The 255,713-nt window shown below is 44.4% G+C and overlaps 11 protein-coding genes and 12 non-coding genes across 30 annotated transcripts; 19 read left to right on the top strand and 4 right to left on the bottom strand.

Moving 5' to 3' along the window:
• The first annotated feature begins 31,949 nt into the window (after nucleotides 1–31,949).
• Nucleotides 31,950–48,018, top strand: abcb6a (ATP binding cassette subfamily B member 6 (LAN blood group) a). Its single transcript, XM_072657208.1, has 20 exons — nucleotides 31,950–32,034; nucleotides 32,984–33,529; nucleotides 36,987–37,127; nucleotides 37,257–37,446; nucleotides 38,072–38,164; nucleotides 38,357–38,549; nucleotides 38,654–38,775; nucleotides 39,349–39,458; nucleotides 40,314–40,379; nucleotides 41,508–41,633; nucleotides 42,297–42,373; nucleotides 42,463–42,526; nucleotides 42,617–42,702; nucleotides 42,936–42,993; nucleotides 43,352–43,456; nucleotides 43,787–43,961; nucleotides 44,050–44,162; nucleotides 44,931–45,025; nucleotides 45,106–45,174; nucleotides 45,986–48,018. The coding sequence occupies exons 2-20, from the start codon at nucleotides 33,017–33,019 to the stop codon at nucleotides 46,143–46,145; spliced, it is 2,556 nt and encodes an 851-aa protein (XP_072513309.1). The 5' UTR covers nucleotides 31,950–32,034; nucleotides 32,984–33,016; the 3' UTR covers nucleotides 46,146–48,018.
• A 205-nt stretch (nucleotides 48,019–48,223) lies between these two features.
• Nucleotides 48,224–48,306, top strand: trnal-uaa (transfer RNA leucine (anticodon UAA)). Its single transcript has one exon. It is a non-coding gene; the product is annotated as a tRNA-Leu (tRNA).
• Nucleotides 48,307–48,700: 394 nt separating this feature from the next.
• trnal-uaa (transfer RNA leucine (anticodon UAA)) lies at nucleotides 48,701–48,783 on the top strand. The gene has a single exon. It is a non-coding gene; the product is annotated as a tRNA-Leu (tRNA).
• A 113-nt stretch (nucleotides 48,784–48,896) lies between these two features.
• trnal-uaa (transfer RNA leucine (anticodon UAA)) lies at nucleotides 48,897–48,979 on the top strand. The gene has a single exon. It is a non-coding gene; the product is annotated as a tRNA-Leu (tRNA).
• A 240-nt stretch (nucleotides 48,980–49,219) lies between these two features.
• Nucleotides 49,220–49,302, top strand: trnal-uaa (transfer RNA leucine (anticodon UAA)). Its single transcript has one exon. It is a non-coding gene; the product is annotated as a tRNA-Leu (tRNA).
• Nucleotides 49,303–49,830: 528 nt separating this feature from the next.
• trnal-uaa (transfer RNA leucine (anticodon UAA)) lies at nucleotides 49,831–49,913 on the top strand. Its single transcript has one exon. It is a non-coding gene; the product is annotated as a tRNA-Leu (tRNA).
• Nucleotides 49,914–50,193: 280 nt separating this feature from the next.
• Nucleotides 50,194–50,276, top strand: trnal-uaa (transfer RNA leucine (anticodon UAA)). Its single transcript has one exon. It is a non-coding gene; the product is annotated as a tRNA-Leu (tRNA).
• A 947-nt stretch (nucleotides 50,277–51,223) lies between these two features.
• On the top strand, nucleotides 51,224–59,850 carry cnppd1 (cyclin Pas1/PHO80 domain containing 1). Its single transcript, XM_072657715.1, has 8 exons — nucleotides 51,224–51,370; nucleotides 51,931–52,033; nucleotides 53,768–53,849; nucleotides 54,826–54,946; nucleotides 55,063–55,191; nucleotides 55,645–55,706; nucleotides 56,000–56,117; nucleotides 56,867–59,850. The coding sequence occupies exons 1-8, from the start codon at nucleotides 51,308–51,310 to the stop codon at nucleotides 57,494–57,496; spliced, it is 1,308 nt and encodes a 435-aa protein (XP_072513816.1). The 5' UTR covers nucleotides 51,224–51,307; the 3' UTR covers nucleotides 57,497–59,850.
• A 1,919-nt stretch (nucleotides 59,851–61,769) lies between these two features.
• Nucleotides 61,770–71,397, top strand: prkag3a (protein kinase, AMP-activated, gamma 3a non-catalytic subunit). Of its 2 annotated transcripts, none has more exons than XM_072657282.1 (13): nucleotides 61,770–61,973; nucleotides 62,096–62,132; nucleotides 63,910–64,016; nucleotides 64,473–64,554; nucleotides 64,640–64,698; nucleotides 64,796–64,856; nucleotides 66,352–66,406; nucleotides 66,490–66,616; nucleotides 66,969–67,134; nucleotides 67,890–67,927; nucleotides 69,070–69,216; nucleotides 69,477–69,654; nucleotides 70,985–71,397. In XM_072657282.1, the coding sequence occupies exons 1-12, from the start codon at nucleotides 61,956–61,958 to the stop codon at nucleotides 69,591–69,593; spliced, it is 1,014 nt and encodes a 337-aa protein (XP_072513383.1). In that variant the 5' UTR covers nucleotides 61,770–61,955; the 3' UTR covers nucleotides 69,594–69,654; nucleotides 70,985–71,397. The 2 variants fall into 2 exon arrangements, with proteins under 2 accessions (XP_072513383.1, XP_072513384.1); XM_072657283.1 differs by having other exon boundaries at nucleotides 64,796–64,841; nucleotides 70,985–71,395.
• Nucleotides 71,398–74,294: 2,897 nt separating this feature from the next.
• retreg2 (reticulophagy regulator family member 2) lies at nucleotides 74,295–84,187 on the top strand. The gene is made up of 9 exons (XM_072657409.1): nucleotides 74,295–74,660; nucleotides 75,820–75,923; nucleotides 76,687–76,723; nucleotides 77,814–77,943; nucleotides 78,322–78,406; nucleotides 78,977–79,114; nucleotides 79,773–79,861; nucleotides 80,089–80,224; nucleotides 80,759–84,187. The coding sequence occupies exons 1-9, from the start codon at nucleotides 74,410–74,412 to the stop codon at nucleotides 81,523–81,525; spliced, it is 1,737 nt and encodes a 578-aa protein (XP_072513510.1). The 5' UTR covers nucleotides 74,295–74,409; the 3' UTR covers nucleotides 81,526–84,187.
• Nucleotides 84,188–84,562: 375 nt separating this feature from the next.
• On the top strand, nucleotides 84,563–84,645 carry trnal-uaa (transfer RNA leucine (anticodon UAA)). The gene has a single exon. It is a non-coding gene; the product is annotated as a tRNA-Leu (tRNA).
• A 198-nt stretch (nucleotides 84,646–84,843) lies between these two features.
• trnal-uaa (transfer RNA leucine (anticodon UAA)) lies at nucleotides 84,844–84,926 on the top strand. Its single transcript has one exon. It is a non-coding gene; the product is annotated as a tRNA-Leu (tRNA).
• Nucleotides 84,927–85,337: 411 nt separating this feature from the next.
• On the bottom strand, nucleotides 85,338–89,808 carry mdh1b (malate dehydrogenase 1B, NAD (soluble)). Its single transcript, XM_072657567.1, has 9 exons — nucleotides 89,781–89,808; nucleotides 89,541–89,653; nucleotides 89,312–89,446; nucleotides 88,586–88,728; nucleotides 87,735–88,249; nucleotides 87,497–87,638; nucleotides 87,013–87,188; nucleotides 85,766–85,905; nucleotides 85,338–85,434 (listed from the first exon to the last, which is right to left on the bottom strand). The coding sequence occupies exons 1-9, from the start codon at nucleotides 89,800–89,802 to the stop codon at nucleotides 85,387–85,389; spliced, it is 1,434 nt and encodes a 477-aa protein (XP_072513668.1). The 5' UTR covers nucleotides 89,803–89,808; the 3' UTR covers nucleotides 85,338–85,386.
• trnal-uaa (transfer RNA leucine (anticodon UAA)) lies at nucleotides 86,030–86,112 on the top strand. The gene has a single exon. It is a non-coding gene; the product is annotated as a tRNA-Leu (tRNA).
• trnal-uaa (transfer RNA leucine (anticodon UAA)) lies at nucleotides 86,430–86,512 on the top strand. Its single transcript has one exon. It is a non-coding gene; the product is annotated as a tRNA-Leu (tRNA).
• trnal-uaa (transfer RNA leucine (anticodon UAA)) lies at nucleotides 86,729–86,811 on the top strand. The gene has a single exon. It is a non-coding gene; the product is annotated as a tRNA-Leu (tRNA).
• trnal-uaa (transfer RNA leucine (anticodon UAA)) lies at nucleotides 87,359–87,441 on the top strand. The gene has a single exon. It is a non-coding gene; the product is annotated as a tRNA-Leu (tRNA).
• Nucleotides 89,809–90,298: 490 nt separating the features above from the next.
• On the top strand, nucleotides 90,299–97,656 carry fastkd2 (FAST kinase domains 2). 2 transcript variants are annotated; one of them, XM_072656890.1, is made up of 12 exons: nucleotides 90,299–90,319; nucleotides 90,867–91,507; nucleotides 92,141–92,244; nucleotides 92,361–92,469; nucleotides 92,568–92,691; nucleotides 92,915–93,054; nucleotides 93,598–93,770; nucleotides 95,263–95,426; nucleotides 96,218–96,445; nucleotides 96,553–96,622; nucleotides 97,144–97,258; nucleotides 97,418–97,656. In XM_072656890.1, the coding sequence occupies exons 2-12, from the start codon at nucleotides 90,911–90,913 to the stop codon at nucleotides 97,487–97,489; spliced, it is 1,896 nt and encodes a 631-aa protein (XP_072512991.1). In that variant the 5' UTR covers nucleotides 90,299–90,319; nucleotides 90,867–90,910; the 3' UTR covers nucleotides 97,490–97,656. The 2 variants fall into 2 exon arrangements, with proteins under 2 accessions (XP_072512991.1, XP_072512990.1); XM_072656889.1 differs by having other exon boundaries at nucleotides 90,305–90,734.
• Nucleotides 97,657–99,470: 1,814 nt separating this feature from the next.
• Nucleotides 99,471–146,980, bottom strand: hecw2b (HECT, C2 and WW domain containing E3 ubiquitin protein ligase 2b). 4 transcript variants are annotated; one of them, XM_072656672.1, is made up of 30 exons: nucleotides 146,487–146,980; nucleotides 127,905–128,873; nucleotides 122,089–122,196; nucleotides 121,825–121,919; nucleotides 118,124–118,199; nucleotides 117,138–117,307; nucleotides 115,874–116,016; nucleotides 115,060–115,160; nucleotides 113,863–114,509; nucleotides 113,413–113,755; nucleotides 113,212–113,313; nucleotides 112,243–112,393; nucleotides 111,353–111,453; nucleotides 110,918–111,042; nucleotides 110,203–110,388; nucleotides 109,369–109,521; nucleotides 108,420–108,522; nucleotides 108,218–108,314; nucleotides 107,751–107,834; nucleotides 107,506–107,615; nucleotides 106,014–106,134; nucleotides 105,814–105,927; nucleotides 104,986–105,138; nucleotides 104,591–104,689; nucleotides 104,333–104,462; nucleotides 104,089–104,235; nucleotides 103,231–103,345; nucleotides 102,899–102,984; nucleotides 102,272–102,384; nucleotides 99,471–101,477 (listed from the first exon to the last, which is right to left on the bottom strand). In XM_072656672.1, the coding sequence occupies exons 2-30, from the start codon at nucleotides 128,236–128,238 to the stop codon at nucleotides 101,366–101,368; spliced, it is 4,419 nt and encodes a 1,472-aa protein (XP_072512773.1). In that variant the 5' UTR covers nucleotides 128,239–128,873; nucleotides 146,487–146,980; the 3' UTR covers nucleotides 99,471–101,365. The 4 variants fall into 4 exon arrangements, with proteins under 4 accessions (XP_072512773.1, XP_072512775.1, XP_072512774.1 ...); XM_072656674.1 differs by having other exon boundaries at nucleotides 109,387–109,521; XM_072656673.1 differs by having other exon boundaries at nucleotides 113,413–113,743.
• A 1,000-nt stretch (nucleotides 146,981–147,980) lies between these two features.
• Nucleotides 147,981–157,121, bottom strand: gtf3c3 (general transcription factor IIIC, polypeptide 3). Its single transcript, XM_072656882.1, has 18 exons — nucleotides 156,934–157,121; nucleotides 155,918–156,014; nucleotides 154,819–155,051; nucleotides 154,597–154,720; nucleotides 154,278–154,469; nucleotides 153,224–153,389; nucleotides 152,864–153,011; nucleotides 152,024–152,159; nucleotides 151,832–151,932; nucleotides 151,529–151,700; nucleotides 151,234–151,436; nucleotides 151,044–151,145; nucleotides 150,801–150,936; nucleotides 150,246–150,471; nucleotides 149,971–150,161; nucleotides 149,241–149,365; nucleotides 148,830–148,982; nucleotides 147,981–148,661 (listed from the first exon to the last, which is right to left on the bottom strand). The coding sequence occupies exons 1-18, from the start codon at nucleotides 157,030–157,032 to the stop codon at nucleotides 148,539–148,541; spliced, it is 2,727 nt and encodes a 908-aa protein (XP_072512983.1). The 5' UTR covers nucleotides 157,033–157,121; the 3' UTR covers nucleotides 147,981–148,538.
• A 16,952-nt stretch (nucleotides 157,122–174,073) lies between these two features.
• LOC140535846 (GDP-L-fucose synthase-like) lies at nucleotides 174,074–177,287 on the top strand. Its single transcript, XM_072657376.1, has 9 exons — nucleotides 174,074–174,222; nucleotides 174,845–174,959; nucleotides 175,039–175,167; nucleotides 175,268–175,341; nucleotides 176,139–176,272; nucleotides 176,369–176,500; nucleotides 176,629–176,708; nucleotides 177,041–177,140; nucleotides 177,232–177,287. Exons 1-9 carry the CDS (start codon nucleotides 174,074–174,076, stop codon nucleotides 177,285–177,287), a joined length of 969 nt encoding a protein of 322 aa, XP_072513477.1.
• A 15,124-nt stretch (nucleotides 177,288–192,411) lies between these two features.
• LOC140536160 (epidermal differentiation-specific protein-like) lies at nucleotides 192,412–193,507 on the top strand. Its single transcript, XM_072657835.1, has one exon. It carries the CDS (start codon nucleotides 192,412–192,414, stop codon nucleotides 193,399–193,401), a length of 990 nt encoding a protein of 329 aa, XP_072513936.1. The 3' UTR covers nucleotides 193,402–193,507.
• A 1,893-nt stretch (nucleotides 193,508–195,400) lies between these two features.
• Nucleotides 195,401–239,909, bottom strand: LOC140536158 (uncharacterized). 3 transcript variants are annotated; one of them, XM_072657831.1, is made up of 19 exons: nucleotides 239,840–239,909; nucleotides 237,931–238,063; nucleotides 237,391–237,504; nucleotides 236,693–236,806; nucleotides 235,091–235,204; nucleotides 233,486–233,599; nucleotides 233,124–233,243; nucleotides 232,425–232,538; nucleotides 230,818–230,931; nucleotides 230,456–230,575; nucleotides 229,754–229,867; nucleotides 226,843–228,909; nucleotides 225,656–225,829; nucleotides 221,617–221,790; nucleotides 220,040–220,213; nucleotides 218,441–218,614; nucleotides 216,616–216,789; nucleotides 215,452–215,498; nucleotides 195,401–197,393 (listed from the first exon to the last, which is right to left on the bottom strand). In XM_072657831.1, the coding sequence occupies exons 2-19, from the start codon at nucleotides 237,978–237,980 to the stop codon at nucleotides 196,846–196,848; spliced, it is 4,620 nt and encodes a 1,539-aa protein (XP_072513932.1). In that variant the 5' UTR covers nucleotides 237,981–238,063; nucleotides 239,840–239,909; the 3' UTR covers nucleotides 195,401–196,845. The 3 variants fall into 3 exon arrangements, with proteins under 3 accessions (XP_072513932.1, XP_072513933.1, XP_072513934.1); XM_072657832.1 differs by lacking the exon at nucleotides 239,840–239,909 and adding an exon at nucleotides 238,161–238,322; XM_072657833.1 differs by lacking the exons at nucleotides 233,124–233,243; nucleotides 233,486–233,599.
• Between the last annotated feature and the right edge of the window lie 15,804 nt (nucleotides 239,910–255,713).

The raw sequence follows: 255,713 nt of genomic DNA, 5'->3' as shown, positions 1-255,713 counted from the left end.
CGCCTGGCATTGGACAGGTTCATGTTGTCCTATTCTATTGGCAGTACTTCTCTACAGCGACTAGACAAACGTTTGTGAAGTTCAATGGGTGCAGCTTAAAGTGAACGTTGAATGCGTTCATTAGCAGGGGTGTCCACAAACTTTTGGACATATAGTGTCAGAGTCTGCTGAAGGTTTCAACCAGAAGATCTACCATCACCGCTGATATCCTAGAACTACACGAGCAGCCGACCTTCAGCCTGCACGCCCGCGGATGGGTCAAAGGGCCTAACGCAGGACTTCGCGAAGTATGGAGAGGAAGCAGAGAGCCGGTGTGAAGGCAGTCAGTCGGCGGCAGACAGACTCAATAACAGGCAGAAGTCTGAACCTGACCTGCAGCGAATGTTTGAAAGTGATATCTGAACCTGTCTGGATTAGACAGGAACAGGCTGGGCTCATCAGCTCCAGACTAATACGAGGTTCGAGGCTGCGCTCGTATTTCCACCTCTCTGTGCGGAGTGGCTTTACTCTGGATGCTTTCCTCGAATTTCAAATATTTGTGCTTGAATAAGTGCATCAATGTTCCCACAGTTATCCATTATTCACCACTGTTATCAGACATAGATCAGATATCTGATTCGTCCACCCCTGTTCTACTCTATTCTACTCTATTCTATTCTATACTGTCTCTGTTGTAATCAGTTATATCATATTATATTCTGATTCTCCATTTAACTCTATTCAATTCTATTCTATTCTATATTCTGATCACTTCTTCTTTATTCCACTCTATTAGACTTTATTTACCTCTGCTCGACCACTCTACTCTATTCAACTCTATTCTATTCTATTGTAATCAATTATATTATATTCTGATTAGTGCTTCTTTATTCCACTCTATTGGACTCTATTCACCTCTGCTCGACCATTCTACTCTATTCAACTCTATTCAACTCTATTGTAATCAATTATCTCATATTATATTCTGATTAGTGCTTCTTTATTCCACTCTATTGTACTCTATTTACCTCTGCTCGACCACTCTACTCTATTCAACTCTATTCAACTCTATTGTAATCAATTATCTCATATTATATTCTGATTAGTGCTTCTTCATTCCACTCTATTAGACTCTATTTACATCTGCCCTACCATTCTACTCTATTCAACTCTATTTAATTCTGTTCTATTTTAATCAGTTATATTATATTCTGATTAGCGCTTCTTTATTCCACTCTATTGGACTCTATTCACCTCTGCTTGACCATTCTACTCTATGCAACTCTATTTAATTCTGTTCTATTGTAATCAGTTATATCATATTATATTCTGATTAGTGCTTCTTTATTCCACTCTATTGGACTCTATTTACCACTGCTCTACCATTCTACCCTATTCAACTCTACTAAACTCTTCTTTCTTTATTCCTCTCCATTCTATTATTTTATTCATCACTTCTATCCTAGTGTACTCTATTTAGCTCTGTACTGTTCTATTCTCATCTATTCAACTCTATTCAGCTCTTTTCCATTCTATAAAATCTTTGTTCTACTCAATTCTGTTGTATCATATTCTGATCCGGTCTTGAACTATATTCTATTTATCCACCTGTTCTACCATTTTCTATTCTATTCACCTGTTCTCCTATAAACTATTCAACTCTATTCTAAACAATTCTACGCTATTCAGCTGTTTTATTTTAAACAATTCTACTCTATTCAACTCCATTCAACTATATCCAACTATTCTTTTGTACATGATTGTACTTTAATCAGCCCCATTCTACTCGATTCTATTCTGTTTTACTCTATTCACCTCTGTTCTATTCTAAACTATTTGATGCTATTCAACCCAGTTTTATTCTAAACTATTCTTCTCAACTCAGTTCTATTCTAGTCGTTTTACTCTATTCCACTCTTTTCTAATCTATTCTATTCTACTCAATTCCGTTGTAGAATTCAATTCTGATCCGTTCTTCCTGATTTACCTATATTCTATTTTTATCAACCTGCTCTATCACATTCTACATTATTCACCTCTGTTCTACCAAAAACCGCTCTACTGAATTCAACTCTGTTCTATTCTACTCAACTCTTTTCACATCAGTTCTACTATATTCTACTCAATTCATCTCTGTTATGCTTCATCCTACTTCTGCTCTATTGTTTTCTACTCTCTTCACCTCAGTTCTCCTCTATCTTGCTCTGTTCATTTCTGTTCTATTCTCTCCTGCTATGCTCACCACTGATTTCTATTCTATTCTACTCAACTCTGCTCAATTCTGTTCTGTTCTTTTTACGCTCCTCTATTGGATTATCTCCTGCTCTGTTTACTTCCATTCCTTCTACTCTATTCTATTCTTTGTATTCTGTCTTTCAGAACGATGCACTGGCATAATTTGTCTCTACACCCCATGTACCCACTCCCTCGTCCCACCCAGTCTGTCCTGGCCCAGAAGCAGTGTGCTCCAAGCCAGCTGGAGACGTTGAATCAATTTAATGACAAATAATTATTGAAAGCATTTAAATATGTGGCTGAATCACACCACCAGTGTAAACTGGCCAGTAAGTGGCCCCTGCCCCCCCCCCCCGGTGTTGGGTCAACCCATCTCTGCAGTGATGGCATACCCACCGCAACAGCCGATTCCAGCCTCTACCATCTGCGGGGGTGACCGTGCCAACCACAGACTAACAATGCTTTCCCCTGATGGTCTATTTGTTCCCATATGTAGTTCCACAGCACTTCCAAAGGTAGCATTAGCATAAGCATTCAGACGAAATAATGGCCTCCCGTGTTCCTTTACCATGAAAGTAAAAAAAAAATAATAAATCCGCGCTCGTGATGGCTCGCGACGGAGTAAACAGTTTCGCGGCGGGCGTCGCGCATTGCACGTCGCGCTCCAGTTCATGGAACACTTGTAAAACAACTGTGACAGATGTGCGAATCGTTTAGAATTGCTTAGCCCAGCACAGAGTTAATGGAGCTGATATAACTGCCCAATGACTATAACCATTAAACAACATCCCTGATGACAGCCCTCAGGAGATGAGGGAAAACGCCGCAATTGCTTTCCTCATCTGCATTCGCAAGAGCCAACTTTAAAGCACCACGTAGCCAAGCTTCAGTAGAGCCAAGGCCTCCTGATTGAGTGCACAGATGAAAATACGGATAAGCTGTCACCTGACAGACGGGGACACGCTGTAAAAGCCACTAGAAAAGTGCTAGCATTAGCGTACACCCAGTTAAAATTCACCAGTATGCTAACATACTAGAATTACATTAGAATTACATTAGAAGTTGACTGACGTAGCATGAAGGCACTAGAAATGGTCCTTTGAGGGGTTCCTTCAGAAGAACCTTCTCAAGACGTCTACTCTGGGCAGCAGGGGAAGTTCAGGCAGTCAGTTCTCCTGGTTGAGACCATACTGCTATGTTCTAGACAACGCCTGGGTCAGAGCATCTTCGAAACATCAGGCATCAGGGGTCCTTTGGGGTGTTCCCGGTATGCCGTGGTCAGTACCTACCCAAAGTGAACCGGCGACAAGGTTCACAGATTCATTGATTGAGGCCCCACCCAGGACTTAACGGATCTGCTGCTAACGTTCTCTTGGTCTAGGTGCCAGATACCACAGCAGGACACCTTCAGAGGTCTTGCAGAGTCCATGCCTTTGGCTACTCCGTATTAGGCCGATTAATAGCGACATATGCATTTTAGTCACATGGCCTATGTGGGTATATGCTAGTTAGCTTTCGCCCAGTATGGTGAGTCAGTGCCTGTCCCATCACTACAGTGGTGGTGCATAACTGTGTCCATTACAGACTGACCGTACTGCTTCGCCGTCAGCAGTAAGATGGGATCACTAGATGGGTGGATGGTGCTCTCTCTCTCTCTCTCTCTTAGCTTAGCTCTCTCGCTCAGCTCTCTCTGGGAGGAGTTACAGCAGGACAAAGGCTCAGCAGTTCCTGTAGTATCCGTTGTCAACGTCAGTGCCTGCAGGGAGCCATATCTCACCGGAGCTTCCTCTTTCTGGGTGGAAGTGCGTACTTTTCGGAGGTCGCCCACTAGGCATTCCTCTGCCATATGCAGAAACAGAGAAGGCCGTGAGTACACTGAGTGTCTGATTAAACAGAGGTCAACTTCTCCTTTAATTCAGAGCCGTGGAGGTATGCGGCGGTCAGCACTTCCCCCGTGATAACACGCTTCTGCATGCCAACAAACCTGTTTGGCGGCTGGTAAACACTCCCACTGTTTGGGCTGTTTCGATGTTGCTGGATTTGAACTACACCTTTACTCTACAGGTTCCTCAATGTGAAACTGGAGGAGCCTCTCGAGGTGCTTCCAGAAAAGGTTTTTAGAAGGATAAGGTTCCTCAAAGGTTCCTCAAAGCACCCTAAGAGGCTCCTCCACAGTTTCACACTGAAGAACCTCTACAATCAAATTCTTAAGCTCATACTTTTAACAGTGTAGGTCATAAACAGTGTGAATACTGTAAGAATTTCATCTGGGCCAAGAGTAATTTTGCATATTTCAGTGGTTGAGATGTAAATTATACAAATTGTATGGTTTATTATACAGAAACTTACCAACTCAGACCTATTTGCAGTGGTGGTCAACGGATCCATGTGTCAACTGCCACTTTATTTACCATCCAAACTCACCCGGGCTTCTGAGATTTTGTGTATGGAATGCTAACGATGGTCAACTAGCCATAAATCTGACCACATGACCTCTAAAAAATAAGTGGAGGGCAAAATATTTTCATAAATGTGGTGTCTCAGACATCAGGCAGCCATTTTTTCACCATATGGTGTAACACCTGTTTCTGTGAGGGAGCTTTTACAGGCCTCAAACCAAAGCCACCTGATTGACACTGATTGTTTACATCCTCACTGTTCAATCATGGAGAACTGATGGTGGAATTCCACCTCAGAAGGTCTTCGTATCGTTTAGTAAAGATCTCGTCTTAGTCTCATTTCAATCTCATAGATACGCTGAAGTCCTGCTTGAGACCGACGTGAGAACATTTGGGCAAAATTCGCCCACTTCCACCACCGCTGAGCTTCCCGGGCACGGCTAACTAAAAACAGGAGGCTTGACTGAGGATGGCTTAAGCACTGAGGTGGGAGCTGAGGTTGGAACTAGCTGAATGCTGAGCTAAATCCTTGACCCCGAGACGATGATGTAAGCCATATGCCAGCGTCGGCTCAGCCAAGAGCCTCCAGGGGTGCAAATTCCTCCTAAATTCACTCCGCCTTCATATATGCGGAGGGGAAAATGTCCCAGGAACTGATCCGACTGCATAAAGACGTGTTTGGACAAGGATAACGGGATGCTGTATGCTGTATGTGCTCTGAGTAGAGCAGAACGGCCCGGCAGAGTGCACCAAGTCCAATCAAGCCAACACTGTTATGCAAGCAGAGCAGCAGCAGCAGCAGCAGCAGCCCTGACGAATGCTTTTGTGCTGGGATCATCGCATTCCAGGACCCAGAAGGGAAGTCTGAATGTCCTTGAACTTCAAAGGCACCTTCTTATGCCATCATTCAGACGTGGATTAACTTCAAGGAATGGCGTAATGTTGACCTAACCCATACAGGCAGACGTTTAGAGTGATTAGCGCTAGGCTAATCCCCACAAAGCAAAGCAGATACCATGCATCAGTCAATAGGCTAATAACAGCCCATACATATATATATATATATATATGTGTGTGTATATATGTAAGTTGTGAGGTGAGGCCTTCATGGATCGCATCAATGAGCCTTAGGTGCCCATGACCCTGTTGCTGGTTTACCGCTGGTTCACTTCTTTTGGTAGGTACTGACCACTGCATACCGGAAAACCCCCCCAAAGACCCAACTAGGGTGGACTGTAATGATGGGACCCATTTTGGAAGCCCAATTGAGTCCCAGGAACAACACATAAACAAACCCACCTGAAACCCACCTAGCCCACATTCCACCCACGTGGGCCCCACATGAGCATGTTGGCTGGGTGGTCGGGTCAGCATAACTAAGCTGGTCATCAAGCTGGTCACAGTGGTTGACAACCACCACGCCAACGCCACCAGGACCAGCTTAAAGGTGCGTGAGGCTAAGACTTGCTAGCAGTTTGAAGAAGCCCGTTAATGGATCGCATTAGCACTGAATTAGCCACCATTGTGTTGTCGCTCGGCTCGTACCTCTGCGAGCTCCATTCAGTTTGTTCATTACGGCTAAGCGCTAACAGTTAGCCGAGGAGGTCCAGTCCCATGTGTTGGAACCATGGCAACGGCAGACTGAGCCCTGCGTTGCTAAATATCTGACTGATTACTGAAAATGCCTAGCACTGATTCGGGTAATTAGCAGGTACATTTGTAACTAAAGCAAACAAGGTGGTGGTAATTGCTGTGATAGGGGAGACTGCGGCGGGATTGGGGTGAATTTAAACAGGCCAGGATGGGGCCGTTTCAGCTGGAGGATCAGCTGGGTGCCACGACACATCTGGCTGGTTTTTAAGCGCCCCCTTCGCTTAGCGGTGCGGCGCTAATTCATCACAATGAAAAGACTTCATCGGGAGTCTGCCACGCGCTTCGGCAACCCTTTCACAAGTGTTTTGCAATCACCCTGTTGCTCAGCTGCGCTGCCGAAAGCAATATATTCGTCCGCAGAATTGCCCAAGACAAGCTTTTCCATACATAGTAATGGGGCTAATCACCACCGGCTAATTCCCACAGAAGAACTGCAGCTAGCCTATCAGCCGTCGGGATGCAATTTCCAGCTCGCTCTGAATTTACATACAGAAAGCTAAGGAGGCTGTAGCAGCAAGTCTGTGGCCTTTGCCAGCTGTTGATCTTCCAGATGTTCCAGAGCAGTCTGGAGATACACTATATGGGCAAAAGTATTGGGACGCCTGCTCATTCATCGTGTCTGTAAAGGTGTTTATCCTGCTTTTGTTGAGGTCTGTCTCTACTGTCCAGAGAGAAAGGCTTTCTACTAGATTTTGGAGGAGAAGCATTGCTGTGAGGATTTGATTGCACTCAAAGAAAAGAACGCTAGTAAGACCCCAACTCATCCATCATTCCACCAGCTGTCCTTCCAGAGAACACAGTCCTGCTGCTCCACAGCTCAATGCTGGGGGCTTCATGACCCTTCAGGCTTCATGACCAACAACAGGTTCATCTGCTCTAGAGAGTTCTGTTACTGAACTAAATAAGCTGTGTGTGTGTGTGTGTGTGTGTGTGTGTGTGTGTGCATTTGCACATCTGTGTCAGCAATGGGTGCAACATTTTCCCCAACATCTCTGAAGGTTGAGGTTAAAGTTAGGGTTAAGTTTTAGGTTGAGGTTAAAGTTAGGGTTAGGCTGAGGTTTAGGGGTTAGGTTTTAGGTTGAGGTTAAAGTTAGGGTTAGGCTGAGGTTTAGGGGTTAGGTTTTAGGTTGAGGTTAAAGTTAGGGTTAGGTTGAGGTTTAGGTTTAGGCTTTGGGTTGAGGTTAAAGTTAGGGTTAGGTTGAGGTTTAGGTTTAGGCTTTGGGTTGAGGTTAAAGTTAGGGTGAGGTTGAAGTTTAGGTTTAGGCTTTGGGTTGAGGTTAAAGTTAGGGTGAGGTTTAGGGTTAAGTTTTAGGTTGAGGTTAAAGTTAAGGTTAGGTTGAAGTTTAGGTTTAGGCTTTGGGTTGAGGTTAAAGTTAGGGTGAGGTTTAGGGTTAAGTTTTAGGTTGAGGTTAAAGTTAAGGTTAGGTTGAAGTTTAGGTTTAGGCTTTGGGTTGAGGTTAAAGTTAGGGTGAGGTTTAGGGTTAGGTTTTAGGTTGAGGTTAAAGTTAGGGTTAGGTTGAGGTTTAGGGTTAGGTTTGAGATTAAAGTTAGAATCACAACGAGGCTTAATGTGATAATGGGTTGCACTGTCCTGTATCTTCTAGACATATTACGTCTGGACATCTGTGACTCATTTGAAGTCTCAACTTCAGATGCTTCAAAGCAGATGTTAAAAACAGAGCTTTTCATGCCTATAGAAAATAAAACGAGTAGCGAGGCCCTGCAGCACATCCAGCACTACCCTCTGTTGTTCTCCAAGCATGGAAAGCAGCAGATGACCCCTGTGAAGAGTTCCTTCCAGGCTGAAGTTAGAGACTCTAGTTAGGCTTGAACTATAGATAAATGGAGCGAGGTTGACCACAGTCCTACTGTTCTGCTCCCTTGTTGTTTGGCTGTAGCTGAGGGCCATCTGGCTGGGCTTCACGTTTCCTGCGCCGGGCCAATCGGGGTCTGTGAGGTAACTTCAGGGCCCCTGGCAGCCTCCTTTCATCCCCAACCGAAGATGAAAAGAGAGCAAAGGGATAGCGAGTGAAAGCGAGAGGTCTCTTACGTAACGCAAGCTGGAATGGTATCAACAGAAAACGACATTCTCCGTTGGTCAGAAGCACAGTAATGAAAAGCAGCAGCTGATCTGGAACTGGCTGATCTTACAGCTCATATTATTACAGTCAGGGACATATCTAGAACGTCCACAGGGCCCAGGGTGACGTTTTAACTCGTAACATCTGGTCCCACCCATTGGAAACCTGATTGGAAACCTGATTGGAAATCATGTTGGTTGTTAATCTGATTTGTAAGACCTTCAGTCCAGCTCCTGAAGTCCTGACCAATGGGAAGGCACGTTTGGCTGTGTCTGTCTAGGTAGGTCTAGGTACGTTGGGCATATTAGGATTCGCTCTAGCTTAATTCGGACCGTTTGGGAGGCGGCAGCTTATAGATTACACACAGCTGTTCATCATCGATGAACGTGAGGAAATGTGAGGATTCTTGCCAGCTTTGGGGTTAGAATTAGGACCAGATTAGGCAGGTTTAGACCAGAGTAAAGGTGAGGGTTAGGTTTGGAGTTGAAGTTAAGATTAGGGTTAGGTTTAGGGATAGGTTTTGGATTGAGGCTAATGTTAGGGTGAGGTTTTGGGTTAGGGGGAGGTTTAGATTTTGGGTTGAGATTAAAGTTTGGGTTTTTAAGATTTAGGATTAGATTTTGAGGTAAAGGGAATGGTTAGGTTGAGGTTTAGGGTTAGATTTTGGGTTAAGATTAAAGTTAGGGTATGGGTGAGGTTTAGGGTTAGGTTTTAGGTTGAGGTTAAGGTTATGGTAAATTTTAGGGTTAGGTTTTGTTTAAGGGTTTAAGTTACAGTTAGATTGAGGTTTAGGGTTAGGTTGAGGTTAAAGTTAGGGTTAGGTTTAGGGTTAGGTTTTGGGTTGAGGTTAAAGTTAGGGTTAGGTTTTGGGTTGAGGTTAAAGTTAGGGTTAGGTTGAGGTTTAGGGTTAAGTTTTGGGTTGAGGTTAAAGTTAGGGTTAAGTTTTGGGTTGAGGTTAAAGTTAGGGTTAGGTTGAGGTTTAGGGTTAAGTTTTGGGTTGAGGTTAAAGTTAGGGTTAAGTTTTGGGTTGAGGTTAAAGTTAGGGTTAAGTTTTGGGTTGAGGTTAAAGTTAGGGTTAGGTTGAGGTTTAGGGTTAAGTTTTGGGTTGAGGTTAAAGTTAGGGTTAAGTTTTGGGTTAAGGTTAAAGTTAAGGTTAGGTTCAGGTTTAGGGTTAAGTTTTGGGTTGATGTTTAAGTTAGGGTTAAGGTGAGGTTTAGGGTTGAGTTTTGGGTTGAGGTTAAAGTTAGGGTTAGGTTGAGGTTTAGGGTTAGGTTTTGGGTTTAGGTTGAGGTTTAGGGTTTTTGGTCTGCAGAAATTGTTAAACCTTCTCTGAGCCTCTTCCTCTCCTTCCATAAGAATCTGATCACATTCACACGTTAATTTAATCAACCCAGGATGAGGCAGTGAGTGAGTTCATGACCCAGAGGAACTCAAGGAAAGGGCTGTAAGTGTTGCAACTCAGTGTGGACTAATGAGAACATCCGGAACATACAATGACAGCTAATTAGGATATCAAAGCCACACAATGTAGGTTAATTGGAGCATAGCTACAAAACACACCTACACTATTTGCCACAGTCTGACATCCATTAATCTCGCCCTGATGTCTTGAGAAACTCTAAAGAGAACTCTGAGATGTCTAATGTTTTCCATGCTAAGCCCGCTGAACCTCCAGCCGCCCAGGCAGGACACATCAAAAGGGTTGTATCGGCAGAGATTAGAGGAGTGGCATGTTCCTCCTCTTCCTTTCTTTTCCTCTCGCGGTCCGAACGGGCCGCTGATCCGCGATCTCCTTTGAAGTGCCGGCTCGAGCTGACCTCTGGCTCAAAGGAGACGGAGCAAAAGGTCCTTACTGACTTCTTCTTGGGAGCACAGGGGAGGAGGAGAGGGCCGAGGCTCTCCAGAGAGAGAAGTAGGATGGAGGAGGGATGGAAAAGACTGGAATCGGGAAGTTTGTCGGGGGGCGGGGGGGTGGTGTTGTGGGGGGGGGGGGGGGGGGGGGGATCACAGACAAAGCTTTGTCAGCTCAGCGTCTATGAGCTAGCTAAGCCCAAAGAGTCCAGGCCGGCTTACAGCTGCAGTTCAGTGCAGTTCAAAGTAGCAAATGTAGAAGAGGGAAATCGGAGGGAAGCCATATGTCAGTGTCGGGAGTTTGCTTCTTTAGTCTTATACCTGAGCCATGAGGCTAATGTAGCTAACAGGTAGCGAATGCTAACGTTAATTAGCATTGTGTAAAGTGCAGAAGAAATCACACAGAGGTTCACGAGCCCCTTCATGCCTCGTCAAGTCCAAGATGAAGCCATGAACCTTTGGACTGTGAGTCTGAATCAAGTCTTGAGTCTGAAGTATAAGTCTGAGTCGAGTCCTGAGACCCGGGTCTGAGTCTGAGGCGAATCTTGAGACTAGGTGTGAGTCAGGGTTGAGTCTTGAGACTCGGGTGTGAGTCTGAGTCGAATCTTGAGACTGGGATTTGACTCTGAGTTGAGCCTTGAGACTTGGGTGAGAGTCTGAGTCGAGCTTTGAGATTAGGGTGTGAGTCAGAGTTGAGTCCTGAGACATGAATGTGTGAGTATGAATGAAGTCTTAAGTCTTTGAAGTCGAGTCTTGTGAATAGAGTGTGAGTCTGAGTCAAATCTTGAGACTTGGGTGAGTCTGAGTCGAGTCTTGAGACTCGGGTGTGAGTATGAATGAAGTCTTAAGTCTCTGAAGTGTGAGTCTGAGTTGAGTCTTGGGACTGGAGTGTGAGTTTGAGTTGAGCTTTAAGACTTAGGTGTGTGTTCAAGTTGAGTCTTGAGACTCAGGTGTGAGTATGAGACAGTCTTAAGATTCGAATCAGTGAGTCTGAGCCGAGTCTTGAGTTATTGAAGTGTGCATCTGAGTCGAGTCTTGAGACTCGGGTGTGAGTCTGAGTCAAGCCTTGATCCTGAAGTGTGAGTCTGAGTCACCCTGGAGACTTGAATGGTCTGAGGCAAGACTTACGTTTCTGAGTCAAGTCTTGAGACTCAAATATGTGAGTCTGAGTTGAGTCTTGAGTCTCTGGATTGTGAGCCTGAGTTTGGTGTGTTGGGATGTAGCAGCTAGCAAATCTGCAGACATGAATTCTGCATCAGCGAAATGCTTCTATACAACTTCTACACCAGACTAAAACAGGCCTCGTTGTCAGTAGCGACCCGTAAAACAGCTAGCTGACTAAAATGCTTAGCTAGCTTAGCTCGGAGATTTTACAAATGCCGAGTTTGTCTGCATTGCGTCGCATAGCTTGACGATTCTCTGTGGCCAATCAGCACTCTGCAAGGGCTACACATCGTGTTTTAGTCCCTAAGTGAGCAGGTACTAAAAAAAGGACCCGGTTCCAGGTACGAGGTCCCAAATTTGCCCACTGGAAGTAGAGTCCAGTCCAGTCTTTTAGTGGAAAAGCGTCATTAGATATTTTCGTGACTTTCATGCTGAAGACTAGCGCTGCTGCTCAGTGGACGTAACCCCAGTGACTCACACCGACGGCGACGTCACATATACCCCCTTTTTTCGCGCTGTCAGTAACAGCTGAGGTGCTACTGAGGCCAGATCCTGAGGGCACAGTGTCGGCTGAAGTCGCTCACCAAGGGAGGCGGTGCCGCAGATGGTGGAGAAAATGGAAGCACCGCAAGAAGGCTGGGGTCCATGCTAGGCTACAGGCTAAACCCCAGTCGTAGTCCCATGACGACAAACCCAAAGGAGGGTTGTCCAGCTGACTACACGGAGGGAGGTGGTGGCAGGACTGCTGTGTTTTCATTTTCACTTGGAATGAGGCTGAAAAGACGACGTCCCTGACTCAGTCAGTCGGCTTAACGGGCTAGCAAACGTTAGCCAGTACTACACCCAGTACTAATATGCTCCATAGCTCAGAAGCCAGTAGAAACAGCTGTCCTGAGCCCTGAAATGTGCCTGTATTTCTGCTCCAGCTAAACCAATCTTCACCTCGTAGCAGTCTTTAACTGATCTCGTGAGCTACCCACATCGGACGGCCACGGCGAGATAAGATACGAGTGATGAGTGATGACGAGTCAGCGTTCATTCCTTTGAAATCTGTCTCCTTCATACCATGCTTAAATTCCAGACCGCTCATGGAACTGCCACACATTCCTTTACGCAAGCTAACTGGCCTGCGGGAAGGATTTCCAGCCCCCGCTCTGAGGACTCGACCCCAAATGGTCCTCCACTGTGTGAAATGTGACACCTTCATGATTACGGCTTTCTATTCTGCCGGCCCTAATCTGGCATTAGCGAGAGGAGAGGGATGGAAAGGCAGGTTAAGGCGTATTCCTTCAGCCGGGAACCCAAACAGATTGCCTTGTATTAAAAAAAGGACAGAGGAAATATATAAAGAAGACATGAAATAAAAAGTAGATCCCTCCAGCAAATTGGCTGTCATTGGATTATCCACCATAAAGTGTGATTTGTTGTGGATGACCCACTCCTTGGCCCACCATTCTCTCTCTCTCGCTCTCTCTTTCTCTCTCGCTCTCTCTTTCTCTCATGCACACACACCCATAAAACAAGCAGAATCCCCAGACAGAGTTACTGTGTAGTCATTTATTGTGTAGCTGCAGTTACACATCCGACATTTAGTGCATGTTGTATCCGTTTATAGGCCTGGTCCAAACAGTGTGATCAGCTATTTCTTATTACTATACTGTTGTTATCATCACACATTCTTACTAATTGTATCACTCTCACCACCCATTTCTTACTATTACACCACTATCACCACCCATTTCTTACTATTACACCACTATCACCACCCATTTCTTACTATTACATCACTATCACCACCCATTTCTTACTATTACACCACTATCACCACCCATTTCTTACTATTACATCACTATCACCACCCATTTCTTACTATTACATCACTATCACCACCCATTTCTTACTATTACATCACTATCACCACCCATTTCTTACTATTACATCACTCTCACCACCCATTTCTTACTATTACACCACTATAACCACCCATTTCTTACTATTACATCACTATCACCACCCATTTCTTACTATTACATCACTATCACCACCCATTTCTTACTATTACATCACTATCACCACCCATTTCTTACTATTACACCACTATCACCACCCATTTCTTACTATTACATCACTATCACCACCCATTTCTTACTATTACATCACTCTCACCACCCATTTCTTACTATTACACCACTATCACCACCCATTTCTTACTATTACACCACTCTCACCACCCATTTCTTACTATTACATCACTCTCACCACCCATTTCTTACTATTACATCACTATCACCACCCATTTCTTACTATTACACCACTATCACCACCCATTTCTTACTATTACACCACCATCACCACCCATTTCTTACTATTACATCACTATCACCACCCATTTCTTACTATTACATCACTCTCACCACCCATTTCTTACTATTATATCACTATCACCACCCATTTCTTACTATTACATCACTATCACCACCCATTTCTTACTATTACATCACTCTCACCACCCATTTCTTACTGGTACACCACTATCACCACCCATTTCTTACTATTACACCACCATCACCACCCATTTCTTACTATTACATCACTATCACCACCCATTTCTTACTATTATATCACTATCACCACCCATTTCTTACTATTACACCACTATCACCACCCATTTCTTACTATTACATCACTCTCACCACCCATTTCTTACTATTACACCACTATCACCACCCATTTCTTACTATTACATCACTCTCACCACCCATTTCTTACTATTACACCACTATCACCACCCATTTCTTACTATTACATCACTCTCACCACCCATTTCTTACTATTACACCACTATCACCACCCATTTCTTACTATTACACCACTATCACCACCCATTTCTTACTATTACATCACTCTCACCACCCATTTCTTACTATTACACCACTATCACCACCCATTTCTTACTATTACACCACTCTCACCACCCATTTCTTACTATTACATCACTCTCACCACCCATTTCTTACTATTACATCACTATCACCACCCATTTCTTACTATTACACCACTATCACCACCCATTTCTTACTATTACACCACCATCACCACCCATTTCTTACTATTACATCACTATCACCACCCATTTCTTACTATTACATCACTCTCACCACCCATTTCTTACTATTACATCACTCTCACCACCCATTTCTTACTGGTACACCACTATCACCACCATTTCTATCAGATCTTCTCACTGTTGTGAACCATCATCATCTTTGGCATGCACTGCATTGATTTCTCACCATTTGTTGAAAGGATGTAAGGAGTGAGAACAACTGTCCTGCTCCTGAATCTCATCACGTAAAACAATACATCGTTAAATAATCAGCAACGACAGCGAAGCGCTCATTAAATCAAGCAGGAGGCAAAACCCCTTTCTCTTATAGGCTATCACTCACGGCCAGGCTGAGACAGTGGAGGATAAAAGTAGCTCAGCTAATTTGGAAGCGTTGGAAAAGAATTCCTTTCCTTTCCTGCTCTTTGAAAGTCGGCCCGGTTTTCCATGGAAAAAAAACATGCTTCAGACAAAACAGCTCATTCACATTAACAGAGGTCTAAAGAGGCCGAATGGGTTGGCAAGGCCATAGTCATCTTTTGGGCTGATGAAGGATTTATTAGTTGTTATTTTTTGAGGAATGGACGCCTGGCCTGCCCATTTATATCACCAAAAAATCTGCATATTTATTTATTTATTTATTTTTGTGATATAAATTTATATAAATATAAATAAATAATTTTTTTAATTCTATATATATATGTATATATCGTCTGGTAAAAAAACATGTACATGTATATCTTTATAGAAGAAGGAAAAAAAAACATTCATAACTTTTAATGGAAGTCAATGGAAAATCAGGTGTTATTCCATGTTTGAAGCATTTCTATTGGTCCATTTATCCAGAATTATTTACACAGTGTACAGAGCAGCTACAGGGTTAAAAAAAAAAGGCAAAAAGAAAATATTATAAAAAATGTATTGTACCTTACATACATTTTTGATTTATATATATATATATATGTGTGTGTGTGTGTGTGTGTAAAATTGGAATGAAAGCTTTTTTTTCTTCTCCTGTAAAGTTAATATTTTGTAGATGCAAGTTTTGTTCTAGCATATGCTGAAAATATATAAGAAATATATATATATTTCTTAAATATATAAGAAAAAGTTTATTTTTGTCTGCAATGTGATTCAGAAAGGCGAACTGTCAAATAGAAGATGGATTTCAAGCCTTTTTATGTTTTACTTATGACCTGTGTGGCTTATAACTCATAGAAAATCAGAAATACAGCATCTCACATTATTAGAATATTTATTTCTTGGATATTTCTGTGTTGTACAGCTTTGTCTGTTTGATTTTATTAAACTGAATTTCTGATTGTTTTATGAACTATAAGTAAAACAATCAAGTAAAGCAGCTTAAAATGTGTCAATTTACCTTTTTAAAAAATAAATTATGAACAAAAATGAAAGTTTTCAGGACTTTTTGAGATGCGCTAGTATGTTAGTATATGTTCAAATATATATCTGAAGTGTATGTCCTATATCTTAAATAAAGTAACGATGTATTAATTGTATATGTCATATATTTCATATATACATATATATATATATATATATATATATATATATATATATATATATATATATACATACATTGTTATATATCAGATTTATGGCTGTGCCAAATTGGAAGCTTGAATAACCCAGCAACCCCAGAGCTTTCCAGTTGGCTGCACACCTCCAAAATATAAGTTTCATATAAAAAATAATCAACTCCATAGCTCCACTAACTTAATAAATAATTTCTTCATGGTAGCGTAGGTGTGAAAGTTTAGGGTGAATAATTCTGCCTCTGAATTGTCTGGGCGCTACATCTCCTGCTGAAAAGATCAATAACACGCTTTCAAAGGCCTCCAGGCTGGGAGACGTTTAACGCAGACTTTATTCATATCGCAGGTTATTATTAGAAAGCCCATCCAAATGTCAAGATCTTTAGGAGGCAAATGTCTCTGAAATGTCACACGGGGCTTCTGTAACTTTCTTCCTTCCCGGCATCTGGTCTGCAGTTTTTCGGTTTCTTTTCACAGTGATTTCTTCTGCTGTGAGCTTAGAAACGGTTCTGTCCTAAAACTTAACCTAAAAATGGCTTGAGAATGAGGGCTAATGCTAGGCTGCATACGTCAATAAGTGGTCAGATGCTCGGAGTTCTGCATGTACGCTTTATCAGAAAGCCCTACAGTTAAAGACGGGGTACATAACATCAGGCTAGTCTCCAAATCAGGGGAAACTGGTATCCTATCAGGCTAGTTTCTAATCATAGCAAACTAGCATCACATCAGGCTAGTCTCCAAATCAGTAGAAACTAGCATAACATCAGGCTAGTTTCTAATCATAGCAAACTAGCATAACATCAGGCTAGTTTCTAATCATAGCAAACCAGCATCACATCAGGCTAGTCTCCAAATCAGTAGAAACTAGCATAACATCAGGCTAGTCTCCAAATCAGTAGAAACTAGCATAACATCAAGCTAGTTTCCAAATCAGGGGAAACTGGTATCCTATCAGGCTAGTCTCCAAATCAGGGGAAGCTAGCATCACATCTGGCTAGTTTCTAAACATAGCAACCTAGCATCACATCAGGCTAGTTTCTAATCATAGCAAACTAGCATCACATCAGGCTAGTCTCCAAATCAGTAGAAACTAGCATAACATCAGGCTAGTTTCTAATCATAGCAAACTAGCATAACATCAGGCTAGTTTCTAATCATAGCAAACCAGCATCACATCAGGCTAGTCTCCAAATCAGTAGAAACTAGCTTAACATCAGGCTAGTCTCCAAATCAGTAGAAACTAGCATAACATCAGGCTAGTTTCTAATCATAGCATACTAGCATCACATCAGGCTAGTTTCTAATCATAGCAAACTAGCATCACATCAGGCTAGTTTCTAATCATAGCATACTAGCATCACATCAGGCTAGTTTCTAACCATAGCACACTAGCATCACATCAGGCTAGTCTTCAAATCAGTAGAAACTAGCATCACATCAGGCTAGTTTCTAATCATAGCATACTAGCATCACATCAGGCTAGTTTCCAACCATAGCACACTAGCATCACATCAGGCTAGTCTTCAAATCAGTAGAAACTAGCATAACATCAGGCTAGTTTCTAATCATAGCATACTAGCATCACATCAGGCTAGTTTCCTGCCACATCTGTCTCGGCACGGCTGTAGTGACCCCGCTGCTGTCCTTTCGTGCAGATGTTGCCCTCTAGAGGCCACCAAGCGCGCAACACGTTCTTATCGAGCTGGAATGACTGGAACAGAAAGCGACCGCGCTGGAAACAGTGCACTTCAACCAGCTCCTCCACCGAACGCGCCCATGAAGCACTCTCGCCTTGTCAGGACAGAGGGCCTCCCGTCCTATCGAACCTCCTTAATGCACTGGAGCCCGCTGGCCCCGTGACACATAGGCTTTCATTAGACTCTCTTATTGACTTCAGGTTATTAGGCTTCTTCATTAAGGGCCGCTGGTTTCATTACCATTCGTCATCAGGCATAATGCTGCGGAGACGACTAAACAAACCAATACCCATTAAGGGCCGGGAAGAGGGATGATGATGGTGATTTAGGGGCCCGGGAACATGGCTGAACACAATAACACACACACACACTAACACACACACACACACGCACACGCACAATGCTAATTATACATTCCATCATTTCATTGAGCTTATTGTGTTCGGCGACATGCTCCAGACGTGCTCGGCCGCAGCCAGTTGTCCATCACGGCTGATTATGTTGTTTCGGAGGGATTGCCAAGCCCTAGGAAACACACACTCACACACACACACACACTGGCGTTCAGCAGATTGGCCGCTAAATTCTGTCGTTTTTCGTGTTCCGCCGGCATCATTATAACCCTCACGTTTCTGATAAATCAATGACAAACTGCTTATTAAACAAACAGCAGGGGGTTGATCTTTAATGCAGGAGGCTCGTAAAGGTTCTGCTGTGGTCTGGACGGGTATGGCCCTAGGCATCATGGTTAATACATGACCAAAGGGTGTGCTGGACTGGGGTTGAAGTGTGCGTCTTGCTCGTTTGTGGACCAAATGATCAGCCCAGCAGGGCTGGGTGTCCAAATTTTCCAGCTTTACTTTAAAATTGGAGCTGTGATGCTAATGTTGCTAAAGCTAGATGGCAGTAGTTGCCCTAATCGCTTTGAAGACCCTAAACATGTCCTCAAAGCTTCTCTCAACCTGCTCGAACCAAATCCAGGCCCTCGTTAAGGTGGAGCAAGACTGTCAGGGTGGTGTAGGGCGCAGTACAGCAGAAATAGAGGTGGGATGCTAATATTGCTAATGCTAGATGTCAAAAGTCACCTCAAGAAATATAAGAAACAGCATAGACTAGCATCGCTAGTCACCAGCTAGTCAACATAAACCAGTAGATGTTGGGTTGTGAACACTGGTATACTGGTCAACCAGCAACTCGCCACCACTAGACCAGCAGAAACCAGTAGATGTTGGGTTGTGAGCACTGGTATACTGGTCAACCAGCAACTCGCCACCACTAGACCAGCATAAACCAGTAGATGTTGGGTTGTGAGCACTGGTATACTGGTCAACCAGCAACTCGCCACCACTAGACCAGCATAAACCAGTAGATGTTGGGTTGTGAGCACTGGTATACTGGTCAACCAGCACCAGACCAGCATAAACTAGTAGATGTTGGGTTGTGAGCACTGGTATACTGGTCAACCAGCACCAGACCAGCATAAACCAGTAGATGTTGGGTTGTGAGCACTGGTATACTGGTCAACCAGCAACTCGCCACCACTAGACCAGCATAAACCAGTAGATGTTGGGTTGTGAGCACTGGTATACTGGTCAACCAGCAACTCGCCACCACTAGACCAGCATAAACCAGTAGATGTTGAGTTGTGAACACTGGTATACTGGTCAACCAGCAACTCGCCACCACTAGACCAGCATAAACCAGTAGATGTTGGGTTGTGAGCACTGGTATACTGGTCAACCAGCACCAGACCAGCATAAACTAGTAGATGTTGGGTTGTGAGCACTGGTATACTGGTCAACCAGCACCAGACCAGCATAAACCAGTAGATGTTGGGTTGTGAGCACTGGTATACTGGTCAACCAGCAACTCGCCACCACTAGACCAGCATAAACCAGTAGATGTTGGGTTGTGAACACTGGTATACTGGTCAACCAGCACCAGACCAGCATAAACCAGTAGATGTTGGGTTGTGAGCACTGGTATACTGGTCAACCAGCACCAGACCAGCATAAACCAGTAGATGTTGGGTTGTGAGCACTGGTATACTGGTCAACCAGCAACTCGCCACCACTAGACCAGCATAAACCAGTAGATGTTGGGTTGTGAACACTGGTATACTGGTCAACCAGCACCAGACCAGCATAAACCAGTAGATGTTGGGTTGTGAGCACTGGTATACTGGTCAACCAGCAACTCGCCACCATTAGACCAGCATAAACCAGTAGATGTTGGGTTGTGAGCACTGGTATACTGGTCAACCAGCAACTTGCCACCACTAGACCAGCATAAACCAGTAGATGTTGTGTTGTGAACACTGGTATACTGGTCAACCAGCACCAGACCAGCATAAACCAGTAGATGTTGGGTTGTGAGCACTGGTATACTGGTCAACCAGCAACTCGCCACCACTAGACCAGCATAAACCAGTAGATGTTGGGTTGTGAGCACTGGTATACTGGTCAACCAGCACCAGACCAGCATAAACCAGTAGATGTTGGGTTGTGAACACTGGTATACTGGTCAACCAGCAACTTGCCACCACTAGACCAGCATAAACCAGTAGATGTTGGGTTGTGAGCACTGGTATACTGGTCAACCAGCAACTTGCCACCACTAGACCAGCATAAACCAGTAGATGTTGTGTTGTGAACACTGGTATACTGGTCAACCAGCACCAGACCAGCATAAACCAGTAGATGTTGGGTTGTGAGCACTGGTATACTGGTCAACCAGCAACTCGCCACCACTAGACCAGCATAAACCAGTAGATGTTGGGTTGTGAACACTGGTATACTGGTCAACCAGCACCAGACCAGCATAAACCAGTAGATGTTGGGTTGTGAACACTGGTATACTGGTCAACCAGCAACTCGCCACCACTAGACCAGCATAAACCAGTAGATGTTGGGTTGTGAACACTGGTATACTGGTCAACCAGCACCAGATCAAGACAGGGAGTTTGAGGCAAGTATTTAATGACCAGCTGACCTTGGCTGGCCGTTTGAGGTAGGGGAAAAGTCATGTAAACAAAGGCTTCAGGGTTAATAACTAAATAATTAGCCTGTAATTTTAAAAGCGCTACAGATGAATATCATAGCGTTAGCCTTTCTCCTAGACTGGTCGGGCTTCTTGTTCTTGCCTTCAGGAACCAGACAGCAAATGATGCCCTGTGCAAGACTCTGTGTGTGTGTGTGTGTGTGTGTGTGTGTGTGTGTGTGTGTGTGGTCCGCTCCATTGGGACGCAGTGTGATGCATGTCTTTAATAACAGTCCATTAACGCTGTGCTGGTGTAACAGGCAGGCCCTTCTTTTCTGGTAATCTGCTGGAAATGAGTGCCGATGGCTCGTGAGACGGAGGCCCAGCCGCTGCCGTCTGCTTCTCCCAGGAGACGTCTGGCACAGGGAGGCCGGGCCTGGTCTGTTTGGTCAGGTTCCTCGGTCCATTTGTCGTTTCCTACCCTGTCCCATCGTTGTTGGGCTCCTTTTGACCCTTTTTGCCCCCCACCTCTCCGTAATGATTTAGCGGGGAGGGATACGCTAACTGCTAAATGCTAGCTGTCATCAGGCGGTGCTCCAACCAGGTGACCATCATGACTTCAACATCCTGACCTCACTAACGCTCTTGTCGCTGCAATGCAATCAAATCCTCACTGCAATGCTCCTCTCCAGAATCTGGTAGAAAGCCTTCTCCTTAAATTAAGTTACACCAAAAAAAATGTTTTTAACTCAACAATGAAAGGATGAGCAGGTGTCCGAATACTTTTGTCCAAATAGAGTTAAGTTTGGCCACAGCATCCATCAGTTCTCCTATAGGTTCCTCCATGTTTCAGGGTCCGCTGGCCCACTGCAATATTCCTTGAGATTCCCTTGACGTTCCTGATGTTCTCATCTCATTTATTGCTCGCTCTTTCCAGCTTGGTCCCCCGACCGTTCCCGAGTCCAGCAACCAGACACGTGCCTGACCGGCCACAACAACATTAACCGCGAGCGAGGCGGCCCACCGGGGCGACTGGGCCGCTTTCAGATGAGCTTATGTTAAAGCCAAATCCCACAAGTCTTTAAGCGCCCCCCACTCGGCCCAAGAGAACACCCCGGCGCTCCTACAAGGCTGGTGTTTCTAATAAAGTGGCCAGTGTAGAAGTACAAGGCAGGTGTTTCTAATAAAGTGGCCAGTATGGAAGTACAAGGTGGGTGTTTCTAATAAAGTGGCCAGTGTGTGGAAAGTACAAGGCAGGTGTTTCTAATAAAGTGGCCAGTATGGAAGTACAAGGCTGGTGTTTCTAATAAAGTGGCCAGTGTGTGGAAAGTACAAGGCTGGTGTTTCTAATAAAGTGGCCAGTGTGTGGAAAGTACAAGACAGGTGTTTCTAATAAAGTGGCCAGTGTGTGAAAAGTACAAGGCTGGTGTTTCTAATAAAGTGGCCAGTGTGTGGAAAGTACAAGACAGGTGTTTCTAATAAAGTGGCCAGTGTGTGAAAAGTACAAGGCTGGTGTTTCTAATAAAGTGGCCAGTGTGTGGAAAGTACAAGGCAGGTGTTTCTAATAAAGTGGCCAGTGTGTGGAAAGTACAAGGCAGGTGTTTCTAATAAAGTGGCAAGTGTGCGGAAAGTACAAGGCAGGTGTTTCTAATAAAGTGGCCAGTGTGTGGAAAGTACAAGGCAGGTGTTTCTAATAAAGTGGCCAGTGTGGAAGTACAAGGCTGGTGTTTCTAATAAAGTGGCCAGTGTGGAAGTACAAGGCTGGTGTTTCTAATAAAGTGGCCAGTGTGTGGAAAGTACAAGGCTGGTGTTTCTAATAAAGTGGCCAGTGTGTGGAAAGTACAAGGCTGGTGTTTCTAATAAAGTGGCCAGAGAGTGGAAGTATAGGGTTTTCTGAATATCACTGCTGCCCCCCGGTGGTGTGTATGTGTATGTACTCATGTCTATAAAGAGCTCCAGCCCTGGGCTCTCGTTTAGCATGCCACACAATGAGCAGCTGGCGTTTGTCGGCGGGATGGAGGCGGGGGTCAGTCGTACCTGCTTCCTGCGGTCCCCAGCAGATGGCCTCTGCTTTCTGGCAGCAACGGGCCTCCCGTTTAAACCCCCCCTGCTCCAACCCCTGGGCCAAAAGCAGCTCTCCCCCTGGGCCACATTAGAGCCCATTAACTTAGTTACTCACAGAATAAGCAAGAGAAGGGGCCTGATGGGCGTCTCCAGCTGATCCGGGAGCGGTCTCCTCGCAGCAGCCTCTTTTGTCTGAGTGCTTTGCGCAGCATGTCGCCTTATTCAGTCAAAGACTAGAAGACAATAGACCACCTGACTAACACAGATTACAATAGCTAGAGACCCCCCATGATTTTCTTATGGCTCTGAACCCCACTAAAGGGATAATGGTGTGATAGCTGTGAATGCGGCACTGACTGATCCGGCTGTGCACCCTCTGTAGCAAGCAGTGTGTGTCTGTGTGTGTTTTAATACATTTTGTGGACCACCATAACTAGTTGCCATCATAACTGGTTGCCACCATAACTGGTTACCGCCGCTGCAGCCAAACACCTCCTAACCGTATTCCTCAAGCTGGCATTCAGCCATACTGCAGGGCTTTCGAAGAAGAACTGCACAAGACAGGTGTTTCTAATAAAGTGGCCAGTGTGTAAGTACAAGGTGAGTGTTTCTAATAAAGTGGCCAGTGTGTGAAAGTACAAGGTGGGTGTTTCTAATAAAGTGGCCAAAAAGTGGAAGTACAAGGTGGGTGTTTCTAATAAAGTGGCCAGTGTGGAAGTACACGGCTGGTGTTTCTAATAAAGTGGCCAGTGTGGAAGTACACGGCTGGTGTTTCTAATAAAGTGACCAGTGTGGAAGTACAAGGTGGGTGTTTCTAATAAAGTGGCCAGTGTGGAAGTACACGGCTGGTGTTTCTAATAAAGTGGCCAGTGTGGAAGTACACGGCTGGTGTTTCTAATAAAGTGACCAGTGTGGAAGTACAAGGCTGGTGTTTCTAATAAAGTGACCAGTGTGGAAGTACAAGGTGGGTGTTTCTAATAAAGTGACCAGTGTGGAAGTACAAGGCTGGTGTTTCTAATAAAGTGACCAGTGTGGAAGTACAAGGTGGGTGTTTCTAATAAAGTGACCAGTGTGGAAGTACAAGGTGGGTGTTTCTAATAAAGTGACCAGTGTGGAAGTACAAGGTGGGTGTTTCTAATAAAGTGGCCAGTGTGGAAGTACAAGGTGGGTGTTTCTAATAAAGTGGCCAAAAAGTGGATGTACAAGGCTGGTGTTTCTAATAAAGTGGCCAGTGTGGAAGTACACGGCTGGTGTTTCTAATAAAGTGGCCAGTGTAGAAGTACAAGGTGGGTGTTTCTAATAAAGTGGCCAAGGTGGGTGTTTCTAATAAAGTGACCAGTGTGGAAGTACAAGGTGGGTGTTTCTAATAAAGTGGCCAGTGAGTGGAAGTACAAGGTGGGTGTTTCTAATAAAGTGGCCAGTGTAGAAGTACAAGGTGGGTGTTTCTAATAAAGTGGCCAGTGAGTGGAAGTACAAGGTGGGTGTTTCTAATAAAGTGGCCAGTGTAGAAGTACAAGGTGGGTGTTTCTAATAAAGTGGCCAGTGTAGAAGTACAAGGTGGGTGTTTCTAATAAAGTGGCCAGTGAGTGGAAGTACAAGGTGGGTGTTTCTAATAAAGTGGCCAGTGTGGAAGTACAAGGTGGGTGTTTCTAATAAAGTGGCCAGTGAGTGGAAGTACAAGGTGGGTGTTTCTAATAAAGTGGCCAGTGTAGAAGTACAAGGTGGGTGTTTCTAATAAAGTGAGCTGTGTTACTGTGTTTGACCCCATGTCCCAGCACTGTATAAAAACAAACCCCTCTGTGTGTGTGTGTGTGTGTGTGTGTGTATGATGCTGAAAGTAAGCGTCAGGTCCATGAATAGGGAACTAACATTCAGGATTTATTGGCTGCTTAATTGACATGACTGCTGACAGAACATCAGTCCTGCGAGGGGTCCTGCTCGCTGTCCCTGCCGCTCTGTACTAATAGCAGGCCCTGGGAGCGTCAATAAATCACCTATTTTAATCCCTTTGTGGCCCTTAGCCCGAGATAAAATAAAAAATATCACATCATATTTCTTCTGTTGTCAAAACATGCCGGCTGAGGAAGGGCTGATATCTGAGAAGCGTATCCCGAGAACAGTCCATGTGGGGAACTGGATGAATGATGCTATCCCACCACTCCCAGCACAACAACATCCCAAAGACAGTAAACGTATGAGTGGAAGGATTAGCGCAAGCAACTGTAAACTGTAAACAGTGAACACAGATTTGGGTGTAAAGTGACCCCCAGCAGCATTTCAAGAATGTGGAGAATTTAAAGTGCAGGTGTGCAGTGATGTTTAGGGGCTGTGTGGTCAGTCTGTGTAAATTGTGAAGGAGTGACCAGTTGCTGAAATGTTACATTTGCCACACATTCTCAAAAACTATGATACTGCTGGGCTAATTATACTCATTTACTCACTCATAATTATGTTGGTGTTTAGTAAAGATAGTAGTTCTATATAGAAACATGATAATACAGTATATCTGTATAATAAAACCAACCTTCCAACCAACCAGCCAACCATTCAACCACTGAACCAACCAACCAACCTTCCAACCAACCATCCAACCCACCGATTTACCAATCAACCAACTCACCAACCATTCAAACAATGAACCCACCAACCAACCTTCTAACCTAACCAACCAACCCACAAACCAATCAACAAACCTTCCCCCCACCAACTATCCTTTCAATCAACCTACCAAACCTTCTAACCAAACATCCAACTCACCCACCAACCCACCAACCAACCAAAATGTCTAACCAACCATCCAACCCACCCACCAACCATCCAACCCACCCACCAACCATCCAACCTACCAAAATGTCTAACCAACCATCCAACCCACCCACCAACCATCCAACCTACCAAAATGTCTAACCAACCATCCAACCCACCCACCAACCATCCAACCTACCAAAATGTCTAACCAACCATCCAACCCACCCACCAACCATCCAACCTACCAAAATGTCTAACCAACCATCCAACTGATCCACAAACCAATTAACAAACCCACCCACCAACCATTCAAATATTAACCCACCAAGCTATCTTCCAACCATCCAACCCACCCACCATCCAACCTACCCACCAACCAACCTACCAAACCATCCCACCAACCAACCAACCATCCAACTAATCAACCAGCCAACCAACTGACCAGCACACCCACCCACCAAATCAATCAATCAATCACATTTCCTTAATATATCCTTAATATTATCATTTGTGCCTCAACATATAAATTGATGCTTCTCTTTTTTGGTTTCTTCAGTTTCACAACTTCATTTAGAAAAACAATAAAAACCCACTTACCTGGATCAGGTGGTGCTAAGAGAAGAAGGTGTAGGACCACCCATTTACCCATTTATTAAGTAATGATGGGTTTTAGCTGTATGTTTTGGTTAAGGCCACTTAGAACCGTAATAACCTTCTAAAAATACATATTAGATCCCCCATCAGTTCCGTTAGAAAGTTCAGATTTGGGTGAAAATGTGAGAAGTAGAAGTAAAAATTCGCCGAAAAATAAATAATGACTCCAGTAAAGTTTAGATAACCAACATTTCTACTGAAGTAAAGTAGTGAAGTATCTGTATTTAATTACTTGACCTCTCTGGACCTAAACATCAGTGGGCAGGTACTGAAGCAAGTGGCCATTGTCCTGTGTTATAAGTCTTTCCTGCTCTACAGCTCGGTCATCTCATTGACTAGTGATGGAGCGCTTCTTTAACTTCTTCTGTTAGTATTGATTCTAATGTTGCTTCTAATTCTAATGCTGTTTCCCCAGCAAATGAACTCTTCCTGGCTGGATAAGTAGCCCTCCATATCGTTTAATTCCCATGTGGCCTTCAAGCCTTCAGCTCTGGACTACGTTGTGTCTGGACCAACAGGAATATCAGATGACCGCGGTCGGCCAGCGCTGGGAAAAAAAAAAAAACCCGACCCCGTGGCCCTTCGATCCGGCCGAGGAAGGTACGAGGAACGAGGAAGAAGACAAAAGGCCTTGTGTCGTGCGGGGAGACGACCCCTGTCACATGTCATAATGAACTGCCTTAATTAAGACTCGAGTCAACAAAAAGGAAGGTTGATAATGGAGGAAGCAATTTAATTAGCCTCCTCTTACGGCTCCTATTTCCAGACACTCAGGAAACAATTAAGTCCCTCTTAGCGTGCCTAATGGTCTCTGAGTCTGGCTTACTGGGCCTTATTCTATTAATAACCCATAAACGATGAGGAATCTTCAGGCTCTGAAGACATGACATCGAGAGCCATTTAGGAAATGGCACGGACATCGAGAAGAGGCACCATTGAGACTGACATTGCGGCCGAGCCTGCTTACCTGGGATGAGGGATACAGGTTTGTTGGGCCTGATGGGTGACCTGGGCAAAAGAAGCCCATCTGTGATGTTCTAGCCGAGTCAGACTGGGCCAGAATGCAGGGGTCAGTACCAGGGTCATGGGTGCCCGAGGCTCATTGAAGCGATCTATGGAAGCTTAAAGCATCTGCTGCTTACGTCCTGGTTCCAGGTACCAACGGACCAGCTTCAGGGGTCTTGTGGAGGCCATGTCTCTGTGGGTCCAGTAGTGTATTTTTGGCGGCACGAGGGGGACCTACCAATATTATGGAGCTTTTGCCATATAATGGTATGGCTGACCTCTAATGGACTGTGGAGTGAATGGTAGATGTGAAGTGAGGTGGACAATCTGATAACCTTCGATGTGTGTGTTGGTCAAATGGCTAGTAGAGACCATCAGGGGCCATTAGGGGAAGTTCGCAGGGCTGAAGACTCACTCTTGCATTAAATAAATAAATATTATTTATTTTAAAATAATAATAATAATAATAATAAAATGATAAAAGATGACACCCCCTAGGCTACTTCCGTACTGTTCCCTTGCCATTTCCCTTCGTAACAAATCCTGGCAAGCGTCGCAATCCACAACGTTTAAATGCCTTAATATATCTGATATTTAAAAACTGTAATATATTTAATTTGCTTTATATTAGACAGGACTACTAATAGAACCTCATTATTGCTCTATTTTGCTAGCCGCTAGTTAGCAAGCCGCCAGCTACACAGCTAGCTAGCTGTAACCAAGCACAAAGGCAATACCCCACAGTCCTAAAGCCAAACGATTAGCCAGACACAGCAAATTTCCACATAGTATAGCTAGTAAATGTAGGACTACCACCCCAAAAGTCACCCCACCCCAGACAAGGTCAAAAATCGATGGACGAGGGCCCAGAGTGGTCCAGCGGTCATGCTATCAGCAGTAGAGGCCCCGGGTGAGCACAGTTGGCCTTGCTCTCCTCAGGGTGGGTAGATGGCGTCCTTTCCCCACATCACTGCTGGCCATCGCTTCCCTCCAGGCGCTGTTGCTCTGGCGGCAGTCCATAGTCTTCACCTTCACTAGCGTTGGGTGACTGGCGATCCAAATTGGGGAGAAATAGGTTAAAAAATTAAAAATAAATAAATAAATAGATGTATATATTCTTTTAAAGAGCTAGCTAGGTTAGCTGCATTGCTAACTGGTCACATGAATTCAAATAAATTAACGCATGTGCTAAAGAACGCAGAACCTCACAGTGACGATGTGTTGTTAGCAAGCTATAGAGATTACAGCTGGTTAGCTTTTAGCCTTACCTCTCTCTCACTTCCCTGGGTTTCTTGAGTCTTACCTGTAAATAAAAAGCTCCAGTTCTGTTCAGCCGAGGTAGTACAGTTAGTTTCTGAGGAAGCGGACGTCGGACAGACGAGTGGATGATAGCTAGTTGGCTAGCGTTAGCTTTTAGTCTAGCTTTTAGTCTAACTCGGTTTCGGTTCTGGAGGTACCGAACCCTCATTATTCAGCTGTTTTTCTGAGGAAGACACAGTTTTCCATTCCTGAGGCAGTGTTACTACCCTTAAAGGAGCTTTCTGTCCTTAAAATGCTAAGCTAACAGGCTTTTTCGTCATTCGGCTTGTGCAACAATGCCAAAATACCACCATGTTTTTACACCAAAGCTCAGGAATTTGCTCTCTCTGCTTTCCCGCTGCAATAACATCTTTTTTTCAGTTTTAGGGTTTATTTAATCGCCTCCTGTCCGGCATATTGACGTTACACCTGTGGAACGTTTTTTTTAACGAATAAGGCCTGAAACAATAAGGCTAATTCCTGAGTGCTCTGACCGTTCCCACCGGACTTCTGAAAGCCAGCGTCAGCACTTCCATGTGTAGGCTATAGTTTCCATCTTTACTGTTGGCACGCCCATGCAATCCCAAACGAGGACTTAGCTGGTATCCTGCTTTGCTAGTCTAGTCTAGCCGTGGCATTCCGGGGTCTTGCTGGTCAGGGGTTTCGTCTGTTGGTGGAAACGCTTTCCTGTTTGCATTAAAGCTGTAATAAACCAGGTTCCTGGTGCCGACGAATGTGAAAACAGGATTTTCTGTGGGAGCACCTTTGCAACCTTCTACACTTATCAGGTTCGCCCATAGCGGGCCTTGTTATTATTGCGACTACCACTCACACAGGTGGTTGTTTTTATGCAGAGTCGGGACGTCGGGACGTTGGTCCAGACGTCCGGCTAAGTACGGCTGCTATTGATAACCCAAATTCAATAATAATTACAATCAGCCATAACATTAAAACCATGTTACTTGACATGAAGTAAAGAGCTTGGCGGCTGTCAAGAGGTGGGAGGTGAGATCACCAGACTGTGATGTTCTAGATGACCACTGGGTCAGAACATCTCCGAAACATCAGGCCGGTCGTGTTGCGAGTCCCCAGTGTAGGTGGCCAGTATGGATCCTGGTGTACGGTGGTCAGCAGGCTCATTGATGCCACCCACCGAGGCCCGACCTCACAACTTACAGGACTTAAAGAAGGACCTGCTGCCAACGTTGGTCTTGGTGCCAGATCCCACAGCAGGGGTCTAGATAATACCTTCAGAGGCCTGTGGAGTCCATGCCTCGGTGAGTCAGAGCTGTCAGTTTTACTCGCTCGCTAATCTGAACCTCTCGCTGCCGACCGAAATGTAATAAAGCAGTAAGCGATATTTAATAAAGTGATCTTTTTAGCAATTCAATTAAATATTAATTAAATATCAAAGTTTTCCAATAATAAAAAAAAAGCTCAACAGTAATTTAGGGCAAATCTCAAAAGCATGTGTTGCCCCCTAAGTAGCACACTACGAGGGTCGTTCACTAAACGCTTCTTCGCCCAAATAGTTCGTTACTATTTCATTTGATCTGAGCCACTGGAGTCCTAATTTAGCACCCAGCCCACTATTAGGGTGCAGAAGACGTAGCCGTAGCCGTGGATGAAGCAATAAGTCAGTGTAGTGCACTTTGTAGGGACTAGGGAGCTTCCAAAAGGCCTAGAGTGCCGTTTCCCAGACGAAACTACTCTCGTACCCTGAAAATAAGAGCACGATTGGTTGATTCCGCTCTCAGGTTTTATTTATACAGAGTTAATCGATATTATCAGGCCTTCACCTCGGCTCGCTCGCTAATCTGAACCTCTCGCTGCCGACCGAAATGTAATAAAGCAGTAAGCGATACGTGCCTGTGTTGACAATTCACTGCCGGGATAGCAACGAACGTCTGACTGTTGACGTCTGCCTAGGTTGTTTTCGGTCAGAACTCGACCCGTTCACACCTCATTTCAGGACCACCGGTGCCCACCCATCGTAAGCACCTTTGCTGTTTAAACATGCATTAAGATGCAGTGAATTAAACTGAAGGCTGGAAGGCCCTGAGCTTCGCCCGCTGGTCAGACCTACGGCCTCCAGTGCGGTTTTAGGCCTCTCTGCTCATGTTCTGTGGGTAACAGCACGAGCAGCGGGCTCCACCAGCCCCCCAGACTTCCATTAAAACACGCAATGAGTCCGAAACGGACTCAGCTCAGATTACCCGACACATTAACCGAGATACAAGACATTAGCTACATGATCATTTAATGATCGGGAGGTCCAAAAACTTCCAGACATCCAGACAGCGCCGCCTGCAGACTGGCGGATGGAGTAACACTGCCCTCTGCTGGCCGGCTGTTCAATCACTCCATTGCCCACCAACTTCTCTCTGTGGAGACTTCCTTACATTACTTTTTGTTTTTTAATTACTTCATATTAATTTATATTTTTATTACATTTAATTTATATTTTATTGTATAAATATATTTAGATTTGAATATATTTATGAAAATAATTAATATTAATATCAGAAACCGAGACGCTGCATTGAGGTTTTGTTTCCCACCCGTATTCCGGCAAGACCCGCCTCCTGATTTGACGGCTGATACGTCGTTGCAATTGGTGTAGCAAAACAAGATAATAATAATAACAATAATAATAATCATAATAATAATAATAATAATAATAATCATAATAATAATAATAATAATCATAATAATAATAATAATAATAGTGCAATTAAATATTACAATTTTCCAGCGATCTAATAATAATAATAATTTTATTAATAATAATTAAAAAAAAGGTTAACAGTAATTTAGGGCAAATCTCAAAAGCATGCGTTGCCCCCTAAGTAGCACACTACGAGGGTCAAATAGTTTGTTACCATTTCATTTGATCTGACCCATGGGAGTCCTAATTTAGCACCCAGCCCACGATTAGGATGTAGAAGACGTAGCCGTAGCAATAGTCAGTGTAGTGCACTTTGTAGGGACTAGGGAGCTTCCGGTTCGGCGTTTAGCTCCGCCCAGATTTGACGGCTGATACGTCGTTGAAATTGGTGTAGCAAAACAAGATAATAATAATCATAATAACAATAATAATCATAATAGTGCAATTAAATATTACAATTTTCCAGCGATCTAAAAAAGTAATAATAATAAAAAAAAAGCTCAGTAATTTAGGGCAAATCTCAAAAGCATGCGTTGCCCCCTAAGTAGCACACTACGAGGGTCGTTCACTAAGCGCTTCTTCGCCCAAATAGTTCGTTACTATTTCATTTGATCTGAGCCATTGGAGTCCTAATTTAGCACCCAGCCCACGATTAGGGTGCAGAAGACGTAGCTGTAGCCGTGGATGTAGCCGTAGCCAGTGTAGTGCACTTTGTAGGGACTAGGGAGCTTCCGGTTCTGCGTTTAGCTCCGCCCAGACTTCAGTCCGCTCGCCTGAACGCGGGTGGGAAACGAAGTCCGCGGCATGGACGGAGCCGCTGTGTTTACAAGGGCAGAGCCGGGACGCGTTTAAGGACTGTGAGAGCCGCCCGAGCCGCTGATTTAGCTTCACAGAAGGTGAGTGTGTGTGTGTGTGTGTGTGTGAGTGTGTGTGAGTGTGTGAGTGTGAGTGTGTGTGTGTGTCGGACGGAGGGTGCAGCGGCGCTGCGGTGGTTGTGGCGCAGCTGCGTTTGGCTGGGGGTGAACGCCAGGGCGCCGGTGGAGCCAGCATGGCCTCAGACAGCCCGGAGGCAGTGCTGCAGTCTGCAGCCTTTTATAATTAGGATTTAAATATGTAAATTATTACATTACTGTAAGTTAGAGTTGGTGTAAGTGCTGTCTGACTGAGGGTGGGGGTCTTCTGTAGCGGGCTGGCCACTGTTTACATGGTGTTACTAAACACTCGTTGATCACCATTGATTATTAAAGCAGATAAATGGTGGATTTGGTTGTTAGTTATTATGTTTAGGGGATTTTAACCTTCATCACTTCAGCTGTAAACACTCCTTTACTGAGTGTGTGTGTGTGTGTGTGTGTGTGTGTGTGTGGCTGTGGATTTGCCGCTCTCGCAGTGCATCATGGGTCTTGTAGTTGTACGGGGCGCCTCCTTTTCTTTGAAGGAATTATTAAATAATTATTAAATTAAATCGTGTTTTTTTTCTAATAAATATCTTTAATATAAAATAGATAATTATAAAAATAATCTTATAATAATACCATTAAAAAATCTCGTATTTCCAAAAAAAAATTATTTTTTTTATATTATTTTGGGATCGTGTCGTAAAGTTAATGTACATGTTACGTCATACTTATGACCTGAAACGCCTCGTAATTACGAGGAAATGTCTCATTATTATTATTATGAGACTCAGAATGGTGCCTACACAGTGCCCCTGTATGGTCAGTGGGGCTGATGATTGTCCGAGTATATTTTCCAAACCAGGTGGTCATAATGTTCTGATAGGTCAGTTCCAATGGTGAAAATGTGCAAATTAAAATTCTCTGCTTTGAATATTTTAACATACAGGCCCTCTCCCGACGAGCGCATCACCCAGCCGCCATGGCGGTACTGCAGAGCTACTGCGAGGCGGGGGTCTCAATGCACCAAGTATGGGTGGAAGGCGGCATGACCCCCTGCTTCTTCTTCACCCTGGTCCCGTCCGTCCTCCTCAGCCTCGCCCTCGTCCTCGGTGCCCTCCACGGCCTGTGCTACGGCCGCTATGGCGCAACGATGGAGCCGAAGTACGTGCCGCGCTCTCGCCTCTACAACCTGCAGATGCTCCTCTCGGCGCTGCTGGTTCTCCAGGCCGTGGTCTGGACGGTGGTCAGGGCGGTGCTGGAGGGGCTCTACGGATACGTGTTGCTTTACGGCTGCCTGACGGCCCTTGGGTGGATCTGGGCCTGCGTCTCGCTCAGGCTGGAGCGCAGGAGGGTCCTGGTGAGGGAGCGGACGAGAGGGCACAGCGCCGTGCTGCTGCTGTACTGGGCGCTGGCGTTCGCGGCCGAGAACGTGGCCTTCGTGTCCTGGACGAGCCCTCAGTGGTGGTGGGGGCTGGAGAACACTGAGCAGCAGGTGGGTGATGGAGAAACGTCAGACACGGCAGTGCTGCTGGAGTGCTTAAACACTGTGTCTGTCTATTAGACACAGTTTGATCCATAAGTAGTGATAATAGAGGCTTCAGAGGGGAAAAACATACAGTGTAGACCAAAACTGAGGCCGATATGTTTGTTTCATTATCTATCATCAGTAAACCATGATCGGTAAGGGGTGAACAAATTGATTACGCTAAATATTGACTGTATCCATTATTAATTATATATCAATTGAGTTAGAATTGTAATATTTATGGAGGACAATATTATTTTTAACTAACTCAGCTGTTTTCCAGCTGAAAGATACGAGCAGCACATGGTTACAATAGTAGCGCTAGCTGAGGAAACTTAGCCTTAGCATTTGTTTGTTTTCCAAAAGGCTCAAAATAATTTACGGAATTTAACGAAATGATGGAAATTTTGCGTGGCTTATGGGCTACGTTACGAACGCTACTTGGGGAAAACTATGAAAAAAGTGTCTTAAGAGAATATTTTTATGATTTTTTGGCAATTATATTGAAAAACATTTTCTTTTATTAGACTTATAATTATATTATATGGAAAGTTTCCAACATTCAGCGAGCTGTGAAGTTGGTTACCCACCAAAACCCCCAGCTAATATTCAGATTTCGTCTGAAACTGATGTAGAGCACAGTTAATGTTGATCTCTATGGAGTTTTATAAGCGATATGAAAGTTATTGCCAGTGGCAATCAGCGGGGTCCAAGCACCTGTGGCTTAATATGGAGCCAGTAGAGCAGTTTCTAATCATGGCTGGCCGTGTGCCTATCATTTATAATAAAGCAGATTTCTGGACATAAATTGTCTTAAAAATCCCTGTTAAAAACGATTAGCCCTGTATTTTAGTCTGAGATTGAAATTGAGACTCAACCCCCGTTAGACAGTACAGCCAATATCCCCCATGGCACACTATCGCATGGAGATGCTATGAGTGGCAAAAGAACCTGTTCAACCAGGCCTTAGGAACTTCCTGACCTTGATGACCGCTCAGCCTAGTGTCGGAGGAAGTGTGCCATCAACAAACACAGAAAAGTCATGATCCAGCATGATGCAGCATTACAGTGCCGTGGTGTTCGCCTGCAAAACCTGATCTCAGCCCTTAGGGTTAGCAAAGCTGGAGCACACATGACTCAGCATGTTGAACTCTAGCCCAGTTAGAAGGGGAACTGAAGCGAATGCCGTTCTCCAGCCCCCTAAACAAAAAAGAGATCCATAAGGTACTGAAGAAAGACACCTGATGATGATGATTATAATAACAAAAAAGTTTGTGGACACCCCTTCCAATAAACGCACCCATTTTGACACGCATTCCTGTGGAGAAGCACTGCCAATAGAATAGGACTTCCTGGAGCAGATCAACATGAACCCATTGACACCATGCTGTCTTATGCCAGGCGTGGGCTAGTAGAGGGGTACCCCCACACCCCCAGCCTAGTGTTTGATGGTGGGATCTTCAGTGGCGTCTGAACCTGGCCATCGGGTCTTGGGCTATTATATACAGGTGGAGGTGGAGGGAACGAGGGGTTGCCATGACTACAACTGAATATATATATATATATATATATATAATGTTATTTACCATCCAAACCCACCAGTGAACCCACACCCGTCTTCTGGGGTGGATACTGTATGATGGTAAAATGCCTTTCCTGTACCCCTCCACCCTCTTCAGACACCTCCTGCTTCCATTCACCACCATCACCACCAGCCATGACCAAATCCCTCCTTATCAAAGCTTATCGGTGCCGGTGTTTCTGAAGGTGACCGTGTACGCCGCTCACGTGAAAGTTGCTGATTCATGGCCGAGCCTGCCTGCATTCCTTCTCAGACTCTTTCTGACCACTCCCAGACGTGTTCCGCTTTGACCAATTAGGCAGCAGGCCTTCTCCACAAGCTCCTCCTCTGGATGACACAGCACTTCCTCAGCTGCTTTTCGTTACACAGGCTTGCCAGTGATCTGGATTGAGTTGGGTTTCAAAACATGTGGGTTTGTGGTGAACCACTGAGAATTGCCTTGAGTTGTTGGAATTTAGCCTACTTATATTACACACACTGTATGTACAAAAGTAAAGGGACACCTACAGGAGCTTTTCTGAAGCCTTAGGCATTAATACAGCAGCAGGTCTGGAGCTCTGCTGCAGTTACTGAGTCAGTTGGAGGCTTTTCTGCACTCTGCTCTGAGCTCAGCACTCGGCCCTGACCCTGCTCTGTAACTTTACGTGGTCTGACAGACACTCGGTGGCTGAGCTGCTCTCTGTGAGCTGTTCCTCCTAAACTCTTCAACTGTTTAATAATAACACCACTCACAGCTGATGGAGGAAGATCTAGGAGGGAGGAAATGGGGCTGGGGGCTGGATTTTACACACCTGTGTCAATGGAACTAATTCAAACACATAAATTCAGTGATTAAAGGCTGTGTCCCAATACTTTTGGCCATGATATATATATTTATACTTTATGCTTATTTGGGTTTATTCTAATGTTATATAGAGTTAATTACAGGTAGACACTCTCACTGACCACTGACTTTATGTTTATTTGGGTTTATTCTAATGTTATATAGAGTTAATTACAGGTATACACTCACTGACCACTGACTTTATGTTTATTTGGGTTTATTCTAATGTTATATAGAGTTAATTACAGGTAGACACTCTCACTGACCACTGACTTTATGTTTATTTGGGTTTATTCTAATGTTATATAGAGTTAATTACAGGTATACACTCACTGACCACTGACTTTATGTTTATTTGGGTTTATTCTAATGTTATATAGAGTTAATTACAGATAGACACTCTCACTGACCACTGACTTTATGTTTATTTGGGTTTATTCTAATGTTATATAGCGTTAATTACAGGTATACACTCACTGACCACTGACTTTATGTTTATTTGGGTTTATTCTAATGTTATATAGAGTTAATTACAGGTAGACACTCTCACTGACCACTGACTTTATGTTTATTTGGGTTTATTCTAATGTTATATAGAGTTAATTACAGGTATACACTCACTGACCACTGACTTTATGTTTATTTGGGTTTATTCTAATGTTATATAGAGTTAATTACAGGTAGACACTCTCACTAACCACTGACTTTACATTTATTTGGGTTTATTCTAATGTTATATAGAGTTAATTACAGGTAGACACTCTCACTAACCACTGACTTTACATTTATTTGGGTTTATTCTAATGTTATATAGAGTTAATTACAGATAGACACTCTCACTGACCACTGACTTTATGTTTATTTGGGTTTATTCTAATGTTATATAAAGTTAATTACAAGTAGACACTCTCACTGACCCCTGACTTTATGTTTATTTGGGTTTATTCTAATGTTATATAGAGTTAATTACAGGTAGACGCTCTCACTGACCCCTGACTTTATGTTTATTGATGGTTTAGGTGGAGTTCGTGCTCTGGATGTTCCGCTACTTTAGCTCTGGGATGCTGTTCTTCATAGGCCTTAAGGCTCCAGGGTTGCCACGACGACCATACATGCTCCTTATCAACGAGGATGAGCGTGATGTGGAAAATGGCGGACAGGTGTGCTCACTTGCCACTTTTTGCTTCCACTCTCTGGCCACTTTATTAGAAACCCCTACCCTGTAATTTCACTACCTGGCCACTTTATTGGAAACCTTTACTTTGTGCTTTCTTGGTTTGTTGCTCCAGCCTCTGCTAGGTGGTGCTCCTCAGACCCAGTCTGCATGGCGGGACTTTGGGAAGAAGGTGCGTCTGCTGGTGCCGTACATGTGGCCCAGTGGCAGCGCGCTCCTGCAGATGCTGGTCCTGCTCTGCCTGAGTCTGCTGGGGGTGGAGCGCGCCATCAACGTCTTCGTGCCCATCTACTATAAGAACATAGGTGAGGTGTCTGTGGACGTAATCGTTCGGACACAGTCTGGAGCTGCATTAGGAGTAGTGCTTTTGGGTCTGGCTCAGATTACAATTTGAACAGTACCAGTCGGGCCTGATCGGGTCGGGGCTCCAAGAGAGAGTTTAGTACTGGTGAAGCTGAATGCCAAGTCCCTCACGGGTTTCGGGTCAGACCCGGGATTCAGCTTCACCAGTACCAAAGATACTGATTCGGGTCGAGATTGGTTGTCCGATTGACCAGTATCAATGCCAGATGGAGTCGGGTCTCAAAGGTCTCAGAGGTTTCGGGTCAGTTTCGGATTTCAGACTGACCAGCACCGGCAGCATCCTGATCTGTTTGGGTCTAGTTCGGGTTTCAGATTGACCGGTACCAGTTACACCCATTCAGTTCAGGTCTCAAACTCATGGGTTCGGGACGTATTCGGGCCGGGCTTGGGCTTCACTTTCTTACCCAATAGAAATATTCTAAGCTAAGTTTTGGTGGAGTTGCACTGATATGGGGATTGTTGACAGAGACCAGTACCTGGTCATGTAACACACCTGCTGATGGGGTTGTTGCCGATGGCGATATGCAGAAGTTCCTGAAGTTCTGACGCTGTTGTTCTCATGTGCAGTGAACCAGCTTACCGGCGGGACTGCCTGGAAAACCGTGGCCACCACGGTGTGTGTCTATGTCCTGCTCAAGTTCCTGCAGGGTGGTGGGGCTGGTAAGTGCCTTTAATGGGTGTTTAATGATTGAACAGCATTAATTATAATGAATTAATTAAGTTGTCCTCCAATCACAGTCAATCGTCCGAATGTCTCGGGTGGTGTCCAGTCCACCGCTGTACCTGATTTTCCACTCCACCTTAAAAGGTGCAGCCTTTTAGGTCTCTGACCCTGTCTCTCCTCCTCACCAGGCTCCTCTGGCTTCCTCAGTAACATGCGCTCCTTCCTGTGGATCCGGGTGCAGCAGTACACCAGCCGTGTAGTGCAGGTGCGCCTGTTTGCCCACCTACACGCGCTGTCCCTGCGCTGGCACCTGGGCCGCCGCACCGGCGAAGTCATTCGCAGCATCGACCGCGGGACCTCCTCCGTGGACAGCCTGCTCAGGTCTGCCAGATTCGCTCCAGCTGCAGTTGTCTGAGAACCTGAGAACCAATTAAAAATGTCTGAATGATTATCATGTTTAATTGTATTGTTCTCTTTGGTCGCAGCTACATCGTGTTCAGCATCTTCCCCACCATAGCCGACATCGTCATAGCCATCATCTACTTCATCTCCTACTTCAACGCCTGGTTCGGCCTCATCGTCTTCGTCTGCATGGCCCTTTACCTCAGTGAGTATCTGCCCACAGCTCAGACACTTCTGTTCCTGCTTTTTTTTACTCTCACTTTACTAATGGCTTTTGTAATCAGACATGCACTATATGGACAAAAGTATTGGGACACCTGCTCATTCACAGTTTTTTCCCAAATCAACTGTAATTAAAAAGAAAAGGTTATCCTGTTGGAGTAATCGCCTCGACCGTCCAGATTTTGCACCTTCATCCATCATTCAAGAGCATGGGCAGTAAGGTGCCAATAGGCTCATGTGTATCTGCTCCTACATCTGCCTCAGCAATGGGTGCAACTTGAAGTAGCTGAATGCATACATTATATGGGGTGTCCACAAACATTTGGACATGTAGTGTACCAAACATAGCAAACCACGTAACCGGTGTAATACAAACCAAGCCCTGTTACAGAGATTGGACCAGTTGTCCCGTCCTGTCACAAATAGTAATGATGATTGTTGTTGTTGTTGTTGTTTATTGGTACATTTTAGTGTAATAAAGTAAAACAAACAACAACAAACACACTGATTTTGTTAATCGGTTGATTTATTTATTCATATTTTTCGGATCCGTCAGCTCTCACCATCATAATCACTGAGTGGAGGACCAAGTACAGGCGAGAAATGAACACTCAGGACAACAACGCCAAGGCCAAAGCAGTGGACTCCCTGCTGAACTTTGAGACGGTACCGTGTAACCCTCTTTCCTCCTGAAGCAGAATGCCCAGCTGCGTCTAATCAAACACGCCTGACTCTTAACTCTCTCTCTCTACGGCTGGATCCCAATCCGCCATCCATAGTATCTGTAGTCACACGAATAGCCTTCATTCTTCATGCATTCGTATGCGAATTTCAGAACCGTAGTCAACTATGACTTCCCACACCTGGTCTCTGCGAGATGAGCTAGCCAGCACCCTCAAGGCCACTTGAACAATGCCTCACTGTAGCTTCTATCAGTTAGCTGGGCTTTGGAGATAAGCGGTGGACACAGTGTGTGAGGAGTAGCTGATCTACGGCCTACGAAAGCTACTAAGAACCTACATCAATAAACAATGAAATTCTTACTGTGCAGTTCCTCCATTTACAGACCAGATTCTTATAAATATCAATAAAAAAGAGAGAAACTATAATCAAAAATGTAATAAAATTAAAAATCAATTCAATTCAGCTTCATTAAGAGTTGCAGAAGTTCATGTCTTCTGTTTCCCGCTCGAGGTCTGAGGCTAATGCAGCTAAGAAGTCGTAGGATCAAGATGTAGGAAGTAAAGGCTGTGTTTTGAAAAACCACATGTCTTGATCAGCTTTTAGCCTACGTCCTGTCACAGCTTCAGAGCAACTTCAGCCAAGGCAAACAGCAGCAGCTCCCCTGGCTTCAACGTCCGAGGGTCCTATTTCGGCGATCTGTTGCTTGGCCTTGGCTCGCCCCTAGTCCCGCTAGCTATTGACGCTGTGTATGTACTGTATGTGGAATTATTAAAAACACTGTATTAATATTGTAATGTTTACGATATGTTGTAAGTGACTGAACGCTGTTATCAACAGGTGAAATACTACAACGCGGAGAGCTACGAAGTAAGGCGCTTTGAGGAAGCAATCGAGAAGTACCAGGTAATGCCCCTGTGTTTAGCATTTGGCTTAGAAGCAGATATGAAAATGATGGTCTGAGACTAAATACAGGGATAATTACTGTGCAAATTTACTATGCAAATTTATATAATTAATATAAAAAACTATATATCAGAGCTATAATGGTGTATAGTGCTTGGTCCCCGAGGATTACCGCTGGTAATGAAATCTGAAGATAGCTACTGAGAAATTGAAGTAGTGTACATAAGGGATGAACCGATCCATCGTTTTCTGTTTCGATACCGATACATGAATTTTGCGCAGCGGTTGATACCTGATACCGATCCGATATCGTTGTTGAATTAATAAGCCATATACCTGATCATCGGGGAGAGGCTTAAGGCATCAGGTTTGAGATTTTTTACTAATTATTAACTGTGCTGGACCTCGGCACAGTGTTGTCAGGCTTTTATTCGGAAACTTTATTTTATTCTGAGGGGCAAATTCGAAGGTACTCAAAGTGTGTGTTTGGGGGAGGTTCCCATAGGAATTAATAGCGTGCAAAAGTTTGTGCACCCATCTTACATCACCAAGATACAGCAACAGTAGTAGCACCCAACCAATCCAACAATGTGGGAACACCCTGGAAACCACCTGAGACACCATAGTATGGCCTCCATCTAGTACCACCATCACTTTTCTATTTAGCATCAAACACCTGGGATACCATACCAGCCACTTAGCCAATAATACTACACATGCTAATACCGTAAGAGCCGTGCCGATTCGAAGTCTGCGAGACTAAAGATCGGATAAAACAAAATAAATTTAAAAATCTATATTTAAACAAAAAATAATAATAATTTGCATAAAAATAGTAATGCATTTCGGATGGTAGCTTTTAAAATCACGTCTGTCCTGATGAATATCGTGTATCGTGAAAATATCTTTAAATATCGTGATACGATATTTTGACCATATCGCCCAGCCCTAACCGATACTGATACTAACTGACCTAAATACTGGACTGATCCTGTTACTCTAGGGTATAAATGCTACACAGTGTTGCTTTAAGTACAGGGGGTGACGAATGACTTTGCCGAATTCTGGTGCAGTGTGTTCTTTTTCTGCTTACATCCCTGACATTGTTTCCCTCTGGACTCTGGACAGCTGCTGGAGTGGAAGACCAACGCCTCGCTGGCGCTCTTAAACCAGACGCAGAATCTGATCATTGGCTCGGGTCTGCTGGCCGGCTCGCTGCTCTGTGCTTACTTCGTCACCGAGGGCAAATTCCAGGTACTTGAAGTGTTGGGGAAGGGGGGATACAGCTATGCGGGATCCAGATATATGGGAACACCCTAACAACCACCTGAGACACCATAGCACTTACTTGGGATACCATAGAAATGGCCTAGAAATCACTTGGTAACACCCTAGCAACATGATAGTATTCATCTAGTACCACCATCACCATTTAGCATCAACCACCTGGGATACCATACCAGTAGGCAGTACGAAATTTGACCCCCCAAAAAATTAAATTAAATTAAATTTAATTAAATTAAACCTTATTTGATATTTATTTAGACATAAAATGATCAATTTAAAATAAAGAAATTTATAAAATCCATAACATGACCAGAAGAGTCCTATTTGAGTTGGACTGTGATCAGAGGATCGCTGGTTCGAACCCTGGTCACGCTGCTAGCCATCAGCAGCCGAGGCCCAGAGAGAGAACCCAGTTGGCCTTGCTCTCTCCAGTGTGGGTAGATGGCGCTATTTCCCCCCTCCCCACACTGCTTTACTGCGGTGCCGGCCGTCACCGGCGTCTGCAGGCTACTGGGTACTAGCCGGGTGAGAGGCTTGAGTTGAGGGGGCGTATGTTGGGGGGGGAGGGGGTGTTTGGGTAACTGACGAGTCAACAAATCATCGCTAACATGAGCTGTTCCTCACCTGCAGGTGGGAGATTACGTCCTGTTCGGAACCTACATCCTCCAGCTCTACACGCCGCTCAACTGGTTTGGGACGTACTACAGGTAAACCCTCCACCCGTTCCTCCGGCCTGCTCTGGCTCCCTCTCTGTCAGTCAGAACAAGCGGACCACCTGTCCCTGTTTCTCCTGCAGGGTGATCCAGAGGTCCTTCATCGACATGGAGAACATGTTCCAGCTCTTCACGGAAGAACAGGAGGTACGGTAAACGACTCGCTGCCTCACACCCGTGCCGTCTGACGGGCTTCCGGCGGCGTCTGACGGGCTTCTGTTTGTGATCTGGGTTCAGGTGAAAGACGACGTGAACGCTGGAGGTCTTCTCTACAAACACGGGAGGATTGAGTTCCAGAACGTCTTCTTCAGCTACACTGAAGGGTGGATATGCGCTGTTTGTGTTTGCCCACATAAATACGAATATCGTCGCCGTCCAATCAAAAACATGCATCTCCAAGTGGGAATGTTTGGCGTGATCTGGAGCATTTCTATTGGTCCGATCATCCAGAACCGATCGCGAGCCGCTACAGGGTCCAAAGGGACGAAAATGGAGATGCATGTCTTTTCCGTTGGACAGCAGCGATATGCAGACCTGACTTTTTCTGTCCTCTTAGGAAGGAGATCCTGAAGGACGTCTCGTTCACCGTCCTGCCAGGCCAGACTGTCGCACTTGTGAGTGAAACACACATGCAGTCAGCTGTCGCTACTGACCACGAACCGTACCTGCAGACCAGCTGGTTGGCTAGCTGTTTTAGGGGTTGCTAGTGACGACGAAGCGTTTGGTGATGTAGGTTCCATACCTGCAGATTAGCTAGCTAGATGCTACATTAGCCAGAGCTAATCTGGCTAAGCTTTTTAGTCGGCTAGCTGTGCCCTCTTTTAGACAGTTTATTAGGCACACCACACACACATTTGTTGTCCTGCCCAATAATTTAGGGGGGGGGGGGTTAGCTAGCATTTTAACTGATTACTCAGAGCAAATGACTGTCCATGAAGTCCTCGTGTCTCTCCTCTGTTTAAATGTCCACAGGTTGGCCAGTCTGGCTCCGGGAAGAGCACCATCATTCGCCTGCTGTTCCGTTTCTATGACGTTCAAGGGGGCTGCATCCGCATCGATGGCCAAGACATCTCCAAGGTGAGACCTGCTCGATTTGGCGGTACACCTCTCTGAGGACTGGGGTCTGGGCGTGGCCTTAATATTGTAATGAACGAGCATGACTGACGGCCCAGAGTTTGTATGTTACCATGGTAACGCACACAGCACCGAGATGGAGACGCTGTATATGGATACATAACATAATGGCGCTAAAGACCTAGCTCCGCCCCCTCACCGAGGAGCAGCCAGGCTAATCACCGGCACTGTCTCCAAGATGCTTTCTAAGTTAGCTTTAGCTTTAGCTCACTGGCTTTAGCTTTAGCATTAGCTCGCCTGGTTTAGCTGACGAAGTTCTTGGGTGTTCTACAGGTCAAGCAGGACTCCCTGCGGGCACACATCGGGGTCGTACCTCAGGACACCGTCCTGTTCAACGACAACATCCGCGAGAACATCCGCTACGGCCGAGTCGCGGCCACCGACCAAGAGGTGGAGGAGGCGGCCATGGCTGCTGACATTCATGAGAGAATTCTGTCCTTCCCTGAGGGTAAGTGGCTGGACCGAAGCCGAAGAGCTGGGTGAAAGGGGCCGATATGTCAGCGTGTTTTTTGGGTGTGTTTTTTCTCTTTTGTTAGGGTATACCACCCAGGTGGGCGAGAGAGGTCTGAAACTGAGTGGAGGAGAGAAGCAGAGGGTGGCTATTGCTCGCACAATCCTCAAAGCCCCCCAGATCATCCTGCTGGACGAGGTAAGAGAGATTTGGTTCACAGTGGTTCAATCCAGTGTCTCCCCGAAGATTGGTGATTGCTGGGCGAGGCTGGCAGTCGGCACGCTTACACTGCTGTAGGGATGCTAACGCCATGGTAACGATGCTGGGTGAGGCTGGCAGCCCGCACACTACCACTGCTGTAGGGATGCTAACGCCACTGTAACGATGCTGGGCAACACTGGCAGTCGGCGTGGTAACACCGCGGTAGCGATGCTGGGCGAGGCTGGCAGTCGGCACACTAACACTGCTGTAGGGATGGTAACGCCATGGTAACGATGCTGGGCGAGGCTGACAGCTGGCCCACTACCACTGCGGTAGGGATTCTAAGGCCACGGTAACGGTGCTAGGCGAAGCTGGCAGCACGCACGCTATCACTGCGGTAGGGATGCTAACGCCATGGTAACGATGCTGGATAACACTGGCAGTACCGCGGTAACACCGCTGCTTATGCTCTGGTCGCGTTGTTGAGCCAGCATGCTATCCCTGCGGGATGCTAACACAGGTCCACAGTACAGCTAGGCTAACCTTGCTAAAAAAAAACGCTGGATTTAGACTGTCAACAATCTCCTCTTGTTCCTCTGCCATTATCAATATCTGAGCCAAGACTCAATCAATCAATCAATCAATCAATAATCAGTCGTGCTAATTTCATTGTTGAGAAAGCTAGCATTCAGAGATGCCTCGTTAAGCTCTCTCACGTGGAAAACAGGCCATTCAGCACTGACACTTTTTAATGACCTCCGACAGGCCACCTCTGCCCTGGACACACAGACGGAGCGCAACATCCAGGCCTCGCTGGCTAAAGTGTGTGCCAACAGGACCACCATCGTGGTGGCCCACAGGTGAGGGACGCTTATTGACCGCCACACACTGGTACGTGTGTGTTTCCTGGGCTTGTCAGTAATCGCAGTGTCTGCTGCAGGTTATCAACCATCATCGCTGCAGATCAGATCCTCGTTCTCCGCGAGGGACAGATTGCAGAGAGAGGAAGGTGAGGAGCGGACTCTGCTTTCCTCCAAATCTACTGTTTCTAATAAAGCGGCCAGTGAGTCGATATGCAAGGTAGGCGTTTCTAATAAAGTGGCCAGTGAGTCAAAGCACAAGGTAGGTGTTTCTAATAAAGTGGCCAGTGAGTCGAAGCACAAGGTAGGTGTTTCTAATAAAGTGGCCAGTGAGTCGAAGCACAAGGTAGGTGTTTCTAATAAAGTGGCCAGTGAGTCGATATGCAAGGTAGGTGTTTCTAATAAAGTGGCCAGTGAGTCAAAGCACAAGGTAGGTGTTTCTAATAAAGTGGCCAGTGAGTCAAAGCACAAGGTAGGTGTTTCTAATAAAGTGGCCAGCAAGTAGATATACAAGGTAGGTGTTTCTAATAAAGTGGCCAGCGAGTCGATATGCAAGGTAGGCGTTTCTAATAAAGTGGCCAGTGAGTCGAAGCACAAGGTATGTGTTTCTAATAAAGTGGCCAGCAAGTAGATATACAAGGTAGGTGTTTCTAATAAAGTGGGCAGTGACTGGAAGCACAAGGTAGGCGTTTCTAATAAAGTGGCCAGCAAGTAGATATACAAGGTAGGTGTTTCTAATAAAGTGGGCAGCAAGTAGATATACAAGGTAGGTGTTTCTAATAAAGTGGGCAGCAAGTAGATATACAAGGTAGGTGTTTCTAATAAAGTGGGCAGTGACTGGAAGCACAAGGTAGGCGTTTCTAATAAAGTGGCCAGTGAGTGAAACTGCAAGGTAGGTGTTTCTAATAAAGTGGCCAGGTGTTGCGAGTCATCGCATGTCGTTTGCTGGTTCTGTTTTAGACATGAGGAGCTGCTGGCTAAGGGAGGCCTTTACTCGGACATGTGGCTTCGGCAGCAGCAGGCGCAGGACTCGGACTCTGCCTCTGACACAGAAGCCAAAGACGTCCAGCCTGAGAAGCTACAGCCGTCTGCGTCCTCTGCGGCCCACAGGGGTCACTGACCGCCTGCGTACACTAAGGACTGGTGTTGAGCCTCAATGGGTTTTGGGGGGTGGGGGGTGCACTGGTATCCTCTGACTGACTGTCCTGCTAGCTCGTAATGTTTAGTTTAATCTGCAGGTTCGATATGTGGCCAGTTTTTGAAACGGGTTGTAATTTTATTTGTTTTTCCGAGAGGGGGCGGAGCTCTTCTCTGGCTCTTCTCTGGCTCTTCTCAAGCTCTTCTCGGGCTCTTCAAAGTTTTCCAGTGGTGTTGAGAATCTACTGAGGAAGGTAAACACTTGTAGTTTGAGTTTTGAATATTTCATTTTCAACATTGAACCATCAAATCCAGCGTCTGCTCCGTGACTTCTGTTGTATTATTATGGGATGTTTTCAGTTACCGTCCATGGTCAGCTGATCAGCTGGCTGGTAGAGATAAGGTAGCCCTTAGCTCAACTAATCCTTTACTTTGGCTCCTCTGCTAGAGGGTGATGATGGCTGATGTGGTTCTATGAGCAATAAGAGGAACACTGAGACGGGTTGAATGTACAGTTTGTTAGTTCGTTCTTTTTTTTTGGTCAGTTTTCAGTATTTTATTATTATTGTTATTATTATTATTTTAATACTTTGATATTGACCACTCCATTGGCCAGGGGTCGGCGTTAAAAATGTAAGAATCACGTTATAGGTTCTGCATAAAATCGTACGTTCTATTCTGTCAGATTTGTGGCTTGACTGACTACTTCACTGCTTACTTCAGAATTATTAAGTAATTCATGTTAATTAAGCAATATTAAGGTAAGAATTATTATATTATTAATAGTATAATACAGAAAAAACAGACAGACGTTTGGGTGGACGTTGTAAACTTAGCACCTTGAGCCACAGATTCTTTGCTGGACATGATACCCCGCAAAACTCTACATTTTTGGTGTGTGGTGTTGGAAAGCTAGTTAGTGAGTTAGCTTTGCTCTAAATAGCGCTAATTAGCCTGTTGGAATGTTGGGTTAGTAGCGTCCCCAGCAGCAGCCTTCATTCACTCCGAATACGATACGACCACAAACTGACCACATCTGAGACCATCTGACCGGAAATTCCAGCACAATACGGCGCTAGAATCAAACTCTTGAAGGTGGGCGTGGCCAAATAAGGTGGCCTTGTTATTCGTTAACCACCATTCATCTCACCATGCAAGTCCTCCCAAATGTGTTCCATGATCTTGAGGTCCTTGGGTCCTCAAGGGTCCAGACCTGGACTCTGAGGTGGTCAGTCCATTGACCTAAGGACAGCAGAAGCTTCAGCAGTGTGATTTGGTGGAAGGATGGACCCCAACACCTGCGGACGTTGGGGAGCAGTTCTTGGGGTCTGCCGGATCTTGCAGGGTTCTTAGGAGTTTCGATTGGACGTTAGGTAAATGAAGGCCTCTGACTCTGACCGGGACAGCACTGCCTCACTTTCCGACAGTACTGACATTGCAGATTTATATATAGATTATATATAGATTTATATGTGTGTGTGAATGAGTCTCGTTGCTTGGTCGTTTATTATTATTATTTTTTTGGGGGGGGTGTTTCATATCAGTGGTGGTCATTTCCTTATGTTGGACACTACTGAAGTCCACAAACGGATGCTTTCTAAGCCGACGGATTATTGGACAGTTACTTTATATCTATAGTTTATATCTGTGTGGATTTGTGTGTGTGATCTGCCGACCATCAGCCTTTTAAATCACGTTCGAGAGTATGAGAGGACACTGAGTACTGCTGACCGATCAGCTGAATAACTGACTGGCACTGATCCAGGTTTTGCCTGGACTGGCCTGGTTTTGTATGTAAGCGTAGTGTTGGGTTTTGTTTGTATTTATAAAGGAGACGAATAAATTAAATGAATAAATGCTTCGTTTCTGTGTGTTTTTTTTTAGGCCTGTGTACCAGTGGTCAGCGTAAGGCTAGTGCACAGCACAGTCTGCCCGTTATAAGGGTTTTGTGGCCAATACTGATTAAGATTGGGTCTGTAATGTAAATAATAGAAGATAAGTGATATACTGAGGTCATGAGATCATTAAGGTAGCTCAATTTAGTGAAGTTTGAAAAAAAAGACCAGGATGGCTGAGTGGTTAAGGCGTTGGACTTAAGATCCAATGGGCGCATGCCCTCGTGGGTTCGAACCCCACTCCTGGTAGGTGTTCTCTTTAAATGAACTCTACATGACTTATAATAATTATGACCAGCTTGACCCCACAGCTAGTCCAACTAAACTATAGGCCTTAGTTTCTCAGTATTAACATACTTACGTGTTTGGCTAGTGAAGAAAGCTCTCCAGGCAAGACCAGGAGGTTAAGGCGTTGGCGCCTGCCCTCGTGGGTTTGAACCCCACTCCTGTTCAAACCCATGAGTTGGGCTCCCTGGTTTAACTGGAGAGTGTTCTAGTTTCCTGGATGAGCAGCATTTTGATCATCAGCATGACCACACTGGTCCCACAAGTATGACCTGCTTGCTGATAGTCCAGCCAATTCATCCAACTACAGCACTTAGTTGCTCAGTATTAACATACTGAAGAAAGCCCCACAGGCAAGACCAGGATGGCCGAGTGGTTAAGGCGTTGGACTTAAGATCCAATGGGCGCATGCCCTCGTGGGTTCTAACCCCACTCCTGGTAGGTGTGGTCTTTAAATGAAGGCTACATGACCTGCAATAATTATGACTGGCTTAACTGCACAGATCAAGTATGGACTGCTCTCACATATTTGGCTACAGAGCTCTATAGGCAAGATCAGGATGGCCGAGTGGTTAAGGCGTTGGACTTAAGATCCAATGGGCGCATGCCCTCGTGGGTTCGAACCCCACTCCTGGTATATGACCTATTTGAGACGGAGTGATGTGGTCAAGCTAAACCCTCTTCTCCTGGAAGAGCAGCTTTTTCAATCACTTTGGCCATCAAACTGTTGGCGCAGCTTAGCTCTTGATCATGGCATGACTACGCTGGTCCACAAAGATGACCGACTTGGTCAAGTCAGCCATGCTGAGAGACTATAGGATTTAGGTTGTCTGCTAGGTGACATGGCTGGCCAGTAAGGAGACCCCCTACAGGCAAGACCAGGATGGCCGAGTGGTTAAGGCGTTGGACTTAAGATCCAATGGGCGCATGCCCTCGTGGGTTCGAACCCCACTCCTGGTAGGTGTTCTCTTTAAATGAACTCTACATGACTCATAATAATTATGACCAGCTTGACCCCACATCCAACTAAACTATAGGCCTTAGTTTCTCAGTATTAACGTCCTTACATGTTTGGCTAGTGAAGAAAGCTCTCCAGAAAGACCAGGAGATTAAGGTGTTGGCGCCTGCCCTTGTGGGATCAAACCCCACTCCTGGTATATATCCTTGGACCCTGCCTTACCTTAAGAAAAACACTTTAAGCTTAGACCAGAGCCTGTACTGTAATGTAAGATGGTCCACTGGTAGGCAAGTGACCCGTTTGATCACTCTGATAAACCAGTTGGGCTCCCTGGTTTAACTGGAGAGTGTTTTTGTTTCCTGGATAAGCAGCTTTTTTTGATCATCAGCATGACCACACTGGTCCCACAAGTATGACCAGCTTAATGACCTGCTTGGTCAAGCTGGTCATGCTGATAGTCCAGCCAATTCATCCAACTACAGCACTTAGTTGCTCAGTATTAACATACTGAAGAAAGCCCCACAGGCAAGACCAGGATGGCCGAGTGGTTAAGGCATTGGACTTAAGATCCAATGGGTGCATGCCCTCGTGGGTTTGAACCCCACTCCTGGTATGTGTCTTATTTGAGAGGATGCTGCTATAAATTACAGTAGAGTGAGGCGGCCTGTGGTCAAGCTAGACCCCCTTCTTCTGTGTGAGCAGCTTTTTCAATCACCTTGACCGTCAAACTGGTGGACCATCTTGACTACGCTGGTCCACAAAGATGGACCAGAAGACTTGGTCAAGTCGGCCATTCTGACAGACCAACTACACTCTAGGATTTAGGTCTTCTGCTAGGTACTCTCAGTATCTTACTTACATGGCTGGCCAGTAAGGACATCCCTACAGGCAAGACCAGGATGGCCGAGTGGTTAAGGCGTTGGACTTAAGATCCAATGGGCGCATGCCCTCGTGGGTTCGAACCCCACTCCTGGTAGGTGTTCTCTTTAAATGAACTCTACATGACTTACAATAATTATGACCAGCTTGACCCCACAGCTAGTCTAAACTATAGGCCAATGGGCGCATGCCATAGTGGGTTTGAACCCCACTCCTTGTATTTGTCCCTGGACCCTGCTATACCTTCAGAAAAGCACCCCAAGGTTAGACCAGTGAGCCTACACCGTAGTGTAAGATGGTCCGCTGGTCCACTCCTGGTATGTGTCCTCTTTGACAGGATGCTGCTATAAATTAGAGTGAGGTGGTCAAGTTAGACCCCCCAGTTTAACCTTAGGATATATCTTCTCATAGATGAGCAGCTTATTCAAAATCACCTTGACCAGTGAACTGGTGGACCGGCTTAGCTGGACCAGCATGGGGTATGAACACATGTCCCATAGCCCACGTTGGTTACAGTAGGCCTAAAAACCAGACTGGCCAACCAGCTCAGTCAGTCAAACTGGGACTTATCGTTTAACCTTAGGGTTTTATATATATTTCCTCCTGAATGACCAGGTCAGTTCTGACCACCTGCTATTAATTAGGGCCCACCAGGGCCCACCAGGGCCCCCCAGTAGGCCTATGACCAGCTGGGTCATGCTGATCATGCTGATAAACCAGTTAGGCTGCAGAATTTAACCTTGGGGCACATTTCCTCCTGAATGACCAGGTCAGTTCTGACCACCTGCTATTAATTAGGGCCCACCAGGGCCCACCAGGGCCCCCCAGTAGGCCTATGACCAGCTGGGTCATGCTGATCATGCTGATAAACCAGTTAGGCTGCAGAATTTAACCTTGGGGCACATTTCCTCCTGAATGACCAGGTCAGTTCTGACCACCTTGACCATCTCAGACCACCTGAAACCAGCCACAGCAGCGCAGAGCCACCAGGCAGTGAGGGGTTAACTGCTGAGCGGGGCTAGCTGTTAGCTTTAGCTCCTTCCGTTCAGTGGCTGTAGAGGAGGGGAGGCGCCCGGAGACGTTCACCAGGCTTCTGCGGCTTTAATGTCCACCTTTTACACGTAAAACATGGATTTGGGGGATTTATTCGACGAGCGGACGTTTTGTTTCTCGGACTTTCAGGAGTTTACGGTGTGTAAATACAGCTTAGCTCGCTTAGCTACATAAACATACAGCGAGCTACAGCTAGCGAAATTAGCCGCTAGCTAACTTCCTATATAGCGCTAGCTAGCTAGTTTGAGCGGGCGGGTTTTGCTTATTATGGCTACCTTATAATATTTAATTACTATTAACGTATTATTAGTTCATAATATGCATTAATATCGTACGTTATTCACCCACCTAGTTAGCGATATATTAGCTAAAGCTAGCTATGCTAGCTAACTGGCTAAACGCGCCTCGCCGTAGCGAGGCCTTAATACTAGCTACAGCAGTTTCGACATTATCTCTGGCATTTCGCTGCACAAATATCAAAGGAAAATATTAATAATCTTTATGTGAGGTAGTGTTAATAATTACATATTTGCCTGTATTAACTTTGGCAGTGTTGTTTCCTAGGTGGGTTAACGGGACATGCTGGCCTTGAGGCTGGCTGGCTGGCTGGCAGCGTGTTTTATTATGTTATTTATTTTAGTTTTCCTATTAATGCTTTATTATAAATAATTGAAATATGTATTTCGATGTCATTTCAGTTTCTCCCGGGACATCAACAGCTGGCAGATCGAGTTAGGAAGCGTCTGTATTATGGCCTTGATCCGGACACCTCCCTGGACGCCCTGTCCTGTCCTGTGACCGGTGGGTTAAACGGCTGGGTTTCTAATGTTACACTGCAGACCTGTACTCAGTACTGGGTACTTACACATTATATATAGTCCTGTACTCAGTACTGGGTACTTACTCATATATATAGACCTGTACTCAGTACTGGGTACTTACTCATATATATAGTCCTGTACTCAGTACTGGGTACTTACTCATATATATAGTCCTGTACTCAGTACTGGGTACTTACTCATATATATAGACCTGTACTCAGTACTGGGTACTTACACATTATATATAGTCCTGTACTCAGTACTGGGTACTTACTCATATATATAGTCCTGTACTCAGTACTGGGTACTTACTCATATATAGATATATAGTCCTGTACTCAGTACTGGGTACTTACTCATTATATAGATATATAGTCCTGTACTCAGTACTGGGTACTTACACATTATATATAGTCCTGTACTCAGTACTGGGTACTTACTCATATATAGATATATAGTCCTGTACTCAGTACTGGGTACTTACTCATTATATAGATATATAGTCCTGTACTCAGTACTGGGTACTTACACATTATATATAGTCCTGTACTCAGTACTGGGTACTTACACATTATATATAGTCCTGTACTCAGTACTGGGTACTTACTCATATATATAGTCCTGTACTCAGTACTGGGTACTTACACATTATATATAGTCCTGTACTCAGACTGGGTACTTACACATTATATATAGTCCTGTACTCAGTACTGGGTACTTACACATTATATATAGTCCTGTACTCAGTACTGGGTACTTACACATTATATATAGTCCTGTACTCAGTACTGGGTACTTACACATTATATATAGTCCTGTACTCAGTACTGGGTACTTACACATTATATATAGTCCTGTACTCAGTACTGGGTACTTACTCATATATATAGTCCTGTACTCAGTACTGGGTACTTACACATTATATATAGTCCTGTACTCAGTACTGGGTACTTACACATTATATATAGTCCTGTACTCAGTACTGGGTACTTACTCATATATATAGTCCTGTACTCAGTACTGGGTACTTACTCATATTTATAGTCCTGTACTCAGTACTGGGTACTTACTCATTATATATAGTCCTGTACTCAGTACTGGGTACTTACTCATATATAGATAGATAGTCCTGTACTCAGTACTGGGTACTTACTCATATATATATATAGTCCTGTACTCAGTACTGGGTACTTACTCATTTTATATATATATATATATATATATATATATATATATAGGACTGTGTGTATGTATGTATGTATATATATATATATAGATAGATATAGATATATATTGCAGGAAGAAATCCTGACCAGCAGTGTTTTGCTTGTTTCTGAAGTTTGACAGCAGTCCTGTACTCGGTACTGGGTACTTAATAATTACATTCATTCAGATCCATGTACTCAAAGGAAGTGTATTGGTCTAGGTTCCAGCATTACCTTCAAAATTGGGATTTAGTTTCAGTCTGTTGTGTCTGGTCAGCTTCTGGTCAGCTTCTGGACTGCTTTGGTGATGGCCATGCCTCCCACATGGGAGCTGGAGCATCTGTTATAGACCAGAGAGACCGCTGATGGATGCCTGACATTGCATTTCTGTACTTAATTGTATTAATTTGTATTATTTATTTATTAATTACTGCTTGACTTTTGGACTTTTGGCTATCAGCTTTATAAAAATGGGTATTGATGTCTTTGACTTTTTGCTTTTTCACTAGATATTGCTGTTGAATTGCTCCAGAAATCTGCCCCAAGCCCAATACGAAAGCTCCACAAGAAATATGCCGCACATGTAGCCAGGTGAGTTTACCTTTGACCCCCCGTTTACACCCGGTCACTTCACCTGACTAGTGTCTGGGTAAGATTTTAGCCACTTGTGTTTACACAGGCTAGTCAGATTCGTCTCTGTTCAGTCGGACTGAGCTCTGCTCGCTGTGCAGGACTGGATTAGCAGAGTCGTTTGTTATGTAGCAGTTATTACTGGTGTTTCTGTGGGGCTACTTCTCAGACCACCTCCTGAAGTGGTTTGAGTGATTGGATTTGGATCTGAGATGTTTCATGTATGTAAATTAGGGTTGGGCAGTATGACACTAGTGTGTCGTTGGTGCTTGAAGAACTCTGACTAACTGTGTGTTACGTTACCGAAAGTTTCATCAGAGCTGTTTAATTAGGCTGTGTTCAGACTGCAGCCAAATCAGATCTGGTGAGATCCGGACTGTCCGCACTGTTATTCGTAGTCCGATTTGAGCGATCAGACTGAGAAGTATCTGTACAAATCCGATTTGTTTTTAGCACGTTTTATAAAATCTTTAAACTATCTCTCGTGGTTTGGATCTGATTTGCAAAAAATTGGATATTGTGTGGGCTGCGGCTGTCCAGACTATCAAAAATTAATCTGGATACAATGCCAAAAGTCGGATTTTGGCTGGAAGTCTGAATTTGGATTTAGATGAAGTGCAGCAGACGGAGTATTACGTGAAATTGCCTTTAAATATTATGATTTAAAAAAATTTTTTATTTAGTTATTTTAATTTAAGTTAACTAATAACTTTATAATAAATACATTTTTTTTCCCCTTTTTTTTAAATCCTCTGACCAAACGTGTCCAGTAGATCACTGATGAACCTAGAGTAAAGTCAAGTCTGATATGAGTCAGTTTAAGTCGTGCCTTTTTCTCTTATTTGTTTTTATGTTTTCCTCTGTTGAGATCTGGGTTAAAACGCAGTTAAAATGAAATAAATCTTATTTCTTGTTGTTGTTTTTTTTTACACCGCAGAGAAGCATGCATCTCCCCTTGCGCAATGATGTTGGCCCTGGTTTACATTGAAAGACTCCGGCACAGAAACCCTGAGTACCTGCAACAGATCTCTTCCTCCGACCTCTTTTTGATATCTATGGTAAGCTTTCGGGTTTATACAGACATTTCATATGTAGTTTTGCGTTGCCTTTGTGTCTGGGGGAGGGGGGAGAGGGATCCATTTTCTCACATGGCTTAATCTGTGTTCCCCTGCAGATGGTAGCCAGCAAATATTTGTACGACGAAGGTGAAGAGGAGGAGGTCTTCAATGACGAATGGGGTGCAGCCGGCAAGCTAGACGTTCAGACTGTCAACACCCTGGAGTTGAATTTCCTCAGTGCTATTGTAAGTCAGATATGCAGAACGCTGCATGGTTGAGACCGGGCAGTTGGCTTGGAGCACGTTCCCGAAATGGCGATGGTGAACGTGTTGTAGATACAGTGGATTCTGAAAGTGTTCAGGACCCTTTACATGTTGAACACTGGGTTTTATTCTAAATGGTTATAAATAATGAATACAGATGCGTTTTAGCCCTTACATTTTCTTGGATCTTAAAAGGGGCCTAAATACTTTCTTAATCCACAGTATTGTGTATTGGGTGTTGCATTTCAGTTTTTACTGCAGCGATTGTCACCCTCCCTGCTCCCTGGGTACCACAACAGTGCCTGCCCACCACTCCGGGCATGTGTGCTCACTGTATGTGTGTGTGTTTACTGCACGGGTGGGTTAAAGGCGGAGGATTGTCTAGTGGTTCCTGTTTCACGACCTTCTCTAAAGCTTCTACCTCTAATATTTCAGGACTGGAGTCTGTTCACTGAGCCCAGTGAACTGTTTAATGTACTCAACCAACTGGAGACCAGGTAAGTGTTTCTTCCCCTCCACAAATCTGGAAAGTTTTTCATGAAATTGGAATGAAAATTTGCAATTGTCTAAACTTTGAGAAATGCTACTGCGAATCTAAATGTTTAATTAGCCACAGAATAATCTCAGTCTTCTCGAGGTCACCATGCAGTCAGATCTGGGCGGTGACCGACTGCATGAATACTCGTGTGCTAATAAAGAGGAAATTGCCCGAGAATAAGCAATATTGGTTTCTGTAATGTTCTGTGCTGCTCATGACGATAACACTCTGCGTCCCCCTCTATTCTGACAGCATTGCGGAACGACAGGGAATGAAGCGGGGCTGGTTCACTTACACAGATCTGTGTGTGCTGCTGGAGCAGGCCAACTGGAGGCAGGCACTCGCAGCCATCTACCAGCACTTTGCCATGGTATGTGCATAAGAACCCAATAGGATCTGTTAATATTGCATGTGTTCGATTTAGATACGTTATATTTTAATATTAAATATTAATATTTAATCTCTGTCCAGACGTCTCAGCCTCTCGGCCATACTTAACATAACTTAAATGCTCGTTTAATAGTGGTTGAGTAGTTCGTAGTAGTGTCTAAACGAAAGCCTCTCAAGATTAATAATGGAATAACACTCCTAGGCTGTTTCCTGGACAGGGATTAAGCCTAGCCCTGAACTGTATTTGGCTTTAAATGGAAAATCTCTGAGACTAAGCTTAAACCATGCCAGTAAAGTCAGCCTCTTGAGTTTAGGGGCCTAAATTTCCACTACACTATATGTCCAAATGTTTGTGGACACCCCTTCAAATGAATGCATTCAGCTACTTTGAGTAGCACCCATTGCTTGACAGATTTGGCAGCTTGTCTAGTCCCTGTAGAGAAGTACTGCCAGTAGAATAGGACTCCCTGGAGCAGATAAACATCATGAACCTATTGGGGACCATGCTGCCGCCTAATAACAGTAGTGGAAGAACTGTGTTGCTCCATCCGATACTTTTGGGATGAGTTGGGGATGAATAAAGTGGGGTTATGATCAATCATCCAATCATCCATCAATCCTGACCTCACTAATGCTCCCTTAAGTTCAGAAGAAGCAATGAATGAGCAGGTGTCCCAAGACTTTTGTCCATTCACTGTAAGAGTTTTGAACCTTGTTTTCTTCCTGCAGGTCTCCTGCATGCTGGGTCTAATTTACTTGACCAGCGTGGCTGGACTCATCGCAGCCTCAGCCGTCGTGCACCAGCTCAGCCTGACAAACGCCACTCGCTCTCCTCTTGGCCCAGTCGACGTTATGGACCCTGCTCTCATCCAGCACTCTGAACGCATCTCCAGCCTCCAGACGCACACCACAGCTGCTGCAGCCGCTCATCCTCGATGCTGCGTCTTGGGCAATGAAAGCCAAAAACCCCCTGCACCCGATTTTCAGCACCAGCGTCACGGACCCCCCTCGCACTCTTCTCACTATCAGCACTCTGCTTTCTCCGTCTTTGGCACCCTCTTCTCGGCTCTCGCTTCTTCCAGCCTCTCACCAGATGGCCAACCGCAGGGCTGTGTCGACCCCCCGTTCCTCTGCCGCGGCCGCCTGGACCTGTTTTCTCCATTGCAGTGCGGATCTCGTAACGTCTCCACTGACCCACATCCCTCTTCCCGGCACACCTGGCTTCCGACACCGTGGCTCTCTCCTGCTCTGGCCAGCGATGGTCCTTTAATCCCGGTGGCCGCCCTTCAGAGACGCCCTTGTTGCCCCGAGACTGCACTGCCTTTTGGGAAAGCCCCAGCGCTCCTCGTGCCCGGTTAGAGGCGGGCTGCCAAACCCCAGTTTATGGTCACATTCTAATGGACAGTTCTTGCAAAATTCAACCAGCTAAAAAATACTTCCCTTGGTTTTCTGCGGGTTTTTCTACACCTTAAACCTTCGAATTGCTCTAAAAGCACTTAGACCCCCTAGTGGCAGTAGGTCTGTTTTTTGGGGGGGGGCGGGGGGTTCTACTAAACTGCACACTTTGCTGCTTTAACTCGCACGTTCTTGTTGGCTAATTAGCTGGAGTGTTTCGCAAAGCAGGATTTCTCGATTAATCAGATCACTTAAGGCCAAAGATGAGGACTGCCCCCCCCCCCCCCCCCCAAGCTCTTTTCTTACTGCACATGTTTAAGTCATCTGGCTAAACTGGCTGAGAAATCCTGCTTTGCTGGAGAAACGCCAGCATATCCGGAACAGACGTCTGCCAGAAGCAGTGGAATATATGGCTAAGGATGCCAATATTGGGGTGCAAATGTAGATAAGAAATGAGGTATTAGTGGAGTTGAAGAAGAAGCCACAGGTAAGATGGAGACGTTTGAGGTCTGGTGGAGTGGTCTTCACCTCATTGGAAAGCCTTTAAATTCACTTCAACACCACGAATCTTCGGTTTGGTTCAGTTCATTTGCAGGCAGCGAATTAAGCTTGATCGTCCAGGTTCAGATGAATCCCTTGACCGCGCTCCTACTGCGCAGTAGTCCCCTTGTTTTGTTCAGGTTGGCGTTTTCCACGGCACTCTTAAGTTTGGCATGTTGCCTTTTTATATAAACACGTTTATATACACGAATATTTCGGTAGCTGCATTACTGAAGATATTTAGTAAAGTTAAATGCTTGACAGAAGCGTGCACAAGCCAACCTTCTTGCTTATTCATTTCGTTTTTTGATTGTTTGCCAATGCGTATCGCTGCTGTCCGACGAAAAACATGCATCTCGAAAAAAAAATGCCGACTTTACCGGAGAAGCCAAAAACGTCCTTAACTCTGAATGGAAATTTAAGTCTTTATTCCAGGTCATTTGAAGCATTTTTAGCATAAAACTAAAACCAGACAAAAATGGAGATGCGTGGTTTTCATTGGACAGCAGCGATGCGTTCTTACTACCCCACGTTTGCTCTTGAGGGGATCGCAACGTCCAGAGCCAGTGAAGGAGCAGCATCTGCTGAAAGATTCATTTTATTTCTTCTTATTATTTTATTTTTTTTAGGTTTGGTTTGGTTTTAATTGCAAGGAGCAAAACTGAAATAGGAAAAAAATATGTTCTGTTGGGTTTGAGAGATGTTCTAGGCCCAGTTTCTCCAAAGTATCTTGATTTTAAGGTTTTCTTAACTGGTAGAGAAGGAAAGAGCGAGAGAGTTCAGTGTCAAGCTCATTCTAAACCAGTTAAGAATTGGATTTGAGCTAATGAGCCCAGTTTTCTTCTACTTTCACTCATAAAATATAACAGGGAGACGTCTAAACTCTGTATATATATATATAATAAAAAATATAAAATAACTGGTCAGTAATATTGGCATTACAGCGCTACAGCGTCCAGATACTAACCTCCGAGTGTAAGGCCAGTTATCAGGCGGCTGTTAGCTAGGCCATGCTACCGCTAAGTAGACGATGAGGCTGAGGAAGGGAGTGATACGTGGATTTTACTGAAGGTGGATTTGCAGAAAGCTGGAAAACCTGTCATTTTGGGTGGTTTGTGATCAAAAGAAATAATAATAAAGCTTGCGCCTTTTACTTTTTACCTCAGACACCGACGTTAGCATTTAGCTTTCTTAGTGTTGCTCTGTTTCTTGCTAACTGTGTAGCTAACAAGCTTGGGAGGGGGAAAAAATCTATTAGAAAAGAAATAAGTTTTTTATAATAACTCTATTTTTTGTAATCATTTTATAGACCCATGTGTTGTGGACTGATCCAGGCGTGGTGCTAATTATTAGCTTACTGTTAGCTAGCTACGTTAGCCTCAAAGCTCCACAAACTGAGGAAATCTGAGGTAAACGGTGATTGTGCAAGCTTTATCCTCAACAGAAGAGTGACCACCCGATAACTCCTGACCCTTTTCTCAGACTGGTTTGACCTTTGGTTAAACGTATCTGGCTAGCTGGCAGAGGGGCCCATCAGTTCAAGCGAAGATAACCTCTGAGGGTTAAAGATGGAGGCAGATGGTGTGGAGGGAGTGGTGTGGTGTTCATGTTGGCTGCGTTGCAGGTTCTGGTTTACGAAAAAGTTACAGAAGTAATTGTTTAACCAAGCTTTTATTGTTTTCTTTGCTTTTTGGTTCTGAGGTTGAACAATCTGTTGCATTTGTTGTTTTGGCAGAATGTGTAAAGAGGCGATAAATAAAAGATTTGGTTGGAAAGAAGTGTGTGTATTTTTATTATTTTAATTATTCAGGTCATTAAACATCATAGAAATGTGTTTCTCCGTAATGCTAATCCAGGTGGCTCTATCGAGTCATTAGTGTTACACCGATACTGATAACGTATTGGTATCGAAGCTGATGCCACCACTTATACACAGTATCGGCAGAGCCGGCCCAAGGCATACTTTAATGAGGCGGCCGTCTAGGGCCCCAACGCCACCAGGGGGACGCCAAGAGCACCAAGATATCTACATTTTGAAAATAACATTGAATAATAAAATGATATGAAAATGATATTTCACAAGTAAAAGCAATATATTTTTAGCTGAACTTGGTTTCATGGCTCACTGATACCAGGTTAATCAATTTCTGCGGTTGGCTGCTGCCATGGTGGTCAATAAAGGCCCGGGTGGTCCAGCGTGTATTGCTCGATATCTCTCTCCCTATGGAATGCAGAAGTATCTGGGGCTGAGGTGGTGGTGGTATAGGGAGCTCCATGAAGGCTTGGGCAGTCCCTAAGTATTGGTATTGGCAATAGAGAGCACAGATTCCAGCGCTGTTCTTTCAAAACTTATTATATCTTATTTGAGAGAAGATATTAATATCTGAATATCAGGATGTATAGCCATCTATCCAGCATTTGAGTCACAGTGAGCATTGGTATCGGCCTTTTGGGAAAGGAATAAGGTGGTATCAATGCATTCCTACGTATCATAAATATAGTATTATCAAAATTTGTATCATCTTCAACATATATCTGCATCCAGTCATAATTTCATTATTGGTGCTTTCAGATTTCCCAGCATTGCTTAAGGATGCCTAGTAGGATGTAGACAAAGTTCCCACAATACTAGTTTAGCCAGCTGTCTAACCTCCCGGGTCATCTACAAACAGACATACCATTGCTAAAATCCCAGTCCTGGTCCAGTTTATCCAGGTTCACATGGTCTAAACTGGATTTCTAACAATGGTATGTCTGTTTTTAGATGGTCTGGACTGGTCTTTGATGGTCTATTGACTGGTCTTTGATGGTCCAGGTGGTTGACCATCTAAAAACAGACATACCATTGCTAAAATCCCAGTCCCGGTCCAGCTTATCCAGTTTCACATGGTCTAAACTGGATTTCTAACAATGGTATGTCTGTTTTTAGATGGTCTGGACTGGTCTTTGATGGTCCAGGTGGTTGACCATCTAAAAACAGACATACCATTGCTAAAATCCCAGTCCCGGTCCAGCTTATCTAGTTTCACATGGTCTAAACTGGATTTCTAACAATGGTATGTCTGTTTTTAGATGGTCTGGACTGGTCTTTGATGGTCTATTGACTGGTCTTTGATGGTCCAGGTGGTTGACCATCTAAAAACAGACATACCATTGCTAAAATCCCAGTCCCGGTCCAGCTTATCCAGTTTCACATGGTCTAAACTGGATTTCTAACAATGGTATGTCTGTTTTTAGATGGTCTGGACTGGTCTTTGATGGTCCAGGTGGTTGACCATCTAAAAACAGACATAGCATTGCTAAAATTCCTGTCCCAGTCTAGACTGGTCTTTGATGGTCTAAGCTTGTCTTTGATGGTCCAGGTGGTTGACTAGCTAGTAATCCCTGCAAAACATACCCTAGGCTGGTAAAGCAGCTGGCTAAACCAGTTAACCAGCTAAGCTCCTGCTCCTGGACCAGCTGGTCATCAAGCTGGTCGTACGGGTTGACTAGTTGGGTCAAGATGGTCATGATCATGCCAAAAGCTAACACTGACAATGGTCAGCCTGTTAATCTAGGGTGTACTGGGTGTACTGCTGCCATAAACGCAGGCCCAACTTCTAAGAACTTCCAAGAACTCGTTAGGCAGCCTAGTTAGGAGGCAGGCGCTCCGAATGGAACGCGGCCCGAGCCGGGTCGCATATCCCGGAGGGCGAGAGCTAAATATGGACGTAACCTGCCAAACCGTCCGGCATGCCAGCGCTCGGTGTCAAATCGGTCATCTTTACGGCTAGCGGGTTGTAGCCTCGACGGTCCAGCTCTAGAAGACGCCCCACACGGCTGCTCCCTTACAGACCTGAAGCCTCAACAGCCTCGCCTGTGCCCCCTCCTCCCTCCCCCCAGAATGGAGGCCGCAGAGCAGGTAAGACCCTCCAGAGGAGTGAGGGGCTCTTCCGGACTAGTGAACGGCGTCACCCCGCCTAGAAAGCCTCCTAGATCGGCTCCCAGCTCTGCTCTGACGCCGCAATGTTGTTTGTTGGACAGGGGGTGTCTCTGGAGGGCCATGCTGTGAATAGCTCAGGTAGGTTAACACCCCACACCTGATATAACTGTGTCCATATTAATACACCTAAATAATACATAAACCAACTTCTGTAAGTCCTGGGGTTGTGTGCAATCAAATTAATGGAATAAATTGGCAAAAAAGACCATGTTCATGGAAGCTTGGAAGTTTAAGTGGGGGACATTCAGTGGGGCCCTCCAATGCTGGATTTGAGGGACCTGGCCCTTATCCATTGAGCGCTGGCCTCAGGCCAGGGTTGGCGGGGCGTCATTAGCTAGGTGGGAAATCAATGGAAACGATTGATTACCAAATGATTGATTGGCCCGGATGCTGTCAATCAGCCGATACATGTTCAATATCTAAGAGGTGCTACTTTAGTTTCGATCGGGACATGCTAGGCTAACGTTGCTAACAAACACTGGGGGTAGACTGTCACCAAAAGATCAAAGGATCGTTATTAGCTTAAAAAACTTTTTAAAAGCTATCAAAGGTTTTTCAAATAAAAAACTTAAAATGTATTAAATGTATTAATGATTTGTTAATGATTTATTAATTTTTTGGTTGTGTCCTAATTGTGTACTACACACTATTACTATAAGGTAACATACTAACTCACCTTCTACTAGCAGGAAGTGATGAAGCGTTGCTATGCCAACCTACGTCACTGCAAGTTGTCCAGTCACCGCCGGCGTCGTCGTCGCTACACTTGCATCGTTATCCGCCATTTTTATTTATTTTATTTTTATTTAATGTTTTTTTCATGTTTAATAACGAACAGGTGCTATTTTAGTTTAGATCGGGACATGCTAGGCTAACGTTGCTAACAAACACTGAGTGTAGACTGTCACCATTCTCATGTTGGTAGCTAAGTATGCGGCCAAAAGATCGTTTATTAGCTTAAAAAACTTTTAAAAAGCTATCAAAAAAATGTAATACAAATTTATTAAGGATTTGTTAATGATTTATAACATTTTTTGGCTGTGTCCCAATTGCATACTACACACTAGTACTATAAGGTTTATCTATATGCTAATCTTTATAGTGCAAGTTAGCACACTAATTATTAACATACTAACTCATGTTTAATAACTAACAGGTGCTATTTTCGTTTCGATCAGGACATGCTAGGCTAACGTCGCTAACAAACACTGGATGTAGACTGTCACCATTCTCAGCTAAGTTTGTGGCTAAAAGATCCAAAAAAATCGATTACAAATATTTATTATAACAATACGAGTATACACTGATTTATTAAATTTCTGGCTGTGTCCCAATTGCGTACAACACACTAGTACTATAAGGTTTATCTATATGCTAATCGTATTAGTGCAGGTTTGGCAAGTTAGTTCACAAATTATTAACATACTAACTCACTTTTTTTTAAAAATGAAGTGTTGCTATGCCAACCTACGTCACTGCAAGTCCTCAAGTATCGTTATCCTCCATTTTTATTTATTACGTTTTTTCCCAGATGTCAGTAGCTCCTCCCTTTCCATGTCTCATTGCACTGTGGGTAATATTGTCCACATTGTAACCACACTCCCGGTTCTAGGTATGCATTGTGGGTATTTGAGTATACTCAACATTGACACTTTTATCTATACTACATACTTAGTAACGAACGCACAATTGGGACGCAGCCTTTATTTATTTTATGGTGAAAATGTACGTGTTTAGCATTAGCATAGCATTAGCATTAGCTGGCCATAGTTCCCACTAAAGAAAGCTCACTAATCTGAATATTTCTTGGTACTCGTTTGTTTGTTTTTGTTTGGGTTTTTTGTCTCCTGACAAGCACCGGACCCGGCGTCTGAGGCCTACCTGTCCTTCATGAAGAAGCACCGTTGCTACGATGCCATTCCAACCAGCTGCAAACTGGTGGTGTTTGACACCGCGCTGCCGGTAAGGTTTCGCTTTCCGGGTGTTTTGTAAGTTCTTCGTCCTAAGCATTGAGTATCTTGCTCCAGCTGTTAAGCATGGTGGTGGTAGCATCTACTGCAGGGCTGTTTTGCTGCCAGTGGACAACAATGTGGACTACCTCAAAGGTAGGAGCAGGAACTCAGCTAGACGGTTGTAACTTGGACATAATTAGATGTTTAAACAGGACAATGGTCATCAGAGGTGGTGGATTTTGGAATGGTCAAGTTTGGTCCATGCTAGGAAACCATTACCGAATATAATTGGACGTGCTGCAACTTGCTGTCATACCGTAAGCTGTCATGCTAACTGTAGGCTAAAATGCTAGGCACTACCAACTGTGGCAGGGCAGCATAATTGCACACATGTGGGTCGGGTAGGGTGGCCCACCGTATCTCTGTCTGTCTGTCTGTCTGTCTGTCTGTCTGTGCCCTATCTCAGGTAAAGAAAGCCTTCTTCGCTCTGGTGGCAAATGGTCTGAGGGCAGCACCGCTGTGGGACAGCAAACTCCAGAAATTCGTGGGTGAGGCGATAACAACGTCCACTTCTGCTCCCCCACTCTCTCCTTCCCAGAATCCCAAATTCACCGTCTTGCTTTTTCTGTGCAGGCATGCTGACCATCACCGACTTCATCAACATTCTTCACTGCTACTACAAGTCGCCAATGGTCAGTAGCAACAGTAGGTGCCTTCCAGCGTCCTGGCACGACGCCCCTCGACGTTCCTCCACTGTAACACCTGTTGTTTCTTTCCCCCCTTTTGAAGGTTCAGATCTACGAGTTGGAGGAGCACAAGATTGAGACATGGAGAGGTGATTCATTTCAAAGTAAATGAGCTGCATGATGAGGATCTTCTAAGGTGCCTGGAGTGAGTGGGTGGGTGGGTGGGTGGGTGTATGTTGGGTGTATGTTGGGTGGGATTCCCACTTCTGTTCATATGCATCACTATTATAGTGGCTGTAATTATTGGATGGCAACACCTGAGCATCCACTTGAGATACCGTAGCAACCACCTGGGATACAATAGCACTTGCACAATAAGCAACAATAGCAACTGCCTTGCAACACTGTAGCACTTGCAACTACCTAGTGGACCTCCAAGCAAACCTGTAGCAACTTCCGGGAGCACTGTTACACCCACCTATCAACACTATAGCAACCACCTAACCAACCTCTAGCAACTTCCTGGGGCACTATTACATCCACCTAACAAAACCATAGCAACTGCCTAGTAACACTGTAGCACCCATTTTCCAGGCACTAAGCAACACAATAGCAACCACCTGGGATACTAATGCAAACACCTAGCAACACCATAGCAAGTGCCTAGTAACACTGTATCACCCATTTCCCAACCACCTACCAACACAATAGCAACCACCTAACAAACCTGTAGCAACTACCTAGGATACTAATGCAAGCACCTAGCAACACCATAGTAACTGCTTTGCAAAACTTTCCCAACCACTTAGCAACACAATTGCAACCACCTGGGGCACTATTACACCCACCTAGCAACACTATAGCAACTGCCTAGTAACACTGTAGCACCCATTTCCCAACCACCTACCAACACAATAGCAACCACCTAACCAACCTGTAGCAACTACCTGGGATACTAATGCAAACACCTAGCAACACCATAGCAACTGCCTACTAACACTGTATCACCCATTTCCCAACCACCTACCAACACAATAGCAACCACCTAACAAACCTGTAGCAACTACCTAGGATACTAATGCAAGCACCTAGCAACACCATAGTAACTGCATTGCAAAACTTTCCCAACCACTTAGCAACACAATTGCAACCACCTGGGGCACTATTACACCCACCTAGCAACACTATAGCAACTGCCTAGTAACACTGTAGCACCCATTTCCCAACCACCTACCAACACAATAGCAACCACCTAACCAACCTGTAGCAACTACCTGGGATACTAATGCAAACACCTAGCAACACCATAGCAACTGCCTACTAACACTGTATCACCCATTTTCCAACCACCTACCAACACAATAGCAACCACCTAGCAAACCTGTAGCAACTACCTGGGATACTAATGCAACCACCTAGCAACACCATAGTAACTGCATTGCAAAACTTTCCCAACCACTTAGCAACACAATAGCAACCACCTGGGATACTAATGCAACCACCTACTAACATTATATAGTGATATATAGTGTGTGTGTGTGTGTGTGTGTGTGTGTGTGTGTGTGTGTGGCCCATTATTTAAAAGATGGCACTGCATGCTGTCCATGGCTACCCAAGGAGCTTCTTCGCTTATCTGTCCGTCTCTGATTCTCTGTCCAGATGTTTTCCTACAGTACCATGACCGAAGCCTCATCAGCATCACACCTGACGCTAGGTACCAGCAGATCATGCTCCACACTGTCTGGAAGGGTTATGGGAGGTGTCTGATGTCTGAGCATGCCTCTCTTCTGTCCACAGCCTTTTCGATGCCGTCTACTCCTTACTGAAGCACAAGATCCACCGGCTGCCCGTCATTGACCTGGAGTCTGGAAACGTCCTTCACATCTTGACACACAAGAGGATCCTCAAGTTCCTCCACATATTTGTGAGTACTGTGGTTTGACAGGATTTTGAGGTGGGGTGGTGATGAAGACACGCTAAGCTAATAGCATTTACCCAGAGAATCTTCAGCTTTGTAGAGATAGCTTGTTAGCTAGTTTATTTGGAGGAAGCTAGTCGGCTAGTTAGCTAATTAGCTTGTCGTTTGTTAGTTATTTGAGCTAGTTAGTATAGCTAGGTACCGTTTATTAGTTAGTTTGTTAGTCACATCTAAACCCCCCACCCCCCAAAATTATTTGGACTGCCTCAACAGTCCACACCTCACACTCTTCATTGGGGATACTGTAACTGTGTTATTGACGACCTCCTTCTGTTCCTTATATTTTGTCCACTGGCAGGGAGCCTCGGCCCCGAAGCCCCGCTTCTTACAGAGGAAAATACGAGACGCCGGAGTGGGGACATTCCGGGACATCGCCACAGTCCAGCAGACGGCCACCGTCTACGATGCTCTGTCCATATTCGTGGAGAGACGGGTGTCTGCTCTGCCAGTGGTTGATGAGGATGGTAGGTGATCCATTGAGCTGGTTGTTGTGTTACCATCAAGGTTCCCATATTTGGCCAACTTCCTATTTGTCTTGTGTGCTCCGAAGGCTACTGGAAAATCTGACGCTATGGGAAAATCCAACGATGGAAGCAACAAACGCTAGTGGGAAGATGCCTAAAAAGCCACTGATGCAGTGTTTAAATGAAGCTGTTAGCTAGCCAGCTAACGTTAGTGTAGTAGTCGATCTTGTCCTACTAGAAAATCGGACGTTAATGAAATCAATTTGATTACATGCAATTAAAATGATGGTTTTCCCATGACTGTCTCCTACTGCTGCAACAAAGACAACTCTTTTCTTAGTCTGAGTATTTTCATATATATATATATATATATATATATATATATATATATATATAAAAGTATTTTCTTAGTCTCAGTATTTTCATATATATATAAATAAAAGTATTTTCTTAGTCTGAGAATTTTCATATATATATATATAAAAAAGTATTTTCTTAGTCTGAGAATTTTCATATATATATAAATAAAAGTATTTTCTTAGTCTGAGAATTTTCATATATATATATAAAAAAGTATTTTCTTAGTCTGAGTATTTTCATATATATATATATATATTCTTGAAGGTGTTTTTCAGTTTTCGGTCTTACCACCATTTTCACAACAGTAAATGCAGTGATGGCAAAGAATAGCTCTTAGTTTGGTAAAGAAATTGAAAAAGCCACTGATGCAGTGTTTTATTATTTTTTCTTTTCAGGAAAGGTTGTTGCTCTTTACTCCAGATTTGACGTGATTGTAAGTAAAACTGCAGAACTCGAATAAATGCTGCACACCAATCAGCATGGCATGAGCACAGAGCATTATGGTTACAGTGCTGCAATCAACAGTTAATTACCATAATGCACCAGGCTTGTTTAGATGCTCCTATGAAAACCTCTGAAGCCTCAGAATTGTGCAGGGAGGCGCAGGAAAGGTTTTCTTCAGTTGACTCGTTCGTGAATATGGACAAAAGTATTGGGACACCTGCTCATTCATTGTATCTTCTGAAATCAAGGGTAGTAAAAAAGACTTGATTCTGCTTTTGTTGGAGTAACTGTAACTCCCTTACTGTCCAGGGAAGAAGACTTTCTACTATTCTAGATTTTGGAGGAGCATCACTAATTACCACCCAACCTCATCCCCAAAAAGTATTGGCTGGAGTACCATCCATCGTTCCAGTGAACACAGGTCCACTGCTCCACAGCTCAATGCTGTGGGGGGGCTTTATACCCCTCTAGCCTGGTATAATAGGTTCATGTTTGTTGCTCTGCTCCAGAGAGTCCTATTCTATGGGCAGAACTTCCCAACAAGCTGTGTTGAAGTAGCTGAATGCATTTATTAGAAGGGGTGTCCACAAACTTTTTAACATTTAACATAGTGTATTTATGCAGGTGTTGCTGCACAGTAGAACAGTGCACCACTACCCCAGAGCCCTGCTGGACCTCCTGAGGGCCTTTTACAGTTTTCAGTCCTCTGAAAGTGTTCTTCCAGACCTCAGCTTAACCTCCACTGTTTCTTGCTGACTGGCATTTCTTTGAGGACATGGCTGCCTGCTTTGTGGGCATCGGTTCATATTTGGCAGCTGCATAGAGGAGCATGATTGGCTGCTTGCTTGCATCAGCTGGGCTTTCCTAGTGATTACCATGAACAAGCCATAGCTTGCACTAATATCTTGCAGTGTCCAGACGTTTGCATGGTGCTTTCTTTGGAGATCCTTTCATCTCCATGTTGACGTTTGCTTGCTTGACTCTGTATGTTTCAGATAGCATGAAGGCCTGTGAGTCCACTGTGACGACTGTGTTTTAGATTATAGGAGCAATATGAGCACCTTAGGTCCCTGTCATCACCTTGTTCTGCACAGCACCATTCACACCCATTTGCTCTGCTGGTTTATCCAGAACCTGGCAGCACAGAAAATCTACAACAACCTGAGCATGACGATGCGGGAGGCCGTGAGGAGGCGTCGGTGTTTCGTCGAAGGAGTCATCAAGTGTTACCCTGACGAGACTTTAGAGACCATTATTGACAGAATCGTGGAGGCAGAGGTGAGCAGGCCTTCTTACAGGTCATACATCATCTGACTAGCATAGTTTGTACTGTAGGAACTTTAGAAACTCCAGATCTCATTAGAACAGAGGCAGGTGAACATAAGTAGTCTAGTCTTGGTCAGAGCTAGTCTGAAGAACAGAGCTCCTTGAGCTCCTCAGACGTTGTCCTTTGTCTGGTTGGACAGTTAAGATCAGGCTATTTCTTATTGTTTTATGGATTTTGAGCCCTAGGGTTGTGCTCTTTTCCTCTCACTCAGGTCCACAGACTGGTCCTGGTGGATCGGGACAATGTAGTGCGTGGGATCATCTCCTTGTCAGACCTTTTGCAGGCCATAGTTCTTTCTCCAGCGGGCATTGATGGTCTGGTTTCCTAGCCCGATGAAGTCAGACCCAACCCATATCTTTCGGACGGTCATCCCCTTCTCACGTACGCAGGTATGCAGCAGCCTACTGGTTTTGTTCTTCTAAGCATGTTTCTAGTGATTCTCCAGGGTTTGGTCCTCAACAAAGATCACCAACTATACCAGTGGTCTCCAACCTTCCTCCTTAACCAAGGCTAAGACTATGTTCAGACTGCAGGCGAATTGGATTTGGTGCTCAGATCAGACCTGGCGAGGTCCTATCTGGTGGTAATGACGTAGGCGTCAGTAACCAATCCTCTGGTCCTTTTGTTGGATCCCAGCACTTCCGTCACTCTGGGATTTGGACACTTTGAAATCTGATTGAAGGGTCCAGAGCGTCCTGACTGAGACAAATCTGTAAACTCATTCCAAACCACCTCCAAATGTAGTTTGAATCCGATTAGCAAAAATTCCAGTTGTCCAGACTATCAAAAATCAATCTGGATACAGTCTAGAAATGCCAGAATTCGGATTTGGGCTGGCGGGCTGGAAGTCTAAACATACCTAACACACCCCGTTCAGACAGATCAAGATTTTATGAATTACATAAAAACAAGTCTGCTAGTTAATAATCAAAACACGAACAGTGCAACATATAACTTAGCTAGCATATATGTAGCACTGTTCGTATTTTGACTGCTAACTGGATAGCTAACGTACTGAGTTACTGAACTGGCTAAACATGGACGGTGTAGCAGTTATTTTTTATGTAAGTATGTGGACAGTATGGACCTGATCTGCATCTGACTAGCATAGTCTAGTCGGATTCAAGTCTAAACATACCTAACACACCGCGTTCAGACAGATCAAGGCCTTCTGAAGGCACTGATTAGCTGGAAAATAGGGGGTTGATTAGGGTTGGATCCAAAGTCTGGAAAATGGCTCTCCTGAAGACGACCGTGGTAAACGCTGCATATGGGCTTAATTTCAGGCCTGAAACCTGACTTTTCAGCCTCACAGTGAGATACAATACAACAGCAGGCCACCCAAACCTTCCCGTAATGCCTTGTCACAGAGTCCGAAACGCCATGAGCAGATGCTGGCTTCCCCTGAAGGGCCTGGAACAGGCCTAGCCTTTTCTTTTTGTCACTGCTATTCAACCCCACTGCGATACAGAGCGCTGGAACAGAGTCCCACGTGACTAGACAATAGGCTACTGTACTGCACCAGCATTAGCCTCTCTTGTTTACGTCTCGTCCTCCTGACCGGTTAGACCGGGCGCTATCTGTCAAACCTTGACCTTTTTTTTTTTTCGGTCGGTAAAGATTCACGTTGAAAAAGCAGCGCTAAACCTTTGACCAGTAGTGATTATTGAAGGAGCACTCCAGCCAAAACACCTTTTTTCATGTGTCTTTTCTCCACAGATATTGCAGACGTCAACAGATTTCAGGGTGCTTTCAGCCTTTCGTGAGGAACGAAGAGGAACCTTGCATCAAATGGAACTGGATCTGTGCCGTCATTCATGCCGATACAAGGGAATTCTGGTCTAAGTCAAAATATGAACCCATGCTACATGCAGGCTAGCACTGCTATCTGAGGAACTGACATTCGTGGGCCTCAACAAACTGCCCCGGACATTAAGGCTGTGTTTCTAATAGCAGACTTGAATTCATGTAATTTAGCATTGAGCAGTGTTAGCTAGCCTGCTATATTCACCATACAAACAGTGCAACACATGGGCATGGGCTAGCTAGCGAACTCTATGTAGCACTGTTTGTATTTGGATGACTAACCGGCTAGCTAACACACTTAATTACATAAAAACAAGTCTGCTAGTTAGTAATCAGAATACGAACAGTGCTACATGTAGCTTAGCTAGCATATATGTAGCACTGTTTGTATTTTGACTGCTAACTAGCTAGCTAACACACTGAAATACAAAAAAAACAAGTCTGCTAGTTAGTAATCAGAATACGAACAGTGCTGCATGTAGCTTAGCTAGCATATATGTAGCACTGTTTGTATTTTGACTGCTAACTGGCTAGCTAACACACTGAAGTACAAAAAAACAAGTCTGCTAGTCAATAATCAGTAATACGAACAGTGCTACATGTAGCTTAGCTAGCATATATGTAGCACTGTTTGTATTTTGACTGCTAACTGGCTAGCTAACACACTGAAGTACAAAAAAACAAGTCTGCTAGTCAATAATCAGTAATACGAACAGTGCTGCATGTAGCTTAGCTAGCATATATGTAGCACTGTTTGTATTTTGACTGCTAACTGGCTAGCTAACACACTGAAATACAAAAAAAACAAGTCTGCTAGTTAGTAATCAGAATACGAACAGTGCTAAATGTAGCTTAGCTAGCATATATGTAGCACTGTTCGTATTTTGACTGCTAACTGGCTAGCTAAAGTACTGAGTTACTGAATTGGCTAAATATGGACGGTGTAGCAGTTATTTTTTTATGTAAGTATGTGGACAGTATGGACCTGACATGCGGTGGGCTAATCATTCCCATCGTCCCCAACTCTGCTAAAGCTAGCTAGCGTAAAAATCTCTAGCTGACCTGCGATCCCTGACCACACATTGGTCATTACACATCCTTACACACACTTTTCCAGAAAAGAACACAGACACAGAAGTGTGTTTATTACTGTAAATAATGTTTTGTATGTTTTTACACAGCGTTATCGTTAGCATGCTGGCTAGGTTGTTAGTTATGTTGTGAAAAGTGAATTAATAAAGAGTTAATAAAGAGGGCAGCGCTGTCTATTACACAAGTGTCCAGGTTCTCGGTCAGTTTTTAAAGACCTGCTCAAACTTCAAGATGCTCAACCATGGTCAACCATCTTAGCCAGTGGATTGGATTTTTGGATTTTTCAGCAGGGGTATTTACCAGATTATCATAAATTATGCAAAATAACATTTTTAATTTTCCAGTTTTCATTTTAATCCACATAAATTAAACATTAATTCAGTAAAATGCAGATCTAAGACACTTTAGAGAATCCGGCCCCTGGGGTTTCTTTATTGATTATCTCCATCCAGACAGCAGGGGGCAGCACCGCCGCTTTATACAAGAGTCACGTGACGCAGCACAGCCTGTAATATCGCCTCCTGTGGGGGCGTTTCTGTTCTCTCTCGCTCAGGCTTTCTCACTCTTCACCTTATATACCATAATAATAATAATAATAATAATAATAACCAAAAATATTGTATTTATATATCACTTCATGATATAGTGTTTTGGGGATACAAGATAATATATTGTGGCCTTCAGATATTATGTTGAGATCTAAGGATAAGATTTTGTGGCCTTCAGATATTATGTTGAGATCTAAGGATAAGATTTTGTGGCCATCAGATACTATGTTGAGATCAAGGGATACTATACTGTGGCCATAATAAACTGTTGAGATTAAGGGATACTATATTGTGGCCATAAGAAACTATGTTGAGATCAAAGGATAAATGTTGAGATCAAGGGATACTATATTGTGGCCATAAGATACTATGTTAAGATCAAAGGACACTATATTGAGGCCATCAGATAGAAATGTTGAGATCAAGGGATATTATATTGTGGCCATAAGATACTATGTTGAAATCAAAGGATACTTTATTGTGGCCATAAGACACTATGTTGTGATCAAGGGATGCCATATTGTGGCCATAAGATACTATGTTGAGATCAAAGGATAAATGTTGAGATCAAGGGATACTGTATTTACGGCACCAGATAGCTATGTTGAGATCAAAGGATACTATATTGAGGCCGTCAGACACTATGTTTAGGCCATCAGACACTATTTTGAGATCAAAGGATACTATATTGTGGCCATAAGAAACTATGTTGAGATCAAAGGATACTATGTTAAGATCAAAGGATACTATGTTGAGATCAAGGGATACTGTATTGTGGCCATAAGACACTATGTTGAGATCAAAGGATAAATGTTGAGATCAAGGGATACTGTATTGACGCCATCAGATACTTTGTTAAGATCAAAGGACACTATATTGAGGGATACTATGTTAAGATCAAAGGATACTATATTGTGGTCATAAGATACTATGTTGAGATCAAAGGATATTATATTGTGGCCATAAGACACTATATTGAGGCCGTCAGACACTATTTTGAGATCAAAGGATACTATATTGTGGCCATAAGACACTATGTTGAGATCAAATGATATTATATTGTGGCCATAAGATACTATGTTGAGGCCACCAGATACTATGTTAAGATCAAAAGATACTATATTGAGGCCGTCAGACACTATTTTGAGATCAAAGGATACTATGTTGAGATCAAGGGATACTGTATTGTGTCCATAAGACACTATTTTGAGATCAAAGGATAAATGTTGAGATCAAGGGATACTGTATTGACGCCATCAGATACTATGTTAAGATCAAAGGACACTATATTGAGACCATCAGATACTATGTTAAGATCAAAGGACACTATATTGAGACCATCAGATACTATGTTAAGATCAAAGGATACTATATTGTGGCCATAAGAAACTATGTTGAGATCATTTAAGGGGTCAAAATCATAATGCTAATGGCTAATGACAGCACGTGATTCTGCTACAGAGCCCTCCATCACTGCACTGCCTTCTGGGACGGTGTGGACAGGCAGGCTACTTCCCTCGCTCGCGCCCTTTAATCCGTGACGTCAGCGACGCGCGCGCCCTATCCCCCTCCCTCCCTGTCAGCTGCGCACCACAACAAAAGTGGCGAGGAGGGAAAAAAAGAAAACACACCGCCGCCACCATCATCATCATCACCACCACCACCACCACCACCACCACCACCGAGCCCAACACAGACATGGCGAGCGAGGAGGAGGCCAGACGCCCCTCGCTTTCCTCCTCTTCGGTCGGCCTGGAGGCCCTGTTCCCGGGCTCCGGAGGCGCGGGCGGAGCGGACCCGGGCGACCCGGAGCTGGCGCGGCTGCGGCGGAGGCTGCAGGCCTGGCTGAGCCCGCACGAAGCCGCCGTGCTCGGCCTGCAGCGCCTGCTCGTGTGGGAGAGGCCCGTGCGCAGCGGAGCCGTGGCGCTCGCGCTCAACACCGCGTTCTGGTAACGTCAACAACGCCTCGCGTTCTGTTTGTTTTTAAAACGTTTAAACGGCCGTTGCGGAACGCTTTTGATGTTCTGGGGACGTTTTGGGAACGTTTGAGAACGTTTTGGGAACGTTTTTAAACGAACAGCGACCGTTGTGCAACGTTGTTGTCGTTTTTCTCAACGTCTTAATAAAAAACGTTGTTAGTAGAAACGTTGTTTAAACGGTTTGTAACGGCTGTTATTGTTTTTATTGTGGCGCTGGTTGCTTTTAACGGCCGTCGTTAAACGTTGACGTTACCGCTGTCACTTTTTCTCCAAATGGAGCAACAGCCGGTGCCTAATCCTCCGAAATGGGTGTTAGCAAGCTAGCTAGCCTAGCTAGCTGCTATGCTAACGAGCTAATGTCAGCAGAATGTCGCTTAGTTTAGCTGCATTTCTAGACCTGCACTGGCAGCTAAACTGTTAGCCAGCTATGCTAACTCTCAGAAGTTCTGCTAGCTAAGTCAGGCACTCTCCCAGGTTCCAGGTCCCTGTGTTTATATAGTTAGCTAGCTAGCTAGCTAGCTAATGTGGCTACTGCTAACCCCAGCCTGCATTAGTGCTGTTGAGGGGACCAGTGCAAGTTCCTCCCACTTTAGGGACCATTCCCATTCCTCTAGGTGAGCCAGGTGGACATTGTGGAAGTCTGCTAGATAGCTAGCTAGCATGCTACAGCCTTTCCCTGAGACATGTCCTGTCAGTGGGAGCTAGCTTTAGCTTTTAGCTCTGTCAGAAAGATCAGATTGTTGGCTTGTCAAATCTCCAAAGGAAACAACTGCCAGTGGAGCCAGTGCTCTGGAGTCCTGTCCAGCCGGCTTTCCGGTCCTGCGCTCAATCATCCTGGGGTGGCTCTGGAACCACGGCGACTCTTGACCAGGAAGAACCGGGAAGAAGAGGGTGGGTGGATGGATGGATGGGTTCTCTGGAGCACTCGTACATGAGCTGTGATGGGGGCTCGAACCCTCCTCACAGACGTGTTGCACCGTCTTTCTAGAAGATCTAGAAGACAGGGTCTAGGGAAAAGTACTGTTGATGCCCTTTATTCCAGGCCAGACGTTGGATGAGAAGGTGCCTACGTGATAATGTGTGTGTGTGTTATCTCACAGGTGTGTGTGTGTGTGTGTGTGTGCCATAGGTTGCTGTCCTCCACGTCCTTGCGGCCCTTGTTCCTTCTGAGCGCGTCTCTGCTTGTCTTGACTTTGCTGGAGAGATGGAAAGACAAGCTTCCTCAGATCGCTGGTAAACAGTCTACTCGCTATCTGTCCAACAATCCAGCTGCTGCTGCTGCTGCTGCTGTTGTTGTTGTTGTTGTTGTTGTTGTTGTTGCCGCCCCCCCCCCTGATTTGGGCTGATTTTCCATGTCCACACATCTCCTAAGCCCGTGCATTAATATTGTCAGCATTGGACTGATGCTCTTATCCAGGGTGACCTATTGGGGTTTGCTCACTTGGGGGGGGGGGATCAGACTCCAGTCTGCCACAAGGAGGGTGGTGGTGGTGCTCTCTCCTACACTACACCACCTAAACGTTAAGGAACCCCATAAATGCATTTTGGTGAAATTGTATTTGGACCTGATGCTTCATATTGCACATGCTAATTATTGTATTTTGCATCACTGTCAGGCTTCCCTGCCTAAAAGTACGATCAAGAAAAAGTGCTGTTCCTCAGTGAAGGAAGTGCTTGAGTAGATATTAAGAAATAACTTCAAGGACTGGTCATGTTTTTGAGTTTCCTGTAGAGAACCAACGCAATTAAGCCTAAAAGTAGGATTTGGTGAGGAGGGGTGTAGGTATTTTATAATGTAAACAAACTCAGAAAGCTTTAGAAATCTCTATAGAAAGTCTCTACCCACCTCTGTTCCCTTCCCCTCCAGGCTTTCCTATAGCTATTGCTGTCTGAGATGATGTGTATTGTGAGGATTTCCATGGAGAAGGGTAATAAACCCTTTATACTGGTGCTTTATTGCAGCGTGTGGTTTCACCTGTCTTTTCTTTTCCTGTAGTGCGGCATCCAGAGGTGCCTGTCCTGGTTATAGAAAGGTAGGCCTGTTTCTGCATGTCAGCAGTGCTTTATCTTAGTTATATAATTATACATATTCCTGTCTGAACATGAAGCATTAGTGTTGATTTTTTGTTAACTATAAATGAGTATTTTCTGAAACTGTGAGATTTAGTCCTTATAGGAATTCCCAAAGTCCTAACAGAGCCTTTTAGTCCTCTATAGGTATTACCAAAGTCCTTATAGGTCCGTATAGTTCTTATTGGCATTCCCAAAGTTCTCATAAGTCCTTATAGGTATTTAATAGGGCCGTATAGACTGTATAAGTATTTCCAAAGTCCTTATAGGTCCCTATAGTCATTATAGGCATTCCTAAAGTCCTCATAAGTCCTTATAGGTATTCACAGTGGCCTTATATGGCCTTATAGTCCTTACAGGTATTCCCAAAGTCCTTTATAGGTCCCTGTAGTCATTATAGGCATTCCCAAAGTCCTCATAGGTCTGTATAGTCCTTACAGGTATTCCCAATTGCCATTGTTAAATTAGCGGCTGTTTTTGCAACCCTGCCAGGCTGTTCCAGTCTCACAAGACCAGATTTTTATCTCTCTGAATGAGGAGAGACCAAATTCCATAAATTGCTGTATCACAACCATATTTTAAATCTAAGAATGAGTCAGATTTGATCAGAAAAAGTGATCTTTTCTTCTCGCTGCTGCACCTGCTTAGGTCTCCACATAAAAGGGGGCCTTCCCCACTAGTGCTCCATTGGCAAGGGACTTTTATCCTTAGACTGATGCCATGTTGAGCCTTATGAGAACTCCCAATCATATTTCAACCAGACTGGTCTCCTCACTCATAACATCTCTGGTTTTTCTCATGTAGCTTATGAGGCCATGTGTAAATATTTCATCTTGATGTTGCTTTAATAGAAAGATCTTAGCTATCAGCTCGAGCCAAGGTTGTTTCCTTTTGTTTAATCTTAAATGGTTCAGCCAGCCTATGTAAACACACACAGCCGACTTTAAATCAGGACATTAGATTTATTCTTTATAGGTTTTATATTTGGGTGAAGGTGTTTTGGTCAATAATAACACATTCTGCTTCCTGTTCTGTGACTGTTTGGTGCTGCAGAGAGAGCATGAGCGTCCACCCCAGGCTCTTGAGCGTGGCCGAACTGAGCCACCATCTTGCGGAGAGCTATCTAACCTGTAGCCTCTACATCCAAGAGATGCTTCAGTACAAACGGCAGAATCACGGCAAGGTGAGGGGGAAAGTAAGCGCTGCTGAAATGATGACCGGGTCTCTAAATCACTCAGTCTCTCAAAGGCTTAATGATGGTGTGAATTTCTGAGTCAGACGTTATCAGGGAGAGTCTCGGAGTAGCTGGAGCAGGAAGTATTATTTATATGTTATTTATTATTATAAATGCTTTAAGAGCTGGTGGCCTAAGCTTTTCTGTGGGACAGTTTTTGTGAATCGAGGTCTGGATGACTTGTTGGTGGACAAGTCGTGATATTTTGCGAGAGAGAGACAGATTTATTTGATTTGTATAATGAAAAACTAACAGGAGTGGTTTCTTGAGGAACGCCTTGATATGCTTGTTCTGTTTCTTATAATCTGTCTGTTTTTCTCCTTTCAGTTTTGCATAATGACATGCTCAGGGTGCCTCCTGCTGGCTGTGGTTGGCCACTACGTACCAGGAATCATGATCTCCTATATCATATGTGAGTATCTCTGTGGTTTGCACTTTTAGGATGTTTCCACACCTGCACTTCTTAGTCCAGTTCAATCGAACTCCGGTCCGACCCTTGAAATGAGGTGGTCTCGTCTCCAGTCCAGTCCCAGATGAACTCTGGAGCCGACCATCAGCTGTAGTCCACAAGTTTGAGCTAAACGGCTCCCACAGCCAAGCGTTAACCTGCTACACTGCCCAGATAAGTAGCTACCACAGCTAGTCCAGATCCTTGCCTTGTTTTCCTTTTGACTTTTCAGTTCATTAAATGATGCCATAGAAGAACCAGTCTTGGTTTTAGGAAGATTGCAAGATCTATTGCAAACATGGTTCTTTATGGAACCAAGACTGGTTCTTCTACACCCGTTGAAGCACCTTAATATTTAAGAGTGTAAATATCGCAGGTGTGCGGTAGCTACGGTAGGTTTGCTTGGGCTGTTGTTGCCCTCTATGCTTTCTTAATTCAGTTGTCTGTGTTTAATGGGCGCGTTACAGATGTCCTGAGTGAGGAGGGGGAAGCTTAACTGTCCTTGTTTTGCTCTGTTTGTATGTTTGTGTACAGTGCTGAGCGTCTTACTGTGGCCTCTGGTTGTGTACCACGAGCTGATCCAGAAGATGTACACGGGGTTGGAGCCCATCCTGATGAAGCTGGACTACAGCATGAAGGGAGAGACTCAGCACCGCAAGCATGACAAGAGAAGTGAGCCTGTCCCCTGTGTGCCTCCCGGTTGTCTCCACGTATTAGATCAGCGTTCTCTGCAGTTAGTTGCTTCTCTGCTGTTTATGCACCGACTACCGATTTGAGGTTCTGATATCTGGAACCGAGGTACCAGCCCATATATAGAAACAAGCTCAAGGATGGCTGCCCTGCATAGCCAGTCATCCCTTCCGTCTAGTGCACCTTGCTTGCCTGCCACCCATCACCTCTCTGCTTCTGCGCTGTGCCAGTAGGGCGGGGTACGTGCATGCTGAGGGCAGATGATGTCCTCAGCTACGCCACTACATCGAGGCCTCCCATCCGTCCCGGCACAGAGCTGCTAAATTCTACAGTGAAGTGGGGAGGCGCATGCGGGCATGCGGGGCAGCCCTTCCACAGGGTTGTGGCTCAAGCTTTAGCTCTCCAGGGTGGATCTATGTTGGCCTTGTGACTTTTAGGACCGCCCATTCCACATTGAGTGGCTGACGTTTATAAGAAAGGTTTTTAGATTTAGGTTCTTGCAGTAACGTCTCACCAGTTTGACTAATTGCTGTAAGATTCATGTGAATGTTAGTCATCTGGGTATTTTTAGGATTATGCCTTTATCCCAAAGTCATCAAGCTCTTATTTCAGTATCTAATGCAGTATGTGTTCATTACAGAGGTGAAGAAAGAGCAGGATGAAGGAGATGAGCCGAGGGCAGAAACGGAGAGCGAGAGTGAGGAGGAGCTGTCCTGCTTCGCCCCCACTGTACGTAAACCCATTTCACAACACCGTTGTGTGTAACAAGCTTCAGGGTGGCTTGATCTGGTCTGATGAGTTTAAATTCTTATGTATCGAACTTAAGTACGAACTTCCACCCCATGAGCAGCTCGTCCCGTTACAACTGTACACACTGTGACCATCTGTGGAACGTCCTGTACGGCACAAGCTGTAAATGTGACTGCGGGCTGACTGGTTGCTCTGTCCTTGCTCAGGTGGACGTGAAGACCACAGCCCTGGCCATGGCCATCACAGATTCTGAGCTGTCTGATGAGGAGGCATCTATTCTGGAGAGCGGGGGGTTCTCTGTGTCGAGAGCTACTACCCCACAGCTCACAGATGTTTCTGAAGGTACTGTACACAGATGAGCCAAAACATTATGACCTGTAATGTTAATTATCTCTTACTGACAGCACATGTCAAGGTGTGTTGGATGGGAATTGAACAGTTGATGTGTTGCATAGGGGGGAAAATGAGCAGAAAGCACACTAGTCTTGGTAATTAACAGACAGGTCAATCCAGGTGTGTTTGAGTGAGGATTTGCCCAACTTTTCTGGACACTGACCCTCCAGGATTGGATTTGAAGAACCCTGCGCTATCTCCAGCAAGGTCAAACCAGGCCAGAGTTCACATGCTAACACCTGCCCATCAGAACTGGACTTTGGTGCAATGGAAGAAGGTTGCTTGGTCCAGTTATTATTTGGCATGTGTTGGTGAAAATGAAGGCACTGCCTGGTCATGCTTTCAGTAATGGTATAAAGTCTCTTACTACTGTTTCGGTGGAACGCATATTGTGGAATAGGGTTTTTTTTTTTTTTTAGAAGCCTGTATTTTTTTTAAAGTAAGGCCGTACTTAAATCTTGAATCCAATTGTTGTTCTCACAGACTTGGACCAGCAGAGTGTGCACAGCGAACCTGAGGAGAGCTTCTCCAGGGACCTTCCAGAGTTCCCTTCGGTGGACGAGTTCCCATCGATCGAACCCGGCCTGTTCCACTTTCCCCTGGGTGTGCTCAGCTCTGGCCGGCCTGAGGGCTCCAGCACAGAGCCGCAGGAGGACTCGCAAAGCCCCACCAGCCTCCTCATTCAGCACCTAGCATCCCCGCTCCACTTCGTCAACACGCACTTCAACGGACACGGACGATCATCCGGGGCTGACCGGGGTTCAGCAGCGCCCGGGGACCAGGGAGAAGGAGCGACTCGGGGTGCACAAGCGCCTCCCCGGTCCCTGGAAGCTCTCAGCGAGGAGATTGTCAGCACCGCCATCTCCACCGTAGTACAGAACACTCTTTCGGCCCTTCTGCGCTCCACGGAGGCCAGCGAGGGGCCTTCCATGGCAGAGTTCCTCCCCACCGAGACGCTGCCTTGTCCGATGGAGTCGCCCGTCGAGTCGCCTCTCGAGTCACCTGTGGCCCAAGAGGCGAGTGACGAGGATGTGGATGTAACCGCCGAAGTCAGCACCGAGGAGCAGCCGGACATAACGCTCGTTCCTGCCGAGGAGGAGGACTTTGAGCTTCTGGACCAAAGCGAACTGGAACAGATGGATGAGGGGCTGGGCCTCGGTTTCGACGGACAGGGAACGGGCGGCGGCTCGACAGCAGTGGACACGCCCCCGAGCGGCCAGCAACAGCAGGCTGACCAGCAGGAGTCCTAGCTTGCCCCCCATCCTTACTAAACTGTCCCTTTTTATTTATAGTCCATGTAGATGTATATACCATACACTGACATACATGCTTTATGGAAGGGTCTGTCCTTCCTGCTGTTTGTGTTTTATTGGGTTGAAATCACTGTGACTGATTGATTGATTTGTTTGTTTGTTTGTTTGTTTGTTTGTTTGTTTTTGTTTTTGAAAACTGGTGAACCAAAACAAACCACAAAAATGAAGTCTAAATTCAGTGGTGCATAATTTTTAGAGGCTGAGCAGGGGTCACTTTTATTGCCATGCCCAATAACTACAATTATATGGACTGGTGCAGATGATCTCTTGCTAAGATCAATATATATATATATATATGTATGTATGTGTTTCTAGACTCTAGGATTAAATATAAAGGCCATACTATTATTTCTCTAACATCTCAACCTAATCCAGTCTGAGGTTCTGCACACAGGCCAGTTTGGGTTTTCCTGTGTCCTGCTTTAAAGTCCCATGATTTTACGACACGCTTCTGCCCGGACAAGGGCAGTCCTGTTTACCGCTCCCAGCTAACCGCGGGTGTAACCTACACCGCAGAAGTTCACAAGCAACCTGGGGAGGCTTTCGCAAGGTTTCACAGTCCGCAAAGTCAACAGAGGAAGGTTGCCCAATAGGAGTGCTCATTCAGCTCATCTCCCATTGGCCAGTCTAGATCAGAGGCTTAAGTTACCTAGCTTACAGAGAAATGCAGCTTTGTGAAATACTCCCCCCAGATCTAATTTGGGCCGGATTCGTAGACTGACTCGAGAAGAGGAAGACGGCTGGTTCGCTGTCTGTCTCTGGCTGTCTGAGTAGAAGCTTGGTGCATGCAGCCAAGTGACTGACTGACCGACAGTTGTGCACGTGTAGTGTCAGACGTTAGCACTCAGAGATTATATTTATAGTGGTAAAGAGACGTTTTGTTTTATAGCCATGTTAATATATGCTGCTTTTCTTTTTTTATGAATGAATATTGGTCTGTTATGAAGTAGTAATCTACAGTATCGTACGTATGCCTTGTTGATTATAAGAAATTGGTTGATTTTTTGCGTTCTAGACCAATTTGGAGTAATTATTTAACAATAATTGCACAATTGAAATGTTGGACGTTTATAAAAAAAAAAAGAAAAAAGACCTTTCTGTTAATGACTGAGGTGGATGACCACAAATCGAGGTCCTATACTATTGTCCTTTAATGGTTACGTGTCTTGGTAATCCGTCAAGCACTTGTAAAATTCCACACACAATCGAGAATCTCGTGGAAACGTAACGATCTTAAAAGACCCCCAGTTTGCCCATTTGCCTTCTTTTCCATGCTGTTAGCATTTAATGCCCAGTGTGGAGAGTAAATGGGTGGATGCACTTTGGACTAGGCCTCCTAGATTTGGTTTGCACTCTGGATCTTCATAGGCATTATAATTAACCAGTTAAGAGAAGCCCCTCACACTGGAACAGCAGAGCTAACCCATCTCCGCCCCCCCCCCCCCCACCCTTTTTTTTTGTTCTTTCTTATTATTTTTTTTGAGCGACCTGTCAAACGAATGTTTGTTTGTAAAGTTACCTGGATGTACCTGGTTGTCTTCAAAGTCTGTGTGTATAGCCATCTGATCTACGTTTCTCTGCAAATGCAAAGCAAAGCATCTGTTTAGCGTCTATCATTGCCCACGGTTTTCTGCAGATTTTCAGTTTGACGAGTTTTTGAAGTGCCCAAAACTCAGATTATCTTGGAAGGGAAGTGTTTACCCAGAGCTCTTAAGGTGGATTTACTTTATTTTACTTTACTTTACTTACTCTAGGAAGCTACCATAACGTTGCAACAAGCTGCACACAGGTCTCGTCGGCTGCAGTCTCCTGCTCTAGCTAGCTCACGCTTTGGAGGCTTTTCATTCTTGTAACCAGGCTTAAACGAGAAGCTCGTTGGCCAATCAAATGAACATGATTCGTCACTGACCTCAGCTACGGTCAGTCGGCCAAGGCGTGTCTGATATCCGAGGTTTGCTGCTGTAGGGTGGAACAGGAGACGCTAGGCGAAGGTTTCTAGCAAACACTCAGAAGGCCTCAGGCCTGTGTGGTTTCAGGTGTGATGCGAGCCAGCCTCCAGAACCAAGGTTAAGAAACAAGGGTGGGCAGAAGAGTTTGCTAGCCTAGCATCTCTAAATCGGAACTAAAGATGCCTACGTCAGATATCAGACATGTCTTGGCTCATCGATGGCCTCTGGGGTCAGCAGCGATCCACGTTCATTGCATTCTTCATCAGACGAGTCCTTCAGAGGTCCAGTTTAGATGTGTTAGAGGATGAGCGACCAGTACCGTCGCAGCTTCGTCAGCAGATGTAAAGTTAGTTGGCTGTAGCATGAGAAGCACTTCACCCCTGCTAACAGAAATGTTTATTAATAATAAAAAAAGGCAAATTTGACTGACATCAAAGGGATCAATCTGACGCAATGACTAGAACTTCTCTTTGTCTTTTGGTTTGAATCCCTGTCCCTGTAGATAACACACACACGGTTCTGTGAAAGCAATGGAAACACCTAGTTTGTTTTTGGATCTATTTACAGAGAATGTTTGTGTAATAGTAATCGTGTTCTGCTCATGCTTTCCACTGCTTCTTGATCGATAAAAGGCACATCATTTAACAAAATGTGGCGTCGACTCGTCTCATCCTTTAAAGTCAGGGACGCTGCACTGCCCTTATTACCTAAACAAGGGCTGCGGTGCGATTCTAAACTATTATAAAGGGGGCGGGGTCACTGTGGATACGCCCACCGACTGGCGAAAAACCCCGCCAACACAAGGCCGGAACAGAGCTGTTGCTGAAGGCTCCGTTTTCGGTGTTGTTGTGTGGACAGGCAAATGGGAGATTTCAAAAACGTCCACCTTGGAGAGCAAAAATTGCATTTTTGTGTGGACATGAGGCCAAAACATGGATGTGGGTGAGTGGTCTCCCCAGCCTCCCAAAGATCTACTGTCCTATAGGTTTGTCTACTTGTCTACAAGTGCCAAACTTAAAGCCAGGACCAGGATGGCCGAGTGGTTAAGGCGTTGGACTTAAGATCCAATGGGCGCATGCCCTCGTGGGTTCGAACCCCACTCCTGGTAGGTGTTCTCTTTACATTTAAGTACTGCAGCAAAGGAAGTTGAGGGGTCTCTGAACCATAGTAGAAGGAGTTTTGGCTGGGATTGGCTGAGGGTCAGTTAATCCGTGGGAGGGGCTATGGTGTTAACTGTCCAATTAAAGAGCATTTAAGGAAGATTGAAAAATTTTTCAACTTTATTGAAATAGATGGATCCTGTCTAACCAGGATGGCCGAGTGGTTAAGGCGTTGGACTTAAGATCCAATGGGTGCATGCCCTCGTGGGTTCGAACCCCACTCCTGGTAGGTGTTGTCTTTAAGTTTGAGTAACTGCAAAAAATGACACTCATTTTCTGAGCTCAGTGGTTCCTCCTAAACGCTTCTACTGTTCAGAAATAATACCACTCACAGCTGATGGAGGAAATTTCACCACTTGACTTGTCCAGTGGGTTCAAACCCCACTCATGCCACATTATTTAGATCAACAGAGCAAAGTCAGCCACTCGTGAGTAGCTCCCACTAGCACTAGGAGGGTAAGGCCTCAACACCGATAAGTGTAAAGCCAGCGATTTGAGCGATAAGGGAAGAGAGCGCCATCTACCCACCCGGAGAAAGCACGGCCAGTTGTGCTCTCTCTGACCCCGGCTGCTGATGGCAAAGCGGCATTGCTCGGGATTCGAACTCATGACCCCTGCTGAGCCACACATTGTACACACTTATTTTATTACGTTTGATTGATACATGTTAATGGTTGTCCAACCAGTTTTCAGCCTTCTGGACCATTCTCCGTTATTCCCCCTGCGACGTCCTTCTCCTGTCGGACAACACAAAGAAACGTCATGAGCTGTGTGCTAAAGCAGACACTGTGACACTGATTTAGCTTAGCGCTGCCGTTCCGATGCTGTTGGGTAGCTGCATTAGCCTTGTAGCTGTAGTGCAAGGACTACAGTAAGCATCGAAACTGTTGCATAATTCCTACGAGACATCGAGTGTGAGCACTTCCTAGTCCTCATTTAGCAACACAGCCAATGGAAATAGGAGCCCTCCACCGGTCTACCGGGTCTGTTCCGTGACCTTAGTGACCGTTCGGCCCTGCAGCCTTTTTTTTTGCTTGTGTTTAGGCTTGTCCACTGTCTTGTACTCACCACTGTGAGCTCATTAATGGCCGTCTCCAGTTTACTCCTCAGCTCATCGTTCATGGTGATGTCTGAGCACAATGACCAGTCGCCGCTGTGAAACCTCACAGGAACGGAGAAGACCAGCCCGGCTGGAACACCGAACTTTCCTGCGGGAATCATGTGGACGATCCTGTTAGGACACCTCTGATTGGTCAGTACTAGATATGTAGAACATGTAAGCAAGGATGTATGAAAGGATCATTGTAAATTGTACAGGGCGTCCACTCTCAGACCAGGATGGCCGAGTGGTTAAGGTGTTGGACTTAAGATCCAGTGGGCGCATGCCCTCATGGGTTCGAACCCCACTCCTGGTAGTGGTCTTCTTTAAATAAACACTGCAATGACTGACGGTAGTTAGGGTAGAGCTGTCACAGTTGGGCCAGTGTCTTGGATGGTCAAGCTGGCTGGCTGGTCTATCTCTAGGCCAGCAATGTCTGAGTTTGATGGTTCTACTGTAGTCAGACTTGACCAGAATGACCATTAAATAATTCATACGCTGTGATGGTCAAGATCTGATTATCCAGCTTACTGCTGTTTTCTTTCAGGATGACCAGCTTTTCTGGTGAGAGTAAGTCTAACCATTTTTGTTGCGAATCAGGGCTTAAAAGGGGAAGGGCTAACCTGCCATTGGACCGGGATGGCCGAGTGGTTAAGGCGTTGGACTTAAGATCCAATGGGCGCATGCCCTCGTGGGTTCGAACCCCACTCCTGGTATGCCACCACTTTAAGTTAACATTAGGAAGAACTGGGAAAGAAGGGTTGGTAGTTTTTTCACACACTGGTTAAGAGTGATTGGCAGAGAATCGGTTATGTCCGCATATAAACGGCCAACTTGCTTAAAGTAGGGCGGGGCTACTGTGTTAACTGTCTGATTAAAGAGTGCCTATATCTACTGCATTTAAGTTTACTGACATAGCCTGAGTCTGTCTGACCAGGATGGCCGAGTGGTTAAGGCGTTGGACTTAAGATCCAATGGGCGCATGCTCTCGTGGGTTCGAACCCCACTCCTGGTATACGTTCTTTACATTTGATCAACTGCAAAAAAATGACACTCGGTGGCTGAGCTGCTCTCTGTGGTTCCTCTTAAACGCTTCCACTGAGGAAGATCAGCTGACTTGTGAATCAGACACCTGGATTCAATTAATAGGTGGGGTGTCTCATTACTTTTGTCCATATAGTGAATGCTTGCATATGTAAATAAGACGTGGTCTTACCTGGACTGACTACACCCAACGAGAAGAGTTCTGTAGAAGTGTAGCGGCTGCTCCAGGCATTAAGAACCGCAAGGATTCCATTGGTCGCTGAAATCGCCGCAGTCCTGTTCGTCTTCCGGGAAACGGTACGCCTTCTCGAGCCAACCAAGCTCGGGAAGTCAGTCTCCAGCCATTTTCTTCAGAGAGAAAGAGCATTAAGATGAGCGTGGTTAATACAAAAGACCCGGAACTGGACTGAGATTAAAATAGCCAAGACCCGATCCATTAAAATATGCTCGGATTGGCCTTGATCCCGATCCACTGGATCCACTGGATTGGAGGAAAAGTGGAAACAGCAGGTCAGCACACCAGGATGGCCGAGTGGTTAAGGCGTTGGACTTAAGATCCAATGAGCGCATGCTCTCGTGGGTTCGAACCCCACTCCTGGTAGGGGTCTTCTTTAACTGAACACTTCTATAAGGAGGGATATATAAAGGTGTCTTACCTATCATAAATCATCTCAGAGACTGGCTGAGAGAAGCCTGTCGGCCCCCAGATGGACCCCCTATATCTGAAAACCTTCGCCCTCTGCAGGTCAACATGGGAACTGCCACTGATGTTGCCCCAAACGATGATGTCAGTGATATCTAGCAATGGGACAGAAGAGAATCCGTTAACTGGCAGGTAGTCGGGTACAGTCTTGCTTATGTGGACTTTGATGCCGTGTGGTCAGCAACTCTCACCCGTGGTCTTCACTGCCAGCTTCTCTGCCAGCTGAGCCCTCGCCTCATTCTCCATTTGTGTTGCCATGGCCACAAAGCGACGTGGGTCGACTGAGGGCGCGTTCTCAATCAGCAGAGAGCACTTCAGGTTGACGTAGGAGTCCCCTGCCACCACCACCCTGACATCCCTCTGCGCATGGGCCTCGATGAGGCGGCCATAGCAGCGAAAGCGCTCTGCCACCCGTCTCACGGGGCGTTCTTTGTCATCCTGCTCTACACGCGTCTCAGGATTCGCTGACCGGTCGTCCAGAAAGACGATGAGGTCGGCTGACTGGAAGGCCGAGGTCGGGTCGGAGTGAACTGTGACCTCGTGGAGCTGAGGAAGGGCCAGGTCCTCGGTCTCCATCTTCAGACCCAGCAGAGGCTCTTCGCCGCTGTCCAGGTCCAAAAGATGGAGGCTGACGGCGGGGACGTCCCTGAACAGGCCGGTGGCGAGGAGCGTTGGGATGAGACTGTAGCAGGTGGGGTTTAGAGCACTGTACGGGCAGATACGAGAGGCAGGTAAGAAAACAGAGGACAACGGCAAGACATACAGAGGCATGCAAAAGTTTGGGCACCCCTGGTCAGAACGTCTGTTGCTGTGAATTCATATTTTACGCGAGATTAGCGAGTGACAAATGGAAAAGGAGCACCGTGCGAAAGTTTGGACACCCCAGGAGATGGGGGAGAGATCTCAGACAACTTTCCAGGTCTTAATTAGCTTGGTCATGGTCATCGTTAGGGGTCCCAAACCAGTGGACAGTGAGTGTAGAAACAAGGAGGGGGTGTTAATGTTATGGCTGACTGGTGTATCAGCCGAGACTTCACCTCACCTGGCGATCCAGACGTGAAACACTTTAAGCAAGTCTTTCCGGAGAGCCTCCTCCTCCATGCGTAGCTCGGTCACCTCCAGGTTCTCAGCTGCTATCTTCATCATTAGCTCTGACCCCATATCAGAAGTGATGCTATAGTAGCCCTGAGAGATACAGGTGACAAATTTACTAAAATAATTAACCCCTTTGACACAGAAGCCTGACCATGCTGGTTGACCAGCATCACCAGCATAAGCCATGCTGGTCAAGAGCCGGTTAACTGGCTAGCTTACCACCATAGGTTTCACCCACCTTGACCATCAAAGACCAGCTCAGACCATAGCTTACACTATATATATAAAATATAGTATGTGTCCAAATGTTTGTGGACACCCTTTGCTGACAGATGTGCAAATGCACACACACAGCTTGTCTAGGCCCTGTAGACAAGCACTGCCAATAGAACAGGACTCAACAGGAACCTATTGGCATCATGCTGCCTAATAATGCCAGGCTGGGGCTAGTAGAGGGGTATAATAAAGCCCCCCAGCATTGAGGAGCTGTGGAGCAGTGGAAGAACTGTGTTCTCTGGAGTGATGGATGGTGGAGCTCCATCCAGTACTTTTGATTAGGATGAGTTGGGGAGTCGGTGATCGTCCAAGATCCTGACCCCACTAATGGTGTAGGTTCGTGGAACCTAAGCTGCATGGTTGAAGTTCCTGTGGTTGGTTGAGCTCAAGCGCTTACCTGCACATGCTCAAGAAAATCACTGAACCCCCCGAGAAGCATCCCTTTGCCCCCACGATCAATCAGCTCTCTCCACACTATGGGGCAGCTCTCATGCTTCCAGCCATTTGATGAACATGTCCCTTCAAGCCAATCCTGAGATGATGAGATTGAGAAGCATCATAAACACAACAGTCAGTGCTAAGTGAACAGCATGGGCTTTTGGAGGTGGCCAGGAACCCTGGTGTACCTTCCAGTCACTGGGATGCACACAGATCTTGTGAATGTGGAAATCTGGCAGGCTCCTCTGCAGCAGGTCTGCAAGCAGCTCAGCCTTAGCATAGCGCGGACAGTCTGCCTTCCCTGAGCGAGAAAGAGAGGATAGACCAATTATTCAACTTTTAACTGTAAAACTATTTATTATTATTATTTTATAATAATTATAATAATTGTAATATTTAATAAAATATTTTATCATATATTCTACAACCTGCTAGCACAAACTTAGCCATGCGTCTTCCGTGTACATCAGTTGCTAGGCAACCACTCGGCCTTCTTGCTCTTTAGCTATTTTTTAGCCAATTTTATTTCTTTTTTTTCGCGTTTCGATATTTTTTTTATACATTTTAAAAATATTTTCGCTGTTTTTAAATATAATTCTGCACGTTATTAGTATAGTTTTATTATACAAAAAAAAGTCCCACGTAAAAAAAAACAACAACAAAAAAAAAAAAAGTTGCCTAAAAATAATGTTATTATTAAATTATGTTTCTTTAAATGAATTAATTTTATGAATATTATCCAAATTCGGTACGCAAGAAAGATATTTAATTTGAAGACTGGCTTAGAAAGATCCGCTTCGTCATTCGTGCCACAATTTCTCATCCCAAATAGCGCCACCCCGCCCTACAGAGGGCACTACCTAGGGAGCGAAACGAACGGCGTGTGTACGCACGCAGGATGCGCACTACATGGTGGGGGAGAAATGTAGCTAGCAATTTGGGACACGGTCCGAATAACGCCTAACATGTGCGTTTTACTCCTGAAAGGGCAGGGTTATGACTTTATATTATTATTTATAGCTGCGTGTGTTTATTAGAGCTGCTTTCATTTAAGGAGGATAGCTAAGTTAATCGCTAGATAGAGGGTTTAAACGGTTTAGGGGTCGTAGCTAGTTGCTAGCTATCTAGCTAATTATGAGCAACTGCAGGGTAGGTAAGATGTGGTTGACAGAGTCGCTAGTCAAGGTTAAGGCTTCATTTATTCGACTGGTTTAAACGTTAATACTTCGTTATTATTATTATTATTATTATAGCTCCGGGAGCTAGATAGCTAAAGAGGTAGCTAGCTAAGTGTTAACCTAGCTAGCTAGCTAGCATCTACCACATCCAGCCATCCATCCAGAGTCTTCTTCTCAAAATGCAAAATTAACGTCAAATTAAAGGTGAAAGGGCTAAAAAAGACACCTTCAAGGCTCCTCCAGGTTGTTTTAATGGACACTAGTGTTTTAAAGGGGTGTAACTAATGTGATCTGTGTGTTTGTTGTTGTTGTTGTTGTTGTTGTTGTTTTTCTCAGGTCAGTCTTGAAGTGGAGCTCCTCTGCTTTGGCCTAGTCTCAGCATGAACGTCTTCAAGTCAGGAGAACAGATGTTGAGACTCTCGGGCAGGTTTACGTCAGTGTGTGTTCAGCAGCGTGGTCCGCTTTCGCACCCAAGAACTGCCCTTGCCCACCGCAGAAGCTGTACGGTGCCCTCGGCGAGGCCCGGGAGGACGCTGCTGGAGCAGCAATGGACTCACAGGGTCAGGTTTTTGTGTCAGCAGGTCGAAGAACGCGGCCAGGCGCCTGCTGTCGTCTCCGACGGGGGCGGTAACGCCTCCGAGACCTTTGAGGGCAAGGTGTCTTTCTACAAAAGGCTGCAGGGTTGCGCCTCGCCATCTGACGTCCTGGACCTGGTGGGCCATAACGCGGCCTTTGCGAACATCAGCAACAGCTTGTGGCGCTTGTGGGAGACCACCAAGATGATGAGGATTGATCAGAGGCGCTGCGAGCTCAGGCTGATGTTGGAGCATCCGGGCTTCAGGGAGCTGTGCCGCAGAGCCAGGATTGAGGCGCCTCACATGCTTCCCATTGACCTGGCCCACACTCTGCTGGCCATGGTCAGGCTGGGCATCCTCCAAAGGAGCTTGGTGGAGCAGACTTTGCTGCGGGTCATACAGGTCAGGCTTCGGGCTAGTAAAAGCAGAAGTAGGGTTCTGCTGTGGTTCTTTGGGAAAGGCAAAGGTTTTTACTTGGAACCATTCGCTGTAGAACCATAACTGAAGAACCTTTGAGGAACCGTCTTAATGCAGATATAGCATCTGGGTTAACGGTGACCCCCTTGACCCCTTGAAACCCAGCCAAACACATTTCAGACTTTAGGGGTATTTACATACACCACTCACTTCAGGGCACCATAATGTTCGGGACGCAGCTTGACGTCTGGGAGTCATAAACGCCTCCAAGAGCTGAGGATCATCTGGTTTTGGTCATTTTGGACAGAGTCCAGCTGCCTTTAGCTCAAGAAGACGGTCGCTTGGTTCATTCCAGGTTTGACCGCTTTCCCTATCAAACGTTTTAAGGGGGCTAAAGGGGTCAGTGCTGACCCTCTATATGGGCTCCTCTGTAGGCTCTGCAGCCTAGGCTTAGGTGCCCTGAAATTTAGGGGTCTGTAACTTCAACATGGTGAAACCGGACTGTGTGTAAATGCCCCTAAACTCTGGAGTCTGTGCAGCAGAGGGAGGACCGCAGTGGGGCGAGGGGAGCGCAGCGTGATTGGCCGATCTTAATGCTTTCAATGTTTCTCTTTGTAGGAACGACTGAATGACTTTGATGAGAGGTCCCTCTCCATGTTGTGCACCTGCCTGCAAGAGATGGAGAGCTGCAGCAACACTTCTGCGCTTAAGGAGGGTTTGAAGTACGATGATCTCTACTAGCTGAAGAAGCGAGTGCTGGAGTCTGGACTGCAGCACTGCAGTACTGTCCTGTGTACGGTCCTGTATGCGCCGGTCAGCATGTCCTCTGTGTTTGCAGGCTCATACTGGAGGACCGGATTCCTAAAATCGACAGCGTGGTGTGTCTGCAGAAAATCATGTGCATGTTTGGGGAAGATACTTCAGAAGCCATCACGAAGAAGCTGGAGGTTGGTTGGATGTTTGATGATGTTGTTGAGGGCTCCGATCTCTCGGATTCTCTCTGAATGCGCTGTCGTTTGCTAACTGTTCTGCGTGTTCCCTCTAGATGAAGGCGCTGTCTATGACGGATCAGTTTACTCTCCCCAACGCTCAGTTCATGATAATTACCTTGGCCACCATGAATCTGAACTCCAGACCACTGCTGGACATCTGCAGCAAGAAGTTAGCTCGTAAGTGAAGCTTTGTTGACACTTGTAAAAATTGTTTTTAGGGGATTTTAGGATTTTAGGATTTTGACTGACTGCATATCTAGGCTGACCACATCTCCAGTAAAGGGTTCCAGAAGGTTCTGAGAAGGTTTGAGTTGAATTGTAGGGCTGTGTAGATGATTCTTTGCCCCTGTTCGGTTGACCCATAGCTCAGCTCCACCTTGACTTTTCTGCCCTCCCACAGAAAATATACTCTACATCCCTTATGACAAGCTGTTGAGGGTGCTGGAATCCTGCCGTGTGCTCTCCTACAAGAACTTTGTCCTCTTCTCGAGCGTCTCCCAGCACTTGGTCAACACGTTCAACATGTGGCCTCAGAAACGGGTTCGGAGTTAATTTACAATCACATGTGGTCATTGACCGTTTAGAAGATGCTCTCAGGCTCCGAGTGGTTCAGCTGTCTAATTTGCTACCCCTATGGCCCAGTTGGCCGTGCTCTCGCCCTTCGTCATGCTTAGGCGATGTTGGCCGGCACAGGCATCTGTTGCCTGGTGCGGTGGAGCCGGAGACCCGGCACACTCTGACCAGCTTTGCAGCGCTGGCAGCAGTTGTGAAAGAGGCACCGGCTGGCTTTGCATGTATCGGAGGAGACATGTAGTCCTTCCCCTCCTAGTGCCGGGAGCATTGCTAGTGCTATGAGAAGATATGAACTGGTGGGTTAATTGGCAGAACCAAATTTGTAGAAAAGGGGGGGGTTGGATCATCTGACCTGCTGGGTTTTGTGGTTTTTGCAGTTTCAGCCAAACCAGTTTCAACCATACCTTTGTGACCATCTTCTAGTAGCAATGGCAACACCTGAAGATCAGCAAAACCTGCTTTTCAAAGGTTACCTGGTCATGAGCATCCGGTATGTTCTTTGCTTTTCAGATGATCAGCTTGCTGTTGCAGTTGCAAAGGCTTCGCTTCCGTCCTGAGGCTTTGTTGGACATGTTTGCAGATAGTGTGATCCAGTCACCAGACAGCCTCACGCTCAGAAACCTCATGGACATTCTACAGATCTACTCTTTCCTCAACCACGACCTGAAAGAGAAGCGGGCGGAGTGAGTTTGATTAATTTTATTTTTACGTCTGATTTAGAGCAGACTGTTAGGGGATCTGATCTGGGGCAAACTGTTAGGAGATCTGATCTGGGGCAGACTGTTAGGGGATCTGATCTGGGGCAGACTGTTAGGAGATCTGATCTGGAGCAGACTGTTAAGGGGGGCTGATCTGGAGCAGACTGTTAGGGGATCTGATCTGGGGCAGACTGTTAGGGGGTCTGATCTGAAGCAGACTGTTAGGAGGTCTGATCTGGGGCAGACTGTTAGGGGATCTGATCTGGGGCAGACTGTTAGGGGGTCTGATCTGGAGCAGACTGTTAGGGGGTCTGATCTGGGGCAGACTGTTAGGGGATCTGATCTGGGGCAGACTGTTAGGAGGTCTGATCTGGGGCAGACTGTTAGGGGATCTGATCTGGGGCAGACTGTTAGGGGATCTGATCTGGAGCAGACTGTTAGGAGATCTGATCTGGAGCAGACTGTTAGGGGATCTGATCTGGAGAAGACTGTTAGGAGATCTGATCTGGAGCAGACTGTTAGGGGATCTGATCTGGGGCAGACTGTTAGGGGATCTGATCTGGAGCAGACTGTTAGGGGATGGGATTTGGAGCAGACTGTTAGGGGATCTGATCTGGAGCAGACTGTTAGGGGATCTGATCTGGGGCAGACTGTTAGGAGGTCTGATCTGGGGCAGACTGTTAGGAGATCTGATCTGGAGCAGACTGTTAGGAGATCTGATCTGGAGCAGACTGTTAGGAGATCTGATCTGGGGCAGACTGTTAGGGGATCTGATCTGGGGCAGACTGTTAGGAGGTCTGATCTGGGGCAGACTGTTAGGGGATCTGATCTGGAGCAGACTGTTAGGGGATCTGATCTGGAGCAGACTGTTAGGGGATCTGATCTGGGGCAGACTGTTAGGGGATCTGATCTGGGGCAGACTGTTAGGAGATCTGATCTGGAGCAGACTGTTAGGAGGTCTGATCTGGGGCAGACTGTTAGGGGATCTGATCTGGAGCAGACTGTTAGGAGATCTGATCTGGGGCAGACTGTTAGGGGATCTGATCTGGAGCAGACTGTTAGGGGATCTGATCTGGAGCAGACAGTTAGGATATCTGATCTAGGGCAGACTGTTAGGGGATGGGATTTGGAGCAGACAGTTAGGATATCTGATCTAGGGCAGACTGTTGGGAGATCTGATCTGGGGCAGACTGTTGGGAGATCTGATCTGGGGCAGACTGTTAGGGAATCTGATCTCAGATCTGATCTAGTTTAAACGCTGGTGGCTACAAACCCATAGGTTTCAGCCTTTCCTCCACGGTGGAGGGAACTGCACCCACTGCTCAGCGATTGAATTTTGTACGCCCCCAGGCGTCCGCTGCTGAAATTCCGCCTCCGTTTGAAACCGTGTTCGGTGTGAAAACAGCTTGATGCTGCCTTTGGCTTCACCTTTTCAATGCCTGTATTCAATTGAGCTCTCCTCCTTTCTCTTTGAAAGGTTCTTGGCTGCTGTAACACATGTGCTGGAGTCCTATCTTCCCAAAATGTCCCCTGTGGACCTGCTGAAAGCCGTCAGCTTCCTCAGTCACATGGAGCACTTTCCTCACGCTCCCCTGGAGAAGCTGCTGCAGAAGGAATGTCTGGATGAGCTGCTACGTGATGGTCTGTGCTCATCATATATCATACAATCATATCATATTTATGATAATATATGGAATGAACTCGGGCCCATTCCATCAGCTCCACTTCCCATATAGTGACTCACTTCCCACTCTCTATTAGAGAGAGTGGGAAGTGCCTACTCCTGCCTAGCTGGTCCACCTTGAAGATTAATTTTGTGGGTCTTGGTCATCCTCTAGTCCCTCATCAGTGCCCGCAGGACACTGCCCAGTGTCTGATCCATTCCTCCCTACCGGCATGTCGGTCAGTGTCGCTGCACTGCTGAGAATGACCTGCCAGCCCGCCCGCCACCCAAATACTACCTACCTGCTCTGTGGTGGTCAGTCCTGTGGGTCAGTCCTGAGCTTTGAACTACACAGTGCTCCCAGAAGGGAAGTGGACCTGATCTAATAGGCTGAGTTCATCCTAAACCAGGGTGGTCATAATATTCTGACATGACGAGGTGCAAAAAAACAGAACTCATTAAATATTCATGTCCATTGGCCATTTAATCAGAAACCTCTATCATAAGTGAGCACCATCTGACCACCGCTGACCGGATATTGCGGTGTATCAGGCTCAACCTGAAACCATCTCTGCGTCCAGGAGCGGTCCACTGACAAGGACGTTAGTCAGGGACTGATAAACCGTGCAGCGGTAAACAGGACCACAGTCAGTAATTGTAAACCTATACAGTACATCTACGCAGTAGGTGTTTCCGATAAAATGGCCAACAAGTATTTGTTGTTTTTCGTAGTACTGAAGGTATGAATATACTCTGTTTTAACCCACAGAGAGTTCCTTATCTAATGGCGTGCAGATGAAGCTGTTTATCCTGGGCCTGTGTTTACGTCTGGACAGCCCTCCTCTTCCTCCCACGCTGTCGCCCATCCCACACCTCCACGGCTTCCTCATGCCAAAGCAACGGCCCATAAACCCAGAGCTGCTCAGTGCTCTGACCAGTTTGTTTGGGATGGCTGCGGTGAGGGAGTCTGTTGTTGAAGAGCAAGTCTATTTCATCGGTAAGGTCCACCGTCCCTGGGCACAGTTCAGTTTGCGTGCCTTCTATCGTAAATAATTGCGTTAAATTAAAGTGGTGATTGGATTCATCCCCCTGTTTGTGTTGTAGACTTTGTGGTCACTTTGCCAGATTACGTCTCCCCTAAAGAACATTCTGTACCAGCTCAAAAATCTCGACGGTAAGTGTTACAAGTGATTACACATTAGCTATATATGTGTGTAGCATTGTCGGCTATACAGGAGTTCACCGGTTTGCAATAAACCAATCAAACGAGAGCGTTTTTACATCTAAGCGCGACTAATAGAACGAGTGCTGTCTCAATAGAGAACCTTCTGTTCTTCTGACCCGCCGCATAGCCAGACACCTGGTCCTGAGGACCCTTAGCCCCTTAGCCCCTTTTTCCTCATGGGCAGCGGCCTCCAGTTCACTAATGCTATTGGGTTTTCCTGCTGCTGCAACCACCTTCCTCACATCCCACCACAGATATTTCTATGGGGTTCAGGTCTCCGCCAACTGTGACGGCCACTCCAGAATCTTCCAGGACTTCTTCTGAAACCGAGCCGAAGCAGAAGAATTTTGTAATTTTTTTTATTAACAGCAATTTGGTCAAAAATAAAGGTTGACTGGGCGGATACAATGCATGTTAAACGGTTAAGTAACTTAATCAATCTAATGTCAGTCCTATATTATTTATCACAGGGTTGCAGTGCTCTGTGTTTCTCTGGGCTCTTTTTGCTTTGGGACGACTCATCCTTGCAGCGACCTGGCCAGGAAAATCCGTCACCTCAAACTACTGGGTTATGAACCTCGAGTGGTGAGTGATTTCCCACCAAATGAAGCGATTGGCAGTGGTCTTCCCTAAAAGTAACCCCGTAACCCTGTCCTTTATTTATTTTTACTGTACTATAAATATAAATCTCATAATAATAATAACAGCAACAATAATTTCAGCTTTTCTTTTTTTTTTTGGTAGATCCCAGTGCAGAAGCTAAACGGCATGCCTTACCACATGATGATGCAGATACTGAAGAACTTCCTTTTATAAAATAATAAAATATAATTAAAAAAAATGCTCCAGTCAGGCTTTCATAATCTGGCTTCACTGTTCTTCTGAAGTGTTGGACTGCTAATGTACACAAAGTGTACCTCGTGTGTCAGTGTTTGTCGAAGTGGCTTCCAGTGGAGAAATAAAGTGAGTAATTGTAATTGTAATTTACTTGAGTAATTTGTGCTGTGGTGGAAGTTTTGTACTTCTACCCAAATGTACGGAGCCCCGTAAGGCGAAGAATTGAGATCATCAAGTGGTGGCCACATAATAAGGCATGCGAATGAGATGAAGTGGGGGCCTCAACTTAGTAAGGCAAGGGATTGAGGTAATTAAGTAGTGGCCACAATTTAGTAAATCATAGGATTAATATCAAGTTGTTGCCACCCGCCACTCATCCTATTATTTCCACAGAACAGAAGAAAAGTCCAGTGGTGGATACGAATCTGGGTCCTAAGTCCAAAGGCTCTTGTGCTCCACTTACAGCTGCGGTCAGAGGTTTACACACACTCATCAGGCACATGAAGGTCATTGCCATACCCAACTTACACGTCCAGATAGGAGTTTTGTATGGGTTTTGTCCTCGGCTTCCACATCGGTCCCAAATATGGATGCCCACCAAGTTAGATAATCAGGTGCTATTCCTTTTATTCTGCACCAGATCTAATTTCTTAAAGAGAACATTTGATTTCAGATTTGTTTCTTTAATTTAATTATTTTGAGGAATGTTTATATGAGGCATGAGTCTACACCAGGCTACAGGAACCATTTAGCTCTCACCCCAAAAGAAGCACTCCAGAGTCCATTCAGGAACGGACCAAAACCGCCTCTTCTCGAGGGTCTCGTTGTGGTTGTCTCGGCCTGTATCGGAGCTCAACCATCGTATTCCCACCTGCCCCGGCGAAGCGCAGCAAGGGTGAAACTGAACCAGAGTCCGACTTAACTTAATTAATTGATTTTTTTCCCAAGTGAAAGGAGCCCTGCGAAAGGGTGAAGGGCCTTGCTCAAGAGCCCAACAGTGGCAGCTTGCCGAGCCTGGGTATCGAACCCGCAACAGCCCCATGCTGTAACCGCTGAGCCATCACTGATGCTAAGTAACTGATTGAACTCTTCATTCATTTTTTATTAATTTTACTTCATATAATTGCCGATTTCACTGCACACACACTGCTGGAACAGTTAAAACAAGAGCGGAACCACCAAATAAAACCCCACCTGTCTAATTAAGCTTTGTACTGCTGTCACCTGGACCTCAGTTACAATAACCTGCAGGATACGGGGCTGGAGCTGGGGTCACTCCCTCTGTAAACTGGAGATTTTAAGGTCAGAAGTTGATTAACATCATTGCTTCAAACGTGGGACGGTAAAGAAACATGATGATATCCACAACCCAGTTGAAGCTTTCTGGAAGAGACAGCCGATTTCCATTTGAAATCTCCTGGTACCTCATGGAGTCCCTGACATTCACTGAACCCCTCTTCATAGAGTTTGGGTTTGCTTATAGTTCTTCAGTGCTTGTGTGCCAGATTGAAGAGCCTCATGAGTTCTGGAGGAAAACCTGAGACTTCTGGGAAACACAGCCCGAGACAGATGTGGCGGGCTGGTGGTCCTACTCAGCCGAGGTATGTTTTTTATATAACTGATGCTTACACAGCGAAGAGAAGCACTGCTTAAAAGAGGGGTGGGGGCGGTTGCACAGACATGAACAAGGTTATAGGATGTTGGATTATGGAGGAGGGGCTTAAGGCATTTAGTTATTCCCTAACTTACATAGTAGTTTATTAACTATGTATAACCTCATAGTCATATTTCATCACTACCAGTTAAAGTATTACATGTAAGCAGTTAAACATTCATATTTTAATGCGATTGATTGATGTTTATTATTTGCCCTCAATAGGATTTCAATAGGAATTCAGCAAACTATATGCACTTTCGTCATTTTTAAAATGGGGCTGTCTGACAATACTTTGTGGACACATTTCTCAAATGGCCGAAGCCTTGATTCATTTATTTATTTTTTATTTTTTTACAATTTTGTTTATTTAAGCAATCAAACGTATCCTTCTGGAGGACAACAAAACAAAACCAGAAAAAGTAAGCCACTATTTAACCCAACATAGTTCTGGAAAACAGTGAGTACAATAACAAACTCTAGTACAATGGCAAATTCGAGAAACAAAGGGGTGTCCGAGTGATCGAAGGAATGTGAAAATCGAAGGTTCTCGTCAAACAGCCACAAAAAAAGGAGGGAGGAAGATGAGGACGGCCCAAGCTGTCCCTAAACCTTTGGTACACTTAGTGCAAGTATAAATATGGACTCGTGATGGAAGAGGAAACTCAAAACGTGAAGCGTGGGAATGGACCTGTCTGATCTGAGCTGATCTAGGCACGCTATGATGAGCCAGTCAACCTGAACAAGTTCAAGTGTCTTGTTTGTTTGGTTGCTTCGTTTCGTCGTTCCAGCATGTTTTCACGATTTTCTTCAGATTTGGAAGTTACGAAACATTCGGAATGCGTACAATCCAGAAGGTCCAAGGTCACGGCAGTGAAGTTAAAAATCCAGGGAGCTCGAGCGCAAGCATCTGCGGTGGAAAGAATATATCCCGATATTCCTCGCTCGGGTGTGGGCTACCAAAACAAACAAAAACAAACAAACAAACAAACAAACAAAAAAAACGGTGGCTCTGTGAAAGAAGCCTCTGAGAAAACTAACACATTCGAAAAAGCGTGGTGTTCGTTATGAACGGTGCTCACATTCAGATGCTTAAGAATGCCTGTACTGTACATCACACCTAAAGCTTTGTTCAATCAAATTAAAGAAATCGTTATATTCCGCAGGTCTACGTTTCCTCGTTAAAAATGAACTAGGAAAAAACTGCGAAATTGACAATTGCATACAACGAAACCTTTGCAGCATTCGTTTGTTCGCTCATTTGTTCGTTCGTTTGTTCGCTTTTTATTCGCTAATCCGTGACACACGTGGCTTAATTCAAGTGCTATGTAGGTGCCCTTTCGAAAAGCTGATGTCGTGAAAGTGTGTTTGCTTGACCTACCGCGTGCCGGCCAGTGCAGTCCGTGTCGGAGACAGTCCCGAATAACGCACTGTGTCAAACCGGAAGTAGAAACGTAGAACTAGCCGTGTATAAATACGCTGGAACCCAAGTGTGCTGTATACATCTGAAACGTACAGTATTCAAAATGTAGCGGTAACACGTAACTCGTGACCGAGGGGATCTAAGGAAGCGGTGGGCGTTTGTTACAAAGCTGCGTCTGCAACAGATATTGTGTGTAGGTACATTCGCGCCGCATCGCTGTGGTCGTTAGAAAACAAGGCGTTTTGCAGAGGAAGGGTCGACAACGCCAGCTCGCCACGCTCAGATCTCCTCCAGTCCAAGACCCCAACCTCAATTACGTTAACGTTATCTGGTCCAGCGTTGAGTTCGCTTCTCCTCAAAACGAACTCCATACATTCAGTCCGATCTCAACGTTATCTTGGCACCTTGTCGCCTGGGCAGTTCCCCGGGCTGGACTCCTCCTCCTCCTCTTCTTCTTGATTGTGGAAAGGCGAAGTTCTGGCCCTTAATCCTTGCGCCATTCCTTCCTTCCTACTCCCACGAGTTCTCGCTCAGCTGGGAGTTTTGATCCGAGTGCACATGTCCGCGGTTCCCGACCTGCGAAGCGTTTACACCCGTGAACAGAACAAAGTAAGACAGTGCACGAAACAATGGATCCTAAGTGCTTTTGTGGCAGTTTGTTTGTTTGCTGTTGCTTTTTTTTGTTTTTTTTGTCGAGACCCGCGGCGCTGAGGCTTCAGTCAAGTCTCTCCCGGAGAAGCTTGTGGAGTGGAGTGCAGTCCAGAGTGTCGATCAGTGCTCACTCCAGGCCAAAGGTGCTGGTCTCCTCTACTGCGGTCAGCATCTTCTCATACAGCATGGAGAAGGAGGGGTACGGAGGGAGGTCGAGGCGATTGAAACATGTGTGGGCCCTGTTGACGGCAACAAGAAAAGATTACAATTATTTATTTATTTATTTAATTTAATTTATTTATTTGTGTTTTTGTTTTGTCAATGTTCCCTTCTGTTCCCAGTCTGGTTACGCACGTCTCCTCCGGTACATGCAAAGCCAGCCACCGACAGACTTGGAGGAAAGCGCCGGGTCCCCGGCTCCACCCTTCACCTAACACCAAACGCCTGAGCCGACCAACATCACTTCAAGAGTGATGAGGGGTTGTGCTCTCTCAGACTCTGACTGCTGATGGCAAAGCAGCATGGCTCGGGATACGAACCCGCAACCCCCCGGGCCATAGTGGTCTTCTGCAGTCCGACAGGGGTTCTGATTTTGTCTTCCTACCAATCCTACCTACAATCCTACCCTTTTCTTTTTTCCACTGTACATTTGCACAAAACTTTAACTAGAAATTAATTAAAAAAACACATAAAATATACAATAAATAATGAGCAATAAACAGAAATTATATAAAAAATAAATAATAAAAATGATTAAAAACTAATTAAAAAAAAATAAAAATACACAATGAAAAATGATAATTCAATAATAATTTATTTATAACTGCTTATAAACAATACATTTATCACATTTATTATTTATTTAATAACCATTACATTAATAAAATTGATCAACATAATTATCTTTAGGCCTTTTGCAGATCAGATCATCTTCTACTCACAGTAACTTTAATTTAATTTAGGGGATATGTATATATATAAAAAGAAATTAATATTCATCCATTTACGTGTTTGGAGGTTTTCGTGAGGTTACCTGGGTAACGAGGTGATCTTGCCCCACTTTTCCACACAGAAGCGGCGAGGCCCGTTGCTGCCTCGGAGGGAAGCGAAGCCTTCGTAGGGTATGCTGGACGTCCCGGTCACAAACTATCACAGAAGGAGCAGAGTAGACTTCTGAGGCTCTAACGTTTCTGAGGCTGAGTTTTTAAGCCTGTTTACACTCTACAAGTTTTTAAATAATTAAATGAAATTAATTAATTATTAATGTAATTATTTATTCAAATGACTTTAAGCCATAATGAGGTTTACATTGGGTTTTTGGTTGCATTCAGCAACAAGACTGAGTTGGTGAGCTCCACCATCCATCATTCCAGAGAACACAGTTCCTCCACTGCTCCACAGCTCAATGCTGGGGGGCTTTATACCCCTCTATAGCCCACGCCTGGCATTATTAGGCAGCATGGCGCCAATAGGTTCATCATGTTGATCTGCTCCAGAGAGTCCTATTCTATTGCCACTGTTTCTCTACAGGGACTAGACGAGCTGTGTGAGCATCTGCCTCAGCAACGGCTGCAACTTCAATGCAAGTACCTAAATGCACTGATTAGAAGGGGTGTCCACAAACATCTGGACATGTAGCGTATACGGGGAAAGCACTCACCTGAAGCAGCCGAAGTCTCTGCTCGTTGTTAAATCTCTCCACCGCCGCCCAGAACCAGCGAATAACGATGTGGTTGTCATGGTAACCTAGAGAGAGAGCGACCAATCGGCACGCGTGACTGAGGTTGTATACTTATTACACGGCAAATATTCAACAGCTTGATGTCAGACTTCATAGCGCTCTCTGCTGGTGGCTCTGCATTTAGCGGTAGGATTTAAGGGGAAACGGTTTTTGGCCGTTCGCTCTACTGGTAACAGGGACACTGCTAACTGTTGCCAGTAGAGGGCAGTAATGAGAGTCACTACAACGTCTACAGATCAGTCCTGGGTTACCTCCTCGATATTCAGTGTTGTTTCTCCAGTCTCCCAGATCGATCTCTGCTGTTCCAGCGATCACCAGCTCCAGCTCCCGGGCATCAAACACGGACACCAGCCGGGCGTCCACGACCTGCACACACACACACACACACACATTGGCTTTAGTTGTTGGCTCTACAGACTCACGTGAAAGGGAACAGCAACACACAGTGAGGTACACTTTCCTCAGTCTCCCATAATTTTAAAGCAATTAATAGTATGTAAGTATATATTAATATAATTTTTATAATTTATAATTATTAATATAATTTATATAATTTTTTATTATTTTAATTAGAGCTGTCAAATGATTCAAAAATATTCACAATCTCAGAATTTCATAAAGTTCATCGTGACTCTATATCAGATCTATATCAGATAGGTGTCTCGTCGCTGTTATCATATTCCTTGCACTAAGGGTTTAGGGTTTAGGGCTTAGGGTGCACACTTTACTTGCGATGTTCCACTGCTTTGCCACATCCATAAAATGTTTGGCACGGGTCGCAGCGCGATGCCTCTCCTCTGTTAAAGCATGCGAATTAAGTCGCCAGTCTATATAATGAGCTGTAGCTTTGAGATAGCTGCCCTTACCCAATAAGGTCCAATAATCACCCATAAGAGCACTAATAATGGCTGTGTTCCAAATCCTGAGCTAGTTTTGACCACTCCGTTTCATATAGCTCATGAATCTTGTTGACGATGGATATTTCAGGCGGGATGTAGCTAAACCTGGACACAGTTGGGCTTTTCAACAGGACAATGACCCCAAATGACTTCGAGCATTGGAGGCGGTCGTGGAATAGATGAAACTAGAACAGAAGGGGAAGTCCGTACCTCATAGAAGCCTCGCACCAAGCTCTCGGTCTGCTGGACAACCCCTCTCTCAATCCGCCACTTCACCATGCGCTCTATGTACTCCTTCTTGTTCTTCTCGGAGACCGGGATGTTAGCGCCACCAGGCTTCAGCTCGCGCTCCGTGATCTGAAAAAAAAACAACACGGGCGTCTCTCTCTCTCATTAATCGGGGTTCTCAGTGCCTAACCTGTCGTTAAAACATCGACGCATTCAAGTAACTCACCTGTCCGAACACCTCCTCATTCACAGTGAAGGTGAGGTCCAGCATGTCCTCGATGTCATTGTCCTTCATCCACTGCAGGCTCTGGTGGAACTCCTCGTCCAGATACTCCAAGTCACTCAGGTCGCACGGACTGTGGAGAGAGAGAGAGAGAGAGAGAGAGAGAAAATATGAGAAAAGGCTGAAAAGGAAAGAAAATAATAATAAAAAACCCGACACAGAGCTGAGAGTTCGGCGCCGTGTCCATGCAGTGACCCTCACATGCGCAGCAGTCCCTTGTAGAAGGGCCGTGTGAAGAAGGCGTCAAGCAGGTACTGGTGGATCAGAGCCAGGCCCAGGATTCGTCCACTGAAGCGAAACCTGAAAATAACAGATGAAAACTATACTAAACAAATGGACAAAAGTATTGGGACACCTTTTTCTTGCTTGTTGGAGTAACTGTCTCTACTGTCCAGGGAAGAAGGCTGTCTACTAGATTTTGGGGGAAGCATAGGTTTGAGCAAGAGTGTCACTACAGTGCTGAGAATGACCCACCAACCAGTCTTGTGGGGTCCTGAGCACTGAGTCTGCAGAGAAACAGACGGACACACACAGTGCTCCTATATGGGGAGGTGGAGCTGATAGAATGGACAGGGTTCACTTCATCTTTCACTGACCATTCATGATGATTGTCCACGAATGCAGACATGGGGCTGATCTGGACGGTGTAGGTATCGTTGGCTGAGTACTCAAACAGGCCGTAGTAGGGGTTAAAGAGTTCCCGTGACACCAGAAAGAAAAACTCTCTCGACGGGCCGCTGTAGTCCAGCCTAGAAAACAAACAAACAAACAAACAAACAAACAAAGTCATTTTTATTGTGCTCCAATCTCATCAGCCTCCATTAATGATCTCAAACACTGGAAAACATTTGGCTCCCCCACTGGTGGCCTAGCCAAAAGCAGAGCCCGAAATTGCGCCCTACTCACTAGATAGCGCACTACTACTATAGGCTTCCCACAATGATGGGCTCCGATCTCTATTGACCCATATGTCTCAAGTCTGAGTTCTGTGCCATGCCGCTTTGCCATCGCCAGCCGGAGCCTGAGAGAGCACAACTGGCCGTGCTCTCTCTCTGGGTGGCTCGTCACCCTTTAAGCGATATTGGCCAATTATGCTCTCTTGGGGCCCCGGCTGCCGACGCACAGCTCACCTGTTTCTAGCATCCCTTTCATCACTGGTCAGCTTTACTGGTCTGCACAGTAGAGACCCTGACCACCGGGGTGTATGTGTCCAGGGTTTCTGGAGATGTCAGTATCCTTGCTAGGCTGAGAGTGGACCACCACCCGGCTCTGTGTTCAAAAACTGACCAATGATGAGGGGCCGTGCATCAGCAGATAACCGGACACCAGCGAGCTGGAGCTAAAAGGCTAATCTTAAGCGTGCAGACTAGAGAAAAGCAGAGCGCCTCGTATGAACTGTGTGTGTTTCCGGTTTAAACACTCACCCCTCCTCACCGACAAAGCTAACATAAAGTTTACTTCGTTGCAAGTCCTTCCTGGAGTAGCACATGATCTGGTTGAAGGCGTCCTCCAGCAAGTGGTCTCTGCGTATGATGAGTCTGAGGTGAGGAGAGAGGAGAGGAAGCTGGTAAGAATGTACTTGTGTAAGTGGAGTTTATGGTGTCGCAGCATGCCCCACACTCACTTGACCTTCCCTGGTCCCTGTCCGTAGCCCTTCGTCTCCAGCTTGCGGTAGAAATTACGGAGTTTGGCCTCAAAGTCTCGCTTGTACGGGGCAGGAGCGCGGGCGTTGGCTCGTTGTGTACCTGAGAGGACCAAAAAATAAACCAAATCCAGTCAAAACTCCTACCTCTGGGCTACTTCGGAGTAAGGCGCTGGTGCCATCAGCAGCCGGAGCCAGAGAGAGCACAATTGGCTCCAATTGCCCATAATAGCTTATGCATCAGAGCTGGGTACCCAGCCAGCGCTGGTTGCTCATGTGTCGGAGGACCCTCCCAGTGATGGTAGCATTACATGTGATTGGAGGGAGTGCTAACGAGTGGGTTGGGTAATTGGTACTAACTGTATTAGTATTATAAGCTGCAGTTATTGATGGTAATTACAAAGGTATGCAGTAGTGTTGGATGCGCAGTATTTCTCACTCTTGGCTTATTTGGGGATATGTTGATGGTAATAAAATTAATTAATTAATTAATTAAGGTTTCAAAAGAAATAGGAACGTTTGGAACTGAAGAATGAAATAAAAGTCATGTAATTAATAGTACATTAGGTCTCACTGACCCATGATATCTTCCTATAATTTTTCTTACATTTGTTGGGCCCCATTTGTGAAAACTGTACAATTCCTTCTTAAGAACAGTAGGTACATGAAGCCCAAGATAATTACACATAATTACACATAATTATATATATATATATATATATATATACACACACACAATTATACAGACAAAGTGCAATAATACCTACTGCAATCAATTATACAAGAACGTCCAATATTAATTACATAATAAATCACATCATTTATGGCTTAATTTACATCACACTGAAGGTGGAAGCCCGTCGGCAAACGTCATGAACATGGTGGAAAATCCCCACCAATAATCTAGGGTTTACTTTCCCAGGGTAATCCCCAAGCGTCCCTGAGATTTAGGTCAAACCCCTGCAGTGGTTAACAGCCAGCATGCGTCCCTTCCTTTCCATCTGGTAGGACAATCCCCTATAGGCAGACTTGTGAAAAACAGTGTGTCAATCTCACATCGTGAGCATGAGGATTATCCAGAGTCCTACAGCTCTCAACAGGGGATTTGTTTTTGCAGCAACCCAAAAGCAGACATGGAGAGACCTACATACAGGAGTCATTTAGTTCACCGAAGGCATGTCCAACTGATGTAGGGTCTTATTTTGAGACCTTCCATCAATTACCAACTGCCTTTATACTCCACTGGTTCCAAAAAGGTACACAGTGCTTGGGCCCCAATGATTGCCACTGGCAATGTAATTTGTAGACAGCCTCTTCATGTCGTATGATGCTGCCTTGCATGTCCTACCTCCGTTTGGTGCAGTTACGCTCACGAGGAAGCAGGAAGTCTGCATGACCACACGGCCAAGCAAGTCTAGTATCTCTAGCCTACTTTTAAACAGTGCTGTTTTTCAGCCGGGGGGGGGGGTCTCACCAGGGGAGTTCTGCGGGGAGGAGACGGGAGAGCCTCGCGGAGACTGGCAGTAGCTGGGATGCAGCAAGGCGTGGGGGGGCACATACGACATCACCTCCTCTTCGAACAGGCTGTGGAGGGGTAGGGGGTGGAGAAGAAAAGAAGCAGGAGTGAGCGGTTTACTCGGTACTGTTCAGAGGCATAGGAAGGAGCGATCGGCAGGAGCAATCGGTAGGAGCGATCGGCAGGAGCCATCCCGAGCTTACCTGAGCAGAATCACCAAATCTGCGTCGCTGGATAGACGGACGAGGCCGGCTGCTCCCTCGTTACGGATGAACTGCACCTTCTCCCTGTAAGGCATGAACATAGAGCATATCAAATATCAGAGCAGCTTCCAGCCATTATCTTCCAGAGTCCCATCACACAATTCCACCAGAGCTAGATGAGTGAAGGCTAGGCTAGGCTAACACTAAGTGCTAGGTCCACTGTGGTCCACCTAACAGACGCCTAGCACGAGAGAGCAGGAGCTATTATGCTCTCCTGGCCTCCCAGTCACGGACGGCTCAAACTCATGACCTACTGATGATGATGATGATGATGATGATAAATCAAAACGTCAAGCCATGTTTATACAGCAACAGTGAGTCACGCCATGCAATAAAACCACATAAGCGGATCTATTAGAGTTTGCTGAACATCTCCACATGGTTTGAGGCAGGTATCGTCCCTCTACCTGAGTGAATGATTCCTAATGAACTCCGGCTGCCTCTCCTGCAGGATCTCAAATATGTTCGGCTGCCTTAAAAACGCCACGATTTTGTCGTTGTAGGCTGCAAAGAGAGCAGAGTGAACTTCAACGGGTTACGTTATTCGAACAACAGCGGAATAAACGTTCGGTGGAATTAGATAAACGTGTTTCATGCCATCTAACGTACAGACAGGAACCAGATCCTGGCACTGACTGCGACTGGCTGCGCCGAAGGTGTTGGAGGGGCGGGGCAGCACAGGTGGACCAGTGTGGCGAGGATCGTCACCCACCTGGAGATAAAAAACAACAACAAAAAAAGCAGAAATTGCAAATGAATATGAATATTTAGTCAACGTACGGGATCATTATTGAGACCGAATGGAAGGATGTTGTACTCAAAATGCCCCAAACTCAGCAAATGATATACTGCAGTTCACGATATATCCAGTAGGTGGATACAACAGTGTATTAGTAATTAGTAATATCAGCGATGGCGAAAATGAACTGAAATCAGATGTTTTCAGTCTGATGCTCACAGGCCCATCACAACGAGTAAGGCATGTAGCTAAAGTAAAGTAAGTGGGTAACAACCCTGCCTTTCCAGTGCCAGACTAGGGTTCGATTCCCTGGTCAGATAGGTCCTTCCACACTGCTTAATTGTTTAAAGGTCTAATAAACTATTACACAATGTTAATGTTCCTCACCTACTACAAAGTTCTCCTTTACGAAGCCAAAAGTGGTTCTTCTACAGCCCTTTGAAGCACCTTTATATATATATATATATATATATATATATATATATATATACATACATTTCTTTATAAGTGCACTCAGTGAGTCATAAAACTTCAGTCCAGTAGGTATTTATGCTCACACTGAATCCCAAATGGCTCTTTGTTAGACATCTTATACACTGTACAGAAACCCCACATGAATTCATGAGTCTGAATCCGATATGTATTTGATCATCTCGGATCAGATTTGTGCATCCGCACACCTGAAAACATCAGATCTGGTTCATAATTCGGACCGGCATGATACCTGGGTTCGCCAAGCTGCCTCTGTTGTGGTTGTGGTGAAGGGAGAGTTAATGAGGGGATGGTGGGGAGGGGGCGGGGCGGTGGGGGATGGCTCACCAGACGTCGTGTGCTCACCTCCCCGGCACTGTGGCTGCGCTGGCGGCTGAGGTGCTGGCGGTGGGCCAAGAGGCTGCTAGGCCGAGCGCTCTGCAGGGGCAGGCGGGGGTCTATGAATGTGGTGGCGCGGCAGTTGTGGTCCACGAAGAACGGCTGAGGAAGGGGAATGTAGAGGAGAGGAAGATGAAATGAGCAGGTTCAGTCAAAATGAACTAATACATGATGGTTATAGATATTTCCCAGCTAATTAATTATGGTTATAGATATTTCCCAGCTAATTAATTATGGTTATAGATATTTCTCAGCTAATTAATTATGGTTATAGATATTTCCCAGCTAATACATGAAGGTTATAGATATGTCCTAGCTAATACATGAAGGTTATAGATATTTCACAGCTAATACATGATGGTTGTAGATATTTCACAGCTAATTAATTATGGTTATAGATATTTCCCAGCTAATTCATTATGGTTATAGATATTTCCTAGCTAATACATGATGGTTATAGATATGTCCTAGCTAATACATGATGGTTATAGCTATTTCACAGCTAATACATGAAGGTTATAGATATTTCACAGCTAATACATGATGGTTGTAGATATTTCCTAGCTAATTCATGATGGTTATAGATATTTCACAGCTAATACATGATGGTTATAGATATTTCACAGCTAATACATGATGGTTATAGATATGTCTCAGCTAATACATGATGGTTATAGATATGTACTAGATATCTTATAGTAGGTAGTACGAGGTGTCTGAGGATATATTTCACCACTAGTGCAAAAAATTAGACATATATATTTTTAATGTAATAAGGCTGACCTTGCCGGTGTGGTCGTGCTTCATCTCCCAGCCGCGCGGCAGCTCCAGCTGCTTGTTGGCGAACAGGTTGAGGAAACTGACCAGGTCACGGTTGTGCTGGTAGCGCTCGAAGTGGTGCGCGTCCCGCCGGACCTTGCTGATCATGTGTTTGAGACACGTGTTGCTTGTAAACATGCGGTAGGCACTCTGAGAAAGGGAAGGAGGAGCATGCTGAGGTGCCAGCAACACTGCAGTTTCCATACTTGTAAAGATCAGCTTGAGAAAAGATTGGGTATAAATCGGTGTCACTAGTGTAAGAGGTGAGTTTAAGGGCCAAGACTAAATTGACAAAGGTTTTTGGACACCAAGTCATCCAGTGAACAGGGAATTTGTCTAGCTTTTTTGGAGAAACAGCCTCTCTACTCTTTTAGGAAGGCTTTCCACTAGATGTTAGGACATAGCTGTGAGGATTTGATTGCATTCACAAAGGCATTGGTGATTAGTGGTAGTAGTGGCAGTATTACCCCTCAAGTTGACCTGTGCCAGTGGGCATTGTGCCTTTAGGCATCAGCTTCACATATCAGAAATGAGAGCAGTAATTCAGAGGTACTCCCTCAGTAGAAGTGGGGTCCACAAATATTTGGACATAGTATTGGACATTGTATTTTGTTTATATTAAAAAAAATGTGTCCCTGGACAAAGACGGAACAAAGGGACGGAGAGAAAGGAGACTCACAGGGTTGGAATGGAGTACGCTGAAGAAGTCCGGGCTGGTGAGGAACTTGGCGCTGGGAGACTGCAGCAGCAAAGAGAGGCGAGAGCGGGAGCTAGCGGGCCCCACCGCCCCGTCCCTGCGGTACTCTGGAAGCGGAAACAGGGGTTAGAGTTAGAGACCTTCTGTCACAGCTATGGAGCATCGTGTTATCTACCTATGGGTAAAAACACAGAGGAAATACAGACCTCCGAATGACTGCTACTGCTGGGTTTAGCTACATGATGGACAAATGATGGACAAATTGGAGATGTTGCAGACATGCTAATAGGTGTGAGTGTTTCCTTCCATCACCTGTTAGCTACAGCAGCCGTATGCAGAAAAGCCTGTCTAGCTGAAATGCAAAATGACCCGGAGATTCATTTTTGTGTGTGTGTGTGTGTGTGTGTGTGTGTGTACCAGGAATAGAGTGATGCATCAGGTCAGTGTCATCAGAAGGCATCTCCGCCGCTTGCTCGTCCGTCCGTTCGTTGGTTATTGTCCTTCGGATGCTCTGGTACCTAAACAAAAGGGACGAAAGGCAGACAGAGAAGTAAGAGACAGCGATGGACATAAAGGCAGGGAAGGTTGCTGTGGTGACTACCGCTCTTTACAGGAGCAGATAAGGGACTGTGAGATCTTATCTGGTCGCAATCTCTGAGCAGGCACTTCACTGCCAGCTGATACAGGCAGGGGAAAAGGAAGGTGGGCGGTGAGAGTGCTGAAGAACCCACCTAGTGGTAAAGAGTGAAGCACGGCACATGGTATTTAGGGATGGGAGAGAAGAACTGTGAGGATCAGGACATTTCTGAAGGTGTTTTCACCAGTGAAATGAACTGGGCCTGTAGAAGACAGCTGCGCACTCCGCCAGCTACACTCCCAGGAGGTTGGACTGTAGATGCAGACGTTCAGAGATATTTTGGACCCACTGGTTAATAGACAATGATAACACTGAGAAGGTCCGCCTTGTGCCATCACAACCGCTCAATATGGACTCCACAAGACCTCTGAAGATGTCCTGTGATATCTGGCACCAAGACTTGAGAAGCAGCATTTTTCCTCTATGGAGGCCTCCATGAACATCTATGAGCCTTAGGGGCCCATGACCCTGTCGCACTTTAGGCAGGTACTGGCCGTTGCATATTGGGGACACCCCACAAGACCTGCCTGCCTGATGTTCTGGACATGTTCTGAGCCAGTTGTCTAGAACATCACAGTTCGGTTCTTGTCAAAGTGTCATGTTTTAATGTTATGGCTGATTGGTGTGTGTGTATATGGGAAAGGTGTGTGTGTTCTTGTGTGTGTCTAACCGGCGGTTGAGCTGCTCCATCTGTTGGATGGAGTTGGATCTCTGCAGGACCTGCGGTGCAGGTGGGGCGGTGGGCCGCTGCCAGGTGGTGGTCCTGTTGACATGATCCACGTAAAAGATGCGTCCATGGCTGTCGATACGAGCCTCCCAGTCTACAACATTTACACACACACACACACACACACACACATTTTACTCATAGGGTGTGATAAAGGCCTTATGTAGGTAGGAAGTGCTATATAGTTTGAAGTCTTGGCTTTGCTGCACTGATCATGACTGTCTGTATTCAACACTAGATGGCGCACTAGAACGGCATTAGACCCCAAGCCTTGGCCGTCAACCTATATCTCATCCTGATCCTTCAAAATCATCCCACACATAATCATGCACCACTCAGGCTCCACACCAAGGTCTGCTCTCGCTCTGTGGCTGCTATCCAAGTCTGCTTGTCTATACTTGACCTCATAGCTAATATATGGAGGCTGTAGATTTTTCATAAAGTAATACATGATGGTTTTAGATATTTCACAGCTAAGACATGATGGTTAAAGATATTTCCCAGTTAATTCATGATGGTTATAGACGTTTCACAGCTAATTCATGATGGTTATAGACATATCCTAGCTAATACATGATGGTTTTAGATATTTCACAGCTAATACATGATGGTTATAGACATATCCTAGCTAATACATGATGGTTATAGATATTTCACAGCTAATTCATGATGGTTATAGACATATCCTAGCTAATACATGATGGTTTTAGATATTTCACAGCTAATACATGATGGTTATAGATATTACCTAGTTAATTCATGATGGTTATAGATATTTCATAGCTAATACATGATGGTTATAGATATTTCATAGCTAATACATGATGGTTATAGATATTTCCCTGCTAATTCATGATGGTTATAGATATTTCATAGCTAATACATGATGGTTATAGATATAGACACACTCACTTGGTGGTAGGGGCTCATCCACTCTCTGGTAGCGGCTTATGTCGTGGCGCACGGCAGGCAGAGAGCGAACAGGCTGATGACCGTTCACCTGAGCGCTAGCCCCTACAGAAACACAGCAGGGTTCACTGTAAACTACCCTTCAACACAGCTCACTGGTCGAACCCACAGAGCAACAAATGCTCACTAAAAAAAATAAAGCACCTGACTCCCCGTCTGTTTCCGCGGTGGCTTGCGCTTGATCAGTTGCAGCTCTCGGTGTCTCCGGTGAGCTCGTCCCTTCAGCCTGGGAGCCGTCCCTTGTCGCCCGTAAGCTCGGCCTCCTTCTCCACACGTCGCCACCCTCCTCCTCTCCGTTGGCTTGGCTGGAGCTGGTAGACTCAGGTTCCTGAGAGCCGCTGGGTTCTGACTGCTTGGCTCCTCCTTCACTTGCTACGCTGCTGCTGCTGGCTGCCGTGGCTTCGGAGACCGCGGCTTCTACTGCTACAAACACCTCCTCGCTGGTTCCCTCTGTGGAAGAAGGCTCGTCCTGGTCCTGGAAGAAGATCTGAATGAATGGACAGACTGACCACCCGACTGACAGACCACCCGACTGATTACAAGACCAATTGACCAACCGTGACCAAATGTAGTTACACGAATACACTTTCTCACCTGAGCGGCGGACGCCGGCTGCTGGACAGCGCAGGCAGACTGAGCTGTCGGTTCAGAGCTGACCCCTGCCTCCTGGTTTCCTTCAGCTCTGCCATTTTGGCTTGGGCCACCACCACTATCCGATGATGCTGCTTCCTCGTCCCCAGCACGACTTCCCTCCCCCTCCTTCTGTTCTTGCTCAGACGGGACCTGTCCCCCTGCTGCCTGGACCCCATTGGCCATAGACGTTTCCTGAGACGTGTGTCCTTCCTCATCCTCGTCAGAGTCTATGTGCAGCATGGCGTTGAGCCGGGTGTCCGTAGGGAAGCTGGAGCGCAGTTTCGGCGAGGCGGCACCCAGTGGACGATCCCCAGGGCCCTTTGGAGCTTCGATGGCGTCCAGATAGTCGTTGAGGGAGACCTGCCTTTGAGTGTGGCCTGTGGCGCCCTCGGCCGAATCGGCTGGTCCGTCCCTAAGGATCCTCTCTTCGTCCATGTCCAACGGACCCTCGTCAGTCCTGAAGGCTTCGCTGTGAAGAGAGCCCTCAGAGCCTGTGGGGGATGGACCCCTGGGCATGCGAGAGGTTGGGGGCAGGATGTCCTCGTCGTCAGAAGGACTGCCCGGGTCTCCGTTCACGGAGGAGGCGCCCAGCAGTGAGCCCATAGCATCTAAGGGAGTGTGTGAGAGGATTTCGGAGAAAATAAACAAATTGCGTTAAAAAGTGTCTTGAATTTCGTCAACGTGGCATAGCCAGGCGGCCGTCACACTCAGAGGAAAGTGACAGGTCCCCAGCTCTGCCACAGCAGCTAACAGTGACCTGTGCCGGCCAGCATCGCTTAAGAGTGATGCTGAGGGGCAAGAGCACCATCTACCTACCCAGAGAGAGCCAATTGTGCTCTTTCAGACTTCGGCAGCTGATCCTCTGTTTGGACTGGAAACACTACTTAAGTTCAGTGTAAATAAGCCCCGCCTCCTTTTCATAATCATGGTCGGATCATTTGACGCTACCCAAACAGAGCCATCCATTTTAGAGTGTTTCTTCCTGATTATACATAAAATGCCCACATTAACAGCAGGAGTTAGCCTTTAGCCTAGCACATACTTCGGCTCATTTGCCACGGCTCAGACTCTTCTCGCACTCCCCTATTTGGCCAGCAGGTTGCCTAGCGTAGAGCGCTGTGTTCAAACCCCAAATCCCACTGACCCACATCTACTCACCTTCATGACCAGTGGAGGTGATCTCCACCCTGAACTGAAGCTGTCCGCTCACATGTTCCGTGGGCAAGCGGCGACACAGCGTATAGCTTATGGGCTGATCTCTGGATCCAAGACAGAAACACACAAACATGAGCTGATGTCAAGAGAACGTGTCTAATTTTAGAAATGACCCATATGGCTTATTTCTGGGTCCACATTTAACTACATAACTTCAGCCCTCACCATTCTACCATTAGTATTCTTACACCACAGTTAGTCCTAAGGTTGACACCTGATTGACTGAAAGAAACGTTCACACAGTTGGTCTTGACTATTGAATTGAGTGGCCAGATTCAAGTAAACAACTTTGAGAAGGAGCTTGAGAAAAATGGCAGACCGTCCATCCAAAAACTTAAGCTGAAACCGAAGTGGACCATGCAACATGACAATGACCCAAAGCATTCCAGGTGGTCCACCAAGGAATGGCTCAAAAGAAAGAAATCCAGAGTTTTGGAAACTCCTCAAACATCACTCAACTGAAAGAATTCTGCATGGAGGAGTGGGAAAAAACCTTCTCTCAGTTGATGATTTTGTTAAATAAATAATAATAAACTTTCTTTGAGTGAAAAACGAGTTTATCTATTGACATAGTTTGAAAGAACATCAAATGTTTCCATGTAATATTTCCATATTTAATAACAAAGAACCAAATATTTAAGGGGGTAAAAAGGGCTGTTCCATTTTCCAAAGGCAAGTTTTCTGTTATTTATCAAATAACTAAATTAATCAAATCTACATACAGACTTTGTGATGATACCATATGCTGATCACTGACCCTGATGCGTGCCTTTCCAGAAGCCTCTGCACCGGTATGGTCAGCTGCCCTAAAAAGCGCTTGATGATTGGTCGACTTTTGGCAAATTTGTCCTTGACCTCAATTTCCAGAACGTCAGTCATCAGAGCAACAAAGGTATACTTCTGCAAGAGAACAGGAGACAGGAGGACAAAAAGGAAAGCATGGGGTGTGAATATGAGGACGAGAAGAGTCCAAAGACTAAGAGACTACACCAGACAATTCAGTCCCTCAGCTAACGGCATGATAGGCTTTGCTCGTCCTCTGGGTTGGTAGGATGATATTCCCCCCATCTCCCACAGCTCAGTGCTATGCTAGCCAGTAAAGGGGGGAGGGATTCAAATATTTTCTTTTTTTATATTTAAGTCTTTAGTTTAAAACAGTGTGGTGGAGCGGGTTGGTGAGTTGGAACATGACCAAACTGGGGTGAAAAAATCGGCAGAAAAAAACCCCCAAAAACAACCCCTAGGTCTGACTTACCACCCCGTTACGTTTGTAAATTGAGTCCAGCCTTTTCTGGTAACTGGTTTTGGATGGTCTAAGCTGGTCATTGATGGAAAACATAGCCAACTGGTTGGTGAGCCAGCATGCTTGGTGGTCATGCTGGTCATACTGGCCAGCCAACCAACCAGCTTGATCCAGCCTGGTGATGCGGGTCCAGATTAACCATCAAACTCAAAGAAAATCATACCCCATGCTACCGTAAGAGCTAAGCTGGTCAACCATCAGCTTGAGCTGTCCATGCTGATTTTCTATTAACAGGATTGACGCCTATTGAAAGTTTAAAAGATTTTTGATGTTTTGATGAGCCTTTTTTTTTTGACGATATGTAAATGTGCTGGCTGTTGTGACATCACAAAAACAGTAAACTCACAACAGGCTGATTTTTTATTGTTTTTTTGCAATAAGTTTCCATATGTGGACGGTGAGGACTGGTGAATAAAGGGTTTCAGAAATGCTATAAAACTCTTATTAATTCAATAAATTAATTAATAATTTGTTTTTGGATGACATGGGCCCTTTAAAGCTGTCCGGCCACAGATATTATACAAGCATGGCTTTTTAATTTTGTGATGGGAGAGAATGAAAATTCACTTCTGTAGAGGAGATTATTACCTACTGGAATCGGACAGAACATTAAAACTGAGATTAGAGATTGCTGGTGGGGAATTTATCAAATGGAACAAAGAGAGAGAGAGAAAGAGCAAGCTTATGTGTGTCGGGTGTAAACAACTCAGAAAGTCACCTCTCCGTGCCACACGGGGTTGGTGGTGTTGGATATGATGGAGGCTCGTCTCTCTTGGCCGTGGTGCGTGAAGGCAGGGAAGCCGCTCCTCTTGCCTGGCTGGATGCTCATCTTCAGGTATGGGTCAGGATTGAAGAACATGCCCTTCTTTAGCCCCTGAGCACGGATATCTGTAACAGCGCATTTGAAAAATCAAGTTAAGGATCTTGCAAACCTGGCTAGTGCGCCCCCTAGAGGTAAAAAAAATATATATACATATATATGCATCTATAACTCCGCCTCAATTGATGATGAAATAGGGAGGATTTTTCCCTTATTTAAGTAGTGGCTGGTGTTGACCTCACCAACATGGACGCTAGTGTTGGTTGCCATGGTGACGTACAAAGCAGAAAAGTCTCTGACTGGTTTAACCCTTCTCTCTCCTCACTAAGCCACGCCTCCACATGCTTGTTATCGACCCTCTAATGGGCATTATTTAAATAACGAGGGTGGAGCTACACTTTGAGGACTGTGTGGAGGCTGGGCTAAGGCTGGGCAGTGTCAGAGTGGTCACCAGTGAGAGTGTCCACATTTAGAAGGTCGCTGCCCATCTTTGATGGGATTGACAAATGAGAAGGACGCCTCGGTGACAGCAGTGTAGAGAGGCACCTACCTGATAGAGAACGGGGGAAGGGGATGGGCTGGGTCCTAGGTGCAGGACTTTCACTTGTTGTGAAAGACCAGGAAATGAGAATGCTGCTTTGTTAATGAGGAAATTAAACTCATTACTAATATAGAGCTGATTATGAAAAAGCCTGTGGTCAGACCTAATTAGACACCCCCAGCATTTAAAAAAAAGGTGGTACAGAAGTGCACTGCCGCTTCTTCTCCACATGGGGGCGGTGAAGATGCAGAGAGGCCTACTTTTTATTCGCTTACAGTCATAACAGAGATTAAACCTCTCTCTAAAAAAAGAAGGGGGCACTCCAGAAGCCCGAAGTACACACCTGATAGGGTGAAGCTCACAAGCTTTCGACAGTGCTCCGTCACCGACTGCCCGTCAACTTGTCCTTCTGCTCCGGCCTACAGCAGGACGAGGGAAAGAGAGTCACATGGTTAGTCCGCACAGATACTCTGACTTTCATGGGTCTTATGTCACTGGCTGCAGCACAACCCACCCTGTGTTTCACAGTTGGCAAGTTGTTCTTCTCATGAAATGCAATACCTTTACTGACTGTGGCCAAGGAGTTGTATTTAGGCTTGATCAGGCCACAGCACTCTTCTCACAGGCTGAGTTTTGTGGTCACAGAAGGGGATCCCATATAGTACAAACTGTAGCTGAAGACACGTAGCTATTTTCCTACAGCCTTCCCAGATCTTTAGCCGGGCGCTTAGAGGCGGTCATATTTGGTGAGGGTCATTACCAGGTTTTTCCAGGTATTTTATAAACCTTGAATTTGATTCAGCTGACCGCTCCTAATTACAGCCCTAATTGCCAGTCTGAGGCCTTGTCAAAACAAGAAAAACTAGTTCTGCCAGACCCCACATTAGCTGCATATAACGGTGGGTTTATGGCATTTTTAACAATGGGGAGTTTGGGACCAGAATATCTTCTCTTTATTGTGAAAAAGGTTCTGTAGTATAAAATGACCTCTACAACGCTTCCTGTAGCATTTCCGGTGACCCTGCCTGGTGAAGGACTCAAGCCTTGTCCACAGAGCCTTCAGATGTACCACATATTTACTAGTGTTCAAATGTGAAGGACCTAGGACCTCATGAACATGGCTTGTGAATAACCCCATGTTAGCGATGCTGGTGAGGCCGGGATTGGTAGCAATGCTAAGGCCGTGGTAGTGATGCTCGGCTACATCAGACTACATCACCTCTCTGTGGCACCCATACATGTTAGCTATGTATGCTAAATGTAGTCCTCAGACCGTCGGTACGAGACTCTAAGAGTCCGACAGTCAGTCAGTCAGCATGCGAAATTGCCTCCTCTAGGCTGGCCCACCGGGCCGTCCGCTAACAAGACTGTATTTATTAATTTAATATTTCATAGACAACGATATATAAAACAGTCCAGTTAATTGACAGTAAGACCAACAGAACCGAATAAGGAACCTTGCCCTAAAGCAACTCCCCTTCATCCTCTAAAGTGCGAGACACTACATGACAATGAGTAAAGCTCTGCTCCAGTCCCGGCGGATCAGGTGGGCTGTATTAGGCTGGGACAATCTGACCACGCCCTGTGCTGATAGCTGCAGGGCTGCGTGCCAGCAGACTCGGTCTGCCAGATTAAAATGTTCAAAATTTTGATATCAAATTAATTTGCGCCAGCTGGCGGATCTGCAGCCGATCGGCGCTACGGAGACGGAGCAAAAATAAATAAATAAAGAGTAAGTTGTACAGTGAGGAGTGGAGCCTGCCAGGCCAGTGTTGGCTAATGGCTGTCCATTATTAAGCTCCATTGAGATGTACTTCCACATTAATGCAAAGGCTTGGCTCTCAGGCTGTGGAAGACATTCATGCAGACACCGATTAGAAGAGGAGCCGAAGCAGCGAGAGCAATACAAATCAGTCACTTTCCTCCGCGAGCGCTTGAAGGCTATTTTTAATTCCCCGGCGTTTAGAAGTACGGCTCTATTTTAGGAACCTAAAGACTTTGTGTAAAGGGATATTTCAGCAGAACATCAAATTTACAGTACGTATTTCTGTGGGGCAGTGGTCCCTTAACCCTGGTCCTGGGTTGAGGGACACTGGGTAACACGTGAGGCACCTGTCTCTAGGTGGCCATCTCGGATGATGACCACTACATTTGCATATTTCTATAGCGGTCCAGTTGGCAGGAGGTTGAGTGGCTTCATGTGTCTCGGAGGAAGCACATGCTAGCCATCACCCTCCCAGTATGATGAGAGTCCTGGAAATGACTAGACTGGGAACACCATGTATGATTTTACGTAAATAAAAATATTATAAACTATGAAACTAATATTTTTACATGTTGAACAGAGTAGTTGAAGTATTTTTGGGCTTCCCGTGGTTCAGCGATCGAATGCACTAGCACAATGGCCTAGGGGTTGCGAGTTTGATTCCTGAGCCACGCCACTTTGCCATCGGCAGTCGGAGCCTGAGAGAGCACAACTGGCCGTGCTGGCTCGCCTGTTGGCGGGTGTGGTGAAGCTCGGGACCTGGAGTTTTCCTCAGAGTGTGTCGGCTGTCTTTGCTTGTTTTCTAGTGTTGGGAGCATTGCTAGTACTAAGGGGAGCTACGAATGGGTGGGTTAACTGGCAGAACCAAAGGGCATAAATGTGACGAAAAAAAATCATATTTCTTACAATACATTATTTATTATTAAATTACAAATAACGTTCAGCGGTGTTTACAATTGTGACGAATTTGATCAGAATTTTCATGTGTTAAAACTAGGGCTGAGCAATAAAAAGGAAATTAATTTATTGAATTTATTATTATTTTGTATAATTCGGTTAGGACATCTTCACTGTGTGTCTTAATGCATTGCCCCCTTAATAACATACCACCGCATGTGCATTCACATGACTTCACCCTGTCCAGTCAGCGATACTGAGGAGAACTCAAGCAGCTTACATAAGCGTTCATTAATCGCAATCAAGGTAGAGCGGTCAGTTAATCGTGATATTGATTTGAGGTCATATCGTCCAGCACTAATAGGAAGTGCGTGATTGATGTTCTATAGCTTTCCCAGTCACTGTACAGCTCTGTTCATCATTTCCTCGTCTTCATTTACAGCTTTCTATGAATTTTTTGGCAGCTGTGAAGCTGCACAATGGTGGCATATCAGAGTTATTTTTGTATTTATTTATTTATGTATTTTTTATGTAGAAAAATTGACTCCATGCAGACAAGCCAGTCAACTTTGCTCTGGTTCTGTGTTTCTCTTTCGAGTGAACCTCAAAGCATATGAGAGAAGGCAGTGCAGAGGGGCCGGAGCATTCCCGGCATGCCGGTGAATATGATACTCTCTGTGGAGCTCGGCCGAAGCTGTAACACACAGACCAAGAGACGCACGCATACGGACCACCTGGCCACTTTGTCAGAAACCCCTGCCTTGTGGTTGCTGCACTGATGATGCACAGCAGTGGTCAGCGTCTCACTTCCACAAGTGAGTGGAAGTACAAGGTAGTTGTTTCTAATAAAGTGGCCAGAGCGGAAGCACAAGGTAGGGGTTTCTAATAAAGTGGCCAGAGAGTGGAAGCACAAGGTAGTTGTTTCTAATAAAGTGGCCAGAAAGTGGAATACAATGTCAGTGTTTCTAATAAAGGGGCCAGTGAGTGGAAGCACAAAGTAGGTGCTTCAAATAAAGTGGCCAGAAAGTGGAAGTACAAAGTAGGTGTTTCTAATAAAGTGGCCAGAGCGGAAGCACAAGGTAGGGGTTTCTAATAAAGTGGCCAGTGAAAGGGGGGGGGGTTTCTAATACAGTGGCCTGTGAGTAGAAGTACATAGTGATGGAGCTCGGTTCAATCGCTTTGGGATGAGCTGGACTGCCAGAACTAATCATCCAACATTACTACCTGGCCTTCCTAATGTTTTTGTGGCTGAACACAATCAGATCCTCACAGCAATGTTCCAACATCTATGTGAAGCCCTTCCCGAAGAGTATAGGCAGTTCAGCAGTACAGTGCAGCATCTGCACCAGGGGATAAAAGTACAGACTGATGCCTGCACTCACCAGGACTCCAGGGTTCTTCACTGTGATGCAGGGGGTCGTCGCTCTCAGTGCTCCGCTCACTCCGTGGTAATACTTGAAGCAGATTTTGGTCTCGGCTACACACACACAAATATAATATGTGTATATATATATATATAGTAAATTAAAGCAAACCATAATCCCACACATGGCTGCATGCACAATATGCTAGCATAATCCCATCCCAACACAGGACCAATAGGAAGAGAGTAAGAGAGAGAACAAGAGAGAGAGTCATACACTTACGCTCCAGGAAATAGGGCCCAGGCTCCAGTCTCCAGACAATCTGGCCCCTCTGGGTGCCGTTTACCCCGCGGTTCTTTGAGTCCCACACATTAGCTGGACACGTCTCATCTGTGAACACAACATCCAGGAGATTTAACGCAATGGCTCAGCAGGTCTAATGCGCTACCACTACCGGAAAGTGGACCCTCAGGGGTCACGTGTTTGAGCCCTGATCCATGCCGCTTTGCCATCAGCAGCCGGAGTCTGAGAGAGCACAACTGTCCGCGCTCTCTCCGGGTGGGTAGATGGCGCTCTCTCCCCTCATCACTCTTAAGCGGTGTTGGCCGGCACAGGTGTCTGTTAGCTCCCGCTCCGATAAGAACCAAGTGGAGGCTAACGCTAATGCTAATACACACACTATAAACCAGGTACTTCACATCAGTAGTCGGAAAACAACAGCAGATATCGGCCCGGAGTGTGTACCACTGCACACACACACACACACAGGATGTGATTAGACTGCAGTGTTTTAAAGAAGCTGGGAGCGGATTGGTCAGGCTGGATTATCAGATATTAAACTAAATCAATCGGTCCAGAATGTCTCGTTACAGAAAGTGATCGTACTAAAAAGGTATTAATTAGCAGCTCATCTGATCTAATCTGTAAAGGTGGATCATTATTTATACACATGCAAAGATCCGATCGGATCAGACAGGCTGATGCTCAAGAGACTGGGATTGGATCTGGGGGCAAAATGACCTGATCGGGACATCGGGACAGCTTTCCAGATTCTCACAGCAAGACACGTGTAGCGAAGCGTCTGCAGAAAGTAGATCATGTGAAACTGTCATGTCTTTATTTAGCATTCCTAAAAATACAGCCCTGGACCATTTGTGCTGCTGGTGAGGAATCAGATCACTCAGTATTTCCTGCCTCTAAAGCCCAGCGTCCAGTCCAGCACCCCTCTGCCCCAACAAGCCTCCCACTGACTCCCCCATCTGTTTGGCACGGCAGCTGTACCCCCCTCTCCTCCCTCACTGAGCCAACAGGACTGCAGCTTACTACAGTACATCCGTCCCGTCACGCAATGTCCTGCTCATCTGGTGATGCACTGTTCGCGCTACCTGTTCTCCGGCCTAGATGTGTGGTTCTGAGGTTCTGAGGTCAATATAGAGTTCATAAATGTACAAACAAAGCCATAGGCTGTTGCTACATGGTCAGTAGGGTAAAACTGTTACTGCTAGGTGGTTGGTATGGTGTTGCCACCTGGTTGCTATGGCATTCCTGGTGGTTGCTATGGTCTTGCTATGGTTTTGTCATATTACTAGGTGGTTGCTATAGTGTTGCTATGAAGTCATTTGATGGTTTTTATGGTGTCGCTATGATGATGCTAGGTGGTTGCTATAATATCACTAGAGGTTACTATGTTATTACAATAGTGTTACAATGGTGTTGCGTAGCGATTGCTACAGTATCACAAGTGGTTGCCATGTTATTGCTAGGTGGGTGCTATGATCTTGCTATGGTTTTGTCATGACATTGCTAGGTGGTTGCTATGGTGTTGCCACATGGTTGGTATGGCATTCCTGGTGGCTGCCATGGTCTTACTATGGTTTTCTCATGACATTGCTAGGTGGTTGCAGTGGCGTTGCCACATGGTTGCTATGGCATTCCTGGTGGTTGCTATGGTCTTGCTATGATGTGATCATGACATTGCTAGGCTGGTTGCTCTAGTGTTGCAATGAAGTCATTTGATGGTTGCTATAGTGTCGCTATGGTGATGCTAAGTGGTTGCTATAGTATCACAAGTGGTTGTGATATGTTATTGCTAGGTGGTTGCAACAGTGTTACTAGGTAGGTGCTATGGTATCCCAGGTGGTTGCTTTGGTGTTGTTAAGTTTGTGCTATGGAGTTATGTAGTGGTTGCTATTGTGTTGCTAGGTAGTTGCCATAGTATAACAGGTGGTTACAATGGTATTGCTAAGAAGAGCGATGACATATGTCAACATGTCTGAAGCCCCTCCTCCCTTATCTAACATCGGTGTCTACGACAAGCCTGAGCAACCCTCCACCACCCCGTCTGTGCAGCCCTCTACCACCCAGGCACCATCCGGGCCAGACGCTCCACCTTTCTTAGTCTTATTTTAAGCTGAAGGCCTGGCCCAAAAAAGCAATGTGGTTGCTATGGTGTTGCAAGGTGGTCACTATGATACTCCAGATGGCTGCTATAGCGTTTGCTAGATTTTGCTGGGGGGGTTTACTATAGTATTTCTGATGGATACTATGTTATCTCATGTCTTTGCTATGGTGTTTCAGGTGGTTTGCTGTACGCAAAACGCTGCTTTGCCAGGAAAGACCGGACTGTCTGAGGCGGCCTCTTTCTCCCCTTTCTCTAAAACCTTCTCCAGGATATGGCTCATCACATCTGCTCTTTTTATGAGCCTTTCAATGCAAGACAGCAGCAGACAGGGAGCTATGGGGTGAAATTGACTCCACACGTCCAGATCAATACAGCTGTAAACAGACCAGGAACCCAATGACCCACTGTTCCACTTGAGGCACGTATGGCCTACCCTCTACGCATAAACACACACTTCCACAAGGCAGAAGACAAACTAGACAAAAAAGAATAACGTAAACACTCCTCACATCGGTATTCGCTTCTCTGTTCAGTGTTGATGGCTGATTTCGGTTCATTTGCGCTAGCACTGTTAACTACCTACTGGATATTTTTAAACTGCAGCAAGAAGCACACCTGAAATGACGGTGTATTATAAAATGGTCTACCTCTTTCCATGGTGTGCAGTCAGCTAGCTGAAGAGATTATAGCCAGTCAGCTGGGTTAGCTTTTAGCATAGCAAGTGCTCACTTAAGCTGCTTCCTTGGGACGCTGCCCCTTCGCTTCCTCCTGTTGACCCTTTTCCCTTCTCCGGTTGACCTAGTGTTTGCCTTTTAGGCTTTTTTTTCTTTTTAGCCCGGACCCCCCCAGGAGAGTGGCTATACCTGTGGTGGAGCTTCCTCTGGTCGACCCCATTGAGCCGAGCGGTAACTTTTAGTATTTCCATCAATGATGGCAAGTCGTTCCGGCCCAGATGAAGATACTACCACCACCATGTTTCACAGACGGGATAAAGTTTTGATGCTGGAATGCTGTGTTGTCCTTTCTCCAAACAGCTCAGACAGCACTGGGAGAAGATCGGAAGGCTGAGAGATTGGCTTATAGACACCGCGAACTACAGGATAATCTGGGAAGATATCCTTTAAGATCACCCTAATATCGGGAGACCGTTTGCGATTGACAGGAGGTTCAAATCGGCCTCAAAATCAGCCTGGTTATCCTGTAGTGGGGGGCAGGCATTAGGCAGGGGGCGTCTACAATTTGCATGATTACACATATTCATAAATGGTCACATTCTTAATAAACATCAAGATGTAGGGATGCCCCGGTTTCTGGCTTGTCCAGTGTTTCTTTCAAAAACAGGAATTAAAAAGGAGTCTCCACTCTTTTTTTTACTGGGTTTGGGAAACATTGGTGTGAAGATTTGACTGCATTCAGCCTCACGAGAGCATTAGTGAGGTGTGGTACTAATGCTGGACGGTTAGTTCATCTCCAAGGGTATTGGATGAAGCTCAATCATTCCAGGGAAGGCAGTTCCACTGTTCCAAAACCCAACGCTTGGAGCTTTATACCCTTCTAGCTGATGTTTGGCTTTGGGCATGGTGACCTTAGAGTAGTGGGTGCACGGTACCTAACGTGAAGGAGTGTCCACAAAACTGAATACCAAAACAAATCAAATTACGCATGGCTGAATCCTATGGTGGCCTTTTTAAATCACCTCATCAATCAGAATCGAACTGGGACACGTTTCATTTGCAATGAATTTGAAACATATCCCTGAAGTGAAAGATGACTCATGACTGAATGCAGGAGCTTGTAAACTGTAACTGTAGATCGCTGCCATTCCCCCGGTCGCAGGGCCTGCTGCGAAGATTAGCCTTGTCCAGCATGATCTACTGCCAATGGTTTCAGGGTTTATCGCTGGGCTGCCTGTGGGCTTATGTAGCGGCCCGTCCTTAACAAGCCACAATTCACTGTCCTCTGTCACATGACCCATGCAAAAGATCAATCACGGCAATGGTGAGCGAAGCCGAAAGCTCTGGGACCACAACGTCATGCATAAACCAGTGGGGCGACTCGACCACCGGAGTCAATAATAATTCAAGCTGTGAATCCCAGAGAGGAACACATCACACCCAACCAATACAAAAACAGCTGACCAATCAAGACGTGTAGCCAGAAAGGTAAATCATACCTGCCACAAGCATCATCACTACATACAAACAAGAAGCTACAGAGGTCGACTAGAGCTCAGGTCTTCAGGAGGTCTGTTGAACGGCAAAACCCATGCCTCCTCCGTCGGTCTGACCTTTAAAGCTACAATAGGACAGAGCGTTTCTGTTGGTGGTCTATGGACCACCAACCCTGGTCCCCAGAAATCTGGGAGAAACTGGGAGAACGTCAACTATTCAATTTCACTCCACCGTAAACCTGAAGAAAGCTTAGCATTGGACGTTCCCTTAGGAGCAATCGGAGCTTCATTGTGACTGTAAACGTAACTCCAGAGGATTCGGGGCGGGATCAATGTCTGGCACGGTCTGGGAGAACGGGGCCTCTCCCTGGGCGAGGCCATGCTGGACTTTCCCTGACTGGATCGATCAGTGGTTGTAGTGAGAGGGGTAGGCTTTCACTCTCCATCACAGCCCGACAGCTCTAGTAATAATAGAGCAGCCCCAGCACTGCAAGGATGGCTAGAGGACAACGCTGGACAGCTTGCCCAGTCTCTACATCTGCAGTTTTCCCTTCAACCCAAACATGCAGCTGCAGTTGAACTTCAGTTCCCAGAATCCAGTTTCCAGTCCTGGGTCATCTACTCATGTCTCCTCCATCAGTCTGACCTTTGAAGCTTGAGTAGGGTAGAATGTTTCTCACTTTGGCCTAGAGCAGTGGTCCCCAACCCTGGTCTGGAAGGGACCTCCTGCCCTGAAACCGCTGGCTTGGCGGGTTTAGAAATGGCCAACTGTGGCCAACGCCTTCCGCAAATCCCACCACAAATGTTCTATGGGGTTCAAGTCAGGCGACTGTGACGGCCATTCCAGAATCTTCCAGGACTTCTTCTGAAACCGAGCCTTGGTGGACTTCAAGATAAGTTTTCCTCCTGTCGGGAAAACTGTGCAAATTGTGCGTCAGATGTTCCACCAAGCTTTTAAAAAATACCTGAAAGTCAAGGACAATGATAGGAGCTTGCGTAACACACCTCGCAAACCAGCTCAGCTCCAATGGCTATTCCCACTGCACCCATCAGCATTTGTAAAGACCTGCTTCCTGTTTTGCTGGGCGCTGCTGAGGTCAGTTTTGTTTACAGCCCACTCTGTGCTCCTGGACAAGGTCCAACCCTGCCCTAAACTCTGGGAATCGTACAACCCCACTGTAAGGCTACGTAATTAGAAGGACTGAGAGAGAGAGAACGAGCGCGAGAGAAGGGAGAGTAAGCGAGTGCCTGAGAGAGGGAGTGATAAAAGGCAGTCAGAGACATGATGTCGGTGCACCACTACACCGCTGACTCAGCACTTTTAGGCTTCTCCTACGTTTGCTCTCCCGCTTTCTGCAGCTCTCTCTCTCTCACATACACACACACACACACACACACACACATACATTTTCAGCTCAGTGGAGTGTCAAAATAGAGGATAATCTATTTGGCAGCCTCCCCCCATCTACCGCACCATGGCCGGCTATGAAGGACATCTTCCCCGTACGAGGCCAACGTGGTACTCACCAATGTGGTACAGTCCAATCCAATCCGTGGCGTCCACCTCCTCCTTGATGTCCCAGGAGATGACGAGATTCTGCCCTCGGCCCAGAGTGAACTGGTACGTGGAGGCGGTCAGCGAGGAGCGGCTGTCGGACGTGACAAGGTCCGTGTCGCTGTTGGCCCGCTGCAGGCCAATCGGTTCTGGTGCGCCCCCTCGGGAAGCCCCCGTGCTGCTTCCGGCGCCCTGCGCCGACAAGCTGCGGAGGTTCTCCGGTCCCAGCGTGTACCGCATGTGTGGACTGCGTCTCCGCACCACCAGGAGGTGCTCCCGGGCCGTGGTCGTGGTGCCGGTGGCCATGGTGACGTGAGGGGAGGGGTGGGGGTGGGTGTGGTGAGGGGAGGGGCTGGGGTGGTGAGGAGGGGGAGGGTGGGGGCGGGTGCGGGGAGGGAGGACGGCTGTGGCCAGAGAGGGGCGAATGGTGGAGGCCGGGCGTACAGGGGGTAAAGAAATGAAGGCCAAAAGGCCTAAGTAGGGAACGGGGGAAGGGGGTGGCTTGGGAATTGGGATCCAACAAGTCCTCTAAGCCTGCTCACTCTCCACTATCATCTAAAACTTGACGTTTATGGTCAAGACATGAAACGAAGACCCCAGCCTCTTTGTCAACGTAGCAGTACTTGAGGAAACCTTAAATCTAAGGGTGATGGAAAGGTGTGGCTTACCGGACCCCCATTTGGGGGCCTAAATTGAATGCCTGTCAAAATCGTCCTAGTTCAGCCATAATCAGGAGCTCCACAGGGCCTCAACACCAACAGAGGATGACGAGAAGAACCGGAAGCACATCTGGGCAGAGGTTCTACAGTGTTTATTCCATCAGGTGTTTTGAAGGCAGTGAGGTGATTAGCAATCAGGCAGGTTCACGTATCCACTGAGAGAACAGCCCCTCAACCTGCCTGAGACATGCAGGCTCCTCTGACGGTGGAAGGTCACGAGACCTAGAAAAACAAAAGAGAGAAAGAGGGGACAGTAAGTTCCAGTAAGTTGCTAGGGTGTTGCTAAGGTGTAAGGCACTTCCAGTGGCATCACAGGTGGTTGGTTCAGTGTTCCTAAGTGGTTGCTAGGTGGTTGTTGGTAAGATGTTGCTAGGTGGTTGCTTTGGTGTTTCTAAGTGGTTGCTAGATGGTTGTAATAGCGTTGCTTGGTCGTTGGTAAGGTGTTGCTAGGTGGCTGCTAGGTGGTTGCTTTGGTGTTCCTAAGTGGTTGCTAGGTGGTTGTAATAGTGTTGCTTGGTCATTGGTAAGGTGTTGCTAAGTGGCTGCTAGGTGGTTGTAATAGTGTTGCTTGGTGGTTGATATGGAACTATTTAGTAGTTGCTAGGTGGTTGAGTAGATGGAACTGGTCTCTGAACTCTGCATCGGCAGATATACTATGTGTCCAAATGTTTGTGGACACCTCTATTAATGAATGCATTCAGCTATTAATTTACATTGTACCCATTGGTGACACAGGTGTGCAAGTGCACACACACAGCTTGTCTAGTCCCTTCTTCTTTCCTGGACAGTAGAAACAGTTACTCCAACAAAAGCAGGATCACCTCTCTCAGGAAGAAACTATGAACAAGCAGGTGTCCCAATACTTCTGTCCTTTACTACATCCCAATACTAGCATTACCCTCCAACAGTGCAGGCATTACCCTTTGCATGATGCACAGGCCCCACCCACAGAATCCCTTCTACACCCTAATCTCCACATCTACACGTCTACATCAACCCTGTTTCTGTTTTCCCTGCATCTCACTCCACCCACCTTCTCGCTCTCTCTCTCTCTCTCAGGCCTGCTTTCTAAAAGCGTTGATAAGCATGTGTCCCCTCAGAGGCTCCTAAATTAGCTCCCTCTGTCAGAGCTGTCGGCACAGGCTTTTGGGGAGGACTATGAGAAGCAGCACAGCGCAATCCACTCGACATTCCTCATACCCCTCGGCCCCCAGCATGCCCTGGCTGCCGACCAAACGCACAGCCTTTCCGGCCAAGGCGGAGATCTATACACGGCTGCCAAGAGCGCTCCCTTGACCGTTCGGTTGTATTGTATTTTGTGAAAGTGCGCTGATATGAATAGTCTTGTAAATTAAGGCTGGCAAAATACCTCGATCGTGACTGTCAATACTGATGCGATGTCACTTCCTGCACTTTAAAATGAGCTGTATTTAACTGAAGGACCTTTCTGGCGATGCCTCATGACACTGTTCCAATTGTGTGGCCACTAAGAAGGAGCCACCCTACCTCTGTTGCTGCCTAGGCTAGGTGTGTTAGAGCAGGAAACTAAAACCACTGACCTAGAGGATACCTAAACCACCAAGGCCAGCTCCATCGCACCAGCTAACAGACGCCTGTGCCCAGATCTACCCACCCAGAGAGAGGACGGCCAATTGTGCTCTCTCAGACTCCGGCTGCTGATAGCGGCAAGTCGGCATGGCTCGGGAATCAAACTTGCGACTCCCAAATCGCAACTTAGCCACTCAGAGCCCTCATAGTCGCTGCAGTTCTATGACTATGAGATCTGAGATTCAGCTAGAGACTTGCAGGAGCTGTGACGCCAGGCCTCTGTTTCAAAAATATCCAAGATATTATCCAAAATATCCTTAGTTATGAAAGCCATTGTGCGTATGGCAGCACATGCACTTGCATGCATCAAGAAGGGCTTCGGAGAATTACTCTCCCATAGCAGCAACAGTCAGCGCTCGCAAGGTCTCCTGTGGTCTTTCCCTGGCTGTAAACATATCTATGTTATCTATCCCTGATTCCCAAAAGTACATGGAACGAACTCAATATGGCCACACTACCAGCTTTATTCTTCATGCTAGGCACGGAGCCAAGCGAAGATTTCAGCATGGACATGATCCGTGAGGCGTGATGGAGAGCAGACGGCACGGCCGCAATTACGTAACCTTACGAGATCAGCAGGGGGCAAGGGAAAGAAAGGAAGCGAGGAGAGAGTGAACGGCAGTTAAGCTTGATTTGATTCAACTGAGCAGGTATTAAAACGTCCCCGACACACAGAAGGCCTAAAAGGACCTCTGGACCTTTCTGAACGTCCTAAAGCTTCAACCACCTCTAGGTAACATCTCGTTGTTCTTGAATCAGGCCATCATCAGGACGCACCAAGTGGCAGTCCTACTTCAACCAGAGGCAGCGATAAAGAGAAGGAGACGGAAATCAGAAAGCGGGTACCAGCCGGTTGAGCAGGAGCTGAGAAGGTCCCCCCTGGGAGTGCTAGTGCTGGAGCTTACGCAACTGCCACGCTGCTTTCTGTTCTTTCTCTCCCACACACAGCAGATCTGCACCGTCTCAGACGCTGACACACAAAGAGTTCTGGGAAGGACCTTCTTGCAGAGATAGGGAAGGTGAAATTTCGGGGGGGAAAAATACGATTCCCTGGACCTTCAAAGTCCGGAAGTCTTATCTCCAGCTTCGGTATTCAAGGTCTGAAATGCAGGACAGTTTGGTGAGATCACTGCTCACCCCGGTCAGGTGTGTTTGAACAAGGGAATTACCAAACCAGTGTCAGAGTTTTAGCAGGAAGTACTGGAGCAGATATCTAATCCGATCTGATCCATGATTGGATGTGATGTGATGTTAGTGCTGCGTTTCTCTTCCTGTGGGGCAGTTTTTGAGTAGTGGGAGTACGATGGTCTACTTTCAGACACATCTTCTTAAGTGCTTCTATTTAAAAAAGCTTGGTAGCTTGATGAACGATCAGATCAGGTATCTGACAAAAGAGGCATGCAAAGCTCTATGTAGAGGAGAATGAAGAGGAATGTGAGATGAAAGCCTGAGAACTTGTCAAAATCATCAACAGCACAGCACGATCCTGCAATGAACGGTGGCAATCAGGAAACGGTCAGTAGACCTGGCTCCTAGACCTGGCATTTAACGAGTGTAAGAAAGGTGAAGACATCATGGTTTCCCTGAAATGTCAAGATTCTGGATGTGGTTCTGGCATGCCTTATGTTTAGTAGCTTAATATGGATAGTCTCTAATCTTCAAAAGAACAAACCGGGAAGATACGATTTTAAAGTAACAGAAGAACTAGACTTGGCAACAAAACTGGCAACAACAAAGCAGTCATACAATAAACAATGCCTCAGTAATGGTGTATTAGGAGTGTCTGATCTTGTACCACTCAGACTTCCACTCAGACTTGGTCTATACTAATCTTTTAGCAAAATGTTAACACTGTCCGGCTTAAGAACAGTTCTAAAGAACTCAGGCGTTGAGAAGACTACTATGGTCATGGCCCCCAATCCGATCAGAGTATGTTAATGCTGAGTAGCAGACAATGCAGATCTGATCAGAGTACTTTAATGCTGAGTATTGGCCAATGCCAATCCAAGTCGAGTACCTTAATGCTAAGTATCAGCCAATACCGGTCCGATCCAAGTAACTTAATGCTGAGTATCGGACATTGCAGAACTTATGAGTACCCTAATGAGTAGCAGACAATGCAGATCTGATCAGAGTACCTTAATGATGAGTATTGGTAGATACCAATCTAATCAGAATATCTTAATGCTGAGAATTAGCCAATAGCAATCCGATCCAAGTACTTTAATGCTGAGTATCAAGACAATACTGAAGTAATAAGCGCACCTCAGTGCTGAGCATCAGCCCATACCAATCCAGGTACCTTAATGCAGAGTCTCAGACAAACCAATCCAATCCAAGTCTCTTAATGCTGAGTATTGACCAATACCATTCCAATCAAAGTACCTTAACACCAAATACTGATTACCTCAATGCTGAGTATCTTAATGCCTATATCAATCCGATCCAAGGACCTCAATGCCGAGCATCAGACGGTTCACCACTGGTCAAAACTACCTACACTGGCTTAATATGTTAAAACAGGCTGAATGGCCCAACCCACCAATCCAGCAGCTGAGCTGAGGTGCATTTAATTAAATGCATATTTAACGGACGTGTGTGTGTGTGCAAAATCACTGATACAGCACAAACACACACACACACACTAGAGAAAGTGTCCGTGGCTGATCCCTGGTCTCGGATTAGAGGGAGAATGGGCGGATTTAGCGGCCACCGAAAGCTTTCATTAATCCCTGTATTACCACCCCACTCTCTCGGCTGATTTCATCTGCCCTGCCTAAACACACACACACACACACACACACACACACGCACCAATACACACAGTTCACCTACGTCTTCCTTGTTTACATTTCCTCATATTCATTACACTTCGTGCCGGCCTTGGTGCCTTCCTGCTGGCTCTTAACAGATAAGAATTCCACTGGACCTTTGCTTCTACTGGCTCTACTATACACACAGAATCCCATCTCATTTATGCAGACTAGCAAATCTGCAATAAGTATTACTTCAGGCAGTGTTCATTTGACAAAAGAAAATATAGATGTTTTTAAACCTAAATTCCATTTTTATTTTCTTGTTTTCATCTGTGCATTTTTTATTTATTTTTTTTCCTGGTTTTTACTGAACATTTTACCGAAATCAATTTCAGTAACAGCAAGAAAAGTATCTTTATTCTGATACTTAAAACCCAGAATTTCTTCACAGGGGGCCCTCATAGTTTCGGTGCTTCTCATTGAATGAGTGAAAACCAGATGATACTGAGCCATACTTGCATTAAGGTACTCTGGTTGGATCAGTATTGGCGGATACTCTTTATTAAGATACTTGGATTGGAATATTATTAAGGTACTCAGATCAGATCTGTATCTTCTGATACTCAGCACTAAGGTACTCAGATCGGATCTGTATCTTCTGATACTCAGCACTAAGGTACTCAGATCAGATCTGTATATTCTGATACTCAGCACTAAGGTACTCAGATCAGATCTGTATCTTCTGATACTCAGCACTAAGGTACTCAGATCGGATCTGTATCTTCTGATACTCAGCACTAAGGTACTCAGATCAGATCTGTATATTCTGATACTCAGCACTAAGGTACTCAGATCGGATCTGTATATTCTGATACTCAGCACTAAGGTACTCAGATCAGATCTGTATATTCTGATACTCAGCACTAAGGTACTCAGATCGGATCTGTATATTCTGATACTCAGCACTAAGGTACTCAGCTCAGATCTGTATATTCTGATACTCAGCACTAAGGTACTCAGATCAGATCTGTATCTTCTGATACTCAGCACTAAGGTACTCAGATCAGATCTGTATATTCTGATACTCAGCACTAAGGTACTCAGATCAGATCTGTATCTTCTGATACTCAGCACTAAGGTACTCAGATCAGATTGGTATTGGCTGATATTCAGTATTAAGGTACTCTGATTGAACTGGTTTTGGTCAATACTCAGCATTAAAGGACTTTGATTGAATTGGTGTTGGCTGATACTCAGCATTAAGATACTCAAATCAGATCTGTATCTTCTGATATCCAGCATTAATGTATTCAGATCAGATTGGTATGGGCTGATACTCAGCATTACAGTCTTTGGATGTCAAAATAACACCCGAGAAAACGTGAAAAGGGTCAGTTTCAGACATTCCGGACCCTTTTTCATCCCAAAGTATATATATATATATATATATATATACACACACACACACACACACACACACACATACACCATACCCTTCAGCCCTACTGCCAACAACAGCAACGAACCCACAGGATTTCCTTCAGGATGGCCGCTCGTCAAATGTATGCTGGCTGGCTGACTGATCCAGGAAAGCTACTCATGGGTCAAATTCACAAACTCAATCACTGCCACAAATGGCATTTGCGCTAATGGGCCTTCTGACAGGAATGGTGAGAACCGTCCATGAGGTCATGCTTCAGACGGAGGGACGTGCCTGTGGATGAAACAAAATCCCACCTCCATTAAAGCAGGGTTGAACTGATGGACATCGGCCAGTGCCTCTTTTCCCCTACCTACTGAGCGCTGACCTGCCACGAACCTAGTCCACAGCCAGCCTTGAGCTTTGTTTACCAGACCTCTTGCCATCAGCCCTCTTTATTCATGTAATCGCTGTCATTAGGACTTACGAATCCCTCACCTGGGAGAGCATGCGTCTGTAGCATTTCCTCAACTAATTAAAAGAAGCAACGAGCGGTATTACAGAATTTCGCTCCTTCATGGTGACTCATCTGGCTTTATACAGCGGAAACAGGATGCTGCCTGGACCCAAGACTATCGGACAGGAAAGCCTAACTTGTGCCGTTTTCCAAGCTAGGGACTTGCTTACGTTACGCTTATTAAGTTAAAGGAAGACACATTAGTCAGCATCAGGATCACAGTGTTTTTCTAGACCTACGAAGACGTCTGCATCAAGACCTAGGGCCTGTAGTTTTCAAGAAATTGGTCCTACCTGATCAAAAAGTCTCAGATACTTTTGGACATATTTTTGGAAATAGGATAAAAAAAAAAATATATAATAATAATAATAATTACTGTTATTAATTAATAAATATTGTTATTATACCTATACACTTCTTCTCTTCGTATATCCCAGCGTAGAAATCTGGAGTCCGAGCACATGGTCAGCCGTGCTACAGCACCCAGGGAGTGTTGCTCAAGCTTTGAAACCTACAACCCTGCTCAAATGCCCAACGGTGGCAGCTTAGCGGACCCAGGTATTGCACCCACAGCCCTGCTCAAGGCTCAACAGGGGAGCTTAGCAGACCTGGGCATTGAACCCACAACCCTACACAAGGGCCCAGCAGTGGCAGCCCACAGCCCTGCTCAAGGCCCCAACAGTGACAGCCCACATCTCTGCTCAAGGCCCCAACAGTGACAGCCCACATCTCTGCTCCAGGCCCCAACAGTGACAGCCCACAGCCCTGCTCAAGGCCCCAACAGTGACAGCCCACATCTCTGCTCAAGGCCCCAACAGTGACAGCCCACATCTCTGCTCAAGGCCCCAACAGTGACAGCCCACAACCCTGCTCAAGGCCCCAACAGTGACAGCCCACATCTCTGCTCAAGGCCCCAACAGTGACAGCCCACAACCCTGCTCAAGGCCCCAACAGTGACAGCCCACATTTCTGCTCAAGGCCCCAACAGTGACAGCCCACATCTTTGCTCCAGGCCCCAACAGGGGCAGCTTACCAGACCTGGGCATTGAACCCACAACCCTACACAAGGGCCCAGCAGTTTCATTTTTACAGATGTTTTCAGGCACCTGGTTCAAATCGTATATATATATCTCATCAGGCCAATGCATTATAAAAGTTCAGGCTTCAATGTAACAGGATTAGCCTCATACATAATCCTGTTAGCGCATTTAGCATGGATGCACTGATAGTCAAGTAGCTAATGTGCAGCATCATCATCCAACACTTAGTACACATAATCGACACACTTAAAGACATTAAAATATGATTTTAAACCATAAATAAAATTAAATATCAAATCCATACAATGAAAACTTTGGATGCATCACCTCTGGTTCCTGCTTCGTACATAGGCTAATATTCTGGGTTCTAAACTGAATTCGACCAATAGCCAACGAGATAGAGGCGTATTGCTGCCTCCTCCCTGGGCTAGCCCGCTCGTGGCGCCATCCCAATCCCTGTAGCTGTCGCTCTGCCAGGAACTGTCAGCTCACCTAAGACCCATTAGCTAATGATCTTACATCCTGTCCTCCCCCCTTTAGCACTTCCTCCTGAAGACGTTCAGCCGGTGAACGACTGACTCAGCTCACCCCTCCCCCGTCTGAGACAGCGTGGCCCAATCCCAGCTAATGCCTCCTCTGAGAGACCTTATACCTCCTCCCGAGAGCACCGGAGGCCCAGCGCTAACATGGGCGGACGCTAACACAGCGCTAATGAGATGCTAGCAAGCTATGTATGTGGTGAAAATTTACTCTGTATATTGCTGGACTGTCACTGGCCCGTGAGCTTCGAGGGGGTCCGAATTAAATGGTAGCACTGCATTTTTTAGAACATCCGGCAAAATCAAAACAACTGGAAACAGACCAATTCCAAAACCCCCAAACTGTTACATCACAGTCCTGGCTCCTTATATTGACACCCTCCTGATGCTGGAGAGCAGTGTATCACCCCCCTCTACCTACTACCTCTGCTGAGCACAGGCAAGTGGAGCATCCCGAAGCGTCCCCGAAGCATCCCAGAAGCATACCTGAAGCGTCCCAGAAGCATACCTGAAGCGTCCCAAAATTTTTGGGAAGCCTTGCCAATAGGCCTAAGCGCAACAGCTAACACCTCCAGCTCCTTGTAATCAAGCATCACGCTCCTCAGTCTGCTCCAGCTCCGTATCTAACCGCAGTCTATTTATACACTGTCAAGGGTCGCGCTATTTATAACCCAGCCAACTCATCTCCGCTCAGTACCCCAAGCACTGACCCATATCTGAGGCCTGTCTGGAGCTCGGAAGCAAATATTAGGCTAAGGCGGTAAGTGTTACAGTACATGTACTTGTCCTGAATCGTCACAGTACGGGCTGGGTCATGGGTCGGTGCTTCTAGTCCCATGGAGAACTTCCCGGAAGCCGTAGCTTGTAGGTATGTGAGAAGGTTGATGAACGTACCACGAGTTCCATGTGGAAAGCGGTCCGCTGGACGTCTAGCGCTGAACCGTGCTTGAAGCTTCTGTTAATCCCCTCTGGTAATTGCCCAGTATGACCCACACAGTGAGGCCAAAAACACTGACTGGACTGAGAACTGTCCACCAACCAGAAATATCCTGTGGGCGGCGTCCCGTGGGCAGCGTCCTGTGGGCAGCGTCCTGTGGGCGGCACTGATGAAGGACTAGGGGATGACCAACGCCTGGCTTTACCTTTATCTACAAGGTGGACCCACTAGGCAGGAGTGTCTAATAGACAGTGGACAGTGAGTGGACAGACACAGTGTTTAAGCACTCCAGCAGCACTGCTGCGTCTGGTCCACTCGTACCACCAGCAGCACAACACACACACTACCAACACACCGCCTCCACCACTAGGTCAGTCAGTGTCACTATAGTACAGAGAATGACCCTCCACCCAAGTCCAGCTCTGTGGTGGTCAGTCCTGTGAGGTCCTGGCCATTGAAGAACAGGATGGGACACGGATGGAAATCAAGCTGGAAAAAACGAGTTTGCGAGCTGAGTCAAGCCGTGCTGCCGGACAGGGCCGGTGACAGAGGCTGACTCCTAGGCTTGATTAAAGAGGAGGACATCTGGACTCTGGGGTCTATTTCGGGTTGTGTGTTAAGAGAGTGTTATGGGTGTTTTGGGGGCGGGTGAGCATTCCTGACCTCCTCCACTTCCCTCAGCGCATTACTCATGCACAAAACACGTCCTGTCCAGGACCCACCAACCCAGGCCTTGACCTTTTCCTGTGCACACAAACACACAAACACAAACAGACACACACACACACACACACACACACACATACACATACACACACACACACACACACACACAGGCAGCTCCAGCGACACAGGAACACATTTTCTTCCGTGCTTTAAAATACTTCAGCCAACGCGAGCGCAGGACCATGCAGGTGCGGTCAAGCCCGCCGAGCTGCTGACCGGCAGAGACATCTGTGACTCACACAAGGGAAGAAAACTCGTGAAGTCATCCGCCGTTTATTGGTCCTGACCTCACCAACGGTCACTGAGGGGACAGTTCTGGCCATTTTTTAGCACAGGACAAAAGACGGCTGTAGCTATATCACTGCATACCAGGTGTTTTCTATGATGTTGCTAGCTGGTTGCAAGGCGGTTGCTATGGTATCCCAGGTGATTGGTAGTGTGTTGCTAGGTGGTTGCAATGACATTTCTTAGTGGCAGCTAGGGTGTTGCTAGGCAGGTGCTATGGTATCCCAGGAGGTTACTATTGTGTTGCTAAGTGGTTGCTAAGGTGTTGCTAGGTGGTTGATCTGGTCTTGCTTAGTTATCACTATGGTGTTGCTAGGTGGTTGATATGGTATCCCAGGAGGTTGCTATTGTGTTGCTAAGTGGTCACTGGGGTTTCCAGACAGGTGCTATGGTATCTCAGGAGTTTGCTATTGTGTTGATAAGTGGCTGCTATGGTATCCCAGGTGGTTGCTATGGTTTTGCTTAGTGGTCGATATGGTGTTGCTAGGCAGATGCTATGGTTTCCCAGGAGGTTGTTCCAAAGTACTTTCTAAAGTGTTGCTAGGTGGCTGCTATGGTATCCCAGGTAATCGCTATAAGGTAGTTGCTTGGTGGTCGCTTGTTGTTGTTGATAGGGGCATACTATCATATCACAGGTGGTTGCTATGGCTATGTGTTGTTTAGTGGCAGCTAGGGTGTTGCTTGGCAGGTGCTATGGTATCCTAAAAGGTTTGCTATGGTGTTGTTAAGTGGTTTCTAAGGTGTTGCTCAGTGGCTGCATTGCTAGGTGGCTGCTATGGCGTTGCTCAGTGGTTGCTATTGTTTTGCTGAGGGATTTCAAGGTGGTTGCTATGGTGTTGCTTTGAAGCGTACAATTATAAAACCATGATTGTACGTTAGGGCTGGGTAGCATGAAGGTATTTATTAGTATTGTGGATATTATCGGTGCCTCCTGATCATCGGGGCCTCCTCGATGCAAAGTTTCACACTGGAAATATTTTTGCTTGAGACGTCGCTAACGCAAATTGCTGCAAATCCTATTGAAGTGAGTGTAATTTCACGTTTTAATGAGATCAATTAACAAAAAACGTGTTATTATGTAATCAAATCTTTATCATTTTTGGGATTAGGAGTGTGTCCCTGTTTAAATTCAATATATTCATTAAAAACTAAGAAAAAAATATGGACGATTTGTGTGCCCCAGTTTGACTTACCACCCCGTCACAGGAACTTGTTTTGTCTGCAAATAAACACACTGTTGCTTTAAATGGCAGCACAAAGAGGAAGTCACGTCATATGTGCCTTTGTATCAGCCAGGAACAAAAAAAGGCAACTTCCGATGGTCTCCTACATTGTTCATTTGTTGCTTTTCCATATGTTAGACAGGGTCCGGCAAGCTCGGCCCTACCACCCCGTCACGCAAAATACAGAGGGGAGAAATTGTTTGTTATTACAACTTTACACTATTAATGCAAAGAAAATGATATTTTCAATTGATTAAAATATGTGTGCTAGGTCAGGGACTTGACCACACAAAGGACTTCAGCTATTCTGGGATGGAATTTACCACCCTGTTACGTTTGATTATGTCTTAATAACAAAGAGATTTGGGTTGTTTTGTTGTGAAACACGCGGGACCAGACCAGAACTGCTGTAGCGAAAGCGCAGGGGTCCAACAGCTGCTTAATTATCTGTGGCAAAGGCAGGCAACCAGTACTCAGCGAGACCACGCTTAACAGGGTCAGTGGGTCAGCAGCAGTACAGTGCAGAATGGCTCCAGGCCTCGTCTGCTCGCTTGCTCGCTCCACCAGACTGCCAGTCTAGGATAGCACTGGATGGAAAGCATTTGGACGAACACTTGCTCTGGTGGTGGATATCTGGGAATGATCTGGACGGTACCACTGAGACGCTCATTATGGTCTGTCCATTAGCTGCACAGCAGGCAATGGCAAATGCACTGAACACAAGCGACTCGTGTTCTTCAACAATGAGGATCTCACACGTCCACTGAAGTCCACTGGGTCAAGTGTCTCAGTCAAGGCAACGGCACAGTGTTTTCAGTCAGAAAGAATGAACTCATTTAAGCCCTTCAGCGCTGGGCTTTTTTTCTGGGCTGCAAATGATTCAGTTGCTTCTATAAATGATTCAGTATCTACTGTAAATGATTTAGGTACTACTATAAATGATTCAGTAACAAATGGTAATTATTTAATACCTTCAATAAATGATTCAGTATCAACTGTTAATTATTTATTGCCTACTATAAATGTTTCAATAACTGATGTAAATGATTCAGGTACTACTATAAACAAATCAGTGACTGCTGTAAATGATTCAGGTACTACTATAAACAAATCAGTAACTGCTGTAAATGATTCAGGTACTACTATAAACAAATCAGTGACTGCTGTAAATGATTCAGGTACTACTATAAATGATTCAGGTACTACTATAAATGATTCAGTAATTTCAGTAAATGATTTAGGTACTACTATTAATATTTCAGCAACTGCTGTAAATGATTCAGTAACTGCTGTAAATGATTCAGGTACTACTATAAATGATTTAGGTACTACTATAAATGATTCAGTAAATGCTGTAAATGATTCAGGTACTACTATAAATGATTCAGTAACAAATTGTAATTATTAAATACCTTCAATAAAGGATTCAGTATCTACTGTAAAGGATTTAGGTACTACTATAAACGATTCAGTAACTGCTGTAAATGATTCAGTATCTTCTGTAAAGGATTTAGGTACTACTAAAAATGATTCAGTAACTGCTGTAAATGATTCAGGTACTACTATAAATGATTTAGGTACTACTATAAATGATTAAGTAACTGCTGTAAATGATTCAAGTACTACTATAAATGATTCAGTAACAAATTGTAATTATTAAATACCTTTAATAAATGATTCAGTATCTACTGTAAATGATTCAGGTACTACTACAAACAATTCAGTAACTGCCATAAATGATTCCGTAAGTGCTGTAAATGATTCAGTAACTACTGTAAATAAAAGTTGCGCAACTCCGACTGGCACACCAGAGAACTGAGGCTCGACTCAGATTTGCACCCTGAAATATTAGAACTTGGACTCAACCACCAGAGAATTTAAAACTCAGCACTGACTCACACCCCAAAAAACTGACTCAGAATTGCACCACAGAGGCTCAAAACGTCTTGCGTCCCTCAGACTCGGGCTTGGCTCAGACTCGCACCCCAGAGAACTGATATTCGACTCAGACTCAGCCTGGGCCATGAATCCCAGTGAATCAACTCACACCTCAGAGCCTCATCACATCGACTCAGAACTACATCCCAGAGAAATGACTCGCCCTAGACTCTTTTGAGCGTCTCGAGGATGTAAACGCTGGTAAAGCATCTAAACGTAAATTCGTGTTTTTAGGATTCACTTTTTTTTTATGATGCCTTTGGAGGTCAACATTACATATACGCCGAATCGGCCTAAAGCAGTGTAGCGCCACCTTTGGCAGGTGGACATGAAGAAAAATGTCAAATACATGACATCACAAACTGACGATAGAGGCCAATCAAAGATCAGGGGTGCGTCCCAACTGTGTACTAATTACTGTGTACTGTGTACTAATTACTAATTACGCTTCTGAGCATGTAGTATCTAATGTAGCTATTTGAGTACACTCAAATATCCGCGATACGAACTCCGCCGACGGTGTCTGAAGAACCTGCAATGACGAATTAACCCGAAACTAACCCGAAAACGGGTTCGCATGTTACTGACTAGTGCACTAACCTGTCGAACCCGCACTAATCAGATTAGCATATAGTCTATTCCTTACAGTACCAGTGTGTAGCAGGCAATTGGGACGCAGCCCAGATTTTTTTAGCCTCCCTAAACCTGCACGAGATTCACAACCGACGCTTTTATGAACCCGTAACCAATAAATACCAATAAAACAAGCTGCACAATCTCAGACTATTCAGTTCGGGAGGAGAATATTAGCAAAAATCTCGGGGTGGCTAAGCTAAGCTAGAGCTAGGGCTAAGCTAGTCTACGGTTCAAGCTAAGCTTGAGGGCTAGGCTAGGCCAGGCTAAGCTACAGTTAGCATAGGGCAAATCTGGAATATGGACAGAGGACGAGTAGATAGGCCATGCCGTAGGCTAGCTGAGGAGAAAGTGCCCACCAGGCGCCTGTCTAGGCCGAGGCCTAGGATCCCCCTTATTTTTACGATTTTTAAGGCCTCACCAAGAGCAATGCATGCATGTGTTTTGTAATTAGCCGTTTAGCTAATCGCTAAGGTTATTCACTGCCCATGCCGTTGTGACAGGCCAATTTCACATCCTGGTCCTCAATTTTCTCCTCACAGATGTTAGCATGTAAACCAGTTAGCTGTAGTTAATCTGGGTTAGCCTGCGCTAATCCTGTTAGCCAGCACTGGGTTGGTTCTGGGACTCGAACCTCCATAACATTGATTCTACTTGAGCCTGTGTGTTAGCGTTAGCCTGCATTAGCCAGAGCTTGGTCAGTCAGTATTAGCTGGATTTAGCACCATCTTAGCGCTGTTGGGATGCGTTATCTCCTTAGCAAGTTCTAACACTATACGGACAGAAGTATTGGGACACCTGCTCTACTGTCCAGGGAAGAAGACGACCTTCTATTAGATTCTAGAGGAGCATTGCTGTGAGGATTTGACTGCATTCAGTGACGAGAGCGTTAGTAAGGGTCAGGATGTTGGACGATGATGATTATTTAGCGCACAGCCATATCAGTGACCATTAGTGACCGTGAGGACTCCAGCACAGCTCTTAATTGCACATAACGATGCAGTTTCCCATCATTCTTTGTGCTCACCGGCAGCACAGTGACCACCTGCTAAGTGCACAATGTAGCTGTTGACACATACAAATTTCGCTCGGTGGTTTTCGCCTCGAAATCTCCTCAGTGGGGACTTCTGTGTTGGCGCTGAAGCCACTGGGCCGAGCCTACACAGCTTTATCATGCACGGCTTCCCGCAAGCCAAACACGACGACTTCCAGAACCAAAGATGGAAGAAAACACTGGACGATCACTGAGCACGCCAAAATTAGCCCACATTAGGCCATGATAAATGATAATATGACAATATGTCCAAATGTATGTGGACACTCTTCAGCTAAGTTGCACCCATTGCTGACACAGATGTGCAAATCCACCCAGTATATAGCTTGTCTAGTCTAGTACTTGTCTAGTACTGCCAGGACATCATGAACCTACTGGCCCCATGCTGCCTAAGGCCAGACGTGGAGGCGCTAGAGCGCTATAGGGGTACAACGCCCTCCAGCATTGAGCTGTGGGGCTCCATCCAGTACTTTTGGGATGAGTTGGGGATGATGATGATGATCATTCAATGCCCCTACCAGTAGATCTAGTGGAAAGCCTTCTTCTTCTTCTTCTTATCTGGACAGTAGACACAGTTACTCCAACAAAAGCAGGATAAACTCTGAACGAGCAGGTGTCCCAATACTTTTGTCACTATACTGCCTCAATGTATCATCCCATGGCCACTCCTTAGTAAAAGAAAAATACCCAAGGTTGTGCTTTTTGGTCCTACTTCTTCTGGTCGGAGTTGAGGAAGGAAGTGTGGACCATAGCACGCTGGTTCCTGCGGTTCAGAGGTCCATGGCTTCATTTGCCACACCCAGTAAAGGCCTTAAAGCCAACAGAAGACCAGTATGAGGTACAGCCTGATGATTGTATATCCCTAAAGAAAAATGACACTGTTCAACTGGCTCATTTTCCACATCCGAGTCTTCTACCCATCTATTTCTGTGGACCAATCAAAGGCGTCCCCTTCTTTTCAACTGTTGTTGAATAATGCAAAACAAAAGAAACCATTAAAGCTGCATATCTACCCCATAAAGGTAGAGGTGCTTGTGACTGGGCACGGCTCCAGAGGGAAGGTGCCACGTTCGGACGTTTCAGCAAATCAGAAATGTGCTGCAAATGGTTCTGCCGTAGAGTGCTGCCGTAGGGGAACCACTTTTGGTTCCTTAAAGACGCATGTTTTTAGGAAATCTGTCAGGGGCAGGAGCACAACAGCAGCGCATTAGAAGTCTCAAAAAGGCCCAATTCTCAAAGCGCTGGCCTATTTAACGAATAGTTCTAAGCCAAAATCATTAAAATCATTAATGAGGTACAAAATCAAACATTTAAAAAAGATACTAAGTCAAAATTCTGAGTTCATTGATCATAACATAAGTCATTATTTTGAGATATTAAGTCAAAATCGACCAAACTCAGTCAGAATTTTGTCAAAATAATATTAATCATTTATCATTATAGTCAAAAAAGTCAAGTTTGAGGCAGTAGGTCTCCATATCAATATCTATATTTACACACTTCATCACAAAAATATAAAATAATAAACTGTTCTGAAACATAAAGTCAGTATTTTTAGTAAATAAGTCATAAATATATTTTTTGAGACTTTCGATGTTCTGAGATTGATGTGATTATTTTGATATAATGTAAAATATTGTGTGAAATTGGGTTATTACTAAGATCAGATATTCAAGAAAATATCTTATAATGACATATTACGTATGTCTATGTCCAGATCCTAAATGTAATCAAAACAATTGAGAAAATAAATACTACTGCTACTATAGCAAAAATGTGAAAATATGTCTTTATTTTGACATAATATTTAATTATTTTGTGATATTAATTAAATGTTCTGAGAGTGTGATTATTTTCATATTATGTACAAATTATGAAATTGCATCATTACTAAGATTTTAAAGTCAGATATTGGAGAAACTCTATTATTATGATACATTAAGTTCAACTTAAACACTGTCTTTGTCCAGATACTAAATTTAAAAATACAAGAAAATAATTCTAGCTAGTCCAGCAAAAAATGTAAAACAAAATGTGAAACTGGATCATTACTAAAATTAATAAGATTTTAAAATCGGAAATTCAAGAAACTCTCTTATTATGATAAATTAAGTACAATTTTAACATTGTCTTTGTCCAGATACTAAATAAAAAAATTCTAAAGCAAAAATGTGACAATATATGGTATTATTTTGACATAATATTTTTAAAATATAAATTAAATGTTCTGAGAACATGATTATTTTCATATTATGTAAAATTATAAAATATTTAAGAAAATATCTTATTATAATATATATCGTATGTCCTTGTCCAGATATTAAATAAAAAAAATAATAAAGAAAATAATTCCAGCTACGAAGGCAAAAATGTGCAAATATGTCTTTATTTTGACATAATATGAAATTATTTTGTGATATTAATTTAACGTTCAGAGAACGTGATTATTTTCATATTACTAAGATTTTAAAGTCAGATACTGAAGAAACTCTATTATTCTATTATTAATATTTAATATTATTATCTAATACTAAATACAATTTTAAAACAATTTCTTTGTCCAGATACTAAATTTAAAAATCTTCTAAATTAAAAAAATGGTAACTGAATCACCTCCTGGACCCAAAGCCCTGTACCTGGCCTTCCACACCTGAAGCCAGGTGGTTCTGGTCCACTGGTGGTGCCTAAGACCAGCCTGAGGTCAGTGAATGGGGGGTGCTATGACCCCCAGACTTGTGCTGAATGCTGTCCATTGGGACCCTGGTGGTCTCCCTCCCCTCTCTCTCTCTCTCTCCTGGGGCTTTGTCTGGGAGCCACCGAGCCGACCCAGGTGTGGGGGAGCGGGGACGGCTCTGCCTCAGCCCAGCCTAGGCAACCCACAGGCTGGAGCCGCGGCTGGTGTGAACTTGGCCCCTATATAGACACGAAAACGGGGACCTGTAGCCTGAAGCCTCCCTTTAAAACGTTTAATCCTTCGTTTATATCGTTAAAGCTCGTTTTAACGGGCTGTTGCTTTATTTTTTCCACGTACAAAGAAAAGCCCACCAACGCCAATCCTGCCGTCCAGCGGTACCCGTCCAGCGGTACCCGTCCGCCGCCATCAGCACCATGTAAACACCGCATTACCGTCAAACAGGGAGGACGACAGCCATCACTTACCGTTTAACCACACCGGCGAAACACGTCGGTAATCTCTTATTTACGCTCCAAAACGCCGTAGTCTTCACCTGTGGGCCGAGGCCCGTCCCCGCGGGGCTCCTCAGAAAACGAGCCGGGGTGCAGCGCTGCTCAGGCGGCTTGCGTGCGAGGAGCGAGGCGGTCTGACCGCTGGGCGAAGCGAAGACGACGACAACAACACCACCACCACCACCACCGACTGCGCTGGGTCGGCCTGAGCCCCGGAGCCAGGCTGGCCACCGCCGAGCTCATGCCTTATTCATTTACAGCATTTTCAGGACGCTCTCTCTCTCTCTTCATCCTCATCCGCCGCGTTCCGGTCTCCCTTCGGGCCCGACGGAGGCTCGGAGCTCCGCGGTGACCGGCCGACGAGCATGGGTGGAACCGGAGATGTGTTTCGGGGGGGCGGTGGATGGATGGATGGACGGACGGGCTCTTCTAGCTGGAGCTCCTCAGCTCCAGCTTTCGTTTTGGGTGCTGGATGAGCTCACTGCGAGGGGAGGCGTCGACCGGAGGAGGGGGATAAACCAGGGAATCTTGGAAGATGTTTAATAGCATAAATATTTCATTCATATTTTTTTATTTGGATCCAAAAAATAAAATCATTTTATTTACACTCATCAGTTGTGACTATAACCTAATGCACCACTTAAAAAACACAAAACAGGCTGTATGTAGTGTAAAATGTATTCTAGGAGATATAGTAGGAGACATTAATATTAAAATTAAAAAATATAATTAGATTTTAAAGGCAGTAAACACGTTAATTTACAGATTTTAACAATGTTTATTATTAGTGGTGTTCTCACACAGGCTTCACACAAGGCTGATTAGCTGTACTCTGGAGACCCCTTGTGGTCACACTGATGAAGTGCACCCAATGAATAGTACCCTATCAAAAATGTGCCTGAATGTATAAAAGAATACCCAAATATATTAATATGCATCAATATGTCATATGTTGCATTTTATTAGGAACACGTAAACACCTACACATCTACTATAATAGCCAGTGCATAAAAGATGCAGTGCAGATACCAGCCCGACTGGTTTGAGCGGAGCGAAAGAGGATCCCTCTTTACAATCATGGTGAGCATCTCAGAAAGCACAACGCATCAAAAACCCTCCAGGCAGATGTGCTACGACAGCAGAAGACCACTTCAGGTTCCACCTGTGCCAAGAACAGAAAGCTGAGGCCGCAAAAGGAAAAGGCTCACCGAAACTGGCCTGGACTGAAGCACCGTCAATTTCAGCTGAGGCACACAGATGGCAGGGGCGGAATTTTCTTGGTGCCAACCGCATGAATCCAAGGACCCAAACAGTGCAGGCTGGAGTCGGTGGTGTACTGGTGTGGGCAACATTTCCTTGGCACACTCTGGGCCTGTTAATGTCGGTTGGTTCTGACCTGAGACGTACAAACGTTTTTTTTTTAGACGTAAATGTTTGGCTAGGTACAAATACAGCCCACAAAATTAATATTAACAATATTAAATAGCTTTATTTAAAAAAAATACATCTGTAGAAAAGATATTTTATGTATACCGCACTCATTACAGCTATATTACATGGTATTGTGTGTAACCCATTACGGAAACACACATTCTCGCTCTCACACACCCCTCAAAAAGATGATCTATAGTAATACCATGTGATGTACTTATATAATAATCCATAATATATATATATCTATCTATATCTCAACGCTCATTTTTGACCACCGAGCCACTGTTGTCTCAACCTAGCCGTGACCCTCATGTCTGGAATACCCCAGTTACACTGCTGCAGGGGTCACATGCTCCAGAACATGCCAGAGCTCATCTGTTGATTCATCAGGGGTCAATTTCTGACCACAGAGACACAGAGACACATTTGGATATTCTGGGGTAGTGGACCCACTTTTACCCTAGCAGGGACACGAACACGGGTAAAAGCTCCAGTAATGCCGCTGCAGTGGTCTACAGTGTTTGTGTAGACCCTGTTGTGAAACCATAGTAAACACACACACACACACACAAATACAAACACACACACTCTTCAGACAGTGCAGTAGGTGTAGATATAGTAGCGGGCCATCTCCTTGTTGCCGCTGGCCTGGCATATGAGTGAGAGATTGTAGGCGATCTCTCTGCGGAGGTCCACTTGATCTTCGTCAATCCCCTTCAGAACACAGTGATGGAAAGGTGTTATTATTACATGTTAATAACAAGGCTGTCCTTCATTAGCTGTCCCACAATTCTCTTGTTTTTCTGCATTTTTGCCAAACGGACCAATAGAGATGCTCCACCATGACTCTGAGCTGAGTGAAGGAGCCGCTGCTCTACTCACCTCCAGTTTGAGCGGAGGGAAGCTCAGGGCTTTCTGGTAGTAGTGAATGGCCAGGTGGGTTAGACCCAGCTGGTGCAGAGCCCGACCCACGTTGTACAAGCTCTCTTGACAGTGACCTCGGAGGTCCACGTAGCGCCACAGGAAAGAGAAACCCTGAGGAGACGGTAGAGAGAGAGAGAGAGCAGTGGTGAGCAGCTCATCTGTGGATCCATAAGCTGCGCTAGTCCTTCTCTAGCTCTTCATCAGTGGTCAGTTTCTGACCACAGAGCTGCTCTCGGCTGGATATTTACTGAGCTGGTGGACCCAGTCAGTAGCTATATGTTCTCGATGCATAAATAGGGGTGATCTCACACCCCACACCCAAACAGATGTCAATCCCCCTGGGACAAACACGTCCCAGATATCACATACCTGCAGTACTAGCGGGTGTCTCTTCATGACAAACTTCTGCGAGGCCATGTGGAAGAAGGTTAGGCCCACGCACAGGCTGTGCAGGGGGTTACACGGCTGATTCCTGAAGGCCTGCATGTACTGACCTGCTCAGAAAAGAGAGAGAGAGACATGGACAACACTGGCATTAAGAACGGGGACAGGTGATGTACACTGCCCCACACAATTCCTCCATAATACGCTCCAGTCCAGAGAACCCGACTCGGCAGATCTCCAAACATGCTGTCCGAACACTAGGTTTAATCCCCGTCTAGGAAACCGGTCCAACAATCAGCAAATAACTGGCCAGGGGGAAAATGTCCAGTGTCACCCCTGGTCAAATGACATGTACTGTTAAATATTAATATTATGGCCCAGTTGGGCCAGTACTGGGCCAACATGGTCAAGTATATCTGTTGGGCCAATGTTGGACCAGTATTGGGACAATGCTGGGCAAGTATAGCATCAATGGGTCAGGTTTGGGCCATTGTTGAACCAATAGCTGTCCGAGGTCAGGCCAGTATTGGTCCCATGTTGGGCCGATGTTGGGCCAGGTTTAGTTCACTGTTGAGCCTGTTGAGTTGTCTAATAATGGACTAATACAAGGCTGCAGTTGGGCTAGTACTAGGCCTATAGTGTTGATACGTGTAAAATAGTTTGGGCTACATTGTGGTCTGGCCCAAAAAGGCGATCAGCACAAATGTAGGTATACCGAGGGCATGCTTAAACGTTCCCGACACCAGCGAGGTGTGTCCGTTCAGGAGGCAGAGCGCGTGGTTCTCTGGGTTTTTCAGCATGAGGCGCAGGCAGAAGCGGTGGTGCCGCACGTCCTGCGACTGCAGCGTCACCTGGTTGAAGACGTTCCATAACTGATCCCTCTCCACGCTGGACATCAGCATCAACCTGAGACACAAACACGCTCTTAACTGAAGCTCCTGCTGAAACACCTGAATGACTCCATCACACTACCAAAGACCGAACCCAGACCTTATGTAGTCGTAGGCTTTGCGGAAATTGCGGTCCAAGAAGGCGGCGGACAAGCCCAGGTACTCCAGCTCCTTGCGCTTGGCCCGGTCGTCGTAGAAGGAGTAGAATTCCAGCGAGGAGTCGACCAGCAGCTCGGCCTCAGCAAAGCGCTCCTCTTCACACAGGGCTTCCAGACACTCCAGCAGCAGCCTCCACCAGTCCTCCCGAGACAGTACGCTGGTCTTGCCTACACACACGCACACACAGCGATCATTACCCCAGTTCTGATGATGTATCTTCAAGGTGGGAGGAGCTAATCACAATGCTATAAAGTCTTTGATAGGCGTCCACAAATTAAAGCAACACTATGGAAAACTGGCATGTCTTGCTTCTGGACTGCCCCTACAGACCAGAAGTGTAATTTGCCGAGCCAGGAGAAGCAACGGCAGCAACGCTACTCTCCCCGTTACAGTCAGTGGAGCTTCACAATGACTTTGAAGCTGCGACTTCAAGGTGAAAATGCTACATATGGCTGCTTTAATGTTCGTCTTAAACAGAGCAGAAATAAAGAGCTACCCGTCACGTCCAAGTAAGCTGCCTCCTGGTCCTCGATTTCCGACAGCTTGTTGCGGGACACTTTGATCAGACGCAGGTGCCTGGTTCCAGAGGAGGTGCTGGCTATCAGACACACCTGAGCTCTCACCATCGCCACCTACAGGAGAGGAGAGGAACAAAAAGCAGAAGAACCAGCTTAATTTCCACGTTTTACAGGAAAGATCATGCTTAAAGAGACAGAGAGAGTGAGTTAGAGAGGCCAACCTTAAGCAGCATAGAGAGCATGGTGAGCAGAGCGTCTATGTAGTCCACAATTCGGCCTTGACATCGGAGCAGCGTGGAGCGGTGCAGCAGCAACTTCAGCTCCTAAAACGACAGGACACCCCTGCTCTGAGCAACATTACAGGACATCATGATCACAGTCATAACGGCAAACGCATGCATGATCACACACCTGCTGTGCGGCTGAGGAGTCCTGTGCCAGCGTGTCGGGGTCATACATGGGCTCCAGCGCCTGCAGGGCGCAGTTGGGCCTGCCCAGCTGCTGCTGCAGGGTGGACAGAGCCAGGCGTGCCTCCAGATGCAGCGGGGCCATCTCCACCACCTTACTGTAGCTCTTCACCGCCACCTCCAAATGCCCCAGGGCCTTCAGACACTCTGGACAGCGCATCGTTTATTATTATTAAGCATTTCTCAGAGCGCAATTCACTGGATCGCAAAGGACTAATAGGGGATGCAGGTAAACGCACCTGCGTGACGGAGCCACACCACGGCTAGGTTGTATCTCTCCGAGCAGACCAGGGCAGACAGCAGGGGCAGGGCGGAGTTGTATTCCCCCTCGTCCATGAAGGCCTCGGCCACATCCAGGTACAGGTCACCCATCTCCTCCGGGCTTTGCTCCATCAGAGACGTCAGCATGGGCTGCAGAGAGAGCGAGAGAGAGAGTGGAAACCCCTTATGGTGAAGATCATATTTATGCACAGATCATGAACCACCTGCTCCTGCATCCTGATGCAGATTTTTAATAATAAAAAAAAAATTATAGTACTTACATCCAGGGGTCTGAGGACATGCTGGTGGATCAGGCAAACCATCAGCTTCACCCTGATATCTACCGGAACCTCGTCAGGCACCACGACCTCCAGAACCTCTCCTACAAATGCAAGCAGACACATTCATGCGACACTGTCTAATTCCACAACAGGCTGGTGCAGGCTGGTCAGTCAGTCTCTGCAGTCTCTTACCCTTCACCTCGGCCATCTCTTCTTTCTTCTCATCCCTCGGTTCTTCCTCGCCCTCGGTTCTCATGTCAGTCTGCTCCATTGGCTCTTGCTTGGTTACTTCTCTCTTCAGTGTGATGTCACAAAACTTGATCAAGGCCTGGGTCAGTGACAAATAAGGGGGTTCTAAATTATTTATAATGATTTATTATTACTTTTTTTTTTCTAATCCAAGTCTCTTAACGCAAAGATCGGATTCATCCAATCCGATCTTTGTGGTTCTATAAATAATACAGCCCTGCAACTGTGCTAATCCACAGCAGTAAACCCCAGTAAAATCACTACTTTAGTACCAGTTTCTAAAATCAGACTAAAGTCTAATCTAATTTGATCTACTTTGTTTGGAGTAACAACTGTTTTAAACTCTATTCTCTTAATATCTGACCTACCTGACCAATATCTGACCTCCATCAGACTACAGTCTGATCACTTAGTGTGTCTGCATTAGCATTAGCCTTCTTAGAACCACAGAAAGGAGTGTGGTTCTCTTGCTGGTAGAACAGAGCACTTCCACCATAGTCTGGCTTCTAACCACACAGAATTCCAGAGTCCAGACTTCCTCTTCAGCGAACTTTCTGTTCCACCTTAAATAACGCAGCAGTGATGCTCTGCTGCTGAAATGCACTCACTGTGGCTGCAGCAGTATTTAAGGTGGAATGGAGAGTTAGCATTAGAACCAGCTTCAGCTTTTGTTTTGGCTTTACGAAAAAATAAGAAGTTCATCTGCAGCACCTGAGGATCATGTCTATTAAGGGCGACTAGAGGAAACCAGATGGCTCAGGTGCACAGTGCGTTTCCACTCACCTCTAAGGCTTTGACATACTGGTGGTTGGCGATGTAAAGCTCGGCCGCCATGTTAACGCACTCGTGGCTGACCAGCTCGGGGTGTCGGTCCAGGGCTTCTTCCATCACGCCAATAGCCGAGGGTAACTCGTTGCTCTCATAGTAACTCCTAAGCTCACAAACACCACACAGACACAGATTTACATAAAAAAAAAAAAAAAAAAAAATTTCCAAGCGGTTAACAGCAAGCTGGCTGGAGTCTTGCATTATTTAGCCTGCTAAGCTAGGTAGCACAATGCTCATTTTAGCTAATCTTAGCCACTGCCTACAGGTTGGCTGTACCACTGCACCCGAGAACCCGTGTGTGTGAGTGTGTCTTACTTGGCCATGTCACGAGACAGCTGCATGAAGTGCTCTCCGTCAGTAGGGGGCAGCAGGCTGAGAATGCGGCGGTAGCCGTCCATGGCCTGCTTGTGTTCGCCCACCTGCTCGTAGAGGCTGGAGCGCTCCCACAGGTAGCGCACGTTACTCTGGTCGTACTTAATTGCTGAGAAAACAAAGGAACGCAGGACTTTCAGCTAACGGTCGAAATCCAGTCTGCACAATGCTAACTGCTAACTGCTAGCATATTTTTTGGACAATGACTGTAAAAAACATGGACGCCATGTTGTCAAATTTGCAACAAGAGTCTGCACTGTAGAGACAAGAGGTGGAGCCAGGCTTGCCTACTTATTTTGTAGCCCCTCCACCTTCTCCCAGACTACGCTCTGGGTGTCTCAGACCGCCTTCACTGAGCTTCCAGCACTGCTCATTCCTCAAGTTCCTCCACAGCTCAGCTACTCCGCCAGATAGCCTGTATGGCCTGTATGGGTAGCCTAACCGGGCACCAGAAAGTTTTGTCCATGGGTTACATAATGGCCCCACATATGGATGCCCATCAGGGTTAGTGATGGGACGAGGACAGGTTAAACATGGGCCCCATCTGGCTTGTACGCTGCATACGGGGCCTAGATGGGACCCATGTGAAATTAGGATGGGCTATAAAGATAGGGCCCATTCAGGCCCACTCAGGCACCCACCTAGCCCACGTTCCACCCATGCGAGCCCCTAATATGAGCATGTTGGCTGGGCTATGTAATCGGCGCCATGCGGGCTCTTCCAGCCAAGACTGTCAATCAATTCAAGTCTAGCCCCGCCTTTTTACAACTCAGCTGAATAATAAGAGCCCATATTAGCCAATAACAGCACAGAAAAAAAACTCTGTTGGAACTTAAGAAAATGAAACTAGAGATAGAAAGAGTTCAGCGGAGGAAAATGAGAAGGAAAGTGGGTGGAGTTTTGGCATTGAAACATGTGGATGGGCGGAGCTTCACTTTTAAGAGCGGTTGCGCTGTCCATGCTTTCTTGTGGTGGTCTCCACTCTGCCAGAGCTGACCTTTGGTGTAGCAGATGATGGCCTGCTTGATGTTGTCCTGCTCCAGGGACATGTCGGCCAGTTTGACCCACTCCTCGCAGTCGCTGGGGTTCAGGTGCGCCGCGATCAGGCCGAACTGCAGCGCCTTCTCCATGTCGCCCTGGTCCTCGTAGATCATCGCCAGCGTGGAGAAGGGCTCGTACGCCAGGGGAGCTGAAAAGCACAGCAGAAGCACGTCTTACCTGACAGCCTCAGAAGCACCCGTCGCGTCCAGAGCTTGTGCTCCCCCCGACTCCGGCTGCTGATGGCAAAGCCAGGCATTGAAAAAGATCTAACAGACCTTGGCGGATGATCTCCATGCACATCAGGATGGCGTCGTCTTTGTCTCCTCGAGCATAGCGGATGTTGGCCTCGCCCATTAACCCTCTGAGGGCGCGAGGGAGCTTACTGCGGGGGCGTCGTTCCTGAAAACCAAACACGGAAACAGCAGATACACCAGCATGAAGAACTGCTGGTTCGAGAGCGCTGGACACGGGAAAGTTAAAGTCCATGTAGATCAAACCTTCATCATCTTCTTGTTCTCCCGGTTGAGCTCCATCTCCAGGGCAAACACGTCCCCTGGCGTGACTCCACTGCCGCCGCCAGCATCGTCGTCGTCGGCTTCGTCCTCGCCAATCTCTCTCCACTCCCCGTCGTCCTCGTCCATGTCGTCATCCTCCATCTCCTCGAGGTCCTCCCCAAGCATGGAGGCAAAGGCCTTCTGGACAGACGGGCTGACTCCCTCCTCAGTGCTGCCTGTCAGGTGAAAGGCAACCTGGTTACATGGCTCGTCTCGTAGACGCCTCAAAACATGGTGTGATTAAAAGCCACCAATAAAAACAAACAGACTGTGTCAAAATAAAAGCCAGTAATACAAATGAATTACAAGACTGTCAAAATAAAAGTCCCTAATGCAAACAGACCGCGTCAAACTTAAAGCCACTGATAAACAATCAAACTAACTGTGCGAACATAAAAGCCAATAATACAAACAGACTGTATCAAAATAAAAGCCCCTAATACACACAGATTGTTAAAATAAAAGCCCCTAATACAAACAGATTGTCATAATAAGTGACTAATTGAAACAAATTGACCATGTCAAAATAAAAGCCACTAATACAAAAACAAACTGTCTCAATAAAAAAGCCACCAATACAAATGAATTATAAGAGTCAAAATAAAAGCCCATAATACAGATTGTCATATTAAAAGCCACTAATACAAACAGACTGTCAAAATAAGTGACAAATTGAAACAAATTGATCATGTCAACATAAAAGCCACATGTTGAACGTGTCAAAATAAAAGTCACTAATAAAAACAGTGTCAAGAAAGCCATTACTTCAAACTGTGTCATAATAAAAGCCACTACTACAAACAGACTGTGTCAAAATAAAAGCCACCAATACAAACGAAGCAGCAACACAAAATACTTCCAAACTGAAAGCTAAAATTACTGTCTCACATTTGTTCCCTGTTTTTGTTGATCCAAAAAAAAAAAAAAAAAGATCTGATCAGTGACTCAAAAACCATAAGTGTGACCTTTTGAGGCCTCTCTAAAAGCACTGCCCACCATTTGTGCTCCATAATGGCATATCCATTCTATAATCCATACTAACCTGTCCAAGCCACTCTGGGAATCTGTTTGGAAGTGCCTGGAATGGCATCGTACAGCTCGACAGCCTCGTTTTCATCAGAGCCATCGCCTACTTCCTCCTGGAATGACAGCACCACTCAATCAAACTCAAATCCACACATTTTACATTTGCTTGTGAGGAAAATAAACATTTGTACAGATTCAATGCACCTACACAGCTTGCTTAGTCCCTGTAAAAAAAAAAAAGAGGATTCCTACTGGCTCCATGCCTAATGCCAGGGGTGGGCTAGAGGGGGGTATAAAGCCCCCCAGCATTGAGCTGTTGAGCAGTGGAGGAACTGGGTTCACTGGAATGATGGTGGTGAAGCTATATCCAATGGGGATGATGAGGGGTTGAGGGTTTGGGGGGGGTGGGGGGATGATCATCACTTGTCACTGCATGCAATCAAATCCTCACAGCAATGCTAAACCGCAATATCAGTGGTTCTTCACTGACAAAGGGATCTGAGGTTTCTGCCCAAATGTCCACAAGTATCCAGACACCCCTCCTTTAATGAGCAAGGTCACCATGTGACCCCAAAGTGTCAAGAGTGGCCTAGTAGAGGGGTGTATAAAGCCCCCCAGCACTGAGCTGTTGAGCAGTGGAGGAACTGGGTTCACTGGAATGATGGTGGTGAAGCTCTATCCACACCAGCTAGATCATCACTTGTCACTGAATGCAATCAAATCCTCACAGCAATGCTAAACCGCAATATCAGTGGTTCTGCCCAAATGTCCACAAGTATCCAGACACCCCTCCTTTAATGAGCAAAGTGTCAAGAGTGGCCTAGTAGAGGGGTGTATAAAGCCCCCCAGCACTGAGCCCCCCAGGAGGGCTGGAGCTCCACTGATGCTCTATCTCATGGGGCTGAATGCAGTGAAATCCTCACAGCAACTTTCTAGCTGGTGTGTAAAGCCCTCTTCAGTAGAGCAGAGGCTGCTGCTGCTGCTGCTGCACAGCTTCACTATCCCCCCCCAGTCTGTTTACATCCGCTCTACCTTTATCCTCGTTTTTCTTGCTTCCCTCCGTCTTTCAAACTCCTCGAAGGAGATCTTCCCCTCCAGGTAGTCGTTGAGTTCAGGGCTGGACTCCGACATTATTCAAAACAAATCAATTAATCGATCGATTTGATTTATAGCTTCTTTAAAACCAGCACGTTCTTCAGCATTGCGGCTCTGGAGACACTCCGCCACAGCTGCGTGCTGCCGCCTGTCAAAATAAGAGTCCCCGCTCAGCTCTGCTGCGGCCACGGGAATGTCGTATTTAGCAGATGAGCGAACGTGAACGCCACGATAAAAGTCCCATTTATTTATTTAGTAGGAAGCTCGGTTTTTTCGATAAGCTTTTTTTCGATTATTTATAAATAAATAAAAAAATAAACAATATATATATATAATATATTTATTTATTTTTAGTTGTTTAGCAGCAACACATCAACACTGCAGGCCAGTACCACAATACCAACCAATCTTTTTGTTAAATGAGATTTTAAAAATATTTCAGATATCAAATATATGTGTTTACTAGTAATAATATCATATTTATCATATATTTATATTTATTTATTTATTTTAATCCGTTGAAGGATGTTCTGATCTGATTCGGTTTGCAGTAGCAGAGCGCCACCTGGCGTCCAGATTTAAAAGACATGATTCTCAACTGCTGCAGATCATTTTCTCATTTTATTTCTAAAGCCAGACAGAGGTCATCTGTGAGATTAATTCAGTGAGGAGAATTAAATCAGAGCTTTATTTGAACTGATTAGCAGCTAAAGCTAAAGGTTCTAATGCTAACTCTCCATTCCACCTTAAAGAATTAAACAAGGTTTAATGCTGGGTCCCTGAAAGCAAACCAAATAACATGACCTATGTGGGGCCTGTATGGGAAGCCCGACTGGGAACCAGAACGTTTGCTCCTCAGGTTTCTCCAATGTTGGCCCCACCAATGATGCCCACCAGGGTCAGTAATTGGACCAAGAGGGCTTAAACATGGGCCCCATCTGGGTTGTACACTGCATATAAGGCCTAGATAGGACCCATATGAGATTAGGAGCCCAAATGATACAAACCCACCCAGAGCCCATGCCCACCGTGAACCCCCCTAACCAACGCTTCACCCATACGAGCCCCACATGAGCATGCTGGCTGGGTGGAGGACAGTGTTGGGCTACTAACAGCAAAGCTTGTGCTCCACTGGCAGCTTGCTTAGTGTTTTCTGGGCGGCCCCCCAGTGGTTAAGCAGGGTATTAGACAAAATGCCACTTTTCATCTCTGGTTTTCCACCAACCGTCTAATTTACTTATTCAGATCTTATATCAGATCTAGTCATATTTTTTTCTCCGTTATTTTTAATATTTATCTTCATTTATTTTCTAAAATAAAAGTCCCTGTGCATTTCCATTTGTGAAACATTCAAGTTACCAATAAAAAAAATATGTAAATAGTCATTTATAAATTTCAGAGACAAGAGGTGGAGCCAGGCTTGCCTACTTATTTTGTAGCCCCACCACCATCTCCCAGACTACGCTCTGGGTGTCTCAGACCGCCTTCACTGAGCTTCCAGCACGGCTCATTCCTCAAGTTCCTCCACAGCTCAGCTACTCCGCCAGATAGCCTGATGCCTGCTGTGTGGGCATCAGTCATCCATACCAGTCAAAAGTTTGGAGACACTTGCTGATCATCATCATTATCATCATCTTAGAAAATGTTTCATCCTTGGGTGACCATATCTTTTGTCACTGGGGACACTGGGGAACGGGGAACCACCGTAGTTAGGATGTCGTGGCAGGGGGGTTTCAGGTAGGCCTCGTCACAGTGACCTAGTTTCCCATGCTGCCACAGAGGAGAACTAAAGGAATGCTGCAGTTCGTTTGGGAGAATGAGTCGACGCTGGCTGTTCATGTCTCCTGAAGCATTTCAGCTGCTGATCTTTGGGGATGTGTGGCGGAAGACCTTTCCATTAGCACCTGCTGACCATAGCTGCTGACCAAATGCTTAATGTTCAAGTTCTTGGATGGCAACAAACTGGAGTCTCCAAAACAACAACGACCTTCTTAACTCTCAGGTCCTCTCATTGAGACCTGAAATGATGGGAACGGGGCACTGTGTACAACCGGACCAAATACAAACCTGAAAATTCTGCTCAGAAATCCCTGCCCGACCCAAAGGAACTGGTGCTGCATTCAGGCTGAGTTCTTTAGAGCCCCCTGTGAAAAGAGTAGAGGATTATAGCCAAAGCCAGGCACTCCACCCCGAGAGGCCACACCTCTAATGGTATGGAGTGCATACCACTCTCCACCTGAGAAGCTACCTCGCCCCACTAGTAGTCGCCTGCTGCAACAAAGGGGAAGCAAATATTGAAGAGGGATATTTTCCAGTTCTGATTAACCCTCCTGTTATGTTCATTTGTCAGGAACTGCAATGGTGTTCCCAGGTCAGTTTGACCCGGTGCATGTTTAATTATCCAAAAAAATCCCAACAAGCAGTGTGAATATTTCATTACTAACTCCATTACTAATTATTCTATCAATATTTAGTGCAGTGGTGTTCCTCACCTCTAACAGGTAATGGGTCAATTAGGATAATTCACTCAGCAGGGAGTTCAGCCCTGTTCTTTCGGACAGTTCTGACCATTGTGAGCTTTCTCTTTAGAAGCTCCTGACCCAAATTGTCAAGTCAGATTTATTTGTAGAGCTTTTTATAACTGTTGTCATCATAAAGCAGCTTTACATAATTAGTCATTAGTAAAAGACCGAGACAAAAAAGAAATAACGTAAGACATGAAGGATCAAAGCCCCCCAGTGAGCCCCAACGGCGACAGTGGCAAGGAAAAACTCCCTCAGAGCTGGAGGAAGAAACCTTGAGAGGAACCAAGACTCAAAAGTCGGACCCGATCCATCCTCCTCTGATCAGAACTATTGATAAATTATTGATAAAAATTACTATACTGTTGAACTGCTCTGATCATAATCATAATATAATAATCATGGTGTAGATAGTTAATAGTGGTGATATTATTAGTGGCAGACAGTTAAGAGTCCATTTAGGTTTGAACATGGTCATTAAACAGGTAGCAGTGGTAGGAGTGGTAGGAGGGTGAGCCGCTGGTCTGGTATGGGTGGTGGTGGTCGGACTGGTAGGTGGCAGCTGGTCTGACACCCTTTTACCTCCAGTTTGACTGCTGGGTCAAATTGACCCGAACAGTATCTATGTGGAGGGGTGGTTGTAAATATGTGAGATGAACCATTTTCATATTATATGATGATTACACTAATTAAGACAAGCAGAAAAAATATAAACTAATTTAAACTATTTTAAAACGGGTCAATTTGACCCCTAACATAGCAGGAGGGTTAAGATACTTTTGTCAGCGAACCTCTTTAAAGGCTCCGTCTATAAAAAATCATTTATGGAACGAACAAAAAAAAAGCAGACCTGAATGATCTGAAGGCCGGAAGCATTTTAATGACGTTTACATGGGCGGGCAAATCAGAGAAGCATTAGCAAACAGAGTGACATGTAAGGCGTGCCCAAGGGCCTCTCATTCCGAGTGCTCCAGTGGACTAAGACCAAGGGCCGCAGGCTCGAATCCCAGAGCATCAGCAGCCGAAGTCTGAGGGAGCACAATTAGCCTTTCTTTCTCAGGGGTGGGTTGATGGCACTCCCTTCCTTCATCCCTCCTACTGTAATGCTGGTCAGCACAGGCATCTGTTAGCTGTTGTCTAGGAGCTGGAATCCTCCTAATGCTTGTTCTCCAATGCTGCGCCCCCTGGTGTCCCAACTCATCCCAACAGTATTGTTTGAAGCGCAGTCCATCATTCCAGAGAACACAGTTAGTTCCACTGCTCCACAGCTCAATGCTGGATGCATTCATTAGAAGGGGTGTCCACAAACATTTGGACACACAGCATAGAAATGGTTCAGTGTCAACTGCGCCATCAGCTGGACAATTACATATACTACAGTACTGTGGACTGGTCCGCTTCAGCATGTTGGTGAGATGCTGTACCCAAGCCGAGAGCACATTGCACATTTCACATGTTCCATGCTGAGCTGTAATATAGCCAAAACATTAAGACCAGTGCTGTTGTATTCAGACCACATACCAGATCAGGCCTTTGATTAAATACATTCTTATAAATAAAGGTGCTTCATGTTTTTCACAACAATCTTCACATTAAGAGCAAATTTATTGATGAATTATTTAATTGCTATTATTAAGAAGTAAATATATATAAATATATATATATATATGTGTGTGTCTGATCTCCAGTCTGACCTTTAGTCTGACCTCCAGTGTGATCTTCAGTCTGGTGTGTTTGTTAGAGTCAATAAATGATTAGTAACATAATTACAGAACATTTTTCTGTATATTGATTAAATATCATTCATCTCCACTGTAGATCAGCCAAAACATTAAAAACACCTGCCTAATATTGTGCATTGTACATCTGCTTCAGTGGGTTTTCAGCAGTGGTTGAAGGAATCTGGGCCCAGGAGAATAAAATACCAGATTATATTGAACTTATATATATATATAATATATATAAATATTGATATTGTGAATATATAAATATACACATTGAATCCATATACAGGAAGATACAGGGTGACTATCAGTGATAGGACATATATGGAAGGGAATTTCACACATTTTAATAAATGTAATTTATAGTTGAGATCCACATGTTGCCATATATCAGATTCCTGATTGGACAGCAGAACCCTGGGCTCCCTTGTCTTTGTGACGTCACGAACGTCATAATGAAGCTCGAGTGTGTAAAAGACCTGGTCAACTTCTAAAACACTCCAAAACAAACAGGACAGGAGAGCGGGAGCAAGGTAGGACCTGTAGAGGAGAACCCTGTTCTAACATGTACTTAGAGAACCGGGGAAAGAACCAAAGAACCGTTATTAGAACCACTGTCCTGATTAATGATGAAAACGTGGGGTTTTGGCGCCCTCTGCAGGCGGAATAGCGGCTCTGCGGAACAGCGGCGCTTAAGGCGGAATTAGAAACTTCAAAGATTTAAAGATCGATCAATTAATTTATCAGATTATCAATAATGATCAGATTGTCCTCACACACACACAGAGAGATAGAGAAATGTGTGTGTGTGTGTGTGTGTGAACGGTGGCCTGATTTTAGGACGTGTTGGAGTGGGGGAGTTAGGAGGGGGTTAATATTGAACAGTCAGAGGCTTCACTGTTGTTGGGATTAAATAGAGACTAAATAGACCTAAATATACAGCAGCAACACACATATAACATATATAAATGATGTATTTCATATATATGCATTTAATATAGGTTATTATAATATAATAATAATATAAATATAAATATGTAGTAAAAATTATATCAGGAAATCTGATATATGGCCATATAGGCACACATATCATAAAGGATTGGGCAAATTCTTCAAAATACATGTGCATATATATTGTATATTAAATACATATGTGTAATATATGAATCATACATATATTTATGCCCTCACTAACGCTCACTGAATGCAGTCAATCAAATCCTCACAGCAGTGCTCCTCCAAAATCTAGTAGAAAGTCTTCGTCTCTGGACAGTAGAGACAGTTACTCCAACAGAAGCAGAATCAGCTCTGTTTAATAGCCTTCAATTCAGAATAAACACTGAATGAGCAGGTGTCCCAATACTTTTGTCCACATAGTGTATATGTTGAAATATGGCTAAAATGTGCCCAGTATTTTAAAACGGCCAAGTTCAAATAAGTATGCATATCAATGACATCCACTATGTGGACAAAAGTATTGGGACGCCTGCTCGTGTATTGTTTCTTCAGAAATCAAGGGAAATGATTGGTGCTCTTTCCTCACAGAACTTCAACAGTGAGCTTTTTTTTTGGAGAACTCCAGTATCAGTATCAGTTCAGTGTCCACCCTTAGGGACATGGACAGCACCATACACAGACCAGGTAAGCCCAGGTGGTAGGGAGGTGGGCAGCGACCTGTAAGGCTGAAGCCTGGGTGAGAAAGCGGTGAGAAGGTCCTGTGCTCTGTGTAGATGTTTCCTCACCTCAGGTTCTCTCTATTGCAGACGGTTGTGTTGACCTGGAATGGCGCCATGTCCTTCCAGTCGGTGCAGGCCTGGAGAACGTGTACAGCGTCTGCTACGCCAACGCCGTTCTCCAGTGCCTTACCTATACTCCTCCCCTGGTCAACTACCTGCTGGACGGAAAACACTTCAGAACCTGTAGGTCCAGCATTCTGGTCCGTTCCTCAAACTCAGCGTCACACGTTTATCTGGACCCTGAACAAACCTCTGCCCCTTCCTCCTCCACAGGTCTGGAGCCGTTCTGCATGGTGTGCACCATGGAGGAGCATGTCAGGGACGCCTTGGCCTCCCCAGGCTGCGTGGTTCAGCCCGACGCTGTGCTCAGCCTGCTGAACTGTAAGTGAAGGAGCTCTGAGCCCTGAGCTCTGGGCTCTGAGGGTGAGCCTTTCTTACCCGTGTGTATCATTGCTACAGTGACCGAGGAGCAGTTCAAACTGGGGGTCGCACAGGACGCCTATAGGTTCCTGAAGGCCACTCTGGAGGCCATGGAGCAGAGCTGCAGGTACGTCCACTCTGTAACTGTAACACAGACGGCTGGACTCTGAACGGCTCTTCTGACCGACCTGCTAATATTGTCCCATTCTCCTCAGCATGAACAGACAGATGGTGGACATCTCCACCCTCTTTGAAGGACACCTCCAGACTACGAGTGAGTCTCTCTCTCACACACACACACACACACACACACACAAGTTCTTAGCTCTTCTAGAATCTGCTTTAATCGCTGCTCTGCTGTATCGTTTTCCAGCCACATGTCAGAGCTGTGGGACGGTGTCCAGCAGTGTGGGGTCCTACAAGGGTCTCACTCTGAGCATTGAGGTATTCCACACTTGCTGAAGAGTGAATCACACCAGAGATCTTCTTCACCAGAGATCTTTTTCAGTCCCTCACTTCTTTAAATCTTCTCTGTTCTTCCTCTCTGTCTCGCAGGACGTTGACAGTGTTCGCCAGGCTCTCAGGCGACGCTTCCAGGCCCGTATAAAGCCTGGCTACAGATGCTGGAAGTATGTCCACCTACAGAGCACAGCATCAGCACGGGTTCTTCACCGGAGCTTCTGCTGTCGTGCTCGACTCACTCAGACCTCTCCTTGTGCTCGCAGGTGTCAGGCGACCTGCCAGGCCTCCAAAGAAAAGAGGTTTCAGCGTCTGCCCAGCGTGCTGGTCCTCAAACTGAATCGTGCTGACGTCCACATGAGGAAAATCACAAAGGTAAAAGCTGCAGGGCTGGAGTTGTTGATGTTTGCAGCGGTGAAAAGTGAAAGCTCTTCAAATGACCTGAGGAACGTCCTCTTTGTGCAGTACGTGAGGTACCATGAGGTCCTGAACATGAGGAGGTTCATGGCCCAACCCGGTGAAGCACCAGAGCTCTACCAGTTGTACGGGGTGCTGGTCCACTCTGGCCCCATCCCCGGAAATGGACACTTTTACAGCCACGTCAAGGTCACCCATCCGCACCAAACGTCCTGACCACCTGCTCTGCTTACACACCTAAACTCCCAGCACAGCACTGACCTTTCTCCATCTGTTTTTTTCAGGCCAGCGATGGATGCTGGTATGAGATGAATGACGAGCGGGTGTCCAGGAGTGAAAGCTTCCTGATGCAGCAAGCATATATGCTCTTCTACGTCAGGTGAGAGTCTGATCTCAGTGATTTATGGATGGATTTCATGGGTCCAGTTTCTGGTGCTGGATTCATTCAGTTGATCTAATGAAAGTCACCTTTATGATCTGCAGGTCACCAAACCCAGCACAGAAGCGTGGCCGTGATGAGGACGTGCAGGAGAGCTCCTCGGCTCAAAAACGGGCTCGGACAGTGGATGTCCAGGACCAATCAGCCACCAGGAAAAGAGCTCGGGATGGCAGCACACAGGGCTCGTCTGGACAGAAACGAGCCCGGACTGGATAGGTCCATGAGAAGCCTAAAGAAGCTCTGACTATCGCCGGGACCACCACGAGAGCTCCTGACTCAAGCGGGCTCGGACCGTGTAGGTCCAAGAGAGCTGGTCTGGCTAAGGGGGTATGGGGGGAAGTAAATAAGTAAGCATGTAAATAAACTTTATTATTATGACCACGGCCTCCATGTTTCTTCTACAGGAACTGGGCAGAACTGACTGCCAGCCTACAGGTGTATATATGTACTTTGTGAAAGTATTGGGACACCTGCTCATTCATAAGAGAACAAAGGCTTATAAAAGTGATTTTGCATTACATTGGGGCATGTGATTGAAGATCACGCAAGAACTACAGGAGCTATTGGAGGAAGGAGGCCTAAAGATTCCCTGCAATGAGACTAGGCCCTCACCCTGCTCCCTCACTCTCAGCTGCCTGGGTTTTGCAGTTCCTTACTTTTAATATAAACGTTAGTTCAGCTTCCCAGTGGTCTTTTGTTTGTAAAGTAAAAATAGGGAATGCCGTGTTAGAATCTGATTACCTCACATACGTTTTGGTAAGATTGCTTCTACAGACTCCAGCCGAACGTTTTCTTTAGCCTGGAGTGTCTGGAGCATCCCCATGCAGCACAGCAAGTCATGGTGGAGAGGATATGCAGGGACAACACAGAGGAAACAGCACAGAAGAACTGCTCAGCTCGATGTTCACAGTTTAGGTTTATTCAGGCTTTAATTAATTCTTTCATTAATTACAGTAAATAAGGGCATAGTAAAAAGACAAGATACATAACATATATTTTAAATAATATATATATATATATATATCAAAGTTTACATAAATTACCAACCTGATTACCATGGGATTACTAAAACCATCATCAATTAAAGAGATGTTAATATTAGAAAATGAATCTGATCAAACTTTTGGAGCATTGCTTACATATAAACAAACAGATCATGTCCTGAATATATTAATAAACATTAGGATATGATTGTTCTTGACTAGTATACACGTTTTAAAATGTAAAAACTACAGTAAAAATAATTCAAGCAATAAACAGCTGCATATTGTAAATCAATGCACTTATTGAGAACTATTTACAAAACTATTGATCACGCGTTTTGAAGGAGAAGTGGAGTCTCTCACTGAATCTTCCTAAAATAATAATTTAATCATAAATTAAATAAATAATTGTAAATACATATTTTTAAATTAAATAATAATTTCAATAACGTATTAAATTAAATCACGTGACCACCAAGCATTCTGAACTTCTACAATCATAACTAATTAATTTATTAATTTAATTTATTTACAATTATTTAATTTGTTTAATTTTATGATTAATATTGAAACTGAGATTCATATTCAGAATTAAATCATTTAATGAACAAACTCGTTTAAAACCTTGTGAAAATAAAGAAAGCTTAGCTGAAAGGTGGAGAGTCAGTCAGGCAGCTCTCTATTTTAAGATTATTAACAGCGTTGATTTAAATTTGAGCTCTTCTGTATTACTGATTATTCACAGCGTCTTCAGCCTGGAGCCACAGCGCTCCCCTTAAACTGCCGGCCGCCAGGCGGCGCTCGTCTGAACCAAAGGCGCGCCTTGAGACTGCTGGCCTGGCTCTGCTGGTCTAGACCTGCGGCTGGCTCTCCGGCTCTGCAGACGGCTGCATCTCCTAGCTTTCAGTTTCCCTTTCATTAACCCTTCAGAACCACCCACACTGAAACCTGTTAGACACTGGATCAGTTGTATATAATAGACTATATATGTCTGGCACAGGTATGTGGAATATTTATTTTTTATATAAATGTCACATTTATGAAATTAAACATACAGTAAATATATGCCACCTATCTATTTAATAAGACTCAGACATAATTACAGTGGTAAATCTATGCTGTAATAGACGGCTTCTGTGAGCCATTGCTGGTGCCAGAAAACAGCCAATAAGAGCAAAGCACCCCCCCACCACCCACAAGCCGGACTGGGACCGGGGGTTGTTCAGGATGGGCTCATGGGATCATTATATATATATATATATATATATATATATATATAACTATGCAAAACTATACACTACACATAACTGCACTGTCCATGCTGTTGAAGATGGAGATCTCCACAGAATGCACAGTGCTGGTGCAGTAATCTCTGCCACAGCTCACTATGAGGCAGTACCAGCATATAACCACAAGATGTCCCTCATGCCATAATAAGCTCCAGTACAGAGAACACTCTTCTGTACATTTTCATGCACAATTACTGTTTTGGTCGGGGATTATAAAATGTGGCCCTTATGTAGAGGCTATGATATATATCTATATATATGAAATACAGTTTAGTGTGTAAAATACATTTTACAATGAAATACGGGTTCCTGACTTGGAAGTTGCATATGAACACCCCCTCAAGACGTATTTTCTAGTGGGACGTTAGGAGATCATTTCAAAACCTCAGTTCCCGGGGTACCTGAGGTGACCTTTGACCTTTTAACATGGTGGAAGGAGACAATCAGACGACTGGGCGGTACGTAGTTCTTTATTTTTAACAGTGCGTTCAACTTGATATAGGACAAAGAGACACCCATGTCTTTGACACAAAGACAAAAACACCCATATTTACTATTAGTGTTTGACACAGATGGAATTTGGCCTCCGCCTTAAACCCATCTGAGCAGTTGGGACACAAACACACACACACACACACACACTAGTGAGCAAACACACCCAGTTAACAGTGCCGGTGAAGATATAGAATTACGCTGTCAGTGTTTCAGTGTTTCACAGTGTTTTGCAAGGTTGTCACTAAAGTGTTGTGAGTTTTTTCTAGGTTCTTGTTGGTTGCTGTTTTAGACGTCTGCAGCAGCAAAATACTCCCGTAATGCTGTGTTATGCTAGTTACTGTAGGTTGTAAGTCCCCCTGCTATCACCATAAGAGGCGTGGGGTGAGTGATGACCTCAGGCCACGTAGAGGGTGGGCTTAACTAAGAGTCCGGCTGCCGTAGACGTCATTTTCTTTATTTCAGTGAAAGTTCTACTAGAGGAATCACCGACTTCGCCCTGTCTCTACTTAGACCTCTACTTACCCGCCTGCTCTGCTGCTTTCAGGTGCTGATGTTTCACCTCTTCCGTCCTTTCATCCCCACCGCCAGCAGTTTGGCTCCGCCCGGTTGCCCAGGGGGTTCATGTTCGGCCGGATCAGCGAGGGCATGCGCCAACGACGTGGCAGTAATGAATGTATGGAGGCATGCATTCAGGAAGTTCCTCGTATGAAACCCCAGTAACATCACACCCAACCCAGATACTGTGTGTGTGTGTGTGTGTGTGTGTGTAACAGTCACACACACGAGTCGATTGTAGCAGAGAAACAGGTTCTGCAGTTCCTCAGAGAATAGAAAAGGAGAAAGGGCTCAGCGATTCCTCTGCTTTACCCTCTGTTTAAAAAAATAACGTTCTTTCAGCGATGCCATGGTTCCATAAAGTGTGAAGAACCTTTCAATGGTCTAAAGGTCTTCTTTTGGGGTTCTTCTGGGGTGGAGGTCTTCCGGTTTCCAGTCCTGGACTTTGTAATCAAGTCCAGGAATGGAAACTGGATAAAGGCCCAGTTTGGAAGACCTGGGTTCTGTGGCATCGCACAAAGAACCTTTTGTAGAACCTTTATTTGTAAGAGGGTAGGCTGAAAAGCAATGTACACATGGAGATCTGAGGAACTGGCGAAGGTTGCCTGTGGTACATGGCAGTGCCGTCGGAAAAAGGCTTGAGGGGCCTTCTGGCGAGTCTGTTACCGCACAGGCTAGCAGATGAGCCTCTCTGCTAGCTCTGAATGTTGCAAATTCTGGAGCATTCTTCAGTCTGCCTTTGGTCCTCAGCCTGCTAAATCTTTCCTCTGCAAAGAGAGCAGGTAAAGGTGCTGCAGTTCCTCTCCACCTGACTGCATGAGCGGATATGAGTTAATAAAACCTGATTCAGTCACCTGCAGTGCAACCCAGTTCATAGACTGCTGAGCAACCCTATCTCAGGATCAGCACAGAAGAACTGAATGTATGGAGGTGTGAATTCAGGAAGTTCCTCATATGTAAATAATATCCAGAAGCGTCTCTCACGCTTTACAGTACAAAAGTCACGGCCTAACGTACCAGAGAAACAGGTTCTGCATAAATCTTTCAGAGAGAAAGGGAGGCTCAGCAATTACTGTGCTTTACCCTCTTTCTAAATAAGGTGCTTCAAAGGGTTCCTTGAGTGATTTCCTAGAAGAACCACCTATGGTTTCATTAAGTGTTCCATAAAGTCACTTGAAGCATGTCTATTGGTGTAAAGGTTCTTCATGCTCACACGGCTCTATGACAAACATGGTCCTTATTGAACCAATCTTCTATGGCATTGCGTAAAGACCCCTAACCCCTTTAGTAAAGCCCCTTTATTAGTGAGAGGGTGGCCCATGTTCTGGAGAGCATGAGCAGCATGCAGACACATGCAGACCCAGATCTCCACTACGCTCTCATCTAACCTGGTAAAGAACCAGTGCCCGGTGTGTATATGTATATACCCGTGTATATACACACACACTCACACACACACACACACACACACACACACACACACACATATATATATATATATATATATATATATATATATATATATATATATATATGTGCTGTCCAATAAATACCATGTATCAATAGACCTATTGATAAATGGTCTAACAGAAATGATTGATGAAATTGACTTTAAATAATATATATATATATATATATATATATATATATATATATATATATATATACACACTTAGGATATAGATTGATAGAGATTGATAGATACAAACAAACACATATCTATTGATTGATATAGAATTGGCTGATTACCACAGAATTTAATGTGCATCTTCAAATTCACTTAAATTCATTAATAGCCTTTAAAGCATAAAAGGCACCAAACACTAGGGGGTGCTACACATTTTTTCAAATATTAAAAAATGTGACATTTTTGAACTGACTGTAGCTACAGTGTGTCAATCGACTCATCTGGGATGTAGTTTCTGAAGTTCTTGAAGGTCCAGTAATGAGCACATAGCCCTCCTCCAGCCCTAAAACACCACTAGTGGGTCAAGCACGCATCACTAAAAAAACACTATTGTAATTGTTAGGGTTCCTCTTAGTCTTTTTTTTATTTTGATTGTGGTACAAAAGTCTTTGTCCAGTTGGGACCAAATTTGACCAAATTATCTGACAAATGACAAAAAGTATTGGATGGAGCAGCAATCATCATTTTAATGAACACAGTTGAACTGCTCCACAGCTCAATGCTGGGGGGCTTTTTACCCCTCTAGCCCACGCCTGGCATTAGGCAGCATGGAGCCAATAGCTTCATGAGATTCATCTACTCTAGAGAGTCCTATTCTATTGGCAATACATCTCTATAGGGACTAGACAAGCTGTGTGAGCATCTGTGTCCGCAAAGGGTGCAACCTTAAGTAGCTAAATGCATTAATAAGAAGGGGAGTCCACAAACATCTGGACATATGGTGCACATACAGTGCAGACACTTTCCTTCATGTGAAAATGACGCATAGCTCAAATGTAATATCATTTGAAGGTCCAGTAGGAAGCAGATACCCCTCCACTGCTCTGACTGTCTCAAACACTGACTGATTAAGAAAACCAGGGACCACAGTAATAGATGCTGCGTGTACACGAACTACCCACAACGTAGCGTTTGATCTGTCTCTAGAATGGTCCTATTGGCTAATTGGTGCTTGGGCCTCATGAATTGCCTCTTGAGGCTATATTTAGGGGGTCAGGCATGCATTACTGAAACCCTGTTGTAATTGTTAGGGTTTCTCTTAGTCTTCTACCTTCTTCCATCTACTTAATCTTGTTCTCACATCAAGCCTTTTGGACTGTGGTGCAAAAACAAACAAACAAACAAGTCATAAGGCTGTTATACTGTTTAAAGATGTTTATGTTATATGTTTGTATATATTAAAGATCATGAAAAACAGAAGCATCTCATATGAAAATCTGTTATATAACAATATATAGGTTTCAGATATATGACATTTATTAGAATACATGGAATGTTATTGTATCCAACATATATTTGTCACAAATTGGAATATATGTGACAGAAATGTCAACTCATAACTAGTAACTTTCAAATATTGAATATATATATATATGTTTTAATCTATATATTAACAAATATAGAATAGATTTGTGAAAAACAAATACTTAACAATATGAAAAAAAATCTCCAAAACAGTAATTTCACGTGACAATAAAGTTTCAACTTTCTATTGGTCTATTCATCATGAAACAAACAAACAAACAAAAAACAGGCCTGTGTTTGGTATATTATGCCAAAAGAGCTTTCAGTATGGCAGTACAGGCAGTAAGTGCCAGATTGTCACCGTCAGTCAAATGCAAGTCATAAGGCTGGACTGTATGGGTATGTCCACAGCCCAGAACCACGGCACCTGTAGCTAATCCCACAGAAACAGCTTCAGGCGTATGCTTTCACTGCTTGGTTTTACTATCAGATAAACGAGTTGTTGATGTGGATTGCTGATTATTTGTAGGTGTAAAAAATCATTCAAGCCTCTCAGAAAGCATCAGGGTTATTTAACACACTGAACAGTGCATTAAAATAATAATATAAAAACTAAAGAAACAACGGAGAGAATTAAAAAAAAAAGCATCCTCTTACCTTAAAGCTGTGGTTCGGTAATAAAGTCTGACTCTGTGACTTGCTCTACACACTGTAGATGTGCCTTGATCTGAAAAATGAAATTGAATCAGGTTTGTTTTGGTTTTTATCCCAGGCAGAAGAGTGGAGGTGACGTCACCTTGCAAAAAAAGAAAAAGGTGAACAGCAGGGAGGAGGGATATGCACTCCAGTATAAAGCACTGCGGCTGAAGTGTGTTCTCCAAATGACTTCTCCAGGAGGAACTGTTGCACAAAGGTAAATCCTTTTTTTCTCATGTTTAATCTTTAACAGACAGATAAAGAACCTCAGACAGAAACAGTCAAACATCGTCCAAAAATGACATTTCACTTCATTTAAATGTGCCCGTCAGCCTGGGCTGTAGACTGCTTCAACTGGAGGGCCGATGAGGTTAATAGGTGGGGCTGTCTTTAGTTTTTATATTTGGAAATACGTCCAGGGATCCAATAAAAAAATAAAATAAAATAATAATAATAATAAAAAAAAAAAAAAAAAAAAAAATATATATATATATATATATATATATATATATATATATATATATATATATATATAATTTTTTAATACTATTCAAATATTAAATGATCATGTGGTAAAGGAGACTAGGGTCAGGGTTAAATGAGGTAGAGTGGCTTGGAAATAGAGCAATGTTGGGGTTAGTGGTTAAGTGTTACTAAGAGTTACTAATTGTTAAAAGATGTATAAGATAATTAAAAAAAGACTTTAACATTCACTAAAAAAGAATGTATTCCTCCTCCTGTAAAGCTGCTATTCTAGAAATATGAGAAGTTGTTCCAATAGTGACAATATGTATGGAGTTACATTTGTATACTTTTGTTGTAATGTATCAATAATGTTATTAAAATGTAATGTTATTAAAATAAGAATTACTTTATTTGGACATATTGGCTTTTCAATTGTTACAAAATCTTATTTTATCATACTAGGGTTAGGGTTACATGTTATACTGTTTAAAGATGTTTATGTTTTATGTTTGTATATATTAAAGATCATGAAAAACAAAAACTTAACAATGTGAAAAAAAATCCAAAACAGTTATTTCACGTGACAAAGTTTCAACTTTCTATTGGTCTATTCATCATGAAATTTTGACTCATCAAAAATGAAAAATGTCAAAAATGAAACAAAACAATACAGGGACTTACATACTCGTACGGTAACTGATTGTAACGTCAATGTTTACTTTACATTTGAACATAGATGTATTTACCTAGCAATCATAAATAGATGTAGGATCCATATATTATGAATATGTGTCCAATATGTGTGAATGTGACAATTCAAACCATAATGTAAATAATGGATATGTAAAAAAAAAACAGCCTAAAACAGTGCTTTTATTTGAGTTACACTACAAGAACAAGTGAGTAAGGCATAAAGTTAAAACTGTGGTTATGACTCCCTCTGCAGCTTCACAGACAGTCGTTTAACTAGTCCCACCTGTCCAGTTCAGTTCTCAGGTTTAAACAACTGTATCATCACCTGTCAACCCATTTAGCTCACATAAAGCTGCTGAGTGGAAAAACTGGAAAAACAATTACTTTGGTGAGAATGGGAAGACAATGGTTCATGTTGTCCAGGGGAGAAAGTGCTAGCTGGGCTGCAGTGGGAAATACTAAGAGGGAACTAATGTCGTTTTTTTTTTACCATTATGATCTGTTGAATTTGCAAAAATTCTACTTGACATAACAAAAGAAAGGAGGATAATTAGGAAGATTATTTTATTGAGGCTATTAAGATTATAATAAGATAAAGATAACCTCTTTTTCATTCCACATTTAACATATATCGAATGTATAGAATATAAATGTTCCAAAATGACTTCAATATCAAATACTGTTTTTTTTCCATTTATGTTAACTAAAAGAAAAGTTAGTCCTTCTCCTATAAATTTGCTATTTTGGAAATATGAGGTTAATTTCAACAATGACAATATGTAGGGAATTCAACACAAAATAATCAAATCTGAAAATGTATAAGTTGTAAAAATAAAAAATATAAAAAATATAGATTTTATAAAATATAATTCAAATGATTTATATAAATTAACGCACTAAGTTTGAAGGCCGAAGATTGAATAGTGTTAAGGTCATTGCATGTTTAACATTTCTGGCACTTAACTGTGGTTGTTGCAGTCGCTGATTCAGGCATGGTTAGCTTACAGTTATTGTTCAAGCTTCGAGCAAACTCCTCTAAGTAGGGAGGAGCTAGAAGCTAGCAGCTAGCTACACATCTCTGGCTTTCTCGCACTGCACAGTGATAAGTCCTGTGCTGTTGCATATTCTGCCCAATATCACAGATGCTACCCCCCATGCCAGTGTCAGCCAATGTCGCTTACATGTCACTCTTTTGGTCATCACCCACTCCGAAGCAATGACAAGATACTGCTTCCCCTCTTTTTCCAGGAAGATGGAGGGGCAGACTGGGCCGATGCGTGTGCTGGTGACTGGTGGTAGCGGTCTGGTGGGCAGAGCCATAGAGCGAGTGGTGAAGGAGGAAGGAGGTGCGAGAGAAGGAGAAGAATGGATCTTCCTGTCCTCTAAAGATGCTGACCTAACGTGAGTCCCTCTCACTCTCAGCTAGAAGGAACTGGTCTGTGTTCCTGTGTTTATGCTTCTAAGGCAGGGTGGTTGTGAACATACCCTCCACTAGATTCTGTCAAAAATCAAGTCTGTCCTGGTGAGTCTGGAGCTTGGTGCTCATTGGTTAATTCAATAAATAGGTGTGGATTAAGAATGGAGTCAGTGGTTCCAGGGAGCCTTACAGATCTAGAGTCCAAATCTAGAGTATCCACGCAAGGCCAAGAGACACACCAGGTCCACACCAGGCTCATTGGCCTATATTCTCTGCTCAGTTCGGCTTTATCCTCACACATCGCCCAGGTGTCAGTGACAAGGAGGCTGATGCCCTTCTCTGAGGAAATTCAGAGTTATGCCATAAAGGGGATTTTAGCCCCTGCTAGAAGAGGGTCCTTCGAGTAATGCTATAGAAGAACCACTTCTTGGTTTTGTATTAGAGATGCGTGAGTGTGAAGAACCTTTAAATCGGTTCTAAGCCAAAGCAGTGGCGCATTAGACAGCTGAGCCACTCGGAGCTCCAGAATTTCACGATTTGTGAACCCTAGCTTTTCTGGAAGTTGGCATGTGGCTGATGCAGCCGTTTGTTTGTTTCTCCTTTTAGAAATGCATCTGAGACGAAGGCAGTCTTCGAGAAACATCGTCCGACACACGTCCTTCATCTGGCGGCCATGGTGGGAGGCTTATTTCGGAACTTAAGAGAGAACTATGATTTCTTGGTAAGGCCTGCACACCAAGCACATGTAGAAATAGATGATGGTTAATATCTGTGAAATGTGAACTTGGATTGTCCTCCAGAGAAAGAACTTGGCCATCAACGACAACGTGCTGCACACAGCTCATGAGTTCAACGTGGTGAAAGTGGTCTCCTGTTTGTCGACATGCATCTTCCCCGACAACACCACCTACCCCATTGACGAGACTATGGTACTAACACTCGGTGACACCCTCAGAGTGACCTTATTCGATTCAGCAACCATACAGCACTCAAACACTCAGTTAACTCATCTTCATCGTTCTCACTCAGGTCCACAGAGGTCCTCCTCATTCATCTAACTTTGGGTATGCCTACGCTAAACGGATGCTCGATGTCTACAACAGGTCAGGGTTTATGTACATATCATTGTGTGGATTTATGCTCAGTTGTTTTCTAGAGGTTTTAGAGGTCTAGGGGTCTATTTATGCAGTCATACACTAGAAATGCCATAGAAATGCTACTTCCATAGGCAACTATGTTTGGAATAGGTTCTTTACTGATTTAAAGGCTCCTCACATCCATCTCTATTCCAAATACTGTTCTCTAAAAGGGTATCTTCTTCTGCCACTGCTGGTAGACCCGTATGACCGTAAGCTTCCATACACTTGCAGATTCAGCTCCTTCCTTCACACTATGGTCTTTGGTCACGCCAAAATGTAATCAATCATTCCTTCAGTTCAGAGACGGCACTGTGCCACCTCTTCTCAATTTCTGAGTCCCGTCACACACCCCACAGGTATTTATAGCCCCATCATCCTGCAGGAGCCTGAAGTTACTACCATCTTAAAAAGGCAAGGTGACTCATTTTTGTCTGGGGAGCTTACTGTATTAATATAAAAATACACTTTTTTAAAATGACAAATTAGGCGGTATGAAAATACCATTTTTAAGCAGTAGCACGATTGCAGTTGTGGACTAAATTGGGTCTGAAAACCCAGTTATACACTGTTATGCTCTTAGATTACACCTGTGTTTGCATGGGAATGGGGATTTCCCTGATTTAACACACTGAGGTACTCATTAATGACTCTAATAGAGCCGGGAAGTATTAAACACTACTGAGCTCTTGGGTTTAACAGCCATGTATTTATTTGTTATGTTATGGTCCATAAAAAAAATAGTGCATTTTTTGTTTGTGCAGAGCCTATTTTGAGCAACACGGACGGCTGTATACTTCCATTATCCCCACAAACGTCTTTGGTCCCCACGACAACTTCAACATAGAGGACGGGCATGTCCTGCCTGCACTGATCCACAAGGCCCACATTGCCAAGAGTAAGAGACACAGCGAAACGGACTGTTTACTACAGAAGTCCAGAGTCGCCGCGCACTGTTTCTCATTCCACCTCACATCTAAATGTGTGTTTTTAGGGAACGGCACAGCTCTGGAGGTCTGGGGCTCTGGTCGTGCACTTCGGCAGTTCATCTACTCGCTGGACCTGGCTCGTCTCTGCCTGTGGGTGTTGAGAGAATACGACGAGGTGGAGCCCATCATGTTGTCAGGTACCCTTGTTTTATCATAATGAAGAAATCCATTATTGGCTGAATGACCCAAAGAGGGGGCTGGCATAAGATCTGCAGCTGTCAGAAAGGTCTGTCTCTGTCATCCACCCATTTTCATTCTGTTCCAGTTGGGGAGGAGGAGGAGATCTCCATTAAGGATGTTGTGGATATAATAGTCAAAGCCTCTGAGTTCACGGGACCTGTGATTGTATCCTTTCAGCTTGTTTTGCACATAAATATCAGGTATTTGAGGTTAAGTATTTATTTACAAACAGCTAAAGCTAAAACGTACCATTACTATATTCCATGCACAGATGGTAAATAATACAGATTTCCCGATCTGATCCAGTGACTCTGAAAACCCAGCCCTCTCCACTTAGCACCTGCTTGCTGGGAGCTTGTATCTATCTGTGGGCAGGTAACTTGGTTCCAGATATCAGAACCTCAGTAATAACTGCGCTGAGATCTGGTCTGGTCTCCAAAATCAGGTGAAAACAAACCCCACAGGCCGACAGGTTTGCCTTGACCTTCCGTGTTCAGTACGACGCCAGCAAATCTGACGGTCAGTTGAAGAAAACAGCCAGCAATGCCAAACTCCGCCGCTACCGCCCAGACTTCAGCTTTACTCCTTTCCACAAAGGTAGGCATCCCATACGGTAGCTCACATTACCTGCAGAACTGCACACAAGGCTTGAAGTTGAAGTGGCTGAACCACTGCTGTCTTTCCTCAGCCATCAAGGAGACGTGTGACTGGTTTGAGGCCAATTACGACAGTGCACGAAAATGAGAGTCCTGCCATCTGCTGTCAGCTTGAACAGGCACAGGGGGAAGCAACACTATACTAGGAGGGTTTTAATGCTATGACTGATCGGAGTATGTGAACATGCCATTGATTTGTGCAGATTTGAGATTTGGGAATTGGGGAAAAGGGATTTGCTGGCAACAGATAGCTCTGAGACTGTGAACACCAAACCACTGTGAATGTCTTTGTTTACATCTTCATTTCTTTATTATGCAAAAAACAAATAAGCACAAAACAAAAGCTGTATCGGATTCTTGCCTTTACTTGGTTTTATATAATGGAATTGTTTTAGTCGGACCTCGATCTGCAGATTGTTTACAACCTTGTAGAAACTGGTAAAGCCCCACAGTGTTAGGGCTAGGAAAGGGACTAGGGTAAGGGTTAGCTTTTGGGTTGAGGTTAAAATTAGGTTAGGGTTAGGTTGAGGTTTAAATTAAAGTGAATTTATTAGAGATAGACAAAAGTATTGGGACACCTGCTCATTTATTGTTTCTTCCGAAATTAAGGGTATTAAGAAAGGAAGAAGAGCATTAGTAAGGTCAGGATGTTGGATGATCACCCTTATACCTCAACTTCAACTCCCCAACTCATTCCAAAGGTACTGGATGGAGCACCAACCATCATTCACAGAAAGGGTTGCCGAGATTTCTTTTTGCTGCCTATTTTACCTGAAATACCTCATTAATTATCATGTGCAGAATGATTATTGTGGTGCTTTTTTAGAATATTTAGGGGTTACATAGCTCCAGATGTGCCTTTTTAGTTGATGTCTGACTTTGTATTTAAAATAAATGCCAAAATAAATAAATGAATGAATCTGTCAGTGTCCACAAGCCTTTTCTTTTTTAATCCTGGGCCTCTACCTATTGGTCACCCCCCATTTATGTACATCTACACCCATACATGCATACATACATATGTATATACACATACACAGACTTACAGAAATACATAAGGTGTTCCTCATTGACCTTAATGTGACCCTTCCTAGGCCTCTGTTTCTACAATGGCCGACTTATCAGGCAGGTGTGCTCTGTGAAGGGTCTCCAGTTGCCAATGACTCCTTTCACACACTGAACTCAGCACACCTTGACCTCACTTAGCTAGGCAGATAGCAGATATAACTTTCTGTTGTATCTGCTTTGGTAATTTTTATCATTAATGTTTAAAACAGTCTGGACAGAGGAGGATGGGTCCCCCTTGTGAGTCTTGGTTCCTCCCAAGGTTTCTTCCTCCAGCTCTGAGGGAGTTTTTCCTTGCCACTGTCGCCGTTGGCTTGCTCACGGGGGTCTTTGACGCTTCATGTTATTCCTTCTTTCTTCTCTGTCTCTGTTCTTTATTAAGTACTAATTATGTAAAGCTGCTTTGTGACGACAACAGTTGTAAATCCAGGCCTCCATCCAGGCCATTTGCAGGGCATTGTCACCAACCAGTATGCAAGTCAAACAGTCTCTTTCCCGGAAAGGAAGTGGTTAACGCTTGTCGGTGGGCTGGACACCACTGACTGGTCATCTTATCTGGTCATGTTCTTCAGTTTTTTGGCCTTTCACCAATTCACTGCCATCACAGACCACAAGCCGTTGGTGGATGAGGATCCTACAGTCAGGCACCCTTGCTGGGCTGTTGAGCTAGACCTCCTTGACTAGACCCTAGTGTTAAATATAAAGACTTATCATATGATAAAATGCAGATGTCATGTCCTGTCACCCTCACAGTACACTGCCTATGTACCGGATTATCTCAGAAACCCCTTACACCTTTACCTGTAACTCAGACAACCACTGATCATCACAGACAGGAATAGTTTAATGGCCTGGACTGTCAAACGAGAGACAGCAGCTCAATATGTCACACAATCACAAGCCTAGCTCACATCCAGATGGATAGACCTGCATGAACTACATCTCTTTTTCCCCATAAGATGTGGTCCCAGTTTCTCTGGCTTAGGATGTGGCTTAAGACAGCCTCTGTCCAAGGAGCCGACTCGTTTCAGTGAACCGATTTAAAGCAAAGCAATGGGATCACTTTCGGTTTCTTATAGAATTCTAATACAATTAGAAAGCACTGTCAAACTATCATCAATATACATGATTAGGAATGACTTTGTAAAATTACAATTACGTGTACTCTCTCTGTGTAGTCTGAAGCTTTTTGCTAAATAGACTCATGAGTCGAGTCAGTCTCACGAAGCCGAAAGAATCGATTCAGATAGTCACTGAATCCATTACTAACCGAGACTAACCCTGCCGAGCTAGCAAATTATAAATTATAAAGCTAGCATTATAATTTGTTCGATAGCATAACATTACCATTAAGCTCCTGATTAAACACAGAGATTTTAAGATACAAATAAATAAAATTGAGAACATTTTAATTTGATGTGTTTATCAGTTTTACTCTTTAAATCTTCTTCTGGCTTGTTAGCATGATAGCTAACCTGCTATCTGACTAGGCCGCCTGTTATACTGAGAATATAACTCACTGTAGTTACAGAGAAAACCTAACATTTAAACCAGATAAAGTAATTAACACTTATTTTATTTATTTTTGCAGCATAAATCCTGTTTTCATGTGTATTTGTGTGAATTGGCTTTTATTTGGGATGCCAAGTATCTGCCTCACAGCAGCCATCAGTTTTCCTTCAGTTTCAGCAGGATAATGTTTAAATTATATATTTTGTTAAAGTAATGATGTGGTTTCTCAGGATAATGTTTAAATTATATATTTTGTTAAAGTAATGATGTGGTTTCTCAGGATAATGTCTAAATTATGAGTTTTGTTAAAGTAATGATGTGGTTTCTCAGGATAATGTCTAAATTATGAGTTTTGTTAAAGTAATGATGTGGTTTCTCAGGATAATGTTTAAATTATATATTTTGTTAAAGTAATGATGTGGTTTCTCAGGATAATGTCTAAATTATATATTTTGTTAAAGTAATGATGTGGTTTCTCAGGATAATGTCTAAATTATATATTTTGTTAAAGTAATGATGTGGTTTCTCAGGATAATGTCTAAATTATATATTTTGTTAACGTAATGATGTGGTTTCTCAGGATAATGTCTAAATTATGAGTTTTGTTAAAGTAATGATGTGGTTTCTCAGGATAATGTCTAAATTATATATTTTGTTAAAGTAATGATGTGGTTTCTCAGGATAATGTCTAAATTATGAATTTTGTTAAAGTAATGATGTGGTTTCTCAGGATAATGTCTAAATTATGAATTTTGTTAAAGTAATGATGTGGTTTCTCAGGATAATGTCTAAATTATATATTTTGTTAAAGTAATGATGTGGTTTCTCAGGATAATGTCTAAATTATGAGTTTTGTTAAAGTAATGATGTGGTTTCTCAGGATAATGTCTAAATTATGAATTTTGTTAAAGTAATGATGTGGTTTCTCAGGATAATGTCTAAATTATGAGTTTTGTTAAAGTAATGATGTGGTTTCTCAGGATAATGTCTAAATTATATATTTTGTTAAAGTAATGATGTGGTTTCTCAGGATAATGTCTAAATTATGAGTTCTGTTAAAGTAATGATGTGGTTTCTCAGGATAATGTCTAAATTATATATTTTGTTAACGTAATGATGTGGTTTCTCAGGATAATGTCTAAATTATATATTTTGTTAACGTAATGATGTGGTTTCTCAGGATAATGTCTAAATTATGAGTTTTGTTAAAGTAATGATGTGGTTTCTCAGGATAATGTCTAAATTATGAATTTTGTTAAAGTAATGATGTGGTTTCTCAGGATAATGTCTAAATTATATATTTTGTTAACGTAATGATGTGGTTTCTCAGGATAATGTCTAAATTATGAGTTCTGTTAAAGTAATGATGTGGTGTCTCAGGATAATGTCTAAATTATATATTTTGTTAACGTAATGATGTGGTTTCTCAGGATAATGTCTAAATTATGAGTTTTGTTAAAGTAATGATGTGGTTTCTCAGGATAATGTCTAAATTATGAGTTCTGTTAAAGTAATGATGTGGTTTCTCAGGATAATGTCTAAATTATGAATTTTGTTAAAGTAATGATGTGGTTTCTCAAGATAATGTCTAAATTATGAGTTCTGTTAAAGTAATGATGTGGTTTCTCAGGATAATGTCTAAATTATGAGTTCTGTTAAAGTAATGATGTGGTTTCTCAGGATAATGTCTAAATTATGAATTTTGTTAAAGTAATGATGTGGTTTCTCAAGATAATGTCTAAATTATGAATTTTGTTAAAGTAATGATGTGGTTTCTCAGGATAATGTCTAAATTATGAATTTTGTTAAAGTAATGATGTGGTTTCTCAGGATAATGTCTAAATTATGAATTTTGTTAAAGTAATGATGTGGTTTCTCAGGATAATGTCTAAATTATATATTTTGTTAAAGTAATGATGTGGTTTCTCAGGATAATGTCTAAATTATGAGTTTTGTTAAAGTAATGATGTGGTTTCTCAGGATAATGTCTAAATTATATATTTTGCTAAAGTAATGATGTGGTTTCTCAGGATTATGTCTAAATTATATATTTTGTTAAAGTAATGATGTGGTTTCTCAGGATAATGTCTAAATTATATATTTTGTTAAAGTAATGATGTGGTTTCTCAGGATAATGTCTAAATTATATATTTTGTTAAAGTAATGATGTGGTTTCTCAGGACAATGTCTAAATTATATATTTTGTTAAAGTAATGATGTGGTTTCTCAGGATTATGACCTATTTTCTTGATAGTTTGACCAGTTATGTCAGTGCAGTGACTTGCTGAGAGTTTGACTTGCTGAAATTTAGCCATATGTGGTATTAATGACTTATTACTTTCATAAAGAAAGTAACCTAATTAATTCAGGAATATATGTCACTATTTAAAGTTTCTAATGTTATAATGGTATATTGGGTTGTTTAGTGTGTGTGTGTGTCCTGCTCCACACGTCAGTCTCTGGGGTACTAACTGTACATATCAAGGGTTCTGCAGCTGTAGTGTGAATTTAGTTCCCCACACTCGGATATAAAAGTACTGCACTGTCGCATGGATTTACTGGGTTTGAGGGAGATTAATGAACTATTTTCTTGTCTCTACATCACTTTTCTAGACTCCAGACATTCAGCACAGAGCCTCCAGAGCCCAGCTGTGTGTCCCCGAAGAGCTACAACTCGATGCATCAGCCTCTTTATTTCAGTAAAGCAGTTCAGACATTTACATTACATTTAAGACATTTAGCAGACGCTCGTCTCCAGAGCGACTTACAAAAGTGCTTTGATATTTACCCAAAACCTCAGCTAGTTTGAATAGACTAAAAATTCAAAGATTCCTCTAATCTTAGACTCTACTAAACACAAGTCAACAAGGTGACCACTCTGCTATTCGCCCAGACATGAGGTGAGGAACACAAGTACAGTATGGTGGTGAATTTCAGACATTGTTCCTTTTGGGTTTCTTTTATTTTGGCCAAATTGCTATGGGTTGTACTACAACCAGAGATATTGTATGGCATTGTGTGCAGGACCACCTGATGTACGTTGTGTGTTTAATTACAGAACTGCTGTGTAGGCCTGTCACAGTGATCATGCTATCAACTTATTGACAATATATGGACATGACATCTTTTTTTCTGGCCTTGATTTTTTCCCACTGTGTTTCTCTTGAACATCACCAATATTCTCACCCAGTGCTTCATTAACAGAGCCTCCATAAACACAGAAGGGACGTCTCTGCTTAGTAGCTGAGCAGCTATGAAAGACTATTGCATCCCAGGAAGTTTGGATTTGGAAGAAATCATTCCTCTGAAACAGCCTGCTTTTAAAAGCTGAATTAGACAACGAAGGAGTGGTCAGCAGTTTTTCTTGGTGGGGCAGGTTTTTGTTACAGTTATTCATCATAATAATCCACCATAAACCTTCTACAGATGCACAAATCTGGATAAAATCTTGTGTATGTAAACTTCTGGTTTCTACTGTATGTGAGGATCAGAGCTTACTGAAGATCTGCAGAAGGTTGAGAGTTTGTTGTGGTGGGAAAACTAAACGCTGTGTCGGACACGCTGTCCCTTAATGAGACACAAACAGCAGGAGACAGAAGACCAACAGAGAATCAAAGACCTGGTTGAAACACATGGATTTATTTCTTTATTAATATTAGTTTTATTATTTTATCTTTAGGATGTTTGTCAATATTATAATAATTGTGCCACCGTGTTTCTTCTTTCTGATACTGTCTGATGTTTTGAATGAATGAATTAAGATGTTGTTGATCTTCATGATGTGTTTGCTGACCCTGCCTCTGATGAGCATGAGAGTCCGCCTGTCCCTCAGAAAGTCAGTAACAGAGGGCGAGAGGGAGCGGGTTATCCTGCAGGCCTGTGATGAAGCACACACCAGGAGCCGGAGCTGAGTGTCATATTTCACCACAGCTGTGCTGTTATTTCCCGATTACACACGACCTTCAGTCTAATACTGGTTTAATACAACAGTTCAGAAAGTTAATGAGTAAGAAATGAATCAGCTGAGTCGTGACCGAAGCGCTTCATATGTTTAATGGCAGCGTGTCCTTCCGCCCTGCGCAGCCTGCCCTGCGCTCCTCACACAGACCCACTAATGAAACCCCGCTTCCCGCTCACGCTCCTCTCTCCTCCCTCGTCCTGTTAGTTTGGTGCCAGGTCGTCCTTGTTTTCTTCAGTTCTGGGCTTTTCCGTTACTTCTCGGTTCACTTTATGGTTTATAGAATCAGAGTTCAGCGGAGTGATTCGGTGTTCGTGAAAAATAGTGCCGTAAATAGTAGCGAACAGCTGGATTAGTCCGCGTCTCAACCAATCAGCTGCGAGTCCGGAGCGCCACTGGTTAAACTACTGGTTCTGAGGTCCCACCTCTCAGCAAAACGAGCCAATCAGCTTGCGGGTTGTCCCGGATGTAGAGATCAGCGCAGTCTCTTTTTAGGCCTTTTTTAACGAACAGCTACAAACTGTTCATCCGAGTTTGATCAGATTTTATCAGAGATTTAAAACATGGCTCTGAAACGGTGATCTGACCTTCAGCCTCAGCCTGGTCCCCAGTTAACAGACTCCACTGGAAGGGGTCTGGCTTCAGGGCAAAGTTGTGGCCTTTTTCATTTTTGGGACTATATTTTAACTGTTAATTCTGCAGAATATTTAATATATAATCAGTAAAAAATCTCCTGCAATTCCTTTATTAAGCAGATAACAACCGTTAGAGGAGCGCTGGGGCAGAATTAGGGTTTCCTTGAATTACTATTATTATTACTATTACTATACTATTATTATTGTCACATTCATTATTATTAATGTGACATAAACCATGTTTATTTTAAACAAAAAAAATGATGAATTGAATCCTTTAATCTACTACTGACTATAATTTACACTAAACTAACAATACGTTAAAAATTAGATTAAGAAGTCTCAATCTTTATACTGGTTCTAGAAAAAAATATATATATAGATAGATATATAGACAGACAGACAGATAGATATAGATAGATAGATAGACGGAGAATAATTGAGTGAATTATAATTAGATTGTTAATGTATTTTTTGTATGTAATTTACTGTTACGCTCCCCAAAATCCACAGAGCACTTCCTGCGTTTGACCACCAGAGGGCGCCAATGCGCTCCGTGTCCTGAAGCTCCCAGTGATGAAGGTGATAAACCCCGTGTTTATTTTAAACAAAAAAAATGAAGGATTAATTTAATCCTTTAATTTACTACTGACTATAATTTACACTAAACTAACAATACGTTACAAATTAGATTAAGAAGTCTCAATCTTTATACTGGTTTTAGAAGAAAAATAATAATAATAAAATAAAATAAAATATATATATATATATATATATATATAGAGAGAGAGAGAGAGAGAGAGAGGGAGATAGATTTCTAGACCAGTGATGTTAGTGATGTCTATCCTAAATCTGAAGCTTCGAATCACTGTGTCGATACTCAAATAATCACGTGACTTCTGACGTCCGCCGTCCCAGTTCGGCACACAACCACGTGACTGCTTCACAAACTTTGAAAATATATATATTTTTTTATTTTGGAAGTTAAATGATGAGAATAATTGAGTGAATTATATTGTTTTGAATTAGATGTGTATTAGATTGAATTAGATTGTTAATGTATTTTTTATATGTAATTTACTGTTACGCTCCCCAAAATCCACAGAGCACTTCCTGCGTTTGACCACCAGAGGGCGCCAATGCGCTCCGTGTCCTGAAGCTCCCAGTGATGAAGGTGATAAACCCCGTGTTTATTTTAAACAAAATAATTAATTAAATTATTAAAAAAATTAAATTAAAAAAATTAATTTAATCCTTTAATTTACTACTGACTATAATTTACACTAAACTAACAATACGTTACAAATTAGATTAAGAAGTCTCTAAACCACGTGACTGCTTCACAAACTGCTTTAAAAATATTTTTATTGTTTTTATTTTGGAAATTAAATGATCAGAATAATTTAGTGAATTCTAATTGTTAATGTAATGTATTTTTTATATAATTTACTGTTTTATGTGTTTATAGTAGAATACACTGCATTATTCAACATTACAACTTTTTTTTATTTTTAACTAAGTATTGTGCCCAGCCCTGGATGTCTCAGTAATGAGATTTTGAAGACCAGCACAGATAACAGTGTAGTTTTCTCAGTTATTTTTACTGAAACATCAAATGCCGTGTTTTTAACGCGCAGGAATAAACGCCCCGCTCCCCAAAATCCACAGAGCACTTCCTGCGTTTGACCACCAGAGGGCGCCAATGCGCTCCGTGTCCTGAAGCTCCCAGTGATAAGGGGTGATAAACCCAATGTTTAGATAGATAGATAGATCACTTTATTTATCCCACGGGGAAAGTCAGTTTTTACAGCAGCAAAATCAAACAAGAGAGCAGCATAATAAAGGCACTTAAGGCACTTTTTATTTTAAACAAAAAAAACTAACAATACGTTAAAAATTAGATTAAGAAGTCGTCTCAATCTTTCTACTGGTTCTAGAAATATATATATATAAAAATATATATATATAAATATACACACAGCTTGTTCACCAAATCCACAGAGCACTTCCTGCGTTTGACCACCAGAGGCCGCCAATGCGCTCCGTGTCCTGAAGCTCCCAGTGATGAAGGTGATAAACCCAAACGACAGTCCGAATAGAACACACACACACGCACACACACACACACACACACACACACACACACACACACACACACACACACACACACAGACAATCAGTTGAAGGGAATCAGTACTCAGGTGACCCTGATCGTGGGAACTGTTTGTGATTGGTAGAGTGTGAGCATGTGAGTGTGATGTCCTCTGTGTGGATAGGTTCAAGGAGGTTTTATTATTTTTAAAACTATAATATTTACAATATAAATTACTAATTTAAAAATTATTAAAATTCTGATATGATATGAAGAATGATATGATCAGAAGTTTTATCGGATGTATTTGTAGCAGTGGGTGTTTTGTTCGCTATGCACTTGGTTCACAGATGATCAACCACTTTCCTTGAGCCTGGAATTCTACCTCAGCCAGAGATCACCTTTATGTCTTGGTCGACTCCATCTTGATTCGCTGTGAGAAACAATATAGTCATTAGAAAAGTCACGGCTGTGTGGGCAGATGGATGTACCTTGAGGGCAATGTAGCGCTCCTCCATGAAGCAATCATGCACAAGAACAGCTGGGTGGAGGTATACTCCCCCAAAACTGTGGTGAACTTCTTCATTTTTCTCGGCTCCTTTATCTCAGCTCTGCACTTGGGTCCCTTCCACAATCTAGGCATCTTAGGTTCGAATCCCCCTCTGGGTTGGACTGCCATATTACAGATACTACACCCATTAAAAAAAACAGCAAGATCTCGAGCAAAGAGTCACCTGAATTTAAAAAACCCTGACTTTAGAAGAAACAATAAATCAGCAGGTGTCCAAATACTTTTGGTTTACTTGATGGTTAAGTGGCTCTGGAGGAGTGTTGAAGATATCCTGAATTAAACATGTATTTTTTAATACTCTTGATTTCAGAAGACACAATGAATGAGCAGGTGTCCCAATACTTTTGTCCGTATAGTGTATCTTGAGTTACATCAGGTTGAAAGTTTTATTTGTCACATACTTCACATACACATACAGCTGTGAAATGCTTTGATAACTGTCAGATATTAATATCTGATTATTATCACCTCCATCATCAAAGCATTTCTCTACTAGTCGTACTGTCTGATCATTCCATATGGAGATCCCTTAAACCCCTTCCAGAAGCAGCCATGCAAGCCCAAGCCTCGACACTACCTCCACCATGCTTGACTGATGAGCTCTGGTATTTTCCTTCTGTTGCTAGAGATCAACGGTGGATTAGGACACCTTCAACCCTGCTCTGTGGAGGTGAGCTGAAATGCAGTTCATGACCAGGTGTGGCCTGTTCCCTTATAGTTTTATGGCGAATAAGGAGATAAAAGGTCTGGAGTTGATCCCAAGTTGTGGATTTGCATTTGGAAGCTCTTCCTAGGAACTCTCAATGCAAAGAGAGGTTGATGCAAGTGAAGGGAGCCGAGGGAGAAAGGGTGTTCTCAATTCTTTCCTCGCTGAATAAAAAACCTTCCCCACATCTAGTCGAGCTAAGAACTCTCTGGAGGAGGCAGGCACCTCGCCGTCAGAGTTCACAGTCAAGAGAGGCCTTCAAGAAGGTAAATATAGAGCGTTTACGTCAAGATGCAAACCACTGGTAACACTCAAGACCAGAAAGGCCGGACCTCCAAGCAGACGCTGTGCAGAGCATGGCCTGGCCTGTTCGCCTGCCTCTGCTCTCTGGGGAGGTTCTGGATTTTTGTGTTTGATTAAATCTTTGGTTTAGTCCAAACCTGGACTTTTGCACTGTGGACTACTATCTGGACCTGCTTCCTTTTCCCTGTTGGATTTCCTGTGACCGGCCTAAGATCCATTTCCATTTAAGGCATTCAGCAGACACTCTTCTCAAGAGCGACTTACAGAAGTGCTTCACTATTCACCCAAGAAGAACCTCAGACAGTTCGAATAGACCTCTAATCTTAGACTCTACTAAACACAAGTCAATATGGAGACCATAATACTCTCCTCTTCACCCAAGTCCTCTCAGAAGAGGAGGGTCTTCAGTCTGGGGTTGAAGACAGCGAGCGACTCTGCTGTTTGGACACCCAGGGGAAGTTCGTTCCACCACTTCGGTGCAGGACAGCCCTTGCAGATCCCACACTGCACCAGTCTGACATCTTGAGAGAGTAAGTCTCCACTTTCTCTTACTTTCTTGGTCCAGAGGTTGGAGTTGTGAGGGCTGTTTCTACCACCCCTTCCCTCAAACCCTGGCTTCAGATGGATCTGCTGGCTAACTGGGTTACTGTGGCTCAGTGTGTATCTTTCCTTTTCTTGCTCAACACCTGAATGTTCACCACCTATTTCTTCTTCATGTGCTGATCTAGTCATCATGCGTTTGCCCCCTGAGTTGTTCCATCTGCCAATGCTTTACTCAGAGCTGAAAGACGCCTTAAGCACCTCTATAAGCAAACCGGCCTTACGGCTCATTTTCTCCTAGGAAACAATATGAAGACAGTGTTAACCATGAAGGTGGTGATGAACCATTTCTCTTATTTATGAAGTTGTTCTTCAGTTCTCGTAAAGCAAACATCACATCATCTACAAAGACAATGCATATTACCCCCCTCTGACATCACTAACCCATCAAAAGGCCGGCTTCCTGTCATTGCTGCCGCCATTTCTTTACGTTGTAAATGGCTCCCTGTCTTCCAGCTAGGTTCCTCTCACGTAGAAAACAGCCATGGTTACGCCGATCTTTAAAGAACATACTCTTGACACTACTGGCCATGGCACTGACCCACTTCACGGCTCGTTCTCTAAAAGGTACTAGAAAATGCAGTGGCTCAATAACTTAATAAAGTGCTTCAATAACTTCATTATAAAAATGATCAGTCCAGTTTTGGCTCCCACCACAGTACAGAGACGGCTCTTTGACACCGTTAACCACAGTATTTTATTAACCCATCTCCAGCCTGTCTGAATGGCAGACAGTTATTTCCACTGGCAAAATAGGAGAGCCACAGGGATCAGTTTTGGGCCCTCCTTATCTTTATGCCACCGCATGGAAATTTCTTTTCTAAGCCGATGACTCTTAATTTTACCTTTAGGACTTTTATCAATATCCTTTACACCCGCCAATCTGTTAAAGCGTTTACAGGACATCAGTCCCTTCAGGTCTTCAAGCAGACTTTTAGGTCAAACTGGGATAAAACTGCAGGAATGCTGACAGGGTCCGGGGGTACCTTTCTTCTAACCTGGACAGAATTACAGTGACCCTCTGATCCACTACTGCCAGAATCCTCAGAGTAGTCTCTGACTCCACGTCAAGGTTTGGTAAAATCAGGTCCCGGAGAATAGGTGAGCAAGGCCTCGACTTGGACACTGGTCCGACCACTGAAATGATACCGTAGGACTAGGCAGACTGGTTAGGGGTGCCTAATAATAAAATATTAATAAAGTAATAATAATAATAATACATTGCTATATAACTAATAATACAGATATATATATATTTTAAAAGAAATGGTAAATGGTCCCAAAGATTTCGGCTGAACCAGGTTTCCTACAACAGGCAGCAAAGCCAGTCGATGGTCCCCAGGCTCGAACTGCTGAAGTTTCTATAGGGTTAAACAGACGCTGCATTTTACAGTGGGCTAAAGCTGCCCCTCGAGCTGGATATAGCTGCTGGACCTGCAGGGTGTGAAAAGGGGCTGAAGTTGGGCTTACCTGCAGCGGCCCAGCGTGGGATTTGTGTGGGCATGTCAAAGTGTGGGCTGCCCAAAGGATGCCCGAGGTGGGCCTAAGGGGGGAAAGTGCTTTGGCAAACAGACAATGTCAAAATAAAAGTCCCTGATATAAACAAACAGGCCGTGTCAAAATAAGTCACTAATACACAGATCATGTTAAAATAAAAGTCACTAATACAAAAAAAAAACGTCATGTCAAAAAAGCCACTGATACAAACAGACTGTGTCAAAATAAAAGTCACTAATACAAACAAGCCAAAATGCTGTGTCAAAATAAATGCTACTAATACAAACACTGTCAAAATAAGTCAGTAATACAAACAATTCAAGAGATTGACAAAATGAAAGACACTAATACCAAAAACTGACCCTGTTAAGATAAAAATCACTTTTAAAAACGTAGCAGTAACACAAAACACTTTCCAACTGGAAGCTGAAATTGGTTTCCCCTCTTTTTGCTGATTATACAATTATGGGAAAACTGATTAACTTCTGTTTTATTGCATTTCAGATACTTTCACATCCTTGGTTTTAGAACTGGACAGGGAAAAGACACTGGAGTTTTATTTATCTTCTTCGTTGTTTGTAAGCAAATGCATAAAACAACAAAACCTCAAGCTAAATTTAAAAGCTGGTCCCTACATAGGAGTTATTTGGTAACTAAACGATTCATAATCAATAATCGGTTATTCTTTTCAATAATCAATAGATCACTCTATTGTCAAAATAGTTGTTTGTTTCATCCCTACTTTTTAATTGTGCAAATTGCTGAACATGCAATGGTAACATGGGCAAGAAAATCCTGACTTATTTGTTTAATTCAGGAAAATCCTAAATCCCCAAAACATTTCATATTTCCTCATTCATATTCAAATAACCAGGATATCTTCAACACTCCTCCAGAGCCACTTCACCATCATATCAGCCTCTGACGTTCTACAGAAGCCGGACTTCCTCAGAACAGGTATCACATCTTGGATGCAAACAGCAGCTCCTTTAGCTCTGAGGATCAGTGTGGCAGTTAAGTGCTGTCTGTTTGAAAACATGTAAATTACTGCTTACTGAACTGACAGCCCGACACTGAGAACACAGCAGTGTTTGCATGCGGAAACTGTGATAAGCGGTTCCACATGGACAAAAGTATTTGGACATCTGCTTATTCAAGGGTATTAAAAACGTATCCTGCTTTTGTTGGAGTAACGGTGTCTCTGCTGACCAGGGAAGAAGACTTTCTACTAGATTTTGGAGGAACACTGCTGTAAATATTTTATTGCAATCAGTGACAAGAGCCACCCCACCTCATCAATGCTGGGGGACTTTATACCCCTCTAGCCCACGTCTGGCATGTTTATCTGCTCCAGAGAGTCCTGTTATGTTGGCAGTACTTCTCTACAGGGACTAGACAAGCTGTGTGTACAAACTTTTGGACGTATATAGTGTATCTTACATCAACATAATAACTTTCATGGGTGTTTAGTCCATCAAATAAATGTGTTGTATAATAAGTGTCGAATAATTTGTTCTTCTCCAGAATGTCAGGTTAGCGTGAAGCATGCCTGGAAGCCAACAGTTTTCAGAAGACCTTAGATGATGTGGTTTAGGGATGTAGAGTGACCTTAATCTACTGTAAAACAGACTGTCTACGAATGGAGAAAGCTCAGGACTGCTGCGACTCTCCCTACAAGGGAACGTCCCGTTACCGTCAGTCTTGAAGGAGGTAAAAAGAATCCATGGGAAACAGCAGAAGACCCCCAGAAGACTCTACAAACTGCAGAAACCTTTGTCCAAGTGTCCACTATTAGAAAATGTTCATGAAAGGAAGCTGATTGCAGCCAAATCTTAATCCTGCTTAAGACCACCTGAATGTTTCACAGTACTTCTGGGAAAATGGGGTAGATGGGGTAGATGAGACACTGCACTGCACGCCAACACCAAAACCTTATCCCAACTGTGAAGCATGGTGGAGGGAGCATCATGGTTTGGGGCTGCTTTGCTGCTTCAGGGCCTGGACGTAGAAGTTTGATTGGATCAAAAATGTCAATTACCTTTACACTCTCTTGCATCTTCTACTGCTGTCTTCAGTGAGTTGAGTTAACGGACCTGTTTTGGTCATAGATATTCAAAACACCAATTAGCCGAGGTATCTGCTGATCCTCCCACTGCATCCCAGCTCAGGCCAGCTATATAAATACAGAAGGATGCTTGCTCACACTTCACAGACTCACAACAGCATCTCCTCCTGCAGGACCTCCAGGAAGACACACCTTCCTTCTAGACACCATGAGCAAGATCATTCTCTACGAGCATTACAACTTCCAGGGTCTCAGCAGAGAGTTCACCTCTGATGTCGCCAACCTGATCAGTCATAATTTTAATGATTGCATCTCTTCTCTGAAAGTGGTCGGGAATCCTTGGGTGGTGTACAGAGATGTCAATTTCGCCGTTCCTCTGGCGGTCTACGAGGAGGGAGAGTATGCCCAAGTGCAAAACAACGACACCTTCTCGTCTCTGCAGCTGGTGACCGAAGACCTGACGAATCCTCAGATCACTCTCTACGAACATGCGAACTACCAGGGCAGAAGTGTTGTGATCAACGCTGAGACCAGCCTCTCCACTCTCTCTTTCAATGGTGTGATCTCTTCTCACAGAGTGCAGAGAGGGGTCTGGGTCCTTTATGAGCAGGCTAACCAAACTGGAAGGATAATGGTGGCCAGAGCTGGTCAGGATGTGACCTTCTATGAGTCGTTCAACGATTGCCTGTCCTACCTGCGTCCTCTGAAGCCTGGGGGTGCCATTGTGAAAGCCGTGCTCCTCTGGGACAATAAGGTGGAAAGCACCAACTCCGTCACCACCAATGCTGTGTGTAGCCTGAACTCCAGCGACCAAGTGAAGCCCTTCTGTCCTAACCTGGGTCGAATGTATGACGTCTTCGTCTCGGAGAGCTTCAGCTTCAGCAGAGCTGCAGGGATCGGCATGGGAACCAAGTTTGATTTGGACCTCAGCGGGCTGAGGCGTGAGTTTGCTGTGAAAGACACCTTCACTGTGGAGAAGGGAACCAACAACACCAGAGTGGAGAAGAAGACCGCAGAAGTCTTCCTTCCGGCCACTGTCCCACCCCACACCAAGATCACTGTTAATCTGGTGACCAAGGAGGTGGATATAAAGGTCCCAGTCAGGCTGATCTACGGTTTGACCGAGGTCATTTGCGGAGAGTACGTATGCCACTCCGAGCTGTCGCTCAGCACTGAGTACAAACAACAGGCCATTTAGCCAGTGAGTACGTGCTTGTGCTTCTCCTTTAAATGATATTCATGAAGCAGTCCAGCTGTTTCCCAATATGCAGAATACCATTACCATCATGCACTGGGTGCGATGATAATACCATGACTCTGCATTTGCTTCTCTTGCAGTTTCACCTGCTTTCCTGCGCATCCTGCTGAGACCTGAAACCCCTGACCTGCACTCCAGAGGACTGTAACGCCCACGCCTCGCTGCATCCTCTGACCTCTACTGGTTTTAATGGAGTAATGCTTTCTTAGTGTAAAAGTAAAAGTAACGTAACACTTGGAGCTTGATGGAATTCATATGAATAATGAGTATGAATAATTTAACTAGGTATGAAATGCTTTACAAATGTTAAATAACTGAGAATCTACACGTGTAACGAAGCCGAGAGCTTCCCAGTTTTCTCTGTACTGTTTCTCTTAATGCTAATAAATAAACACTGAACAGTGGGCCGGCCGTTTGAAGTCAACTGGATGTCTGGAAGTCTATTTTTATTTTTCATTCCAATCAGAAAATGACAATGTCTTAAAATATTAAAAATAATAAGTAAGAAATTAGAAATGTTTAAGATTCTGCACGATTTCTAGGCAACTCTTCAAACGCAAGGATATCTTTGGCGTTTTAAAGCCTTTGAATAAAAAGGTCAGATGGGTTGTGAGTGAAAATAAGCACACGTTATGGACAAAAGTATTTGGACATCTGCGTATTCATGGTTTCTACTGAAATCAAGGGTATTAAAAAAAAACGTATCCCGCTTTTGTTGGAGTAACGGTCTCGACTGTCCCAGAAACAGCTTTCTACTAGACTTCCGGCTCTCTCCTTTAAATTAGGCTGTTATAGTCAGACCTGCCGGAGTCGCCTGTAAGTTGGAAGGTCAGGCCTCTATTGATATAGGTGTGTAAGACTCCAGTGTATAAGACTGATCTATGATATAAGCGTTTCATCTGGTACACCAGGTCTCATAATAGAGAATATTTATCAGCTTACTGAGAAACCATTACTTCACAAGATCCTTTAATCCGCTGATTATTCCATATCTGTGTGTGTTCACCATCTGACCTCCCTACTTCCAGATCCATGAGGTCAGAAGGGGTCTGGAATAGAGATAAGATCCTCTGCCCGACACGGCCCGAGTTCAAACAGTCGGGCACCAAACTATCGGGCCCGAGCTGCATTACACTTGACCTGTAGCGCTGTGTGTAGCCAGCAGGACGAGCCCGACACCAACCTGTCCTGGAATTCTTCGGCCTGCTAAACGGTGCCTTGTTCGTTAATTCTTTTTGATCTTATGTTGTTTCCTAAATGCAGAATTAATGTGTGTAATAGCGTCACTCATCTGCTGCAACAGAGCATTTGCACCAGTCTACAGCCTATTTCAGTGGTTTTGATTAGACTACAGTTTGTTTGACAGGCTTTTATAGGCTGTTAGTATGTAAACAATGTTTATTTAGCATGTAAACGATGTTATTGTTGTTGGTCTGTTGCAGTGTAATGATTGTGCAGTGTTAATCTAAAAATATTTGTTTGTTCTAAAAACTATTTTATATTCCAAAACCTTGTTAAATTTTACTAGAGTAGAGGAAAGTCATCCAGACATTCAGACTTGTGACCTATTCTGCCGATCTTTAGGCCTGTGGATCATTGTTCACATTGTTGGTGTTTTAATTATTTGGAGTTCCAATAATAATTCCTGTATTATTATATATAAGTTTTAATAACAGGTCTCTGCTTCTTCCGAGCTGCACTGGTCATTAACGTCACTCTGAACAGATTTCTCTCATTTCAACAACTCAGAATTGTAGTTAAAAGGTCTGTTTTTTCTACTTGGGGTTTAAATGGGGCTCATAATGACAGTTTATGGAGCGGGGCAGACAGAAGCTCTACACTCTACTGCTGAGATGTTTCTTGTCTATTGAGTCACTGAGGAGGTGTGCAGAGGATGATTTACAAAAACAGTCCCTGTCCAAATACTTACTGTCCTGACTGTACATAAGCCAGATCATATTTATTTGTATAGCGTTTTACAACTGTTGTCGTCACAAAGCAGCTTTACATAATTAGTAATTAGTAAAAGACAGAAAAAAAGAAATAAAGACATTAAAATGTATGGAATTCTCCTATTTACACAAACACACAACATATATTCCTCACATATTAAAATAAATATGATATTAATACTAATGTACTTGATAATTCAGCATAAACAGATACAGAACAGAACACACACATTAAACTCTATATAAACCAAATCATTTACAACCCACAACCTCCTAAACACCAACTTTACACCTTCTGAACCATCAATGGAAAAGTTATTACTGATCAGAATCAATACTTTCATGATGAATAATCAATTCATTCTCAATCAATAAACTTACACTCATGATCCATACATTTATAATCATAATCAATCCACAATCAATAATCAATACACTCACAATCCTAATCAGTAAGATTTATTGATAGAGAATCAGAGCAGAATAATCTTTAATATTGAGCTGAATTGTAGATTATTAATGATGCAGTTTCAACAAGTGGGTTTTTACTCTGCATTAGAACACACACACACACACACACACACACACACACACACACTCTCGGTAACACACACACACACACACTCTCTCTCTCGGTAACACACACACTCTCTCTCTCGGTAACACACACACACACACACACACACACACACACACACAGACACACACTCTCGGTAACACACACACACTCTCTCGATAACACACACACACACACACACAGACACACACTCTCGGTAACACACACACTCGGTAACACACACACAGACACACTCTCTCTGTAACACACACACACTCTCTCGGTAACACACACACACTCTCTCTCTCGGTAACACACACACACACACACTCGGTAACACACACACACTCGGTAACACACACAGACACACACTCTCGGTAACACACACTCGGTAACACACACACAGACACACACTCTCGGTAACACACACACAGACACACTCTCGGTAACACACACACACTCGGTAACACACATACACACACTCTCTCGATAACACACACACACACACACACACACTCGGTAACACACACACTCGGTAACACACACAGACACACACTCTCGGTAACACACATACACACACTCTCGGTAACACACATACACACACTCTCGGTAACACACACACACACACACACACACACACACACACACACTCTTGGTAACACACACACACGCGCACACGCACACACTCTCGGTAACGCACACACACACACACACTCTCTCTCAGTAACGCACACACACACACTCTTGGTAACACACACACTCTCTGTAGCACACACACTCTCTCTAACACATATACACACACACACACTCTCTCTCTGTAACACACACACACACACACTCTCTCTCTCTCTCTCTCTCGGTAACACACACACACAGTCATTCCATATCACACAGACTCACTGAGGAGCCAGTACAATCAAGCCTAAACCCAGCATAGAGGGGTTCAGTGAACGTGGTGCTGAGTGTGTGTAAGTGTGTGAGAGTGTGTGTATCAGAGGAGACTCTGTAGAAGGACACAGTGCCGGCCGGACAGTCCACATACACTCCTACCCTCCTGCAGCCGAAGGGAGGAGTAGAGAGATCAGTTCTGTTATCATTGTGATGAACAGAGTAACTGTTATCAGAGCAGATCAGACTCCAGGACTTCTCATTCCATCCAAATCCACAGTCTGAACCTCCTCCTTTCCTGCTGATGCTTTTATAAGTCAGAGCTACTTCAGCTCCTATCCCGCTCCACTCAGCCTCCCAGTAACAGCGTCCAGTCAGACTCTCTCTACTCATCACCTGCTGCCTCCACCCATCAAACCTCTCTGGATGGTCAGGATACGACTGCAGCTTCTCTCCACACACCACCTTCCTGTTCCCCTCACTCAGAGAGAGACGTCTGTGAGCTGTGTTTGGGTCCAGTGTGAGATCACAGCCGTCTGAACACAAGAAGAGACATTAGAGAGAGAGTGTGTGAGAAAGTGTGCGTTTGTGTGTGCATTTGTGTGAGACAGTGTGCGTTTGTGTGTGTGAGAGACAGTGTGCGCTTGTCTGTTTGTGTGAGGAAGTGTGTGTGTGTGTGTGCGTTTGTGAGAGACAGTGTGCGTTTCCGTGTGCGTTTGTGTGAGAGACAGTGTGTGTTTGTGAGAGTGTGCGTTTCCGTGTGCGTTTGTGTGGTTGTTTGTGTGAGAGACAGTGTGCGTTTGTGTGTGAGAGAGACAGTGTGCGTTTGTGAGAGACAGTGTGCGTTTGTGTGTGTGAGAGACAGTGCGCATTTGTGTGTGCGTTTGTGTGAGTGTGCGTTTGTGAGAGACAGTGTGCGTTTGTGTGTGTGTGTGAGAAAGTGTGTGTTTGTGTTTGTGTGAGAAAGTGTGCGTTTGTGTGTGCATTTGTGTGTGAGACAGTGTGCGTTTGTGTTTTTGTGTGAGAAAGTGTGTTTGTGTGCGTTTGTGTGTGTGTGTGAGAGACAGTGTGCGTTTGTATGAGACTGCGTTTGTGAGAGACAGTGTGGCGTTTGTGTGTGCATTTGTGTGACAGTGTGCGTTTGTGTGTGTGAGAGACAGTGTGCGTCTGTGTGTGTGTGAGAGACAGTGTGCGTTTGTGTGAGAGTGTGCGTTTGTGTGGGTGCGAGAGACAGTGTGCGTTTGTGAGTGTGCGTTTGTGTGTGAGAGACTGTGCGTTTGTGTGTGTTTGTGTTAGAAAGTGTGCATTTAGGTGAGAGACAGTTTGCGTTTGTGAGAGAGTGTGCGTTTGTGTGTGAGAGATAGTGTGCGTTTGTGTGTGTGTGTTTGTGTGAGTGTGCGTTTGTGTGTGTGTTTGTGTGAGTGTGCGTTTCCGTGTGCGTTTGTGTGAGAGACAGTGTGCGTTTGTGTGGTTGTTTGTGTGAGAGACAGTGTGCGTTTGTGTGTGCGTTTGTGAGAGACAGTGTGCGTTTGTGTGAGAGAGTGTGCGTTTGTGTGTGAGTTTGGGAGAGACAGTGTGCGTTTGTGTGCAAGTTTGTGAGAGACAGTGAGCGGTTGTGTGCAAGTTTGTGAGAGACAGTGAGCGGTTGTGTGAGAAAGTGTGCGTTTGTGTGTGAGAGGCAGTGTGCGTTTGTGTGTGAGTTTGTGAGAGACAGTGTGCGTTTGTGTGTGAGTTTGTGAGAGACAGTGTGCGTTTGTGTGTGAGAGACAGTGAGCGTTTGTGTGTTTGTGCGTGAGAGTGTGCATTTCTGTGTGCGTTTGTGTGTGTGGTGGAGAGAGACAGTTTGCGTTTGTGTGTGTTTGTGTAAGAAAGTGTGTGTTTGTGTGAGAGAGTATGCGTTTGTGTGTGTGAGACAGTGTGCATTTGTGTGTGTGAGAGACAGTGTGCGTTTGTGTGTGTTTGTGAGAGATAGTGTGCGTTTGTGTTAGAATGTGCGTTTCTGTGTGTGTGAGTGACAGTGTGCGTTTGTGTGGTTGTTTGTGGGAGAGACAGTGTGCGTTTGTGTGTTTGTGTGAGAAAGTGTGCGTTTGTGTGTGAGAGTGTGCGTTTCCGTGTGCGTTTGAGAGAGACAGTGTGCATTTGTGTGAGAAAGTGTGCGTTTGTGTGTGTGAGAGACAGTGTGCATTTGTGTGTGTTTGTGTAAGAAAGTGTGCGTTTGTGTGTGTGTGAAAGACAGTGTGCGTTTGTGTGTGTGAGACAGTGTGCGTTTGTATTTTTGTGTGAGAAAGTGTGCGTTTGTGTGAGAAAGTGTGCGTTTGTGTGTGAGAGACAGTGTGCGTTTGTGTGTGTGTGAGAGTGTGCGTTTGTATTTTTGTGTGAGAAAGTGTGCGTTTGTGTGAGAAAGTGTGTTTGTGTGTGTGAGAGACAGTGTGCGTTTGTGTGTGTGAGACAGTGTGCGTTTGTATTTTTGTGTGAGAAAGTGTGTTTGTGTGTGTGTGAGAGACAGTGTGCGTTTGTGTGTGCATTTGTGTGAGAGAGTGTGCGTTTGTGTGTGAGAGTGCATTTGTGTGTGTTTGTGAGAGACAGTGTGCGTTTGTGTGCGCGTTTGAGAGACAGTGTGCGTTTGCATTTTTGTGTGAGAAAGTGTGCGTTTGTGTGAGAAAGTGTGCGTTTTTGTGTAAGAGACAGTGTGCATTTGTGTGTGTGTTTGTGAGACAGTGTGCGTTTGTGTGTGCGTTTGAGAGACAGTGTGCATTTGTATTTTTGTGTGAGAAAGTGTGTTTGTGTGTGCGTTTGTGTGTGTGTGAGACCGTTTGTGTGAGAAAGTGTGCGTTTGAGTGAGAAAGTGTGCGTTTGTGAGAGAGTGTGCGTTTGTGTGAGAGTGTGCGTTTGTGTGTGTGAGAGACAGTGTGCGTTTGTGTGTGTGAGAGACAGTGTGCGTTTGTGTGAGTGTGCGTTTGTGTGTGTGTGACAGACAGTGTGCGTTTCTGTGTGTTTGTGTGAGAAAGTGTGCGTTTGTGTGAGAGAGTGTGCGTTTGTGTGTGCGTTTGTGAGAGAGTGTGCGTTTGTGTGTGTTTGTGAGAGACAGTGTGCGTTTGTGTGAGACAGTGTGCGTTTGTGAGAGACAGTGTGCGTTTGTGTGTGTTTGTGAGAAAGTGTGCGTTTGTGTGTGTTTGTGTGAGTGTGCGTTTGTGTGTGTGACAGACAGTGTGCGTTTGTGAGAGAGTGTGAATTTGTGTGTGAGAGACAGTGTGCGTTTGTGTGAGTTTCTGTGTGCGTTTGTGAGAGACAGTGTGCGTTTGTGTGTGTTTGTGTGAGAGAGTGTGCGTTTGTGTGTGAGAGACAGTGCGCGTTTGTTTGTGAGACAGTGTGAGTTTGTGTGTGTGTGTGAGACAGTTTGCGTTTGTGTGTGAGAGTGTGCGTTTCCATGTGCGTTTGTGTGAGTGTGCGTTTGTGTGTGAGTTTGTGAGAGACAGTGTGCGTTTGTGTGTGTGAGAGACAGTGAGCGGTTGTGTGAGAAAGTGTGCGTTTGTGTGTGTTTGTGAGAGACAGTGTGCGTTTGTGGGTGCGTTTGAGAGACAGTGTGCGTTTGCATTTGTGTGAGAAAGTGTGTTTGTGTGCGTTTGTGTGAGAAAGTGTGCGTTTGTGGGTAAGAGACAGTGTGCATTTGTGTGTGCGTTTGAGAGACAGTGTGCGTTTGTATTTTTGTGTGAGAAAGTGTGTTTGTGTGTGCGTTTGTGTGTGTGTGAGAAAGTGTGCGTTTGTGTGAGAAAGTGTGCGTTTGAGTGAGAAAGTGTGCGTTTGTGAGAGAGTGCGTTTGTGAGAGTGTGCGTTTGTGAGAGACAGTGTGCGTTTGTGTGTGTGAGAGAAAGTGTGCGTTTGTGTGAGAGTGTGCGTTTGTGTGAGTGTGCGTTTGTGTGTGTGTGACAGACAGTGTGCGTTTCTGTGTTTGTGTGAGAAAGTGTGCGTTTGTGTGTGTGTTTGTGAGAGACAGTGTGCGTTTGTGTGAGACAGTGTGCGTTTGTGTGAGACTGTGCGTTTGTGTGTGCGTTTGTGAGAGACAGTGTGCGTTTGTGTGTGTGTTTGTGAGAGACAGTGTGCGTTTGTGTGAGACAGTGTGCGTTTGTGAGAGACAGTGTGCGTTTGTGTGTGTGTTTGTGTGAGACAGTGTGCGTTTGTGTGAGACAGTGTGCGTTTGTGTGTGTGAGAGACAATGTGCGTTTGTGTGTGAAAGTGTGCGTTTGTGTGTGTGAGAAAGTGTGCGTTTGTGAGAGACAGTGTGCGTGTGTGTGAGACTGTGCGTTTGTGTTTTTGTGTGAGGAAGTGTGCGTTTGTGTGAGAAAGTGTGTGTCTGTGTGTGCGTTTGTGTGTGTGAGAGACAGTGTGCGTTTGTGTGTGTGAGAGACAGTGTGCGTTTGTTTGTGAGACAGTGTGAGTTTGTGTGTGAGTTTGTGTGAGAAAGTGTGCGTTTGTGTGAGAGTGTGCGTTTGTGTGTGTGAGAGACAGTGTGCGTTTGTGTGAGAGACAGTGCGATTGTGTGTTTGTGTGAGAAAGTGTGCTTTTGAGAGACAGTGCGTTTGTGTGTGTTTGTATGAGAGTGTGCGTTTGTGTGAGAGACAGTGTGCATTTGTGTGTGTGTGAGAGACAGTGTGCGTTTGTGTGTGAGTGAGAGAGTGTGCGTTTGCGTGTGAGTGAGAGACAGTGTGCGTTTGCGTGTGAGTGAGAGACAGTGTGCGTTTGTGTGCATTTGTGTGAGACAGTGTGCGTTTGTGTGTGTGAGAGAGTGCGCGTTTGTGTGTTTGTGTGAGAGACTGTGCGTTTGTGTGTGCGTTTGTGAGAGACAGTGTGTTTGTGTGTGTGTTTGTGAGAGACAGTGTGCGTTTGTGTGTGCTTTTGTGTGTGTGTGAGAAAGTGTGCGTTTGTGTGTGAGAGACAATGTGCGTTTGTGTGTGAAAGTGTGCGTTTGTGTGTGTGAGACAGTGTGCGTTTGTGAGACAGTGTGCGTGTGTGTGAGACTGCGTTTGTGTTTTTGTGTGAGAAAGTGTGCGTCTGTGTGTGCGTTTATGTGTGTGAGAGACAGTGTGCGTTTGTGTGAGACAGTGTGCGTTTGTGAGAGAGTGTTAATTTGTGTGTTTGAGAGACTGTGCGCGTTTGTGAGAGACAGTGTGCGTTTGTGTGAGACAGTGTGCGTTTGTGAGAGAGTGTTAATTTGTGTGTTTGAGAGACTGTGCGCGTTTGTGAGAGACAGTGTGCGTTTGTGTGTGTTTGTGTGAGAGAGTTTGCGTTTGTGTGCGTTTGTGTGTGTGAGAGACAGTGTGCGTTTGTTTGTGAGACAGTGTGAGTTTGTGTGTGAGTTTGTGTGAGAAAGTGTGCGTTTGTGTGAGAGTGCGTTTGTGTGTGTGAGACAGTGTGAGAGACAGTGCGATTGTGTGTGTTTGTGTAAGAAAGTGTGCATTTGTGTGAGACAGTGTGCTTTTGAGAGACAGTGTGCGTTTGTGTGTTTGTATGAGAGTGTGCGTTTGTGTGAGAGACAGTGTGCATTTGTGTGTGTGTGAGAGACAGTGTGCGAGTGAGAGAGTGTGTGAGTGAGACTGTGTGTTTTGTGTGAGTGAGAGAGTGTGTGAGTGAGACTGTGTGTTTTGTGTGTGAGTGAGAGAGTGAGAGACTGTGTTGTGTGCGAGTGAGAGAGTGTGTGAGAGACTGTGTTGTGTGCGAGTGAGAGTGTGTGTGTAAGTGAGACTGTGTGTTGTGTGTGCGCAAGTGAGAGAATGTGCGAGAGACTGTGTGTTTTGTGTGCGAGTGAGAGAGTGTGTGAGAGACTGTGTTTTGTGTGCGAGTGAGAGTGTGTGTGTAAGTGAGACTGTGTGTTGTGTGTGCGCAAGTGAGAGAGTGTGTGAGAGACTGTGTGTTTTGTGTGCGAGTGAGAGAGTGTGTAAGTGAGACTGTGTGTTGTGTGCGAGTGAGAGAGTGTGTAAGTGAGACTGTGTGTTGTGTGTGCGAGTGAGAGAGTGTGTGAGAGACTGTTTTGTGTGAGTGAGAGAGTGTGTGTAAGTGAGACTGTGTGTTTTGTGTGCAAGTGAGAGAGTGTGTGTAAGTGAGAGTGTGTGTGAGAGACTGTGTGTTGTGTGTGCGAGTGAGAGAGTGTGTGAGAGACTGTGTTTTGTGTGCGAGTGAGAGAGTGTGTGTAAGTGAGACTGTGTTTTGTGTGCGAGTGAGAGTGTGTGTGAGAGACTGTTTTGTGTGCGAGTGAGAGAGTGTGTGAGAGACTGTTTTGTGCGAGTGAGAGAGTGTGTGAGAGACTGTGTTTTGTGTGCGAGTGAGAGAGTGTGTGAGAGACTGTTTTGTGCGAGTGAGAGAGTGTGTGAGAGACTGTGTTTTGTGTGCGAGTGAGAGAGTGTGTGAGAGACTGTGTGTTTTGTGTGCGAGTGAGAGAGTGTGTAAGTGAGACTGTGTGTTGTGTGCGAGTGAGAGAGTGTGTGAGAGACAGTGTTGTGTGCGAGTGAGAGAGTGTGTGAGAGACTGTGTTTTGTGTGCGAGTGAGAGAGTGTGTGAGAGACTGTGTGTTTTGTGTGCGAGTGAGAGAGTGTGTGAGAGACTGTGTTTTGTGTGCGAGTGAGAGAGTGTGTGTAAGTGAGACTGTGTGTTTTGTGTGCGAGTGAGAGAGTGTGTGTAAGTGAGACTGTGTGTTGTGTGCGAGTGAGAGAGTGTGAGAGACTGTTTTGTGTGAGTGAGAGAGTGTGTGTAAGTGAGACTGTGTGTTTTGTGTGCGAGTGAGAGAGTGTGTGTAAGTGAGACTGTGTTTTGTGTGCGAGTGAGAGAGTGTGTGAGAGACTGTTTTGTGTAAGTGAGAGAGTGTGTGTAAGTGAGACTGTGTGTTTTGTGTGCGAGTGAGAGAGTGTGTGTAAGTGAGACTGTGTTTTGTGTGTGAGTGAGAGAGTGTGTGAGAGACTGTTGTGTGCGAGTGAGAGAGTGTGTGAGAGACTGTTTTGTGTGCGAGTGAGAGTGTGTGAGAGACTGTGTGTTTTGTGTGCGAGTGAGAGAGTGTGTGAGAGACTGTGTTTTGTGTGCGAGTGAGAGAGTGTGTGAGAGACTGTTTTGTGCGAGTGAGAGAGTGTGTGAGAGACTGTGTTTTGTGTGCGAGTGAGAGAGTGTGTGAGAGACTGTGTTTTGTGTGCGAGTGAGAGTGTGTGAAAGACTGTTTTGTGTGCGAGTGAGAGAGTGTGTGAGAGACTGTGTTTTGTGTGCGAGTGAGAGAGTGTGTAAGTGAGACTGTGTGTTGTGTGCGAGTGAGAGAGTGTGTGAGAGACTGTGTTTTGTGTGCGAGTGAGAGAGTGTGTAAGTGAGACTGTGTTTTGTGTGCGAGTGAGAGAGTGTGTAAGTGAGACTGTGTTTTGTGTGCGAGTGAGAGTGTGTGTAAGTGAGACTGTGTGTTTTGTGTGCGAGTGAGAGTGTGTGTAAGTGAGACTGTGTGTTTTGTGTGCGAGTGAGAGAGTGTGTGTAAGTGAGACTGTGTTTTGTGTGCGAGTGAGAGTGTGTGTAAGTGAGACTGTGTGTTGTGTGCGAGTGAGAGTGTGTGTAAGTGAGACTGTGTTTTGTGTGCGAGTGAGAGAGTGTGTGAGAGACTGTGTTTTGTGTGCGAGTGAGAGAGTGTGTAAGTGAGACTGTGTTTTGTGTGCGAGTGAGAGTGTGTGTAAGTGAGACTGTGTGTTTTGTGTGCGAGTGAGAGTGTGTGTAAGTGAGACTGTGTGTTGTGTGCGAGTGAGAGAGTGTGTGAGAGACTGTGTTTTGTGTGCGAGTGAGAGAGTGTGTGAGAGACTGTGTTTTGTGTGCGAGTGAGAGAGTGTGTAAGTGAGACTGTGTTTTGTGTGCGAGTGAGAGTGTGTGTAAGTGAGACTGTGTGTTTTGTGTGCGAGTGAGAGTGTGTGTAAGTGAGACTGTGTGTTTTGTGTGCGAGTGAGAGAGTGTGTGTAAGTGAGACTGTGTTTTGTGTGCGAGTGAGAGTGTGTGTAAGTGAGACTGTGTGTTGTGTGCGAGTGAGAGTGTGTGTAAGTGAGACTGTGTTTTGTGTGCGAGTGAGAGTGTGTGAGAGACTGTTTTGTGTGAGTGAGAGAGTGTGTGTAAGTGAGACTGTGTTTTGTGTGCGAGTGAGAGAGTGTGTGTAAGTGAGACTGTGTTTTGTGTGCGAGTGAGAGAGTGTGTGAGAGACTGTTTTGTGTGCGAGTGAGAGAGTGTGAGAGTGTGTGTTTTGTGTGTGAGTGAGAGAGTGTGTGAGAGACTGTTTTGTGTGAGTGAGAGAGTGTGTGAGAGACTGTGTTTTGTGTGCGAGTGAGAGAGTGTGAGAGAGACTGTGTTTTGTGTGCGAGTGAGAGTGTGTAAGTGAGACGGTGTGTTTTGTGTGCGAGTGAGAGAGTGTGTGTAAGTGAGAGTGTGTGTGAGAGACTGTGTGTTTTGTGTGCAAGTGAGAGAGTGTGTGAGAGACTGCGTTTTGTGTGCGAGTGAGAGAGTGTGTGTAAGTGAGAGTGTGTGTGAGAGACTGTGTTTTGTGTGCGAGTGAGAGAGTGTGTGAGTGACTGTGTGTTTTGTGTGCGAGTGAGAGAGTGTGTGAGAGACTGTGTTGTGTGCGAGTGAGAGTGTGTGTGTAAGTGAGAGTGTGTGTGAGAGACTGTGTGTTTTGTGTGCAAGTGAGAGAGTGTGTGAGAGACTGCGTTTTGTGTGCGAGTGAGAGAGTGTGTGTAAGTGAGAGTGTGTGTGAGAGACTGTGTGTTTTGTGTGCGAGTGAGAGAGTGTGTGAGTGACTGTGTGTTTTGTGTGCGAGTGAGAGAGTGTGTGAGAGACTGTGTTGTGTGCGAGTGAGAGTGTGTGTGTAAGTGAGACTGTGTGTTTTGTGCAAGTGAGAGAGTGTGTGAGAGACTGTGTGTTTTGTGTGCGAGTGAGAGAGTGTGTGTAAGTGAGACTGTGTGTTTTGTGTGCGAGTGAGAGAGTGTGTAAGTGAGACTGTGTGTTGTGTGTGCAAGTGAGAGAGTGTGTGAGAGACTGTGTTTTGTGTGCGAGTGAGAGAGTGTGTGTAAGTGAGACTGTGTGTTTTGTGCGAGTGAGAGTGTGTGTAAGTGAGACTGTGTGTTTTGTGTGCGAGTGAGAGAGTGTGTGTAAGTGAGACTGTGTTTTGTGTGCGAGTGAGAGTGTGTGAGAGACTGTTTTGTGTGAGTGAGAGAGTGTGTGTAAGTGAGACTGTGTTTTGTGTGCGAGTGAGAGAGTGTGTGTAAGTGAGACTGTTTTGTGTGCGAGTGAGAGAGTGTGTGTAAGTGAGACTGTGTTTTGTGTGCGAGTGAGAGAGTGTGTGTAAGTGAGACTGTGTTTTGTGTGCGAGTGAGAGTGTGTGAGAGACTGTTTTGTGTGCGAGTGAGAGAGTGTGTGAGAGTGTGTGTTTTGTGTGTGAGTGAGAGAGTGTGTGAGAGTGTGTGTTTTGTGTGTGAGTGAGAGAATGTGTGAGAGACTGTGTTTTGTGTGCGAGTGAGAGAGTGTGTGTGAGACTGCGTTTTGTGTGCGAGTGAGAGAGTGTGTGTAAGTGAGAGTGTGTGTGAGAGACTGTGTGTTTTGTGTGCGAGTGAGAGAGTGTGTGTAAGTGAGAGTGTGTGTGAGAGACTGTGTGTTTTGTGTGCAAGTGAGAGAGTGTGTGAGAGACTGCGTTTTGTGTGCGAGTGAGAGAGTGTGTGAGAGACTGTGTGTTTTGTGTGCGAGTGAGAGAGTGTGTGAGAGACTGTTGTGTGCGAGTGAGAGTGTGTGTAAGTGAGATTGTGTGTTGTGTGCAAGTGAGAGAGTGTGTGAGAGACTGTGTTGTGTGCGAGTGAGAGTGTGTGTGTAAGTGAGACTGTGTGTTGTGTGTGCGCAAGTGAGAGAGTGTGTGAGAGACTGTGTGTTTTGTGTGTGAGTGAGAGAGTGTGTGAGAGACTGTGTTGTGTGCGAGTGAGAGTGTGTGTAAGTGAGACTGTGTGTTGTGTGTGCGAGTGAGAGAGTGTGTGAGAGACTGTGTGTTTTGTGTGCGAGTGAGAGAGTGTGTGAGAGACTGTGTGTTTTGTGTGCGAGTGAGAGAGTGTGTCAGAGACTGTGTTGTGTGCGAGTGAGAGAGTGTGTGAGAGACTGTGTTTTGTGCGCAAGTGAGAGAGTGTGTGAGAGACTGTGTGTTTTGTGTGCGAGTGAGAGAGTGTGTGAGAGACTGTGTGTTTTGTGTGCGAGTGAGAGAGTGTGTCAGAGACTGTGTTGTGTGCGAGTGAGAGAGTGTGTCAGAGACTGTGTTGTTTTCGAGTGAGAGTGTGTGTGTAAGTGAGACTGTGTGTTGTGTGTGCGCAAGTGAGAGAGTGTGTGAGACTGTGTGTGAGAGACGGTGTGTTTTGTGTGCGCAAGTGAGAGAATGTGCGAGAGACTGTGTGTTTTGTGTGCGAGTGAGAGAGTGTGTGAGAGACTGTGTGTTTTGTGTGCGAGTGAGAGAGTGTGTGAGAGACTGTGTGTTTTGTGTGCGAGTGAGAGAGTGTGTGAGAGACTGTGTTGTGTGCGAGTGAGAGTGTGTGTGTAAGTGAGACTGTGTGTTGTGTGTGTGCAAGTGAGAGAGTGTGTGAGAGACTGTGTTTTGTGTGTGAGTGAGAGAGTGTGTGAGACTGTGTTGTGTGCGAGTGAGAGTGTGTGTGTAAGTGAGCCTGTGTGTTGTGTGTGCGCAAGTGAGAGAGTGTGTGTAAGTGAGACTGTGTGTTGTGTGCGAGTGAGAGAGTGTGTAAGTGAGACTGTGTGTTGTGTGTGCAAGTGAGAGAGTGTGTGAGAGACTGTGTTTTGTGTGCGAGTGAGAGAGTGTGTGTAAGTGAGACTGTGTGTTGTGTGCGAGTGAGAGAGTGTGTGTAAGTGAGACTGTGTTTTGTGTGCGAGTGAGAGTGTGTGAGAGACTGTTTTGTGTGAGTGAGAGAGTGTGTGTAAGTGAGACTGTGTGTTTTGTGTGCGAGTGAGAGAGTGTGTGTAAGTGAGACTGTGTTTTGTGTGCGAGTGAGAGAGTGTGTGAGAGACTGTTTTGTGTGCGAGTGAGAGAGTGTGTGAGAGACTGTGTTTTGTGTGCGAGTGAGAGAGTGTGTGTAAGTGAGAGTGTGTGTGAGAGACTGTGTGTTTTGTGTGCAAGTGAGAGAGTGTGTGAGAGACTGCGTTTTGTGTGCGAGTGAGAGAGTGTGTGAGTGACTGTGTGTTTTGTGTGCGAGTGAGAGAGTGTGTGAGAGACTGTGTTGTGTGCGAGTGAGAGTGTGTGTGTGTAAGTGAGACTGTGTGTTGTGTGTGCGCAAGTGAGAGAGTGTGTGAGAGACTGTGTTTTGTGTGCGAGTGAGAGAGTGTGTGTAAGTGAGACTGTGTGTTTTGTGTGCGAGTGAGAGAGTGTGTGTAAGTGAGACTGTGTGTTTTGTGTGCGAGTGAGAGAGTGTGTGTAAGTGAGACTGTGTGTTGTGTGTGCAAGTGAGAGAGTGTGTGAGAGACTGCGTTTTGTGTGCGAGTGAGAGAGTGTGTGTAAGTGAGAGTGTGTGTGAGAGACTGTGTTTTGTGTGCGAGTGAGAGAGTGTGTGAGTGACTGTGTGTTTTGTGTGCGAGTGAGAGAGTGTGAGAGACTGTGTTGTGTGCGAGTGAGAGTGTGTGTGTAAGTGAGACTGTGTGTTGTGTGTGCGCAAGTGAGAGAGTGTGTGAGAGACTGTGTGTTTTGTGTGCGAGTGAGAGTGTGTGTAAGTGAGACTGTGTGTTGTGTGTGCAAGTGAGAGAGTGTGTGAGAGACTGTGTGTTGTGTGTGCGAGTGAGAGAGTGTGTGAGAGACTGTGTTTTGTGTGCGAGTGAGAGAGTGTCTGTAAGTGAGACTGTGCGTTTTGTGCGAGTGAGAGTGTGTGTAAGTGAGACTGTGTGTTTTGTGTGCGAGTGAGAGAGTGTGTGTAAGTGAGACTGTGTGTTGTGTGCGAGTGAGAGTGTGTGTAAGTGAGACTGTGTTTTGTGTGCGAGTGAGAGTGTGTGAGAGACTGTTTTGTGTGAGTGAGAGAGTGTGTGTAAGTGAGACTGTGTGTTTTGTGTGCGAGTGAGAGAGTGTGTGTAAGTGAGACTGTGTTTTGTGTGCGAGTGAGAGAGTGTGTGTAAGTGAGACTGTGTGTTTTGTGTGCGAGTGAGAGAGTGTGTGTAAGTGAGACTGTGTGTTGTGTGCGAGTGAGAGTGTGTGTAAGTGAGACTGTGTTTTGTGTGCGAGTGAGAGTGTGTGAGAGACTGTTTTGTGTGAGTGAGAGAGTGTGTGTAAGTGAGACTGTGTTTTGTGTGCGAGTGAGAGAGTGTGTGTAAGTGAGACTGTTTTGTGTGCGAGTGAGAGAGTGTGTGTAAGTGAGACTGTGTTTTGTGTGCGAGTGAGAGAGTGTGTGTAAGTGAGACTGTGTTTTGTGTGCGAGTGAGAGAGTGTGTGTGAGACTGCGTTTTGTGTGCGAGTGAGAGAGTGTGTGTAAGTGAGAGTGTGTGTGAGAGACTGTGTGTTTTGTGTGCGAGTGAGAGAGTGTGTGTAAGTGAGAGTGTGTGTGAGAGACTGTGTGTTTTGTGTGCAAGTGAGAGAGTGTGTGAGAGACTGCGTTTTGTGTGCGAGTGAGAGAGTGTGTGTAAGTGAGAGTGTGTGTGAGAGACTGTGTGTTTTGTGTGCGAGTGAGAGAGTGTGTGAGTGACTGTTTTGTGTGCGAGTGAGAGAGTGTGTGAGAGACTGTGTGTTTTGTGTGTGAGTGAGAGAGTGTGTGAGAGACTGTTGTGTGCGAGTGAGAGTGTGTGTAAGTGAGATTGTGTGTTGTGTGCAAGTGAGAGAGTGTGTGAGAGACTGTGTGTTTTGTGTGCGAGTGAGAGTGTGTGAGAGACTGTGTTGTGTGCGAGTGAGAGTGTGTGTGTAAGTGAGACTGTGTGTTGTGTGTGCGCAAGTGAGAGAGTGTGTGAGAGACTGTGTGTTTTGTGTGTGAGTGAGAGTGTGTGAGAGACTGTGTTGTGTGCGAGTGAGAGTGTGTGTAAGTGAGACTGTGTGTTGTGTGTGCGCAAGTGAGAGAGTGTGTGAGAGACTGTGTTTTGTGTGCGAGTGAGAGAGTGTGTCAGAGACTGTGTGTTGTGTGCGAGTGAGAGTGTGTGTCAGAGACTGTGTTGTGTGCGAGTGAGAGTGTGTGTGTAAGTGAGACTGTGTGTTGTGTGTGCGCAAGTGAGAGAGTGTGTGAGAGACTGTTGTGTGCGAGTGAGAGTGTGTGTGTAAGTGAGACGGTGTGTTTTGTGTGCGCAAGTGAGAGAATGTGCGAGAGACTGTGTGTTTTGTGTGCGAGTGAGAGAGTGTGTGAGAGACTGTGTGTTTTGTGTGCGAGTGAGAGAGTGTGTGAGAGACTGTGTTGTGTGCGAGTGAGAGTGTGTGTGTAAGTGAGACTGTGTGTTGTGTGTGTGCAAGTGAGAGAGTGTGTGAGAGACTGTGTTTTGTGTGTGAGTGAGAGAGTGTGTGAGAGACTGTGTTGTGTGCGAGTGAGAGTGTGTGAGAGACTGTGTTGTGTGCGAGTGAGAGTGTGTGTGTAAGTGAGACTGTGTGTTGTGTGTGCGCAAGTGAGAGAGTGTGTGAGAGACTGTGTTTTGTATGCGAGTGAGAGAGTGTGTGAGAGACTGTGTGTTTTGTGTGCGAGTGAGAGAGTGTGTGTGAGAGACTGTGTTGTGTGCGAGTGAGAGTGTGTGTGTAAGTGAGACTGTGTGTTGTGTGTGCGCAAGTGAGAGAGTGTGTGAGAGACTGTGTTGTGTGCGAGTGAGAGTGTGTGTGTAAGTGAGACGGTGTGTTTTGTGTGCGCAAGTAAGAGAATGTGCGAGAGACTGTGTGTTTTGTGTGCGAGTGAGAGAGTGTGTGAGAGACTGTGTGTTTTGTGTGCGAGTGAGAGAGTGTGTGAGAGACTGTGTGTTTTGTGTGCGAGTGAGAGAGTGTGTGAGAGACTGTGTTGTGTGCGAGTGAGAGTGTGTGTGTAAGTGAGACTGTGTGTTGTGTGTGTGCAAGTGAGAGAGTGTGTGAGAGACTGTGTTTTGTGTGTGAGTGAGAGAGTGTGTGAGAGACTGTGTTGTGTGCGAGTGAGAGTGTGTGTGTAAGTGAGACTGTGTGTTGTGTGTGCGCGTGAGAGTGTGTGTGTAAGTGAGACTGTGTGTTGTGTGTGCGCAAGTGAGAGAGTGTGTGAGAGACTGTGTTTTGTATGCGAGTGAGAGAGTGTGTGAGAGACTGTGTGTTTTGTGTGCGAGTGAGAGAGTGTGTGAGAGACTGTGTGTTTTGTGTGCGAGTGAGAGAGTGTGTGTGAGAGACTGTGTGTTTTGTGTGCGAGTGAGAGTGTGTGAAAGACTGTTTTGTGTGCGAGTGAGAGTGTGTGTAAGTGAGACTGTGTGTTGTGTGCGAGTGAGAGAGTGTGTGTAAGTGAGACTGTTTTGTGTGCGAGTGAGAGAGTGTGTGAGAGACTGTTTTGTGTGCGAGTGAGAGAGTGTGTGAGAGACTGTGTTTTGTGTGCGAGTGAGAGAGTGTGTGTAAGTGAGACTGTGTTTTGTGTGCGAGTGAGAGAGTGTGTGTAAGTGAGACTGTGTTTTGTGTGCGAGTGAGAGAGTGTGTGAGAGACTGTTTTGTGTGCGAGTGAGAGAGTGTGTGAGAGACTGTGTTTTGTGTGCGAGTGAGAGAGTGTGTGAGAGACTGTGTGTTGTGTGTGCGAGTGAGAGAGTGTGTGAGAGACTGTTTTGTGCGAGTGAGAGAGTGTGTAAGTGAGACGGTGTGTTTTGTGTGCGAGTGAGAGAGTGTGTGTAAGTGAGAGTGTGTGTGAGAGACTGTGTGTTTTGTGTGCAAGTGAGAGTGTGTGAGAGACTGTGTGTTTTGTGTGCAAGTGAGAGTGTGTGAGAGACTGTGTGTTTTGTGTGCGAGTGAGAGAGTGTGTAAGTGAGACTGTGTGTTTTGTGTGCGAGTGAGAGAGTGTGTGTAAGTGAGACTGTGTTTTGTGTGTGAGTGAGAGAGTGTGTGTAAGTGAGACTGTGTTTTGTGTGCGAGTGAGAGAGTGTGTGAGAGACTGTTTTGTGTGCGAGTGAGAGAGTGTGTGAGAGTGTGTGTTTTGTGTGTGAGTGAGAGAGTGTGTGAGAGTGTGTGTTTTGTGTGTGAGTGAGAGAGTGTGTGAGAGACTGTGTGTTGTGTGTGCGAGTGAGAGTGTGTGAGAGACTGTGTGTTGTGTGTGCGAGTGAGAGAGTGTGTGAGAGACTGTTTTGTGTGAGTGAGAGAGTGTGTGAGAGACTGTTTTGTGTGCGAGTGAGAGAGTGTGAGAGAGACTGTGTTTTGTGTGCGAGTGAGAGAGTGTGTAAGTGAGACGGTGTGTTTTGTGTGCGAGTGAGAGAGTGTGTGTAAGTGAGAGTGTGTGTGAGAGACTGTGTGTTTTGTGTGCAAGTGAGAGAGTGTGTGAGAGACTGCGTTTTGTGTGCGAGCGAGAGAGTGTGTGTAAGTGAGAGTGTGTGTGAGAGACTGTGTGTTTTGTGTGCGAGTGAGAGAGTGTGTGAGAGACGGTGTTTTGTGTGCGAGTGAGAGAGTGTGTGAGAGACGGTGTTTTGTGTGCGAGTGAGAGTGTGTGAGAGACGGTGTGTTGTGTGCGAGTGAGAGTGTGTGAGAGACGGTGTGTTTTGTGTGCGAGTGAGAGAGTGTGTGAGAGACGGTGTGTTTTGTGTGCGAGTGAGAGAGTGTGTGAGAGACTGTGCGTTTTGTGTGCGAGTGAGAGAGTGTGTGAGAGACTGTGCGTTTTGTGTGTGAGTGAGAGAGTGTGTGTGAGACTGTGCGTTTTGTGTGCGAGTGAGAGTGTGTGAGAGACAGTGTTTTGTGTGCGAGTGAGAGAGTGTGTGAGAGACTGTGTTTTGTGTGCGAGTGAGAGAGTGTGTGAGTGAGACTGTGTTTTGTGTGCGAGTGAGAGAGTGTGTGAGTGAGACTGTGTTTTGTGTGCGAGTGAGAGAGAGTGTGTGAGAGACGGTGCGTTTTGTGTGTGAGTGAGAGAGTGTGTGTGTTGTGTGCGAGTGAGAGAGTGTGTGAGAGAGAGAGTGTGTGAGAGACGGTGTTTTGTGTGCGAGTGAGAGAGTGTGTTTTGTGTGCGAGTGAAAGAGTGTGTGTTTTGTGTGAGAGTGAAAGAGTGTGTGTTTTGTGTGCGAGTGAGAGAGTGTGTGTGAGAGAGACGGTGTGTTGTGTGTGCGAGTGAGAGTGTGTAATTGAGACGGTGTGTTTTGTGTGCGAGTGAGAGAGTGTGTGAGACGGTGTGTTTTGTGTGCGAGTGAGAGAGTGTGTGAGAGACGGTGTGTTTTGTGTGTGAGTGAGAGAGTGTGTGAGAGACGGTGTGTTTTGTGTGTGAGTGAGAGAGTGTGTGAGAGACTGTTTTGTGTGTGAGTGAGAGAGTGTGTAAGTGAGACTGTGTGTTTTGTGTGCGAGTGAGAGTGTGTGAGAGAGACTGTGTTTTGTGTGCGAGTGAGAGAGTGTGTAAGTGAGACTGTGTTGTGTGTGCGAGTGAGAGAGTGTGTAAGTGAGACTGTGTGTTGTGTGCGAGTGAGAGAGTGTGTGAGAGAGAGAGTGTGTGTTTTGTGTGCGAGTGAGAGAGTGTGTGAGAGACAGTGTTGTGTGCGAGTGAGAGAGTGTGTGAGAGACAGTGTTTTGTGTGTGAGTGAGAGAGTGTGTGAGAGACTGTGTTTTGTGTGCGAGTGAGAGAGTGTGTGAGAGACAGTGTTTTGTGTGCGAGTGAGAGAGTGTGTGAGAGACGGTGTGTTTTGTGTGCGAGTGAGAGAGTGTGTGTAAGTGAGACTGTGTGTTTTGTGTGCGAGTGAGAGAGTGTGTGAGAGACGGTGTGTTTTGTGTGCGAGTGAGAGAGTGTGTGTAAGTGAGACTGTGTGTTTTGTGTGCAAGTGAGAGAGTGTGTGAGAGACTGTGTTGTGTGTGAGTGAGAGAGTGTGTGAGAGACTGTTTTGTGTGCGAGTGAGAGAGTGTGTGAGAGACTGTTTTGTGTGCGAGTGAGAGAGTGTGTGAGAGACTGTGTTTTGTGTGCGAGTGAGAGAGTGTGTGAGAGACTGTGTGTTTTGTGTGCGAGTGAGAGAGTGTGTTTTGTGTGCGAGTGAGAAAGTGTGTGAGAGAGTGTGTGTTTTGTGTGCGAGTGAGAGTGTGTGAGAGACTGTGTTTTGTGTGCGAGTGAGAGAGTGTGTTTTGTGTGCGAGTGAGAGAGTGTGTGTAAGTGAGACTGTGTGTTTTGTGTGCGAGTGAGAGAGTGTGTGAGAGACGGTGTGTTTTGTGTGCGAGTGAGAGAGTGTGTGTAAGTGAGACTGTGTGTTTTGTGTGTGAGTGAGAGAGTGTGTGAGAGACTGTGTTGTGTGTGAGTGAGAGAGTGTGTGAGAGACTGTTTTGTGTGCAAGTGAGAGAGTGTGTGAGAGACTGTGTTGTGTGTGCAAGTGAGAGAGTGTGTGAGAGACTGTGTTGTGTGTGAGTGAGAGAGTGTGTGAGAGACTGTTTTGTGTGCGAGTGAGAGAGTGTGTGAGAGACTGTTTTGTGTGCGAGTGAGAGAGTGTGTGAGAGACTGTGTTTTGTGTGCGAGTGAGAGAGTGTGTTTTGTGTGCGAGTGAGAAAGTGTGTGAGAGAGTGTGTGTTTTGTGTGCGAGTGAGAGAGTGTGTGAGAGACTGTGTTTTGTGTGCGAGTGAGAGAGTGTGTTTTGTGTGCGAGTGAGAAAGTGTGTGAGAGAGTGTGTGTTTTGTGTGCGAGTGAGAGAGTGTGTGAGAGACTGTGTTTTGTGTGCGAGTGAGAGAGTGTGTTTTGTGTGCGAGTGAGAAAGTGTGTGAGAGACTGTGTGTTGTGTGCGAGTGAGAGAGTGTGTGAGAGACTGTGTGTTTTGTGTGTGAGTGAGAGAGTGTGTGAGAGACTGTGTGTTTTGTGTGTGAGTGAGAAAGTGTGTGAGAGACTGTGTGTTTTGTGTGTGTGAGAGTGTGTGTTTTGTGTGTGAGTGAGAGAGTGTGTGAGAGTGTGTGTTTTGTGTGTGAGTGAGAGAGTGTGTGAGAGACTGTGTTTTGTGTGTGAGTGAGAAAGTGTGTGAGAGACTGTGTTTTGTGTGTGAGTGAGAAAGTGTGTGAGAGACTGTGTGTTTTGTGTGTGTGAGAGAGTGTGTGAGAGTGTGTTTTGTGTGTGAGTGAGAGAGTGTGTGAGACTGTGTTTTGTGTGTGAGTGAGAAAGTGTGTGAGAGACTGTGTGTTTTGTGTGTGTGAGAGAGTGTGTGAGAGTGTGTGTTTTGTGTGTGAGTGAGAGAGTGTGTGAGAGACGGTGTGTTTTGTGTGAGTGAGAGAGTGTGTGAGAGACGGTGTGTTTTGTGTGAGTGAGAGAGTGTGTGAGAGACTGTGTTTTGTGTGCGAGTGAGAGAGTGTGTGAGAGAGTGTGAGTTTTGTGTGCAAGTGAGAGAGTGTGTAAGTGAGACGGTGCGTTTTGTGTGTGAGTGAGAGAGTGTGTGTGAGAGAGAAAGTGTGCATTTTGTGTGTGTGTGTGAGTGAGACAGAGTGAGTTGTGTGTGAGTATGTGTGAGTGTACTTACATTTTTTAAATCCTGTTTTCACCATGATCTCTACTGCATGTTCCAACCTAACACACACACACACACACACACACACACACACACACACACACACACACACACACACATCCTATTTGAAAAAACCTCACTAATTCAGGTGAGCTCAATAACTCGAACACCAACTCTATTTACAAAAGACGCCCAAAACGTCAACATTTCTCCTCAACACAAACCACTGCCTCAACCTACAGCCAACCATCCTCCTCAGAAACCTGAAATGAGCCCTTAAATAGGCCAACACTGGTCTACTCAACACAGCCCAAACCCAGTCTTTTCCTCTGCAGGGGAACACATTCATGACCTAAACCACAACACATTCAACACAGAAAACAAAAATGTAGTAAATAATTATTTGCTGCAACACAGGTCAAAACCCAATAAAATAAACATAGTCAAAAGAAAAGAAAACAATTAAAACATTGGGAACCTCAAGAACTCCCACCTTACATGGTATGATCCAAAATGGGACTACCGAGTGTGCCTCAATCTGCTCAGCCACTATTTAAGAGCAGACAAAAGGGAGTTCTGACCCACTCCTCATGAGCAAACTGCTCCAGGCTAGCAAAATGTAAACTTATTGGGGGAAATTAGCATTAGCTAAGAAAATGAATGGGTGAGTGTGTCTGAACTGGACCACTAGAGCAGGGACAGAACACGACTGGAAGCTAATGTGTTTGTTCTGTCACAGCAACACAACAACAATCTGAAATGCTGTAAACTATTCAGACGGCTTGAGTACAGCCAGGTGAGGAACGCAGAACGCAAAGCATGTAGAGATACCCCAGAGGTGACGCACACAGAACCAGTGTTGGTTAGAGATGGCTTTAGAAAATGGGAGTGTTTCAGGAGGGATTGTGCTAAACACAGTAAGAGCCTCATCATTTCTCACTTTCCAAGCTAAATGCTTCCAGAGCAGGTCATGAAGCTCGTGAAGGTCATGAAGGCTGCAGACGTGTTCAAGGGGAAAACCAGTCTTTGTTGATAACAGTACACTGAGGGAGTGATGAAGGTGAGGGTGGTCATACACTATTACAGCACCGTAGACGCTACATGAACTAGGACCTATAAGATGTGGAGCTTCACAGAAATGCAGGAAGAGCAGATTACTACAGAAGCTGTAGATACCTGAGTGTCTCCAGACTGCAGTGAGGATCCTTCAGTCTGGCAGAGAGCAGATTCTCTCCTGACTCTCCTGGGTGGTTGTAGGTCAGATCCAGTTCTTTCAGGTGTGATGGATTCAAACTCAGAGCTGAAGCCAGAGAACAACATCCTTTCTCTGTGACCAAACAACTAGACAATCTGCAGAGAGGAAGGAAAGAGGGAGATAGTCAAGTCAAGTAAAATGTATTAGTAAAGAGCTTTTTACAACTGTTGTCACAAAGCAGCTTTACATAATTAGTAATTAGTAAATGACAGAAAGAAAGAAATAACATGACATGAAAGATCCAAGAACCCCAGTGAGCCCCAACGGCGACAGCGGCAAGGAAAAACTCCCTGAGAGCTGGAGGAAGAAAACATAGGAGGAACCAAGACTCACAAGGGGGACCTGACCCGTCCTCCTCTGATCAGAACTATTTATAAATTATTGATAAAAGTTACCAAACCATCTAAACTGTTGAACTGCTCTGATCATAATTATAATATAATAATCATGGTGTAGAAGAACTTAATATAGTCATGGCGGTGATGGTAAGAGTAATGTTTGCTAATAGTGGTAAAATTAATAGTGGCAGATAGTTAAGAGTTCATAGACAAAGATAGAAAAAGTGACAGAGCTACATAGAGCAGAACAAACTACCACGTAGCTCAAAACATCACCAGAAAACCCAGAACTGTCTCCAGGACAGTCGCCAATGTAGTATTTCATCCAGTAAACATTGAAATTAAATAATCTTCATGTTGAAAACAGGGCAAAGCTCAGGGAAATAGCTTACAGACCTTTACACATAATACAGGTTCAGAACAGTCATGGACAAAAATACTGGCACTTGTGCTCTTTAAAATATATTTCACTTCTCCCAGAACATTGTTGCAGTTACAAATACTCTGGTATTCACACATTTATTTCTTTTGTTTTATTTGGATAAAAACACATGGACATTAATATCTCTGGAGATGGACTTGCAGCTTTGAGGTTTGAGGCATGTCCATACTTCTCCACAATTTTAGTCAACAGTCTTTCTGGATTATAAGTTCATTAAATAATTATTGTTAAAAATATTGAAAATGAAAAACATTGTTTTAGTGAAAGGGAGAAACTGAATTCCAGTTTTGTGGATTTTGTTTACAAACCTGTTTCTGTTTTTAACATTAAACCTTTGAGTTCAGTAACTGAACTTGCTGAAAAGCCACATTAAGAGCTCTGCAACTATCAGTATGTCACCTATGGCTTGACTACATCTGCACAAGTTTCATAGAATAAAATGAGCAACAAAATTTCAGTTGGTGCATGTGGTTCTGATTCTTAAACCATCACATGTGATCTGTTTTTTTTTTATCTCCTGTATCATCTTTCTTTCTATTCTTTTCCCTCTGTGTATGTAAAGAGATACAATAAAGGAAAATTAAGGCACACAATTAAGATGAGTTTTAAACAGAAATAAGTCATGCGAGAATGTTAGGACACCCCATAAATCCTTTAAACATCTGGACATTTGATCTTCATTTAAACAACATTAAGAGATAAAAGTAATGTAAGTAAATATGTAATACTAAAGAAATGTCTAAGAGAAAGTGTCCCCATTCCATATGCTGCACCTGATCTTAATTTAAGGCGTTTGAAGTAGTAATGGGGGATGTCCTAGCTAAAATATTTACATTCAGGTAAACCTGTAGTCAGGTTGAAATCAAATACAATGTTTAAAGATATGAAATCTACAGGAAAACGTTTGATGGAACAAACATGTTTGTAAAGAACTGAAAATCTAAAGTGAATTCACTGAACTCTCACCTGAGTGTCTCCAGTTTACAGTGTGAACTCCTCAGTCCAGCAGAGAGCAGCTCCACCCCCGAATCCTGCAGGTCATTGTTACTGAGGTCCAGCTCTTTCAGGGAGGAGTTCTCTGATTGTAAAGCTGATCCCAAATTTTCACAAGACTGTTCTCCAATATTACACAAAGCCAGTCTGAAAAAGAGGGAATGTTTTACAAAACAATTAAAGTAGTTTTTTTAATAAAATGAGAAGATAAGTGATGCAAGAGCTTACAGTAAGAGCCAGAAGAAGCAGGAAGTCAGGAGCATGTCTCTCACACAGTGACTCAGGTTTGATTCTATTCCTTCAGTAAACTGCTAATATATCCAGCTACAGATGTCAGCATGCATGTGTAGCTAATCAGCTTCTTGTCCATATATTTTACATAAAGACACACCAGCTAACTAATCATATGGAATCTGCTGCTGATTTCTGATCTTCTGTCAGTTTGAGTCATATTTTCAGTCTCCATTTATCTGGGTAGTAGAGTTTAAAACCCTACAGATGCTCAATCTATCAGGTGAAACTCAGCTCATTCTCATTAGAGTTAGGACTAGGATCAGGGCTAGGTTAGGGAATGTTAAAGTTAAACACTCAATAAATGCATTTAGTGTTACCTTTAAGTTGTTTGAGGTAAAAACAGTCAGTGTGTTTCATTGGTTGGGGTGAAAAATACCCAGGAGCAGTTTTACAAGCCTGCTTACAACTGTTATTTTACCTCAGAATGAAACGTAATGATTGTCCTTTAATGGTTAGCGTTTTTACTTTGGTCGTTCCCTGAGCAGTGTTTACCAGTTAGTGTTAGCATTTAGCATTTTTTGCCTCACTTTTATATTCTCTCAAAGTAGCCGTTGTGTTTAAGAATAATTTATATGACCATTTTCATCTAAACACTAAACTACACAAGTCAAATCTCCTCATCATCACTGAATAAATCAGTTAATGTACACACATCTTTTTATTAGCTCTATTCTGCATGCAGTTGAATATATTTACATAAAATATTTACAAATACAATGTTTAAAGATATGAAATGTACAGGAAAACTTTTGATGGAACAAACATGTTTGTAAAGAACTGAAAATCTAAAGGATTACCTAAAAGATGAGTGATGCAAGAGCTTACAGTGAGAGCCAGAAGAAGCAGTAAGTCAGGAGCATGTCTCTCACACAGTGGTTTGATTCTATTCCTTCAGTAAACTGCTACTATATCCAGCTACAGATGTTAGCATGCATGTGTAGCTAATCATGTGTAGCTAACAGTCTGCATGTTTGAGTTTTAAAATGGCAGAAACTTACTGTGAAAGCTGTTCTCAGTTTATCACTGCAGCGTGAACAACTAGATATGTTGTAGAAGTTCATTTGATCAGTGTGTGTGTGTGTGTGTGTGTGCTGTTTAGGGGAGTACTGATGGTTGTGGAGTCAGTGTTTTACTGTTCTCTGAATATAAGCAGGATAATGGTCTATGTATTTGTAAATATAGAGAATGTAGGTGAGGATTTGAGAGCTGAGATACTGCTCCTGAAATGTGTGAAAGCTTTTGAGAGAAACTGTAGGAATGAATTCACAGAAGTCTCACCTGAGTGTCTCCAGTTTACAGTGTGAACTCCTCAGTCCAGCAGAGAGCAGCTCCACTCCTGAATCCTGCAGGTCATTGTTACTGAGGTCCAGCTCTTTCAGGGAGGAGTTCTCTGATTGTAAAACTGATCCCAAAAGTTCGCAAGATTGTTCCCCAATCTTACATAAAGCCAGTCTGAAAGAGAGTGAATGTTTTTAGTGGAATTTCTTAACAGAGATTGAAAAGATGGCTGATCTATTATTGGACTAAAAAAGAAGCAGTAAGTCAGCAGCATGTCTCTCACACAGTGACTCAGGTTTGATTCTATTCCTTCAGTAAAGTGCTAATAAATCCAGCTACAGATGTCAGCATGCATGTGTAGCTAATCAGCTTCTTGTCCATATATATTACATAAAGACACACCAGCTCACTAATCATATGGAATCTGCTGCTGATTTCTGATCTTCTGTCAGTCATATTTTCAGTCTCCATTTATCTGGGTAGTAGAGTTTAAAACCCTACAGATGCTCAATCTATCAGGTGAAACTCAGCTCATTCTCATTAGAGTTAGGACTAGGATCAGGGCTAGGTTAGGGAATGTTAAACACTCAATAAATGCATTTAGTGTTACCTTTAAGTTGTTTGAGGTAAAAACAGTCAGTGTGTTTCATTGGTTGGGGTGAAAAATACCCAGGAGCAGTTTTACAAGCCTGCTTACAACTGTTATTTTACCTCAGAATGAAACGTAATGATTGTCCTTTTATGGTTAGCGTTTTTACTTTGGTCGTTCCCTGAGCAGTGTTTACCAGTTAGTGTTAGCATTTAGCATTTTTTGCCTCACTTTTATACTCTCTCAAAGTAGCCGTTGCGTTTATGAATAATTTATATGACCATTTTCATCTAAACACTAAACTACACAAGTCAAATCTCCTCATCATCACTGAATAAATCAGTTAATGTACACACATCTTTTTATTAGCTCTATTCTGCATGCAGTTGAATATATTTACATAAAATATTTACAAATACAATGTTTAAAGATATGAAATGTACAGGAAAACTTTTGATGGAACAAACATGTTTGTAAAGAACTGAAAATCTAAAGGATTACCTAAAAGATGAGTGATGCAAGAGCTTACAGTGAGAGCCAGAAGAAGCAGTAAGTCAGGAGCATGTCTCTCACACAGTGGTTTGATTCTATTCCTTCAGTAAACTGCTACTATATCCAGCTACAGATGTTAGCATGCATGTGTAGCTAATCATGTGTAGCTAACAGTCTGCATGTTTGAGTTTTAAAATGGCAGAAACTTACTGTGAAAGCTGTTCTCAGTTTATCACTGCAGCGTGAACAACTAGATATGTTGTAGAAGTTCATTTGATCAGTGTGTGTGTGTGTGTGTGTGTGTGTGTGCTGTTTAGGGGAGTACTGATGGTTGTGGAGTCAGTGTTTTACTGTTCTCTGAATATAAGCAGGATAATGGTCTATGTATTTGTAAATATAGAGAATGTAGGTGAGGATTTGAGAGCTGAGATACTGCTCCTGAAATGTGTGAAAGCTTTTGAGAGAAACTGTAAGAATGAATTCGCAGAAGTCTCACCTGAGTGTCTCCAGTTTACAGTGTGAACTCCTCAGTCCAGCAGAGAGCAGCTCCACTCCTGAATCCTGCAGGTCATTGTTACTGAGGTCCAGCTCTTTCAGGGAGGAGTTCTCTGATTGTAAAGCTGATCCCAAAAGTTCGCAAGACTGTTCTCCAATATTACATGAAGCCAGTCTGAAAGAGAGTGAATGTTTTACAAAACAATTAAAGAAGATAAGTGATGCAAGAGCTTACAGTAAGAGCCAGAAGAAGCAGGAAGTCAGGAGCATGTCTCTCACACAGTGACTCAGGTTTGATTCTATTCCTTCAGTAAACTGCTAATATATCCAGCTACAGATGTCAGCATGCATGTGTAGCTAATCAGCTTCTTGTCCATATATTTTACATAAAGACACACCAGCTCACTAATCATATTTAATCTGCTGCTGAGTTAAAGTTTGTATTCTATCTCCTCTGATATCTGATCTTCTGTGAAAATGTTTGGGCACCCCTGATAATTTTGATGATTTTCCTTCATAAATCATTGGTTGTTCTGATCAGTTCTAGATCACAGTTCAGGCCAAGAAAAATCTCAGACAGGCAGAGGCGAAAGATGAGGTGAGAACAGTCATAGTCAACCCACAGACCAGCTCCAAAGACCTACAACATCATCTTGCTGCAGATGGTGTGTACAAGTGGTGTGTACTCTGTACAAGAAGAGGCTGTATGGGAGAGTAATGCAGAAGAAGCCTTTTCTGCGCACACGCCACAAACCGAGTCGCTTGAGGTACATTTGGACAAGCCAGCTTAATTTTGGATTGAGGTGCTGTGGACTGATGAAACTAAAATTGAGTTATTTGGACATAACAAGGGGCGGTATGCATGGGGGAAAAGAAAACAGCATTCCAAGACAAACACTTGCTGCCCACAGTAAAATGTGGTGGCGCTTCCATCACGCTGTGTGGCTGTGGGGTCAGTGCAGATACTGGTAATCTTGTTAAAGTTGAGGGTCGCATGGATTCTAGTCAATATCAGCAGATTCTTGAGAACAATGCTCTAGAATCAGTGACAAAGTTGAAGCTGCGCCGGGGCTGGATACTTCAGCAGGACAACGACCCCAAAAACTGCTCAAAATCTACTACGACATTCATGCAGAGGAACAAGGGCAACGTTCTGGAATGGCCATCTCAGTCCCCAGACCTGAATATTATTGACAATCTGTGGTGTGATTTAAAGCAGACTGTCCATGCTCGGAAACCATCAAACCTGACCTATATTTAACTGAAATTGCTGTTCCGAACAACCAATGATTATTAAAGGACAATTAGGGATGCATAAAGATATCGGAATTATAGCCGTATCGGCCGATATTTCAAACTGATGTTTGCTGACACGTTTATTGTATGTCGGAAGAAGACCGGGCGATGCTGGCGGCACTACAGAAGGGCAGCTAAAATTTACATTTACATTTACGGCATTTAGCTGACGCTCTTATCCCTCTTATCTTACAGGGGTGGGCCAATGTAGCGTTAGGAGTCTTGCCCAAGGTGTAGCGCAGCATAGTCACCCAGATCGGGAATCGAACCCTGGTCTCTCACATGGTGTTGTAACTTAGTGGCAGGTAGTGGTGTTATCTGTTGCGCCACACCAACCAAAATGTCTGCAGTATGGAAATTTTGCTAAAAGCATACTACCCTGACAAATATGAAGAGTTCCTCACGGTGAAAGAGGAGACTCACACAGGACCGTAAACCAGCTCCTCCAGAAATCAAAGAAATTCGACAAAAACAACCCCAAAGCAACAGCTATTACAGCAAAGGGGGTGGAATTCAGTTGTGGAGGATATTTAGTTTCAACAGCTGCTCGAGCATCTTGAGCCACATTAGACCATCCCTAGCCATCGGTACTTTTCTGACGTAGCGCGACCGAAGCTGCACACTTTGGTTTGAAACATGGAAGATTTCTAATGAGGACATTCATGTTCTACTGCGAGACAATGCTCGTAACATTGCAAAAGCTATGGTGGAAGTTGTCGTGTATGGCCCACGTGTTACCGCTCGCTGTGAGCGACGGTGTGTTCTCTCAGAGCTGCATCTCGGATGTAATTGCGACTGGCAGAAGGATAGTAGGCCATTTCAGACACTCATATTTGGCCAGTTCTCGTCTAAAAACCATCCAAACAGAGTTAGATATGCTGTCGAAAGTGCTTCAACAGGACGTTTCCACTAGATGAAACAGTACGATCTACATGTTGCAAACCTTGCTAGAACAGAAGACAGCAACTGGCGCTTATGCTGCTGATTTTGAGTAACCAGCTAACCAGAGAGGTTATTCAGTGCAACCAGCAATGTGATTAATGAGAAGAGGAACAGAATTACTTCTTCAGAATTACTTCTGCTTCTGTTCGTTAAGAAAAATAGACTGATAAAAAAAAATTGTTTGATTCAGATTCTTTCCCCTTTGTGTGGAGAAAAGTGGACAAAGTCAGCACAAAGTTATTTCTGTGTACTGAAACAAGGTCAACTGGTGTTTTTAACTTATTGATTTAAAACCCTTTGATTTGATTGATTTATTATTAGTTTATATAGAGCTATTATCTATTATTATTTACTTGTTAATTTAAAAAGAGGGTTTAAAGCTGTGACCTCTGTAAAGACCAGTTAGCTAAATAAATGAGGCTAAAATTCTCGGGAGACACCTTTCATTTTACTGTTTGCATACAGTTGGTTAAAAGCTAAAATGTTATGCAAATAAATGTTACATTTTGGTTATAATGTTAAACCGGGCTGTCTAATCTCTCTGTAAGTTATAAATATGTATATCAGCATCTGCAGATATGTATGTGTGTAATATCGTATATCGGTATCTGCCCATATCTGTGCATCCCTACTGATTTTGCCTCTGCCCTTCTGTTGTGGTTACCACAGATTTTGGATCGTCACCTTTTCAATAGACTTTCGTAATCTAGTAAGTGACTGCAGGTTTCTGTCTCATCACAAACAACGGACGTTTCGTCCTCGCTGCACGCTAAGAAAAACATGTTCACCTTGTGTGGTTTAGAGAGGACCTGAGTGGCCTAACAATATGCCCAACCGCACCAAACACTCTCTCTGAGTGATCTGCTCTGAGTGATCTGTTTGGGCTCTAGGGTATAAAGTTAGAGGTCGTTGTCTCTCCAAGACCGTTTTGGTGGTGATGTTGCATTCGCTCGCTCTGTCTTTGAGTGTGTGGTTTTATCTACTCATTGACATAGAGGAGCTGACATCCAACATGCAGGCTTTATCTTACCAATTTTGCATAGTGCCTCGTCTAAACTAGTGAAGCTGCTTTTGGTTTTGTGAGTGAGAGAGAAAATACCAAAAGGGTGAAAAATAGAGAGATATTTGTATTACATCAAACACCAAAATGATTGCAAGTCAGACAGCTCTGTGATTGGTGAAATGGTGAGTCTGATTACTCTAAAGTGTAGATTATCAGATGTTTTGAATGAGTCTATGGATCTGAAGTTTCAAAGACAAGTTCTTACTTTCTTATGTTAGCTTTTAAGCTTCAAAGATTAAATTTACTAGCCTATGTAAAGCTTACAAAATTCACTCTGGGCTCAGAGAAATGCAGTCCACAATCAGGCATTGGTGATAGCCTCAGTGTCAGAGCAATGAAGATTTAGGAGTGAATGTAAATTATTGAAAAAAAAAATCAATTGTTTATCATTTGTTTAAGGAAACTGCTCTTGATTCATTTATAGTTTTAGATGTTCCTGATTTAAAGATTATTTAAAGTATTCAACATCAGCTCATTCAAACACACACACACAGTCATGAGTTCCCAATATCCACACACTACTTAACTATCAGTAAACACCACTACTGCTACCAGAGTCTGCTAAAAACACCAGTGCACTGTTTACAGCTATATGTGTGTGTTTAGCGTACAGTACACTCCCATGCTCTGCTGAGAGCTTGAGCATTATTTAAAGTCACGACTGGTGACACTGCTCTGATGCAGGATGGATAAACAGTCCTTACTTTGCCATTCAGAAATCACCTGAGAGAAAGCTCACCTGAGTATCTCCAGTTTACAGTTGGAACTCTTGAGCCCATCACAGATCAGCTTCAGCCCTGAATCCTGCAGTTCAGTGTTAGTGAGGTCCAGTTCTATCAGTGGTGAGTTCACTGATTTCAGAGCAGAGCAGAGTGTTTCCCAGGAGTTCATGGTGAGTTTACAGCCAGATAGTCTACAAGACAAAGAAATCACTATTAAAACACAGAAATAACTAACTCAGTTATCAGGGATTATGAGAAACAGCATGATTTCAGAAAACACCTCAGTTCAGTTTTAAAAACTGCTTGAAAATGAAAGGGACACTTTGGACCAGAGAAAAGTGGCAGTGATTTAGGGCGGCTGAATATCGCAATATGCGATTTTACGTCAGTCAGTGTATATGTACTCAATTTCCCAGACTCCTCTGCTAGCTCACGTAACCACTCCAGACAATCAGAGTTTTAGAACATGCCCCTAAAGCTCATCAGCTCGGCTACTTAATCCCTCCCCACACAACGACTCTTTGCACCGTACTGCCGACCTTCCCCTGTTTTAGAGTGGTTTAGAGTAGACCTGAGTGGGCTAACAATATGCCCAACCGCACCACACACTCTATCCGAGTGATCTGCTCTGAGTGATCTGTTTGGGCTCTAGGGTATAAAGTCAGAGGTCAGTGTCTCTCCAAGACAGTTTATTTTGGTGGTGCTGTTGCATTCGCTCGCTCTGTCTTTCACTACCAGCATCTCTGAGTGTGTGGTTTTATCTACTCATTGTCATAGAGGAGCTGACGTACAACGTCAGCTCAGTCTTAGTTTTGCATAGTGCCTCGTATAAACTGGTGAAGCTGCTTTTGGTTTTGTGACCAGAGCACCTGCCGTTGTGTCCATCTTACAAAACTAAAAACAATGAACACCATGGTGTGGCGGTTGGTTGCCATTCCCTGTGGTTCACTTGTTAATAGGGCGATATTGTAGTTATCGCGACAGCCCTAGGGTTACTGCTGCTAAAGATACATATATAAAAGATATATATAATTAATTTATAGATCTACTAAAAAACTGAAATACTATTTTGCAGCACTGTAGGAGCACGGACTGTTCATTTGATTATGTACTTGCCAGCATCGTCTGCTCCTACGTAGATCTGACCCTCTCAGCCCACTAAGTATTACTATAATAAAGACATAATAATGTAGATATAACTCACACAGCCTTTCTGCAGTTCCTCACAGCTGGAATCAATCTCCTATAGCCTTTCTCATGTGCTTCATAATTCTTCAGGTTCAACTCCTCCAGAACCTCCTCTGAGATCAGGATCATATGGGCTAGTGCTAAACACTGCCCGATGGAGAGCTTCTTTTTTGACTGAATGTCTTTGGATAAAGACTGGACCTTCATTTCAGTCAGACAGAGGAACAGGTTGATGAATCTCTCAGAAGGAAGGTCCTCTGATTGTATGATGCGTTTGATGTACTCGACTGTTTTTTTGATGCTCTCTGAGCTGCTCACTGTTTGTGTCAGAAGGTCTTGTAAGAGCTGCTGACTGGACTCCAGTGAGATGCCCAGCAGGAAACGGAGGAATAGGTCCAGGTGTCCAGTCTCACTCTTTATGGCTTTACGCACAGCTCGTTTTAGCAGCTCTTCCAATGAAACACTGTCAGACCACTTTGTACTCTTAGGCTTCAAAAACTGCAGTTCCTCCATGTTCTTGCTCACATAACAGTGAAACACATGAAGAGCAGCCAGGAACTCCTGAAAGCTCAGATGCACAAAGCAGTAGACCTTCCTCTGGTAAAGCACACATTCCTCCCTAAAGATCTCGGTGCAAAGGCCAGAGTACACAGAGGCCTCGGTGACATCAATGCCGCTCTCTCTCAGGTCCTCTTCATAGAACATCACATTGCCCTTCATCAGCTGTCTGAACGCCAGAGCAGATAGCTTCAGAAGCATCTTTCTGTTTGACTCCAGCACTTCCCTTGGATCTCTCTGGTCTTCTCCCCCGTACTTCTCACTCTTCATGACCGTCTGAGTGCACAGGAAGTGTGAGTACATTTCAGTGAGAGTTTTAGGGATTTCTGTATTACCTTCTTTCAGGATTCGCTGAAGCACAGTGGCTGAGATCCAACAGAAGACTGGAATGTGGCACATGATGTGGAGGCTCCTTATCGTCCTGACGTGTGAGATGATACTGGTGGCTTGTTCTTGGTCACTGATCCTCTTCCTGAAGTACTCCTCCTTCTGTGAGTCGTTGAATCCCTGAATTTCTGTCACACGGTTGATGTACTGAGAAGGGATCTGATTGGCTGCTGCTGGACGGGAGGTGATCCAGATGAGAGCGGAGGGAAGCAGATCTCCTTTGATGAGGTTTGTCATCAACACATCCACTGATGAGGTCATCGTTATGTCAGATACTTTCTCACAGTCTGAAAAGTTCAGTGGAATTCTGCTTTCATCCAGGCCATCAAAGATGAACACGACTTTGCACTGGTCATAGATCTTCGGGTGCAGGTCTTTGAACTCAGGGTGGAAGTCACACAGAAGTCTATGAAGACTGTATTGATGGTCTTTGATCAGGTTCAGCTCTCGGAATGGAAGCACAAACATGAAATCTACATCCTGATTGGCTTTCCCTTCAGCCCAGTCCAGAATGAACTTGTGCACAGACACAGTTTTCCCAATGCCAGCGATGCCTTTAGTCAGCACAGTCCTGAGTTCTTCTTTTCTTTCTTCAGCCATCAAAGCTCTTACGTTCTCTGCTTCCACTTCACCTAAAGTACCCTCAACTGCTTTAAATATATCTAAACAGTTAATTGGTATTTCCTGCAAGTGTTTCCAGAGTTCTTTCTCCATCTGTAGAACCTCATGTTCTTCATTCACTCCTTCAGTCTCTCCCTCTATGATGTAGAGCTGAGTGTAAATCCTGTTCAGGAGAATTTTATTCTCCTGAGTTTTGAATCCCTCAAATAAGCTCTCATACCTGTTCTTCATACTGGCTTTGTGTTTCTCTGAGACTCTGTGCAAGACATCATATACCGGTGGGCAGTAATCTGGCTTAATGGTCTCCTCCATGTGTGGATACAGAACTGGACGTGTTTTAGATCTCTTTTTGCACAGAGGACAAGCAAAGTCTCCTGACTGAGCAGACTGGTCCCAGTAGCGGTTAATGCAATGTCTACAAAAACTGTGTCCACAGGTGATAGAGACTGGATCTGTCTGAATCTGCCCACACACCCCACACCTGGACTGATCCTGAAATGGCACACTCCTTCCATAGCTGGAGAGAATTGAAAGTGAGAATGACTGAAGTGAGTATAAAAGACAAACATTAAATATGAATGAGCATAAAATTACAATATTCACAAGTCTCGGGTCACTGGATTTGATCAGGTCATTACTAGCTCTATGAACACTGGCTTTTGGTTGTAAGAACTGTCCTTGATCATCCTACTCTAACACAAAATATCTCCATAGACGGCTTTTCTTTTTACAGGATTTGTTTTTAGTGAACTAGAGGCAGGTTCAGTCTCAAAACATTGTCCGCCATTTTGCGAGTTTCTCATTAATTGCAATGCTTGTCGAAATGGATCTGAGGAACGTTTTCTCTCAATTGATTTGCATTTGATTTGGTTTGGTTACCCAATCAGCAGCAAGACAAATTCTCCCTCTCATATGCAGCAGTCCTCCGCAGCTACAACTTGGTGCAATTTTCAAATGTTAAATATACGTTTTGCAACGTTTTGTCAGAGCTGAACGCAAGCCTGCCCTCACCGACACCATTCCATAGTTGTTACTGCAGTCTTTTTCATTCCTTTGCATTTGATGCCGATTGCATGTGTAGGCTTACTATGCTGCCCTCATCAGTTCTGGAGAATTCTCAATCTCTATCTATGACGACTGTGGTACTTTCCATACCACACCAGATCTGTACAACTCAACCTGTACTAATCATAAAGAGATTCTGACTACAGCTTGTGCTTACACAAAACGTCTTCCTGATAATAACCATTACAGTCCCATGCAGTGCAGAGTAAATGCATCCTGATCATGAAATATTATAAATTAGCTGACAAACACTACATGCTGTTCAGCCTTGTGTTCAAGCTGTATTCAAGTCTCACCTCAGGTCAGTGCTGCTTCTCTCATTACTGAAATAATGAGGCTGATGCATTGAGGTGTTGCTCTTCATAGACACACAGCTGAGCTCTGGATATTCTGCTCTGAACGTCTGTAATCTGGAAATGTGTTGGAGACGTAAGATAAAGCATTAAAGTGATGAAAATTATGTAACCATTGCTACATACAGTATCTGGTCAACATGCATACTAGTGTCCCACAGCAGCACCAGCAGGGACATTTACTGGGAAAGCTCACGTCTGCTGGCATACAGTAGCTTAAAGCTCAGATTTAAAAAAAAACAATAAATGCTGGTTATATCTAGATCATGCCACTGCTCTCAAGGGTCTCTTTGAAGCTGAAAAATCAAGACATGTTTGGTGTCCACAAAACAAGAAAAGGGGTTAAAGAGGAATTTGCTATGACACACAGCTGAGCTCTGGAGGTTCTGCTCTGAATGTCTGCAGTCTGGAAATGTAATATACATGTGCCTTCAAGACTACTATTTTCTAATCCCCCAAGTGTAAAGTGTTCTCAATGTGAAAGTGTGTGTGTTAAAAATATTTAAGACAGAGAAAGTCAAGTTTAGCTGAGTACACTTTCAGCAATACTATGATTTCTGATCATGGAATAATATTAATTAGCTGACCAACACTACATGTTGGTTTGTAATTCAGCCTTGTGTTCATGCTGTATTCAAGTCTCACCTCAGGTCAGTGCTGTTCCTCTCATTACTGAAATGATGAGGCTGATGCATCGAGTTGTTGCTCTTCATAGATACACAGCTGAGCTCTGGAGGTTCTGCTCTGAACATCTGCAATCTGGAACTGTAATACAGATGTGCCATAAAAAAAATAGAACCATCAAAACTAATATTTTCTGATCCTAATGTGAAAGTGTGTGTGTCAAAGATACTTAAGAATGAAAAGAAATTCAAGTTTAGCTGAGTACATCACTAGCAATACAATGCATCCTGATCATGGAATAATAACTCATGCATTTAATTATCTAACAAACAACACATTGGCTCGCCATTCAGCCTTGAGTTCAAGCTGTATTCAAGTCTCACCTCAGGTCAGTGCTGCTTCTCTCATTACTGAAATAATGAGGCTGATGCATTGAGGTGTTGCTCTTCATAGACACACAGCTGAGCTCTGGAGATTCCACTCTGAACGTCTGTAATCTGGAAATGTGTTGGAGACGTAAGATAAAACATTAAAGTGGTGAAAATGATGTAACCATTGCTACATACAGTATCTGGTCAACATGCATACTAGTGTCCCACAGCAGCACCAGCAGGGACATTTACTGGGAAAACTCACGTCTGCTGGCATACAGTAGCTTAAAGCTCAGATTTAAAAAAAAACAATAAATGCTGGTTATATCTAGATCATGCCACTGCTCTCAAGGGTCTCTTTGAAGCTGAAAAATCAAGACATGTTTGGTGTCCACAAAACAAGAAAAGGGGTTAAAGAGGAATTTGCTATGACACACAGCTGAGCTCTGGAGGTTCTGCAGTCTGGAAATGTCATATACATTTGCCACTGTCACGCCCGCGCCGTCGCGCCCGCCCCGGGGGTCGCAGCCCGCAGGCGATCATGAACTATCACGTCATGGTCATGTTACGTTCTGGACTTTTTATGTTGTAACGGACTCCTGCTTTGACACTCATCGTCGCCATCTAGGTTTTAGGTTGTGTTTGCGTCATGTGTCCGTTTATTGTTTTCTGTAATGGGTTACACCTGTGGCTGGCGTATTTAAAGAGGGCTAGTGTCAGCTGCCGGTTGCCGAGAACTGCACACAATGCAACCAATGCACTCAGGGTACTCAGCAAACCTATTGTACTCAGTATAATCGGTCGAGTTTGTGAGCCCTACTGGATCGAGTGGACTCTCCCAGCCGTAGCTAGCTTAGCGTATTAGGCTAACCAGCAAGACGGATCGAATCTTATTGGCCGTCGGGGGCTACTTCAGGCTAGCGAGCATGTCTCGCAAAGCTTCATTCACGGAACATACTCATGGTCAGGAGCTCAGGTAGTGAGCTACTCGTACGCTCGATATTCAAGGTAGCGAGCCCCACCACCGGACCGGTTCAGTCTTTTGGGTTTGGCGGCTGATTCCCCACGCACTCTCGTCACGCAAGTTCAGAGCGCCTGACGAGCGCAGCCCTTTCGTTTATTGGTAGTTTCCCCAGACACTGCCTGTAGGTTTTTGTTCACGTAGTTCAGGCTCAGCCCCGGCAGCTAGCATAGCCCTTGTGCCTCGCCAGCCCCAGGTGTGCTCTTTTGTTTTGCCCATTCTTGGTTGTCACAGTTGTGTTTCTGTTTGCCCCTTTTCTCACGTAACGTTTGCTGCTTTGCCTTTTTGTTTTGCTGTTTATTGTTCGCAATAAACTTCTCGCTTTGGTCCATCCCCTGCAAGTGTTCTCCCCTCATTGTCTGACCGTGTGGATCATGACAGCCATCAAGACTATTATTTTCTAATCCCCCAAGTGTAAAGTGTTCTAAATGTCAAAGTGTGTGTGTTAAAAATATTTAAGACAGAGAAAGTCCAGTTTAGCTGAGTACACTTTTAGCAATACTACACATCCTGATCAAGGAATAATATTAATTAGCTGACCAACACTACATGTTGGTTTGTAATTCAGCCTTGTGTTCATGTTGTATTCAAGTCTCACCTCAGGTTAGGGCTGCTCCACCCATTACTGAAATGATGAGGCTGATGCATTGAGGTGTTGCTCTTCATAGACACACAGCTGGGCTCTGGAGATTCTGCTCTGAACGTCTGTAATCTGGAAATGTGTTGGAGACGTAAGGTAAAGCATTAAAGTGGTGAAAATGATGTAACCATTGCTACATACAGTATCTGGTCAACATGCATACTAGTGTCCCACAGCAGCACCAGCAGGGACATTTACTGGGAAAACTCACGTCTGCTGGCATACAGTAGCTTAAAGCTCAGATTTGAAAACCAATAAATGCTGGTTATATCTAGATCATGCCACTGCTCTCAAGGGTCTCTTTGAAGCTGAAAAATCAAGACATGTTTGGTGTCCACAAAACAAGAAAAGGGGTTAAAGAGGAATTTGCTATGACACACAGCTGAGCTCTGGAGGTTCTGCTCTGAATGTCTGCAGTCTGGAAATGTAATATACATGTGCCTTCAAGACTACTATTTTCTAATCCCCCAAGTGTAAAGTGTTCTCAATGTGAAAGTGTGTGTGTTAAAAATATTTAAGACAGAAAAAGTCCAGTTTAGCTGAGTACACTTTTAGCAATACTACACATCCTGATCAAGGAATAATATTAATTAGCTGACCAACACTACATGTTGGTTTGTAATTCAGCCTTGTGTTCATGTTGTATTCAAGTCTCACTTCAGGTTAGGGCTGCTCCACCCATTACTGAAATGATGAGGCTGATGCATCGAGTTGTTGCTCTTCATAGATACACAGCTGAGCTCTGGAGGTTCTGCTCTGAACGTCTGCAATCTGGAACTGTAATACAGATGTGCCATAAAAAAAATAGAACCATCAAAACTAATATTTTCTGATCCTAATGTGAAAGTGTGTGTGTCAAAGATACTTAAGAATGAAAAGAAATTCAAGTTTAGCTGAGTACATCACTAGCAATACAATGCATCCTGATCATGGAATAATAACTCATGCATTTAATTATCTAACAAACAACACATTGGCTCGCCATTCAGCCTTGAGTTCAAGCTGTATTCAAGTCTCACCTCAGGTCAGTGCTGCTTCTCTCATTACTGAAATAATGAGGCTGATGCATTGAGGTGTTGCTCTTCATAGACACACAGCTGAGCTCTGGATATTCTGCTCTGAACGTCTGTAATCTGGAAATGTGTTGGAGACGTAAGATAAAGCATTAAAGTGGTGAAAATGATGTAACCATTGCTACATACAGTATCTGGTCAACATGCATACTAGTGTCCCACAGCAGCACCAGCAGGGACATTTACTGGGAAAACTCACGTCTGCTGGCATACAGTAGCTTAAAGCTCAGATTTGAAAACCAATAAATGCTGGTTATATCTAGATCATGCCACTGCTCTCAAGGGTCTCTTTGAAGCTGAAAAATCAAGACATGTTTGGTGTCCACAAAACAAGAAAAGGGGTTAAAGAGGAATTTGCTATGACACACAGCTGAGCTCTGGAGGTTCTGCAGTCTGGAAATGTCATATACATTTGCCACTGTCACGCCCGCGCCGTCGCGCCCGCCCCGGGGGTCGCAGCCCGCAGGCGATCATGAACTATCACGTCATGGTCATGTTACGTTCTGGACTTTTTATGTTGTAACGGACTCCTGCTTTGACACTCATCGTCGCCATCTAGGTTTTAGGTTGTGTTTGCGTCATGTGTCCGTTTATTGTTTTCTGTAATGGGTTACACCTGTGGCTGGCGTATTTAAAGAGGGCTAGTGTCAGCTGCCGGTTGCCGAGAATTGCACACAATGCAACCAATGCACTCAGGGTACTCAGCAAACCTATTGTACTCAGTATTAATCGGTCGAGTTTGTGAGCCCTACTGGATCGAGTGGACTCTCCCAGCCGTAGCTAGCTTAGCGTATTAGGCTAACCAGCGAGACGGATCGAATCTTATGGTCCGTCGGGGGCTACTTCAGGCTAGCGAGCATGTCTCGCAAAGCTTCATTCACGGAACATACTCATGGTCAGGAGCTCAGGTAGTGAGCTACTCGTACGCTCGATATTCAAGGTAGCGAGCCCCACCACCGGACCGGTTCAGTCTTTTGGGTTTGGCGGCTGATTCCCCACGCACTCTCGTCACGCAAGTTCAGAGCGCCTGACGATCGCAGCCCCTTTGTTTATTGGTAGTTTCCCCAGACACTGCCTGTAGGTTTTTGTTCACGTAGTTCAGGCTCAGCCCTGGCAGCTAGCATAGCCCTTGTGCCTCGCCAGCCCCAGGTGTGCTCTTTTGTTTTGCCCATTCTTGGTTGTCACAGTTGTGTTTCTGTTTACCCCTTTTCTCACGTAACGTTTGCTGCTTTGCCTTTTTGTTTTGCTGTTTATTGTTCGCAATAAACTTCTCGCTTTGGTCCATCCCCTGCAAGTGTTCTCCCCTCATTGTCTGACCGTGTGGATCATGACAGCCATCAAGACTATTATTTTCTAATCCCCCAAGTGTAAAGTGTTCTAAATGTCAAAGTGTGTGTGATAAAAATATTTAAGACAGAGAAAGTCAAGTTTAGCTGAGTACACTTTTAGCAATACTACACATCCTGATCAAGGAATAATATTAATTAGCTGACAAACACTACATGTTGGTTTGTAATTCAGCCTTGTGTTCATGTTGTATTCAAGTCTCACCTCAGGTTAGGGCTGCTCCACCCATTACTGAAATTATAAGGCTGATGCATTGAGTTGTTGCTCTTCATAGACACACAGCTGGGCTCTGGAGATTCTGCTCTGAACGTCTGTAATCTGGAAATGTGTTGGAGACGTAAGGTAAAGCATTAAAGTGGTGAAAATTGTGTAACCATTGCTACATACAGTATCTGGTCAACATGCATACTAGTGTCCCACAGCAGCACCAGCAGGGAACATTTACTGGGAAAACTCACGTCTGCTGGCATACAGTAGCTTAAAGCTCAGATTTGAAAACCAATAAATGCTGGTTATATCTAGATCATGCCACTGCTCTCAAGGGTCTCTTTGAAGCTGAAAAATCAAGACATGTTTGGTGTCCACAAAACAAGAAAAGGGGTTAAAGAGGAATTTGCTATGACACACAGCTGAGCTCTGGAGGTTCTGCAGTCTGGAAATGTCATATACATTTGCCACTGTCACGCCCGCGCCGTCGCGCCCGCCCCGGGGGTCGCAGCCCGCAGGCAATCATGAACTATCACGTCATGGTCATGTTACGTTCTGGACTTTTATGTTGTAACGGACTCCTGCTTTGACACTCATCGTCGCCATCTAGGTTTTAGGTTGTGTTTGCGTCATGTGTCCGTTTATTGTTTTCTGTAATGGGTTACACCTGTGGCTGGCGTATTTAAAGAGGGCTAGTGTCAGCTGCCGGTTGCCGAGAATTGCACACAGTGCAACCAATGCACTCAGGGTACTCAGCAAACCTATTGTACTCAGTATTAATCGGTCGAGTTTGTGAGCCCTACTGGATCGAGTGGACTCTCCCAGCCGTAGCTAGCTTAGCGTATTAGGCTAACCAGCGAGACGGATGGAATCTTATGGTCCGTCGGGGGCTACTTCAGGCTAGCGAGCATGTCTCGCAAAGCTTCATTCACGGAACATACTCATGGTCAGGAGCTCAGGTAGTGAGCTACTCGTACGCTCGATATTCAAGGTAGCGAGCCCCACCACCGGACCGGTTCAGTCTTTTGGGTTTGGCGGCTGATTCCCCACGCACTCTCGTCACGCAAGTTCAGAGCGCCTGACGAGCGCAGCCCCTTCGTTTATTGGTAGTTTCCCCAGACACTGCCTGTAGGTTTTTGTTCACGTAGTTCAGGCTCAGCCCCGGCAGCTAGCATAGCCCTTGTGCCTCGCCAGCCCCAGGTGTGCTCTTTTGTTTTGCCCATTCTTGGTTGTCACAGTTGTGTTTCTGTTTACCCCTTTTCTCACGTAACGTTTGCTGCTTTGCCTTTTTGTTTTGCTGTTTATTGTTCGCAATAAACTTCTCGCTTTGGTCCATCCCCTGCAAGTGTTCTCCCCTCATTGTCTGACCGTGTGGATCATGACAGCCATCAAGACTATTTTCTAATCCCCCAAGTGTAAAGTGTTCTAAATGTCAAAGTGTGTGTGATAAAAATATTTAAGACAGAGAAAGTCAAGTTTAGCTGAGTACACTTTTAGCAATACTACACATCCTGATCAAGGAATAATATTAATTAGCTGACCAACACTACATGTTGGTTTGTAATTCAGCCTTGTGTTCATGTTGTATTCAAGTCTCACCTCAGGTTAGGGCTGCTCCACCCATTACTGAAATTATAAGGCTGATGCATTGAGTTGTTGCTCTTCATAGACACACAGCTGGGCTCTGGAGATTCTGCTCTGAACGTCTGTAATCTGGAAATGTGTTGGAGACGTAAGGTAAAGCATTAAAGTGGTGAAAATGATGTAACCATTGCTACATACAGTATCTGGTCAACATGCATACTAGTGTCCCACAGCAGCACCAGCAGGGAACATTTACTGGGAAAACTCACGTCTGCTGGCATACAGTAGCTGGAAGATCAGATTTGAAAACCAATAAATGCTGGTTATATCTAGATCATGCCACTGCTCTCAAGGGTCTCTTTGAAGCTGAAACATCAATACATGTTTGGTGTCCACAAAACAAGAAAAGGGGTTAAAGAGGAATTTGCTATGACACACAGCTGAGCTCTGGAGGTTCTGCTCTGAATGTCTGCAGTCTGGAAATGTAATATACATGTGCCTTCAAGACTACTATTTTCTAATCCCCCAAGTGTAAAGTGTTCTAAATGTCAAAGTGTGTGTTAAAAATATTTAAGACAGAGAAAGTCCAGTTTAGCTGAGTACACTTTCAGCAATACTATGATTTCTGATCATGGAATAATATTAATTAGCAGACAAACACTACATGTTGGCTTGTAATTCAGCCTTGTGTTCATGCTGTATTCAAGTCTCACCTCAGGTCAGTGCTGCTCCACCCATTACTGAAATTATAAGGCTGATGCATTGAGATGTTGCTCTTCATAGACACACAGCTGGGCTCTGGAGATTCTGCTCTGAACATCTGCAGTCTGGAAATGTCATAAAAACAACACAAAAAATAGAGCCATCAAAACTAATATTTTCTAATAGTATAATGAAAACTGAAACTGAAAAGAAAGTGTATATTAGTACACTGAGCAATACTATGCATCCTGATGATGGAATAATATCAAAACTTAATGATAAAAAATAATGTCAAAACTTGCTAGTCCTCAAGTATTTAAGTCTCACCGCAGGTCAGTGCTGCTTCTTGCATTACTGAAATTATAAGACTGATGTATGGAGAGTCCTTTTGTAACCCTGCTTAAATTCAACACCCTGTACACTTCACAACTTCAAACGTGCTTCAACTAAACGTCAAGCTGTCCATCTGAGATGTGAGCTGTGAATCAACATCCCTGACCAGCCATTAGCAGACCTCATGGTGACCTCATCACGAACAGAAAGTAGCTCACTTTAAGGCCGAGATTTCTTCTTCACTGCTGAAGTTTTGAGGCTCCATCATGACGTTTTTACTCTCCACACACAGAACTGGACACTGGACCTGCTGCTCTCTGCTCCATACAGTTCTCCAGCCCGACCAGGACACTGAAACACAGGTTATAATGAAGGTGATATCAGTCCTACATCAGTCCATACCTGAAAAAGAAGAGTAACAGTAACTGCAGTGGTTCACATTCAGTACCTGCAGCACCTCCACAGCCTTTACTGCTGAACCTTCATTCATCAGCACGGCACTCACCTGCTGCCTGTATTTAATACAATGTCTACTGAACAGACCTCACCTGGGGCTGGGAGATCTCTGACTCTGCCAGAGAAAGAAACAGTCGACACACCTGCCGTACTGCCATCAAATCTGCCTACATTACACTTGTGGAGCAGGACACACACCAAACAACTCAATATAAAATAATAACATTCTTTTTAATGAATTATTATTCATTATTATTCTTTATTAAAGTAATTAGCTAAGTAATTAATACCATACCACTGTGAGGCAGAAAACTAGCCAATTCACCCAAATACACATGAAAACAGGATTTATGCTGCAAAAATAAATAAAATAAGTGTTAATTACTTTATCTGGATTAAATGTTAGGTTTTCTGTGTAACTACAGTGAGTTATATTCTCAGTATAACAGACAGGCCTAGTCAGATAGCTAGCTAAGTTAGCTAACATGCTAACAAGCCAGAAGATTTAAATAGCAGCTGCATTTAATTTAAAACACACTGTAAAACCTATAAACACACCAAATTAAACTAAATTTACCTCAGAGTTTGTTCGAAACTTCACATTTCTGCGTTTAAACAGGGAATTAACGAATTAACGTTAGCCTGCTAGCTAACAATGCTAATGGTAGGCTGTAGCGCGAGCGCAAAATACGACTTAGAAGTGACTGAAGTGACTGGATTATCGTGTGACTGGTTTAATATTGTAATATTATTTAATATTATTTAATTATGTGAGACTGTACTGCTCGTTGAGTCTGAGTCTGACTCGGCTCAGAAAGATTCAGACTACAGAGAGCTAATTCAAGCACATTCAAATCATTCAGAATAAATGTTCGTTATGATATACATTATACACACACACACACACACACACACACACACATATATACTATATATATTATATTATGTTCTCCCTAATGCTTCTGAACAGTTCGATTCAGCCGGAGTTTCAAACGGTTCGATTCACTGAAGTGAGTCGACTCATTTGAGCAGTTCAGCTATACTATACTGCTCGGTTTCAGCTAATCGCGCGAGTTTGACCGTTGGGCGTCGATTCTCTGCCACGTGAGTCTGAATCGGCTCAGAGGGCAGAAAGATTCAGACTACAAAGAGCTAATTCAATCAAATTCAAATAATTCAGAATAAATGTTCGTTATGATATACATACATATATATATATTAACAGTATTAAATTGGATTACTGGCCGCTAATGTTCTCCCTAATGCTTCAGAACAGTTCGATTCAGCCGGAGTTTTAAACGGTTCGATTCACTGAAGTGAGTCGACTCATTGGAGTAGTTCAGCTATAACGTTAGTAGTTACTGGTTTTACTTGCCCGCAGACCGCACAAAACAACGCAGTTTATTTTCTATAATTTAATTTAATTAAACTGTAGCTAAATCCTAGTTTAAATCATATTCTCGGTATCAAAAGTTTTTTACAGTAAGGGATCTTTATCTTCGCTGCGTCATGAGGCTTGGTCAGGAAGAGGGACTACAGTTCGGCTCCTCGGCTGTTTAATCGCTATAAACACACACAGGGTTCTTCTTTCCTTCTTTAAACTTCATATAAACTTCATATAAACCATATGAACGAAGTTATAACAGTTTTTAACCAGTTTATTTAACTTACCGGCTGAAATCTGAACGGCTGAGCTCTGAAAGTCGCCCTGTTGTCTTTCTGCAATGGCGGCGGATTTACAGCAGTTTCACTTTCACTCTCATTAACCCTTCAGACTCCAGCAGAGCTCAGGAGCTCCTTTCTGCTCCTTTCCTCTCTGCACTTGGGTCCACTCCCTAAACCATCCCGTAACAATGCAGGCATCTTTCAGCAGCTGTCATAGGCACTATGGCTTCTGACAGCTGACACTTGTTTGAGTAAGCCTTTAAACAGGTTTGTTGCAGTTGTCATGAAAGGCTTATGAAGGCCTTGTTTAGCTTTATAAATACCACCCTTCTGAACAACACATAGAGGGCAGTAGCATGGAATCCTAATCTCAGTTTTTCTTATTCCTGCATTCTCCTTCTGTTCCAGTTGGAGAGGAGGACGAGATCACCATCAAGGATGTTGTGGAGGCGATAGTCAAAGCCTTTGAGTTCAAAGGACCTGTGATTGTATCCTTTTGGCCACACCCACCTCAGTAAATATGCTGGCAGAGCTGACTAGCTTCTGGATCCACATGGCTTCCAGATCAGGCAGAATCTTGGAGAGGACGTTTCAGTATTGGGACGCAGCCGGCCGTCAGCGGTCCACTCCAGTAGCCTAACCTAAGCGCTGCCTCAGTAAGCTCCACAATAAAACCATAGTTCTACACAAACTGACCCCAATACACTCAGGAGTTCAACCTGAATGTTTATCAGACATGATTTCCATTGGACAGGACAATTACAGTTACAGGCCTCATGAAATGCTACTTAAAGTGAGCCACACTCACTTCACCCAGTTCAAAAGTCCATGTACAGATATTTTAGCACTAAACAGATAATGGCATTGTGATTCACCCTTACTACATAAATATCAAGAACACAAGAAATCATTACACTTGGGGGAAAAACATAGCGCATCCAACAAGAACAAAATGCATCTTTTAAAGCAATAAAAAACATGGTAGTTCACAGAAAGCTGCGATTCTACATGTTGATTTGGTAATATAACTGAGCCCAATGGGTCTTAGGGTTGTCTGGAATCCAGTTGGTGCCACTTTTAGTAATGTCAATTTCAACAGTACAGGCACTTTGATAATGTGGAGCCCTAAACTCGCCACTTTGGTAATGTCCATTAGGCAATTTTGATAATATTACTGAGCCCTAAGGATCTTAGGGTTGGCTGGGATCCAGTCGGTGCCACTTTGGTAATGTGGGACACCTTTCGAATCAATTGTCAATTGGGCAACTTAGGTAATGTAACTGAGCCTACCGGGAGCCAAATGGTGCCATTTTGGTAATGTCAGTTTCATTAGCATGCGCACTTTGGTAATGCGGGACCTTAACCTGGCCACCTTGGTAATCTCAGGCACCTTGGTAATGGTATACAAGCCTCCTTGGTAATATACCTGAGCCTTATGGTCCAGAGCTGGGGGGGTGGGTTGATCTACTGTATGTACCCTGATGGGAATTTTACTTGAAGGTCAGGCACTGGCAGTCAGGAGCAACTGCCCAACCTGATGTTTAGCAGCTGTTTTGAATGGGATGGGGGGATCTGTCTGCCACAAGTAATGACTTCATCTACCAACATGGCTCAAGCTTTGGAGTAGGTTGAGGAGTGAGGACGAGTAAAGTCACGGCAACACAATCACCAGAATGAGGCCCTCACTCAGAGCTTATTGGACTGTGTTAGGAAATGTGTGGAGAAGTCCGATCCGACCACTGTAGGAGGTTTGTGGACGCGTGGCTCATTTTGATCAGCTGTCTGAGTGATTCCTACTGATTTGCCAGTGAAAAATTCTTGTATTTATCAAAAAATATGTAACTGAATCAATTTTGAAGGGTAAATAAACCACGTCTGGGCCTTTTTTTTGTTGGATCTTTGATGTAGAGTGAACCTAATTCATGACCAGTAGAATTCATAAAATCGTCTAATCTATTCTAGTCTATTTTGTCTTTGTAGAAATACGTGTATTATTGGGTGTGCATTGCTATGCTGATTATATGTTGAATGTAGAAGTGTTGTTAAAGGAGCCCCAACAGGCTCTGATATTTCGTAAACTATAGATTTCAAATATATTATTGTAATTAATTTAAATATTTCTATATAAATATTTAGATATTAGAATTATATCGTTTTTTTATTTTGACTGTTTTAAATGTAAGCTTGTCCAAGTCTTCTTTTTATTTTTAACTTATATTAATTGCTTTTTGGTTTTATTTGAATTTTTTCCTTTTTATTAAATCATTATTTCTTTGTTTGTTTGTTTGTTTATTTTTTTGCCATTCACCTCGGATGATTTTACTGTTTAATATGTAGCTTCTTCTTTTAATTTAACTGGACTTTAACTTAACTCAATTAAAAGTTGTAAATGCTCAGCTGCATTAAAAATGAGAGTTTCTGATGTATTTCTGAGTGAACATAAATGCCATTCATTGATATGACATGTTAAAATATTTAGAATTCTCCAATATCGAGCATTTAGGTCACATTTTTAAATATTTGGGACATTTATCCCAACCTGTAGACTGTACCAGTCAAAAGTTTGGAGACACTTGCTGATAATAATTATCATCATCTTAGAAAATATTTGATCCTTGGGTGACCATATCTTTTGTTTTAAAACAAAAAACAAAAAAAAACACTGGGGACACTAGGGAACGGGGAACCACCGTAGTTAGGATGTCGTGGCAGGGGGGTTTCAGGTAGGCCTCGTCACAGTGACCTAGTTTCCCATGCTGCCACAGAGGAGAACTAAAGGAATGCTGCAGTTCGTTTGGGAGAATGAGTCGACGCTGGCTGTTCGTGTCTCCTGAAGCATTTCAGCTGCTGATCTTTGGGGATGTGTGGCGGAAGACCTTTCCATTAGCACCTGCTGACCATAGCTGCTGACCAAATGCTTAATGTTCAAGTTCTTGGATGGCAACAAACTGGAGTCTCCAAAACAACAACGACCTTCTTAACTCTCAGGTCCTCTCATTGAGACCTGAAATGATGGGAACGGGGCACTGTGTACAACCGGACCAAATACAAACCTGAAAATTCTGCTCAGAAATCCCTGCCTGACCCAAAGGAACTGGTGCTGCATTCAGGCTGAGTTCTTTAGAGCCCCCTGTGAAAAGAGTAGAGGATTATAGCCAAAGCCAGGCACTCCACCCCAAGAGGCCACGCCTCTAATGGTATGGAGTGCATACCACTCTCCACCTGAGAAGCTACCTCGCCCCACTAGTAGTCGCCTGCTGCAACAAAGGGGAAGCAAATATTGAAGAGGGATATTTTCCAGTTCTGATTAACCCTCCTGTTATGTTCATTTGTCAGGAACTGCAATGATGTTCCCAGGTCAGTTTGACCCGGTGCATGTTTAATTATCCAAAAAAATCCCAACAAGCAGTGTGAATATTTCATTACTAACTCCATTACTAATTATTCTATCAATATTTAGTGCAGTGGTGTTCCTCACCTCGAACAGGTAATGGGTCAATTAGGATAATTCACTCAGCAGGGAGTTCAGCCCTGTTCTTTCGGACAGTTCTGACCATTGTGAGCTTTCTCTTTAGAAGCTCCTACCCAAATTGTCAAGTCAGATTTATTTGTAGAGCTTTTTATAACTGTTGTCATCACAAAGCAGCTTTACATAATTAGTCATTAGTAAAAGACAGAGACAAAAAAGAAATAACGTAAGACATGAAGGATCAAAGCCCCCCAGTGAGCCCCAACGGCGACAGTGGCAAGGAAAAACTCCCTCAGAGCTGGAGGAAGAAACCTTGAGAGGAACCAAGACTCAAAAGTCGGACCCGATCCATCCTCCTCTGATCAGAACTATTGATAAATTATTGATAAAAATTACTAAACCATCTATACTGTTGAACTGCTCTGATCATAATCATAATATAATAATCATGGTGTAGATAGTTAATAGTGGTGATATTATTAGTGGCAGACAGTTAAGAGTCCATTTAGGTTTGAACATGGTCATTAAACAGGTAGCAGTGGTAGGAGTGGTAGGAGGGTGAGCCGCTGGTCTGGTATGGGTGGTGGTGGTCGGACTGGTAGGTGGCAGCTGGTCTGACACCCTTTTACCTCCAGTTTGACTGCTGGGTCAAATTGACCCGAACAGTATCTATGTGGAGGGGTGGTTGCAAATATGTGAGATGAACCATTTTCATATTATATGATGATTACACTAATTAAGACAAGCAGAAAAAACATAAACTAATTTAAACTATTTTAAAACGGGTCAATTTGACCCCTAACATAGCAGGAGGGTTAAGATACTTTTGTCAGCGAACCTCTTTAAAGGCTCCGTCTATAAAAAATCATTTATGGAACAAACAAAAAAAAAGCAGACCTGAATGATCTGAAGGCCGGAAGCATTTTAATGACGTTTACATGGGCGGGCAAATCAGAGAAGCATTAGCAAACAGAGTGACATGTAAGGCGTGCCCAAGGGCCTCTCATTCCGAGTGCTCCAGTGGACTAAGGCCAAGGGCTACAGGCTCGAATCCCAGAGCATCAGCAGCCGAAGTCTGAGGGAGCACAATTAGCCTTTCTTTCTCAGGGGTGGGTTGATGGCACTCCCTTCCTTCATCCCTCCTACTGTAATGCTGGTCAGCACAGGCATCTGTTAGCTGTTGTCTAGGAGCTGGAATCCTCCTAATGCTTGTTCTCCAATGCTGCGCCCCCTGGTGTCCCAACTCATCCCAACAGTATTATTTGGAGCGCAGTCCATCATTCCAGAGAACACAGTTAGTTCCACTGCTCCACAGCTCAATGCTGGATGCATTCATTAGAAGGGGTGTCCACAAACATTTGGACACACAGCATAGAAATGGTTCAGTGTCAACTGCGCCATCAGCTGGACAATTACATATACTACAGTACTGTGGACTGGTCCGCTTCAGCATGTTGGTGAGATGCTGTACCCAAGCCGAGAGCACATTGCACATTTCACATGTTCCATGCTGAGCTGTAATATAGCCAAAACATTAAGACCAGTGCTGTTGTATTCAGACCACATACCAGATCAGGCCTTTGATTAAATACATTCTTAAAAATAAAGGTGCTTCATGTTTTTCACAACAACCTTCACATTAAGAGCAAATTTATTGATGAATTATTTAATTGCTATTATTAAGAAGTAAATATATATATATAAATATATATATATATATGTGTGTGTGTCTGATCTCCAGTCTGACCTTTAGTCTGACCTCCAGTGTGATCTTCAGTCTGGTTTGTTTGTTAGAGTCAATAAATGATTAGTAACATAATTACAGAACATTTTTCTGTATATTGATTAAATATCATTCATCTCCACTGTAGATCAGCCAAAACATTAAAAACACCTGCCTAATATTGTGCATTGTACATCTGCTTCAGTGGGTTTTCAGCAGTGGTAGGAGGAATCTGGGCCCAGGAGAATAAAATACCAGATTATATTGAACTTATATATATATATAATATATATAAATATTGATATTGTGAATATATAAATATACACATTGAATCCATATACAGGAAGATACAGGGTGACTATCAGTGATAGGACATATATGGAAGGGAATTTCACACATTTTAATAAATGTAATTTATAGTTGAGATCCACATGTTGCCATATATCAGATTCCTGATTGGACAGCAGAACCCTGGGCTCCCTTGTCTTTGTGACGTCACGAACGTCATAATGCAGCTCGAGTGTGTAAAAGACCTGGTCAACTTCTAAAGCACTCCAAAACAAACAGGACAGGAGAGCGGGAGCAAGGTAGGACCTGTAGAGGAGAACCCTGTTCTAACATGTACTTAGAGAACCGGGGAAAGAACCAAAGAACCGTTATTAGAACCACTGTCCTGATTAATGATGAAAACGTGGGGTTTTGGCGCCCTCTGCAGGCGGAATAGCGGCTCTGCGGAACAGCGGCGCTTAAGGCGGAATTAGAAACTTCAAAGATTTAAAGATCGATCAATTAATTTATCAGATTATCAATAATGATCAGATTGTCCTCACACACACACAGAGAGATAGAGAAATGTGTGTGTGTGTGTGTGTGTGAACGGTGGCCTGATTTTAGGACGTGTTGGAGTGGGGGAGTTAGGAGGGGGTTAATATTGAACAGTCAGAGGCTTCACTGTTGTTGGAATTAAATAGAGACTAAATAGACCTAAATATACAGCAGCAACACACATATAACATATATAAATGATGTATTTCATATATATGCATTTAATATAGGTTATTATAATATCATAATAATAATAATATAAATATGTAGTAAAAATTATATCAGGAAATCTGATATATGGCCATATAGGCACACATATCAAATTCTTCAAAATACATGTGCATATATATTGTATATTGAATACATATGTGTAATATATGAATCATACATATATTTATGCCCTCACTAACGCTCACTGAATGCGGTCAATCAAATCCTCACAGCAGTGCTCCTCCAAAATCTAGTAGAAAGTCTTCGTCTCTGGACAGTAGAGACAGTTACTCCAACAGAAGCAGGATCAGCTCTGTTTAATAGCCTTGAATTCAGAATAAACACTGAATGAGCAGGTGTCCCAATACTTTTGTCCACATAGTGTATATGTTGAAATATGGCTAAAATGTGCCCAGTATTTTAAAACGGCCAAGTTCAAATAAGTATGCATATCAATGACATCCACTATGTGGACAAAAGTATTGGGACGCCTGCTCGTGTATTGTTTCTTCAGAAATCAAGGGAAATGATTGGTGCTCTTTCCTCACAGAACTTCAACAGTGAGCTTTTTTTTTGGAGAACTCCAGTATCAGTATCAGTTCAGTGTCCACCCTTAGGGACATGGACAGCACCATACACAGACCAGGTAAGCCCAGGTGGTAGGGAGGTGGGCAGCGACCTGTAAGGCTGAAGCCTGGGTGAGAAAGCGGTGAGAAGGTCCTGTGCTCTGTGCAGATGTTTCCTCACCTCAGGTTCTCTCTATTGCAGACGGTTGTGTTGACCTGGAATGGCGCCATGTCCTTCCAGTCGGTGCAGGCCTGGAGAACGTGTACAGCGTCTGCTACGCCAACGCCGTTCTCCAGTGCCTTACCTATACTCCTCCCCTGGCCAACTACCTGCTGGACAGAAAACACTTCAGAACCTGTAGGTCCAGCATTCTGGTCCGTTCCTCAAACTCAGCGTCACACGTTTATCTGGACCCTGAACAAACCTCTGCCCCTTCCTCCTCCACAGGTCTGGAGCCGTTCTGCATGGTGTGCACCATGGAGGAGCATGTCAGGGACGCCTTGGCCTCCCCAGGCTGCGTGGTTCAGCCCGACGCTGTGCTCAGCCTGCTGAACTGTAAGTGAAGGAGCTCTGAGCCCTGAGCTCTGGGCTCTGAGGGTGAGCCTTTCTTACCCGTGTGTATCATTGCTACAGTGACCGAGGAGCAGTTCAAACTGGGGGTCGCACAGGACGCCTATAGGTTCCTGAAGGCCACTCTGGAGGCCATGGAGCAGAGCTGCAGGTACGTCCACTCTGTAACTGTAACACAGACGGCTGGACTCTGAACGGCTCTTCTGACCGACCTGCTAATATTGTCCCATTCTCCTCAGCATGAACAGACAGATGGTGGACATCTCCACCCTCTTTGAAGGACACCTCCAGACTACGAGTGAGTCTCTCTCTCACACACACACACACACACACACACAAGTTCTTAGCTCTTCTAGAATCTGCTTTAATCGCTGCTCTGCTGTATCGTTTTCCAGCCACATGTCAGAGCTGTGGGACGGTGTCCAGCAGTGTGGGGTCCTACAAGGGTCTCACTCTGAGCATTGAGGTATTCCACACTTGCTGAAGAGTGAATCACACCAGAGATCTTCTTCACCAGAGATCTTTTTCAGTCCCTCACTTCTTTAAATCTTCTCTGTTCTTCCTCTCTGTCTCGCAGGACGTTGACAGTGTTCGCCAGGCTCTCAGGCGACGCTTCCAGGCCCGTATAAAACCTGGCTACAGATGCTGGAAGTATGTCCACCTACAGAGCACAGCATCAGCACGGGTTCTTCACCGGAGCTTCTGCTGTCGTGCTCGACTCACTCAGACCTCTCCTTGTGCTCGCAGGTGTCAGGCGACCTGCCAGGCCTCCAAAGAAAAGAGGTTTCAGCGTCTGCCCAGCGTGCTGGTCCTCAAACTGAATCGTGCTGACGTCCACATGAGGAAAATCACAAAGGTAAAAGCTGCAGGGCTGGAGTTGTTGATGTTTGCAGCGGTGAAAAGTGAAAGCTCTTCAAATGACCTGAGGAACGTCCTCTTTGTGCAGTACGTGAGGTACCATGAGGTCCTGAACATGAGGAGGTTCATGGCCCAACCCGGTGAAGCACCAGAGCTCTACCAGTTGTACGGGGTGCTGGTCCACTCTGGCCCCATCCCCGGAAATGGACACTTTTACAGCCACGTCAAGGTCACCCATCCGCACCAAACGTCCTGACCACCTGCTCTGCTTACACACCTAAACTCCCAGCACAGCACTGACCTTTCTCCATCTGTTTTTTTCAGGCCAGCGATGGATGCTGGTATGAGATGAATGACGAGCGGGTGTCCAGGAGTGAAAGCTTCCTGATGCAGCAAGCATATATGCTCTTCTACGTCAGGTGAGAGTCTGATCTCAGTGATTTATGGATGGATTTCATGGGTCCAGTTTCTGGTGCTGGATTCATTCAGTTGATCTAATGAAAGTCACCTTTATGATCTGCAGGTCACCAAACCCAGCACAGAAGCGTGGCCGTGATGAGGACGTGCAGGAGAGCTCCTCGGCTCAAAAACGGGCTCGGACAGTGGATGTCCAGGACCAATCAGCCACCAGGAAAAGAGCTCGGGATGGCGGCACACAGGGCTCGTCTGGACAGAAACGAGCCCGGACTGGATAGGTCCATGAGAAGCCTAAAGAAGCTCTGACTATCGCCGGGACCACCACGAGAGCTCCTGACTCAAGCGGGCTCGGACCGTGTAGGTCCAAGAGAGCTGGTCTGGCTAAGGGGGTATGGGGGGAAGTAAATAAGTAAGCATGTAAATAAACTTTATTATTATGACCACGGCCTCCATGTTTCTTCTACAGGAACTGGGCAGAACTGACTGCCAGCCTACAGGTGTATATATGTACTTTGTGAAAGTATTGGGACACCTGCTCATTCATAAGAGAACAAAGGCTTATAAAAGTGATTTTGCATTACATTGGGGCATGTGATTGAAGATCACGCAAGAACTACAGGAGCTATTGGAGGAAGGAGGCCTAAAGATTCCCTGCAATGAGACTAGGCCCTCACCCTGCTCCCTCACTCTCAGCTGCCTGGGTTTTGCAGTTCCTTACTTTTAATATAAACGTTAGTTCAGCTTCCCAGTGGTCTTTTGTTTGTAAAGTAAAAATAGGGAATGCCGTGTTAGAATCTGATTACCTCACATACGTTTTGGTAAGATTGCTTCTACAGACTCCAGCCGAACGTTTTCTTTAGCCTGGAGTGTCTGGAGCATCCCCATGCAGCACAGCAAGTCATGGTGGAGAGGATATGCAGGGACAACACAGAGGAAACAGCACAGAAGAACTGCTCAGCTCGATGTTCACAGTTTAGGTTTATTCAGGCTTTAATTAATTCTTTCATTAATTACAGTAAATAAGGGCATAGTAAAAAGACAAGATACATAACATATATTTTAAATAATATATATATATATATATATCAAAGTTTACATAAATTACCAACCTGATTACCATGGGATTACTAAAACCATCATCAATTAAAGAGATGTTAATATTAGAAAATGAATCTGATCAAACTTTTGGAGCATTGCTTACATATAAACAAACAGATCATGTCCTGAATATATTAATAAACATTAGGATATGATTGTTCTTGACTAGTATACACGTTTTAAAATGTAAAAACTACAGTAAAAATAATTCAAGCAATAAACAGCTGCATATTGTAAATCAATGCACTTATTGAGAACTATTTACAAAACTATTGATCACGCGTTTTGAAGGAGAAGTGGAGTCTCTCACTGAATCTTCCTAAAATAATAATTTAATCATAAATTAAATAAATAATTGTAAATACATATTTTTAAATTAAATAATAATTTCAATAACGTATTAAATTAAATCACGTGACCACCAAGCATTCTGAACTTCTACAATCATAACTAATTAATTTATTAATTTAATTTATTTACAATTATTTAATTTGTTTAATTTTATGATTAATATTGAAACTGAGATTCATATTCAGAATTAAATCATTTAATGAACAAACTCGTTTAAAACCTTGTGAAAATAAAGAAAGCTTAGCTGAAAGGTGGAGAGTCAGTCAGGCAGCTCTCTATTTTAAGATTATTAACAGCGTTGATTTAAATTTGAGCTCTTCTGTATTACTGATTATTCACAGCGTCTTCAGCCTGGAGCCACAGCGCTCCCCTTAAACTGCCGGCCGCCAGGCGGCGCTCGTCTGAACCAAAGGCGCGCCTTGAGACTGCTGGCCTGGCTCTGCTGGTCTAGACCTGCGGCTGGCTCTCCGGCTCTGCAGACGGCTGCATCTCCTAGCTTTCAGTTTCCCTTTCATTAACCCTTCAGAACCACCCACACTGAAACCTGTTAGACACTGGATCAGTTGTATATAATAGACTATATATGTCTGGCACAGGTATGTGGAATATTTATTTTTTATATAAATGTCACATTTATGAAATTAAACATACAGTAAATATATGCCACCTATCTATTTAATAAGACTCAGACATAATTACAGTGGTAAATCTATGCTGTAATAGACGGCTTCTGTGAGCCATTGCTGGTGCCAGAAAACAGCCAATAAGAGCAAAGCACCCCCCCACCACCCACAAGCCGGACTGGGACCGGGGGTTGTTCAGGATGGGCTCATGGGATCATTATATATATATATATATATATATATATAACTATGCAAAACTATACACTACACATAACTGCACTGTCCATGCTGTTGAAGATGGAGATCTCCACAGAATGCACAGTGCTGGTGCAGTAATCTCTGCCACAGCTCACTATGAGGCAGTACCAGCATATAACCACAAGATGTCCCTCATGCCATAATAAGCTCCAGTACAGAGAACACTCTTCTGTACATTTTCATGCACAATTACTGTTTTGGTCGGGGATTATAAAATGTGGCCCTTATGTAGAGGCTATGATATATATCTATATATATGAAATACAGTTTAGTGTGTAAAATACATTTTACAATGAAATACGGGTTCCTGACTTGGAAGTTGCATATGAACACCCCCTCAAGACGTATTTTCTAGTGGGACGTTAGGAGATCATTTCAAAACCTCAGTTCCCGGGGTACCTGAGGTGACCTTTGACCTTTTAACATGGTGGAAGGAGACAATCAGACGACTGGGCGGTACGTAGTTCTTTATTTTTAACAGTGCGTTCAACTTGATATAGGACAAAGAGACACCCAAGTCTTTGACACAAAGACAAAAACACCCATATTTACTATTAGTGTTTGACACAGATGGAATTTGGCCTCCGCCTTAAACCCATCTGAGCAGTTGGGACACAAACACACACACACACACACACACTAGTGAGCAAACACACCCAGTTAACAGTGCCGGTGAAGATATAGAATTACGCTGTCAGTGTTTCAGTGTTTCACAGTGTTTTGCAAGGTTGTCACTAAAGTGTTGTGAGTTTTTTCTAGGTTCTTGTTGGTTGCTGTTTTAGACGTCTGCAGCAGCAAAATACTCCCGTAATGCTGTGTTATGCTAGTTACTGTAGGTTGTAAGTCCCCCTACTATCACCATAAGAGGCGTGGGGTGAGTGATGACCTCAGGCCACGTAGAGGGTGGGCTTAACTAAGAGTCCGGCTGCCGTAGACGTCATTTTCTTTATTTCAGTGAAAGTTCTACTAGAGGAATCACCGACTTCGCCCTGTCTCTACTTAGACCTCTACTTACCCGCCTGCTCTGCTGCTTTCAGGTAATAGATAACTTTGTTATCTAAAGATAACTTTGTAATCAAGTCCAGGAATGGAAACTGGATAAAGGCCCAGTTTTAAAGACCTGGGTTCTGTGGCATCGCACAAAGAACCTTTTGCAGAACCTTTATTTGTAAGAGGGTAGGCTGAAAAGCAATGTACACATGGAGATCTGAGGAACTGGCGAAGGTTGCCTGTGGTACATGGCAGTACCAGAGAAACAGGTTCTGCATAAATCTTTCAGAGAGAGGGAGGCTCAGCAATTACTGTGCTTTACCCTCTTTCTAAATAAGGTGCTTCAAAGGGTTCCTTGAGTGATTTCCTAGAAGAACCACCTATGGTTTCATTAAGTGTTCCATAAAGTCACTTGAAGCATGTCTATTGGTGTAAAGGTTCTTCATGCTCACACGGCTCTATGACAAACATGGTCCTTATTGAACCAATCTTCTATGGCATTGCGTAAAGACCCCTAACCCCTTTAGTAAAGCCCCTTTATTAGTGAGAGGGTGGCCCACGTTCTGGAGAGCATGAGCAGCATGCAGACACATGCAGACCCAGATCTCCACTACGCTCTCATCTAACCTGGTAAAGAACCAGTGTGTATGTGTATATACCTGTGTGTATAGACACACACATGGTGTTTATTAGACAGTATATATATATATACACACTTAGGATATAGATTGATAGAGATTGATAGATACAAACAAACACATATCTATTGATTGATATAGAATTGGCTGATTACCACAGAATTTAATGTGCATCTTCAAATTCACTTAAATTCATTAATAGCCTTTGAAGCATAAAAGGCACCAACCACTAGGGGGTGCTACACATTTTTTCAAATATTAAAAATGTTACATTTTTGAACCGACCGTAGCTACAGTGTAGGTACAATGTGGTTTCTCAGGATAATGACCTATTCTCTTGATAGTTTGACCAGTTATGTCAGTGCAGTGACTTGCTGAGAGTTTGACTTGCTGAAATTTAGCCATATGTGGCATTAATGACTTATTACTTTTATAAAGAAAGTAACCTAATTAATTCAGGATCATATGTCACTATTTAAAGTTTCTAATGTTATAATGGTATATTGGGTTGTTTAGTGTGTGTGTGTGTCCTGCTCCACACGTCAGTCTCTGGGGTACTAACTGTACATATCAAGGGTTCTGCAGCTGTAGTGTGAATTTAGTTCCCCACACTCGGATGTAAAAGTACTGCACTGTCGCATGGATTTACTGGGTTTGAGGGAGATTAATGAACTATTTTCTTCTCTACATCACTTTTCTAGACTCCAGACATTCAGCACAGAGCCTCCAGAGCCCAGCTGTGTGTCCCCGAAAAGCTACAACTCGATGCATCAGCCTCTTTATTTCAGTAATGAGAGAAGCAGTTCAGACATTTACATTACATTTAAGACATTTAGCAGACGCTCGTCTCCAGAGCGACTTACAAAAGTGCTTTGATATTTACCCAAGAAAAACCTCAGCTAGTTTGAATAGACTAAAAATTCAAAGATACCTCTAATCTTAGACTCTACTAAACACAAGTCAACAAGGTGACCACTCTGCTATTCGCCCAGACATGAGGTGAGGAACACAAGCACAGTATGGTGGTGAATTTCAGACATTGTTCCTTTTGGGTTTCTTTTATTTTGGCCAAATTGCTATGGGTTGTACTACAACCAGAGATATTGTATGGCATTGTGTGCAGGACCACCTGATGTACATTGTGTGTTTAATTACAGAACTGCTGTGTAGGATAAAGGGTAAAGGTGCACGTATTCGTCACTGTACAGTGTGGACTGTACAGCGAAATGTGTCCTCCGCATTTAACCCATCTGGTAGTGAACACACACTCACACACACACACGTGTTAGGGGCAGTGAGTACACACACACACACACCCAGAGCGGTGGGCAGCCAACTCCAGCGCCCGGGGAGCAGAGAGGGTAAAGGGCCTTGCTCAAGGGCCCAACAGTGGCAGCTTGCCGAGCCCGGGAATCGAACCCACAACCCTGTTATCGATATCCCGGCGCTCTAACCGCTGAGCCACCACTGCCCCACAGTAGGCCCACTGTAGGCCTGTCACAGTGATCATGCTATCAACTTATTGACAATATATGGACATGACATCTTTTTTTCTGGCCTTGATTTTTTCCCACTGTGTTTCTCTTGAACATCACCAATATTCTCACCCAGTGCTTCATTAGCAGAGCCTCCATAAACACAGAAGGGACGTCTCTGCTTAGTAGCTGAGCAGGTATGAAAGACTATTGCATCCCAGGAAGTTTGGATTTGGAAGAAATCATTCCTCTGAAACAGCCTGCTTTTAAAAGCTGAATTAGACAACGAAGGAGTGGTCAGCAGTTTTTCTTGGTGGGGCAGGTTTTTGTTACAGTTATTCATCATAATAATCCACCATAAACCTTCTACAGATGCACAAATCTGGATAAAATCTTGTGTATGTAAACTTCTGGTTTCTACTGTATGTGAGGATCAGAGCTTACAGAAGATCTGCAGAAGGTTGAGAGTTTGTTGTGGTGGGAAAACTAAACGCTGTGTTGGACACGCTGTCCCTTAATGAGACACAAACAGCAGGAGACAGAAGACCAACAGAGAATCAAAGACCTGGTTGAAACACATGGATTTATTTATTTATTAATATTAGTTTTATTATTTTATCTTTAGGATGTTTGTCAATATTATAATAATTGTGCCACCGTGTTTCATCTTTCTGATACTGTCTGATGTTTTGAATGAATGAATAAAGATGTTGTTGATCTTCATGATGTGTTTGCTGACCCTGCCTCTGATGAGCATGAGAGTCCACCTGTCCCTCAGAAGGTCAGTAACAGAGGGCGAGAGGGAGCGGGTTATCCTGCAGGCCTGTGATGAAGCACACACCAGGAGCCGGAGCTGAGTGTCATATTTCACCACAGCTGTGCTGTTATTTCCCGATTACACACGACCTTCAGTCTAATACTGGTTTAATACAACAGTTCAGGAAGTTAATGAGTAAGAAATGAATCAGCTGAGTCGTGACCGAAGCGCTTCATATGTTTAATGGTAGCGTGTCCTTCCACCCTGCGCAGCCTGCCCTGCGCTCCTCACACAGACCCACTAATGAAACCCCGCTTCCCGCTCACGCTCCTCTCTCCTCCCTCGTCCTGTTAGTTTGGTGCCAGGTCGTCCTTGTTTTCTTTAGTTCTGGGCTTTTCCGTTACTTCTCGGTTCACTTTATGGTTTATAGAATCAGAGTTCAGCGGAGTGATTCGGTGTTCGTGAAAAATAGTGCCGAAAATAGTGTCGAACAGCTGGATTAGTCCGCGTCTCAACCAATCAGCTGCGAGTCCGGAGCGCCACTGATTAAACTACTGGTTCTTTAGTCCCACCTCTCAGCAAAACGAGCCAATCAGCTTGCGGGTTGTCCCGGATGTAGAGATCAGCGCAGGCTCTTTTTAGGCCTTTTTTAACGAACAGCTACAAACTGTTCATCCGAGTTTGATCAGATTTTATCAGAGATTTAAAACATGGCTCTGAAACGGTGATCTGACCTTCAGCCTCAGCCTGGTCCCCAGTTAACAGACTCCACTGGAAGGGGTCTGGCTTCAGGGCAAAGTTGTGGCCTTTTTCATTTTTGGGACTATATTTTAACTGTTAATTCTGCAGAATATTTAATATATAATCAGTAAAAATCTCCTGCAATTCCTTTATTAAGCAGATAACAACCGTTAGAGGAGCGCTGGGGCAGAATTAGGGTTTCCTTGAATTACTATTATTATTACTATTACTATACTATTATTATTGTCACATTCATTATTATTAATGTGACATAAACCATGTTTATTTTAAACAAAAAAAATGATGAATT

Source organism: Salminus brasiliensis, chromosome 15, assembly GCF_030463535.1.
Source record: "Salminus brasiliensis chromosome 15, fSalBra1.hap2, whole genome shotgun sequence".
Classification (NCBI taxonomy): Eukaryota; Metazoa; Chordata; class Actinopteri; order Characiformes; family Bryconidae; genus Salminus; species Salminus brasiliensis.
The sequence above is the reverse complement of the archived record's forward strand: the minus strand, read 5'-3'. Positions and strand labels throughout refer to the sequence as shown.

Bases quoted from the DNA above. Each gene is read 5' to 3' on its own strand.
- abcb6a (XM_072657208.1), top strand. From the start codon at position 33,017: ATGGCGGTACTGCAGAGCTACTGCGAGGCGGGGGTCTCAATGCACCAA. The intron at 42,527-42,616 runs GTACGGTAAACG...ATCTGGGTTCAG, and splicing joins TCTTCACGGAAGAACAGGAG to GTGAAAGACGACGTGAACGC. The intron at 42,994-43,351 runs GTGAGTGAAACA...AAATGTCCACAG, and splicing joins CAGGCCAGACTGTCGCACTT to GTTGGCCAGTCTGGCTCCGG.
- cnppd1 (XM_072657715.1), top strand. From the start codon at position 51,308: ATGGATTTGGGGGATTTATTCGACGAGCGGACGTTTTGTTTCTCGGAC. The intron at 51,371-51,930 runs GTGTGTAAATAC...ATGTCATTTCAG, and splicing joins CGGACTTTCAGGAGTTTACG to TTTCTCCCGGGACATCAACA. The intron at 56,118-56,866 runs GTATGTGCATAA...TTCTTCCTGCAG, and splicing joins TCTACCAGCACTTTGCCATG to GTCTCCTGCATGCTGGGTCT.
- prkag3a (XM_072657282.1), top strand. The intron at 64,017-64,472 runs GTAAGGTTTCGC...GCCCTATCTCAG, and splicing joins TGTTTGACACCGCGCTGCCG to GTAAAGAAAGCCTTCTTCGC. The intron at 66,407-66,489 runs GTACCAGCAGAT...TTCTGTCCACAG, and splicing joins AGCATCACACCTGACGCTAG to CCTTTTCGATGCCGTCTACT.
- retreg2 (XM_072657409.1), top strand. From the start codon at position 74,410: ATGGCGAGCGAGGAGGAGGCCAGACGCCCCTCGCTTTCCTCCTCTTCG. The intron at 79,115-79,772 runs GTGAGCCTGTCC...TGTTCATTACAG, and splicing joins CCGCAAGCATGACAAGAGAA to AGGTGAAGAAAGAGCAGGAT. The intron at 79,862-80,088 runs GTACGTAAACCC...GTCCTTGCTCAG, and splicing joins TGTCCTGCTTCGCCCCCACT to GTGGACGTGAAGACCACAGC.
- mdh1b (XM_072657567.1), bottom strand. From the start codon at position 89,802: ATGGCTAAGTTTGTGCTAGCAG. The intron at 88,729-89,311 runs GTAAGCGCTTGA...TGTATCTCTCAG, and splicing joins ATTTTCTTGAGCATGTGCAG to GGCTACTATAGCATCACTTC. The intron at 88,250-88,585 runs GTGAGGTGAAGT...CTGCCCGTACAG, and splicing joins TTTCACGTCTGGATCGCCAG to TGCTCTAAACCCCACCTGCT.
- fastkd2 (XM_072656890.1), top strand. From the start codon at position 90,911: ATGAACGTCTTCAAGTCAGGAGAACAGATGTTGAGACTCTCGGGCAGG. The intron at 92,692-92,914 runs GTAAGTGAAGCT...GCCCTCCCACAG, and splicing joins CTGCAGCAAGAAGTTAGCTC to AAAATATACTCTACATCCCT. The intron at 93,055-93,597 runs GTTCGGAGTTAA...TTTGCTTTTCAG, and splicing joins ACATGTGGCCTCAGAAACGG to ATGATCAGCTTGCTGTTGCA.
- hecw2b (XM_072656672.1), bottom strand. From the start codon at position 128,238: ATGGCCACCGGCACCACGACCACGGCCCGGGAGCACCTCCTGGTGGTG. The intron at 103,346-104,088 runs GTACGGACTTCC...GTGTGTGTGCAG, and splicing joins TGGTGCGAGGCTTCTATGAG to GTCGTGGACGCCCGGCTGGT. The intron at 102,385-102,898 runs GTGAGTGCTTTC...CTTCTGTGATAG, and splicing joins AGAGACTTCGGCTGCTTCAG to TTTGTGACCGGGACGTCCAG.
- gtf3c3 (XM_072656882.1), bottom strand. From the start codon at position 157,032: ATGTCGGAGTCCAGCCCTGAACTCAACGACTACCTGGAGGGGAAGATC. The intron at 156,015-156,933 runs GTAGAGCGGATG...CTGTCATTCCAG, and splicing joins CAAGAAAAACGAGGATAAAG to GAGGAAGTAGGCGATGGCTC. The intron at 150,937-151,043 runs GTTGGCCTCTCT...CCTCTCCTGTAG, and splicing joins TGCTCTCTATGCTGCTTAAG to GTGGCGATGGTGAGAGCTCA.
- LOC140535846 (XM_072657376.1), top strand. From the start codon at position 174,074: ATGGAGGGGCAGACTGGGCCGATGCGTGTGCTGGTGACTGGTGGTAGC. The intron at 174,223-174,844 runs GTGAGTCCCTCT...TTCTCCTTTTAG, and splicing joins TCTAAAGATGCTGACCTAAC to AAATGCATCTGAGACGAAGG. The intron at 174,960-175,038 runs GTAAGGCCTGCA...ATTGTCCTCCAG, and splicing joins GAGAGAACTATGATTTCTTG to AGAAAGAACTTGGCCATCAA.
- LOC140536160 (XM_072657835.1), top strand. From the start codon at position 192,412: ATGAGCAAGATCATTCTCTACGAGCATTACAACTTCCAGGGTCTCAGC.
- LOC140536158 (XM_072657831.1), bottom strand. From the start codon at position 237,980: ATGATGGAGCCTCAAAACTTCAGCAGTGAAGAAGAAATCTCGGCCTTA. The intron at 237,505-237,930 runs GTGAGCTACTTT...TGACATTTCCAG, and splicing joins GAAGAAATCTCGGCCTTAAA to ACTGCAGATGTTCAGAGCAG. The intron at 228,910-229,753 runs GTGAGACTTGAA...AATTCTCTCCAG, and splicing joins AGAAGCAGCACTGACCTGAG to CTATGGAAGGAGTGTGCCAT.